The sequence below is a fragment of the Nelumbo nucifera genome, chromosome 5 (assembly GCF_055504915.1).
Source record: "Nelumbo nucifera cultivar China Antique chromosome 5, China Antique-T2T, whole genome shotgun sequence".
NCBI classification, from domain to species: domain Eukaryota; kingdom Viridiplantae; phylum Streptophyta; class Magnoliopsida; order Proteales; family Nelumbonaceae; genus Nelumbo; species Nelumbo nucifera.
In genome coordinates, this window is record NC_142653.1 from 48,442,215 (window position 1) to 48,730,572 (window position 288,358).

Below are 288,358 nucleotides of genomic sequence, written 5' to 3' on the forward strand. Positions count from 1 at the left end.
GAAGGGTCTTAATTTCTCTCCCTAACTACTTCTCAACCTCTTGTCTGAATTCTTTGATCTTTTCAAAGGATTCAGAGTTGTGTCTCATTAGGTACACGTAACCATACTTTGATTATTCATCGGTAAATGTTATGAAATAAACATGCTGGTTACGTGTCCAAACATTCATGTGACTACATACATCAGTATGTATAAGGTCAAGTGTGCCTGTACAACTTTCAGGCTTACTATTAAATGGCCGTTTTGTCATCTTACCCTGAAGGCAAGGTTCACAGGTTGGAAGATCTTCTACAGATAAAAATCCAAAGGACCATCCTTTACCAACCTTGTGATATGATCTATGTTAATGTGGCCAAGTCGTTAATGCCATAGGCACGAGGGATTAACTGTATCACGGGTTCTTTTCTTGGGGATATCATCCAACATAATTTCGGTTATGATAGTTTCCAAAGAAGGATGGAGAACATAGAGACCATTTTCAAGTTCTCCGTATGCGAGGAATTTGTTATTACTTTTAATAGTAATCATATTACTAAAGAGGACACAATATCCATCCGCACACAGTTTTGAAATAGAAATCAAATTTCTTCTCAAATTAGGTACATAAAGACAATCATTCCATACAATAATTCCTTCTCTGAAAATTAACTCTACAGATCCTATGGTTGTAGCTGCAACACTTGTAGAAGTCTCCAACTAAAGAGTCACCTCTCCGTCATTCAGTCTTCTGCTTGTCCTGAACCCTTGCAAAATGGTTTCTATGACAAAGCCCCAGAGTCAAAGCCCTAAAGTCAATACACCGGGAAGCAGAAGTTACCAACAAAATGGTTTCTATGACAAAGGATTCGAAATTACCTTGTTTAGAGTCCAGGTATTGAGGACAGTTCCTCTTCCAGTGGTCGGCCTGTTTGCAGAAGTGACAAGCATCTGATGCTTTGTTCTTCTTCTGCCTCTTGGACTTAGTAGCTTTCTTCAAAGGCTTTCTCTTTGCCTTCCTCTTCTTCTTGCCCAATTTACCAGCTTCGACAAGCATGGCAATGGACTCATCCTTCCTAATCAGTTCCTTGGCCCTCTACAATATATTGTTGAGTTCCTGGATGCTAACATTTAGCTTATTCATATTATAGTTCATGATGAACTGATTGAAGGAATGAGGCAAAGAATTTAGGATGACATCCACCTTGGTGACATGGTCAAACCCGGATCCAAGAGCCTCAAGTTCATTAATGAATCCCATCATCTTAAGACAATGGTCATGAACTTGCTGGTTCTTGGACATCTACGTGGTCATGAACTGTTTCAAAACCTTCCATCGAGTAGAATGATTCTGCTCTTCAACATCGTCCTTAGACTGTCCAAGATATCCTTGGACAATTCAATCTGATCAAACTGTCGCTGTATCGGATTGTCTAAGGATGCTATGATGTAGCAGCGGGACAGGGAATTTTTCTCTTTCCATTCCTGGTAGTCCCTCCTACGGGCCGCAGAAACCCTATCTCCCGGATGTTCCGGGATAGGGTTTTAAGATACTTCGTCCAATTTCTCAGATGTCAGGACCAACATAAGATTACGGTACCAATCATCGTAGTTTGGGCACTTAAATTTGTTGTCATCCAACAATTTAGTGAACTGTCCGTTTGCTGTTTCTGATAAAAAGCAAATATTAGTCCACAACCTTATTTGATTCACATTATCTACATAGACATGACTTTTATGTTCTATTCCCATTTATTGATCTCTGAGATTTCCCTCCTATCTCAATGACGGAGACTGTGAGTTATGTCTTTGGAAATGTAGGAAATCACATGGGGTGCATGGAGCCAACTGTTTCAGCTGCATAACCCCACCACCTTTCTGTGAAGGATCATATCCACTCATCTTATGAGCTTTCCCTTTGACCTCTGTTAGACAAGGTTCTTTGCTATTTTAGGTTAAACCTTTCTATCTAATGAGTGCTCACCCATCATAGTCGTGAATGCCAAGGTACCGTGAGAAAGTCTAACATTTTAGGATAGGCCCCTCCCACATCGGTCTATGACGCACCAATCATCTTTTGAAACATTCCAATAAATCCAGCAGCAAATGGATAGCCCAATTTTATGGTGCATTTCCTCATTACTGAATGACCCATCTTCATGCTAATGACGGAAGGCCTTAAGAGAGTTCATCATATGAATCTCCCTATCACATGCACTCATATTTTAGTGGAAGAAATGATATATTACGCCCTAGTTTGATTTAGGTCAAACCAAAGTGGCTCCCACTGGCTTTCATAAAGCTAGGTTTAGATGGGCCTTAAACGGCTAGGGTTCCGTACGGTTCCTCTTGGGGAGGAAGCTGAAGTGGGGCTCACCACAAAGGGAGATAACCCAATGATCTTAAGGACACCATGGCAATGATGTGCATTCAGCCATGGTGTGCGCAAGAGCCACTATCATATCTGCATGGGCCAAGTACTTATGGCCCATGAACGTTGCACATCACACATCCATACATCACATGCATGAAAAGAAACTTGATCCAATCAATTAATAACTGTAAAACCCATAATTAAAGCCCATAATAATCCATAATATTATTGATTAATATTATCTAGGTATATGGGCTGAATAGCAGGGAGCAGTTCGGTCCATATAACTTTTATGCAGTTAATGGGCTAAAGCAGTTTTAACACATTAAAACTAGGTTTTACAGGTATGGGTTGAATTGCATCTTGCAATTAACCATCAACTCCTGGACCAAAGAGTGATAAATTGGGCTGAGTGTTAGACAGTTTTGTATGCCCTTAGCTTCAATCAGAATGATGTACTTTATGAGTTTATTGTAAATGAATAAAGATACATATTTGATTCATGTTCCCTTGGTATGTTTCTGTGTAATACCCCTTAAACTGGACACTTAATGAGACTCATGTTAGTTTAGAATGTTCACAGCCAGTGGGTTGGTCTGGGGAGACCTATCCTGACAAGGCTGACACTGTGGTGCCACCAAGTCGGTTGGGGTGGCCTGTCTCAGCTGCCAGGGTGAGACCCTAGGCACATACAGTGTAGGATTAATTGAATCTTTGAACTGGACCAGATTTCCAGTATTGCCCTGGACCTTGGAGATTGATGGGCAAAACTGAAAAGTTACACCCAACCCCTAGACTCGATTATGATACTGCACTAGGTGTCGGATTGGGCTATCTTTGATGTACCAATTAGTGAGATCCTTAGCGGAGGTCAAAACCTGGGTATGTTGGGACAGTCCGAGAATTCATCTGAGTGGGTGATCATAGTGACAGGATCAGCCCCTTTGTCGAACAAAGGTAATGATCGGGGATGCACTCTCACTGATGGAAACCAAGACTGCTGGCAGCCGATTTCAACCGTTGAGATTTGTTTTGCAAAATATATTTTATATAAGATATAAAAGTATATATATTATGGTTTCTAAAATGTTTGCAAGAAGATTTTAATTCCCGGGATCCATATGAGTGGAGAGTGCAACACTGTTCCTTGCAGCCGATGGAGAGGTCCTCTCTTGTCGGGCAGTGTATGATCATTATGGGCTGAGAGGTTAAGTGTAAGACCATTGAGGATAACACCTGATGGGCTAATCTTGCATCTGCCCACAGTCCCTGGGTGTTACAAGGTGGCTTGGCCCAAGGACCACTTAGTGTAAGTGTTGGGCCCATAGAGCCCATTTGATGGGTTTCAGGGGGTACACTGTCTTCAGCAGTGCATTCGGCCAGGCCTTGTAACAAAGGCTAGGCTGAACCCATGTGGCTGATGTGTAGATCAATGCTTGGGTCCCACGCCATACAAGGAAGTCCAACTGGGCAGCAGTTTGGAAGGCTTTTTGAGTACATAACCTTAAATGGGCCTTAAGCCCATTTCGAACTGGACTGATTTGATCAGTCATTTAAAGGGGACGAATTCTGAAGTGGGTCAGCTAAAAGGATTGGGCTTAGACCCTATCCACTCAGAGTGTCCAAGATCTAAATGAGATTTAGATATGGAAACCTCCTAATTACATTAGGAGATAGCTGATCTGATCTGCAGATAAGATAAGGATTATCCCTTATCACTAAGGGACTTCTAACCCAAATATGATTTGGATTAGCAACTCCTAATCCGATTAGGAGCTGATCCCTTTGAGATTATAAAAGGGGAAGGGGGCGGCAGCCTTTTAAAATAATCAACAGCATTCTTCTCTTAAAGAAAGAGAGATTGAGAGATTTCCTGCATACTGCGAATTCTCTCCTGCCGCCACCTTCCTGCCATTGCCATTCCTTCAATTCGATCTCCAGTTCTTGGGAGCAATCAAGATTTGATCTTGATCTCAATCTTTTGGGAAAAGATTGGTTGGAGCTATACTCACAAGCCGTCCAGTTGATTCTTGCGAAGGGTCAAGTTCTTTTGAAGAACGTTGTTGATTCTGCTCCATCCTTCACTGCGCCATCTTCAGTGGGAGCAGATTTTGGATCCTTCCTTGGGCGTGAACACCTCCATTGGGAGATAGTATTTCTCCATATCAGGTATAATCCTCTCCCACTCCTTTTGGTTCAGATCTGGTTCAGTTTATGGTTCAAGATTGATCCTTGAAAATATGATTTTCTAAATAGGGAATACGATTCCCAGTTGAAGGGAGAGATAAATTTTTTGAAATTCGTCCCTTATTCCGCAATCTTTGGGCATCCACAGGATGGATCTCTCATCCCTTCACTGAGAACAACCACCGTCGAACTACAGATTCGGTCCAACTAGTTTGGTTCAATCTGGTTTGAATGGGTCTAGGGTTTGATCGTTAATTCAAGATTTAATTGAAGATTATGATTTGAAATTAAAAAATTGATAAAAGACATCCAAGAATCAGTAGAAGGGTTGTTCGTAGATCGGCTAACCTGCAAAACAGAGGTTAGTTTGCAGTTTAGAGTTTCTTAAACTGCAAATCGCAGATGGCCAAACCCTAATCTACAAAACTCCTTCCTTTTGCGTGATCTGCTTCGAATTTGAATGAAATAAAATAGAGAACCCTAATTTTCTATCAATATTACATCTAATCGAATTCCTATACATTCAGTCTAAAATTAAAAAAAAAAATAATTACAGACAAGAATGAATAGAACAATAGGAGCACAGACTTCCTGCACCAATCAAGAGTTCGATCTCCACCATATGAACAACCCATAAATCAAGATAAATATAAAAAACAATTCTAAATCTGGGAATCGATTTCCCAGAAAATCAACAATCAGCGCAAATCGGTAGAACGCCTTCTACCCATTTGCGCAGTTCCAAATCTGGTTAATTTTGGTTCAAGATTTGAACCTGGCTCGGATACCACTGAAGGGATGAGAGATCTATCATATGGATGGCTGAACCCTGCAGGCAGGTTGAGCGAAATTTCAAAAATTTCTCTCTCCCATGTGGGAATCACATTCCCTATTTTAGAAAACTATATTTTCAAGGATCAATCTTGAACCTAAACCAAACCACATATGAAACCAAAAGGTAGGAGAGGGATATACCTGATACGGAGTAGTAGTAACCCCCAATGAAGGTGCTCACACCCAAGGATAATATGAAAGACTTCTCCCGCTGAAGATGACACAGCATAGGGTGGAGCAGAGTCAGCACGATGGTTCTTTAGCAAGAACCGAATTCTTTAGCAAGAACTCGATGGAGGGCAAGTGAGCACGACTTCTGATTATATTTTCTCACAAAAGATAATATCAAGAACTCTTCTTGATCGATCCTACAGGCGGAGGTCGAACTAGTAGAGGTGGCAAGAGCAGGAAGGGTAGAAATCTGAAGTAGTTGAACTGCAAGATTTCTTTTCTTGTGATCTGCGAACTAGAAGATCTCTCTTCTTTTCTATGTCTTGTGTAATTTTGGTTTGCCCCTTGCTGCTCTATTTATAGCCTTTAAAGAGAGGTTCTCCTAATCCCATTAGGAGTTTCCTAGTCCAAATCTTGTATTTGGATCTAGACTCTCTTTAAGAGATAAGGAAAATCCATTATCTTATCTACAGATAAAGACAGCCCTCATAATTAATTAGGAGTTTCCTGATCCAAATCATTATTTGGATCTGGACTCTCTAAGTGGATAGGGATAATCCCTTATCCTATCTATTGATCTGAATCCCAAAATCGCCTTTTAATTAATCATATTAAGCTAGTTTTATTTGGGCTTTAGGCCCATTAAGTCTATGTGCTCACTTATCCCCCAATCTGCTACCCAATTGGATATCCTTGTAATGCGTGGGACCCAAACATTGATCTACACATCAGCCACATGGGTTCAGCCTATGCTCTGTTACAAGGCCTAGCTGAATTCACTGTAGGAGACAATGAACCCCTGAGTCCATCACCATGGGCTCTTAATGGGCCTAACATTTACACTAAATGGTCCCTACGTCAAGCCACCTTATACAAACCCAAGGACTATGGGCAGATGCAAGATTAGTGATGTGTACACAAGCTACACATCATTTTTAATGTTTTATACATGGTTTTGATGATGAATTTTATGGTTTCTTACCCTAATTTAGATTGGTTTTAGGAAATTAAGAATGTAGACCAGCTTAGGGGGAAGATAGCATAGAACCATGTTGAGGGAGCAAAGATGGAAGCAATTTGGCCCATCTAGAAGACAGACCCAGCCGAGAATCCTAAGCAGGGCACTTTTGGCCCATAAAGAAGCCAGGCCCATGCTATACCCCATGGGGGAACCCAAGGAGAGAGCCTAGCCGAAGCTCTCCAAGGGAGACCTTTCGGCCCAGCAAGGGGGAGGCCCAATTGCAGCCCAAGGGGAAGCTCCTAAAGGCGGCAACCTTTTAGAAGAGAGAGAGGGCTGAAGAGAAGCCTATAAGAGGAGAAGAGAAAGAGGAGAAAAGGGTTCGAACCCCTTTTGGAAAATTTGAGAAGAGAAGAGAAGACCTAGAGGAAGAGGAGATTGCTGAAGCGAATTGGAGAAGAAGCCATTTAAGGAGATCGAAGATCCATCAAGAACTCTAGGTTGTCTTCTTCTTTGGCTCTACGCAAGTGGTAACCGAATTCCGCTAGGGTTTCATGCAATTTTGTCAATTAATTTCTCTTTCTTGCTAATATTTGAACCATGTTTAATGAGATTTCAGATCTGTAATTAGTTCTCTAGGGTTATTCGATTGATTGGATTCATTCTTGATGTTTCTTGATTAGGGTTTTAATTGCTAGAATAGCTTTGGCCGAACTGTTCTTGAATCTTGGATTGTCTAAATTGCTTGAGAAAAGAGTTTAGATAATCTGGTTTGCTAATCAAGAACCGAATCTAATACAAGTTAGAGATAAGTTGTATGATTCGATTGATGTTCAATCAAATCTGAATTGATGCCGTTCGAATGTCTTGATCTTAATGTATGCATGGGGATTAGATTCTTGATAAAGATATAAGAATAATCACTCATGGATAGAATGAGCATGTGCTCGAGAGAGGCTGTTCATGCCAATAGGGTTTCACCAAACCATGCTGAATCCCAATTCAATTGAATAACCTAGATAATTGATTGCTGGACCGAATCTGTAGTGTTCACATACAACTTGTTTTCTCGTTGCATGAAAGGTGTTTGATCCGAACTGGTTAGGATAGGTTACAAGTTAGGAATTAAGATTTTGATTAGGTTAATAATTCGGTTTATCAGGTAATGAATGGCAGAAGTATTACTAGTTGTTGCGGTATAAATCCCCGTGGGAATGATACTTTGCTCATCCTTTTACTACTTGAGCGACTAGTGCACTTGCTAAGTGTAAGCAATTATGCATCAAGTTTTTGGCGCCGTTGCCGAGGATTTATTACAGCAATATTAGGAACCATTTGTCATTATTAATCTGATTTTAATTTTGTATATTATGTTTATGATATTTGTATATTAGCCTCCTTATGACTTTGACTTGCACAGTTTATGACATACAAAAGTGAATTTGGTAGATTGTTTTCTGCTTTTTAGTTGTTTTCTGCTTTTCTTTTTCGTATCATTCGAGTTTCTTTTCTAGGATGTTAATTTGGTAGATTGTTGATCTCTTTGAGTGTTTATCATTCTCTCCTCCTAGTTTCTTGTGGTTCTTAGCAGCTAGAGGTTCCAAACAAATGAGCCATTCTAGATTTCAAAATGATCTTCAGGGAAGTCCTCTAAACCCCTCTCATTACTTGATAATGCTCTTCAGGCAAATACCCTCATTGTTGGATTCATCTTCACTCTCTAACACTAGGAACATTGAGGACAATGTTCATGTTAAGTGTGGGGGAGTTAGGTTGTAGCTATGCACCTCAATCACCCCAATACATGAATGCATTGATAGGCTGAATAAACTGGAAATTCCCTCAAGATTATTGTTGGTTTATAAGGTGAATTCCAAGAGGGAATATGATGAGTTGCGGAAACTCACTGTAAGTGTTAGAATTTATTCTTGTGAATGATCCAAACTTATCTCAATTCATGAGATCAAGGAAGTCGAATAGGATTTTCATCATGACCAGCCCTAACTCTCTTCATGTGTATAATGCAATTGATTGAATTATTAATGATCATTCGAGCTATGTCCACATCTGAACTGTTAATGCATGAGGTTCAACAATTGAAAAAGAAAAAGAGAAGAAGAAACTAGCGGTTTATGATATGAGTTCTGTCCCAACTCTGCTGTCATGAACTGAATAGTAAAACTAGCGGTTTATGATATGAGTTCTGTCCCAACTCTGCTATTCCGAGCTGAATAGTAAAACTAGCAACTTGGAATATGAGTTTTGTTATCTGCCTCTAGCCTGTGACCAGTGTGAGATGGAGCATAAAATACACTCACACCAAAAAAAAAAAGAAAAAAAAAGAAGAAAGAAGAAAATGCCCAGTGTGAGATGGAGCATAAAATGCACTCACACCAAAAAAAAGGGGAAAGAAAAGAATTTGGTGACGGCTGAGGTTCAAAGGGACAAAATGCGGTTGAACACTCAATTTGGTGCATTGACAGATTTGAGACCAAGCTCAAAGTAATGGTTAATATTGGTAGTGAAGGAGCTAATATACATATTGAAAGGAAGCAAATGTTGGAGCATGAAGAATCTCATGTTCTCCCCTTCCTTTGCTCTTATGTATGTGATAAGAATGGCAAATCATGGGAGTGAATCAGAATACTTACGCAGGTTTCCCGACCATTTAATGCATTCTCATCCTAAACTTCATCCGGTAGATGGTAATAATATGGGGGATGATCAGTTTATGGGTGATATCTTTGCTTGAAGATAAGCAAAAGCTTAAGTGTGGGGGAGTTTGATGTGTGCGCAAGCTACACATCATTTCTAAAGTTTTATACATGGTTTTGATGATGAATTTTATGGTTTCTTACCCTAATTTAGATTGATTTCAGGAAATCAAGAATGTGGATGCTTAGGGGGAAGATAGCATAAAACCATGTTGAGAGAGCAAAGATGGAAGCAATTCGGCCCATCTAGAAGACAGACCCAGCCGAGAATCCTAAGGAGGGCACCCATAAAGAAGCTAGGCCTATGCTACACCCCATGGGAGAACCCAAGGAGAGCCTAGCCGAAGCTCTCCAAGGGAGACCTTTCGGCCCAGCAAGGGGGAGGCCCAATTGCAGCCTAAGTTGCAGCCCAAGGGGAAGCTTCTAAAGGTGGCAACCTTTTAGAAGAGAGAGTGGGTTGAAGGGAAGACTATAAAAGGAGAAGAGAAAGAGGATAAAAGGGTTCGAACCCCTTTTGGCAAATTTGAGAAGAAAGGTGCGAGAAGAGAAGAGAAGAGAAGACCTAGAGGAAGAGGAGATCGCTGAAGCGAATTGGAGAAGAAGCCATTCAAGGAGATCAAAGATCAATCAAGAATCAAGAACTCTAGGTTGTCTTCTTCTTTGGTTCTATGCAAGTGGTAACCGAATTCAGCTAGGATTTCATGTAATTTTGTCAATTAATTTCTTTCTTGCTAATATTCGAACCATGTTTAATGAGATTTCAGATCTGTAATAAGTTCTCTAGGGTTATTCGATTGATTGGATTCATTCTTGATGTTTCTTGATTAGGGTTTTAATTGCTAGAATAGCTTTGGCCGAACTGTTCTTGAATCTTGAACTATCTGAATTGCTTGAGAAAAGAGTTTAAATAATCTGATATGCTAATCAAAAACCGAATCTAATACAAGTTAGAGATAAGTTGTATGATTCGATTGGTGTTCAATCAAATCTGAATTGATACCCTTCGAATTTCTTGATGTTAATGCATGCATGGGGATTAGATTCTTGATAGAAATATAAGAATCATCACTCATGGATAGAATGAGCATGTGCTCGAGAGAGACTGTTCATGCCATTAGGGTTTTGCCAAACCATGGCTAAATCCCAATTCAATTGAATAACCTAGAGAATTGATTGCTGGACCGAATCTGTAGTGTTCACATACAACTTGTTTTCTCGTTGCATGAAAGGTGTTTGATCCAAACTGGTTTAGATAGGTTACAAAATAGGAATTAAGATTTTGATTAGGTTAATAATTTGATTTATCGGATAATCATGATTAGGTTGAATTCACATGAAGTTGAATTCCAAAAAATGGAGAAAAAAACAATGCCAAATGCATGATAACCCAAAAGAGAAGAAAGCTACTGAACATGAACCAAGGCAAATATTATTGAAAACTCTAAAGTAGATAAATGAGTCCCAATTATATGATAGTTGCACAATGATTTAATGATACAACTTAGTCCCAAATTAGATCTCCAAATGATATTCTAGAACCAACATCTGTAGCAACAAAGTTGCCAAGGCCAAAACTTGGGAAAAGATAATGTGGAATTACTTGTAAGGTTCTAGTAGAATCAAAATCACAGAGAAATGGAATGTCAAACTTCGAATCTTCATTAAGTACCTTAAAGCAAAAATGTAGCAACTATTTTAATATTACTAATGACAAATTATTTAACAAAGTGGAAAGGATTGATACACTTACAACTTTACGGATCAAGGGCTCCAAAGTAGAAAGGATTGTCTGAATGGCTTGCATCTTCACCACTTCCAATACCACACTGAGAAAGTGGAAACTAGAAGAAAGCCGGTTATCATTATATGATGACTGATTGGAAATTGTGTTTCGTTCTTTCCAAGCTCCAAAACAAATTGCTATGTTCTTAAACATAGCCCCTCATGAATCCCGAAAGATTTAAAACATATAGGGTCTGGTGTGGGACTGGATCTGATTTGTGATTGGGTCAGAGCTGGTAGTCCTAATTAATAACTAGATCGGTTCTTGATCTGTCAGTACAGACCCTAGAGGCTTGTATTTGTCTTGTGATATGCTAGGAGAGGCAAATAGCTTTGTTCTCTGCTACCCAGACTACTAAGGCTTGTATTTCTCATTCAAAATTTTACTACTCATTCTTCCTATTTTGGTAATCTCAGAGTATATATTATTCATACTGCAGGTTGAAGATCTTGCACGTTTGCTAGTCTAAACCTTTGTAGCACTATTAAAATCTCTGCCCCTGTTGAATCCCATGGCCTGCTGTTTCAGAATGAGGATCCATTCTACTCTGTATATGGATAAAGCATGTATGGACCAATAGTACAATCAATGAAATTAGGAATATCTATGGAAGTTGTCCTTGTTAGATATTCTTTCACACGAGCTTGAACCATCTTCACAGTATAATCAATCAAATGAGGAATATCTATGGAAGTGTTCTAAAAAATGAAGAACACTTTTATGGAGCAGGCAAATTTGTTACTCGATAGTTTTGTTACATTTTTATCGATATAGGTCTTCTCAGATATTACTCTAGCGGCGGTTTGTAGACCGCAGGCTCTAAACCGCTGCCTTTGGTCGATTTTCTTGTAGTGTGCCAAGGATGCAACCTTGCATAATCGTCTGATGATAAATTTCTGATACATCCCACTCTCTTTGTCTCATTTTTCTTTTATTGTCATCTGATTATGATTCCAAATTGACAGGTCCCAATTTGTGACTCAGGAGAGAAGAAGAAAAAGAGACTACAATCTCGTCTGTTGATATTTCTCTTTTAATCAACACCTTTAAGAAATAATTCTTGGCTCTTCCTAAAACAAACTTTTGAATTCTTGCCAAGTGGTGAACAATCTTATCTACTAGGTTTGGGTTTTCTAAGGTGGGTTATGCAAGGCAATAACAAGAAAAGCATTGGAAGACCGTGCTCTGAACAACTCAAGAAAACATCAGAAAGGGCACCGGCCAACCGATACTCCAAACAGGCCTAATAAATCATTTCATAGGTCTGCCTTGCCTGCCTCTTTCCTGACCTCGGTATTCTTGGAACCTCTTGCAATAATATTTCAGATCCACCCTTTTGTATAAATGTCTGCCAGCCATCTTAATTAGCTTCCTAGCTACTTCCAGGAAGTCCCACAATATGTATGTATGCATGTATATGTCGGGGATGTTGTAGGGGTTAAACCAAAAATGAGAAAAAAGAAATATTACATAGATTCTGTCAGCTTTATGATTAGTTTTTCTTTTTTTTTTTCTTGTCATAAAAAAAGTCATTTTATTAGTCAATTTATGAAATGTTGTTCCTTGAGAAAATTACAACATATATAACAGTTGTTATTCTGTCATTAACTAAGGATTGATATATATTCTATGCAGGTATAAGCTTTGGTATCTTCTTGTTACTCGTCTGTATTTCTTGGTTATACTTGATCATAAGGAAAAGAAAGCTCATGAGATTGAAAGAGAAATACTTTGAGCAAAATGGTGGCTTCCTTTTACAACAACAATTATCTAATGGAGGTTCAAATCTCTTAAAAATCTTTTCAACCGAAGAGTTAAAGTTGGCAACCAATAATTATAATGAAGAGTGCGTCATAGGCCAAGGTGGACAAGGTACGGTTTACAAAGGCTTTTTACCTAATCATCAAGTTGTTGCCATCAAATGGAGCCCTTTTTCACCATATTCATCAAAACAATAGCATTTTGCTTTCATGGGAAGATCGATTGAGGATTGCAACAGAAACTGCTAGCGCACTTGCCTATCTTCACTCCAAAGTCTCAATACCAATTATTCATAGGGACATCAAATCCACAAATATATTATTAGATGAAAAGTGATGTTTATAGCTTTGGAGTGGTTCTTGTAGAGATCTTAACAGGTAAAAAACCTCTTTCTTTTGAAAGACCACAAGAACAAAGAAACTTTGCAACATATTTCATTTCATCAATGAATGAAAATCGTCTTTTTGAACTAATTGAAGATCGACTTGTGGATGAGAAAAATGTTGAGGAACTTTGTGTAGTTGCTAAGGTTGCAAAAAGATGCCTCAGTCTAAAAAGTGAAGAAAGGCCCACTATGGAAGAAGTTGCAATGGAGCTACAAAACTTGGAAAGGTTGAGAAAACAACCATGGGTTCAACCAATAGAAGAAGAGAGTGTGAGCTTATTATCTGAACCTTCAGAATTCTATCATGTTGGTTATACATCTGAGCAGTCTTCTTTGTAAAGAGATATGATATTGTCCATGAATTTCCCTCGTTGAGCAATAATCTAGGACATCCCTTAGGTCTAATGTTCTTTTCCTATCATTGTAGAAATATTGAAATAATGATTTGGTCTTCTCCGTTAAACTATTTATATATTTTATTAGTAGATTTCCTTCATCTTATGTATGAGATCCAGTGAATGTACAAAAGCACATTGAAAATAATGCTTTACTTTCTTCTATGAAAAATAAGATTTCATTTCATGTTGTACCAACTATAAAATCTTAGGAAGCTGAAGGCACGACCCTTTGTCCTGAGAAAGAAATTGAATCAACTACGGATTCCAATGTCAAGGTGCCAAACCCAACTCATGAAAATTGGATTCGACGTGACCAATGGTCTTGCACAGGTTATTGGATTAACTACATCATCACAAGTATGGAGTGCTCTTTCTCGATCTTTTGCATCCCCCTCGAGTGCACGAGCCTTGTAGCTTCGACTACAAGTTCGAAATTTGAAGAAGGGATCATCCACCGTTTATGAGTTTTTCCAGAAAGCTCAAACCATAGCAGATACACTAGCTGTCATATCTACCCCTGTTTCATCTGAAGATCTTGTTTTATACATCCTTTCAGTTCTTGCACCTGAATATTCTCAATTTGTTGCAGCCCTTACTACTAGATCTGATGATTTTCTGTCCTCATTAAATGATCTTCATGGCCTTCTTATCAGTCATGAGATTTGGATCTCTCAGCAACAACATCCAACACCAGAACAACCAATGCCTTTAGCAAATATTGCCACTGGAGGTAATCAACAGTATAATAACAATGGTAATAATCGTGGACGTGGTTGTAGCTGCAGTAGTGGTCGGGGAAGAGGCAGAGGCAATTATGAGATTCAAGACAATTCTCCTTCAAAAAACAATCTTCCTCGATGCCAACTTTGTGGTAAGACTGGTCACGTGGCTTTTAAATGCTATCGTCGTTTCGATATCTCCTATCATGGTGAAGGTTTAGGTTCCAACCATCTACTCCAGCGACTTTTCATGCTGATAATACCTTTGAGGTTGATACCAACTAGTATCCAGATTCGGGTGCATCAACAGACATGACACTGGATTTGCAGAACCTTCAGATTATCACGGTCCAGAACAAGTGAGAGTCACTAATGGGGCAGGTTTGAAGATCTCTCACATTGGCTCTACTACTTTTCATACAAATCATAAATCCTTTCAATTAATTAATGTTTATTGTGTTCCTTCTCTTTGCAAGAACCTACTTTCTCTCTCTCAAATTATGAAAGATAATCATACTTATTTTGAGTTTTACCCTGATTGTTTTGTTGTGAAGTGATGTAGTGCGATCCGGGCACTCCTATTTGGCGGAAACCTGGCTCCTAACTGGCGACGGACAGTACCTGAGAAGAAGAGGAAGGTGAAGGATTCCCAGGGAGCTCGCCTGGCGGGAACACTCCGATGCTTAAGTTAGAACTCTGAGAGCTGTGGAGAATGTAAAGAAGGCTAAGAGTGCAAATAGCGCGGAGTCAAATTTTTTTTTTTTTCGCCCCTTGGGGATTGGGGCTCTTTTATATTGGAACTCTGTCAAGTCAGGCGTAACCGCCCCTGTCAAATCAAGCGTAACCGCCCCTGTCAAGTCAGGTGTAATCGCCTCTGTCTCTCTGCCACAACCATTACTGCCAGAGCTGAGGTGGCGGGCGCAGGCCGCCGTTGCAGTGTACGGACCTGTCAAACGTGAGACATCTTTCAGAGATGGCAGGCACGACGCCGCCTGACGAGGGACATTGGTGCAGCCTCCAGATTCGGTAGGTACTGTTGTCAGGCAGATATTTTCTGAGTCACTGAGTCGAGCTATCTTCTACTGAGCTACCCTGTACCGGGGTACTGGCGGTGCGCCGAGCTGCTTCTGCTTGAGGCGAGCCCTTAGAGACAAGTTAGGAGAGCTAATGGTGCTGACCCGAAGTGTTTCCACTTCGAGATACTTAGCTGCAGGTCAGGGTGTTCCCTTCTCAGGAAGGAAGAGCTCAGAGCTCGTTGGGAGGAGCTTGGGGCCCCTCGCTTGGAGGGAGCTCTGGGCGCTCCACCCTTGGAGAGGATTCGTGGTGAGCTAAGTGTTATTTCTCGGCGAGTTGCCTCGTCCGCCGAGTTGCTAGGCTAGGCTTCGGCGAGTTCGTTACGTCGAGTTACGGCCATGCTGCCATGCTGTCATGCTGAGTCGTCACTTATGCCAGGTCATGTCCACGTGTCCCCATGCTGTGTTGGGGGTTCTGACCCATCACGAGGAGTTCACGGTGTGCCGGGTGGATTTGGCTCGGAGCTCAAGCCGTCTTGTTAGGCGGCTCATTGGTCAGACCGGTTCACTGCTCGGCTCAATCAAGAGTAACCCGGGTCGCGTACAGTTCACGCACGAACGTCATGCAATCTATGGACTTCACGGACGTCAAAAAATGCGCTAAACCGATTTTGCCTCGAGGGTCGCGTAGCCAATTTTCTTAAGAGCCGTCAGATCATCTTGATCTTGATCGTCAATGCCCGAGCATAGCAGCTATAAATAGTGGGGGTCCCGGGTCATTTTCCTCGCCATAAGTTTTATGCATTCGTCTTGAGCTCGCATTTGAGGTCTCCAGCTTGGGTCTTTCAGTTCGTCCAGTTTTCCCAGTCCGGTTGCGTTTCTTTGGTGAGTCCCTCGAGCTTCTTTTTTCTTTTCAGTTTGTTTATCATGTCAAGCTTAGATAGCCTTTTAGATGAGCCCGAGGTGGGTACCTCGGCTCAGGGTGACCCCACCGAAGTCTAGTCTTCTCACGAGGCGCGGGAGGCCTCGGGTAACCTAGCGTCCACCTCTCACCGAGGTCGGATGCCGGATAAGTTTAGTCCTTTCACCATGACCCTGGAGAGACTCCGGTATCTTATCTGGCAGTACAATCTCCCTAGAGAGTATACCTACAGCTTGCCCTCAAGTAACTTTCCTTGGGAGCATGGTCTTGATGAGATCGTGATCTATAGGGAGCAGCTCATAGCCGGTCTCCGGCTTCCACTTCACCCTCTCATTGTATAGATCTTAAAACACTTTAACATCACCCTAAACCAGCTCCACCCGAACTCCATCCGTAACATGGTCGGGACCATTTCCTTCTGCTTTGACTACGCCCTCCCCCTAGACTTAGATATTTTTTGCTCTATTCTGTCAATAAAGAGGAGTGCTTCAAGCGTTCTCCCCGAGAATAGGCGGGTCTACTACTTGTCCCCTCACCCGGGCTTCAAGTTACTACACAAGCTTCCCAGCAAAGTCCTGGCCTGGAAGCAGGACTACTTCGTAGTCCGAAACACCGTGGTGTGGCCCTTCCCCACTCATTGGAGGGCAGTTATTCAGGACCCCGATGTTATATTGGACAATAAGACAAGGGAGATGCTCCAGTCATGGGCTGAGCTCAGGTATTACAAGGATTATATCACCGAGACCAAGCTCATACAAGCCGGCTTGAGCCCGGGTAGGTTGTCTTACTTAGTACCTTGCTTAAATAGCTAGTACTTTCGAGTTTACAAATGTCGAGCTCTGTTGTAGGACCCATGGAAGAAGATAAGCTTAAGGGGGAGAGGCTTTTCCGCCAAATGAATGGGAGAAAGAAGCGAACTGCCAAGAGAGTTCGCGTCGAGCCTCTACAGGCCCCCACCTCTGAGCCCGGGCTTCCGTAGGCCCCTACTTATGAGCCCGAGCTTCCTGATGCCCCTCCGATCATTGATTTGGAGGAGGAGAACTTACCACCTCGGGAGCCCGAAATGGTGGTAGAGCCTGTTTCTAAGGCAGCTGTGGAGCCCGAGGTCACTACTGAAGCCACTGATGCTACCGCTGAAGCCTCTACCGAGCCCGGTTACGCAGCTAAGACGGCAATTTCCAAATCGGGGTGTCAAGAGGGAGGGCATAGCATCCTGATCCCACAATGCAGCCTTCGGAAGAGTAAGGGGGCTGTCTACGCCGAAGAGGTCTCCGATTGGGCCGAGCTCACTCCTGATCAGCTTGGAGCCCGAGCTGCCACCCATTCTATTGTGGTAAGTTCTATCACTTCAAATTTTTTTTTCGGTACTAACCAACCTTCTCTTGTCAGGTGAACTCTGCCGTGCACGCCCTGACCCTTCAGTCTGAAAGCCACCTGAAGCAGGCTCTGGCTGCCGAGGACTCAGTTCATGCAGCCCACACCGATCTAAGGGCAGCTCGTGGTCAAATCTATCGGTTGGAGAGCGATGCTATAGCTCAGAAGAACTTCAACGAAGCACTGCTGGCAAAGAATGAAGAGTTAACGCATGAGAGGGACGGGCTGAGGAGCGAGGTGATTGTCCTTAAGGTAGACTAGGAGGCCTTAGAGCTCAAGGTGAAAGGTCTTAACGAGGATAAAGGAGTCTTGAAGCATGAGGTGGAGTTTCTCAAGGCTGATATTGAGGAAAAAACTGAGATCTTCAACCAGGCCATAGAGGAGACTAAGGTTCAGGCTGCCATAGACTATGTCAAATCGGACAAGTTTGATGCCGTGTTGACGGAGGCCTATTGTAAGGGCTTCAAACTTAGTAGGTGGTTGATAAGGCACACATACCCCGAGCTCGACATGAGTGCCATCACCACCTCGCGGATCACGGACGACATAGCCCGCCAGGCCACAGAGGACCCAGATTCTAAAGAGGAGAGTGGCGACGAAGAGGTAGATGCCACCGACCTGGCTGAAGCTCCTAAGGAGGTCGCAAGTAGAAATGACGAGTCCCCCAAATAGTTTGTGTGGTCCTTGTACTTTGAGCCTGCAAGCTTAGTTTTAACTTCTTTTTTGTATTGGGCCTGCGAGCTCAATTTTCTTCTCTTTAGTACTGAACACATTTTGTAATGATTTCTGTAATGAATTATTTTGCAATGAAAAATACTTTTTTGCTAAGTGTTTGTGCAATTAATCTTTTCTAGAATAATTGTCTTACCCCGAGCTGCTAAGCTAGTTAAATTCTCAAAGTGGGTGTTCCTTAACTGTTGTCACCCCAAACTGTCTCCCAATACGTAGTAGGGTTGATGTTATAGGGTGCACCGAAGTGAGCGACATGGTAGAGTATTTGCCTGATCTATCTACTCGGTCACTTGAATTGATAGTTGTCCCTGGCGGGTCCAACCTGTTGTATACCGAGGTGGGCTATGTGTCATAGGGTTCGCACCCGAGTTGCCCACGTCCTTGGCATACTAAGCCTATGTCGATGCGGAGGTTAAGTCATACATAGCGCCGAGGTCCTTAGTTAGTTCGGCGTTTTAGCCCTTAGGCTAGGGGGAGTGACTTAGAGTTCACTCTCTTTGGGTCCGTCCATGCCAAAGAGGCGACTGGGTCTTATAGTGCCGAGGTCATCATTAGCTCGGCATATTGGCCCTTAGGCTCTGGGATCGACTTGTAGTCCACTCAGTTCGGTAATTTATAAGTAATATTGCCTTAGGTTGACAATATTCCATGCCCGAGGTACTTGTTTCCCTTCTAGGGTTTCGAGCTTGTACGTTTCTTCCCCGAGCACCCATCTTACTTGGTAGGGTCCTTCCCAATTTGGCCCGAGCTTACCAACACCGGGCTTAGGCACCATAATTTTATGAAGGGCCAGGTCTCCGACGCGGAGGTTCCGCTTTTTTACCCTGGCGTTATAGTACCAAGCTACTCTCTACTAGTAGGCCGCGGTCCTAATGTATGCGTGGTCCCGTATCTCGTCAAGTAGGTTGAGGTTGGTGTGTAGCTCGTCTTCATTTACTTTGTCGTCATGCGCTTCTAGTCGTAGCGTGGGAACTTCGATCTCGGCTGGGATAACTGCCTCGGTGCCATATGTGAGGTTGAAGAGAGTCTCTCCTGTCGCAGTCTTCACCGTGGGCCGATAGGCCCATAGAACACTAGGTAGCTCGTCTGCCCATAGTCCTTTAGCTTGGTCTTGGTGTGCTTTCAGTCTGCGGAGAATGGCTCTGTTCATGACTTTCGCTTGGCCGTTTGCTTGGGGATGTGCTACCGAGGTGAAGTTTTGTTGTATCCCCATGTCTTTGCACCAATTTTGGAATTTGATGTCCTCGAACTACTTACCATTGCCGGAGATCAGTACTCGGGGTAGTCCGAAACGGCATACTATACTCTTCTAGAAGAAGTTTTGCACATTCCGAGCTATAATCGTCGCAAGAGGTTCAGCCTCAACCCACTTAGTAAAATTGTCAAGTGCCACCACTAAGAACCTCCTCTGTCCTGCTGCTGGCGGGAATGGTCCGAGTATGTCAATCCCCCACTGTGCGAAGGGCCACGAGCTCGTAAGATATTTTAGATTAGCGGTAGGTTGGTGGTGGATGTTGGCGTGCTTCTGACATTTGTCACATCTTAACGAGCTTGATTGCATCTGCCTTCATCGTTGGCTAGTAATACCCCTGTCGTAGCGCTTTCTGGGCGAGATCCCTACCCCCCAAGTGTCCACCGCACAGGCCCTCATGAGTGTCGCGGAGCACGAGCTCGGCCTCGGAAGGTCGCAAGCAGTGCAGATAGGGGAGCGTGTAAGATCTTTGGTACAACCTCTCGTCTATTATGACGTACTTGGCTGCCTGACGCTCTACCCTTCTGGTAGCATTACGATCCGCAAGGCCGAGGTAGGTTCTCTATATACACGGTTCTCATAGTGTTATCACTAGTGCTAGCTAACCAGGATAGGGCATCGACCTCAGCGTTCTCTGATATCGGGATCTATTGGATGAAGTGTGACTAGAAGTTGAGTAGAGCCCCTCTTACTTTGGCTAATTAAGAGATCATGGTTGGCTCGCGAGCTTCGTACTCACCCATAGCCTGGTTGACTACGAGCTGAGAATCACTGCAGATGACAATGTGTTTGACTTTCACTTCGTTTGCTAGAGCCAGCCCGGCTAGTAACGCCTCGTACTCTGCTTCATTGTTGGATGCCACGAACTCGAACCGTAGTGCATACTCCAGTTTCACACCGCTCGGCCCGTGCGGAACGATCCCAGCTCTACTACCCTGCTGGTTTGACGAGCCATCTTCGTGAAGGATCCATGGCTCCTCATCCCAATTCGCGCTTGGTCTAAATAGGAGAGATGTCGCACTGGTTGCTACTTCACTGTCCTTATTTTATGTATATATGTAGTATAATTATGTATACATAAAGATATTATGTACAATTATATAAATTTATAATTGATAAATTTAATACTTATATTTATGTACATTTATTATACATATACACTTGAAAATAATTAACATTTTAAAACTTTTTTTTCATTTGAAACACAATAATATGGTTGTAGATTAAATTTGCATTGGATCCCAAATCTAACATAATAATTAGATGTAGATGTGGAGACAGAGATTTCATAATTAAATGCTGATGATTGGTTTTCCCTGAAACCAATTTCTTTTACATACCCAATTAAATTAGATGTCTTTCCTTAAGACAACAATCCTTTTCTACATACCCAATTTTTTTACAATTTTGACATTTTGGTTTTCCCTGAAACCAATAATTTTTCTCAATATGACTAGTTTTCTTGCAGATATGGCATGGCAGATATTTTCCTTTTTTTATCTATCCTAATATCTCCTCCATTTTACTCGTTTCTACAACTTTCGTCTTTTTCGGAAACTTCTCTAAGTTTTCTTTCACTCTTTTGGATTTCTGAGACCTTAGTTTGAACTTGGGTTGGTAGGTGTTCTCTATAGAGCTTTCATTACGCCTAATTACTCTTTTTCCGTAAGCTTCTAAAGAGCCTACCAACTTTGTCACTAAGAGAGTAGTGATATCTTTTGTCACCTCAATAGTGGTTACTATTAGATTATATTTTTCTACCACACTAATTAATATTTTTTCGTCCACCATTTTCTTAGTAATATCTTTTCCATAGATTCTTAATTGATTGACAATTTCTCTTAATCTAGAATAATAATATTTAGTGGTGAGAATTCTTCATTTTCATATTCTCCAAATCCCTTTTAAGAGTTTGAAGCTTAACAATAGCTACCTTGGCACTGTCTTGAAACTACTCCTCCAAGGTATCCCATGCACTTTGATACTTGTAGCACCCACTGTTTCTTGAAAAAATCGGTTCCATTACAAAAAATTTCCTATAAGCCAGCAGTTTGTATCTGGCGGTCACGTGCAATTCCAACAAATCCCAACAACATCAGTGAACAAATTTGCCCGCTCACATTTTGAGTAGGGGCCGGCAGTCAAATTTTAATAGACCATACAACGTAACCGCATGATGAGTCCCGGAAGTTATTATTTTGAAAAAAAGAACAAAAGAAAATAATAACCAATTGACCGGTGAAACAGGGGTCCCGCCAAAACAGCTATGTCGCGCCAAAGGAGGGATTCGTTAAACATAATGACGAATATCTCTCACTTTAAATCATCCTTTCCTTTAATCTCGATGCCATATCTTTGTTCCTCCGTTTAACTTATCATTTGAGAACTGTGAGAAGCCATGCATAGAGTTCGATTTCAAGAGAGTTGTGGATGTGAGAGTGGAGATTTAAAGATAACTATGGATCGGTTGTGAATATCTGCTCAGATAGAAGGATTTGAAGCCATGAACTTGTGAATAAAGATTTGAAGATTTGAAACTATAGGGTTTGAGTTGAAGCCAGAAGATTTGTTCCTGGTACTCCATTCCTGCTTGTGCGAATGGTATTCATCTTCTCTCCTTTCTGATTTTATATTTTTTTCTTATGAGATATCTTTATTTATATATCTTCACCTCTCTTTCCCCTCATATTGATGTGGCATAGAAAGTGGCTGGCAGTTAGTTGAGCTGGCAGTTATGTTTGTTATATTAGTTGGGATGTTAGACAGTTATGTTTGTTATATTAGTTGGCATGAGTTGAGCTGTTGGACGAGCTGTTAAAAATCTCTTGTACTGAGTTGAATAGAGATAGAAATATACATCTACATTCTCTCATTCCCTTCTTTCTTTCTTGGCTTCTTTCCTTCATTATCTCTGTTTGTGTGGTTTTCTTGTGATAACCATACCTGCAGGATAATCCAACAGTTCTCAGAGTGCTTCACAAACTGAGTTGCATCATTGGTATCAGAGCTTGTTCTGATTCTGGGTAATGGCGGAATCGACACGACAACAAACCTCCATTCGAGAGGTAGAGGCAGCTTTAACAAGAAAGTTGAATGAAACTAATGCTCGATTGGATCAATCCATCGCTGGGCTAAAGGATATGATAATGGCACTAGTTAATCAGCAAGCAAGGCATGAGCAGACAGGGGGGACGTCAGGGAGAGGACACCCAAGAAATGGTGGAGATGGTAATTCTTTTTCTGATTCCTCCTTCTCCACAAGGCTTACAAAGGTAGATTTCCCGAAATTCAATGGAGACCATGTGAAGGATTGGCTTTACAAATGTGACCAGTTCTTCTCTTTGGATAACACTTCGTCTGCTGCTAAAGTCAAATTGGCAGCGATCCATTTGGAAGGTAAAGCACTACAATGGCATCACACTTTGATGAACTCTAGACTCACTAATGACCCCATGAATTGGGAGGATTATGCTAAGGCCATCGCGAGTAGGTTCGGTCCTGCCTTTGATGATCCGATGTCAGAATTAATGTCGCTCAAACAATCAGGCTCTATTGTTGAGCATATGGAGCAGTTTGAGAACATCTTGACCAGGGTGGAATTGACTGAAAAATATAAAATCAGTTGCTTCATTACCGGGTTAGAATATGAAACACAGATGCATGTGAGAATGTTTCATCCCACGACTATTCAGCATGCTGCCAACTTAGCAAAGTTATTTGAATCTGCACAAAAGTACAAGCAGTCGAAGTATAATTATCAAATCAAGAATGTGTATCCGAAGGCTGTGAGTAATAATCAAACATCTAAACAAGGTACTATTAAAACCCCACCATCTATTCCTCTCAAGAATCAGGGAACACCTATCTTGGACAAGCCACCTACGATGTATTCAGCTGTGGAAATGGCTGATAGAAGAGCTAAAGGGTTATGTATGTTCTGTGATGAACCCTTTACACCAGGACACCAACTGAAACATAAGAGAGCCCAACTATATGTTGTGGAACTAAATGATGATGAGGATGAAGATGACACTGCAGAAAAATGTAAGGAAGAAGAACCCCCTATTGAGCCTTGCATATCGGTGAATGCGATTACAGGAAACTCACATTTTCAGACTATGAGGGTAACTGGGTATCACAAGAAATGACCTCTACAAATCTTGATTGATAGTGGTAGTACACATAACTTTGTGGATGAGCAAGTTGTGAAGAAGTTGGGGTGTAAAGTGGAGAGCACTAAGCCAATGGCTGTATCAGTAGCTGTTGGTAATAAAGTGTATACAACAGCAGTCTGTAAAGGATTTAGTTGGCAGATACAAGGCACCACTTTTACAGCAGATTGCATGGTCTTACCTTTAGGATTTTGTGATGTGGTACTAGGAATTCAGTGGGTGTCAACCTTAGGACCTATAGTTTGGGACTTCCAACAATTGAGAATGGAATTTAGGGTTGATGGGAAGAAGCATGTTGTCAAAGGAGCTACCACTAATAAACTAAGAGCAGTTGATGGCAAAAGAATATCTAAATCACTGCTGCAAGGGGGACAATTAGCCTTGTTGCAACTCTGCAGTATTGAAGAGGATGTTGATGCTACTGCTTCTCTGTTCTCTATTACTCTGAATAATGCAGCCATATCTGAAGCAGTCTGTAAGCTCTTGGACAAGTACTCTGTTGTATTTGAAGAACCGGTGGGCCTGCCCCCTTACAGAGAAGGCTTTGATCACAAGATCCCAATTGAACCTAGGGCTCTCCCTATCAATAAGAGGCCATATAGGTACCCATCTTTACAGAAAAATATTATTGAGAAGTTGGTAAATGAAATGTTGGAGAAAGGTATTATACAACCAAGTGTAAGTCCTTATGCTTCTCCTGTTGTTCTAGTGGGAAAGAAAGATAGTTCATGGCGCCTTTGTATAGATTACAGGGAATTAAACAATAGAATTGTGAAGGATAGGTTCCTTATCCCACTTTTGGATGACCTCTTGGATGAGCTATCTGGTGCTAGTGTATTTACTAAACTGGATTTAAGATCCGGTTACCACCAACTTCGAATGCATAAGGAAGATGTATTCAAGACAGCTTTTAAGACACATGAAGGGCATCATGAATTTTTGGTGATGCCCTTTGGCCTCAAAAATGCCCCATCTTGATTTCAGAATTTGATGAATCAAGTCTTTAAGCAATATCTTAGAAGATTTTTCTTAGTCTTTTTTGATGATATTCTAGTGTATAGTCCAGATTTGCAGATTCATCTACATCATTTGGAAGCTGTTTTTGAGTTACTGCCACTACATTCTTTGTATGTCAAGAGAAGCAAATGTTCCTTTGTTGCTTCTAGAGTGGAGTACTTGGGGCACTTTATTTCGTCCCAGGGGGTTGCTACTGACCCTACTAAAATTTCAGTAGTCCGGAATTAGCCTCCACCTACTAACTTGAAACAACTGAAGGGATTCTTGGGATTATTAGGATATTATAGGAGGTTTGTGCAGCATTATGGTCATATTGCTAAACCTCTCATTGATCTTCTCAAGAAAGATCAATTCTCATGGAATGAACAGGCCCAAGTGGCTTTTGATCAATTGAAGGAAGCTCTCTGCTCTGCCCCAGTCCTGGGTCTTCTTGATTTTTCCAAGACTTTTGTCATTGAGACTGATGCTTCAGGAGTGGGTATTGGTGCAATTCTTATGCAGGATAATCACCCTATTTCTTATATAAGCCGCACCCTCAGTCCTTTGCATCAAGCAAAATCAGTATATGAAAGAGAGTTGCTAGTTGTCTTGTTTGCAGTCCAAAAATGGAGTACATACTTACTAAATAGACATTTTATTATAAGGACAAATCAGAAGAGCATCAAATATTTGTTGGAGCAGAAAATTTCTACTCCAGCACAGCAGGAGATAATGGCAAAACTGATGGGCTATGACTTTGAAATTTAGTACAAAAAGGGGCAGGAAAATAAGGCAGCAGATGCTCTTTCCAGGCTGCAATCTTCAGAGCTTCTGTTATTGGCCTTGAGGGCATTGGATGCAAACTTGTATCAACAGTTGCAGCAGGCTTGGCATACTGACTCAGCTTTACAGAAACTGATCCTTGAGCTTCAACAAAATCCAACAACTCACCCTCATTATACTTGGAGTATTGGCCAGTTGCACAGAAAAAGGAAATTGGTTGTGGGGTCTTCCGCTGCTCTTAAGCAGTCTATTCTTAAATGGATGCATGATTCACCATTTGGAGGTCACTCTGGTCATACAACAACTTTGCGGAGGATTAAGTCACTGTTTTATTGGAAGGGAATGCCTAAGGATGTCCACCAATACATCCAGTGCTGTAGTACATGTCAAACTTGCAAATATGATTCCTCAGCCTATCCTGGTCTACTGCAACCCTTACCTATCCCTGATAAAGTTTGGTCTGCAATATTGATGGACTTTATTGAGGGGTTGCCTACTTCTTTTGGGAAGGATGTTATTTTTGTGGTAGTTGATTGTTTAAGCAAAGCTGTCAACTTTATGGCTTTACGGCATCCATATACAACCCTGCATGTAGCTCAACTTTATCTTAATGAGGTCTTTAAGCTCCATCTGTTGCCGGTTACCGTTGTCTCTGATAGGGATCTGGTGTTCCTCTCTGAAGTTTGAACTGAGCTGTTTAAATTGCAAGGTGTTGAATTACTCCATTCCTCGACGTATCATCCTCAAACGGACGGCCAAATGGAAGTTGTCAATCGCTATCTCAAAACATATCTTCGTTGTATGTGTCATGATCAGCCTGCTTCATGGAGTAAATGACTTCCTCTTGCTGAGTGATGGTATAATACCACCTTCCATACCTCTGCTGGTACGACTCCATATGAGATCTTATGCGGGCAGCCCCCTCCTCTTCACCTGCCTTATTTGCCAGGGGAGTCAAAAAGTGTTGAGGTTGACCGCAGTCTCCTCCAGCGAGAGAACATGATGAAATCTCTTAAATTTCATCTGTAGAGAGCTCAAAATAGGATGGCACAGTTGGCAAACCGACACCGGAGTAAAAGGAGCTTCAATATTGTGGATATGGTATTCCTTAAGTTGCAACCATATCGCCAAAGCACTGTTGCTAATCGCTCGAATCATAAACTCAGTCCCAAGTACTATGGCCCCTATAAAATCCTTGACAAGATAAGTGTTGTTGCCTACAAGCTCGAATTGCCTACTGGAGCTCAGATTCATAATGTGTTTCATGTATCCCAGCTGAAGAAGGATTATTCGGCTATTGTTGCTTTCGATTTGTCTCCTTTCAGGGTTCCTTCTAATGCCCCAAGAGTCCCTGAAGCTATTCTTGATCGTCAGATGGTCAAGCGGGGGAAGGGGCTGCTGCAAAGTTCCTGGTTAAATGGCAGAATTGCCCTCTTGAAGCTGCCACTTGGGAGTTCTATTATGACCTCTGCAAGAAGTGTCCTGGTTTTGACCTTTGAGGACAAAGGTTCTTAAGGGGGAGGATTTGATGCAGCATAGAAAGTGGCTAGCAGTTAGTTGAGCTGGTAGTTATGTTTGTTATATTAGTTGGGATGTTAGACAGTTATATTAGTTGGCATGAGTTGAGTTGGCAGTTATGTTTGTTATATTAGTCGGGATGTTAGACAGTTATGTTTGTTATATTAGTTGGCATGAGTTGAGTTGTTGGACGAGCTGTTATAAATCTCTTGTACTGAGTTGAATAGAGACAGAATTATACATCTACATTCTCTCATTCCCTTCTTTCTTTCTTGGCTTCTTTCCTTCATTATCTCTGTTCGTGTGGTTTTCTTGTGATAACCATACCTACAGGATAATCCAGCAGTTCTCGGAGTGCTTCACAACCTGAGCTGCATCACATATGCAGGGATTTCATCCATCGGCCTCTAGTTGGTACCCCAATCATTTGTGAAGCCCTAAATAGAAGAGACATATTGGATTGTTGAAGCATAAACACGGCAGTAGGTCAAGCCAAATTCAAACGTAGGTCTGTCAAAGCATAAAGAAATCATTTGTGGAATAAAGAATATATATCTGTTTTCATGTTCCAATTTTTGGAGATGGAGAATTTAGTTTTCTTAAAGAGTTTTTTATTTAACATTTTATTGGGGTTTCTTCTTTACTGGTTATGTACTATTTTCTCGACTCATAGATTTCCCTTACTATCATCATCTTGTAAGCAAAGCCCTATTTAGTGGGGAAACTATAGGTGAAAACACAATAAAAATTGAAAGTGGCAATAATTTTTCTCTACTTCACTACAAAAAACTAGATAATTCTCTACTTCACTAGTGGATACTGTCACTACTATCAACTCATAGGAATTTCTTTTTCTGTAGAAAGTAGCCAATGATTCATTAGGATCCAATTTATAAAGTGTTTTGATCCCCACTCAAGTTGCACCCCTAATTTTAATTTTCTGATTGGTAAAAAATCTCAATTACAACTGATTGACTATATTTATCAACCTTCAGCCTCAATAAGCAGGGCAACAGAGTTTTCTAGAGAGTCAGTACAGATGAGGCGATCAGAGTAATAAGCACCTCACCCAAAAATAGAGCACACAACCTAACTCTCTCATCCTAACCCAATACAAGGCTTAAAAAATAGAAAAACAAAAACCAATCATAAACCAACAAGACCATTGACCTACACAAATAGACGGAGTACCAAAGTATTCTTTAAGCATGTAGCAACATTGCCATGCTTGGAAACTCATTGATGGCATTATAATCATAGAAGTTTTCTTCATTGATACCCTTATTAGCAATGAAGTTGGTACACTTGTTGCCTTGTTTTAATGTTTAAGAAAAGGAAAGGCTCATGCCAACACTTGTTTTCTTTATTTTTTGAAAGATATATTGCTAGATGCCAACTTGCCATGGGTGTGGGTATTTTCTCAATGAATATATCAAACAAACATTGATTATCATTCTAAACCACTATTTCCAAAATGTTGTGAGATAAGAAAATCTGAACGCCATGAAAGCATTAAATTTAGTACAAATAGATATAAAAATTATGGAAAGTAAGCTTCTTATAAAGTAAAATAGTCGCATGATTTTTGCACATTAATGCTTTCGTTGCACCCTAACCACAAGAATTGTTATTCTTTCAAATGATATGTATGCTGAATGGTATATAAAACTAGTGATATATCAAAAACTTAGATCTTTATTTTATAAAATTCTTATCATTTTGGCAATTCCTAAGAGCCCACCTAGGCAACTAGGTACCCCACTGTCACCCAGAATTACCTGATGCGTTGACAAATATGATTAGGAGTTGACTTTAAAACAATTGAGCACATCAAGAGGGGGTTCATGTCTACAACCCTAGTTGTAGTGATCAAATCAAAAAGACCAGATGATTTGGTCTTTTGAATTTAAAACTATAGGAATTGTGTGTATATTTTATGGTCAGTCACAATAAAATGCTTCAACCAAGGCTGCATAAAATGCATTTGGACCTGCTGGTTATTTATTAGTAGCTGACCATACTTACATGCTTGCTTGATGGATGTGCATTCAATTGCAGATCCAGCACTTGATCCCACTTATAATAATAAGTAAATCAGGAGTAGTGGGCTAGGTGAGGTCTGTAAATGGATTGCATTTAACAATATCTGAGTCCAATCTGAATATTGAAAAATGACATCTAAATCCAATCCGAATTCTGATCAGATTTGAAGATCCTGGGTTCGAATTTGAATCCTAATGGACTTGGATCAGATTCAAATTTAATCTGACACTGCTTTAATTTTTAAAATACAGAAAAAAAATAAAAAAGTTGATGACTTTTTAATAAATTCATATAAATAAGACATACTAAATATATTATATATATTTTCATGTATAATATAATATACAATTATATATTTTATAATTTCAAATATGACTATCTAAATTTATATATTAAAATCAATGAATATTATAATATAATCAAATTTGGATTTTAACTGGATTGGATGGAGTTAAATCCACATCCAGTAATGCAGATTGCAAAGTCCAAATCCTATCCGATTATGTAAACACATAATCCTAATCCAAGATAATTGGATTGGATGTCAGAACAGACATCAGACATTCAGAGGCCATTGACAACCCTAGGCTAGGTGAGGTATATTTTATTTTTCTGTACCACCATGCCTAGCAGATCCAAATTTTGCCAATTGATCAGCTATAGAATTTAGTTCCCTAGGAACCCAATTAAGGTTGACATGCAAGGAATCCAAGATGTCTCTGGCCTCTGTCAGATAGTGGGCAAACCTCCAAGGACCTCCTTCCTTTTCTCCTAACCATTTAATTGTGTTTGCAGAGTTTTGTCTTTTGCAATTCAGAGACCTGTGAGGATAGCTAGAATTTCAGCCTTTGTTGAGTGAGATGTCCCTATCAAACTAGGGGTGTAAACGGATCGAATTTGAATCAAATCAGGCAATATCTGAATTCGAATCCGATCAGAAAAATGACATCTGAATCCAATCCGAATTCTGATCAGATTCGAAGATCCTGGGTTCGAATTTGAATTTTAATGGACTTGGATCAGATTCAAATTTAATCCGACACTGCTTTAATTCTTAAAATACAGAAAAAAATTAAAAAGTTGATGACGTTTTAATAAATTCATATAAATATGACATACTAAATATATTATATGTATTTTCATATATAAGATAATATACAATTATATTTTTTATAATTTCAAATATGATTATCTACATTTTATATATTAAAATCAATGAATTTTATAATATAATCGAATTTGGATTTGTGTTTGCAGAGTTCTGTGTTTAGCAATTCAGAGACCTGTGAGGATAGCTAGAATTTCAGCCTTTGTTGAGTGAGGTGTCCCTATCAAACTAGGGGTGTAAATGGATCGAATTCGAATTGGATCAGGCAATATCCGAATTTGAATCTGATTAGAAAATCCAATATCCGAATTCAATTTGATATCCGATGGATATTGAAAATTAATATCCAAATTTGAACCCAATTAAATATTTGAATATTCGATTCAATTCGAATTTGATTGATTAATTATTTTAGATAATGAATAAATATATAAATTATTTATATAACTTAATTATTATATATTATATATAAGAATTAAATAATCGGTCGAATTCAGATATTTATCGAATCGAATCAGGTCATATCCGAATTCGAATCCGATTAATTATTTGGTAAGAATAGGATATCCAAATTCGACTGATTAAATATTCGGATTATCCGAATTCAATTCGATTATGTCGAATATCGAATTCAAAATCAGATTTTCGAATACCGTTGACATCCCTATATCGGACCACTAAAAAACCCACCAAATTTTGACATCCCTCTTCTTGAACAGACCACCAACCCCTGCTGAAACGGGGTTACCAAAGGCACTACCATCAAAATTTACTTTCAACTCCAACACTTCTGGTATAGGACAGCTTCTGGTAATAATACTTAATGGCTTTAAACTCAGAGGTTGCTTAACTGAGACTATTATCCCTCACTCCCTCCTTAAAGTATTACTCACTGATTGTTTTGAACTGAAAGACTTTATTGTTCCTATTTGTTATCCGTCACTCCCTCCTTAAAAACTTTATTATTCATATTCTGCCTTAGAACTCAGAGGTTGCTGAACTAAGTCTAGCAATTCCTATTTGTTTTGATTTAAGTCAAACTGGTTTTAATTTTATTCCAGATTAAAGTCTTTCTAAATTTGAATAATTTTATTCCAGATTATCATGCCCAGCTGTGGCAAATTTGAATGAGTACCCTCCAAGTTTTAATTTTCTAAATCCTTAACTAGATTTCTGGTCCTTGAGGTAATTTGGGGTCAGTGGTTTGAGTAGATTTTTAAGAAGGCACCAATCTTGTCCTTATCAAAATAAGAAAATGGCACCAATCCGGTGCTTATCAAAATGGATAATCTGGTCCTTCAGGTAATGGGTAACTTCCAGGAAGGCATGCTTGGCCGCCCTAGCTTCCACTTCAGCCACTGCTCCACCTAACACCCTTACAGTGTTGAATTATTATTAGGACTGCATTCTGGAAACTCGGGGCCCCACAGGGCATGCCCCACAGCACATTCCAACCGTGTATTGAAAACATCAATCTTTCAACGATAAGTAGAAGAGATGTTCCCAATGCACACTGAGATGAGCATGTGGGGCGCTGATGTGATTTCTGTGGTGTATTTGAGTATATCCTACTTTTTAACGAGAATTTGCAAGAGGAATCTTCTTCTGTGTTCCCTAAACATTTTTTTTCTTCCCTTCAAGATGGGTGAAGATCCCATTATCAAAATAAGAACTTGGGTCAGTTTATCATATTTGTGTTTGCTTGTATCTACATAATCCCATGGCAACATCAGTCTATCCCCCTTTGTGAGTTTGGTAAAATAGAGAGTATTTCAGGTTAGCATTAATTTAGCATTTTAGTTGAGTAGAACAGATGATTTCATGTTAGCATTAATCCCATGGCACCAATCTTGAATTGTTGCATGCTAGTTGAGTAGAACAGAGGTTTCACTATCACTCGACTTGAACTACTTTGATGAATTGGTCTACTGTCATCAATTTGAGACTGTAGCATGATAGGTTTTGGTTTGTTGCTTTACCCAGGTAGCTTTGCATTGTTAGCTTTTAGAACTCGTTGGCAACAATTTTGAGGTTTGAACTCAAGTCGGACAGGTTGTAATAGGACATCTGATATGAACTGCCTTATTGTCTTCTACAACCAAATAATAAAACAGAATAATGAAGGTTTGTGTCAAGAAAACCAGGTTGGACCTTTTGAAGTTATGTTGCAATGAGCTAAGTACTTGATTGGGGGTAGTAAAGGAGAGTCTAGAATGGGGAATACCTCTGCAATGAGTAAATTTGTAATTTCCTTGATTTTGTCTTGCATCTTGTGTATTATCTAGCATGTCACTCATGAATTGGGCCATCAGGAGATTTTAAATTTATTAATGCAATCACTTCTGTTGCTTATCAACAACAACAACAATTCATATGCAGACTTCAAATTGAGTACCATGTCTGTGTTGTAAACTGCTTACAGCACCAGTGAGTGATTTTTACAAGTGACATTCAGATTTGCATACTGTACTGGTGTTGGATCAGGGTTAGAAATAATTACATATTTAGAGTTTTTCTTGTTGATCTTTTGGTGCCGTTCATTATTAGAAAGAAAAAACAGCATCAGATCAAATTAGTTTCTTCATACAAAATTACCAAAACATTTTAATCTGATTAGCCCACTTCTTTTCTTTCTTTCTTTCTTTCTTTCTTTCTTTTCTTTTCTTTTGAATCACCACATTATTAAGAATTAAATAAAGAATTCGGTTCTTATGCTGATATATTTCTTGAGGCAAAAATAATTATTGAGACGCTTTTCATACTTCATCAACAATGCTGTTAAGACATCATCAGCATTTCAAAATTAAATTAGGACGAATCAAGGGTTTGACGGGAGTAGATCAAGAAGGCTGAACAAAAAAAAATGATAACTGTATTTGAGTTAGAATCTCAAATTTGATGGGGTTTTAAATGGCAGGTGATCTTTTAAATCAAATAAAGATGCTGCTGTATTAATCATGCCACATTTTTTCTTTACTTTGTCATACTCTTATTCTTAGCTTCAAAAGAATGGAGGATTGTTAAATTGAAATGCTCTTAATTTCTTAGCTTCTCTGCTGAGTCAAGATATATGGAAGATAGCCACTTATTGAAAAGCTCTATACATATTGATGTATAAAATGTCAGAAACTCTTCTAGTTACCGGGATTTCATTCAACTTTATTTCATGTACTGGAATAAGAGGGGAAGAAGAACTCATCTCCCATTCCTTCTTGCCAATTCAACTGTATATATTAAGTCTTACTTCTTTAGATGGAAAATGTTGGTGTACATTCTTCTTAATTTATTTTTGGTAATTTGAAGGCACAAGAATGCTACATTGATTTAGGGTTTACATCTACATCCATGCCTAAGAGATTTCAGAATAGGTTGATCTGCTACCCATGGAAGTATAATCGGTAGGGCTCACTGGCTGACTTTGGGTCCCCAATACCTTCCTTTCCAGCTTTCTATCCAGAAATTGTGGGTGCCATCAGTAGCTCATCAGTGTAACCAATACTCAAAGCTGGCTACACAATACAGGCTCACCAAAACACTTTATTTTCTTGCGGATGAAGATTTGCCCACAATGAAAATGATCTGGTTTTGATCCACAAGCTTACAGGGACATTCCCAGCTTCTCCTCGGTTTTCTCCTGTTCAGGAGATACTTTGAATGATTGGTGACCCTACTGACCAATTTTTAACCCTAGGGACAGAAGAAAGACTAGTAGATTTCTACCATGATCCTCACATTCAATGCATGTGTTGGTAGGGTACAGTGCCATTTGTCTTTTTTAATGTGTTGTCCAAAATGCCAATCTTGTTCCAAGTAAATTGAAGTATGGGTTTGGAAACTTAGGCCTCATGGCTGAGAATGTGGCACAAAGGGCCCAAAATATTGAATCTCCATAATCTTCTAGGCGAGCCCACATCACGTCACGGTCTCACCATAATGGAACAGAGATGGGCTAATTGTCCGAGGCCATAACCTAAACAAGTAACCATTAAGATGGTTTATTTTGATGTTTTCTCTACAATGTACCTACAACAGTCATTCTTCTATTTGTGATAAATTTACCAAAGAAGATATTGATGGAAATCTAATGCTGTGGTTGTGTGTGATTGATGAATAATTTTACCATTTCTATAAGTGGGCACACGAGGAGTCTAAGTTTTCTATTCGGATGCCTTTCATTGCTTGGTTGAGATATATTGTAGCTTCACAGGCTTAAGCAGTGGCATTCTGAAAGCATCACCATGATAGGTGTAGAAGTGTCAATTTTCTATAAAAGATAGGCACAAGCTTAGCAGTGGCTTTCTGTGCATATGTGACCTGCTTGTATGCCATTGTTCAACATTTTAGGATCTAGAAAGAAATAAAAAGATAACTATCTACAGATTTTAAATATTAATTTAAATTTGCTGGAGTTTATAATTGCATTTGTTCACATCAGCTTATTTTTCTTATAGTCCTGAATCCATTTTCATATATATTCAATCATAATTGCACTATCATCAAACCCAACCCAGATATAAATTAACTTGGGTTCGATTTCTTACACTTTTTTCTCTTTTTTTTTTTCAATTCAACTACCTATTCTTAGGAGAATGTATACACCTGTCATGGGGCACTTATTTGTTGTGTATACCTGATACGGAGAGGATTATACCTGATACGGAGAAACAGTATCTCCCAATGGAGGTGTTCACGCCCAAGGAAGGATCCAAAATCTGCTCCCTGAAGATGGCACAGTGCAGGATGGAGCATAATCAGCAATGTTCTTCTCCAAGAACTCTGTCCTTCGCAAGAAATAGTAGGATGGCACGTGAGCACAGCTTCCTATCAATTCTTCCTCCAAGAACTAATGTCAAGATCAAATCTTGACTTCTCCCACAAGTGGAGATCGAACTGGCAAAATAGGGCAGCAAGAACAAGGAGGCAGCAAGAAAGAATTCGCAAGGTGCAGAATTCTTCCTTCTTGATTTCAGCACTAAAGAGGATTTTTGAATGAATTCTTCTAAAGGCTGCCGCCCCCTCCTTCTTATGTTAACCTAAAAGATCAGCTCCTAATTTAATCCAATTAGGAGCTACTTATCCAAATCATATTTGGATAAGACCCCTTTTAGGTGATAGGGATAAACCCTTATCTTATCTACAGATTATATTAGTTTTCTCCTAATCTCATTCGGAGGTTTCTAGATCTGAATCACATTCAGATCTGGACTCTATGAGTGGATAGGGTCAAGACCCTATCCTATCTGCTAATCCATCTCAGAATTCGCTCCTTTATTAACTAATAAAATAGCCTAGTTCGAAATGGGCTTTAGGCCCATTAAGCTTATGTGCTCACTTAACCTTCCTAACTGCTGCCCAGTTGGGTTTCCTTGTATGGCGAGGGACCTAAGCATTGATCTACACATCTGCCACATGGGTTCGGCCCAGCCTTTATTACATGGCCTGGCCGAATACACTGTTATGGACAGTGCACCCCCTGAAACCCATCAAATGGGCTCTATGGGCCCAACACTTACCCTAAGTGATCCCTGGGCCAAGCCACCTTGTAACACCCAGGGATTGTGGGCAGATGCAAGATTAGCCCATTAGGTATTATCCTCAATGGTCTTACATTTAACCTCTCAGCCCATAATGATCATACACTGCCCGACAAGAGAGGACCTCTCCCTCGACTGCAAGGAACAGTGTTGCACTCTCCACTCATATGGATCCCGGGAATTAAAACCTTCTTGCAAACATTTTAGAAACCATAATATATTTACTTTTATATCTCATATAAAACATACTTTGCAAAACAAATCTCAACGGTTGAAATCGGTTGCCGGCAGTCTTGGTTTCCTTCAGGGAGAGTACATCCCCGATCATTACCTTTGTCTGACAAAGGGGCTGATCCTGTCACTATGATCACCCACTCAGATGAATTCTCAGACTGTCCCAACATACCTAGGTTTTGACCCCCGCTAAGGATCTCACTGAATGGTACATCAAATACAACCCAATCCGAACCTAGTGCAGTATCATAATCGAGACTAGGGGTCGGGTGTAACTTTGCAATTTTGCCCATCAATCTCAAAGGTCCAGGGCAATACTAGAAATCTGGTCTAGTTCAAAGATTCAATTAATCCTACGTTGTATGTGCCTAGGGTCTCACCCTAGCAGCTGAGACAGGCCACCCCAACCGACTTGGTGGCACCACAGTGTCAACCTTTGCACGATAGGTCTCCCCAGACCGATCCACTGGCTGTGAACATTCTAAATTAACACGAGTCTCAATAAATGTCCAGTTTAAGGGTATTACACAGAAACATACCAAGGGAACATGAATCAAATATGCACTTTTATTCATTTACAATAAACTCATAAAGTACATCATTCTGATTGAAGCTAAGGGCATACAAAACCGTCTAACAGCTCCCACTTGCACTTAGGTCCAATCAGGTACTAGCCGGAGTCCCATGCTTTCCACGTGTTTCTTAAACACTTTCTGTGACAGTGGCTTCGTCAAATGGTCTGCCACTTTCTCCGTTGCTACTACCTCTCAACATCAACCTCCTATTGTCACACAACAGTGGAATGGGTGATGTGCTGAATTCCAAATTCAAGAATGAACACTTTCATTCATAAGGCAGCCTCACTTACGGCAATGTGTTCGGCTTGGGTTGTGGACTATTAATTTGCTACTTAGGACCCCTATTTGCTAACATTCAGGAAACAACACACGATCTTATCGTGAAAACAGATGTAGAGTCTCTATCATCTGGATCCGACTAGAAATCGGCATCTGTATACCCTTGGATCTGTAGTGAGCTACCGTCGAATACTAGACAAAACTCTTTTGTCCTTCGAAAGTACTTAAGTATGTTTTTCACAGCAGTCCAATGCTCCTGCCCTGAGTTGGCCTGAAATCTGCTTACTACACTCACTGCCTGAGCTATGTCAGGATGAGTGCACAGCATGGCATACATGATGCTCCCTGCGGAAGAGACATAGGGAACGTCTTTCATGCCATCAATCTCCTCAGAAGTCTTGGGAGACATCTTCATGGAGAGAGTGACTCCGTGCCTGAAAGGAACATTTCCTTTCTTGTAGTTTTTCGTGCTGTATCTTTTGACTATTTTGTCAATGTAAGCAGATTGGGATAATCCTATTATCTGCTTCGATCTATTTCTATAGAGTCGAAGACCCAATATATAGGAGGCTTCTCCTAGATCTTTCATGGAGAATTGCTGTGATAGCCATACTTTCACCATAGTTAACATTCCTACATCATTCCCAATGAGTAGAATGTCATCTACATATAGAACCAAGAAGGTAACCTTATCTCCACTGTATTTCCTGTAGACACAGGGTTCATCCAGATTCTGCTCAAAGTCAAATGATTTGACAGTAGAGTCAAAATGGATGTTCCGACTTCTAGAAGTTTGCTTAAGTCCATAAATGGATCTATTAAGTTTACATACCATGGTTTCCTGACCTACAGCAATGAAGCCTTGCGGCTGCTGCATATAGATATCTTCAGTAAGATCTCCATTCAGGAATGCAGTTTTGACATCCATCTGCCAAATCTCATAATCATGGTATGCTGCTACAGCTAGCAGGATCCTAATGGATTTAAGCATCGCCACAGGCGAAGAGGTTTCCTCATAATCGATGCCCTCTTTCTGAGTGTACCCTTTCACCACCAGACGAGCTTTGAAGGTCTCAACCCTACCATCGGGGCCCTTCTTCCTCTTGTAAATCCATTTGCAACCGATTGCTTTTACCCCGGAGGGCAGATCTATTAGAGTCCAGACTCCATTGGTCTCCATTGAGTCCATCTCTGCCCTCATGGCCTCCACCCACTTCTAGGAATCTATGTCCAACATAGCTTCCGCGTAAGTCACGGGATCCTCCTCACTAGTCAAGGTTTCCACCAGGTAACTATCCTGGTCATATCCATAACGGACTGGTGGCTTGGATACCCGAGTGGATCTTCTAGGTTGGTCACTACCTAGAACTTGTGGGACATCTCCCATTGCTCCTGAGCTCTCTTCATCAAGAACAATTTCCTGACGATGGGTGTCCAGGTTGTAATTGGTTTCCAAGAATTGTGCATTTCGACTGTAGAACACTTTCTGCTCACTTGGGTCATAGAATAGATAAACTACAGAGCCTTTTGGGTAGCCTACAAATAGGCAACGGCTGTCTTGGATTCCAACTTGTCTGCACTCGTTCTTTTAACGTATGCTGGACAACCCCAAATCTTAAAGTGTCTGACACTTGGTTTCTTTCCAGTCCAAAGTCCATATGGAGTATTTGGAACCGATTTGTTTGGAACCCGATTCAGCACGTAAATCATAGTCTCTAATGCGCAACCCCCAAAGGATGTGGGTAACTCTGAGTGTATGAGAAGTGGCCGAACCATATCCAATAAGGTCCTATTACTCCTCTCTGAAACACCGTTAAGTTGTGGTGTAGCAGGAGGAGCCAACTGTGATACTATCCCATTGTCCTTTAAGTAGTCCCTGAAATCGTCAGAGAGATATTGGCCACCTCGATCTGATCGAAGGGCTTTAATTTCTCTCCCTAACTGTTTCTCGACCTCTTGTCTAAACTCTTTAAACTTTTCAAAGGATTCAGACTTGTGTCTCATTAGGTACACATAACCATATCGTGAAAAATCATCTGTGAAGGTGATGAAATACACGTGTTGATTCCGTGTCCTAACACTCACGGGACCACATACATCAGTATGTATTAGGTCAAGTGTGCCTGTACATCTTTCAGGTTTACCGTTAAATGGCCGCTTCGTCATTTTGCCTTGTAGGCAAGGCTCACAGGTGGGAAGATCTTCTACAGTTAGAAAATCCATAGGACCATTCTTTACCAACCTTGTGATTTGGTCAACACCGATGTGGCCAAGTTGGTAATGCCACAGACACGTGGGATTCACTGTATCACGGGCTCTTTTGTTGGGGATTTCAGCTGACGTAGTTTCAATTATGTTAGTTTCTAGAGAATGATGTAGAACATAGAGACCGTTCTCCAGTTCCCCGTATGCGATGAATCTGTTATTTCTTTTAATAGTAATCGTATTACTAAAGAAGATAGAATAACCATCTGCACACAGTTTTGAAACAGAAATCAAATTTCTACTTAAATTTTGTACATAAAGACAGTCTCTCAGTACAATAGTTCATTCTCTAAAAAGTAACTCCATGGTTCCTATGGCTGTAGCTGCAACAGTTGCATTAGTCCCCAAGTAGAGTGTGACTTCTCCTTCACTCAGCCTTCTGCTTACCTTGAACCTCTGTAGTGAGTTACACGCATGAGTTGAAGCCCCAAAGTCAATACACCAGGATGCAGAAGCTACCAATAAATTGGTTTCTATAACACAAGTTTCGAATTTACCTTTCTTGGATTCCAGGTAGGCAGGACAGTTCGTTTTCCAGTGGCCGGTCTTCTTGCAAAAATGACAGGCATCGGATGTCTTGTCGTTCCTCTGTTTCTTGGGTTTGGTAGCTTTCTTCTGGGCTTTCTCTTTGCCTTCCTTTTCTTGCCCGATTTGCCAGTTTCAACAAGCATGGCAATGGGCTCATCATTTTTAATCAATTCTTCGGCCCTCTGCAACATATTGCTGAAATCCTGCAAACTGATGTTAAGCTTGTTCATGTTGTAGTTCATGATGAATGGATTAAAGGATGGAGGCAGAGAGTTGACAATAGCATCGATCTGTGTTACCAGATCCAGCCCGGATCCAAGAGCCTCTAGTTCGTTGATATAGCCCATCATCCGAAGACAATGGTCATGAACCTATTGGCCCTTGGACATCTGCGCGGTCATGAACTGTTTCAAGACCTTTTGCCGAGTAGAATGATTCTACTCTTCGTACATTGTCTTCAGACTGTCCAGTACATCCTTAGCTAGTTTGATCTGATCGAACTGCCTCTGAATAGGATTGTCTAAAGAGGCAATGATATAGTAGCGGGCAAGGGAGTTTTTCTCCTCCCATTCTTGATATTCTCTTCTCCGGGCCTCGGAAGTCCTATCTCCCGAACGATCCGGGGCAGGATTCTTGGCTACCTTATCCAACTTTTTAGAGGTTAAGACCAACATAAGGTTCCTGTACCAGTCGGCATAGTTTAGGCCCTTCAACTTGTTGTCATCAAGCAATTTTGCAAATGATCCGTTTGCCATTTTCTGATAAAAGAGCAAACATCAGTCCACAACCTAATTTGATTCATGTTCATTTCATAGATATGGATTTTAATCTACGTTCCATTTCCATTTATTTATCTCTGAGATTTCCCTCCTTTCTCAGTGACGGAGACTACGGGTCATCTCTGGAAATGTGGGAAATCACATAGGGTGATGGAGCCAACTGTTTCAGCTACATAACCCACCACCTTTCTGTGAAGGATCATATCCACTCATCATATGAGTTTTCCCTTTGACCTCTGTCATACAAGGTTCAGAGTCGTTTTCAGGTAAACCTTTCTGTCCAGTGAGTGCTTACCCATCATATTCGTGAACGCCAAGGTACCGTGAGAGAGTTTCCATTTTCTAGTGAAGCCCCTCCCACATCGGTCTATGACGCCCCTATCATCTTATGAAACACTTAGACAAGTCCAACAGCAAATGGATAGTCCATTTTCTGGTGTGTTTCCTCATTAATGAAGGACCCATCCTCATGCTAATGATGGAAGGTTATTTTATCATGTGGGTATTTTATATTATATATATGCATATGGGTATTTTATATTTTTAAAAATATGGTTGAATCTTTTTTAATATGATTGTAAATTTTAACTATTTTATTTTTAATTTTTTAAATAAAATAAAAAAATAAAAACAAAATGCTTAATAATATAAAAAATCTTGAGAGCCCCATGGAGATGGGGATAACCTTGTCCTCCAAGAGGACGGGGAGGGGATGGAGAGTGACTCCCCGTCCCCACCACGCCCCATTGCCATTCATATCTCGAGACAAGGTTGTTGACGGGTCTTCTTCTTCCTGCGTCTCTTGCTTATCCTGAGCAGCATTCATCAATTAAGATTAATAACATCTTGCAGCTGTGGCTTTTAACACTAATTGTAATGGTTATTTCATCATGCATTTAAAAGAAATGATATCATTACCGGATCTCATTAAGTTAGCTTTTCTTTTGGTAAAGTTTAACTTAATGTCACATGGAGCACTCATATGATATTCGCCCATTTGAATCAATGATCGGTTGGAGAGGGGGATTTATTTGAATCTCCCATACAGTTTGCTCAGATCATGTATTGGTCATATTAGCCGTCTGACTTCTTTAATTTCCTCTTAATATGAAAAATAAACAGATTTTAATTTAAGAAATATTAATTTGCATATCTCCAACAACAGCCTTGGATATATTTGCCAATGCATGCAAGGCTATCATGGGAATGCTTATCTCCTCCCCCATGGATGCCAAGCTAAGGTATGACTTCACCCTTCTTCCAATTTTGCTTCAAATTTCACTATTGAATTAGGGTTATATAAAGGTAATCATCTTATATTATTCTAGACGTCCCCACCTATTGCCGAAATATATATATCCCAGCCCTCCCTATAAACACCATCTCATAAATTGGGAATCTTTTCCACTCGACGCTAAACCAAACTGTACAATGGCCTAAGGGGGCGTTTAACTTTAATTTAGTGAAAATTCTCGATTAGTATCTTGTATTTTGGATCCAGTGCCACTTTGGTCCTGAATTTTAAAATGCGACAATTAAATATTCAAACTTTTAAAACATGTCAATCCAATCTCTACCATTCACCATTCGTTAAGTGGCAATTGAAAAAACACAAATACCCTTAAAGTGTTATCAAATTCTCTTTATCAATCATTCAAACATTGACTAAAAATGAACAGTCTCAAATCCTTGCCTCTTCTATTAGAGAAAGTTGGAGTCACATCTTGCTGGGCATTCTGGTGACCCCAACTTTCTTGAATAAAAGAGGCAAAGATTCGGGACTGTTCATTTTTTTTATCAAGGTTTGAAGGGATGATAAAGAAAATTAGACAACACTCAAAGGGAATTTGTGTTTTTTGAAATGCCACTTAACAAATAATTAATGGGCCAACTGGAACTTGATTGATAAATTTTGAAAGTCCAAGTATTGAGTTATTGCATTTTAAAATTCAGGGACCAAAGTGGCACTATACCCAAAGTGAAGGGTACTTATCAGGAATTCTTCCTTTCAATAAATTAAAGGCTTTGACATTTTTGTTTGAGAAGCAAATGTGATTTCTTATATTTAATATGTTGTGTTGAACTTGAAATGTATTTATTGATTCCTCACCTCTTCTTAAGGATGGTTATGTGAGGACTACATCCTTACTTGAGATGATAGAGGTGTAGGCACGACTTGCAAGTGGTTCGTGCAAAGTGTGGGTCGTGTGGCCCTCTCTTATGAAATTGGACCGTGCTGCAGCACAAGCCCGGGCGGGCCCGTGCCGTGCCGTGTGCCAAGCCTTAGCCTAAGTCAGGCCAAAGACTGGGCCAAAGCTATTTTTGCCTATTTATTTAAGAAATTTGAAAAAATAACTTAAAATTTTAATTTTATAAGAATTTTATTGTTTACAATTGCTTATATATACAATAATTAAATAAATTAGTATAATAAAATTGAAAAAATTATTTATTTTTTTAATATATTATATACTATAATAAAATTGGACCGTACTGGGCAGTGCAGACATACAAGCCGCGGGTGGCACTACTTGCTTGGTCGTGTTGTGCTGTGCTGGCCCATGGACTTTGAACCCCAGGCCCAGCACAGCACGGACCATCGTATCGAGTCTGACAGGGCATATGTACTGTCTTGCCATGCCAGTACGAGCTAGTCCAAAGTCGTACCAGCCCACGGGCGGCACGGTTTGGTTTGTAACCAGTTTGTCCATTTAAATTTTAATTTTCTTTTTTAAATGTTTTTCTTCGTATCTCTTCCTCTTTGTGTCTCTTCGAATAAATGCATTGTTTTTGAGAGATACATCTCTCTGTTTATGGTCAAACATAGAGGTGTCTGTTCAGGTGACTGAAAGCACTCTATAAATAAAGTGTTTGACACATATAAGTGCACACAATAACACAATTTTCCTTTTCTATCAATCGTCTCTATATCTAAGCATCATCTTTGAGTGGTTCGTGAGGGTTTGATAAATAAGTGCACATCTACTAGTAGTTGTGGGTTGTTTTTTCTTTACAACCGATTTGTATTTACTCGGTTGCATCGTAGGGGGCAAATGTGGTTTAAGGAGAGTGGCCTAATAGTACGACTCAACCCTCTTTTCCTCTACAATTCTCAGTCTCGACAAAACAATTCTGCAACACTGACACATTTTGGTTTGCAAAGTGTAGTGTTCATTGATAACTTCCCTACCTTCTGATTATTATTTTTACAACACAACTTCTCACCAATAATTACCCAACATTTGGTGAGATGCCATATGATATAAAAGTATAATTTTTATAGAACATAATGTGTAACATTTAATCATAATATATTGGATTTGGCTATGAGCTCTTCTTTAGTAAAAGCTGATTACAAATTTCCTTTCCTAGATTAGAAGTCTGGAAGTGAATTAGAAATATTGTTACTTGATGATCTATTTCACATTCAAACAAGATTTTGGCTAGCAAAATAAGACGGTTCTCGTATTTGGACCCACATTGGTTAAAGGGACATTGGGATATTTGGACCCAGAATATTTCCACACGAGTCAATTGACAGAGAAAAGTGATGTTTATAGTTTTGGAGTGGTTCTTGTGGATGAGAAAAATGTTGAGGAACTTTGTGTAGTTGCTAAGGTCGCAAAAAGATGCCTCAGTCTAAAAGGTGAAGAAAGGCCCACTATGGAAGAAGTTGCAATGGAGCTACAAAACTTGAAAAGGTTGAGAAAACAACCATGGGTTCAACCGATAGAAGAAGAGAGTGTGAGCTTATTATCTGAACCTTCAGAATGCTATCATGTTGGTGATACATCTGAGCAGTCTTCTTTGCAAAGAGATATCACATTGTCCATGAATTTCCCTCGTTGAGCAATAATCTAGGACATCCCTTAGGTCTAATGTTCTTTTCCTATCATTGTAGTAATATCGAAATAATGATTTGATCATCTCCGTTAAACTACTTATTTTATTAGTAGATTTCCTTCATCTTATGTATGAGATCCAGTGAATGTACAAAAGCTCATTAAAAATATTGCTTTACTTTGTCCAATGAAAAATAAGATTTCATTTCATGCTGAGAAAATGCAGTAAAGCTTACTTTTGCATCTAGTCCTCTCTCTAATGACAAAATGATCCATTGTTTGGTACAATATGATGAAATTATAAGTTGACAAGTATGAGAACATGGATTCAACCATAAGAAGCAGCCATACTTTGCATGACACAGAATAAGATGTTCCCCTTTTCTTCTATTATTGGTTTTCGTTTTCTCTTTCATTTGTTTCTCCTTAGTGTTGGATGTGAGGGGATAATGTTAGAGAACAAAAACATATTGGGGACCATGTCTAACCGCCAAGTTGTTAAAAATGAGTTGGTTTTAGCTTTTAAGCTATTTTCTTAAAACTAAAGCTATTATATGGTTAACGGTTTGGGCCGGTAGACGGATTTAGGTGAATCCATTTAACTTTATTTAAATAGGCCATTAATGAGTTGACGAATTAGATAGGTTATATTGAAACTCAACCCAAACCCAAACCCACCCAATTGCCACCCCTACATTAATCACCATATAGGAGAGGAGGATTAGGTAATGGTGCTGAACTACCAAAATTAGAGGCGGTTGATCAAGTGTAAAAAACTGGGGGTTTATTTTCTCTTGGTGGAAAACATAGGGCAAAAAATGTTTTTAACAAAGTCGAGCAGGAAGCCATGCATTCGTCAAGCACAGCCCAAAAGCAAAAGGGTTCTAGTTGCTAGGCGTGTTAGTTTTTGTTAGCTAGCTAGGGTGATGGTAAGGTGCCGATGAATGGTTGTATGGATGGAGCTCTTGTTGTTGAGGGGCGGGATCTGTTATTTGGGTAGTTCGCTTGTGTTTTGAGTGCTTTTTGGACCCGGTGAGATCACTACTGTTGTACCTTGGGCTGATATATCTTGTATACTGTACATTGTTAGGTCCCAGTCAAAGCTAGAAGGATAAAAAAATGTATTCTTCTTATGGTGAGAATAAGATCATAAAAGTTTATTGATTTTCGACTGCCTTCACCATGTGGTGAGGTGGTCTTTAAATACAGAAACTTTTCTTAACTTCCTACCACTGAGATAGCCTCAAAATAAGGGATTAGCTCTCTAACTACCTAGCCAATCCCAAGGCCTTCTCATACTAACAACTTAACAGAAATAACAACAACTTAACAGAAATAATAAATAACTTATTTGACTCAATCAGGCCTTCTCATACTAACAACTTAACAGAAATAACAACTTAATAGAAATAATAAATAACTTATTTGACTCAATCTTATGCTTAAGACTAGCTAACTGCTAACAACATGCTTGAGACTAACTACCCTCAACAACTAATTGCTTGACCACTTCTTGTGGTTGGCCGAATCCTACTCTCTGGGTTCCTGCTCTACTGGGCCGCTACATGGGCTTGCATGGGCCATACGTGATGGGCTGGGTATGCATGGACCCAATTTCAGCCCACGTACTTTGGGTTATGCGTGAGTACCCTCTCACCCAATTTCAGCCCACGTACTTTGGGTTATGCGTGAGTACCCTCTTCAACCTTCGCGGCCCATCATTGCCCCCATCCTAAAGATGGGCCTTGTCCTCAAGGTCCAGATTTATGTACTTCTCGCGCAACTCTTGGGAATTCTCCCATGTGGCATCTTCACTAGGAAGGTTCTTCCATTGGACGAGGCTCTCCTCCACGAAGGTGGATCCTTTCTTCACCCAATGGTTATCCAAAATAGCAGCTAGTTCAGTGATGAGTTCCCCTTCCTCATTTATGGGTGGTAATTCGGTGCTTGTGGCAGTGGTGTCGCCCACCTGTCTTTTGAGTCGGGAGACGTGGAAAACTGGATGGATGCGCGAGCCCTCAGGAAGTTGCAGTCTATAGGCCACTTTGCCTAATTGTTTCTCCACTTTGTACGGACCATAATATCGACTGGCCAGTTTGTGATAGGCCCGCCTATGAACCGTCTGCTGTCAGTATGGGTGGAGCTTGAGGAAAACCAGATCGCCCACTTGGAATTCGATGTCTCTTCTTTTAGTGTTAGCCATTTGGGTCATGCGGTTAATGGCCGCAGGCAGGTTTACTTTGAGTTGTTGCAAAATGGCATCGCGAGAGAGCATGGCTTGATCTACCTCTTCTACTGGGGATGTTCCACCTTGGTAATTTGGAATACGAGGTGGTGGTCTTCCATATAGTGTTTGAAAGGGTGTCATTCCGATAGAGGAATGATATGTGGTGTTATACCAGAATTCTACCCATGGCAGGAAGGAGCTCCACTTTCGAGGTTGCTGAAAAACAAAGCAACGAAGATACTGCTCTAGACAACGGTTGACCACTTTTGACTGTCCATCAGCCTGGGGATGGTAGGCGGAGCTCATCTGCAATTTGGTACCAGACATCTTGAAAAATTCCCTCCAAAAGTGGCTGATGAATATAGGATCTCTGTCACTAACTATCGTCTTTGGCATCCCATGCAGCTTCACAATTCCTTCTACAAACCTTTCAGCTACTACCTTCGTCATATAGGGATGTGGCAAGGTTAAGAAATGAGCTGATTTAGTGAGGCGGTCTACTACCACAAAAATAGTGGTTTTGCCTTTGGAGGGTGGTAGTCCCTCTATAAAATCCATGGTAATGTCATCCCATACTTGGCAGGGAATGGGTAGTGGCTGTAGCAGTCCTGCCGGGGATAGAGTGTCTGCTTTATTCTTTTGGCAAATGGCGCAAGAAGCTACATATTGTTGAATATCTTTGTACATAGAGGGCCAATAGAACTATTGTGCCATACACTTGTATGTGCGTAGGACCCCAGAATGTCCACCATAGGGGGAGTCATGGAATTCTTGTAAGAGTATAGAAACGAGGGGGGACTGAGGAGGAATCACGACTCGGTTTTTATAACATACCAGTCCATTTTTCCATGTGTAGGGAGATCCAGGATTCTCCATTGCTTGCTTGCTAATGCGGATCATGTATGGGTGGGTGCTGGCATCTTTCTTGATGGTGTCCCATAGAGACGTTTGAGGCATATAAAGAGTGTTAAGGCTAGGACTCCCCAAGACTCTCGAAAGTGCATCTACAACAGAGTTTTCTCGTCCAGGCTTGTAGATGATTTCATAGTCATACCCGAGCAGTTTGGATACCCATTTTTGTTGTTTGGGTGTTCCAATGTGTTGCTCTAGTAGATACTTGAGGCTGCGCTGATCGGTTTGGACGTAAAACTTGCAGCCCAATAGGTAAGGTCGCCATGTTCGTATTGCCCGAACAATGGCGAGCATTTCTTTGGCGTATGTGGACCAACTCTATTTGTTGACGCCTAGAGCTCGGCTCATGAATGCAATGGGTCGTCCATGTTGCGTCAATACCGCTCCAATACCTGCTATAGAAGCATCCGACTCAATGGTAAAAGGCTCCTCAAAATTAGGCATTGCCAATGAGGGAGTCGTGGTCATTGCCTTTTTTAAGGCTGTGAATGCTTCATGGGCTTCGGTGGTCCATCTGAATTCACCCTTCTTGAGAAGATTTGTGAGGGGTCGAGCTATGATCCCATAGTTACGGATGAATTTCCTATAATACCCTGTAAGGCCTAAGAAGCCTCGCAAGTCAGTAATATGAGTGGGTTGAGGCCACTTAAGCATAGCCTCAATTTTCCCTTGGTCTACCTTGACCCCGTGGGAAGTGACAATGTGTCCTAGATACTCCACCTCTGGCTGACCGAATATGCATTTACTAAATTTGATAAAAAATTGGTTATGCCTTAAAAGCTCAAAAGTTGTTCAAACATGTTCAAGATGCATGTTCCCGTTGGGACTGTAGATAAGAATATCATCAAAGAAAACTAGCACAACTTTACGGAGATAGGGTCGAAAGATAGAATTCATAATAGCCTGAAATGTGGAAGGTGCATTACACAGGCCAAAAGGCATAACCAAATACTCATAGTGACCATTGTGTGTGTGAAATGCCTTTTTATGAATGTCTAGTGGGTGGATCCGTACCTGGTGATATCCGGATCGTAAATCAAGTTTGGTAAAAAAAGAAGCTCCATACAGTTCATCTAGCATATTGTTAACAGTGGGGATAGGAAATCTATCCTTAATGGTCACGGCGTTGAGTGCCCGATAATCGATACAAAAATGCCAAGTCCCATCTTTTTTTCTTAACTAGCAAGACAGGGGAAGAAAATGGACTTGTGCTAGATCGAATGAGTCCCAACCGTAACATATCTTGTACTTATTTTTTGATCTTAGCTTTTTGGAAATAGGCATACCTGTACGGCCGGGCGTTGACAGGTTCCGTTCCTCCTTTGAGAGTGATGCGGTGGTCTATCTCTCTTCGTGGTGGTAGTTGTGTTGGTTCTTGGTAGAGATCATTGAATTCCGCCAACAGTTGCTACATATTCGGGCATAGTTGTGGAGACACTTCTTTTGTGATTGTTTGGAGGCAGATGGCAAATAACGAGTGTTCCTGTTTGATCCCCTTCATAATCTGTCTGAAGGAGGCAGGCTGAATTGTTTGGTGGTCGATCCCCTTCAATAGCCAGTGTTGGTTGGCCCAAGAAAACTCCATCATCATATGCTTCCAATCACATGCCACAGTTCCCAATTGCTCTAGCCAATGGATTCCTAGTACCATATCCAACCCAATTAGTGGTAAAGAATAAAGTGTCAAGGTGAATGGAATACCTTGTAGAAGGACATGCATGTTCTCAAATCTTCCTCAGCACTTAAGGGGTTCGCCATTGGCTACCTTGACGTTGAACGGCTCGGTAGGTGTTACCGGTAGGTGCAGCAGTTTGGCTATCTTATTGTTGATGAAGTTATGGGTGGATCCACTGTCAATGAGAACAATCAGTTCGTGTGATCCTACCTTGGCCGTGACGCGCATGGTTCTAATGGCCGACCAACCCGTGAGAGCATGCAGAGATATTTCCGGCTCCCTGCGCAGTTCGGTGAAGCTTTGTTCGGCATCTTTTGGTTCGTCGTCACTGCAGTTCCCGTCGAGCAGTAACAGTTGCGGTCCCTTGCATTTATGCCCGGGCCCAAACCTCTTGTCGTAGTTAAAAGACAAACCTTGAGAACGCCTCCGCTGCATCTCTGTCCAAGAAGGACGTTTCAATGATGGGGTGGTCTTCGTCTTTGTCGGGAAGGGGTCGTCAGCGGTCCTAGTAGCTACACGCAGAGTCCTCTCCTGACGATGCAGTTGCTCATCCTTCATTCTGGCCAAGCTGATAGCCTCCTTCAAGGATTTCGGTTTGAACATCTGAATCCCGTCGGCTATGTCAGTTTTGAGCCCTCCCATGAACGTACCGACTAGCGCCTTCTGGGTCCATCTGTGCACCCTATTGCCCAGTCGTTCGAACTCCTTCTGATAGTCATGTAGAGACCCCGTTTGTCGTATTTTGGATAACGACTCATCGAAGTCTTCACAGTCGGTTGGGCCAAAACGGGCCGAGAGTTCTTCTACAAAAATCTTCCACATTACCTCCTTTCCGTCTTCGATATAGGTCCGGCGAAGCCATTGCCACCATTGGTTTGCTTCTCCTTCCAAATGGAAGGAAGCTAGTGACACTTTCTGTGGATCCTTGGTGTGTTGGTATTCGAAGAACTGATCAACACAGGCGAACCATTCGGTTGGGTCATCACCTGCATACTTGGGAAACTCGAGCTTGGCTAACTTTGAGGAAAACGTGGGTCGTCCTACTTCTGTATTGTCACGGGACTGTCCGTAGGAGGACTGTCCACTGCGTTCATTAGCGTGGCTCGTAGATGGTTCCTGTCGTGTCAACAAGACTTCAAACATCTTACTAATAGCAGCCTCAAGCTGGTGTAACTTGTCATTAACACCTAACTCGAGCCTACTCAAACTTGCTTGGAGTCCTCCAAGCCCAACTTCCAAACTCTCAATTCGTTCTTTGTTGGTTGCCATGGAGCCTAGCTCTGATACCAATGTTAGGTCCCAATCAAAGCTAGAAGGATAAAAAAGGTATTCTTCTTAAGGTGAGAATAAGACCATAAAAGTTTATTGATTTTCGACTACCTTCACCATGTGGTGAGGTGGTCTTTAAATACAGAAACTTTTCTTAACTTCCTACCACTGAGATAGCCTCAAAGTAAGGGATTAGCTCTCTAACTACCTAGCCGATCCCAAGGCCTTTTCATACTAACAACTTAACAGAAATAACAACTTAACAAAAATAATAAATAACTTATTTGACTCAATCAGGCCTTCTCATACTAACAACTTAACAAAAATAACAACTTAACAGAAATAATAAATAACTTATTTGACTCAATCTTATGCTTAAGACCAACTAACTGCTAACAACATGCTTGAGACTAGCTACCCTCAACAACTAAATGCTTGACCGCTTCTTGTGGTTGGCCGAATCCTGCTCTCTGGGTTCCTGCTCTGCTGGGCCGCTACATGGGCCATACGTGATGGGCTGGGTATGCATAGACCCAATTTCAATCCACGTACTTTGGGTTATGCATGGGTACCCTCGTTGACCTTCGCGGCCCATCATACATCTATTCTTTTTTGTTTGGGTAACTTAAAAATATAATATTACATAAATATAATAAATATCATTTACACTATAGTTCAATTAGACTCTTAATTTGGTTCTAAATTTATAAAGAGGTATGTTAAACTTTGAGATTTGAGAACAATTTTAGAATTCAAAAATGTGTTAAGATGTTCATATGGAGAACCAAAGTAACCTTCGAAAACCAAAAAGCCCAAGTTCAAATGTGATCAACTCGGTGAACTGAACCCAATCTTAATTATCACTGTTTTACGAAAAGAATGTAAAAACACCATGTAGCCAACTTATGCCGAAACCTATACCATCAGTTAAAATCTGACAGTCGATTTTGCTATAGAGTATCCTTATCATCAATTCATCCTAAAAAAGTATGTATACCTTTTTAATCCATTTATTCAAGTTTAAGTTTTCTTAAGCTCAGTTTGGAAAGAGCACAAATGCAAATATGTACGATGCAAATACATATAAAATATGTACTTCTTCCAAACTGAGTCTTAAGTGCCAATTGAATCAAATATGATCAAATTTAATAATTAACTAGGGGAACCGTGTGATGCACGTGCTTTGTTTAACAAAAGCTTTAGTGCTTATTTGAGAGGGTCAAAGAACAACTTTTTCCTTTCTGAGTTCGGTCACTATTGATAGCCTTTAAGCTATCTTTAAATAGATTATTTGGTATGCTTCAAAGCAGCTAAGCTAGATCAGTTGAATATTTAGTTCAGCTCTCCTATATTGGCCCTATACTTCACTCCAGTTGTAGTAATTAAGATGTATTTTCCTGACCATCTCTTGATTTACAAATAAAAACCAATATTATTTTCATACATCTAAATTATAATCCCAACCGTTGAACATTAAACCCCTAAACCCAAATTTAGCTATAAAAAGCATTTGATCAAATGTATTTCTAGGAGTCAAAAGTTTTTCATTAAAAGAAAGTATAGCAGCAGTTCTTTGAGATTCTCAACTGGGTCAAGCCAATCCAAGTCATATCAAATTAATTATTTTTATTAATCATTTTCAAAATTTTATTTCAATCTTACCAACATACGGATTGATAGGCATTGCTGAAGGCACGACCCTTTGTCCTGAGAAAGAAATCGGATCAACTACAGATTCCAATGTCAAGGTGCCAAACTCAACTCATGAAAATTGGATTCGACATGACCAATGGTTGTTAATTGCTATCATCGTTTCGATATCTCCTATCATGGTGAAGGTTTAGGTTCCCAACCATCTACTCCAACGACTTGTCATGCTGATAATACCTTTGATGTTGATACCAATTAGTATCCAGATTCGGGTGCATCAACACACATGACACGGGATTTGCAAAACCTTCATATCAAATCCGATTATCACAGTCCAGAACAAGTGAGAGTCAGTAATGGGGCAGGTTTGAAGATCTGTCACATTGGCTCTACTACTTTTCATACAAATCATAAATCCTTTCAATTAATTAACGTTTATTGTGTTCCTTCTCTTTGCAAGAACCTACTTTCTCTCTCTCAATTTATGAAAGGTAATCATACTTCTTTTGAGTTTTACCCTGATTGTTTTGTTGTCAAGGATCGGTCAACGGGGAAGGTTCTACTAGAGGATTCAGTAAAAATGGGCTTTATCAATTTCCAACAGAGAATAAAACAGCTTTTTCTGGGAGAACATACTACTATGGATGGTTGGCATGCACAACTGGGTCACACCTCGCTTCGTATTATTCAAAACATTGTTTCTAAGTTTGGTCTTACAGTTTATTCTAATAGTCTTTCTAGTTCTATTTGTGAAGTCTGTCAAGCTGCAAAGATTCACAGGTTACCACATAAAACTAGTTTATTCTGATATTTGGGGCCTTGCCCCCATTACTTTTCATAATCGAAATCATTTCTATATAGTTTTTGTTGATGATTATTCCAAATTCTCTTCGGTTTTTCCTATGGTGCACAAATCTGATGCCATTGGTATATTTTTGTGTTTTAAATTGCATGTTGAAAATAATTTTCTTGGAAAATAAGTCTTCAATCAGATTGGGGTGGTGAATACCGATCGTTTACCGCCTACTTGTACCATTTTGGCATCGCCCATTGTGTTACCTATCCTCACAATCATTCTCAAAATGGTTCTGTTGAGAGGCGATACCGTCACATTGTTGAAACGATGCTTGCTCTTCTCAAACAGGCCTCTCTCCCTTTTCACTTTTGGGATGAAGTTGTCTACACTGCTACATTTTTCAACGTACCCCTGACTACTCCTTCCTCGAAACCTTTGGTTGTGCTTGTTACCCTTTTCTCTGTCCCTATAATCATCATAAATTTGATTATCATTTCTCTCAATGCACTTTTCTTGGGTACAATCCTCGACACAAAGGGTATAGTTGTTTTCATCGTCCCACTAGTCGGATATATATTTTTATGAATGTCATCATCGATGAAACTCTTTTTCCTTATGCTATGTCTACACCCACCATCGTTCCAAGTGCCACCCATTCCTCCCAGCCCCTTCATCTATCCTCTTACACCTCCCCAAGGACCAGTCTTCACTTCACCAATGATGACATCAAATGGTAACTCTCATGGCTCTTCTATGTTCTTGCAATCAAATGAACATGATAACATTGTTGTAACTTCACCATCACTTGTTCATGTCACCTCGCCTATATCACTAACCTCATCTTAGTCCTTCTCACTGTCTGACTCTATTTCTCCACCTTAAAGGACTTGCTCATTGAATGATATTATCCAACAAGGTCCTCGTCACACTTCCAATTTGTAGCAGCCTACTACATGAGCAAACTCTATGGTGACATGATCACAATTTCGGGCTCAAAATTCTCATGCTTCTATTGCTACGAGGTATCCTCTTCCTGCTATTCTCGTTGCCCAACTTTTAGATAGTGTGATTGAACCCACATCTTTCTTTGTGGCTATTAAAAGTGAGCCTTGGCATCGTGCCATGTTTGATGAATTTGATGCTCTAATGCGCAATGGCATGTGGTCTCTTGCACCATCTCGACCTAACATGAATGTTGTCACCTCCAAGTGGATTTATAAACACAAACATCGGGCTGATTGCTCTATTGAACTCTACAAAGCCCACCTTGTGGCCCATGGCAATAATCAACAACCAGGAATTGACTTCGATGGTACTTTCAACCCTGTGGTCTATCACACCACCATACATAGTGTTCTTTCTCTTGGTATTTTGCACAACTGGCCCATTCGACAACTCGATGTACGCAATGCTTTCCTTCATGGACAATTACAAGAGGGAGTCTTTATGGAACAACCACAAGGTTTTGTTAACCCTCAACATCCTACACATGTTTATCAATTACATAAGGCTCTCTATGGATTGAAACAAGGTCCAAGATCTTGGTTTCATCGTCTTGTCATTTTTATAATCTCTTGGGTTTTGTAGGGCTATTATGGACCCCTCATTGTTCATCTATAGAAAAGATAGTGTTATGCTTCTACTACTTATATATATATTGATGATATCTTATTAACTAGGAATAGTTCTTTTACCATGTCTACTCTCTTGACTCGAAGGAGGGAAAGAGTGAACAGTGGGTAAAGGTGTAGGATTTCAAAGATGAAAAGGAGAGAAAGAAAGAACGAGAAGAAGAGGAGAGGAGAACGGGTGGAGCAACTATAGTTGCCTGAAGTTGTAGTGGCGGAAAGGTTTAGAGGAAGACGAAGTTTGAAAGGTAGAAGAAGGAGATGAAGAAGGGGAGTAAGAGAGGAAGAGAGAGGAAGAAAGATAGAGAAGGGGAGAGAGATTGGTGAAGAAAGGGTTTTGTCACAGAATCACTACCGCTATCGCCTCCTCTATTTTAACAGAGAAGAAGAGTGAACAGTCGATTCTCCTTAATTGAAAAGTTTAAGTCAAAAATTTATATTAGGGTTAAGGGGTAAATTCACTTTATTGCTTCTTATAGGTAGCTGGTTAAATTCATCTAATTTTGAGAAGCTAATTAAAGAAGCCACGTGAAGGACTGTATGAATGTTCAAAATTGTCTCAAAATTTCACTAAAAGTTGATTGTAATTTTCTTGGATGGATCCAACTTCAAAAAGCGAAGTACGACTGCCTTATATCAACGCATATTCTATCAATATTTTTTAATCCTTGCATGTAACAAGCACATTGATAAATTAAAAAAATAAAAAATATTGATCCCACTAATAAATTTTAATTTTCTTATAAAAAAAATAGTGATCCCATTACTTTTTTCAAAATGAATATAATGCTGAACATCGCCTAGCTAGGAATGCTTCAATTCACATGAACAATGGATTTCGCAAACTCATCATAGGGGATCTATTATATATTTGGCAATATAAGAAAAAAGATATCCAGCTAATCCCACCCCAAAGCTAAACCCAAAAACCCAAGAAGACCGTCCTCTGAACAACTCAAGAAACATCAGAAAGGGCACCGACCAACCGATACCCCAAACAGGCCTAATAAATCATTTCATAGGTCTGCCTTGTCTGCCTCTTCCCTGACCTCGGTATTCTTGGAACCTACTGCAACAATATTTCAGATCCACCCTATTGTATAAATGTCTGCCAGCCATCTTAATTAGCTTCCTAGCTAATTCCAGGAATTCTCACAATATGTATGTATGCATGTATATGTCGGGGTTGTTGTAGGAGTTAAATCAAAAATGAGAAAAAGAAATATTTCATCTGTTGGATGATCTAAATTAGTATAAATTGGACTTTTGGGCGAGGGCCCTGTCCCTCAAGTGTCTGTCGCACAGTATGATCTTGAGACCTCGGGCTTGAGTAAGACTTGCCTCAGAGGTTTGTTGGTGAGGACAATAACAATATGATCTTGAAAGTACGAACGAAGCTTTTGGGCTGCAATAACCAGTGCGTAGGCCAGTTTTTCTATCTCTGGATATCTTGTCTCTGCTCCCTGCAAAACTTTACTAACATAGTAGATAGGTCGTTGGACTCGATCTACTTCTTTTATTAGTACCAAGCTGACCACTTCGTCACTTGCCGAGAGGTACATCTCTAAAACATCACCCTCTTCGGGCCAGGTTAAGACTGGTATGTCGGCGAGGTATTTTTTGAGCTCGTCAAACGCGAGCTGGTAATCTCAGGTCCATTCAAACCCTTTGCTCTTAATTTCCTTAAAGAAAGGTAGGCAGCGATCTACCGATTTGGACAAGAAGCGGCTCAGAGCAGCTATTTGGCCATTAAGTATCTGAATCTCCTTCACCTTTCGGGGTGGTTTCATGTCTAGGATGGCTTTTATTTTATCTGGGTTAGCCACGATGCCGCACTGGTTAACAATGTACCCTAGGAACTTACCCGAGGTAACACCAAAGATACATTTATTTGGGTTCAATTTCATATTAAATCTATGCAGAATTTCGAAAACTGAATGGAAGTCTTGTATTAAATCACTTGAAAATCGGGTCTTGACGACCATGTCGTGTACATAGCATTCTATTTTTTGGCCGATCAATGGCTCAAATACCCTATTTACAAGTCTCTGAAAGGTCGCCCTAGCATTCTTTAGCCCGAAGGGAATGACCTTGTAGTAATACAGGCCAAGCTCGGTTGTATAGGAAATTTTTTCTCCATCTGTTGGGTCCATCCTAATCTAGTTATAGCCCGAGTAGAAGTCTAAGAAACTCAGCAACTCATTCCCTGAGGTCGCATCCATTAGACGGTCGATCTTGGGGAGTGGGAAGCAGTCATTTGGGCAAGCTCAGTTCATCCACTTACCGTTGGCCTTTTTTACCAGAACGGGGTTGGCCACCCAGCTCGAGTAATGGACTTCCCTTATGAAATTGGCCGCGAGGAGCTTCCTGACCTCTTCATCAACTTCCTTCCACCGCTCTGGGGCTAAGTTGCGTTTATTCTGTCTAATGGGCCTAATAGTTGGGATCGCAAGGGCTTCTAGATTGAAGCGCCGATCAGAAGCGTGCGAGCTGGGTCCTCCACTGAGGTCGGGACAGCCACTATTTCTTCCGTAGGCATAGCTCGTTCCTCACCTTGTCCCCTGGGTCGCTCCAGTTTGAGGTCATCGGCAACCTTGGTCTTCCCTTTGAGGGCGGCAGCATAGCATTTGCGAGACTCAAGTTGGTCACCTCGCGCTACCCCCACTCCGAAGTCTGTAGGGAACTTCATTGCCAAATAACAAGTGGAGACCACCGCCCATAGGGCGTGGGTGATCGGCCAACCTATTATGGCATTATAAGGGGAGGGAGTCGCAACCACCAAGAAGTCGTGGTTGAGCCTTACTATGCTGGGCCATGTGCCGACCTCCATAGGTACTGTTACTCTCCCCAAGGGCCTGACTTCTTCTCCACTGAAGCCTACCAAGGGAATGCTCGCGGGCTTCAGGTCGCTTCCCTGCAATTGGAGCTTGTCGAACGCGGCTTTGAAGAGGAGGTCGGCTGAGCTACCTGAGTCGACAAGGACGCGCTTGACTTCGAAATCATTGATCCTCATCTTTATGATGAGTGCTTCATCGTGTGGGTAGTGGACCCCATGCGCATCGTCCTCTGTGAAGAGGATTGGGTCTCCTGTCTTCGGCCGCTTCGGAGGATTTTGTTCTTCCCTGGCGGCTTCGCGAGCTAATGTTCGAGCTGCTGTTGAAGTGCAGCCCGCGACAATCAAGCCTCCAACTATCACATGTATAGTCCCCCGAATTGGCCTCTCTTCCAGGGGCTGCCTCTATGACTGCTCTGCCGGCCTGCTGTTGGACTCGGGGGCATCCTTACCATGCTCCCCTTCCCGACCTGCTTTATTATTACTATGTACAAAATTCCTCAAATACCCACAACGGATGAGCTCCTCTATCTCATCGCGGAGGTTTTTATAATTTTTGGTACTATGACCGTGATCTTTGTGAAAGTTACAATACAAATTTTTATTTCTTTCATTGGGGTTCCCTCTTAGACGGGGCAGCCACTTCACGTACGGGGCGTCTTTGATTGCCATCAGGATCTCAGTCTGCTTCGCGTTCAATGGAGTGTAATCAGTCTGATTTGCTGTAGGAGCTCGGAACGGTTGACCCGATTTTGCCCCCCGAGCTAAGTCCTTCTTCTTCCTGCAGTCCCCTTGATTTGAGGGTTCGTCTTCCCTCTTTCTCTTCTTGGGCACCCCTTTGCCCTTCTGGCCGATCTCCTCTGTTGCTATGAATCTGTCGACAAGCTTGAGGAACTCAGTTATGGTCGCTGGCTAGTTGACAACCATGTGCCATTTGAACTCCTTGTGCGTCATGCCCTTTTTGGCCGCTGCAAGTCGCACCGCGGGGTCTAGGCATGGTATCTGAATGCACGTGTCATTGAACCGCTTGATATAACCCCAGATGGATTCTCCCTCTTTCTAAACTATGCCAAATGGTTTTCCTCGGTTCACAGACACCGCTTGCTGGTGACAAAGTGAAAAGTAAAAGCTTGCACGAACTACGCCCAGCTCCTTATCGATCTGGGTGCTAGATTTCGGTTCCACGTGCAGGCCACCCCCTTGAAGGTAATGGAGAAAGCCACACACGTACAAGATTCACTGGCCCTGGCCAGGTGCATCTGAGATTGAAAAGCATCAACATGATCATTTGTGTCGAACGACCTGTCATACTTGTCCAGAAGGGGGAGCTTGAAGTCCTTGGGCATCGGGACAGCAAGGAGTTCGGGAGATAGGGGGGACAGGACAGAAAGGAGGGGAGTAGCTTTTACTTCACCTGAATTCACTTCTTCTTTACCTCTGAGCTCGGGTTGGTCACTAGAGGCAGTCCGGCGAGCTCAGCAGTGTCTCTACTATCTCTTGCTCGGCTCGGCATTGGTACTGCTAGCTTCAGTATTGCCGAGTTCGATGAGCTCGGACTGCTGAGGATGGCTACGGATGGAGGGGTCTTGCCTAGAATCTGTGGTCAGGACCTCGAACCGGTTCTCGATAAGTGGGTACGAACTCCGAAAGCTGGGTTAATGGAGGCCTGGTAGGTTGGGACCCTCCCACTTTGACTACTTGCGGTGAGGCCGGGGTAGCTGGTCTCTCCTTTCGGCCATGGGAGGAGACTTGACTCTTAAGAGGGTTCTGAGTCTGAGAAGTCTCTCCCCGAGGAGGAGAATGCTCATTCTGACGGCGAGGCCTAGCTTGCTGCGAGGCCGGGTGCCGAGGAGGGAGGGGTTGCTGAGCCTGAGGCAGTTGAGGGAACTGCTACTGGTAATGGTACTAGGAGACTTGGTGCAGCATTTGCTGCACCAAGTCGTCGAACTGGCTCTAATTAGTTGCTAGAGGGACGATAGAAGGTTTAGTGAAAGTTGTCCCGATTGAGAAAGGAAGAGGGACGTTCACGGGTGTCGCTGTCTGTGGCACGTTGAGGCTGGGGATTCCATCAGCAGAAAGGGGGATAGTGAACTGCCCAATGCACACCACGGGAACCTGAAGTTGTTCCCCGGCGATGTTCATCTCCGCGCTACGTCCGGTGTTACTGGAAGAAGCCATGGGTGTTGAGGTTTTTTCTGAAAGCAAGATTGAAGGAAGGCTTTTTGAAGCGTTTCCCACAGACAACACCAAATGATGCCACGCGATACGGACACTCCTAACTGGTGAACAACTGGCTTCATGCTGGCGACGGGCGGTACCTGAGAAGAAGACAGCGAAGGATTCTTGGGGGCTTACCCGGTGGGAATACTCCGATGCTTAAGTTAGAATGCTTGTGAGAGAGGTGAAGATTGCAATGAAAAGCTAAGAGTGCAGGCCGCGCTAGCTCAATGAAAGTTTTGAGTTGGTTCAAGATACCTCTTCCCCTTCGGTCAGGGGATTCTTAAATACGGGCGTTCTTGTAAAAATGGGTATAACCGCCACTGGAGTTCTGTCGTAGCCGTTACCTGCCAGGGCTGCGCAGGTGATCATTGCAGGGTACTACTCACTCGGATGAGCGACACGTCCCGAAGGGACAGGCCACCATCTGTCGAGAGTCGTGGGTGCAGACTGTCAAAAGGTCAGGGACTACGTCGCCAGTCTAGAGACGTGGCGCAGTTTGATGGGTACGGTCTTATCAGATAGAAGCTTCCTGAGGGCGTAGCGTCGTTTAGTCGCGAGCTACTCTGTAGCGAGCTCCTAGGGATACTTCGAGGTGGCCAAGATTGCCTTTGGGGCAGTTCTTCTGTCTAAGTGTAGGAGCGAGCTGGTTACCCTAGCTCGCAAGCTGGGGATAGTCGTGGAATATTCCCTTTAGGTAGCTCGAGGGACCTCGAGCTCGCGTTGCAGCAAGCTCCCCCTTTAGTGTACTATAACGTAGCGAGCTGTTCTGCGGGCTCACTACTTAGTCACAGTTAGGCTGTAGTGCTGAGTTGTTGCTTGTAATGAGTCAGGTCTACGTGTCATCGTCTTGAGGGGTCGGGTCAAATCGTTCTCCATCAAAAATCAAGGTTAATTAGATTCAATTCATATATATTCTTATAGAATTTCAACGGATTAATTTGAAAAATACTGAATTCAGTAATTACTTGTTTCCTTAATCTCTCTATGCAGGAACCTTCGACCTTCAAAGAGATACACCTATGGTGATTATGTCATCCAAAAATATCTTCTCTCGGATTGACAGGTATATTAATTAAATATATCATAACACTTTTTCCAGTAACCAAAATTGAAGTATATGAATAGAAACATGCTTGAAACACTGTCAAGTCCATTAATAAAACAGAAAGTGTTCAAGATAATTATGAGTGGGTATGGTCACTGGATTATTTGCTGGGACAATCACTAATCTCTGTTTAAAACAGTCCGAGAGAAGAATTCAATTAGTTTATTAGCTTTGACAGTTAGAAGGGGACATTGGGAGATGTTAGCAGCTGGTTTATGTTCTGTTTTGTCTAAAATGAGCAGGTGCTTGGGGAAGGGGAAGAGGAAATTATGTTCTGTAGCAGATCTGAATTCATTTATTCATTTATTCATATGCTTCTTATCTTCCATATTGTAGTCTCAGCAGCAAATATGGATTCTTCAAATAAATGTAGCAATATCCGAATTATGAGCTGACCTAACTTATGGTGAATCTGTTTTATTAGGTTTTGGTAGCTGAGTCTAAAATTGCAGAGATGGATGCAAGCTTCAACCGCAGAAGCTGAAATACTTAGAGTTTCTGTAGATACGCTGAAAGACTTAGAGCTTCTGTAGAGACAGTGAAGGGGAGAGCTTGTTCAATTTAAAAATGAACATGCATTCAGAGATGCACCACATTATTTGAGAATTTGATTTTTTTTTATTTTTGTATTTGAACAATTGCATTTTGTATTTGAATAAATTTTAGATATTATAATAATTAATCTTCCATTTAATAGATATTGTTTCAAATTGCATTTTTATATAAATTTAAGTTTTGATGGATGGGATTTGCATTAAGCAGGACTCATAAAGCAATACAAAATATAGTACGAAAGGTATAAACCAAAATATGGTAAACGACTATTAAAAAAATTTCTAAGTCGGCAGTCTTATTGACCGGCAGCTTCGCTAGACAACCGTTTGAGCATGGCAGCGATCATTTAAACCTACGCCGGCGGTCGAGGTCTAAGGCGGCAATTTTGTAGGACCGCCTTAGACATAAGCCGGCGGTCAAGTACGACAAAAATGTTTTCAATGCATTTCAGCTTGTGAGACGCCTGTGAAGTCAGATCCGGTCTCCCATTTCAAAGCACTTCACTTTATTGTTTCTTGTAGGTAGCTGGCTTTCTTCAAGTCTCAAATATATCAGACCTAAGATAATTAATCCGTTAAAATAATTTCTTGCCCACTGCAATCACCTCCTGTAAATCTTCAATTATCTGTAGAAATTAGTTGATCTGCTTCAGTTATTTAAGGGTTTGAGCAAATCTATCTATCAAGATATACTTGAAAAAAAAAACTATCCATATTGTACATCAGCAGGCATTACACTAGTATAAATGCATGAGAGTGCAAATGTAAAAAATGTATATTTTTATTTAATTTTGTCTTGAATTTTACTTTATCCTGTTTTATGTCTTAATTTACTTCATTTATACTGCAATCAAACAAAATAAGCTAAAATTTAAAATAAAGATAAGTCAAAATTTACATTCAAATATCGACAGTTCATTGACTTGAAAAATATCGATAGTTCATTGACTTGATTGACTTGGGATTAAACGGCTCAGCGTAGTAAGCTTTGATCAGTCGTACTTATATTTATAGTGGCATGGGTCACGATGATTCCATTTCCAGGTACAACAGCGTTCTGTTCATCTCATCCTACTACGGTTGGTCACGATGAACGCAGCAACAACAGGGTCGTCGACATTAACGTCTCTGACAAGGCCCGGCTGTCCGGAGAAATGTGGAAACCTCAGCATACCCTACCCGTTTGGCATCGGTGATGATCCAAAGTGTTTCTTGAACGAAGATTTTCATTTGATATGCAACACCACCGGTGAAACTCAATTGTCGTTCCACGACAATTTGCCCGTTTTGAACATATCTCTGCAAGGCCAACTGACGACCTCTGTTCTTGGAGCTGCCAAATGCTACATGGGCACCAACCCTTTCAACAATTGGGAGGGGCATGACGACCCTAAGGTTAAATTTTCAAATGCATTTAGGGTCTCGGATACCAGAAACAGATTGACCATCGTCGGTTGCGACACATCTGGTACTTTGTATGACTACAATGGCAAAGAGTTCTACGTGGGTTGCACCTCAAAATGCTTGAACGATACCAAAGTGATTATGGGCTTACCATGCAGTGGATTTGGATGCTGCCAGACCACGATACCCAAGGGTATCGCTGATTTTCAAATACAGATTCATAGCGTTTACCATTAAACAAGTATCCCAGCTTTCTACAACCTGAACTGGACGGTGGCAAATGCAGCGAGATGCATCCACAGTAAATTAAAATCAGGTCAGTGCTCTTTTTTCTTTTTCTTTTCTTTAAGAAAACATTTCTCTTACTCTTCATTTCACACACTTGTACAGCAAAAGGCTTGAAGAGTAATTTACACTTTTACCTCTCTCTCTCTCTCTCTCTCCCTCTCCTAGGCTCCGGTCCTCTACTCCTCTTGGCTTGTTTAAACAAAAGGCAAGCAAAAAGAGGTTTCGATGCTGAGGTCCCACCCTACCTAAAGGGGGAGATGCAGAGAGCGGGACCCACTTCCATGGTGCTTTGCTGTCAATGCAGATCGTTGTGCTTGTGGATGTAGTTGCACCAGATTCCGAACCGCTCTTTCGGTGTGACCCCCGCTCTCGTTATTGTACCATACTATAGGTCCTACCTGAATAACATACTGATAATCGGATCTCAGTCATCTCACCTCACACCGTCAATTAATTGGAGAAAGGGACCTACAAAATAGATGGTCCCCGTCCCCGATCGACTCACTAGAGGGTGTTCCACATCATCACCGTAAATTGATCAACTCACCCCAAATTGTTTGACTTGCCTTATTTCACGCCTTTCCACGTTGACTCCCATTTCATTTGTTAATTTATAATAAAAAAGTAAACAGTCTTTTATTTTTTTTATAAATATAAAACAATCAACAAATAAAATAGAAATAAGTGATTATTTTCTCACAATAAGCCATGATAGCTGCTAAAAGTTAGTAGTTGCTAAGATGCGCACGCGTGGATGAGAATTGAGAAATGAGATAAAAGATGGCTTTATGTATTTATTTCATACTATTTGTATTTTCCATACTTTATTATTATTTTATAGTTTATTCGTTGGGTACTACCCTGTAAGGCTGTTACATTACATACACCGAGCAAGTTGTTGTGGAATACGGATTAAACAGCAGCTGGAGGACCCTCACTACGTGTCAGTCAAATCTGATTGGGTGTGGCACAAGTGGAGGGAGGGGGGCAAGGGCAACTTGCCAACCCTCCCACTCAATAGTATTTTGGTCCCCATCCAAACACGGTAACTAGAGTTAAATTTAGGCGGTCAGACTCAGGTCCGCCCCACACTTGGGCCTTTGGTAGAGTGGCGGGCCCCCACATGCAGTTGTATGGGATAGAGTGTGTATGTGTATATGGGTCAAGATTCAACAATAGGCAAAGTCGTACCCATCCATCCAAGATGAAGGTGAAGGTGGTGAAGGTGTAGGTGGTGGTGGTGGTGGTGGGGCCCGCGCACGCTGTCTGTCTCGTGAAGGAGGCTCCTCTCCCTCTCTCTCTTTGCTTGGTTGGTGTGGGGTCCGCTCCTCGTAGGCCACGATGGGATGACCGCGACCCATTTATGTATTTTAATGTGGTCCCCTCCGCCCCACCCGGCCCCTCCTGAGCAATGAACCCGGCAACATCTTGCACGGGCGGGGGGGGGCTCTTATGTCTAGACCTCAGTGCTCACATTTTGGCAGCAAGTCTAACTTAAAAAATCCTATTTTGACACGTGTTTTTCACTTTGTTTATATTAATTAATTAATGTTACCTTAAACTTTATAGTTTGTTGGGGGTGAGGTGGGAAGAGGGGCAACTACAAAAATCTGGATTTGCTACTCACAAAGCATGCCTCACATCATCTTCACAGTGCTTTGAGCCCTGCATTGAGAACACCTCCCATACTCGAAATTGTTATTCATGGAAAGATGTTCCCAATGCAGATGTGATGTACTGTGAGGTTGGTTTGAAGAGCAAATCTGATTTCTAGCGGTAATGGTGACAGTGACCAGGCAAGCATTTGTAAAATCAAAAGTTTGGATTTTGTTGGTAAAATAAGAATAAGGATGAAAATTTCAACTTCATCTTCATATCTCATTTGGTAGAGAAAAAAAGGTGAATGAGTGATGTGCATATAAACCTAACAGTACTATTAATTATGTCAACAAGGAGTCAAGGATAATTAAGCCCCACCACAGCTCTCAGCAGAGACAGACTGCATCACATGAAGGCGGGTGATTCGGCGCAAGACTCGATCTCTTGGGGTTGGAGTCCTACTCAGCCATGACAATTGAGAAAGAACCATTTTGAAACTTAAACAGGCAAGCACTCCCATGTAGTTGTGGTACAAGACAGAGAGGGGATGTTGTAGCCCAAAAGACAGGAGGCTTTGAAGGGGAGAAAACTAGAAAAGCCCACCTTTGGCTTATGAATTCAGTTCAGTTTGGGATAGTTCTTTTCTTGCATTACTTGACCAGATTATGAAGTTGATCTCATAATGATAATGCACGTTAAGTTGAGAGTGAGGTAATCAGATAGCCCTCCTCATACTCGTACGTCCTCACCAACCAAACCCAATTTATATCAAGCTTTGACATCTTTTTTAACTTCAACATATCGTTTTGGCGGGCAGGACTCGGGAGCTGGAGCAGTCGGTATCAGGCTGAGCCTGGAAAAAGGTCCAAAGCTTTTTGTCATTAGAAAATCTCAAGGAACAGGAAGATAGAGAGTTATTCTACATCCATGTCCCTGTCCCTGTCCCTGTCCCTGTGCAGTAATAGTAGGGTAGCGTACTAGCGTTGCATCAGTTTTATTGGATGAGGGCTTTTCAGTCCTGCTGTGTTGAATCTCTCCCTAGCGAGCAAGTAAAAAGGTAATATTGTATCAAAATGCACACTGCACAGTGGCAGTTCGGTCCAAAGATTCATGGTCCCCCTCCACCCCCAACCCCAACCCAGATCTCCTACCCACAACTACAAGACACTACAGCTGTGCATGCATTGGGAACATCTATTTCTCAATGCCCAGTAGTGACTAGTAAGGCGTGCGTGGGTAGGAGATCCGAACACCACCCACCCACCTTTACCTAAGCAAAGTCCTTGGGCCTTGCCTTTCATTTTTTAAATAAAGAAAATGAAATAGATGATGGTATTCATGTCATGTGAGGAAGAAGAAAAACGTGGGAGGATAGATGAGATGGATGTAAGGGTTGTATGACCAGGAACATGGTCATGATCAAATATAGGCGCACGTCATTTATTTGGCCCATCAAGATTTGTTTCATTGGTGGCTGCTGGCATTGAGAGGGATTGGAGTTGCAACTTCTTTAATACATTGCACAAGAACTGCTCCTGTCCCCACTTGGGCAAATCTGAGGGCTGTAAATGCCCATATTTAGACCTTGGGAGACCAATAACTCTTAACACACTGATTGACGAGATATCTGTTCGAAACAACAATAAGTCTTGCGAGGAAGCACGAGGAATGAACAATTCTGCCTGCGGGAGAAACACATACTGCTCCAATTCCACAAATGGCTCTGGATATCTTTGTCACTGTTTGCAAGGTTACAATGGAAATCCTTACCTCCCGGATGGATGCCAAGGTATGAATTCAATTTCTAATTATTCTCTTGCTTTTCATTTAAGGCTCAGTTCGGAAGGAGTATAAATACAAATATGTTGAGTGCAAAACCTTGTATTTTCTTCATATTTGCATTTCTACTCCTTCCAAACTGAGCTTAAACAAAAACATGTGTAATCGGGTCTTATAATAGTGCCTTAATTGCGTTTCAATATTGTCATAGGAGAACTCTTGGTGTCGTCAATATCGTTGATCGGGCAAGTAGGATTTGTCTGGATTGCCCATTTTCTCATCATTCAACGGTTTCGGTACCGTTTGAATTTTCTGTTTCTTGATATCCTCTGGATATCGTAAGTGTTAACCAATTAAATTAATCAGCTGGTATTCATCAAACTTCTCAGAGTAGTATTGATTAATTGGTCAAAGTTCGGCCATGTGTTGGGAGTGCTTATCATAAAAACAAGTGTTTGAATAATTACTTATTTACTTTTTTTATTCCTTTTGAAGGGTGGTGTTGTGTTTCTTGTCTCGTTTTCTTTTGGGTCTTATCGGATGGAGGCTCCCTTTCAAGAAGTTCAGGGTGGAGGGAGATCCTCTCCCCCACCCTTTAACCCTAATGTATATCCTTCTTTTTTTATTTTCAATATTTTTTTTGTCACAAAAAAAAAAGACATTCTATCGAGAAAACTTCTGATCAATCAATTTGTATCAAAAACGTGGTAACCAATCATGTTTTATTTATCAAAATTCATGCATGGATTTTGGTTGATCAAAACTCAACTTAGACAAGAAATTAGATTGGAAAATGTATTTATCAAAACCAATCATGTCTTTTTTATCAAAATTCATGTCTTATTGCTTCTATGTTGAATATGCTCCACATAAAGTTATGAAAGCAAGAAATTAGATTGGAAAGTGTATTTACTATTTTCTTCATCACCTCGTCTCATAATGATGATGACAGCATTAGTGATATCGTCGGATACAAGGCCTGGCTGCCAAAGCAAATGTGGGAATGTTAGCATCCCGTACCCGTTTGGCCTAGTGGGAGATGATCCAACCTGTTTCAAAAATGATGACTTCAAGTTATTCTGCGACACTGCTGTCCTTCCTCCAAAATTGACGTTTTATGGCGATTATAAGGGAGAGGACCATACCATTCTCCATATATCACTTGATGCTCATCAACTAACGACTTCCATTCTGGGAAGCGTAATATGTAACACGGGTGACAGTTATGGCATTAATTATTCTTTTCCAAACACATACAGACTCTCCAATACCAGAAACAGATTCATGGCAGTCGGTTGCGACATGTATGGCAAATTGTATGATTACGAGGGCTCTGTGTTCTATGTGGAATGTCGATCATCGTGCTTGAACGATACAAAAGTGACAGCTGGTTCATCTTGCACCGGCTATGGTTGCTGCCAGACAACCATACCAAACGATCTTAATGACTTTTATGCATTCATATGGAGCCATAACGACTTCGCATACACATGGAGTATTAGTAGATGTGGGTTGGCTGTTCTTCTGTCCGACGACCAGGATTCATTATTTGACTCACAAGTATCACAGCTCTGGGAGATGAGAAACGATGTGGAACACCTTGTCAATGTCGGGATCAACACTTCCATAATTCTGGACTGGGCAATTCGAAACCAGAGTTGCGAGGGAGCAGAAAGAGATGTAGTTGTTGATTATGCCTGCGGGAGCAACACCTATTGCACTAACTCCACAAATGGCGTTGGATATCTTTGCAATTGCCTGCCAGGTTATCAAGGGAATCCCTATCTCCACGATGGATGCCGAGGTATGGTATTAAGTTCAAAGAATTTATCTTCTTTTACTTTAAAATTTAAATACAAATATTCAATATGAAAATTGAATGATAATAAATGCATTATTGTTATTGACGTACGGAAGTCGCTAATCAAAACCATTGATCTGCTAAGGGAATTCTTTGGATCGCCCATGTGCTCATGTCTTACAGTTTACTCTTGTAAGGATGTCAAATGATCGAGTTCTGTATGTATGGGTTTTGCAACCCAAACCCGATCTGAAGGCAATCCAACCCGACTTGACTACTTGGAATAGGTTTAACAAACCCGACCTGACCCATCCAAATAACAGTACCAGTGTTTTTAGCTAAGGTTATATCTGTTTTTTTGTTCATGCTCAGTTTGGGAAGAGTAGAAATGTATACATGTATTGCATGTTATAGTTTTAAAGTATTTAATAAATTTTATAATACTTCTTATAATTCTTATTTTTATTATTTAATTCATGGCATTAGTGCATCGCAAGCTGAAATTAAAATCTATATATACTACCGAGATTGAAGAAAACGCATTAGTATTTATTTGTAAATGTTACATCTCAGTTGCAGATAATTGAGTCCTGCATGCTTGTAGGGGGAATATTTATTTTAAAAATAGTTGCGCTTTGGAATAGGTTATATATAGATTTGTTATCGGTAGAAAATGGGCATATTTGGAAATTCAATCGACTATATGAATGAAGTATTTCATTGTGAGCTAGCGAGCCCATAAAGTTCATGGAGATATGGGCCTAGATCTGATGTGGTGGTACAATTGTTTCCTTGATGCATTGTAACGTTTTTGGGTAGCCTTCACAGGTACTATTGTGAAATTGCTTGAGGATCTCTAATAGTGGGGACTGGGGAGTGGTGGTTCAGGTAGATCCTGCCCTTAAAAGAAATGTAAACCTTCATTGAAGTGCCAAGGGTCCACTATTATCCGAGTTTGACATAGATGTACTAATTGCCGTAATCTGTTGGAGTTAGCAAATTCCTCTCTAATGGGTTGAACTTGGTTGGGAACGGGCCCTGAAACAACAAACCCAATGTTTTCAACCCATCATTGACCCGGCCAGTCAAATCATTCGAATTGTCACCCAGTCAGGATTTTAGGTTCGGTTTAGTCAAGACCCATTAAACAGTCAAAAATTGTTGATTTGGTCAAGAATCATTTGATCTGGCCAATTTGACCTCTAATCCATTCGACCTGATCACTTGGTTACGGGTTGCATATTTAATGTATAAAAAATTTTGGAGGCCATAACTTTGCACTCCAATGAGTCATACACACTTTGCCCCGCAATTTTTGTAAAAGAAAAAACACTTTTTTGGCCTCAAATTTCAATTTTTAACATCTTTTATAAATAAAAATTTTAAAACTAAATTAGAGAAACATAAATTAAATATAAAAATATATATAACATATCTAAAATATTTTTACATTATTTATTGATAAGATATATACATTTATAAACGTATATGTACACTCACACACACACACACACACACACATATATATATGTATATGACGTAGCATGGCTTGAACCATTCGACCCGGCCAGTTGAACCGGTGAACCATGACTTGGAGGCAAAACGGTTTGGCCTCTAGGTCAGTTTTTAAAACATTGAACAAACCAGCTCACTAAAGAACAAGATGCATTTGGTTGAAGAGAACATGCCTCTATAAGTTTAACATGGCTTGTAACACCTCGTGAATGTGATTGCCCTTGTCTTCTACGCACGCTATTGCTGGACTGGCATCTTTATAGCTTGGAGTTGTACCATGAATTGAAGCATCTTTTTTTTGGAAAAAACAATGTAACTAGGACTTCCATTCAGCACTATCATAGGTTGTTGGTGGCTCTTCTTTTTCCTAGTTTTCTTTTGCTTCTCCTTGTAGATGTGGTGGTAAGGCTAATTGTAGTTATCTCCTTGAAAGGTGAAGGGAGGATAGGAATAGGTCTGGTTATGTGTTCCTATTGATAGAGAGTCATGTCTTCATTAAGATCTACACCCCCTTTTATAAAGGGAGATCCCGGGGACCTGAAAGTAAGGAGCCAAAAAGGATTTGACTCTTATTTGGAAAAGGGATCTTCGATTCGGTGTTGGCTAACATAGGGACACTGTTAGGGGTTTGCCACGTGTGTTATGAGATCTTCCTAAGGCGAAGTTTCCTTTCATCCGAAATTCTCATACTACACGTGTGTTGCTTCCCTTTATGGGTCTCCTGTAATGACATAGTGTGGCCGGCATCAAAACTAATCTGACATGTCCCTATTTGATCCTATTGGATGTCCTAATACAGTTGAATTCAGTTGATGGTATTTTTGTCCATTGTAGGATTGTGATGGTTTCGAGCTAATCGTAGGTCTGTGACGAGTTATGGACCCATTGCGGATCCGCATTGGCTTGTGTGTCACCTTAGATGTTTCTGTGATTCCAATTTGGTATCTTCATTACAATTGTAGTGAGGATAGATAACATGTACTTACATTTAGGCCCTTGCTTATTAGTAAGAGTGTTCTTATCAATAAGCATTTCTGTGATTGCTGCATTTTAATATTGGCTAGAGTATTGTGATCGAATATTAGAACCCATCCTGCCTTCTCTATTGCCACGATGAGGGGGAGGTCTTCGGGTATCTCTTCGGAGATGGGGAAATCATCACTAGTAGGGAAAGCAACAAGGAGGTTTGCGACTGCTTAACACTTTATCACTCTAGTTTGGGTGTACTCAATACTATACTCAATCAGCTTCATCATCCATTCGACCAATCTTCTAGAGATTGGGGATCTATCAATGAAGTACCTAATCGGATCACACTTTTATGTAGTAAAGACTAATGCTAGACACTATTGTTCCATGTGTAAGTAGTTGTTCTTTGTTGGTTTCAAAGTTCTACTGGCATAATAGATGGGCCACTCAACTTTTTCGTTATTCTCCTAGGCTACCAAACAGCCTATGGCTTCTAAGTTAGATGTTATGTATATCCTGAATTCTCGACCACCATTCGGATGGGAAATGGTTGGGGCTTTGGGTAGTGTTTGCATTAGCTGGTTGAAAGCATGTTGGTGCTGTATTGACCATCTGTATTCCGTGGACTTCTTAGTAAGTTTAAGGAAAGGCATTGTCATGTGTGCTAGACCAGGGATGAACCTCCTGTGATAGGAGACATTTCCTAAGAATGTTTTTAACTGTGACTCAATGCTCGAGGGCTGCAAGTCTAGAACTGCTTTTACTTTACTCTCATCTAGATGAATTCTAGTGTAGTCAACTTGATATTCCAAAAATTTTCCCTATTGCACTTCGAATGCACACTTAAGTGGATTAAGCCTTACATTGAAGGCTCGACATCGCATAAATACCTTTCTTAATACATCATAATGATCTTTTGCTTTAACTACGGTGTCATCTTTATAACACTATTTCTTTGTGTATCATATCATGGAATATACTTGTCATGGCTCTCTGGTACATGAATTGAAGAACATCATCTTGTAGTAAAAGTTCCCTATTGGCATTCAGAATGTCGTATGAGGTGTGTTTACAAGGTCCATGTAGATCTTATTATAGCCACTATATGCATCCAGGAAAGAGAATAATTGGTTTCCGATCGTAGGACCAATGAGAATTTCCATGTTTCGTAGTGAAAATTCATCCTTAGGGCAAGACTTGTTTAGGCTCCTAAAGACTGCACAACACCTAAGGTAAGAGTGGAAGGAGGTTAGTGCACTAGTTCCTCACTAATGGTTATGAGCTAGTGTGTTAGGATTTGGGTACTAACCATAACTGGTCATTTTTCTTCTTGATTGGGATGACATTCGCTAACCATTGTGGGTGAATGATAGGCTTTCTCAAACCTAGTTTCAGGAGTTCTTCGACTTTCTCTTTGATCATCAAGGCTATTTCTGGTTTGAAGACACGCTATAGTTGTTTTACGAACTTGAATTTGGGGTTGATGTACAACGAATGCATGACCAGTGCTAAGTTTAGTCCGAGCATCTGATCACATGACCAGGCGAAGACATCTTAGAATTTTGTTAATAGCAGAAGAAACAATTCATTCGTGCCTAGCAAGTCTCCTAATTTCATGATTAGGATGGTATTAAGTTCAAAGAATTTATCTTCTTTTACTTTAAAATTTAAATACAAATATTAAAAATATGAAAGTAGCATGACAAATGCCTTGCTGTTTTCTGTCACATGGAACGGGTTCTATACGGGTTTTGTTCGACCTAAACCCGATCCTATGGGCAATAACACGACTTGACTAGTTGGAATAGGTTCACCAAACCCGACCTGACTCATCCAAATAATAATATATATACCAGCATTCTCTCGTATTCCTGTAGGTTAGTCTTAACCCGAAAGCTAATAACAATTACCCGAACAAGATCCCATAGTCCCCTACTATTATTAACACAACACGATATTGTTTTGTAACATGGCTGAAGCCTGAAGTGGCATTAGCAATCTGAATTTTCTGTATCTCCTAATAAGAAAAATAGTATTGAAAAGCATTATTTTTGGGTACGTAGGGGTAGACGGGTCAATTGCTGCCATGACCAAGACATGTGAGAAGGCATCTATCAACTATGCATGCGGGAAGAATTAGACTTCCTCTTGATTACACCTACGAAATAGAGGGGCCATATATTCAGTTTGAACTGCCAGTAGTCGATATCTGAAAAACTTTTAATCTGAAATCATAAATATGGTAGCCAATTAGGTATTATTTATTAAAATTCATGGATGGATTTTGATTGATCAAAACTCTTTCAATACGGTATCTTTTCTGCATTATAGATTTTCCCTTTTTCTAACAGTTTCCACTTAGACAAATTTAATTTTTTCATTTTATAAAAAATACATACTCAACAGTTAAGTAGCATGATAAATGCCTTGCTGTTTTGTGTCACATGGAACGGGTTCTATACGGGTTTTGTTCGACCTAAACCCGATCCTATGCGCAATAACACGACTTGACTAGTTGGAATAGGTTCACCAAACCCGACCTGACCCATCCAAATAATAATATATACCAGCATTATTTTTGGGTACGTAGTGGTAGACGGGTCAATTGCTGCCAAGAGCAAGACATGTGAGAAGGCATCTATCAACTATGCATGCGGGAAGAACACCGACTGCTCCAACTCTACCAACAATCGTGGATACATCTGTCATTGTATGGAAGGTTATCATGGGAATCCTTATCTCTCCAACGGATGCCAAGGTATGTTGTCATTTATAACAATTCCAATGGATGCAAAGGTAAGTTTTGATCTCCATCCTTATCCACCTCTCTTCATGGAAAATTTAGGCATTTCCAAGAAAGGTTCTGCGGTGGTAAAAGTAACCAATGAGGGGATTAGTGTGACAAGGGGTATATAAAAGAGAGGCCATTCTAAGAAGGTACTAGGATGGAAAATGATGAGGAAGATTTGGCCCGACCTTGCAATCACGCCATGTGGCAAAAAACAAGTACCTCAGCACTTACAGCAGCATACCCAGGGTGCAAACACTAAAGGGAAGAGACCAGTAGTCCGAACTCCCCTCGAGGAGACCGAACTCCCCTCGAGGAGACCAACTCCCTAAGAGGAGCCCGAACTTCCTATAAGGGGCCCGAACTCCCTAAAAGGAGCCCGACCTCCCTACTAAGAGCTCGAACTCCCTAAAAGGAGCCCGACCTCCCTACTAAGAGCTCGAAGTCCCTAAAAGGAGCCCGACCTCCCTACTAAGAGCTCGAACTCCCTACGATGGATGCCGAGGTTATCAAGGGAATCCCTATCTACACGATGGATGCCGAGGTATGGTATTAAGTTCAAAGAATTTATCTTCTTTTACTTTAAAATTCAAATACAAATATTAAAATTATGAAAGTAGCATGATAAATGCCTTGCTGTTTTGTGTCACATGGAACGGGTTCTATACGGGTTTTGTTCGACCTAAACCCGATCCTATGCGCAATAACACGATTTGACTAGTTGGAATAGGTTCACCAAACCCGACCTGACCCATCCAAATAATAATATATACCAGCATTATTTTTGGGTACGTAGTGGTAGACGGGTCAATTGCTGCCAAGAGCAAGACATGTGAGAAGGCATCTATCAACTATGCATGCGGGAAGAACACCGACTGCTCCAACTCTACCAACAATCGTGGATACATCTGTCATTGTATGGAAGGTTATCATGGGAATCCTTATCTCTCCAACGGATGCCAAGGTATGTTGTCATTTATAACAATTCCAATGGATGCAAAGGTATGTGGTCATTTATAACAATTCCCTGTAAGAGAAATTTAGTACAATTGGAGTAATTAGACTTCCTCTTGATTACACCGTCTGATTCTATATCATAGCTAATTAGGTGTTATTTATTGGTCAAAACTTTTTCTATATCATATCTTTTCTGTATCATAAATTTTTCCTTTTTCTAACAGTTTCCACTTAGACAAATTTAATTTTTTCATTTTGTAAAAAATACATACTCAACAGTTAAGTTTTGATCTCCATCCTTATCCACCTCTCTTCATGGAAAATTTAGGCATTTCCAAGAAAGGTTCTGCGGTGGTAAAAGTAACCAATGAGGGGATTAGTGTGACAAGGGGTATATAAAAGAGAGGCCATTCAACGAAGGTACTAGGATGGAAAATTAGATGGTTGCTACTTTAAGTCTAACACCAAGCCTCAAACCAAACTTTTCAGCCTATCCAAAGCCTTAAATTTTATTTAAACAACACATTGCTTAAAGACCCCCTGTGACCCTCTCTTCAGAGATATATGAACTGTAGATGTACAACCTAGACACATTTGTTGACTAATCAACCATTACCATTAGTCTTCAGATACTCTTGAAATGCCTACCCACCAAATTTCACTTCAATATTCCCTCATTTAATCTTCAATTAAACCAAGATTTAAATTCTGGGTTCCCTTTTTTCTCAAGAAAATCTATCATCAAATCTTTACCGTCCAAATGCTTTTAGGTGAATTTGATGCCACTATTGGATTCAAAATCCCCATAAAATGGACCTTCCAAATTTCACTCAAAAACCTCTCCATCTACCCCTCTTACTAAAATGACTCCATTTCAAGCATTTTAATTTACTTGGCTAGTTGAGACTGCATTATTCTTCCTTCAAACTAGTGTCCACTAGACCTCATCCGAAAAAAACACCTCAACCTAAGATTTGGAATCTTAGGACTCCCCTTTTGATAAGGAATTTTTTTATGCTCAAAGTCCCCAAAATTCCCTTATCTTTTTCACTTAAATCCCAAAATGCCCCTACTTTTTTGAACTATTCTAACCTTATGCCTAAACCCTTGAGATGAAATGACTAATTGTGAGTATTAGAACTACAACAACACAGATAGGAGAGGGAAGGGGGTATGCACCACTTTCTTATTTCAATAGATGGAGTCTACATGGGTGAGACCTCAATGCTAAAGTAAATGTAAATGGTTATTTAAAATGAAGAATAGAGAACTACAACAATTGACAAGTATTGCCAAACAAAACAAAGAAGAGACAATATATATATATATATATATAATGTCGTTCGATCCTAGGTGGTGCAAGAACCGAGATCGTAGTCAGATAATCCTTGCTAACTGGGTGGAGCCAACTTAGAAGGATGAAGTCATGCTCCAAGATCTAAAATCAAGAAAGGAATCAGAGGTCCAAGGAGTTATCCCCGGGTAGACACTTTGACACTCAAGTTAGTAGAAAGCAGTGGGCTGTCAGGCCAGGTAGTTAGGGAGTGTTGTTGGTTCGAGCAGAGCAATGGTATGGGAATTAAGAGTTGGATCCTTTACCCTAAGCAAGAGGTACCTTTTTATAGTCTAAGATTCGTGTCCTGGTCAAATGAGGCTCTTAGGGTTATCGGGATGAGGTTAACCACTGAAGTCGAGGATTAAATGCTTGGCCGCGGGGGTGACGTGGAAGAGTTCTTAGGTCTTCGGCTATAGAACTTGAAGTCAAAATTTAGAATACAAATGCCACCCCCCCCGTTCCAAAGTCGAGGAGTAAAGTGTTCGGCCTCAGTGTGGCAAGGAAGAGTTCTTTAGTCTTTGGTTGAGGAACTTAAAATCAAAATTCAGAATACAAACACCACTCCCCCATTTCTGAAGTCGATGAGTGAAGTGCTCGGCCTCGACGTGGCATGCTAGAGTTCTTCGGTCTTCAATTGAGAAAGTTGAAGTCGAAATTCAGTTGAGCACTCAATTTGGGATGCAAGACTCGAGGTTGGGCCGGTTTTCTGGGTCGGATCAGTTGGTTCAATGCAGATCCCTTCTCTGCAAAAGGTTGTTAGAGGCATTGTTTCACTTCTTGAAGCTTTATGTGTGCAAAGGGCATAAATTCTTATTCATTTCCCAATCTTATCAAAGCAGCATTTGATCTTTGCCATTGATCTTGTCTTGAGCTGGACTGTTAAGAACCCTTAAATGGGGGGAAGAGCATTTCTCCTTCGTCATTTGCAAAAGAAGTCACTTGAAGAGCTCGACGAGTAGTCTTTGGTGCTCGGTGTTTGCTTCAATTCTGCGGCCTTCCGTTCTTATTGCTAGGTAGGATGTCTTCCTCATCCTTTTGTTCCTTTTCCTCTTCCTCTTCCTCTAATTTGTCTTCTAAGTATAGTGCTTCCTCTTCTAAGTCCGAGTCGGGGTCTTACACCGAGGCTACTGAGCTTGATACTCCTGAGGTTGAGGGCCAGGGGGCTGAGGCCAAAGACTTCAGGGGGTTAGATTTTGAAAGGTTTACTAAGCCGAGGAGGCTAAGGTGGGGCCGTCATCTATTGAGGTCAAGCTTTCTATGCAGAGGGGTTGTCGATTTGGGACCACCCCATTATGTTTGAACCTTTGGGATATGGCTTGGATTCGAGCTTTGTACTACATTCTTGAGGAGTATGAGCTCAAGTGTCCAAAGGCTGGTAAGGGGCCCACACATGCTTGGTCGGACGAGCTTTATGTGTACGAGAAGAGTTTAGAGTCTGGGCTAAGGTTCCCGTTGCATGAGGGAATAGTCGGGGTGTTTGATTGGTACCGAGTGCTACCAGCGCATTTGATGTCGAACTCCTTTAGATTCTTGATTGGCCTCATCTCCTACTATTTTGTCCTTGATGTTGAGCTTACCATGGGTATGGTTTCCTACTTCCTTCAACTGAAAAACCACCAGTAGGGGTACCACTACTTCTCGGTGAGGCAGCACATCAAGGTGTTGGTCAGGACCTCATCCTCTATAAAGCACTGGAAGGAGAGGTTCTTCTTTGTGCGTTGTCCTAGAGGTTCGCCTCTCCTGGCTGTGCTCCAAGAGCCGAGGACTAAGGCGTTGCAGCTTGCGTTGGCCTAGCTTACTGAGGAGTAGAGGGCAGCGATAGGCGTGATTGAGGAGATTGACATGATGTGCTACATGTCTTTCTCGATGTTGATCCATGCCAGACTAATGAGCGAGGAGGCCGGTTTGTTTCGTCAATTCAATTCTTTATCTATCAAACTCTTCTTTTCCGAGCTTACAACTTGTACTGGTGAGGTGCTTATTTAGGTGTAGGTGAGGAGGTTGTTGCTCAGTTCAAGTGCTCGAAGGAGTACTAGTATGCGATGGACAACTTTGTTGTGCATTCCTTTGAGATGGGATTCAATCTCTTTCGGGACAGGGTGTTACGCCATTTCCCCGACATCGCTGAGGTTGCATAGGACTGGGGCCCTTACGATGATACCACTCCTCCTATAGAGGATAACACTACAGCCATGGACATGCCTGAGGAGAATGAAGAGGCCGACTGCCCTGCCATGGATTGAAGTGCCTGTTGGTTACTGCTGTTGATACTAGTCTGAGTTCATGTCTTGTTTTACTCCACTTTTGTTGCTGCAATGTTGTCCATTCTTTTTCTTCTTTTCCTGAATGGAAGTATGCTTTTTGGTCCTAAGCTTGTGTGCTACCCTTTTTCTCTTTCTTTTTAAGGTGCAGGCCTTGGTCTTACCATGGTCGAGGTTGGGAGTGGTTGAGATCTTTTGTCTTCGGCTTGCTTGGTTGAAGTGTCTTCCGAGGTCTCATCTCAGGTATGCTTAGTTACCAATCTTAGGAGCTTTCGACTCTTTGTGGACTGGTCGTTCCTCAACTAGCTCTAGGAAGTGGGGACTAATAAAAGTAATTGAGAAAAGACTTTAAGGGAGAGATATTTTAGGTAATTGGGAAGTGGGGACTAATAAAATTAACTAGGAAGAGGCTTTAGGAGAGAGATATTTTAGGTAATTGGAAAGTGGGTTCTAATAAAAGTGAGGCTCCTTAGTGATGTGACTTAATGTAAAGGATAGGGAGGGATAATGAACAGAGAGAGAGAGTTAAGGAGGAGGCGGGAAAGGGGAATGAGAAAGGAAGATAGTATAGATATACAATAAATGACATACTTAATAGTATAAATATTCCATAAATTTTTACTATATTTTATATGTTATATATGAAAATATATTGCATTTCATATTAGATGTCAAATATTTTACTTAAAATATACAAATTTTGTCATATACATATGCCACATGTCAACACACGAGTCAACTCAAATGTGAGAGAGAGTTGTCGTCAGAGGTAAGCCTCCATTTCCTTTTCAAGGAATGTAGGATTTAGAACAACATTTAATAGTGATTGACAGTTCCAAGTCTCACATTGCTTCAGAAAGGGAACGAAGGCCTTGCCTTAATCTATAAAAGTATGGAGAGTCTAAACCAAGTATGGGAATTAGACTAGGCCCATGCAACTGAGTATCGCCATACAGTTATCTATCACCCTAACTCAACTATATTTTACAATTACATAGAAACCATAGCCATAAGCAACTGAGTATCGCCAAATGCAAACCTAAAACCAAACCGTGAAATTGATTAGATAGTTGAGAGGTCTTCCGGAAATAACTTCAAGAGATAAAAGGCTGCACATATAAAAAGGCTCAACATAAGACGAGACAATCAACCCCCCCATAACACAACACTGCCCCCCCACAACGTTCTACACCACATCTCCACTGTGTATTAGAAACATCTCCCGATGATGATATGATCATTCCTGGTATTAGTATTGAGAGATATTCCCAATACACGGCAGGATGTGCTGTGAGACGTTGTGGGGTGCTGATTTGAACTCACATATGATCAGTATTAAATCCTTTTCAAAATTATATAAAAAATCTTTTTTAAACTGGAAAGAAAACAGAAATATGCTTTAACTATGGTTTTCAATACCGGATTGGATTGAACGGCCGGAATGAAAAAACCGGGAACTGGTCACCTGACCTGACTGGCTCTGTTTTCCCCCAAGACCGCTTTTTTCTCTAAAACCGTTGATTTAAGTCAGCAAACCATTGAACTGGCCAATTAATTGTTTAAACCATTCGAACGATTTTGACCATTTTCCAATTTCTTTAATTTTTAAAATTATTTTTATCAGAATGAACCGGCCTCGGACCATTCGAACCGGTAACCGAACCCCTGACCGGTTCGGTTTTAAAAACCTTGGCTTTAACCGTGTTACTTTACCTTGTCTCATAACAACTTGTGATGATGACAATTGCAACAGTCATTCCAACATCTCCAGAGACAAAGCTAGGTTGTCAAAGCAAATGCGGAAATGTCAGCATTCCGTACCCGTTTGGCCTCGTTGGAGATGATCCAAGCTGTTATAGAGATGAATTCAAGTTGTTGTGCAATACAGCCACTGACCATCCGCAACTGATGATGTATGGCCCTGACAGATATGAGTATAGTGACAAAATTGTGTTGAACATATCACTAGATGGCGAATTAACTTTCTCCTACTGGGCTGCTGTCGAATGTGATATGGGGGAGAAAACATACCGCTCCGAGACCAGAATTCCGAAGGCATATAGATTATCCAACAAGTGACCAGCACCGACTATGCTTGCGGGGACAACACCAATTGTTTTGTCGCTTCAATTCTTTATCTATCAAACTCTTCTTTTCCGAGCTTACGACTTGTACTGGTTAGGTGCTTATTTAGGTGTAGGTGAGGAGGTTGTTGCTCAGTTCAAGGGCTTGAAGGAGTACTAGTATGCGATCGACAACTTTATTGTGCATTCCTTTGAGATGGGATTCAATCTCTTTCAGAACAGGGTGTTATACCATTTCCCCAACATCGCTGAGGTTGCATAGGGCTGGGGCCCTTACGATGCTAGCACTCCTCCTATAGAGGATAACACTGCAGCCATAAAACAATCACCCCACCCCAGAAGCTAAACACAAAAACCCAAGAACAATGGATTAGTTTTTCTTTTCATAAAAAAGGTCATTTTATTAGTCAACTTATGAGATGTTGTTCCTTGAGAAAATTACAACATATATAAGAGTGGTTATTCTGTCATTAACTAATGATTGATATATATTCTCTATGCAGGTATAAGCTTTGGCATCTTCTTGTTACTCATCTGTATTTCTTGGCTGTACTTGATCATAAGGAAAAGAAAGCTCATGAGATTGAAAGAGAAATACTTTGAGCAAAATGGTGGCTTCCTTTTACAACAACAATTATCTAATGGAGGTTCAAATCTCTTAAAAATCTTCTCAACCGAAGAGTTAAAGTTGGCAACCAATAATTATAATGAAGAGTGCGTCATAGGCCAAGGTGGACAAGGTACGGTTTACAAAGGCATTTTACCTAATCATCAAGCTGTTGCCATTAAAATGTCTAGAATAATGGATGCTAGTCAAATGGAGCAATTCATAAATGAGGTTGTCATTTTAACTCAAATTAATCACCGCAACGTGGTAAAACTCTTGGGGTGTTGTTTAGAGACTGAAGTACCTTTGTTGGTTTATGAATATATCTCCAATGGAACCCTTTTTCACCATATTCATCAAAACAATGGCATTTTGCTTTCGTGGGAAGATCGATTGAGGATTGCAACAGAAACTGCTAGCGCACTTGCCTATCTTCACTCCAAAGTCTCTATACCAATTATTCATAGGGACATCAAATCCACAAATATATTATTAGATGAAAAATATATTGCAAAAATTTCTGATTTTGGAGTTTCCAAGTTACTTCCTACGGATCAATCTCAAATAACCACATTGGTTCAAGGGACATTGGGATATTTGGACCCGGAATATTTCCACACAAGTCAATTGACAGAGAAAAGTGATGTTTATAGCTTTGGAGTGGTTCTTGTAGAGCTCTTAACAGGTAAAAAACCTGTCTTTTGAAAGACCACAAGAGCAAAGAAACTTGGCTACATATTTCATTTCATCAATGAATGAAAATCGTCTTTTTGAACTAATTGAAGATCGACTTGTGGATGAGAAAAATATTGACGAACTTTGTGTAGTTGCCAAGGTTGCAAAAAGAACTTTTCCCCTTTTCTTTTTTCATTTTAACAAAATTATACATTTAGCTTCAAAAAAATTATTTTTAATTGTCTTATTAATATTAATTATTTTAAATATAATTCAACGCACTTGAATTTTTAATTTGTCAACTACTGATTTTTATTAATTTCTTAATTTTTAATAGTTCCTAGATAAAAGCTTAGTAAAATTTAATATTTTAATAATTTTAGTATGTTTTATTAAATTTAGTTTTTAGGCTTAAATTATAATTTTATGACAATTAACCAATTAAATAAAATTTGAATATAAAACAAATAAATGAGATTTGTATGAGAGTAGAATTTGTGGACGTGATGTGGACCTGGCCTGAGTTGGATTGAAATAATCACCCCTGAGCAAATTTCTTTTGATTTATTAGATTAATGAGGATAGGTGAGAAAATAAAATATAAAAGGCGTATCGGCTTGTATCGATTTTTTTTTTTGTTTTTTTTTTTCGAATCTAGTTCAAAGGGGCTGGTATAAGGATAGTCTACCCCCTAAAAGACTCGCCGACCCGAAACACCCCCTATATGGGAGAATCCAAAAGGCCTCGTTACAATATGTATCGGTGGTACAACCTGATACGTATCGATATTTTGAACCTTGCTCTTAACTACATAAAAAGTTTTGTTTTAATAATGGGTTTAGGTGTTTTTAGGAGCGAGCTGCAAGAGTTTAAGTATTCAATGATTGTCTCAAATTTTTCAATCTTAGAAGAGGGCACTTGGGAGTGCGAAGTTTTCCTCAAGTGTTGTTTGATCAATGTGGTTTGCAATTCAGTGCAAAAGTTGATGAGGTTAAATGTTGGTCTGCCCTCTGTTGGCATCTCAACTTGAAGCCAAAAGTCAAAAATACGTTATTTTCCCTATTTCAGATTTAACGTTAACATGGAAGCAGACTCCAAATGCCCAAATTCCATTAAGTGGACATTTTGAGTTACCCCCCCCCCCCCATATCTCTTTCGCTTTCCATCTCTCTTTGTAGTTAACCAAACATAGGATCCCATTCTCAGCTCTCCCTTTCTCTAAGTCTCAACTACATCCCCCTCCATCATATTCGGAAGGTGGTTTTTAAATGTTGAATCTCAACTAGCCATCTACCACTAGACTCAATATATTGAATTTATACATGGGAGAAGAGGCTCAATTGAAATATATCTTTGATTAAATCAGTATAAGTTGGGCACGAGTTTTAGTACAAAACCTACACAGATATAGTATTGACATTTTTTTCCACTGTTTCACCTATTTGAGAATTTGATATGTTTGAACTTAAAAACTCTAGGGCTTGTAATGGTGGAGAACGAATATAATTCCACCCTTAGGGCATGGGTTTCCAACAACACCACAACAGCAGCAGCAGTAGCAGCAACAATGTCATCTCTCAAAGAATGGGACCCATGACTCGATCTCACTCCACCAAGCCAAAAACCCATCACATGATTGACTTCTAACTCAACTTCCCAAGACCAGAGAGCCCAAACAGCACTATTTTGATTTATTGACCTCCTATTTGGGAATTCCAATACTATATATCAAATTATTGGGATATGGAGGAGAGTGGAGTTGTTAGAACTTGGGATGTGAGAGAGAGTAAACTAGGTAAGATAGAGTTGTAGCAAATGGCAAAGGCTCAAGATGTTGGAAAAATGAGAACTTGTATTGGTTTGTCCTCAAATGTAGAAGCTTAGTCCTATTTAAATTGGAGCCAAGTCAATGGAGCAAAAGCCAACTGACATTCTATATAGTTTCTTTACATTTTCTAGAGGCTTGGAGATTTAATTTCTAGTCATACCTGATAATTAGTTCTTGAAGTTTGAATTTCTGGAAAACTTCTAGAAAGTGGATTATTTTTTTAAAACTCCTCCTTAATACACTTTCTTGTAACTCCTAATTTCTCTTGTAACAACTCAAACTTTGAACAAAGTAATGCCTTTGTGAAAATTTCTACTAATTATTCTTCAAAGTTGTAGTGCTTGAGCTCAATTTCTCCTTTGCTAGTTGTCTCTCGTAAAAAGTGGTACTTGATTGCAATGTGTTTCATTCTGCTATGGTATACTGATTTTTTGCCATTGCTATAGCAAACTTGTTGTCACAATAGATCATTGTCGGTTCCTTTTGCCTTTCACCCATGTCTTCGAGTATTCTTCCTAGCCATATAGCTTGATTTGTTGCTACCGCTGCTATGTATTCAGCTTCTTCGGATGATTGTGCTAATGTGTCTTGCTTCTTTGATACCCATGAGAATATTCCAGAACCTTGTGAGAAGGCATAGCCTGAGGTACTCTTCATTTGGATTTGTACCAAATGAAGTATTCTTTTATGCCCTCCAAGTATCTTAGTATCCTTTTTGCTGCTTCATAGTGAGCTTGACTTGGGCTTTGCATAAACCTTGAGAGTAGACTTGTTACATACATAATGCCTGGCCATTTAGTTGTGAGGAGTAAACTCCCAATAAGACTTCTGTAGATTGAGGCACCAACCTTCTTTGAACTTTCTTCTTTCTTGAACCTCTTGTTTGTAATGAGTGATGTAGCGACCATCTTGCATCCTTGCATCTTGAACTCTTCAGTAGGTTCTTGATATATTTCTTTTGTGATATAAAGATACATTTTTGATTGATCTCAATGCCAAAAAGTAGTGCATTATTCCGAGATCACTCATCTCAAATGTCTACATCATATCTTTTTTGAACACCTTGATCATTGTCTCATCGTTTCATGTATAGATGAGATCATCTACGTATAGAGAAATAATGAGAGTGTTATATTTACCTTGGGTCTTGATGTATAGAGTAGGCTTACTTTGACTCCTAATCCTTGAATGATGAAGTAACTATCAATTTGATTGTACTATGCTCGTTCTGCTTGCTTTAGACCATAGAGAGCTTTCTTCAATCTCAGTACCTTGTCTTCTCGTCCTTTTACTATAAACCCTTGAGGTTGCTCTACATATATTTCTTCCTAGAGCACTTCATTAAGAAACGCCGACTTAACATCAATTTGATAGATCTTCCACTTCTTCTGTGATGGTAATGCTACTAGTGTTCTTATAGTGCTATGTGTGCCACCGAGCAAAGGTTTCATTGTAATTTGTCCCAAGCAATTGTACATAGCCTTTAGTGACTAGTCTCGCTTTGTGTTTTTGTATTAAGCCATTAGAGTTGAGCTAAGACCCACTTAACTTCAATCACTTCTTTGTCTTGAGGACGACCCACTAATTCCCATGTCTTATTTTTCTCAATCATATTGATTTCTTCCTTTATCGCCTTTACCCATACTTCTTGTTTTGTTGCTGCTTCAAAGCTTTCAAGCTCCATAGTTACAAAGTTGCATGTCAAATATATCTCACTAAGTGAAAGGAGGGAGAGATCCATCGTATGGACGCCAAGAATGCAGCGAAACAGGGTGGGCAAATTTCAAATATTTTCTCTCCTCCCTTCCAATTGGGAATCATATTCCCTGATTTTATAATACAATATTCAAGGATCTAATCGAACCAAAGCCGAACCAGATCTGAACTAAAGAGAAAGGGAAGGGTTATACCTGATACGGAGAGTTGGTATCTCCCAACGTCGGTGTTCACGCCCAAAGAATACTCCCAAGATCTGCTCCCACTGAAGATGACATAGTGATACTGGAATAGAACCAGCAGTGTTCGTCCTACGAACTAAATTCTTCACAAGAATTCGATGGAAGCGAAGAGCACCGTACACAATCAGCCTTTCAGCAAAGAATGATATCAAGAACACCTTCTTGATCTTTCCCTCTCAAAGAGATCGAACCAAGCAGTGAATGGCGACGGCTAGAGGAGAACTCTAGAGATGAAGTTGGCATATTTGCTTTTCTTCTCTCTAGGGTTTCTAAGATCCTATCTCAAATTGCAGGAGGATTTTTCCGCTAAACCCTTGGTTCGAATTCTTGTAATTCAAGATTAGGGTTTCTTCTCTTTCTTAGTGATTAAGAAACCTCCTAATCCTATTAGGAGTTATCCCAATCCAAATCTGTATTTGGATAGGTAATTATCTTAATCCTATCTACAGATTAGGTCAGCCCACTCTTGATCTCATCAGGAGGTTACCAGATTCAAATCTTTATTTGAATTTGGTCTTCAAGAATGGATAGGGTCAAGACATAATCCTTTGGCTTGCCCTAATCTCAAATCCGCCCCTTTAAGTGGGTAATTAAATCAGCCAATTCGATATGGGCTTTAGGCCCAATATGTATTAAGTGCTCAAAAGGCTTCCAAACTGCTACCCAGTTGGGCTTCTTTGTATGGCGTGGGACCCAAGCATTGATCTACACATCAACCACATGGGTTCGGCCCAGCCTTTGTTACAAGGCCTAACGAATTCACTAAAGAGCCCAGTGAACCCCCTGAACCCATCACATGGACTCTATGGGCCCAACACTTACACTAAGTGGTCCATGGGTCAAGCCATCTTATAAAAACCCAGGGACTGTGGGCAGATGTAAGATTAACCCATCAGGTATAACCCTAAATGGCCTTACACTTAACCTCTCAACCCATAATGATCAAACACTGCCCGACAAGAGAGGACCTCTCCCTCGGCTGCAAGGAAGAGTGTTGCGCTCTCTGCTCATATGGATCCCGGGAATTAAAACCATTTGCAAACATTTTGAAACCGTATATATCTATATATCTTATATATAAATTTTGCAAAACAAAATTCCAACGATTGAAATCAACTACCGGTAGTTTGGCTTCCATCAGAGAGAGTGCATCCCCGATCATTACCTTTGTCCGGCAAAGGGGTTGATCATGTCACTATGATCACCCACTCAAATGAATTCTTAAACTGTCCCAACATACACAGGTTTTGACCCCCGCTAAGGATCTCAATGATGGACATATTAAAGACAATCCAATCCGATACCTAGTGCAGTATCATAATCGAGTCTAGGGGTCAGGTGTAACTTTTAAGTTTTGCCCATCAATCACCAAGGTCCAGGGCAATACTGGAAATCTGGTCTGGTTCAATGATTCAAGTAATCCTACACTGCATGTGCTTTGGGTCTCACCCTAGCAGTTGAGATAGGCCACCCCAACACTTGGTAGCACACTAGTGTCAGCCTTGGTAAGATAAATCTCCCCAGACTTATCCAACGGCTGTGAACATTCTAAACTAACACGAGTCTCATTAAGTGTCCAGTTTAAGGGTCTTACACAGAAACATACCACACAACATGAATCATACATGCAGTTTATTCATTTACACTAAATGTCAAAAGTACATCAAAACTGATTGGAGCTAAGGGCATACAAAACTGTCTAACACTAAGTGGCCTCATCCTTCTTGGTGGCAAATCAAGAGATAACTCTTCTTGTTCTTCTTCTATTGTGGCTGATGATGGAGTTGATAGTGATATTGTAGATTCAAGACTTTTTTAACCTTCTTCTCATTCATTAATAAAAGACCTTAGTTTTTGTACTTTTGGTACCATGATGTTATGTATCTCTACTTTTTCTTCTTTCTAGTTCCATGTAGCATTCTCATCAAACTCTACATCTCGAATCTCGACTAATAATTAACTTCTTGCTCTTTAGGCTTTAAATTCTATAGTCTTTTGATTGCATATTTTCCGTAAGCTTCTAAAGAACCTACCAATTTCTACCACACTAATTAATATTTTTTCATCCACCATTTTCTTAATTGATTGACAATTTCTCTTAATCTAGAATAATAATTTTTAATGGTCTAAAAATCCTTCATTTTCATATTCTCCAAATCCCTTTTAAGAGTTTGAAGTTTAATAATAGGTATCTTGGCATTGCCCGAAATTTGCCCGCTCACGTTTTGAGTAGGGGCCGACGGTCAAATTTTAAGAGGCCACATAACGTAACCGCATGATGAGTCCCGGCAGTTATTATTTTGAAAAAAGAAAGAAAATAATAACCAATTGACCAGTGAAACATGGGTCCGCCAAAACAGCTATGTCGCGCCAAAGGAGGGATTCGTTAAACGTAATGACAAATATCTCTCACTTTAAATCATCCTTTCCCTGAATCTCGATGCCATATCTTTGTTCCTCCATTTAACTTATCATTTGAGAACTGTGAGAAGCCATGCATAGAGTTCGATTTCAAGAGAACTGTGGATGTGAGGGTGGAGATTTCAAGAGAACTGTGGATCGGTTGTGAATATATGCTTAGAGAAAAGGATTTGAACCCACGACCTTGTGTATAAAGATTTGAAGATTTGAAACTAGAGGGTTTGAGTTGAAGCCAGGAGATTTGTTCCTAGTACTCCATTCCTGCTTGTGCGAATGATATTCATCATCTCTCCTTTCTGATTTTATATTTTTTTCTTATGAGATATCTTTATTTATATATCTTCACCTCTCTTTCCCCTCATATGCAAGGATTTCATCCATCGGCCTCTAGTTGGTACCCCAATCTTTTGTGAAGCCCTAAATACAAGAGACATATTGGATTGTTGAAGCATAAACACAGCAGTAGGTCAAGCCAAATTCAAACGTAGGTATGTCAAAGCAGAAAGAAATCATTTGTGGAATAAAGAATATATATCTGTCTTCATGTTCAAATTTTTGGAGATGGAGAATTTAGGTTTCTTAAAGAGTTTTTTATTTAACATTTTATTGGGGTTTCTTCTTTACTGGTTATGTACTATTTTCTCGACTCATAGATTTCCCTTACTATCATCATCTTGTAAGAAAAGCCCTATTTGGTGGGGAAACTATAGGTGAAAACACAATAAAAATTGAAAGTGGCAATAATTTTTCTCTACTTCACTACAAAAACTAGATAATTCTCTACTTCACTAGTGGGCAGTGTCACTACTATCAACTCATAGGAATTTCTTTTTCTGTAGAAAGTAGCCAAGGATTCATTAGGATCCAATTTATAAAGTGTTTTTGATCCCCACTCAAGTTGCACCCCTAATTTTAATTTTCTCATTGGTAAAAAATCTCAATTACAACTGATTGATTAAATCTATCAACCTTCAGCCTCAATAAGCAGGGCAATAGAGTTTTGTAGAGAGTCAGTCCAGATGAGGCAATCAGAGTAATAAGCACCTCACCCAAAAATAGAGCACACAACCTAACTCTCTCATCCTAACCCAATACAAGGTTTAAAAAATAGAAAAAAAAAACCAATCATAAACCAAAAAGACCATTGACCTACACAAATAGACGGAATACCAAAGTATTCTTTAAGCATATAGCAACATTGCCATGCTTGGAAACTCATTGATGATATTATAATCATAGAAGTTTTCTTCATTGATACCCTTATTAGCAATGAAGTTGGTACACTTGTTGCCTTGTTTTAATGTTTAAGAAAAGGAAAGGCTCATGCCAACACTTGTTTTCTTTATTTTTTGAAAGATATATTGCTAGATGCCAACTTGCCAAGGGTGTGGGTATTTTCTCATTGAATATATCGAACAAACATTGGTTATCATTCTAAACCACTACATCGAAAATGTTGTGAGATAAGAAAATCTGAAGGCAATCAAAGCATTAAATTTAATACAAATAGAGGTTCCCTCACTATAAAAATTATGGAAAGTAAGCTTCTTATAAAGTAAAATAGTCGCATGATTTTTGCACATTAATGCTTTGGTTGCACCCTAACCACAAGAATTGTTATTCTTTCAAATGATATGTATGCTGAATGGTATATAAAACTAGTGATATATCAAAAACTTAGATCTTTATTTTATAAAATTCTTATCATCTTGGCATTGCCTAGGAGCCCACCTAGGCAACTAGGTACCCCACTGTCACCCAGAATCACCTGATGCGTTGACAAGTATGATCAGCAGTTGACTTTAAAACAATTGAGCACATCAAGAGGGGGTTCATGTCTACAACCCTACTTGTAGTGATCAAATCAAAAAGACCAGATGATTTGGTCTTTTGAATTTAAAACTATAGGAATTGTGTGTATATTTTATGGTCTGTCACAATAAAATGCTTCAACCAAGGCTGCAGAAAATGCATTTGGACCTGCTGGTTATTTATTAGTAGCTGACCATACTTACATGCTTGCTTGATGAATGTGTATTCAATTGCAGATCCAGCACTTGATCCCACTTATAGATAATCAGTAAATCAGGAGTAGTGGGCTAGGTGAGGTCTGTAAATGGATTGCATTTAACAATATCTGAGTCCAATCTGAATATTGAAAAATGACATCTGAATCCAATCTGAATTCTGATCAGATTTGAAGATCCTGGGTTCGAATTTGAATCCTAATGGACTTGGATCAGATTCAAATTTAATCCGACACTGCTTAATTTTTAAAATACAGAAAAAATTTAAAAAGTTGATAACTTTTTAATAATTCATATAAATATGACATACTAAATATATTATATATATTTTCATATATAATATAATATACAATTATATTTTTTATAATTTCAAATATGATTATCTAAATTTATATATTAAAATCAATGAATATTATAATATAATCGAATTTGGATTTTAACTGGATTGGATGGAGTTAAATCCACATCCAGTAATGCAGATTGCAAAATCCAAATACAATCCGATTATGTAAACACATAATCCTAATCCAAGATAATTGGATTGGATGTCAGAACAGACATCAGACTTTCAGAGGCCATTGACAACCCTAGGCTAGGTGAGGTATATTTTATTTTTCTGTACCACCATGCCAAGCAGATCCAAATTTTTCCAAATGATCAGCTATAGAATTTAGTTCCCTAGGAACCCAATTAAGGTTGACATGCAAGGAACCAAAGATGTCTCTGGCCTCTGTCAGATAGTGGGCTAACCTCCAAGGACCTCCATCCTTCTCTCCTAACCATTTTTTTGTGTTTGCAGAGTTTTGTCTTTTGCAATTCAGAGACCTGTGAAGATAGCTAGAATTTCAGCGTTTGTTGAGTGAGATGTCCCTATCAAACTAGGGGTGTAAACGGATCGAATTTGAATCGGATCAGGCAATATCCGAATTTGAATCTGATTAGAAAATCTGATATTCGAATTCGATTTGATATCTGACGGATATTGAAAATTAATATCCGAATTTGACTCTGATTAAATATTTGATTATTCGATTTGATTCGAATTTGATTAATTAATTATTTTAGATAATTAATAAATATAAATTATTTATATAACTTACTTATTATATATATTATATAAAATATTTTATATAAGAATTAAATAATTGGTCGAATTCAGATATTTATCGAATCAAATCAGGTCATATCCGAATTCGAATCCGATTAACTATTCAGTAAGAATAGGATATCCAAATTCGACCGATTTGATATTTGAATTATTCGAATTCGATTCGATTATGTCGAATATCGAATTCGAAATCAGATTTTCGAATACCGTTGACACCCCTATATCAGACCACTAAAAACCCACCAAATTTTGACATCCCTCTTCTTGAACAGACCACCAACCCCTGCTGAAACGGGGTTACCAATGGCACTACCATCAAAATTTACTTTCAACTCCAACACTTCTGGTATAGAACAGCTTCTGGTAATAATACTTAATGGTCTAGGAGATGAACGCAGGATCTCTAACAAGTTCATTTGAAGATCACCCATCAAGATGCCTTTGAACTCAGAGGTTGCTTAACTGAGACTTTATTATCCCTCACTCCCTCCTTAAAGTCTTACTCACTGGTTGTTTTGAACTGAAAGACTTTATTGTTCCTATTTATTATCCGTCACTCCCTCCTTAAAAACTTTATTATTCATATTCTGCCTTTGAACTCAGAGGTTGTTGAACAAAGTCTAGCAATTCCTATTTGTTTTGATTTAAGTCAAACTGGTTTTAATTTTATTCCAGATTAAATTCTTTCTAAATTGGAATAATTTTATTCCAGATTATCATGCCCAGCTGTGGCAAATTTGAATGAGTACCCTCCATGTTTTAATTTTCTAAATCCTTAACTAGATTTCTGGTCCTTGAGATAATTTGGGGTCAGTGGTTTGAGTAGATTTTTAAGAAGGCACCAATCTGGTCCTTGTCAAAATAAGAAAATGGCACCAATCCGGTGCTTATCAAAATTGGTAATATGGTCCTTCAGGTAATGGGTAACAGGCATGCTTGGCCGCCCTATCTTCCACTTCAGCCCCTTCCCCACCTAACACCCTTACAGTGTTGAATTATTCTTAGGACTGCATTCTGGAAACTCGGGGCCCCACAGGGCATGCCCCACAGCACATTCCAACCGTGTATTGAAAACATCAATCTTTCAACGACAAGTAGAAGAGATGTTCCCAATGCACACTGAGATGATCCTGTGGGGCGCTGATGTGATTTCTGTGGTGTATTTGAGTATATCCTACTTTTTAACGAGAATTTGCAAGAGAAATCTTCTTCTGTGTTCCCTAAACATTTTTTTTCTTCCCATTATCAAAATAAGAACTTGGGTCAGTTTATCATCTTTGAGTTTGCTTGTATCTACATAATCCCATGGCAACATCAGTATATCCCCCTTTTTGAGTTTGATAAAATAGAGAGTATTTCAGGTTAGCATTAATTTAGCATTTTAGTTGAGTAGAACAGATGATTTTATGTTAGCATTAATCCCATGGCACCAATCTTGATTTGTTGCATGCTAGTTGAGTAGAACAGAGGTTTCACTATCACTTGACTTGAACTACTTTGATGAATTGGTCTACTGTCATCAATTTGAGACTGTAGCATGATAGGTTTTGGTTTGTTGCTTTACCCAGGTAGCTTTGCATTGTTAGCTTTTAGAACTCGTTGGCAACAAGAATGAGGTTTGAACTCAAGTCGGACAGGTTGCAATAGGATATCTGATATGAACTGCCTTATTGTCTTCTACAACCAAATAATAAAACAGAATAATGAAGGTTTGTGTCAAAAAAACCAGGTTGTGACCTTTTGAAGTTATGTTGCAATGAGCTAAGTACTTGATTGGGGGTTGTAAAGGAGAGTCTAGAATGGGGATTACCTATGCTATGAGTAAATTTGTAATTTCCTTGATTTTGTCTTGCATCTTGTGTATTATGTAGCATGTCACTCATGAATTGGGCCATCAGGAGATTATAAATTTATTAATACAAGCACTTCTGTTGCTTATCAACAACAACAACAATTCATATGCAGACTTCAAATTGACTACCATGTCTGTGTTGTAAACTGCTTACAGAACCAGTGAATGATTTTTACAAGTTGGAGTGTCTAGAAAAAGCTGAAGAGCAGACCAAAAAGGACATGGGTTGAAGTAGAGAAATGATTTAGTGGACCACAACTTAACAGTAAATATAGCACTGAACATAGTAGAATGACAGAACAGATCCAATGTAGTTGACCCCATATTATTGGGACAAAACTTAGTTGATTTGAGTACATGTCAGAGGTATAAAGGCGTCCTCTCTAGGAGGAGGGGATGAGAGAAAGGTCAAAAGTTTTGGGAAGGATTCAATCATCAAGGTGGTTGGAGACCAGGGTTACCTACAGAACTACCGCCAAAATTTAGCTTTATTCTGTTGAGGAGGAGATCAGCTTACATGAATAGTGGGAATGAGGAAGAGGAGCCTGCTACTGTATCCAACCTCAGTCATCTACTGTAAAAGCCTTGAACAGATCCAATGTTTTCAGCCAATTTAAGAAATCGGTGGTTATGTTTTTCTACCAATTCATCCTTTGATTTTCCCTTTCCTTGGAAGATCCTAGTGTTCCTCTCTTCCCAGACTGCTGAAACAATAGCTGATCTCGTTGCTCTCCACCCTGCCCCTTTTATTTGGTTATCAGAAGAAGCTCGAGTTGAGTAGCTATTGTTTGGTAGTGTTTGTTTATGTTTCTCTACTTTGTTTTATCAGGTTCTTTTCCCCTGGCTTTTGGTTTTTGGTAAGTTTAGATTTGTGGGTAGTGAGATTCAGATTTGCATACTGTACTGGTGTTGGATCAGGGTTAGAAATAATTACATATTTAGAGTTTTTCTTGCTGAAGATCGTTTGGTGCCGTTCATTATTAGAAAGAAAAAATAGCATCAGATCAAATTAGAGGTGCAACTGGAGTGGGCCTAATCAGAGCCTGAATTGATCTAGCCTGCAATTTTACTTGGGCTAGGCATGGAATTTTAGTCTTCAGGCTGGGTTTGGGTCCAAAATTTTGGGTTTTCTTAACGTTTAGGCTGGGCTTGGTTATAGCGTTTGGGGAACTCGAACCCAGTTCAAATCAATTTGATTTTATCTCAAATTAAACCTGGACCAAATATATATATATACATACATACATACACATATAGACACATTATTTGCATATATACATACATGCATACACTATCCAGGTCCAACCCAAATGCATTAATTTTTAGTAAGGTATAAACTTGAATTGAACAGATAACCTTGGGCCCAGGTTTGAGTGCATGATTTATGGTTCCCGCACCCCCCTTCTACACGCCCTTTTTTGTTTGTTTGTTTGTATATCATCCTATACAAATTAAGACATAGAAGAAGATTGAAAGGGAGTACCATTGACTTGACTTATGAATAAATACCATCACCTAGAAAAAAAACCCTAAGAGAAGTAATTAATCAATGGCAAACTCTTATAAAATGTTAAATAATAGTTTCAGCAATTCCTTATCCCATAAAAGGGGCTTGAACTCTATATTTTCCATTCACAAAATATTTAATTAACACTCAAATCTCCCACTTTCTTAGAATTGTTTTTTCAAATCTGTCCTCTTCTCGACCACTAATGTGACGTGACAGTGGAAAAAAATGAAAAAACATTATAAATTCCATGCATTCAATGAAATGAATTGATAAATCATTTTGGAATGCTGAAATATTAATTCCAGAGTGGACAATATTCTGAGGAATAGAGTCCTTAAAAAGAAAAGAAAACAAAGGTTAGGACCCATTTTCTTTTAGGTTTGGGGATTTGCAGTTACATTTCACGTATTTCATTCCATGAAATTAATTGTTACGCGACTCCTGTCAATTTGTTATTTCATTATTGGGATGAAATTTTTTTTTTATGCTTTGAAAGATACCAACATTTGTGTACAAGAGATTCCTGGAGCGGATTTTTCAAATGAGGATATCTGGTGAAAAACCTATCTCCACAACCAAATTAATACCACACTCGAAAGCCCAAGCTTCTACGGTTCGTTATCAACAGTTACCAAACAATGTGTCGGAATAGTAGCAAAACCCGCTCCAGCACACTCATTCATATGGGTTTCGTACAGTGTTTTAATTTGTCGTTGACCCAGCTGGGAACCGTTTCAACTATCATCTAGCAATGATTCTGGGTTGGGTTTTAGTAAAAACTCGGAATTTTTTGTCAAAAACAATGTTCACGTCAAAACTGTTCGATCCGGTCGATCAGATGATTGTCTGTTCGACAGGTAACCGGGTTATAAATCATACGTTAAATATGTATGCAAACTTCTAGAGGCCATGATGTTCAGGTGATTTTTTTTTTTTTTTTTTACTTTTATTATGAGTAACATTTTGAGATCCATGCATCTCAAAGTTCCAATGGAGCGTTGTGTTGCTATTTTTACAAATAAAAAATTTTAAATTAATTTAAAAAATATAAATTAAACATAAAGTAATATATATATTATATTTATAATATAATTATATATTATTTATTGATAAAATATATGTTTATAAATATTTTTATATATATATATATTGGTGTCCTACAACCCAGAGACAAAAATGGTTTAGCCTCCAAGCCGGTTTTAAAATATTGGTTCCATCAACATTAAGGCTCCTTTCATTTTTGGGATTTGCTAGGGGGAAAATTGGTTAATGGAATTATAGTTCCCATTGACCAATTTATTCATGTGCTTGTTTCAAAGCACATGGAATTATAGTTGCTATGAAAGGTTTTGCAAAGCTTAGGTTTCAACTTTCAAAGGATTGATCTCATAGACAGTGCTTTTGAAATAGTAGCCTGTACTCTCACATTTGCAGCTACTGCAAATGTATATGCATAGGGTATTTTTGTCTTCAAGTGAGGTGTTACAGTAATCAAATAACTTCAGTCTGCACTGCCAAACAATGAAGAAAAAAGAAAGATAAAACCAACCTCACTCTACACCGGCGAAGTAGAATTTGAATAACCATTGAGAGTTATCGTCAACTTCACTTTGAAAGATAGGTGAATCCACGTGTTGATTGTTCAGCGTAGCAAGCTTTGATCAGTCGTACTTATATTTATAGTGGCATGGGTCACGATGATTCCATTTTCAGGTACAACAGCGTTCTGTTCCTTCCTTTTACCGAGGACGCATTTATCATCCGATCATGATTTGGCCCTTGTTGCTTCTTCATCTCATCCTACAACGGTTGGTCACGATGAACGCAGCAACAACAGGGTCGTCGACATTAACGTCTCTGACAAGGCCCGGCTGTCCGGAGAAATGTGGAAACCTCAGCATACCCTACCCGTTTGGCATCGGTGATGATCCAAAGTGTTTCTTGAACGAAGATTTTCATTTAATATGCAACACCACCGGTGAAACTCAATTGTCGTTCCACGACAATTTGCCCGTTTTGAACATATCTCTGCAAGGCCAACTGACGACCTCTGTTCTTGGAGCTGCCAAATGCTACACGGGCACCAACCCTTTCAACAATTGGGAGGGGCATGACGACCCTAAGGTTAAATTTTCAAATGCATTTAGGGTCTCGGATACCAGAAACAGATTGACCATCGTCGGTTGCGACACATCTGGTACTTTGTATGACTACAATGGCAAACAGTTCTACGTGGGTTGCACCTCAAAATGCTTGAACGATACCAAAGTGATAATGGGCTTACCATGCAGTGGATTTGGATGCTGCCAAACCACGATACCCAAGGGTATCGCTGATTTTCAAATACAGATTCATAGCGTTTACAACTTCACAAACACACTCAATATTAGTAAATGTGGGATTGTTGTTTTGACCGATCAGGACGACTTACAGTGGCAAGTGTCACAACTTTGGAATATCAGAAACAACGTGAACGACCTTGTAACTTCTGGCATTCGACGTCCAATAGTACTGGATTGGGCAATTCGAAACTACAATAAGTCTTGCGAGGAAGCACGAGGAATGAACAATTCTGCCTGCGGGAGAAACACATACTGCTCCAATTCCACAAATGGCCCTGGATATCTTTGTCATTGTTTGCAAGGTTACGATGGGAATCCTTACCTCCCCGATGGATGCCAAGGTATGAACTCAATTTCTAATTATTCTCTTGCTTTTCACTTAAGGCTCAGTTTGGAAGGAGTATAAATACAAATATGTTGAGTGCAAAACCTTGTATTTTCTTCATATTTTCATTTCTACTCCTTCCAAACTGAGCTTAAACAAAAACATGTGTAATCGGGTTTTATAATAGTGCCTTGATTGCGTTTCAATATTGTCATAAGAGAACTCTTGATGTCATCAATATCGTTGATCGGGCAAGTTGGATTTGTCTTGATTGCCCATTTTCTCATCATTCAACGGTTTCGGTACCGTTTGAATTTTCTGTTTCTTGATATCCTTTGGGTATCGTAAGTATTAACCAATTAAATTAATCAGCTGGTATTCATCCAACTTCTCGGAGTAGTATTGATTAAGTATTTGTGACTATTTTGCCATTCATTTTCTTTCAAATTTTCAAAATATACATATAAGAAAATATTTTTATTAAAAAACACTTTTATGATAAATACTTTTACATTAAAATATTTTTATGAAATCACTTTTTCAAAAGCACTTTTATAAAAGTACTTTTACTTAAGTAATTTTGTAAAACCACTTTAATAAAAACACTTTTGCAAAAGTACTTTTATAAAAACATTTTTATAAAAATTCATTTACAAAAGTACTATAAAGTTCAAATAGGGATAATTTTATAAGTGGTATTCTAAAATTCAACATGGATAATTTTAAAAGAAAAAAATTGGATAAGTGCTTATTGTGCAAGCACTTAAAAAAAAAAACTAGAAATTTTGGCTTAAAAAGCTAACCCCTCATATTTAAAATAAATACTTATTTTGAACTTATTTCCTAAATACCAATAAATACTTAATAATGTGGTCCAATCCCAAATAAATATTTATTTCAAATGAACACTTATTTTTAAACACTCCCAAACCTCTAAAAGAGCAGAACTTAGTTTAAGAATTAGATCTTAATTTAATTTATATGCATGCATAGCATCGGACGGGTCTAATCCAAACAAGACATGTGAGAAAGCAAACAGCAATTACGCATGTGGGAATAACACCAACTGCTACATCTCCAAAGACAGCCCTGGATATATATGCCAATGTACCGAAGGTTTTTATGGGAATCCTTATCTTCCTGATGGATGCCAAGGTATGTCTTCACAAATTTTAATTTTTCCAGTTTTCTTCAAATTTTACAATTATTTAAGTAGGAAATAAAGGCAGGCATCTTATATGTCTTCACAAACTTTATTGATTTCTCTCAACAAATTTGTAATTCTAATGATAACATGATTAACCGACGTAGCCTTTCCTTTATAAAGTCTTTACACCTCTCAAACCAAACCTCCCTAAATAATAATGAAGGATTTGATTGTGTTGATAGCTCTTTTTTTTTTGCAAAGGTTCCACTAATCATTGGCTCTGTCTCTAGCATGCTTGAGTTTAGGGCTGATCTTGGGTCGGGTGGGCCAGGCTGAGAACTAATGATAAGGGTTTGAAGATAGGCCTAAGCCTGGCCCAGCCTGCACCCTGAGCCTAAATCATAAGCCCAAGACCGGTTCTATATAGGCCTAGGCCAGGTTTACGGGCTTTTTGGGCCTAACGAGTAAAGACTTTAAGCCCATGAAATGAAATAATAAAATTTAATTTATTTAAATTTGTAAATTAAGTAATATAAAAGAATAATACATACAAAAAAAATACACATGGCCCGAACCTCATTTAATTGTTAATATCGTTTTATAGAAGAAGGAAAGGCCTTCATTCTCTTTCTTGAGGAATGTGGGATTTGGATCAACACTAAATAATTAGTGCAACAATTGAGTGTTTTCCATGTCCCACATTGCTTAAGGAATGAGGATGAAGGCTATATATAAGACTTTTCTTAAGATAATAATTCTCATAATTGAATTGACTAGACATATGTGTTAATACATTATACATTTCAAGAATAATTAGCCCTAGCTGAGTTCTAGAAATGGTTAGAGAAAAGATGATTGAAAGATTCCTCATTCCACAATAGGTTGATGAGTGACAAGTGGTTTCGAGTGGGAGGGACGGCTAACGAGTGATAGGTGGTGGTTTCTGTGTCGAGTTCGGTGTTGGGTTCTTTTCTCATTTGGTGATTGGTGCCTAACAAAGTTGTAGGTGGGTAATATTTGAGCCCTCCAACGTAGCAGGACATCCATGCAACAGCCATGCTTATGTGAAGTTATCCCCCAATAAGTGGAGGATTCTGTTAGTCCATAGGTGCATGGGGAAGCATGGTGTCCGTGGTAGTGGTAGAGGGGGAAGACGAAGAAATTCAGAAGTTTGATAGTTTCAATTTTTCCTGAGCTGTCTTGGTTTTGTTGTTAGGAATGAGAGTAAACGTCCATTGTTATTTGTTGAGTCAGTTCATAATTAGGGGTGCTTACAGTTTCGTTAACCAAACAAATAACGGTCACAAACTTGAAACTGAACTGCTACCTTCGGTTTTTGTAAATGGTCAAAATATGATAGAAAACTAAATTAATTAATTAATCAATTGATCACTGGTCTCTATTTCTATGCTTCGGTAGTGGGGTTTGTATGCTTATGCAATACTTTGCTCTCTGTTTTTACATTACTTGTTCGACTATGATATTGGAAACTGGAAAGACCTTGTCGGTTGCAAAAGCGCCACAGGTGAAAGGAGGGGAATTGCGGTAGGAAGCTGCGTTAGTGAGGTCGTTTTCTACTCTACAGAAATAGGCCATCGGTTGGTGGTAACTGGTAAGTCGTCTCCAGTGCCTGGCCTGGGACAGACCTTGTCGTTGGAGAAACGTTGTGCTGTGTTATGCTGGTTGAGACACAGAGGTAGTGATAAGAAGAAACGGTTGCTGCGAAAGTAATAAGTGGGCCCCGCATCACGGGAAGTTGGAATTTCAAATTCATTTTGGCAGAATGATGGTTTAACTGCTGTGAGCGTAACACTTCCCTTGAAGAACCTGATGAAGCGTTTAAGTTGGAATTTCAAATTCATTTTGGCAGAATGATGGTTTAGCCCAGGGTTAAAATTGATGCCAACTAATCGAACGACATTGATATTATAAATTTACAGTAGAAATCAGAATTCTGTATTGAGCCTATCTGTATTTCTCCGATTCATCTTTGCATGTTGCGCCTATCTCACCATCCTTGAAGCATTGTCGAATGGCGCTTTAATTGCGGTTTCTACTGAGACTATTGGAGACTCGGATTTGGGTTGAGGGGATATCTTTGGGTTCGGATCAGGTTGGAATGTGGGAGACAGAAGTGAAGTTGAGGGGCTGATCTTGATTTATAAAAGCTGGGGTGGCAAAGAAGGCTGATTTGGAAGTGTTATGTAAGAGGCATTCGGCTAGAAGAGTTTGGTATGCCGTGGAGTTGGTGGAAGGAAGTGTCTATTTTGTAGAGAGGTGAATTAGAAGATATTCTGTCATCTTCACAAAGTAAAAGGGAAGGTAATGGAGGCAATCAGCGGCCTTGTCGAGGCACTGAGCAGACAAGATACGGGCTCCGGTGATATAGAGAAAACGGTGAAAGAAGTCAGAACCGACTTCTATAAAGGGCCCCACGTGGACCATTTAAAGGCCAAAAAATTTGTTTGAACTGCCCCTTATAAACGGTGAATACAAGTATAAATAGGGGCTCACCCCCTATGGTTATCATTGTAATTTCAAAGTTAAAAGTGGTAAATGTTGTTGTGTTAGTGTAATAATAGTTTGAATATATATAAATATTTGTAGGTAGTTTGCATTAAGTTATTTGCATAGTTGTTTCCTAGTTATGGTGTATTTGCTTCCTTCAATTTGAATGCTATTATATTGCTTCCTTTTGTGTGGTTCCACTTGTTTGTTGTGCTCTACAATGAGGGTGCCAAGGTCTTTAGAATAACTTGATGAAAGAGATGTTTAAGTGCTGTGAGTTAGAATCTAGGGAAGCCAGAGACAAGGAAGGGGCTGGAAGTAATGACTCATAAGATGATTGCGAGCGTAACACTTCCCTTGAAGAACCTGATGAAGCGTTTAAGTTCAGAGTTCGACCAAGTGGGTTGATTGATTTTTATGTGGATGCCTCAGTTAAAAGAGATTTAAAGAGATGTAGGGATGTAAGAGGAAGAGGGAGAGAAGACAGAGGGAGAGCCACTATGTAACTGTGCGTTTGATCCTTTTGTTTTTTTCTATAGCTTTTGCTAGAAACGTGGGAGCTAGTGGAGGTTTCATTTTTGTTATTGTTTTTTTTTTTTTCTTTTTCTTGTTTTTGGTTAGGAAGGGTGGTGTTGTGTTTCTTGTCTCGTTTTCTTTTGGGTCTTATCGGATGGAGGCTCCCTTTCAAGAAGTTCAGGGTGATTTTTCGGGCGGAGTGAGATCCGCTCCCCCACCCTTTAACCCTAATGTATATCCTTCTTTTTTTATTTTCAATATTTTTTTTGTCACAAAAAAAAGACATTATATCGAGAAAACTTCTGATCAATCAATTTGTATCAAAAACGTGGTAACCAATCATGTCTTATTTATCAAAATTCATGCATGGATTTTGATTGATCAAAACTCAACTTAGACAAGAAATTAGATTGGAAAATGTATTTATCAAAACCAATCATGTCTTATTTATCAAAACCAATCATGTCTTATTTATCAAAATTCATGCATGGATTTTGATTAATCAAAACTCAACTTAGACAAGAAATTAGATTGGAAAATGTATTTATCAAAACCAATCATGTCTTATTTATCAAAACCAATCATGTCTTATATATCAAAATTCATGTCTTATTGCTTCTATGTTGAATATGCTCCACATAAAGTTATGAAAGCAAGAAATTAGATTGGAAAATGTATTTACTATTTTCTTCATCACCTCGTCTCATAATGATGATGACAGCATTAGTGATATCGTCGGATACAAGGCCTGGCTGCCAAAGCAAATGTGGGAATGTTGGCATCCCATACCCGTTTGGCCTAGTGGGAGATGATCCAACCTGTTTCAAAAATGATGACTTCAAGTTATTCTGCGACACTGCCATCCTTCCTCCAAAATTGACGTTTTATGGCGATTATGAGGGAGATGAGCATACCATTCTCCATATATCACTTGATGCTCATCAACTAACGACTTCCATTCTGGGAAGCGTAAGATGTTACACGGGTGAAGATGAAGACCTGGTGGGTCTTCATTATAAACTGGAGGGCTATGACATTGGATATTCTTTTCCAAACACATACAGGCTCTCCAATACCAAAAACAGATTCAATGTGGAATGTCGATCATCATGCTTGAACGATACAGAAGTGACAGCTAGTTCATCTTGCGGTGGCTTTGGTTGCTGCCAGACAACCATACCAAACGATCTTAATGACTTTTATGCATTCATATGGAGCCATAACGACTTCGCATACACATGGAGTATTAGTAGATGTGGGTTGGCTGTTCTTCTGTCCGACGACCAGGATTCATTATTTGACTCACAAGTATCACAGCTCTGGGATATAAGAAACAATGTTGAATACCTTCTTAACGTTGGGATAAGGACTTCCATAATTCTGGACTGGGCAATACTTAGAAACCAGAGTTGCGAGGAAGCACAAAGAGACGTGGCTGGGTATGCCTGTGGGAGTAACACCTATTGCACCAACTCCTCAAATGGCGCTGGATATCTTTGCAATTGCCTGCCAGGTTATCAAGGGAATCCCTATCTACACGATGGATGCCGAGGTATGGTATTAAGTTCAAAGAATTTATCTTCTTTTACTTTAAAATTTAAATACAAATATTCAATATGAAAATTGAATGATAATAAATGCATTATTGTTATTGACGTACGGAAGTCGCTAATCAAAACCATTGATCTGGTAAGGGAATTCTTTGGATCGCCCATGTGCTCATGTCTTACAGTTTACTCTTGTAAGGATGTCAAATGATCGAGTTCTGTATGTATGGGTTTTGCAACCCAAACCCGATCTGAAGGCAATCCAACCCGACTTGACTACTTGGAATAGGTTTAACAAACCCGACCTGACCCATCCAAATAACAGTACCAGTGTTTTTAGCTAAGGTTATATCTGTTTTTTTTTCATGCTCAGTTTGGGAAGAGTAGAAATGTATACATGTATTGCATGTTATAGTTTTAAATGATAACAATAAATAAAACAATAATAGTAATAATAATTTTAATGTTCTTATCAAAATCCGTATAATAAAGACAAATAATTAAAGCATAGTATGTATTAGTAAAAACATTGGAAATTATAATAAAATACTAAAAATGCAAAAACAATACATGAAAATTGAAAGCTGAAAAGCACCCTTTTCCTCTAACTCGCCATTCAAGAGTAATTTGGTTATGAAAATTGTTATTTATGTGGACACCTCTAAGAAAAGTTAACGGGTGCACTAAGGGAAGGTAAGCTTTGGAAAATAAAAAATTATTGACATGGTGTTATTGTTGGAGTGTATGATTTTGGAGTTTGTTATTGTTAAGGTTGCTTGACTTTTCATGCTTTTAGCCCCCTTCCTTCTCGATGGGAAACATTTTGACGAGAGGCTGTTTTGGTCATGTTTGGCTTTTCAGCCCCCTCATGTCTTGAAAAAATGCTTTTTGTCAAGAAACACTTCGAGTGCATTCATATATTGGCATTGTAGTTTACCCTATTGTATCTTGGTGAAGTGTGTAGCTTTTCTAATGTCTTGTGTGTATAATATTATTTTTGGATAAATCTATTTAAATGATGGCTTTCGTCCTCTTCTTCTTCTTATGCAATATTTTTTGGGAAGGATCTCTTCTATCATTCATGTAAGTGGTACCATGCTATTGTGGTTGTGTATGTAGTGGGTCACAGTTAGTCACATGGTTATGTATGTTGGATGTATAACCATTGTCTCATATTCATTGCTAGTCGGTCACATGTTTTGGCGGGTGTGCCGGGCTTCATGTTTCTTCATTTGGATTAGCTATTATGTGTTGTGGTAGCAGTTTTAAATTTGATATTTGTGTGTGTTGCCTTTTTCTAGGAATAATAATTTAAATGTGTAATGGTCGGTATGTCAACTGTATGCTGGCGAGTAGCTAATAATCATTTGTTTTGCCTCCTTACACCGCTGTTTGAGTTGTCAATGTGAATGGGACTACTATAAAGGGTACTATTTGCTTCAAACTTCGTGTTCGCATTTGCTTTGCTACTGAAGTAGTTTTGTTTAGTTTTGATCTTCCTGTTTATTTTTCTTTCTTGCACGATTTTTCCGTCTCTGGTATCAATGGCTCCTCACAAGCAGAAAAAGGTTGTGCAATCTGATTGCCCCTTCATTGATTTTGTAAGGGATGTGGACACTATGGAACTACTCTCCGAATACGAGTCAGTGAAGATTGTTGGCTGCTAGTCATGGGAAGGTTTTCTAACCTCCCATGCCTGAGTCCAGGGGGAAGGATGGCATGTTTGACGTGGTGGAGGTGAATGAGGTTGCATGTTTTTATGGTCATTTGAAGCACACTATTTACTTCAGCTGTTCTAAACTAAGGACTGATGCTTCTAGGTCCTTAATAAATTTCACAGCATAGACTCTTTTCCTCCTAGAAAACCCCATGTACTACTGGTTGCTCCAGAGTGCCAGGTTATTAAGATTTGTGGACTATTTCTTGGACCTTCCAGATAGAGAAGGGGTAGATTATATGTTTCCACTCTTGTCCCATTGGTGTTGCCGGACACATACGTTCGTAGGTGCGTTCAGTGAGTTCAGTGTCACTGTTGATGACATGGCTGTTCTGCTTGCATTACCGTTGGGTGGTGCCGTTTCAGCCCACCATCCTCAATACGCCAAGTTCATTCCCAATATCCTGACCGATCTATATACAGAGTTGGGGAAGAGCTCAACATTTACAAGGCACAGGTAGATGAATCGACTGCCTGGGGGAAATGGCCCCTCAAAACCTAGATTGGTTTCTGGTTTGAAAGCACGAGACCAATAGATGTTATGGCCAGAAAGACAGATAGTCAATGTCATTTCGCAACATTTATTCTCTATGTTGTGTCATTGTTTTTTTTCTTGGGAACCCTAACTATGGCCTTAATACCATCCTGGTTCCTCTTGCGGTTGTTCCAGTTGGTGGTCATCAGCTTTCATTGGCTTTGATGTTTCTTGGATATTTATATGTCCTGATGGATGATATTATTCATTAAACCATGGATTCTAGCTATAAGTGTTGCTTATCATATGTGTTTTCCCCTTTTATGGTAATGTTCATTTGCAAGCACTTGTAGCTAAGCGTCACTCCTTAGTGATTGTCACAGTTATCTGTTATTATCGCTACGTTAGAGGGTGATGGTTATGAGGATGTGTCACTGGACATTTGTCGTGGGATGAGGTGTCTCAATGCTAAGAGAGAGAAGTGGTTTGGCATTGGTGAGATAGAGTAGAAGTTTGCTTCTCTAGAGAATTCTGTTTCTCGTCCATATGCTCAGCATGTCTGCCATGCCTTTCTACATTGGAGTGAGTGTTCCTGAGGGTAGCGATCAATAGTGTGTAGTGGATGTCGATAACCCTATCATTTGGGCTGCTCGATTGTATCTTAGATCCCAGAGTGGCTAGAGAATCAACATATCTATTCTTGGCTCGATTCTGGTCTTCGTAGGTTATCGCCAAGTCTTTGGTCAATTTTTGGATCAATGTTCTATATGACATGATTGTCAATTCTTTTACTGTGGTGTGACCCCCCATTTGTCCAATTACTATCATGGAATCTCCTATGAATTTTACTTTCTTTCCTTTGGAATCTCTTGCTATTGTTAGACCCATCACCGGTGCTTCATATTCTGTGATATTGTGGGAGTAGGGGAATTGCAATTTGAGGGAGTAGGCTGAAGTCTATCTGGTAGGCAAAGACAATATACCTCTGGTTCCTGTAGAGGAATTGGAACTACTGCCATCAAATGTTATAACCCATCTTGCCTTCTCTACTGCCGCGATGAGGGGGAGGTCTTTGGGTATCTCTTCAGAGATGGGGAAATCATCACTAGTAGGAAAAGCAACTAGGAGGTTTGCGACTGCTTGACACTTTATCACTCTAGTTTGGATGTATTCAATACTATTCTCAATCAGCTTCATCATTCATTCAACCAATCTTCTAGAGAGTAGGGATCTATCAATGAAGTACCTGATTGGATCACACTTTTATGTAGTAAAGACTAATGCTAGACACTATTGTTCCATGTGTAAGTAGATGTTCTCTGTTGGTTTCAAAGTTCTACTCGCATAATAGATGGGCCACTCGACTTTTTCGTCATTCTCTTAGGCTACCAAATAGCCTATGGCTTCTAAGTTAGATGTTATGTATATCCTGAATTCTCGACCACCATTTCGATGGGAATTGGTTAAGGCTTTGGGTAATGATCTCGACTACCAAATCATGATTCAGCCACTAGTGATAGCTACACCATCTTCTTCCATGCTTTCCCTTCTCGGGGTCGACTCCTGCTAGTGGTGGTTGTAGGTTGATTACAAGATCTTCCATGAGCTTGCTCATGATCGTCACTTCATTATTGGTGTAGGGGAATGGAGGGGGTGTTGGCCAGTTGCGTGATTACGAGGGCAATGTGTTTTATGTCAACTGTCTATCGTCATGCTTGAACGATACAAAAGTGACAGCTGGTTCATCTTGCGGTGGTTTTGGTTGCTGCCAGACAACCATACCAAACGATCTTACTGACTTTGATTTATTCATATGGAGCCCTAACGGCTTCGCATACACAAGGAATATTAGCAAATGTGGGTTGGCTGTTCTTCTGTCCGACGACCGGGATTCATTATTTGACTCACAAGTATCACGGCTCTGGGAGATGAGAAACGATGTGGAATACCTTCTAAATGTCGGGATCAACACTTCCATAATTCTGGACTGGGCAATTCGAAACCAGAGTTGCGAGGAAGCACAAAGAGACGTGGCTGGGTATGCCTGTGGGAGTAACACCTATTGCACCAACTCCTCAAATGGCGCTGGATATCTTTGCAATTGCCTGCCAGGTTATCAAGGGAATCCCTATCTACACGATGGATGCCGAGGTATGGTATTAAGTTCAAAGAATTTATCTTCTTTTACTTTAAAATTCAAATACAAATATTAAAATTATGAAAGTAGCATGATAAATGCCTTGCTGTTTTGTGTCACATGGAACGGGTTCTATACGGGTTTTGTTCGACCTAAACCCGATCCTATGCCCAATAACACGACTTGACTAGTTGGAATAGGTTCACCAAACCCGACCTGACCCATCCAAATAATAATATATACCAGCATTCTCTCGTATTCCTGTAGGTTAGTCTTAACCCGAAAGTTAATAACAATTACCCGAACAAGATCCCATAGTCGTGTTAATAACAATTAGCAATCTGAATTTTCAGTATCTCCTAATAAGAAAAATAGTATTTAAAAGCATTATTTTTGGGTACGTAGTGGTAGACGGGTCAATTGCTGCCAAGAGCAAGACATGTGAGAAGGCATCCATCAACTATGCATGCGGGAAGAACACCGACTGCTCCAACTCTACCAACAATCGTGGAAACATCTGTCATTGTATGGAAGGTTATCATGGGAATCCTTATCTCTCCAACGGATTCCTAGGTATGTTGTCATTTATAACAATTCCAATGGATGCAAAGGTATGTGGTCATCAAATCTTTACTGTCCAAATGCTTTTAGGTGAATTTGATGCCACTACTGGATTCAAAATCCCCATAAACATGCATAGTTGAGAAGGCATCCATCAACTATGCATGCGGGAAGAACACCGACTGCTCCAACTCTACCAACAATCGTGGAAACATCTGTCATTGTATGGAAGGTTATCATGGGAATCCTTATCTCTCCAACGGATGCCTAGGTATGTTGTCATTTATAACAATTCCAATGGATGCAAAGGTATGTGGTCATCAAATCTTTACTGTCCAAATGCTTTTAGGTGAATTTGATGCCACTACTGGATTCAAAATCCCCATAAACATGGACCTTCCAAATTTCACTCAAAAATCTCTCCATTTACCCTTCTTACTAAAATGACTCCATTTCAAGCATTTTAATTTATTTGGCAAGTTGAGACTGCTTTATGCTTCCTTCAAACTAGTGTCTACTAGACCTCATCCCAAAAAACCACCTCAACCTTAGATTTGGAATCTTAGGACTCCCCTTTTGATAAGGAATTTCACTATGCTCAAAGTCCCCAAAATTCCCGTATCTTTTTCACTTAAATCCCAAAATGCCCCTACTGTTTTTGAACTATTCTAACCTTATGCCTAAACCCTTGAGATGAAATGACTAATTGTGAGTATTAGAACTGGCGGGTTATAGCATTGGATATTCTTTTCCAAACACATACAGGCTCTCCAATACCAGAAACAGATTCATGGCAGTCGGTTGCGACATGTATGGCGCATTGTTTGATTACGAGGACTCTGTGTTCTATGTGGAATGTCGATCATCGTGCTTGAACGATACAAAAGTGACAGCTGGTTCATCTTGCGGTGGTTTTGGTTGCTGCCAGACAACCATACCAAACGATCTTGCTGATTTTGTTGCATACATATGGAGCCGTAACAAATTCGAATACACATGGAACATTAGTAGATGTGGGTTGGCTGTTCTTATGTCCGACGCCCAGGATTCATTTGACTCACAAGTTTCACATCTCTGGGACATAAGAAACAATGTCGAATACCTTCTTAACGTTGGGATAAGAACTTCCATAGTACTGGACTGGGCAATTCGAAACCAGAGTTGCGAGGAAGCACAAAGAGACGTGGCTGGGTATGCCTGTGGGAGTAACACCTATTGCACCAACTCCTCAAATGGCGCTGGATATCTTTGCAATTGCCTGCCAGGTTATCAAGGGAATCCCTATCTACACGATGGATGCCGAGGTATGGTATTAAGTTCAAAGAATTTATCTTCTTTTACTTTAAAATTCAAATACAAATATTAAAATTATGAAAGTAGCATGATAAATGCCTTGCTGTTTTGTGTCACATGGAACGGGTTCTATACGGGTTTTGTTCGACCTAAACCCGATCCTATGCCCAATAACACGACTTGACTAGTTGGAATAGGTTCACCAAACCCGACCTGACCCATCCAAATAATAATATATACCAGCATTCTCTCGTATTCCTGTAGGTTAGTCTTAACCCGAAAGTTAATAACAATTACCCGAACAAGATCCCATAGTCGTGTTAATAACAATTAGCAATCTGAATTTTCAGTATCTCCTAATAAGAAAAATAGTATTTAAAAGCATTATTTTTGGGTACGTAGTGGTAGACGGGTCAATTGCTGCCAAGAGCAAGACATGTGAGAAGGCATCCATCAACTATGCATGCGGGAAGAACACCGACTGCTCCAACTCTACCAACAATCGTGGAAACATCTGTCATTGTATGGAAGGTTATCATGGGAATCCTTATCTCTCCAACGGATGCCTAGGTATGTTGTCATTTATAACAATTCCAATGGATGCAAAGGTATGTGGTCATCAAATCTTTACTGTCCAAATGCTTTTAGGTGAATTTGATGCCACTACTGGATTCAAAATCCCCATAAACATGCATAGTTGAGAAGGCATCCATCAACTATGCATGCGGGAAGAACACCGACTGCTCCAACTCTACCAACAATCGTGGAAACATCTGTCATTGTATGGAAGGTTATCATGGGAATCCTTATCTCTCCAACGGATGCCTAGGTATGTTGTCATTTATAACAATTCCAATGGATGCAAAGGTATGTGGTCATCAAATCTTTACTGTCCAAATGCTTTTAGGTGAATTTGATGCCACTACTGGATTCAAAATCCCCATAAACATGGACCTTCCAAATTTCACTCAAAAACCTCTCCATTTACCCCTCTTACTAAAATGACTCCATTTCAAGCATTTTAATTTATTTGGCAAGTTGAGACTGCTTTATGCTTCCTTCAAACTAGTGTCTACTAGACCTCATCCCAAAAAACCACCTCAACCTTAGATTTGGAATCTTAGGACTCCCCTTTTGATAAGGAATTTCACTATGCTCAAAGTCCCCAAAATTCCCGTATCTTTTTCACTTAAATCCCAAAATGCCCCTACTGTTTTTGAACTATTCTAACCTTATGCCTAAACCCTTGAGATGAAATGACTAATTGTGAGTATTAGAACTACAACAACATGGATAGGAGAGGAAAGGGGGTCTGCACCACTTTCTTATTTCAATAGATGGAATCTACATGGGTGAGACCTTAATGCTAAAGTAAATGTAAATGGTCATTTAAAATGATGAATAGAGAACTACAACAATTGACAAGTATTGCCAAACAAAACAAAGAAGAAACCACTTTCTTATTGTAGTATTGCCAAACTACAATAATGCCGCTCGATCCTAGGTGGTGCAAGAATCGAGGTCAAAGTTAGATAATCCTTGCTAACTGGGTGGAGCCAAGGTAGAAGGATGAAACCATGTTCCAAGATCTAAAATCAAGAAAGGAATCAGAGGCCCGAGGAGTTATCCCCGGGTAGACACTTTGACACTCAAGTTAGTAGAAAGCAGGGGGCTGTCAGGCCAGGTAGTTAGGGAATGGTGTTCGTTCGAGCAGAGCAACAGTATGGGAATTAAGAGTTGGATCCTTTACCTTGAGCAGGAGGTACATTTTTATAGTCTAAGATCCATGTCTTGGTCAAATGAGGCTCTTAGGGTTATCGGGATGAGGTTAACCACTGAAGTCGAGGAGTAAGTGCTTGGTCGTGGGGGTGACGTGGAAGAGTTCTTAGGTCTTCGGCTAAGGAACTCGAAGTCAAAATTTAGAATACAAACACCACCCCCCCGTTCCAAAGTCGAGGAGTAAAGTGTTCGGCCTCGGCGTGGCATGGAAGAGTTATTTTGTCTTTGGTTGAGGAACTTAAAGTCAAAATTCAGAATACGAACACCACTCCCGCATTTCTGAAGTCGATGAGTGAAGTGCTCGGCCTCGACGTGGCATGATAGAGTTCTTCGGTCTTCAACTGAGAAAGTTGAAGTCGAAATTCAGTTGGGCACTCAATTTGGGATGCATGACTCGAGGTTGGGCTGGTTTTCCTGGTTGGATCAGTTGGTTCAATGCAGATCCCTTCTCCGCAAAAGGTTGTTAGAGGCATTGTTTCACTTCTCGAGGCTTTATGTGTGCAAAGGGCATAAATTCTTATTCATTTCCCAATCTTATCAAAGCAGCACTTCATCTTTTTCATTGATCTTGTCTTGATCTAGACTGTTAAGAACCCTTAAATGGGGGGAAGAGCATTTCCCTTTCGTCATTTGCAAAAGAAGTCACTTGCAGAGCTCGATAAGGAGTAGTCTTTGGTGCTCGGTGTTTGCTTCAATTCTACGGCCTTCCGTTCTTATTGCTAGTTAGGATGTCTTCCTCGTCCTTTTGATCCTTTTCATCTTCCTCTAATTTGTCTTCTGAGTATAGTGCTTCCTCTTCTAAGTCCGAGTTGGGGTCTTAATTGACACTCCTTAAATAATTTTTGAAGAGTCATGGAGCAGAGGAAGGTGCTGGTTCAGAAAACACAACTTGAATAGTCACAATGTCAAACATTGTGACTGTTAAAAGGTAATTAACAGTTAGTGACTATTAAATTTGAATTGTGCCTTTAATCACACCCGATCGAATCATGATCGTTGAAACATCAACGGTCAGCCTCGCACTAAAAGTCAAATCCACTCTTCGCAAACCACACAAAATGCGAGCAAAATACACATATAATGCGCCTCATTGCGCCGCACATGTATGAACATGTTTCGTAGTAGTAAGCCTCCATATTCTTCTCTTATATTTCTATAAAGTGTAAATAATCTCTTATTTATAACCTTAAAACACGTTTAGTAAATTTCCAATGTGGGCCAAGTTGAAAATTGATTATTAATAAGAGAAAAAAACTATTTTCCAAAATATATTTGCAAATGTATTTATCATATAATTGATCAATCAAATTCCATTGGTTTTAGCCTATAATAAGATTAAAATCCAACACAAATGGGACCTAAGAAGATCAATTCATTACAAACAAGGTGTTTGTTGGAATTGCACAGCAGAAATAATGTAATCTGTACGTGCACATAAATAAAATAAAAGCAGATAGCAATAAAGAAAGAAAGAAGAGAGAACACCAGATTTATGTGGTTCGGCCAAATTGCCTACGTCCACGGGTAGCAACTTGGAGCTTCCTTCTTACTATAAACAGGAGAAAATACAAAGATGGCCTTACTGGAATCACACCTGTACCCGACACCCAATACACCCAAACTCAATACTCCTCTCAACACACTGTATACACTATACATTGAAATGAAATGGAGTATATGATGAACTAACATAGGAGGGACCCCTATTTATACTTGAGCTTAGGGGTATAATGGGGCTTTTTAAAAATTTTCTTCATAGTTAAGCAAACCACAATCAGTGGTTTGCAAATGGTGTGCCACTATTCTATTTGGTGTGCCACCAAATAGAACAATGGGCACAGCTCGGTGGGCCACCGATTGCAATTTTGGTGGGCCACTGACTGGCCCACCTTTTGCTTTTCAACATTCTCCCACTTGAAGACAATTTTCATAGTGAAAAAACTCGCTCGAGAATAGATGTCGATCATCTCTTGCTATGTGGCTTCAAGTCTCAGAGAAGTTCTGCACTAGATGAACTTCTCTCTCATCACCGACTTTGTCAATATATCAGCAATGTTGTTGTTAGTGTGAATCTTTTGTGACGAGATCTACCCATCTTCAACTACCTTACGAACAAAGTGGTACTATACATCAATGTGTTTAGTCCGTGCATGAAAGACAGGATTTCTTGCTAAGTGTAATGTGCTTTGATTGTCACAATGGATAGTTACCACTTCTTTCTTGATGTGGAATACTTCAAGCAACCTCTTTAGCCAAATACTTTCTTTGCATACTTGTGTAGCTGACATATATTCTGCTTTTGTTGTAGATAAGGCTACTATAGATTGCAATTTTGATGCCTAGCTCACTGCACCATTAGCTAAAGAAAACACATAACCAGTAGTTGATTTTCTATTATCGCGATTTCCTACATAGTCTGCATCCACAAAACCAACTAGTTTTAAGCTTTGGCCACTATAACAAATAGAGATTTCAGAAGTACCCTTCAAATACTGAAGGATTCTCTTCACTGTAGTCTAATGATCTCTTCTTGGATTTGCCATAAACTTATTGACTGCTCCCACAGCTTGTGCAATGTCTGGTCTGGTGCACACCATGGCAAACATAAGGCTCCCTACTGCTGATGAATATGGTATGTGGGACATATCTATCTTCTCAGCTTCAGTGCTAGGTGATTGTTCCGAAGATAACTTGCAACCAATAGAAAATGGAATACTGGCTGGTTTGGAATCTTGCATGTTGAAGCACCGCAAGACCCTTTGAACATAACTCTTTTGAGTTATCCAGACTTTCCTGTTCTTTCTGTCCCTATATACCGTCATCCCAAGAATCTGGTTAACCACCCCCCGATCCTTCATGTCAAACTCCCTAGCTAAACGAGCTTTCAGTGTTGAGATACTTCCTTTATCAGTACCTACAACTAGCATGTCATCAACATATAACAGCAAAATGATAAAGTGATCATTACCAAAGTATATGTAGGCACAATGATCTGCTTCGCATTTGCTAAAGCCCAAGCTTACAATGAAGGAATCAAATCGCTTATACCAACACCTTGGCGCCTATTTTAGACCGTAAAGTGATTTGGTCATCTGACAAACCAGATCCTTTTTGTCGACCTCGACAAAGCCTTCAGGTTGAGTCATATAAATCTCTTCTTCAAGATTACCATGTAAGAATGCAGTTTTAACATCTAACTGCTCCAGCTTCAAGTCAAGTACTGCAGCCATACTCAATAGAATACGAATAGTACTTAATCAAACAACAGGAGAAAATATTCCGTTGAAGTCGATACCTGATTTCTGAGCATATCCTTTTATAACTAGTTAAGTATTATATCTTTTGATATTCCCGCTAATATCATTTTTGAGTTTATACACCCATCTACATCCAATGGCCTTTCGATTCTTAGGTAGTTTGACTAAGTCCCAAGTTTTATTTTTCTTTAGAGCTTCCATTTCTTCCTCCATTGTCATTTGCCAATGACGAGCATTTGGACATTTGCATGCTTCCTGGTATGAACAAGGTTCATGCTCTTCTGTAATGCAAGCATAAGCTGTTACATAATCTTAAAGCCAGACAGAAGGTCTTGTAGCTCTCCTCAATCGACCTTGATCACCGTGAGTCTCTCCTTCAAAATTTTCAACATACTTTTCAGGTACATCAACAGTTGTATCAATTTGTTGGTCTTAAATCTTTTGAAAAGATTCCACTTCAACTTTCTCTGTTGTTTTAGAGCTTGATTCTTTCTGCATCAAATCTTCATTGAAGACAACATCTCGGCTAACAACTATATTGTGGGTTGTAGGATCCCACAGTCTGTATCCCTTTGTACCTTCTGCATAGCCAAGAAAAATACACATTTTTTAGACCTTGCCTCTAGCTTGGTCCTTTGCTCCTTAGGAATCCAAACATAAGCATCACAACCAAAAGTATGTAGGAAAGAATAATCAACAGGGTTTCCTGACCATACCTCTTTTGGAATTTTGCAATCAAGTGCCATAGTGGGAGAGCGATTTACTAGGTAACATGCCATATTGACTGCTTCTGCCCAAAAGTACTACTCCAGCCCAGCTGCACTCAACATGCTTCTAGCTCGATCCATAAGTGTATGATTCATCCATTTAGCAATTCCGTTTTGTTGTGGAGTTTATAGAACCGTATATTGTCTTAGAATGCCGTGCTCATTACAAAAATCTTCAAATTCTTTCGAGGTATATTCTTTCCCATTGTCGGTTCTCAGACACTTAATTCTTTTCCCTTTCTGATTTTCAACTAGAGCTTTGAACTTCTTGAAATAGGAAAAAGTATCACTCTTCCGTTGGAGTAAATATACCCATACTTTTTTGGAGAAATCATCAATAAAAGAAACAAAGTATAATGAACTTCCAAGAGATTTTGTAATAGCTTCCCACGTATCAGAGTGTATTAGATCTAATACGTCTTTACTCCTAGCTTTAGACTTGGGAAAACTAGTTTTGTGGTATTTCCTAAATAAACAATCTTCAGAGAAATTCAAATTAGTAGATTTTGATCAAGAAGTACCTTAAGTCCTTGTTTGCTCATATGACCCAAACATTTGTGCTAAATCATGACGGAATCGGTCATAGCATTTGCAACGATGGCATCGCCGACCATGGTATCCCCAATCAAGTGGTATAGCCTCCCTTGTAATTTGCCTTTTGCAATTACCATAGCTCCTTTACTGATTTTCAATTGGCCCTTTTCTCTAGAAAACTTGTAGTCATCTTCATCAAACTTTCCTAGTGACAGGAGACTCTTTCGTAGTTCAGGAACATACCGTACACCAGAGATTGTACGAGTGGTGCTGTCAAACATAGTAATTCTAACGTCTCCAATTCCCACTATTTTGCATGTGCTATTATCGACCATGTAAATAGTCCCACCATCGCACGATTGGTATGTGTAGAACTAATCTCTGCATAGCGTCATATGGAAAGAAGCACCAGAATCTAATATCCAGTTATGCTTTAAATTTTCACAAGAATCAATAGACAATACCTCACCATCTTCTGATGAATCACTTCCTTCTGCGATGTTTCCTTGGGAATTGTTTGAAGCCAGATCTTTGTCAGAGTTGGGCCGATTTTGCTCTTCTTTGGATTGTCGACAATCTTTTCGAAGGTGCCCCTTCTTATCACAATTCCAACACTTGAGTCCTTTCTTATTGCCTCTTGACTTGGATCTCGTTTGATTTTTGATAGAGCAATTTCCCTCATTCGATCTACCTCGTACCATCATTGCGTCAGCTGAAGAATTCTTCCCAACTTTTCTACGAGATTCTTCCATAAGCAACATAGAAATAGTAGATTCTAATGACAGATCTTTAGTATTGCTCAAATTCATTATCAAACTATCCCAAGAGTCTGGCATAGAACAAAGCAAAAGAGCAACCTTTTCTTCGTCATCAATACGTACCTCTATAGCTGCTAATTTGCTTACTAGAGTGTTGAACCCATTCAAGTGTACTTGCAAAGAGGCTCCGTCCTTCATCCTCAAATTGTAGAGTTATCGTCGGAGAAAGATTTTGTTGGACATCGATTTCCCTTCGTAGAGATTCCGCAACTTGTCCCATAAACCTTTGGCAATGGTTCCCTCGGACACGTTGAATAAAACTGAATCTTCTAAAGCAAGAAGAATATCAGCCATGGCTATCCGGTTTTTCTTCTCAAAATCTTCGTATTTCATATCAATAGGCTTATTCTCTTTTCCTTCAAAGGCAATTGCACAATCTTCTTTCACCAACACAGCATGCATCTTCAGCTTCCAAATTGCATATTTGGATCCGTTGGATTTCGGTATATCGAACCGGGTAGAGCTTGAACTCGCTATATTCAACACGTGCAATACCGGAACAGCAAATACAGATTTCGGCAAAATCCCAGAATAGTACCGTGTGGCTCTGATACCAATTGTTGGAATTGCACAACAGAAATAATGTAATCTGTACATGCACAGAAATAAAATAAAAGCAAATAGTAATAAAGAAAGAAAGAAGAGAAAACACTATATTTACGTGGTTCGACAAAATTGCTTAGGGCCACGGACAGCAATTCGGAGCTTCCTTCTTACTATAAACTGGAGAAGATACAAAGATGGTCTTACCGGAATCACACTTGTATCCGACACTCAATACTCCTCTCAACACACTATATACACTATACACTGAAATGAAATGGAGTATATGATGAACTAACGTAGGAGGGACCCCTATTTACACTTGAACTTAGAGGTATAATAGGGTGTTTTAAAAATTTTCTTCATAGTTAAACAAACCACAATCAGTGATTTACAAATGGTGTGCCACCGCCACCAAATAGAATGGTGGGCACAGCTCGGTGGGCCACCGATTGCAATTTCGGTGGGCCACCGACTGGCCCACCTTTTGCTTTTCAACTGTGTTGACGTAGGGTTAGTTAATAAGGTGATTTGTAGCTCTAATTTAATGATCACCCGAGTGTCAATGTACCAAAACAGGAAGCATGGTTACAACAGTGTCAAAAAAAATCGAGGGTCCGCATCTTTCTTTTGAACTAAGTCGTTGGACTAAGGTGACATGGAGAAGACACTTGCCTTCGGTGACCAAAAATGTTCAAGTGCGACATTGACTTTTAGTCTTTGAATCTGAGCTGAAAGCCATGAGGGTGCTTAATCTTAATCCACTGTAGCTCAACGGTAGGAACCTTTCTTTGTTGCCATGGTCTCTAGTTTTGACGAATTTCGATTAGCTAAAGGCATTAGCCATGTAGTGGGCAGTGGAACCGATGATAACACATCACGCTAGTGAAAAATTATGTTGTGCCCCATGTATTTTATTTTATGATTACTGTGAGTATTATTATTATTAGTGGTTCTAATTTCTAAATTAATATTAATGAACAACTATTTCATTCAGCTAAACCTATCGGGCTTTAGATGAAATTGAAAATTTTGAAAGATATCTTAAATGGTGAGTGAAGATTTTTGGCATTGGGCCTCCTTCAAATAGATAGGGGAGCCTCTAGGGGATTTGCTGGCATAAGCACCAAAAACTGAGTAGAGAAATCTAGAGCCCCTGACAATCCTTTTCTAGTCAAGATATCCCTAATTTATTCCAAATTTACTAAAGCTAGTGGTCAATAGTAGTGGAAGGACCTTTGATTTAGAATAGGAAGAAATTTAGAAAACAATAAGTTCCATTCTCCCTTTACTAAATTTACAATAGGAAGAAATTTAGAAATTTGATCATTTTGATTTTGGTTGAGCTATGTTGGTCTTGTTGCTGTTTAGATTGAAAGTAAGCGTCCTTGCTGTTTGTTAAATCAACCCATAGTTAGGGGTGTTCATAGTTCGGTTAACCAAACAGTGAGCACATATTTTAACCAAATTGGTACCTTCCGATTTTGCATGGTGCCAAATTGAAATAGACTGAATCAATAGGTTAATCAGATGATTGGTTCAGTTTTTGGTTTTTATGTATAAAAATATATATAATATAAATCCATGTTTTAAGAAAATGTAACATATAATTACATTCTACATATAATGTATATTTGTATTGTTTTATGTCTAATTTATATTTTTATTTGTCTTTATTTTTTATTTATAAAATGTGCTAAGAATTGGGATTTGAGGTTGAAAACGATCTTTTTTTAGTAAAAATAGAAAAGCAAAGCGCCTTCACAAGAATCTTGAAAGGATATCGAAAATCAACATAAAGATCACTCTGATAATCGAGTGCAAATTTATGGACTCCAGAATTTGTACTGTGGAAGTTATACATACTGAATGCTCCTATTAATCAATTTTTTTTTTTTTTTACGGATTTTCAATTTGGTCTTTTCCTTGGGGTAAAATACTTAAAAACTTCCTCCATGTTTCTCCTAAATACTAAACCTTACTTTTGAAAATGGACTAAGACCTCTCTTGTCAGATGATGATCAGTGAAGATCCGTTTGCATATAACATCAAATGTGGATGAAATTTGTTAAAAATCCAATTTTGCCCCTTTAAGGTTCGGGTAGTTGGGAAAATTTCAACTGATTTATGAGATATTGAACTATTTGATCAACCATGCCCAAAAACTCCTAACAGCTGAAAGAAACCGATTTATGGAAAACTAGCCTTAATCAATTTATGCAACCATTAAACCATTTGATATATCAACTGCAATATAGTGACCAATCATGAATGTTCTGCTAGTTAAGCCTAACTAACCCTAATTTAAATTCTTGTAAATATTTCACATCCATTTGGAGAGAATTCATTCTCTGAAGTGAGATGCATTTAATTTTTCTTTTCCTTTGTTTCTTTATAATCTTTTTCATTTTTTTCTTGTTTGGGCAAAAACAAATGGAGGGGGGACCCATTGAATGTTATTTTAGCTTTGTATTGCATCCAATTCCGTAAGTAGAGTTGCATGTTCATCATCTAAACTGAATTCAATTTAATTTGTCAGTCTCAAACTCTTCTCCACCTTTTTCAATAACGTTTCTATGATGCTATGAAAAATTAAAAAAAATATTATTCAATGCAGCAAACTTCTTTTCCTTGCTAGCATTATATATATCACTGTTTTTAAAATCGGATTGGACTGGATGGTCGGACTGGAAAAATCGGGGTTCCGTTTTCCTCCAAAATCGCTTTTTTCCCTAAAACCATTGATTTTGGTCAGTAAACCTCTGAATCGGCTGGTTAATCGTTCGAACTATTCAAACGGTTTTGCCCGTTCTCCAATATTTTTATTAAACTTTTTTTTTTTTTTGTCAGAACAGACCAGCTATTCAAGTCGAACAGCCGGACCGTTCAAACCGGTAACTGGACCCCTGACCGGTTCGGTCACTGTTCGTTTTTAAAAACCATGATACATATTACAGAGCGATTAAGGGGGTTGAGGCAGAGTTGGAAACGTGTTAGGTCCACTGATTTTTGGGATAAGTTTGGAAAGAGTATAAATTCAAACATGTAGAGTGCAAAACATTATATTTTGTATTGTTTTATATGTATTTGTACCGTACATATTTACATTTCTACTTTCAAATCGAGCCTTGAGGTATTCATCAACCAGGCGCAAAAAACTTCCTGGAAGTTGAAAGAAAGTGATAAACAGAAAACCAGTCGTAGTCATAAATATTGCTGCTCATATTATGGGGAACACAGATTTGCAGAAATAAGGGCAAGAGTTTGATCTGCAAGCTACATCCTTCAATACATTAGCAAGTGCAGAGACGTCTACAAGAGACAAATGAAGAGACAGAACAAACAATGCAGAGTCGGGGAGATTAATGCACACGTTAGCGAGAGAAGATAAGAGAGGCCGATCAATGGGAAGTTTGTTAAAAGGACATGGGAAGTTTAGTATTTAATAGAAATTTGAAGGGAGGTTTAAGTCTTTCAATTTTTTTTTTTAATTTTTTCATGAGCACCCCACTCATAGCAGTATCTTGGTTTTATCAGGCCTTATTATTATTATTATTATTATTATGGAGAAGTACGGACAGGCTCAATGCAGAATTCTGATTTCCACTGCAGAGTTACAAACATTCAAAATGTCAAAAAAAGATACTCTATGCACTCATATCCATCCATAGATTGGCATCAATTTCAAGCTAGCACTTACCCCAAATGTATTTTGAGCCAACAAATTCTGACCCTGGGCTGAACCGTCATTCTTGCTTATTATTATTATCTTACGGTTGTATTTTTCCAAGTGGACTTTAGTGAACCTTTTGATTTGATATGCTTGACCCTGCCCTTGACTCTGTTGTAGTTTTGTTTGGGGCCGTTTTAGGGTCTCTAATTCTTTACTTTGATTTTGCTGTCTAACAGGGTTTAGCTATGATACCCAAGAGACATGATACCTCAAAAACATATAACCAATCAACCCGTATCATAAAAAGAGACCCGATCAGCTCCTTGGACCTAGCACCTCACGGGAGCTTCACACGCACACCTTATCATGCGTATTTATTAGTTATTATATACAGGAGATGTTCCTAATGCACCGTGGATGTGCATGTGATACACCCATTTGTGAGGAACGGATTCGTCACATCATAAAAGAGGTGTCCCATGATGATCCAACCTGTTACAAACATGATGACTTCAAGTTGTTCTGCAACACTGCCATCTTCCCTCCAAAATTGATTTTGTATGGCGATGATCCGGGGAAAGACCACAACATTCTCAACATATCACTTGATGCTCATCAACTAATGACTTCTATTCTGGGAAGCGTAAAATGTTACACGGCTCAAATCTGTAAACCGAGATTTATGCACTTCAATCTGTAAATCGAGAGTTTCTTCCCCTGCTTTTGTGAGAGATCCCAAACGGCTCAAATCCATGTAGGATGTGCGCCTTCCTATTTTGAACCTGAAATTTTAGAGGACAGTGAGACATGTGACACGAAGATTTTTCCTATTCCAAAAGTTTTGTTTTCTAGCTTTTTCTTTAGTTCTGATAGAGTTGTTTTTGACATTGTTATATGTTTCCAAGTTGAATGAGAACCCCTGTTTAAATTTTTGATATGATATGTCCGATATGAAGTGTATTGTATCCTATTAGAGGCATATTGGTGTGTATTGGAGGTATATCGAGCCTAGGGATTTAACTATCATATCCATAGAATAATTGAATATTTTTAAAATTAAAAAAATTAATAATAATAAATTATATTTTATCATTTGATCACAATAATTGAATATATTATAACTCTATGGATGATCTATCAGACCAATTAAAAATTAATTAATTAATTAAATTTTATCATTTGATCACAATGATTGAATGTATTATAAATCTATCGATGATCTAACATATCCACAAAGCAATCGAAATTTCTTCTTTAATAACTAATTTTTGAATATATTATATAATGTTTATTTATTTTTTATAACTTTTGAAAATGAATAATAAATAATTGTTATTTATATTTTCACATTGAAGTTTTGCCAATGCATATTTTATCGTTGGATAGGAGAGTTGGGTCTTTCTCATCCCATAAAACATTAAACTTTAAGAATTATAATTTATAAATTATAGTTAAGAATGAGATTTTTAATGAAATTATAATTACCTATAATATATTTCTTTTTGTTGCTGATAGACAATGGAACAGTGGAGAGCGGAGGTTGTGGCCTTGTAGGAGAAAGGGAAGTCACTGTTCATCGTCTCCCACCTTGAGATGGAAAACAGGGTAGTGGCAGCAAGAAACCTCTCTCCTCTCAAGAAATCTCTCTCCTCTCGGCAGCAACTAATGGATCTTGGTCTCATGTCATAAAAAGGTACCTCTCTCAAGGAGCCCCAGAAGAAGCTCTTCTTCTTTACATCCAAATTCTCTGCAAAAGGAATCCACCCTTATGGTGTTATTCCTCTACTACTCAAGGCTTGTGGGTCTCTGCCGGGAAAGCTTTCCATGCTGAGTCGATCACAATTGGGGTGGATTCAGATGTGGGGATAGGGACTTCATTGGTTAGCATGTATTCAAAATGCCGCGACATAGTTGGTTCCCACAGGGTATTTGATGAAATGCCTGATAGGAATTTGGTGACATGTAATGCAATGATAAGAGGGTGTTCAAGGAATGGTGGCATGGGTTCTGCATCATTTAGTTTTGAACGGATGCTAGAGAAGACGGAAGTTACATGGGCAGAGATGATTGATGGATATGCAAGGAATGGGGTTATTATTGCTGCTAGGCGTTTATTCAATTGCTCTCCACATGAGATGAGGAATCTAGTGACATGGACTGTGATGATCGATGGATATGTGAGGATTGGGCAGTTGAAGACGGCAAGGCAGCTATTTGAGGAGATGCCACAGCGGAACTGCTATTCCTGGTAAATAATTGCTGGTTACTACAAGAAGAGTAACGTCAAGGAGGCGAGAGAGATCTTTGATCGCATTCCAGTCAAGAATTTGGTGAACTGGAATTCATTGATTGCTGGATATGCACAGAATTGATATTGCGAAGAAGCTCTAGAGGCTCTCGCTAAGATGCAGTCCGAGGGATTTAAGCCTGATGAAGTTACAGTAGCAAGTGCATTATCAGCTTGTGCACAAAATGGTTCTTTGGATCACGAAAAAGAAATCCATAATCTTATAAATTGTAGCAATATCAAACCTAACCAGTTGACATGTATGCAAAATGCGGCGACTTGCATAATGCAAGAATGATTTTTAGGGATGGGGTTTCATTGAAGTGCCAAATAGTTATTATTATTATTTATTATTTATTATTATTATTTTATTATTATGATTATTATTTATTATTATTGATGAAGGGCAAATTAGGCCCTCCAATGACATCATGACAAATGGCATCTTAGAACAGTTGAATGACACATAGACACCACCTAAGTGATGATTTTGAGTTCCAGATCGTGGTTCATTTGCGCTCCGACCTAGTGACTTTTACCACAACTTAGGTCAGCTAAGAGCACCTCGTTCAGGGCTTACCTGTAGCACCTCGTCATTGGTCAAAGTGACCTCAACGCGAGGACTAGGCGGTGACCTATGAGATGTGCTGACCAACAAATTCGGCATGCATATGCCGACACTCCCAGGTTTCTAGGAATTTGGCCCACGTACTGGATATTCTAGAGAATGCATGGCCATTACCTCCAAAGATCTCGGACCGGTTAGGCACGATATCCCGAAAATCTTGGGTGTAGTGCGTGAGATCGATGACAACTCAACTATATAAGGGCTTTTGACGTCAAGAACAGGGTACGCACAATTACTTGTTCACTAGCCAACTAGTATACATATTTTCAACTTGCACAACCTAGTACTAGATTAGGAATCGCAATATCCACCTCGGGTAAAGCAACCCAGGCACTCTAACATTGATTCCTTGCAGGTTTCTCCAAAGAGCTATGCAGCTTGATAATCAACTTAGCTCAGCACCCGATCTACCCCTAGCTCAGTCTAGCCAGCTCGGCTTCCAAGTCTTCATCCAACATAAATCCTCCACTTCGGCCTTTGAGTCACCCACCACCAAGAAGTAGCCAGATGACTAGAGAGCGCTCAGATTGCAAGGAATAGCACAGAAATAGAACAGATTACAAGGCCATGCGTGGGCCATGCGTCTATCAAGGAAATAGAACAGATTACAAGGAAATAGAACAGAAATAAACTAACAAGAAAATGAAGAGAAAAGGGAGGAAATCTGCTGCTCTTCTCCCTACGCCATGTCACACACCTGCATGGGCCATGCGTCTATCATTGCCCCCGTCTTTCAGAGGAACCTTGTCCTCAAGGTCCAATTTGATGTATCTATTCCATAGCTCGTCGAAGGTTGGTGTGAGCTCCCTCTTCGTCATCTGTCTCACTTTCGTCATAATTTCCTTCAAGCAATAGCAACTGCGGCCCTTTGCATTTGTGCCCCGGTACAAATTTTTGATCGCAATTAAAACAAAGGCCTTGAGCACGCCTCCTTTGCATCTCCGTCCAAGTGAGTCGTTTCATTGGTGAAGCAGACTTCAGTTTCGTTGGAGAAGAGTCAATAGTGGTCCTATTGAATTGACATGTAGCGTTTAAGGATTTTGACTTAAACATCTGAATCCCATTTGCTATTTCAATTTTAAGACCTCTCATAAAATTGCCTACCAATGCCTTTTGAGTCCACCCTTGTACCCGATTTCCCAGCCGTTCGAACTCTTTTTGATAATCACGTAAGGAGCCCACCTGTGTAATCTTTGACAATGCTTCGTCAAAGTCTTCACATTCGGTAGGACCAAATCTTGCCCAAAGTTCCTCTTGAAAATTTTCCAATGTCACCTCTTTGCCTTTTTCCTTATAGGATATTCTCAACCATTGCCACCATTGGTTAGCCTCGCCTTTCAAATGGAAAGAAGCCAATGACACGTTGTGAGATTCAAGAGTGCCTTGGTATTCAAAAAATTGATCTACTCTTATGAACCATTCGGTGGGGTCATCTCCCGCAAATCGAGGAAACTCCAATTTGGCTAGTTTGGAAGATAACAGTTGTCGTCCTACTTCGGAGTTGTCTCGAGATTCTTTTCTCATGTTGCGAGAATGCCCAGTAGGAGAGTTTGCCTTAAATTCAAGGCTGTTGGCAGTTGATGTAGCACGGGTTGGAGAGTAGAGCTTCCGATAATTTGTTGATGGCATCTTCTAACTGATGGAACTTATCACGTACTCCCGCCTCCAAGTCCAGCCTCTAAGCTCTCAATTCTCTCCTTGTTAGTAGCCATGGGAGTGATAGAGTATTCTGCTTAGGGTGAGAATAAGACCACAAGATTTTATTAACTTCCAACTCCCCTCCCATGTTGGATGGGTGGTGTTTAAATACAGAAAATTCTCAACTTCTTTCACTAACATAGCCACTGATTAAGGGATTAGCTTCTCTAGTAGTTAGCCTATCCCTAAGCCATAGGAACATAACTACTTAACCACTAACAACTTGACATATTCTTAAGTAATAACTACTTAACCAAATTGACTACTTCCTAAGGCCAATACCTTGGCTTTATGGACCTATTCCTACGTACAGGTTACAAGGAAATATAATAAAAATAAAATAACAAGAAAATGAAGAGAAAATGGAGAAAATCTGCTGCTCTTCTCCCTATGCCACGTCACACACCTGCATGGGCCATGCGTCTATCACTGTCTTTGTTGGTCTTTTTGATTTTCCTTTGGTTATGTGGCTTTCTGCAACAACGTTTTCTTGTCCTTCCTGGTTTGTTGTTGTTGTCAGTTTGTTTTGATTAGTAGTATGTTCCGTTCTGGGTTCTTGAGTGAGCCTCGGGCTTTGACCCATTTGTATTATTCTTTTCCCCCTTTTTTCTTTCATCTTAATAAAATTTTCTTTTACTCTTGAAGAGAGAGGGAGAGATAACTAGGACTTACATTTAGCTTAGGGATAGCAATTTTTCTCATTTCCCCAATTCCCATGGGGACTCTCTCTAAATGAAGTGGGGATAGGGATGATTTTCTCCCTGCAAGAATGGGGATGGAAAAATTTTCATCCATTTTGATAGGGATGGGGAGTGCATTCCCTACCCCATGGGGACCCCAATCGATCCCCGGCCCCTAGGGATCTCTGCTAATATATTTTATATATGTATGCATGTGGGTATTTTATATTTTTAAAAATATGGTTGAATCGTTTTTAATATGATTGTAAATTTTAACTATTTTATTTTTAATTTTTTAAATAAAATAAAAAAACAAAAACAAAATGCTTAATAATATAAAAAATCATGAGAACCCCATGGAAATGGGGATAACCTTGTCCTCCAAGAGGACGGGGAGGGGATGGAGAGTGACTCCCCGTCCCCACCACGCCCCATTGCCATTCCTATCTCGAGACTTGGTTGTTGACGGGTCTTCTTCTTCCTGTGTCTCTTGCTTATCTTGAGCAGCATTCATCAATTAAGATTAATAACATCTTGCAGCAGTGGCTTTTAACACTAATTGTAATGGTTATTTTATCATGCATTTAAAAGAAATGATATCATAACCGGATCTCATTAAGTTAGCTTTTCTTTTGGTAAAGTTTAACTGACCTTAATTACTACTATATAATGTCACATGGAGCACTCATATGATATTCGCCCATTTGAATCAATGATCGGTTGGAGAGGGGGATTTATTTGAATCTCCCATACGGTTTGCTCTGATCATCTATTGGTCATATTAGCCGTCTGACTTCTTTAATTTCCTCTTAATATGAAAAATAAACAGATTTTAATTTAAGAAATATTAATTTGCATGCATAGAAGTGGGCGGATCAAACGCAAAAAAGACATGTGAGAAAGGAAGTAGGAATTATGCATGCGGGGATAACACCAACTGCTCTATCTCCAACAACAGCCTTGGATATATTTGCCAATGCATGCAAGGCTATCATGGGAATGCTTACATCCCCCATGGATGCCAAGGTATGACTTCACCCTTCTTCCAATTTTGCTTCAAATTTCACTATTGAATTAGGGTTATATAAAGGTAATCATCTTATATTATTCTAGACGTCACCACCTATTGCCGAAATATATATATCCCAGCCCTCCCTATAAACACCATCCCCTAAATTGGGAATCTTTTCCACTCGACGCTGAACCAAACTGTACAATGGCCTAAGGGGGCGTTTAACTCAAGTTATCCCTTTAATTTAGGGAAAATTTTTGATTAGTATCTTGTATTTTGGGTCCAGTGCCACTTTGGTCCTAAATTTTAAAATGCGATAATTAGATATTCAAACTTTTAAAACATGTCAATCCAATCTTTACCATTAACCATTAGTTAAGTGGCAATTGAAAAAACACAAATACCCTTAAAGTGTTATCAAATTCTCTTTACCAATCATCCAAACATTGACTAAAAATGAACGGTCTCAAATCCTTGCCTTTTCTATTAGAGAAAGTTGGAGTCACATCTTAGTGGGCATTCTCGTGACCCCAACTTTCTTGAATTAAAGAGGCAAAGATTTGGGACTGTTCATTTTTTTTATCAAGGTTTGAAGGGATAATAAAGAAAATTAGACAACACTCGAAGGGAAATTATGTCTTTTGAAATGCCACTTAACAAATAATTAATGGGCCAACTGGAACTTGATTGATAAATTTTGAAAGTCCAGGTATCGAGTTATTGCATTTTAAAATTCAGAGACCAAAGTGGCACTATACCCAAAGTGCTGGGTACTTGTCAGAAATTCTCCCTTTCAATAAATTAAAGACTTTGACATTTTTGTTTGAGAAGCAAATGTGATTTCTTATATTTAATATGTTGTGCTCAACTTAAAATGTATTTATTGATTCCTCACCTCTTCTTAAGGATGGTTATGTGAGGACTACATCCTTACTTGAGATGATAGAGGTGTAGGCACGATCCGCAAGCAGCTCACGCAAAGTGTGGGTCATGCCGCCCTCTCCTATGAAAATTTTGGTGGTCGGCCCGGCATGGCCTGCAACACAAGCCTCGTGCCGTGCCGTGTGCCAAGCCTTGGCCTAAGTCGGGCCAAGACTGGGCCAAAGTTATTTTTGCCTATTTATTTAAGAAAATTGAAAAAATAACACTTGCTTGGTCGTGCTGTGCCGTGCTGGGCAGTGCAAACATACAAGCTGCGGGCGGCACTACTTGCTTGGTCGTACTGTGCCGTGCTGACCTGTAAACTTTGAACCCCAGGCCCAGCACGGCACGAACCATCGTATTGGGTCTAACATGGCGTATGTACTGTCATGCCATACCAGTACAAATTAGTCCAAAATCGTAGCGGGCCACGGGCCGCATGGCCCAATTTACACTTCTAGGTGATAACAATAATAATTTTTACATCGCCAGATACAAGAGTTGGCTGCCAAAGAAAATGCGGAAATATTAGCATCCCATATCCCTTTGGTCTAGTTGGAGATGATCCAACCTGTTACAAACATGAACATGATGACTTCAAGTTGTTCTGCAACACTGCCATCTTCCCTCCAAAATTGACTTTGTATGGCGAGTTGCGTGATTACGAGGGCAATGTGTTTTATGTCAACTGTCTATCGTCATGCTTGAACGATACAAAAGTGACAGCTGGTTCATCTTGCGGTGGTTTTGGTTGCTGCCAGACAACCATACCAAACGATCTTACTGACTTTGATTTATTCATATGGAGCCGTAACGACTTCAAATACACATGGAACATTAGTAGATGTGGGTTGGCTGTTCTTATGTCCGACGCCCAGGATTCATTTGACTCACAAGTTTCACATCAAGGGAATCCTTATCTTCCCCATGGATGCCAAGGTATGCTATTATTACGAAATCCAAACAATTATTCTTCTCTCTTTTACTTCAAAATTTAAATACAAATATTAAACATAAACGCTTCGCTGTTATTCACACATGGAAGTCACGAGATGAAACCATTGGTCCCTAAAGGACTCCTCTTGATAGCGCATGTGGTCATTCCAACATTTCCTAATTAGTCTATGTCTTACGTAGGGATGCCAAAGGGACGGGTTTCGTATTGTTTTGTTCAACCTAAACCCGATCCCCAACTTGACTAATTGGAATAGGTTCACCAAGCCCGACCTGACCCTTCCAAACAACAATACCGGTATTCTTACCTAAGGACATCATACATTTCTTCAGTGTTATATTGGGCACGGTGTAGGTCAGAAATCAGAATCAACCCGAAACCTAATTAAGATTGAACCGAATATGATACCATAGTCCGGTCTGGGCGGGTTTATCACTTTATTCAATACACTGACGTTCCTAGTCTTATACCCAACATTGTATTGTAACACGGCTGAAGTCATCGTAGCAGTCCGATTTTCCAATATGTCTTATGAAAAGCTTTACTTTTTAATGTGCAGTAGTAAACAGGTTAGTTGCAAACAAAGAATGTGAGAAAGAAACGATGAATTATGCATGCGGAAACAACACCTACTGTTCCAACTCTAACAACCACCGTGGATACGTTTGCCATTGTATGAAAGGTTACAATGGGAATCCTTATCTCCGCATTGGATGCCAAGGTATGTGTTCATTTATGATAATTGGCGTTTTCTTCAAAACTGTAATAGGAAATTTAGTACAATTGGGGCAATTAGAGACTTCTGATTAAACCACCCCATGGTGCAAGAAATAGAGGGACAATATATCCAGTTTGAACCGCCGGTAGTAGATCTCTTTAGATAATTCATATATTTACTCCTGCAAATTTTAATTTTCTCTATATATATATATATATAGTCAATAGTTATAAGTTTTCACCTCCATCCTTATCAACCTCTCCCAATATGCTTGGTCCGGGAATAGGACCTTCTCGTTAGACTTAATCCCTCTTCATGGCAGATTTAGGTATTTCGAAGGAGGGTTTTGTGGCAGTAAAGGTCACCAGTGATGGGATTAGAGTTTACGTGGCAGGACATGGGGTTCATGAAAGGGATCGATGCCAAACCATATATGGTGGTGTGTCTGTAGAAACTGCAAGGAGTTAATGTATAAAGTCTAGAACTGTAGACTTGGATTGCTGGGAAAAAAAATATTAATACCTCTTGAAAAAAAAAAACGGAAAAAATGCATTGGCTGTTTTCCTTTACCTAATTTTATAACAGCTGATGATGATGACGATTGCTTTACCAAAATCTCCAGAGATAAAGCAGCTAGATTGTCAAAGAAAATAAGGAAATGTTGGCATTCCATACCCGTTTGGCCTCGTTGGAGATGATCCAAGCTGTAATAGAGATGAATTCAAGTTGTTGTGCAATACAGCCACTGACCATCGTCCGCAACTGATGATGTATGGCCCTGACAGTGATGAGTATAGTGATAAAATTGTGTTGAACATATCACTACATGGCGAATTAACTTTCTTCTACTGGGCTTTTGTCGATTGTGATATGGGGGAGAACCCATACCACGATAGCAGGGAGGGGACCATAATGATTCCTGTTATACATGAATCATAAATTTTAGTCATCAAAATATAAACATGGTGCTGATAAATATGATATTATTTCCCTGAGATTCTAATGATTCCTGTTATAATCGAATAATTTAACCTTCTCATTTAATTTAATACTTTTCTATTTGACTCATCATCATCTAAGCCTTATCTCAATTTCACTGGATCAGTTATATGAATCATGTTTAGCCATTCTGTTTAGCCATTAATACTGTCACTTGAATCATTTCAGTTTTACTCCACTCCCTCCAAAGTCTACAAGCCATTACCCTTGGTTAATTAGTACTACGTTCATTTTATAACGACGATTAAAACGTTACTAATAAATCCAAGAATCAATATGAATCTGTGATTTGAGAAGGTCTTCGAAATATGCGAACACATTTTTTCTAATTTACTGATGCTTTTGGATTTTTGTGAAAGTTGTAACACTTATAATATTTTTGCTAATGCTTTGATTATTGTCTTTCTCTTTCCAGATGTAAATGAGTGCAATGATCCAAATAATTATCCTTGCATAGGAACTTGCACTAATACAATTGGATCATACAATTGCTCTTGTCCAAAGGGTACTTATGGCGATGGTAAGAAACTCAACCTAAGCCCAAACCCACCCAATTGCCACCCCTACGTTAATCACCATATAGGAGAGGAGGATTAATTAGATAATGGTGCTGAGCTACCAGAATTAGAGGCAGTTGATCAAGTCTAAAAAACAGGGGGTGATCAAGAGGCACAATGTTTTGGTGCGATGCTGACCGTTGATCACCGTTGATGAGATCAACGATCACGATTCGATCAGGTATGATCAAGAGGCACAATTCAAAGTTAACAATCATTAACTGTTAACTACTTTTTAAATAGTCAAAATGTTTGAAATTGTAACTATTCAAGGTGCCTTCTTTGAACTAGCACCTACCTTTTCTTCATACCTCTTCATAAACTATTTAAGAAGCATGAATCATACTCCAAAAACACACAATTTTGAAATTCACTCTCTCTCTCTCTCTTTCTCAGTCCGGTCTGCTATAGTCTCACAGAAGGTTTCTTCAGAGATTCTTCTACTTTGCTGGTTGCAAATTCTCGCCCAAGGCTCTGTTGTATCTTGGGAATGGATTTGCCTGTAATCCAACAGCAAGCTCAGTGAAACTAAGTAGGGGCAAATAACGTTCTAAAGACAGTGTCTTCAGATGCGCTTCAAAGCTTCTCCTCCAAAGTTATAGTGACCCCATATCTCCAACAATTTTAGAACATTATTCTGCAATGGAGGCAGAAGCAAGTATCACTTCAATCAAGATGATGAACCAAGATCTTGTTCGATTAGACCAGTTCGATGGAACAAACTTTAGTTGGTGGCAAGACAAGATGATCTTCTTTCTGACCACACTAAAACTATACTATCTATTGGACCCGAATCTGCAAGCACTTCCTGAACCCACTGACAAAAACTCCAAAAAACTAAAGAAGGAAAGAGCAAAACAAGAAGATGACTCACATTTGTGCCGAGGACACATACTGAATGCCTTATTAGACTGACTCTACAACTTCTACAAGGAACTTACATCTCCAAAAGAAATCGGGAAGGCCCTGGAATTTAAATACAAGGTTCAAGAAGTAGGTACGAATAAATATCTTATTGCAGAATACTTTGACTTCACCATGAACGACTATAAACCCATACTAGAGCAAGTTCATGAACAACAGGTGATAGTCAACAAAATTCGATCCCTTGACATCATCCTTCCTGAATCTTTCCAAATGGGAGCAATCATTGCCAAACTTCCACCCACTTAGAAGGATTACAGGAAGAAGCTTCTGCACAAGGCTGAAGAACTTACCTTAGAGCAAATTTAGCAAAACCTTCGTATTGAAGAAGAGTCTCGAATTAGTGATAGTAGGGATAAGACCCTGGCTGGTATGCTGAACTCTAATGTCAATTTTGTGGAAAACGTATCAAAGAAGACTAACCCTATATTACAAGTAAAGAGGAAGGATGGGAACTTCAAGAAGAGTAATAATAAGAAAGGATCCTACTCTGTTTGTGGAAAGAAGGGGCACATGCCCGAGTCTGCCAACATCGGAAAGGCGGAACCAAGTCTGCAAACATGGTAGAAGACAATTTAATGGCCATGATTATTGAAGTCAACATGGAAGAATTGTCTTCTAAATGGTGGTTTGATTCAGGCGCCACAGTCCACGTTTGTAAGGACAAGTCCTTGTTCAAGACATATGAAAAAATGACTGATGGCCAAGAGGTATAGATGGGAAACCAAACATGTGCCAAAGTTGCTGGAAGAGGCAGCGCAGAGTTGAACTTCACATTTGGAAAGACACTGACTCTCCTGAATGTTCTCCATGCTCCTAATGTTAAAAAGAACTTGGTCTCAGTAAATGTTGTTTGTAAGAGGGGATTCAAAGTTGTCTTTGAGTCCGACAAACTAATCCTATCCAAGAATGGGATATCTGTTGGAAATGGATATGATTGTAATGGTATGTTTAAATTAAGTATTAATGAAGGAAAAGTTTCTACTTATATTGTTGATTCTTTCTCTTTATGGCATGATAGATTAGCACATTTGAATTTCAAATCCATAAAGAACATGAGCAAACTTGGTATAATTGCTTACAGTAATGAATCAACTGAAAAATGTGATATATGTGTAAAACCTAAAATGGCTAAGAAACCTTTCCCTAGTGTTGAGAGAAACTCTCAATTTCTAGAACTAATTCATTCTGACATCTGTGAACTCAATGGTGTAGTAAATAAAGGAGGTAAGAGATATTTTATAACATTCATAGATGACTTTTCTAGGTACACTTTTGTCTACCTTATGAGAACTAAGGACGAAGCCTTTGATATGTTTAAATTGTATAAGACTGAAGTTGAAAATCAACTATAAAAGAAAATTAAAATCCTTAGAAGTGATAGGGGTGCTGAATACTTTAAAAATGAGCTTAATTCTTTCTATGAAGAATTTGGAATAGTACGTCAGTGTTCTGTTCCCTATACCCCTCAACAGAATGGCCTGGCAGAAAGAAAAAATAGAACACATACAGAAATGATAAATTGCATGTTATTAAAAACTAATGCACCCTTAAACCTGTGGGGAGAAACACTCCTAACAGCCTGTCATTTACATAATAGAATTGTTTGTAGAATTAATAACAAATGCCCATATGAATTATGGACAGGAAGAAAACCTAATTTAGCATACCTAAAAGTGTGGGGGTGCTTAGCATATTATAGAGTTCCAGATCCTAAAAGAACCAAGTTAGGACTTAGAGCAAAGAGAGGTATGTTTGTTGGATATACAGAACATAGCAAAGCTTATAAGCTTCTAGACTTAGAGTCCAACATAATAATTGTAACTAGAGATATTGAATTCTTTGAAAATAAACTGTGTTCTGAATCTATAGAAAATGACAGAGAACCTGAAAGAGAAACTCAGTTCTCAATACCTATTGTTAATAATAAGATTGAAAGAAGAAATGACACAATGTTAATACCTACAATAGGAACTAGAAGAAGTCAAAGACAAAGAACAGAGAAACACTTAGGTTCAGATTTTATCTCTACTCAATCAATTGTATTTTTGGTTGAGGCTGACAGAGAGAAGATTTTGAATAAGATACCCATTGTCCTGAACATTGAAAATGATCCAAAAATCTACAGTGAGGCCATGACCTCTAGAAATGCTACATTTTGGAAGGAAGTTATAAATAATGAAATGGATTCAATAATGTCAAATAACACAAGGGTACTAGTAGACTTGCCTACAGGATCAAAACCAATAAAATGTAAATGGGTGTTTAGAAGAAAATACAACACTGATAGAACTGTACAAACTTTTAAGGCTAGATTGGTGGCCAAAGGATTTAGTCAAAAGGAAGGAATTGATTACTTTGACACCTATGCACCAGGGGCTAGAACAACTTCTATTAGTACACTCATAGCATTAGCATCCATTTATCACTTATCTGTTCACCAAATGGATGTTAAAACTACTTTCTTAAATGGTGATTCAAATGAAGAGGTTTATATGGAACAACCAGAAGGATTTATTCTTCTTGGAAATGAGAAGAAAGTCTGTAAATTGGTTAAATCACTATATGGATTAAAACAAGCACCTAAACAGTAGCATGAGAAATTTGATTCTTGCATTCTATCTTTTGGTTTTAAACATAGTAGTGCTAATAGATGCATTTACTCAAAATTCACTGAGAATTATGGAGTAATTGTATGTCTTTATATTGATGATATGCTTATTGTGGGTACAAATATGGTTGGCATAAATGAAACAAAAAACTACTTATCCTCTGTCTTCAAGATTAAAGATTTAGGAGAAGTAGATATCATATTGGGAATAAAAGTTAAAAAGCACAGTAGGTGCTATGCATTAAGCTAATCACATTATATCGAGAAAGTACTTGAGAAATTTAAGCATTTAGGGTTTAAAGAATATAGCACCCCATATGATTCTAATATAAAACTAGTAGTACTGGTAGAGCAATTGCACAACTTGAGTATGCTATTGCAGTAGGAAGCTTGATGTATGTTATGCTTTATACAAGACTTGATATTGCATTTGTAGTAAGTAAACTTAGTCGGTTTACAAGTAATCCCAGTGCAGAGCACTGGAAGGCAATTGGGAGAGTTCTTGGGTATCTCAAGAGAACATTGGAACTTGGCTTATTTTACTGTGATTATCCAGCTGTACTAGAAGGGTACACTGATGCAAGTTGGATTAACAGTAATGGAGATAACAAGTCCACCTCTAGATGGATTTTCGTTCTTTGTGGGGGTGCGATCTCTTGGGCATCCAAGAGACAAACTTGTATATCTCACTCGACCATGGAATCCGAATTCATAGCCTTAGCGGTTGCTGGAAAAGAGGCTGAATGGATTAGGAACTTATTATTGGATATAAAACTTTGGCCTAGTCCTATGCCTCCAATTTCCATTTACTGTGATAGTGAGACAACTTTGTCAAGAGCCTACAGTGGTACCTACAATGGTAAGTCTAGACATATAAGTCTGAGACATGAATTTGTTAGGCAACTAATTCAAGATGGAGTCATCTCTATAACCTATGTGAGGTCAAGTAAAAACTTGGTTGATCCTCTTACCAAGGGCTTGGCCAGAGAATTGGTAAGAATGACAACTAAAGAGATGGGATTAAAACCCTTTACTTAGTCACCTGTAATGGTAACCCAACCTGAACTAAAAAACCATTAGTATTGGGTTTAATGGGTAACAACAATTTATAGCAATGTGAGTGTTAGCACTAACATTGAGAAATTTCCCATCACAATATAAACAGTGCTATCCGTTATGATGAGAGAGGTTGAGTTAAACTCTTAATGAAGTTCTGAAATGTGTCAAATAATGGAACACATAGTGTAACTTCACCTATTTGAACATAAAAGTGGTGTCACTTCTCATGAGAGTTTGGGTTTGCTCTCAGGATTGTTCATGAAACCAGGAAAGAAGCACATGGCCATAATAGTGCTGAACAAAACTTTAGGAAGATTTTCGTTTGTTTTGTTATTGTTTGGCTGGTTTTATTGTTTTGTTATTCGTATAGCTCTTTCTTGTTTTTTTTTTTCATTTTAATAAATTTTATTTTATTACTAAAAGCTTCCCAGAATAGATATCTAATGACTAATGAGTTGCAGCCAAAAAAACAAAAGTGACAACTAGGTACTGACATCATTGCCCAACTTGACCCCAACATATTCTTTATAAATGAATATGTAAATTATCAATTATTTAATTTTACCTTGTTGACTTTTCTTTATTTTTAGGGTAAATTGCTGAAACCTCCCTGAAGTTTTTGGTTATTGTTGAAACTTTTCTTGAAGTTTGATAATTGTAATTGATGTAGCGCGATCCGGTCACTCCTAGCTGGCGGTGGCTTGGCTCCTATCTGGCGACGAACAACACTTGAGATGAACAAGGCAATGAAGAATTCCTGGGGAGCTCACCCGGCAGGAATACTCCGACGATCAAGTTAGATCTTTAGCAAAGAAGTATGAGAAATGCAGAGAGATAAGAGTGCGGATAGCGCAATACCTTGGGACCCTAAAAGGAGGGCCTTTATTTATTGGGATCCTCGCGGTCTTTGTGGAACGGTCCCAAAATAACTGCTATGATGGAGTGCGCCACTTAGGGGTAAACGTTATCCACTAACGTTAATCACTTCCGTTCGGACCGGGCGGGGAGGTAATGCTCAGTGTTATGAAGTGTAGTCCCGCAAGATTGGGAAGCTGTTAAGGGTAGCTATCAGGTCGGCAGGTTGGGGTACTCGAACTATCTAATCCGAATTGTCATTCCTGAGTTATCGCTCACATATAGGTGTCGTTCTCGTGACTTGTTACCGAAGTATTCTTACCTCGGGGTAGATCCAGCCCGGGAGAGCCTTAGCTCGGGGTGGACCCAACTCGGGGGAGCTTTAGATCGGAGTGATTGGAATACCACCCTGTATCGAGCTGTCGCTTATACCGAACTGCCACTTGTACCGAACTGTCAGGCGGGGCCCCAACGAGCCCATTACGTCAAGTTGCGGCCAGTCTATCATGCTACCATGTCCAAGTGTCCCCTAATTATGAGGTCGGGCCAAATCAGCCTCCATCAATTGTCCCCCACTCCCTGTGCTAGGGGTCTTGACCCAGTGCGGGGAGTTCACGGAATGACGGGTGGATTAGGCTCGGAGTTCAGGCTATCCAACTAGGCAACTCATTGGTCAGACCAGTTCACTGTGTGGCTCAATCAAGGGTGACCTGAGTCGTGTACAGCTCACGCGCAGATGCCACAAGATTATAGACTCCGCAGATGTCAAAGAAATGCACTAAATTATTTTCACCTCAGGGGTCGTGTAGCCGGTTTTCTTGAGAGCCGTCGGATCATCTTGATCCTGACGATTGATGCCCGAGTATAGAACCTATAAATAGTGGGGGTCCTGGGTCATTTTCTGCCAGAAGTTCACTTAGCGTTCATCTTGAGCTCGCGCCTAAAGGTCCCCAGCTCGGGTTCCTAGTTCGTCAAGTCCCTTACTTCGGTTGCATTCTTTTGGTGAGTCCTCCCCTAGCTTCCTTTCAGTTCACTTCTTCTGTTCGGGATGTCTAGTTTTGACAATCTTTTAGACAAGCCCGAGGTAGGTACCTCGGCTCAGGGTGACCCAACCGAGGTCTAGTCCCACAAGGCGCGGGAGGCCACTAGCCATCAGGCATCCACCTCTCACTGAGGTCGGATGCCAAACAAGTTCAGTCCCTCTACCATGACCTTGGAGAGACTTCGGGCTCTCATCCTTCAATACAACTTGCCCCGGGAGTACACCTATAGTCTTGACGAGATCCTGCTTTTCAGGGAGTAGGTCGTAGTCGGGTTTTGTCTTCCCCTCCACCCTCTCACCATTGAAGTTTTAAACCACTTCAATGTCACCATTGACCAGCTCCACCCGAACTCGATACGCAATGTGGTCGAGACGATCTCCCTTTGTTTTGACTACGCCCTCCCTTGGACCAGGATATCTTCTCTTCGATCCTGTCCATCAAGAAGCACACCAGAGTTCTCCCAGAGCACAGGCAGGCTTACTATCTTTCCCCTCGTTCGGGCTTCAAGCTCATGCATAAGCTCCCGAGCAAGGTCCCGGCCTAGAAGCAGGACTACTTCGTAGTTCGAAGTCCTGAAGGATGGCCCTTCCTTACCCAGTGGAGGGTGGTCATCCAAGACACCGGAGTCAGGCTAGACAAGGAGACAAGGGAGACACTCCAATCTTGGGCAGAGCTCGGGTTCGACTACAAGGACTTTATTGCTGAGGGCAAGCTAGTACAAGCCGGCCTGAGTCCTGGTAGGTCATTTTTTACTTAGCTTGAATTCATTCAAAAGTTCTTTTTAACAATTTCTAATGCCGAAATTCTATTTGCAAGGCTTATGGAAGACAATCTTAGGGTGAACAAGCTCCAGGCAGGGAACCTCTTCGACAGAATGAAGAGGAAGAAGCGAGCTGCCAAAAAAGCTCGCATCGTTTCCCCAAAGGCTCCTGAGCTCGAGGTGTCTGAGGCTCCAATCATTGACTTGGAGCCAGATAATCTGTCAGTTCGGGAGGCTGAGACAGCAATGGAGCCCGAGCACGAGGCAGCTTCAAATCTAGAACCTACCTCTGAGGTTGCCCCTATGCCAGAGACAACCATCTCCAACTCGGGGAGTGATGGGGGCTGTCCGGAGCATTCTTGTCCCACGGTGCACCCTCCGAAAGAGCAAGGGGGCCGTCTATGCCGAGGAGGTTTCCGACTGGGCCGATCTCATGCCTGCCCAACTTGAAGCTCGGGCATCTACCCACTCCATTGTGGTGCATATTGTTTCTTCCCTCTCCCCCCTTCCTTTTTGCGATTTTTGATGGTGCTGACTGACTTCTTTTTTGCAGGTGAAATCCGCCGTGCACGCCTTAACCCTCTTGTCCGACAGGCATCTAAAGCGGGCTTTAGCTACTGAAGAGTCAGCTCGCACAGCCCATACCGAGCTGAGACTAGCCTATGGCTAAATTCACAAGTTGGAGAACGGCGCCCAAGTTCAGAGGACTTATATCGAGGCGCTGATTGGCCAAGAAGGAGGGGTTGTTGCATGAGGTGGACACCTTGAAGAAAAACAAGGTGTCTCTAGAGCTGGAGGCGGTCTCTCTAAGGGCGGACAAGGCGTCCTTGGAGCGGAAGGTGGCTACCATGAAAGCAAGTCGGGTGGCCCTAGAGCGCAAGGTGGAGAATCTTTAGGCCGATGTGAAGGAACGACCAAGATCTTCACCCAAGCCATTGAGGAGACCAAAGTCAAATCCGTCCAAGACTACGTTAGGTTGAATGAATTCGACGAGGTGCTAGAAGAGGCCTACCACAAGGGCTTCAAGCTAAGCCGGTTCCTCATCAGGTGCGAGTTCCCGCAACTGGACGTGAGCGCCATCACCACCTCGCAAATCACCAGGGAGATCGCCAACCAGGCCACTGAAGACCCGAACTCCGAAGAGGAGGGTGGCGAAGAGGAAGCTCCTGTTGAGGCCCCGAGTAGAGAGGATGGGTTCCCAAAGTACTTCGGGCAGTCGCTACATATTGAGCCTGCGAGCTCGGTTTTCTTTTTTTTTTTGTATCGTACAAAACGTGCTCATTATAAAGAAACTTAATGAATGAAATATCCTTTTTTGCAAAGTGTTGTGCATTTTGATCCTTTACCGAAGTGCATCTTATCCAAACTAATTAGTGTTAAGTGCCCGAAGTAGGATCCCTCAACTAGTGTCACCCCGAACTATCTCCTAGTACTTAGTAGGGGTTGTTTCACAATGTACACTGATGTGAGTAACATAGTAGGTCGTATGCCCGACCTATCCTCGCCTGAGTTAATTATTGAGGTTTGATTCTCACCCGAGCTACCCGTGCCTTTGGCATTACACATGCTGAAGCAGTTAGCTCTTATATGATGCCAAGGTCTCCCATTTGCTCGACACTTTGACCCTTAGGCTCTTGGAGTGACTTACAGTCCACTTAACTTGGTAGTTATAGGTAGTATTGCCTCAAGTTGATAATATTCCATGCTCGAGGTACTTGTTTCCCTTATAGGGCTTCGAGCTCGTACGTTCCTTCCCTGAGTACCCGTTTTACTCAATAGGGTCCCTCCCAATTTGGGCCAAGCTTACCAACACCGGGCTCAAGTACCATAATCTTACAAAGAACCAGGTCTCCGACACAGAGGTTCCACTTCTTGACTCTGGCGTTGTAGTACCGACCTACCCTCTACTAGTAGGCCGTGGTCCTAATGTATTCGAGGTCCCGTACCTCGTCAAATAGGTCGAGGTTGGTGTGCAGCTCATCCTCATTTGCCTTATCGTCGTACGCTTCTAGACATAGGGTGGGGACCTCGATCTCGGTAGGGATGACTGCCTCGGTGCCGTAGGTGAGGTTGAAGGGAGTCTCGCCTGTCGCAGTCTTCGCCGTAGTCCTATAAGCCCATAGTACACCGGGTAGCTCGTCTACCCATAACCCCTTAGCTCGGTCTAGGCGCGCCTTCAGTCCATGAAGGATGGCTCTGTTCGTGACTTCCACTTGGCCATTGGCTTAAGGGTGCGCCACCGAGGTGAGATTTTGTTGTATCCCCATGTCTTTGCACCAATTCTAGAATTTAATGTCTTCAAACTGCTTACCATTGTCGGAGATCAGCACTCGGGGTAGTCCGAAGTGGCACACTATACTCCTCCAGAAGTTCTGCACATTCCGAGTTGTGATCTTCACGAGGGGCTCGACTTCAACCCACTTGGTAAAATAATCGATTGCCACCACTAAGAACCTTCTCTACCCCGTCGCTGGTGGGAATGGACCGAGTATGTTGGTTCCCCACTGTGTGAAGGGCCATGGGTTGGTAAGTTATTTTAGATCGGCGGCGGGCTGGTGGTGGATGTTGGCGTGCTTCTGACACATGTCACATTTTCTAACGAGCTCGATCGTATCTACCTTCATCGTTGGCCAGTAGTACTCCTGTCGTAGTGCCTTTTGGGTAAGAGCCCTACCTCCCAAGTGTCTACCGCACAGGCCCTCAGGAGTATTCGGCCTCGAAAGGTCACAAGTAGCGTAGGTAGGGGAGCGTGTAAGATCTTTGGTACAGCCATTCGTTTATCATGACGTATTTGGCCGCCTGACGCTTTACCCTTCTGGTAGTATTACAATCTGTAGGGAGGGTCCTGTGTAGCAGGAAGCTCGTGAGTGGATCAATCTAGCTCGGCTCTGCTTGAACAACAGGAGCTGTCTCCTCTGCCCCCCCAAGAACACTAGGCCGAGACAAGTTCTCTATATACATAGTTGGTGGGTGTCGAATCCAACCAAAGATAAATAGTCTTGCTCTAGTTTAATAATTTGTAGATAGTGATGAGCAAGGTCGTCTCCACAGAGATTGGGTGGATTTATTTCCAAGTAAACGAAGTAAGGGAGGTTGTAAAGCTAAGGAAAATAAGAAAATAGCAGAAAATAACAGAAAGCAAAGATCAAATTGATGGGAGATAGCTTCCGGTTGAAGGGACAAGTTCAGCCTTGATTCTTATCATTGATCATCGATGCAAGGATAGGTTCATATGTTTACGAATAAATTGGTTATAGCTATTAACAAGCTCTAACAACCAACCTCTACTCGTATTATTCGACAACCAAAACAAGCTCTTTGGTTGCTTCTCTTATTAATAGACAGTCCTAAACAAGCTCTTAGGATTTAATCTATTAATAACATTAAGAGGGGAGAGACCTAATTTTGGTCAGCGATCTCACAAGCTCGGACCGTTTAAACCAGATTATACCTTTTCCTAACATAGATCAAAAATTTTTTTGCAATCAATTTCTGTTAATTGCCACCATGATCGAACATACCAATCATATACGAAACTGGAGGTTCAATCGGCCATAGATTATTTCCATTGAATGAGCAAGGGGCCCTTCTTACTTAATCAATAAAAATAATCCTCACAGTTAATCGCAGAAAACATATGAATACCCATAAACAATGAACTGAAATAAAAATCAATTAGATCTCACAATGTTAAAGAGTCAAAACTTCCCAAACCCTTCAACCAGAAACAAAGACTTACAGACACTTCATAATGAAATCGCAACTTCCAGATGAGAGAGGGGGGGGGTCAAACTCTACTTCTTCCTCCTTGGTTGCTGATGTCTCTCTCTGAAGGCTGAAGCTCTCTTGAAGGAGTTGATGCCCTGGATGCTAGTCCGCCCCCCGTTTATATAGATTTAGGGAGAGGGTTGTTTTCCAACTCCCTTTAGGAGATTATCCTCAAAACTTTTAAGTCCTAGTCTGATTTGAACTTATCATATCCTAACTCTTATCTCAATCTCCTATCTATCTAGGATTACAATTAAAAATTTAAATCTGATAAAACTCCCTTTCTTGAGATTACGTTCAAATTCTATTCTAATGGGACTCTTGGTTCTTGAATTCAAGTTGGGCTTCTTTAACAATTCGGGTTGCTTCAAGGCTCTTCAACGAAATGGGCTTCAGCTGTGAAATGGGCCTTACTACGAAATTACTCTGATTTTGGGCTCGATTTCGTCTTCGATGAAGACTGAATCTGTGAAAATCCAAAACATAAAAGTTGTGAGCCTTTTCCTTATCTTTTCAGTGCTTCTTGAATTATCCAAATCAGAGTCCGGAATTGGGAGTTATGCCCAGATCACTGAACAGTGCTGAAACTGTGCAAAATCATCCGATTAGACTTGTTTTCTTCCAATTGCCTTATTGCTTGCCCTGAATCGATATACAAGAGTAATTAGTCCAATTAGGTACCAATTAAGTATAAAATACTGAATATTGAGGGATAAAAACATAACAAATTTTATTTTCATCAACAGTCCTCTTGGTATTGTCACTTGTGCTGGCCAGCCTAGACAGGGCTCAGCATTAGCGTTCTCTGACCTCGGTATTCGTTTGACGAAGTGGGACCAGAAATTGAGCAGTGCTTCTTTGACTTTGGCTGGGTAGGCGATCATGGATGGTTCGCGAGCTTTGTATTCGTCCATGACTTGGTTGACTACGAGTTGAGAGTCACTACAGACAACAATGTGCTTAGCCTTCACTTCCCTAGCTAGAGCTAGCCTGGCTACTAATGCCACATACTCTGCTTCATTGTTGGACACCGCGAACTTGAAACGTAGCACATAATCCAGTTTCACACCGCTTGGCCCATGCAAAACTATTCCTGCTCCGCTGCTCTGTTGGTTTAACGAGCCATCCACGTGAAGGATCCAAGGCTCCTCGTCCCAGTTCGCGCTTGGCCTTACTAGGAGGGATGCCGCGCTGATCATTACTTCACAGTGCTCAAGCTCAACCGGCCTTAGAACCCCGGGCTCAACCGGCCTGGGAACTTCAGAGCTGAAAGTGCATTCTACAACAAAATCTACTAATGCTTGAACCTTGATAGCAGTTCGCGACTTGTATTGAAGATCGTACTCGCTGAACTCGATGGCCCACTTTGTCAACCTACTAGAGACCTTGGGCTTGAGCAAGACCTACCTCAGGGGTTTGTTAGTTAGGATGACGACAGTATAAGCCTAAAAGTACGGATGGAGCTTCCGGGCCACAATAACTAATGCGTAAGGTAGATTTTCGATCTTTGAGTACCTCGTCTCTGCCTTTACTAACATAGTAGACATGCCATTGCAGAAAACAACTGCAAAGAACGATTAGAGCATATTGCACTATGTGACATCTTGTACACTATAAGAAAAATTAGTTTTAGCAATAGATAAAACCAACACTAAAAGGTATAGCAATAGTTTAGTGATGTTCATGGCTAAAAATTATAGCAACAAATATTGTACAGTGTAGATAGCAACAGATATTGTACACTGTAGATAAAAATATATGCATAGCTATGATTTTCCCCATTGCTAATTGATGAAGGGAAATTTGGCCCGACCTCACGATCACCGGACACGTGGCAAAGACAAGCAGCTCGGGATAGTAGAGCGTCCAAAGCGAATATCGGAAGCAAGTCCAAGCTCACTACCAAACCCGAACTCCAGACCGCTGTACTTAGTCCGAGCTCCTTGTTGAGAGCGAGCTCCCTGTTAAGGGTCTGAGCTCCCTATTTAGAGCGAGCTCCCTACTAGGGGCCTGAGCTCCTTGTTAAGAGCGAGCTCCCTGTTAGGTCCGAGCTCCCTAAGTACCCGAGCTCCCCAAGTCCGAGCTCCCTGTTTAGAGCAAGCTCCCTGTTAAGGGTCCGAGCTCCCTATTAAGAACAAGCTCCCTACTGGGAGTCCGAGCTCCCTATTAAGAGCAAGCTCCCTACTATGAGCCCGAGCTCCCTGTTAAGAGCGAGCACCCTATTAAGAACCCGAGCTCCCTGCAAGGAACCCGAACTATACTGGGCCCCAAGCCTCACAAAGCTGACCCGAGCTGGCCCACAGCAGCTCGGAACACTCCAAACCGAACTCAAGACACCTTGCTCGCCACTCCAACACTTCACTTCCAAAGCACCAGGCCAGCCAAACGTACCCGACACCAAGGGCGTCCGTATCCAAGGGCGACGCGCCTGATTGATTTGGGATCTGACGCCTGATAGCCGCAGTCCAAATGGCTTCCTGCCACCGCCACCTGCAACCGTCGTCACTAGCCGCAGAGACGGCTCCAACAAAAGGAACAGTGGCGGTTCTGTCCGGCCAGAGGAAATGACACCCGAATTGGCAGGAGTTCAGAAGTAATCATGCCTGACGGAGGCCTGGAAGTGAGTGCGCGAGGTGGTTATAAAATGCTTCTACCCCCCCAGGAACGAGGTATGCTAACTTTTGCGCTATCTGGTTTATCTTGCCTTTGAAGGATTCTAACTTGAGCTTCGGAGCCCTTACGCCGGGTTCTCCCCGGAGCTTCTCTTCTCCTTCCGTTTCAGGTCCCTGTTACTCAGTTCAGAGGTAAGATCATCGACAGCTAAGACCGGCCAGATTGTGTATCATCAATTAGCGCCGTCTGTGGGAACGCTTCAAAAGGCCTCCCTCCAAAACTTTCATACCCTTTCCTTCTTCTCTGAAAAACTCATTACTCATGGCCTCATCTAGCAACGCTGGACGCGGCACAGAGACAAACACCACCGGGGAACAGCTCCAAGTTCCCATGGTGTGTGTTGGGCAGTTCACCATCCCCCTCACGGTGGATGGAATCCCCAATCTGACTACGCCACAAGCAGTGGCACCTGTAAGCCTACCTTCCGCAAACATCCCCTTCCCTCTTCCCATTGAGACTACCTTCACTGGACCAACCGCCGTCCCCCTGGCAGCTAGCCAAAATCGGTTGGACGACTTAATGCAATGCATGCGGGCAATGCAAGCCCAGATGCAGCAGTTCCAGCAACACCAGCTTCACCAGCACCAAGTGTTGCACAACCTCTCCCAAAACCACTATCAGCAGCAGTTCCCCCAACTGACACCGAACCAACCACTACTTCCACCTCGCCACCCTGCCCCGAAGCCAGTAAAGGCCTCTCCGCAGGATGGGCGCCTCCACCAAGGAAAGGCCCCCAGGTCCCAGAATCCCCCAAACAGCCAGGCCTCGTCCCCAGGCCGGAGAGAAAGAAAAGTCATCCCCGCCTCGCGGCTCGCAGGCGGATCAGGAACCTCGCCCGCGAGGTCAGCACCTCAGGTCTCCAAACCGGAGTCCCCACTGGTTGAAAACCGATTCGGCGCACTGGCAGCAGCGGACTACCAGCACTCCGAGCCCATCGAGCTCGGCAACACGGAGGCCAGCAGCGCCAGTACAAGACCCACTCAGCAGCGAAGGCGTCGTCGAAGTCGACGAACTGCCACCCGCGTCCTATCCGAACTCAGAGGCAAAGGCGAGATGAGCTCGGACGAGGTAGGAGTCACCCCAATTCTCTCAGTTCCTTCCCCCCTCGCCTCAGAACTCCTGGCAGTCCCCTTGCCCAGAGATTTCAAGCTCCCGCCCCTAGACAAGTATGACGGGTCTTTCGACCCGAACGACCACGTGGACGCTTTCCAGTCCCAAATGCACCTCGCCAGAGCCTGCGAATCATGCATGTGCGTGGCCTTCACCACCACCCTCAAGGGGGTAGCCCGCACTTGGTACAGGAACCTGGCCCCCGGATCGATAAAGTGTTGGGCTCAGTTCGTGCAGGTCTTCACTGCACACTTTGTCACCAGCAAATGGTGCCCTAGAGCAGAGGAAAGCATCTTCGGAGTAGTCCAAAGGGAAGGAGAACCCATACGGGGCTACATCAAATGATTCAACGAGGCATGCTTACAGATACCTCGGTTAGACCCCGCGGTGCAGCTCGCCGCAGCAAAAAGAGGGGTGACGCAAAAGGAATTCAAGTGGCACATGGTAGCTAACCAGCCCGCGACTGTGGCCGAGTTCCTCAAGCTCGCAGACAAGTTCATGAGGACGGAGGAGGAAATCAACCAAAGAACCGAGGGCGGAAACAAGAAAAGAAAGAGGGACGGCGAGCCCTCTAGCTCGGCCGACCGAAAAAATCCGGCCCGGGACCCAAAACCGAACCAGTCGTTCCGAGCTCCCCTGCCAGCTCGGATGGATTACACGCCACTGAACACGAGGCGAACCGAGATCCTAATGACGATCACGGACGCCCCCTTCGTGAAATGGCCACCTCGCCTAAAGGGAAATCCGAACGAAAGAAACAAGAATTTGTATTGTAGTTTCCATAGGGACCACGGTCACAGTACCGAGCAATGTAATAACCTCCGAGACGTGATAGAGGGGCTCATCCGTTGCGGATACTTAAGAAACTTTGTACAGCACAACAATAATAGCAATAAAGCGGATCAGCCGGGCGAACACTTAAAAGACGCCCCAGAGACTAGCAGCAGGCCTGCCGAACCGATGCAGCGACAGCCTCCGGCAGAAAGGCTAGTTCGGGGAACCATCCATGTAATTGTGGGAGGTTCGGTGGTGGCGGGGTGCACATCAGCGGCAGCCCGGACCTCAGTTCGTGAAGCGGTCCTCGAGGAGCGGAACCCCCCGAAGAGGCCGAAGACCGAGGAGCCGATCCTCTTCACAGAAGACGACGCGCGGGGAGTTCGCTACCCTCACGACGACGCACTTGTCATTAAACTCAGGATCAGCGACTTCGTGGTTAGGCGCGTGCTCGTAGATTCAGGCAGCTCGGCGGACATCCTATTCAAGTCGGCGTTTGATCGGCTACAGCTGCCAAGGAGCGAACTAAAACCTGCAAGCACTCCCCTGGTGGGCTTCAGCGGGGAGGAAGTCAGGCCCCTTGGAAAGATAACGGTGCCCGTGGAAGTCGGCACGTGGCCTTGTGCGGTCAGACTCAACCACGATTTTCTGGTGGTCGCAACCCCCTCCCCATACAACGCCATAATAGGACGGCCAATCACGCATATCCTGCGAGCGGTGGTCTCTACCTACTATTTGGCAATGAAGTTCCCTACGGACTTCGGTGTGGGGGTAGTGCGGGGCGACCAGCTCGAGTCCCACAAGTGCTACGTCGCCGCCCTAAAGGGCAAGTCCAAGCCGGCCGGCGACCTCGATCTGGAGCGGCCTACGGAGCAAGGTGAAGAATGAGCCTCGCGAACAGAAAAACAGTCGCGATCCCGACCTCACCTACGGACCCATCTCGCGCACTCAAGATTGGTGCTTCTGTCAAGGAACCCCTACGGACCGAACTGGTAAGTTTTTTACTAAAAAATTTAGATATTTTTGCATGGTCCGCGGCCGATATGCCCGGTATTGACCCTAGTCTTATAACTCACAAACTTAACACTGACCCTTTAGTCAGACCCGTTAGACAGAAGAAACGGAACTTAGCCCCGGAGCGCTGGAAAGCAGTCGACGAGGAAGTCGAAAAGCTCCTCGCGGTAGACTTCATAAGGGAAGTCCATTACCCGAGCTGGGTGGCCAACCCTGTGCTGGTGAAAAAGGCGAACGGCAAGTGGCGCATGTGCATCGACTACACCGACCTGAACCGAGCTTGCCCGAAAGACTGCTTCCCCCTTCCTAGGATCGACCGCCTAGTGGACGCGACCTCGGGACATGAATTGCTAAGCTTCCTGGATGCCTACTCAGGCTACAACCAAATCCGGATGGACCAGTCCGACGAGGAAAAAACCAGCTTCATAACCGAGTTCAGTCTATACTGTTACAAGGTCATGCCCTTCGGGTTAAAATACGCCGGGGCGACCTTCCAAAGACTTGTAAATAGGCTGTTTCGGCCCCTGATCGGCACAAAGATAGAGTGCTATGTAGACGACATGGTCATCAAAACACAGTTTTCGCAAGAATTAATACAAGACTTAGATTCTGTCTTCCAAATCCTGCGTCAGTATAACATGAAATTAAACCCCAACAAATGTGTCTTTGGCATCACCTCGGGCAAGTTCCTGGGCTACGTTGTCAATCGACGTGGCATCAAGGCCAACCCAGACAAAATACAAGCCATCCTAGATATGAGACCACCTCGAAAAATAAAAGAAGTCCAAAGGCTAAACGGCCACATAGCCGCCCTAAGCCGCTTCATGTCCAAGTCGGCAAATCGCTGCCTACCCTTCTTCAAAGCAATCAAAGGCAAAGGGTTCGAATGGACCCATGACTGTCAGCTCGCGTTTGATGAGCTAAAAGGCTACCTCGCCAATGTGCCAACCTTAGCTCGGCCCGAGGAAGGCGAAGTCTTAGAGCTGTACCTCTCGGCTAGCGACGAGGTGGTCAGTTTGGTACTAGTAAAGGAGGCAGACCGGGTCCAACGACCCATATATTATGTTAGTAAAATCTTACAGGGAGCAGTGACAAGGTACCCGCAGATAGAAAAGCTAGCGTATGCCCTGGTGGTAGCAGCACGGAAACTCCACCCGTACTTCCAGGCCCACGCCGTCATCGTCCTGACCGACAAACCTCTGAGACAAGTTTTACTCAAACCCGAGGTTTCCGTTCGGCTGACGAAGTGGTCCATCGAACTCAGCGAGTACGATCTCCAGTACAAGCCAAGAACTGCCATTAAGGCCCAAGCCTTGGCAGATTTTATCGCAGAGTGCACGTTTAGCCTCGAAGCCCCTGAGCCGGTCGAGCCCGAGGTCCCCAGTTCGGGGAACTCGGAGCTCCCAAGCCAAAGAAGTCCGAACCCCATGAAGTAGCAGCTAGCGTGGCTTCCCTCCTGGTTAGACCAAGCGCGAACTGGGACGAGGAGCCCTGGATCCTTCACGTAGATGGCTCCTCGAACCAACAAGGCAGCGGGGTTGGAATAGTGCTACGCGGCCTGGGCGGAACAAAACTGGAATACGCACTACGCTTTGAGTTCGCGGCATCCAACAACGAGGCGGAGTATGAGGCACTGATAGCTGGGCTAAACCTAGCGCGCAAGGTCGGAGCAAAGAACATGGTTATCTGCAGTGATTCCCAGCTCGTGGTCAACCAAGTTACAGGCGAGTACGAAGCATGCGAACTCACTATGATTGCGTACTTAGCAAAAGTAAAGGAAGCTCTACTCAACTTCCAATCACACTTCATCAAGCAAATCCCGAGGTTAGAGAATGCTGAGGCCGACGCCTTGTCCCGACTGGCTAGCACGAGCCACAACACCAGGAGAACCGTGTACGTAGAGGACTTGCCTCGGCCCAGCATTCTCGGTGGGGCAGAAGAGGTCGCTCCCATCACCGAAGCAGAGCCGAGCTGGATCGACCCACTCGCGAGCTTCCTGTTAGACGGAACCCTCCTTGCGGATCGCAACACAGCCAAGAGGGTATAGCGCCAGACAGCCAAATACGTCATGATAGATGAACGGTTGTACTGACGATCCTACACGCTCCCCTATCTGCGATGCTTGCGCCCAGCCGAAGTCGAGCTGGTACTCCGCGACATCCATGAAGGCTTGTGCGGCGGACACCTGGGGGGCAGAGCCCTCGCCCAAAAGGCACTTCGACAAGGATACTACTGGCCAACGATGAAGACAGAGGCAATCGAGCTCGTCAGAAAAAGCGGCAAGTGTCAGAAGCATGCCAGCATCCACCATCAGCCCGCTACCGACCCCAAATACCTCACCAGTCCATGGCCCTTCGCCCAATGGGGCATCGACCTCCTGGGGCCATTCCCACCAGCGACAGGCGGGAGAAAATTCCTAGTGGTGGCAGTAGATTATTTCATAAAGTGGATAGAAGCCGAACCCCTGGCAATTGTTACAGCCCGAAACATACAAAACTTCTTTTGGAAGAACATCGTATGTCGCTTTGGGCTACCACGGGTACTGATCTCCGACAACGGCAAACAGTTCAAAGATATCAAGTTCCAAGAATGGTGCCGAAGTATGGGAATTAGTCAGAACTTCACATCGGTCGCACACCCGCAGGCAAATGGCCAAACAGAAGTAATGAATAGAGCCATCCTCCGCGGACTAAAAGCGCGATTGGACCGAGCCAAAGGTTTGTGGGCAGACGAACTACCAAGTGTTTTATGGGCACACCGAACCACGGAAAAGACCGCCACAGGTGAGGCCCCCTTTAACCTCACCTACGGCACCGAAGCAGTGATCCCGACGGAAATCGAAGTGCCTACGTTGCGACTAGAAGCGTACGACGAACGGACAAATGAGGGCGAGTTACGCACCAACCTCGACCTACTGGATGAGGTGAGAGACCTCGCGCACATCCGAACTGCGGCTTACCAACAAAAGGTAGCTCTGTACTACAACGCGTGAGTAAAGAAGAGGAACTTCCGCGTCGGCGACCTGGTTCTTCGTACGGTCATGGTGCCCGAACCCGGCGTAGGGAAACTTGGACCAAACTGGGAAGGACCCTACAGAGTAATGAAAACACTCGGTGGGGGAGCGTACGAGCTCGGAACCCTAGAGGGGAAACAAGTACCCCGAGCATTGAACGTTGTCAACTTGAGAAGGTACTATCTATAGGCCACCAAGGCAAGTATGCCAAAGTCATTTCATAAAACGAACTGAAGGACCGAAATGGTCAGTTCGGCAAAAAATATAGCTCGAAGACACCAGTACATGAACAAAAAGACATTTCATTTCAAAATAGATGTGTACATTTAAAAAAAAAAAAAAAAAAGGTGTACATTCACAAGCCCGGGGCTACTTCATCATTATCAGAAGCTGCTTCGACAACACTCGAAGGACCTGCCTCCCCCTCAGAGTCCGGTTCGGCATCCGCAGCGTTAGCCATCTCTTGAGTGATGCGCGAAGTGGATATGGCGCTGGTATCAAGGTCGGGGTACGTATCCCGGATCATCCACCGGCTTAGCTTGAAACCCCTCCTGTAGGAGTCCACCATCAGATCATCGAAATCCGGCGAAGCAATGTAATCGCTGACAGCCTTCTTCTTCGCGTCTTCGATGCCTTGAGAGAAGATCTGAGTCCTCTCCCTGATATCCTCCTGAAGATACTCGACCTGGTGCTCTAGGTCCAGCTTCATTTCCGCCATACGCTGCACCACCACTCCCATGGCCTCGGCATCCCTCTGAGACCTCGCCTGCCTAGACCGCGCAAGGCGAGCAGCAGCATCAGCAGCACGAGCAGCCTCCTCGGCAGCTCGCGCCTGCCTCGAGCATTTCTCCACCTGGTTTGCCAAGGCATGAATGGAAGAGTTCACCTATCAAAGGAAAACGAGATCAAAGAAATGAATAAAAGAGTAAAAGCCGAGCTCTAAAGAAGGGATCACTTACCACCATGGCATGAGTAACGGCACGGCAGGCCACTTGGTGCAGAGGGAGCTCGGTCCACGCCGCAACTTCCTCGGGAAACATCGCCTCCTTACTCTGTTGAAGAGCATGCACAGGCGACAGCACGCTCCTGAAGTCCCCCGGGGCCTCCGAGCCTGACGGCCCAGCTCGCATATGAGCGGACTCGGAATAGGCGGGAGCCCCCGTGTGTGTGGTTTCGGCATAAGGAGCCCCCGCCGGCAACTACATAGGAGGAACCATCTCGGGCTCCTCTGCCGGATAATCCGGCACCTCGGGCTCCGCAGCCCGGGATGGCTCGGTGCGAGCTCGCTTGGCCACCCGCTTTCTCCTCTTCATCCCCTCGAACAAGTGCCCACCTTGGGACCCTCGAGAATCCATTGTACTTGCGAAAAGGAGTTCGGCATCAGTAAGACACGTAAAAGAAGAGCAAGACAGGATCACTAGGGAAAGAACCTACCCGAACTCAGGCCCGCAGCAATAAGCTTGGCCTCCGTCAGATACCATTGGCAATCCAGCCCAAGCTGTGCCCATTGCCAGAGGCCCTTCGCCGTCTCCTCATCAAGTGTGATGCCGGAATCAGGAGCGGCCACCCCCCAGCCGGTCTGAAACGGCCACCCCATCGCACTTCGCACCCCGAAATAGTCCCGCTTCCACGCCGGGACCTTATTGGGGAGTCCGTGTAAGAGCTTGAAGCCCGGGCAAGGGGACAGGTAGTATGCCCGCCTACGCCCAGGAAAGGGACCCACTTGCTTTTTCAGCATTAAGATAGAAGAAAAAATCTCCAGATCTAGAGGGAAGTTCTCGTTGCAAAATAAAGAGATCGTTCCCACTAAGTTCCTAATAGAGTTCGGGTGAAGCTGGCCAACCGTCACACCGAAGTGGTTTAGGACCTCGACAAGAAGAGGGTGGAAGGGCAGTCGTAGCCCCGCGGCAAGCTGTTCCCGGAAAATCACCATCTCATCAGGACCGTGTTCCCAAGGAAAGCTGCCCGTAGGAATAAAGTACCCGTACTCACTGGGCAAGTTGTAGTAGTCTACGAGGGTTTGAAGTTCCTCAAGCGTCATAGTCGAAGGGCCAAACTGATCTACAACCCGGCCATGACGGGAGGTGGATGCCGACCTACCCGAAGCACCTCGGGTGGTAGGCCCGACCCCTTCCTCAGGACCTACATCGGGCTCACTTGAACTACCGGGGGACGCAAACTGGTTCGTAGAACCCACATCAGACCCGCTTGAACAGTCTGAACCCTCCAAACCAGACATCGTGAAACGGAACGGGATTCCAAAAACACTCACCCGGGAAGAAGACTGAAGCAGACCGTGAGAACTCGAACAAGCAAGAAAACCTGGGACGCGAGCTGAAACTTAAGGTGCGAGCTCAAGATGTACAACAGTAGCAAGGACGGCCCCCCCCGCGCACTATTTATATCCACAGCGTACGGAAAGCGACGGCCCAGATCAAAGCCAATCCAACGGCCCACAGCCACGCTAAGCCGCACGTCTTCCAAGACCAATCGGCGCACGTCTTTCCGAAACTGATGGAGCATCGCGCATGTCTTGTCAAAGGACAGGTGTCGGCACGCGTCTTCCCGAAACTGACGGGGTATTGACGCACGTCTTCTCGCAATAAAAGCATCCGCAGCACAACTCCCGAACAACTGCCGCCACGACTCCCAAACGCGCGCCCTTTTTTGAAAATCAAATTAAAGCAAGCGCGCTCGGCACGGACCAAAACCCTCCTGCTACCTTGCAAACTCCCTGCGCCAAGATGGGACCGTCGTCGCAGGGAGTGGGGGGCAATTGATGAAGGGAAATTTGGCCCGACCTCGCGATCACCCGACACGTGGCAAAGACAAGCAGCTCGGGACAGTAGAGCGCCCAAAGCGAATATCGGAAGCAAGTCCAAGTACACTACCGAACCCAAACTCTAGACCGCTGTACTTAGTCCGAGCTCCTTGTTGAGAGCGAGCTCCCTGTTAAGGGTCCGAGCTCCCTGTTAAGGGTCCGAGCTCCTTGTTGAGAGCGAGCTCCCTGTTAAGGGTCCGAGCTCCCTACTAGGGGCCCGAGCTCCTTGTTAAGAGCGAGCTCCCTGTTAGTTCCGAGCTCCCTAAGAACCCGAGCTCCCCAAGTCCGAGCTCCCTACTAGGAGCCCGAGCTCCCTGTTTAGAGCAAGCTCCCTGTTAAGGGTCCGAGCTCCCTATTAAGAACAAGCTCCCTACTGGGAGTCCGAGCTCCCTATTAAGAGCGAGCTCCCTACTATGAGCCCAAGCTCCCTGTTAAGAGCGAGCCCCCTATTAAGAACCCGAGCTCCCTGCAAGGAACCCGAACTATACTGGGCCCCAAGCCTCACAAAGCTGACCCGAGCTGGCCCACGGCAGCTCGGAACACTCCAAACCGAACTCAAGACACCTCGCTCGCCACTCCAACACTTCACTTCCAAAGCACCAGACCAGCCAAACGTACCCGACACCAAGGACGTCCGTATCCAAGGGCGACGCGCCTGACTGATTTGGGATCTGACGCCTGACAGCCGCATTCCAAACGGCTTCCTGCCACCGCCACCTGCAACCGTCATCACTAGCCGCAGAGACGGCTCCGACAAAAGGAACAGTGGCGGTTCTGTCTGGCCAGAGGAAATGACACCCGAACTGGCAGGAGTTCAGAAGTAATCATGCCCGACCTGACGGAGGCCTGGAAGTGAGTGCGCGAGGTGGTTATAAAAGGCTTCTACCCCCCCAGGAACGAGGTATGCTAACTTTCGTGCTATCTGGTTTATCTTGCCTTTGAAGGATTCTAACTTGAGTTTCGGAGCCCTTACGCCGGGTTCTCCCCGGAGCTTCTCTTCTCCTTCCGTTTCAGGTCCCTGTTACTCAGTTCAGAGGCAAGATCATCGACAGCTAAGACCGGCCAGATTGTGCATCATCACTAATTGCAACGGTGTTATTTTGTATCGTTGCTACAACTTTATATAGCAATGGATTTGCTTGTAGCTAAATGTACAATCTATTATAAAGGTTTTTGCTGAACCTTTGCCATAGGTTGATAGTACCACAACCAAAACTATAGCTAGAAAATATGGGGAATAGATGAATAATTAGTAGTAGTAACAGTTTTAGATAAATTTATTGCTAAAAATATTAATATTGCCATGGTTGTTTTTTATATCATTGTTGCTGGTTCAGTTGCATCGAATAGGATGATTGGGACTGAGAGAGTTGTATAGTTTAGTCACTCGAGACTGAGACTCCCCTGCAAAACTAAGCAAAAACCACCGTTCTACCTCTACCTCTTCTCCTTACACTCCGCGAACGTTGAGTCTCTTTCATGCCACTAGGATGCTTAACTACTTTTACATCATACAGCTGCTCGAGAGACTTCGATTTTCTACTGCCTGGAAGGTAATCCAAGCTGCCAGAAGATGAATCAGAATCACTGCTATCTGAATCAAACTCACTTTCAGAAACCAAATTACAAACCGAGGCTGAAGGATGCACAGAAACCGTTTTGATTTCTCTATCCTTAAACCACTCACGAGCCTGCTCTTCTAGGCCAAAATCAAACGAGACCCCAACCATTCTCCCAAAGCACATTAGCCTTCCGAACACGGTTAGCGATGCTCCTAGGGTCTGCAGGCCTGTCTGCCATGCCTGTCTTCAGAGGGACCGCTTCCTCTACTGAGATGGGCGTGCACATGCTATCCGGAATAGTCAACAAAGGAAGGGATTTTTGAAGCTAAACCCGACGCTGCACCTGTACTAGAAGGAGACTCCACTATATAATTTGAAAGAAGTTTAAGCATAGGCTTCCCATTTATAGTGGGCTGGCTTGGGTCCGGATGTAGTAGGCACGTTAGGTAGCCACAATGAGTGAGCACATAATAGTTATTGTATTTTTCATTCAAACGCTTTTGATCCGTTAGACAAAAATTATCTATTATTTTATTATCTTTTTAAAAATAATTAAAAATTAAAACAATGAAAAAAGAAAATGCAAATGAGTCCCAACTCCCAACACGTTTACATTTTCCTTTTTCATTGTTTTTATTTTTAATTATTTTGATAAAGATAAAAAATAATGGATAATTTTTGTCTAACGGAACAAAAAACGTTTGAATGAAAAGTACAGTAACTGGGACATATATCACATAGCTATTACATGCTCACTCATTGTGCTTACCTAACATGCCTAATATATTCAGAACCAGCCTGAATAAGGGCTTAAGCCTGTGCCAAATGGTTCCTAGCGGAACCAGCCTTTGGGTGTTAATACAAAGAATGACCCAAACTTCAGCCAAATGGTGGGCCTGAACTTTATGCATAGTCAAATAATATAATTTTTTAAAATAGAAAATATAACAAATTACAAAAATAAAAAATAGGAAAAATTTTGGATACATATCTAATATTATACATTTATTATATTCAATAAAAATAAGTATTATACATAAGAAATCATTTTATCAATAATGAAAATATAATACAAAATTTAATAATAATAATAATAATAATAATAATAATAATAATAATAATAATAATAATAATAATAATAAGAAGAAGAAGAAGAAGAAGAAGAAGAACAATAATAATAACTGTTATTATAATTTAAAATTTTCACATACAACGCACATGCTTAATTATTAGTAGAAAAGATAGAAAATTAGAAAAGGGTTTTCTGGTTTGGAGCCAGGTGAGGAGTTATGACGTGGACAGATTTGCTAAATCAAAATTATCCGAAAACCTCATTGTAAACAAATACAAAAAGGAAAAAAAGAAAATGTTAAGTTGACTATCTAGCTAGCGAAGGAGTATATATACATGAACATTAAACCTAAATTTTATGTATTACTTACTTCCATTTGTGGAATTTATAGAGGGTAAAAGAAACTTGCATGGATCCTTGTACCTTTATGCAAAGTTTCATTTTCTTTTCATCTTGAAGGTCATGCTTTTAGTTCATTTGTAAAATCATGTGCCTTCTAAAAATTAAAATATAAGGATGATATTATATGATTCCTTTCTCAGCTATAACAAATTTGTTAATTAATGATCAATGCAGTTATAATCTTTGACATCTTGTTTATACTCATTTGTATCTCTTGGTTATATTTCATCATAAGGAAATGAAAATTCATGAGATTAAAAGAGAAGCAATTTGAACAAAATCGAGGCTTGCTTTCGCAACAACAATTATCTTCAAATGGAGGTTTAAATCTCTTCGAAGTATTTTCAGCGAAAGAGCTAATGTTGGCGACAAAAATTTATAAGGAAGAATGCCTATACGGTATATAAAGGCATTTTACCTAATCATCAAGTTGTTGCTATTAAAATGTCCAAAATCATGGGTGGTAGTCAAATTGAGAAATTTCTTGGGATGATTGACTGAGGATTGCAATGGAAACTGCTAGTGCATTTTCCTATCTACACTCTGCAGCTTCTATACCAATCATTCACAGAGATGAAGGAAAAGCTCTGTAAAATATTATTTCAGAAGCTAATGAATAGCGATGGTCCTTCTCACTACATATATATACAAGCTGACAAAAAAGAATGATCTAGAAAAAACAAACTCTCTAACCAACTTGTCACCTCACCCTATAAAATAAAAGAATAATATAAAGCTAATAACTAGATAAATGGTGAGCTGTAATGAGCTGTGAGCAGCACTGAATATGCAGGAAGAATATACAGGTATTGTACATCCCCCCCTCAAGTTGGACTATGATGGAAATCCATCAGGCCCAACTTGGACAGCATCAAATGAAATTGAGGAGGAGCTAAAGCTTTGGTAAATATGTCTGCCACTTGCTGTTTAGTAGAGATGTGCTGAGGACGAACAAATCCTTGTTTGAATTGTTTGTGAACCAAGTGGTAGTCAATCTCCAAATGTTTGGTTCTCTCATGGAAAATAGGGTTGGCAGTGATATGGAGGGCAGCCTGATTGTCACACCACAAAGGAATGGGAAGGTGCAGTGGAATTTGCAAATCTTTTAGAATATAAGTTATCCATTGCAACTCACAGACTGTGGAAGCCATGCTGCGGTATTCAGCCTCTGTTGAAGAATGTGACACTGTAGTTTGTTTTTTTTTTTTTTTTTTTTTTTTGTTTTCCATGAGATAAGAGAGTGACCAAGATAAATACAGAATCCAGTGAGTGAACGATGAGTGTCAATGCAGGAAGCCCAGTCAGCATGATTGAATGCTTGTAACTTGAAGGAATTCTGGATAGGAAAATAAAGACCCTTACTGAGTGTCCCCTTTAAGTATTTAACAACATGCAGAGCTGCTTCCTAGTGGCTTTTGCAGGGCAAATTAACGAATTGACTTAATTGTTGAACTGCATAAGTCAAATCCGGTCGAGTAAGATTCAAATATAATAATCTTCCCACCAATCTACGATATTTGTCAGGATCAAGTAAAGGATCTCCTGCTTGAGAAGAGAATTTATGGCCTTTAGGTAGAGGACTTGTAGTAGGCTTGGCACCCAATAATCCAACATCTGTAACAATATCTAAGGCATACTTTCTCTGATTAATATAAGTGCCAGTATCACTGCATGCAATCTCAAATCCCAAGAAGTATCTTGCAAGACCAAGATATTTGATGGTGAATTCAGCATCCAAAAACTTCTTCACAGCTAAGATCTGCTCTTCACAAGTTCCTGTAGTTAAAACATCATCCACGTACACAAGTAGAGCTAGAAAATAGGTGAAAGATTTCAAAGTAAAAAGGCAATGATCATGCTGTGATTGCAAAAAAACATAAGTTTGCAATTTATTGCAAAATCCTGTCTCCGGAAGCCTGTTTAAGGCCATAAAGAGATCTCCTTTGCAAACTTCTCCTTCTTTAGCCTTTTTATACCCTTTTGGAGGCCACATATAAACTTCTTCTGTGAGAAATCCATGCAAGAAAGTGTTATTTATATCCAGCTGGTGAATTGGCAAAGAAAATGCAGTTGCCACATCTAAATAAATTATGACAATAACTAGCTTGGCTACTAGAGAAAAGCTTTCAAAATAGTCTACCCCAGCAACTTGATTGTACCCTTTGGCCACCAATCTTGTCTTGCATCTGTCAACTGCCCCATCTGGTTTTAGTTTCACCTTATAGACCCATTTAGAGCCAATAGGTTTCTTCCCCGCAGGTAATGGCATCAAATCCCAGGTTTGGTTTGATTCTAAAGCCTCTAACTCCTTGTTCATTGCCTGCACCCATTCTGCTTTAACACCGGCTTCTTTGTAAGATTTTGGTTCTTGAATAGTTGTAACATTTGCTAGAAAGGACAAGTAATCACATGTAAACAGTGGTGAGTGAATGAAAGGAAAAGTCTGAGGGGTGTGTTTGGAACTGGTGGATGTGGTTTTGAGTAAGTAAGTATTGGCAGTAGTTGGATCAGTAAAAGATAGATTAGTAACAAAGTCTTTCATCCAGGTTGGCTTATTCCTAATCCTTGTGCTGTGTCTGGTTTGTTGGAGGTCTAGATCGGGTTGAAGTGGTAGCATTTCAGTTATAGGTTCAACATCTGATATTTGGTCTGGTGTTGAATGGTCAGTAAGTTCTAAATCCAAATCAGGAGTAAGATCAGGTGTAGGTAATGAAGGTTTAGGCTGTGAAATTGGTTCTGGAATAATAGATTCTTCAAATACATGTTCACCGTCAGCAGTTGACATGGGCAAAGGCAAGATGTAATCTGTTTCTTGTTTAAAAGCGAAAACATTTTCAAAGAAGATGACATCCCTAGAGGTAAAAACTTGTTTGGAAGTTAAATCATACAATTTGTAAGCCTTTTGTCCAGGCTGATAGCCTATGAAGACACATTTAAAGGCTCTAGTTGAAAATTTATCTTTTGCTGATTTAGTATTTGTTGCATAGCAGAGGCAACCAAAAACCTTTAACATATGATACTCTGGTGCTTTGTTATATAAAATCTCAAAAGGTGTCTTCCAATTAAAAATCTTAGTTGGCAATCTGTTAATTATGAAAGTTGCCATAAGCAAAGAATATCCCCAAAATTTTCTTGGTAAGTTTGATTGAAACATATGTGCCCTTGCAACTTGCAATAGGTTCTTATGCTTCCTTTCAACTACACCATTTTGTTGAGGGGTATATACACATGACTTTTGATGTAAAATTCCTTTCTCAAGTAAAAGATTTTGAAATCCATTGCTTAAAACTCAGTTCCATTATCTGATCGAAAACATTTTATCTTTGTTTCAAACTGAGTTTCAACCATAATGATAAATTGCACTAAAGTTTGAAAACTTTGACTCTTGTGTTTTAACAAGAAAGTCCAAGTTGCTCTGCTATAGTCATCCACTACTGTTAACATATAACGAGAACCAGTCAATGATGCATGTTTGTAGGGTCTCCACAAGTCTAAGTGAACTAATTCAAAAGGTTTATTGGTATGAATATGACTAGTAGGAAATGGAAATCTATGCTACTTAGAAAAGGAACATACATCACAGGGCAATAAAGATTGATTAGTGCAAGAATTTAGAATTTTCAAATGTTGTAAAACATTAACTGAAGCATGGCCAAACCTCTTATGCCAAAGTGACATAGAGTTGGCTTTGTCCTCTAACTTTATTTCTCAATTCGTAACTGCATTACAATGCAAAGGTAAAGGTGGTAATGAAACAGAATTACATGAAGGAAAGGTGTATTTCTGTATAGTGCTTGGAAGAAAAGACTTTGTATCTAGGAAATAAAGATTTCCTACTGATTTTCCCACCGCCAATACCTCTTCACTCTGTTGGTCCTACAACAAACAGTGTGTAGGTAGAAAAAGAAATTTCATGTTTGCATTCTTTGCAGCTCTACTAACCGATAGCAGATTAAATTTAAAGCTAGGTACATGCAAAACATTCATGAGACAGATTCTTGGGGTCAATTGGACAGTTCCAGTGTGTTTCACTAAGTTTATGGTTTCATCTGGAAGATACACGGGTGTCATGTGGCTTACAACTATTGGTTTATGTATAAGTGAAATGTCTGTGCACATGTGATTAGATGCCCCAGTGTCTACTATCCAGGTTCCCGATCTAAACAAATCCACAGTATTTAAAGCAAAATTAAGTTTAGGATTTAGAACAGTACCTGTAAAGTCTTCAAGATGTGCAAAATTCACCATATTCGCAGGTGTAGGCATCTTCCCTTTCATCAATTTTATAAGCTCCTGCTGAATTAAATTTGCAAGCCCTACATTCCGGTCAAGTCCTTTTCCCGCAGTAGTTTCAGTGTTCACTTCCAATGGTGTATCCACCTAATTTGCTACATATTTTCCTCCTATTTCATTTCTTGTCCCTAACTCCTTCCTCTTCTAGTCTCCGAGTTGCTTGTACTAGTCTGGATATCCAATAAGCTTGAAGCATGATTCCTTGAGATGACCATTAGTGTTGCAGTTTGTACAATATTGTTGCTTCTTCTCTTCGTTGGTCATTTCATTTCTCTTTGTATTTCCCCTCGTTTCCTCCGTCCTTCCTAGGGATCTATGTTCTAGCTAGCATAACTGCATTCTCATTAGGTTCCACATAAGAAACTTGAACCTCCTTCTACTTCTCAACCCTTGTTATCATTGAGTATGCTTTATTGACTGAGGGCAAGGGATCCATTAGTAAAATTTGACTTCTATTATGATCATAAATATCATTCAACCCCATTAGAAATTGCATCAGACGATTAAAAGTTGTGAGATTTGCTACTACCTTTGCAGATCCACATGTGCATTCAGGGATTGGCATTAAAGCAATCAACTCATCCCAAAGTTTCTTAAGTCTAGTATAATACTGTGTAACAGTCATCATTCCCCGAGTAATGGAACTAATTTCCCATTGTATTTGGTAGAGAAGAGATCCATTACTCTCTCCATACCTTTCCTCTAATTCACACCAAAGCTCTCTTGCAGTAGAAGTGTATAAGAAGGCTTTTACTAGGTCCTTTGATATTGAGTTTAAAATCCAAGAGGTTACCATACAGTTAACCCTATTCCATTTATCATAAATTGGTGAATCCTTTTCTGGTACCTTATAACTACCATCTATGAGTCCCAATTTCATTTTAGCTCCTAGAGCAATTTTAACAGATCTACTCCAGGCTGAAAAGTTCTTACCAGTTAAAGGTGCAGTGATCAAAGCCATACCTGGATGGTCTGAGTTGTGTAGGAAAAGTTGATCTCCATTATTCACTGCATTTTGATCTTTCTTCAAGCTTGTTTCAACCTCTATTTCATCTCCTTCGACTACAACTTCCTATTCGTTAGCAATTACTGTAGCTGTAATAAGGTTGTTGTATTGCTTAATCAAGCAAAGAACCAAGACGAATCCTTCGTCTTCAAATCTTCAATACCTCTCCCTAGATCGTCGCTCTGATACCATGAGCAAAGATAGAATGAAGAGAAGGCCTACTCTCTATATCCTCAAACTCCAAACCTATATCATTAAATCATTTACCATGGTGATGCATTTATTGAGAAGGTAAATATGTATGTACTTTTCAATGAATTCCCCTCGTTGATACATTTATTGAGAAGGTAAATATGTATGTACTTTTCTCTTTCATTTCCTTTTGTCAATGATGCTTAAAAATAATAAGCAATTTATGATTGTAAAAGAACATTTGAAATGTCAAACTACTTATTGGGCGGAAAACAAGCTTTCACCTAATGTTGGAAATTAACTCGTTGAAGTGTTTTTTCTATTAATTATGTACCCTTGTGTAATTACTGAAATGACAGAGGATCAATGTTGCAAGGTTAAGACATTGATTTGAGTGGGTGAGGAATTTTCCATGTTCATTTAAGGAGTACAAGGTTCAAATTATAAAACCAACAAAACTCTAATAATCAGTTTTATGTTTCAAATTATAAAACCCCTGTTATATCATCGGAGGTTTATGTGGCTGTTGCCGACATCCACTACAAGAAAAAATATACACATGATTTTTATAAAATATAGTTATCAATTAATGACTATTAACTTTGAATGGTGCCTCTTAATCTCACCATCACTGAAATACCAATAGTCAGTCTCGCACCAAAAGTCAAAACCACTCTTCTCAAACCACATAAGATGCAAGCAAAGTATGCCTTTACGATGCTTCATTGTGTTGCACACACATGCATATGCATGCACACGTGTTGTACGGTAGCAAGCTTCTATACTCTCCTCTTATATTTCTAACAAGTAAAAATAATCTCATATTTAAAAACTCAAAATAAATTTAATATTTTTCCAATGTATGATAAGTTGAAAACTGATTTTAGTAAAAGAAAAAACTATTTCCTAAAATATATGTAAGTGTACTTTTTTCATGTAATTGATCAATTAAATCCCACTAGGTTTAATATATAATGAGATTAAAATCCAAAATGTCATAATTGAGTAACAAATGAGCTTAGCTAAAGTAATTACCAGGCCTCACTATTAATCAGGAACAAAAAGTTAAAGAACACATTAAACTCTAGATAATCAAGTTAGCTATTTATCTTCTTTTATTCACCTTGCTTACTAGTAGACTTTTGGCGTCCTGTATACAGAAAAAAAAAAGGAAGAAAGAACATAAGGGAGTTTAATTGGAATGTTATTGGATTAATGCAAGGAGTGGTGATATTGCTTTCTTTTTTATTTGATAAACAAAGCATCCATTAACTAAGAAACATATGATATAATAAGATCATGAATAAAGGAAGGTTCAACAAACGAAGTTTATATGCTTTGTATAGAACAAGAATACTTCGCTATGTACCACACGATTGGGTGATATGTGAATAAATGAGTGTGTACAATCAATAAAGGAAGACATCAGGCTTCTACGATCATATACTAAAGGTGAGATGCACTGAGATGGATTCTGCCCTAGTTCTTCGAGATACAAGAAATCACTTTCAACTAGGACACGTGATAATCCAACCTCTAAAGCAAATCTTAGCGCAAATAGTAAAGCATAGGCTTTGGTCACTTCAGCAGGGACCATGGCCAATTTCAACAGCTCAACCAAAAACAAAAGAACCATGAACATTGAGGATGACAATGCTCGAACCTTACTTATTAGAACAAGAGGATCCATCTATATTGATTTTGAGATATCCAAAAGGAGGAGCCTGACATCTTATTACCCAGTCTTGTAAGATTCTAGTAGACCCTTATTTTCATAATTCATTGAAAATTAAAAATTAAAGAATCTTGAATAACCAAGATTATGCCTATGGGGGTGAACAAAACCCTAATTGTGTAACAAAACAGTATACATGTTATGCATATTCAATTTAATGTAAGAGACCATCAGAAAATTGATCCTAACTACAACCTTGCAATTGTTTGGCCTCCAAATTTAATCCACACAAAGATACGACCAGAGGTGATCCAAATTTAACCAATTTGCACACCTAATGTACACCTCAGCCTCTTACTCTCAACCTCAAGGAGTTTTAAATCCACAATGTTCCGAGGTATGCTGTAAGATTTATTTGTATCCCTTGATAAATTCAGAGTTTCTTAAAAGAGGAAGCTTTGCTCTTGCCTCTTATATGAATTACGAAAGCCCATGGTTTCCGTATATCCATCAACATCCAATACATTGTTTGGGACTGTTCAATAGCTGTCCTAATATCTAATTGTTGACAAGGATAAAATTTTCAAAATCCAAACGCTGATCTGGACCATCCAAACGATTCACCTCCATCGAACTTAGAAGCACTAATATATATTATTTATTTACTTGCTACATCGAATCACTAATTCTCTAGGTAATACTCCCCCAAATCTAACCTCAATTCCCCTACCCAGTTCTGACTTTTAAGAAATCAATATTACATATGAGAGATCTTCGAAAACCCTATAAGAAAGGAAGCCTAAAAGAAGCCCTGGCCTGCAGGTTAGTTTAATTTGTTGTTGGTCTGTTTCAGTTTTCCATATCCAGATTTTAAGCTTCCAGTTTGCACACCTAATGTACACCTCAGCCTCTTACTCTCAACCTCAAGGAATTTTAAATCCACGGCCCCATGTCAAAAAAAAACATTATACATTGTGCCACAGCACAGTGTTTTCGAGACAATAGTATTATAAAACATGGTTCAGTATCATTGAATTTGTCATAAAATTAAGCAATAACTCTTGAACAGACCCATTCCTATCCTATGGGCCTCTTCTCGCACATCTGAAAAGGATGCCTTGGTAATTAAACAAATGAGCCAGACGTATTATATTGCTTGCAATATGGGTTTTGGATAGGTGGATACAAGAGGCTTTAGACTTTGGAACGCCTTATATGCCACTCCCAGCCTCTTAAGCTAATGTTGTTGTTGGCCGGACTGATTGGTTGGACCAATGAGGACCAGTTTTTGGTTGGTTTAATTAGACGAGTTGAACTAAAACACTAGGTTAAACCGGTTAATTGTTGACCCAGAAAACTTCCTGGTTCAACTTGCAATCTAGTTTTGACTAGTTAAACCCTTCTAACCTCGTTCTGGTCAACCAAATTCTCATCGTTACTTTTGCTTGAATAATCAATCACGCCTTGTGTGGAATCTGAAAATATATTTTTAAAAAAAGTAAGTGAAGAAACATTGCATGTATACAAATCAATCTAATAGCAAACGTACAGAACATTCAAGGCAGTCGAGGTGGGCCCCCTATCTGTGACTCCGATGACAATGTTCCGATGTATGCTGTAAGATTTATTTGTATCCCTTGATAAATATAGGTATTCGATCTGATGTAATTATTAATAGAAATAGGATTTCTATTTATTTTAATTATGGATCGAAGATGGCGGCGCAGAAAGGGAGATTTCGCAGAGAAGAAGATTTCGCAGATGGGAGAATCGCCATCTACGATTTGCAGTTTGTGAAACTGCATTCTATGATCTAACCTCTGTTTTGTAGGATGGATTGTGCGAACAGCCCTGATTTACTGTTTGTTGTTTTTCTTTTATCAGTAATTAATTTCAGATTATTTTATTGAATTAAAGATTTAATTAAAAGATCAAACCCTAGACCCATTCGAACCAAGATTGGTTCAAACTGTTTGGACCGAATCTAGGGTTTAATCAAGGCTGAAAGTCAGCCCTAATTTCCCACTAATGGGCCTAAGGATTGATATTTAATTAAATGGTTAATTCGGCCCAACCCGTAAAGGCCCAGTTTTAAACGGTTAAAACCGCTAAAAGCCCACCTAACCCTTAAAAGCTATATGGGTTGAACCATTCGGCCCATATACCTAGATAATATTAATGGTTAATATTATGGATTTAAAATGGGCTTCAAATGGGCTTTACAGATAATTAATTGATTGCATCAATTTATCCCTACATGTGATGTATGAATGTGTGATGTGCTACGTACATGGGCCATAAGTGCTTGGCCCATGCTCAATTGACAGTGACTCTTTCGCACACCATGGCTGAATGCACATCATTGCCATGGTGTCCCTTTTGGTCTTTGGATGACCTCCCTCAGTGGTGGGCCCCACACCTCATCATGAGGTCTCGTGCGGAACCCTAGCCGATTTAGGCCCACCAAAATCTGGCTTTATGAAAGTCAGTGGGAGCCACTTTGGTTTGACCTAAAGATAGAACTAGGGCGTAATTATCTGTTCCCTCCGGATAATATGAGTGCATGTGATAGGGAGATTCATATGATGAACTCTCTAAAGGCCTTCCATCATTAGCACGAGGATGGGTCCTTCAGTAATGAGGAAACGCACCAGAAAATGGGTTATCCATTTGCTGTTGGGCTTGTCTAAGTGTTTCATAAGATGATAGGGGCGTCATAGACCGATGTGGGAGGGGCTTCACCAGAAAATGGGAACTCTCTCACGGTACCTTGGCGTTCACGAATATGATGGGTAAGCACTCACTAGACAGAAAGGTTTACCCGAAAACGGCTCCGAACCTTATCCGACAGAGGCCAAAGGGAAAACTCATATGATGAGTGGATATGATCCTTCACGGAAAGGTGGTGGGGTTATGCAACCGAAACAGTTGGCTTCATGCACCCTATGTGATTTCCAACATTTCCAGAGACAACCCGTAGTCTCCGTCACCGAGAAAGGAGGGAAATCTCGGAGACGAATAAATGGAAATGGATCGTAGATTAAAATCCATATCTATGAAATGAACATGAATCAAATTAGGTCGTGGACTGATGTTTGCTCTTTTATCGGAAAATGGCAAACGGATCATTTGCAAAGCTACTTGATGACAATAAGTTGAAGGGCCCAAACTATGCTGACTGGTATAGGAAACTTATGTTGGTCTTAACCTCCCGAGAAATTGGACAAGGTAGCAAAGAATCCTGCCCCGGGTCGTCCGGGAGATAGGGCTTCCGAGGCCCGAAGAAGAGAATACCAAGAATGGGAGGAGAAAAACTCCCTTGCCCGCTGCTATATCATTGCCTCCTTGGACAATCCAATTCAGAGGCAGTTCGATCAGATCGAACTTGCTAAAGACGTATTGGACGGTCTTAGGACAATGTACGAAGAGCAGAATCGTTCTACTCGGCGGAAGGTCTTGAAACAGTTCATGACCGCGCAGACGTCCAAGGGCCAACAAGTTCACGACCATTGTCTTCGGATGATGGGCTATATCAACGAACTAGAGGCTCTTGGATCCGGGCTGGATCTGGTAACTCGGATCGATGCTATTCTCAACTCTCTGCCTCCATCCTTTATTCCATTCATCATGAACTACAACATGAACAAGCTGAACGCCGGCTTGCAGGAACTCAGCAATATGTTGCAGAGGGCCGAAGAATTGATTAAAAAGGATGAGCCCATTGCCATGCTTGTTGAAACTGGCAAATCGGGCAAGAAAAGGAAGGCGAAGAGAAAGCCCCAGAAAAAGGCTGCCAAACCCAAGAAATGGAGGAAGGACAAGGCATCGGATGCCTGTCATTTTTGCAAGAAGACCGGCCACTGGAAAAGGAATTGTCCCGCCTACCCGGAATCCAAGAAAGGTAACTTCGAAACTTGTGTTATAGAAACCAATTTGTTGGTAGCTTCTGCATCCTGGTGTATTGACAATGGGGCTTCAACTCATGCGTGTAACTCACTGCAGGGGTTCAAGGTAAGCAGAAGGCTGAGTGAAGGAGAAGTCACACTCTACTTGGGGACTACCGCAACCGTTGCAGCCGCGGCCATAGGAACCGTGGAATTATATTTTAGAGAATGAATAATTGTACTGATAGATTGTCTTTATGTACAAAATTTAAGAAGAAATTTGATTTCTGTCTCAAAACCGTGTGCAGATGGTTATTCTGTCTTCTTTAGTAATACGATTACTATTAAAAGAAACAACAGATTCATCGCATATGGGGAACTGGAGAACGTTCTCTATGTTCTACATCCTTCTCTAGAAACTAATATAACCGAAACTACGTCGGCTGAAATCCCCAAGAAGAGAGCCCGTGATACGGTTAATCCCACGTGTCCGTGGCATTACCGACTTGGCCACATCGGTGTTGACCGAATCACAAGGTTGGTAAAGGATGGTCCTTAGGATTTTCTAGCTGTAGAAGATCTTCCCACCTGTGAGCCTTGCTTACAAGGCAAGATGACGAAACGGCCATTTAACGGTAAGCCTGAAAGATGTACAAGCACGCTTGACCTAATACATACTGATGTATGTGGTCCCCCGAGTGTTAGGACACAAAATCAACACGTGTATTTCATCACCTTCATAGATGATTTTTCACGATATGGTTACGTGTACCTAATGAGACACAAGTCTGAATCCTTTGAAAAGTTCAAAGAGTTTAGACAAGAGGTCGAGAAACAGTTAAGGAGAGAAATTAAAGCCCTTCGATCAGATTGAGGTGGCGAATATCTCTTTGACGAATTCAAGGACTACTTAAAAGACAATGGGATAGTGTCACAATTAGCTCCTCCTCGCTACACCACAACTTAACGGTGTTTCGGAGAGGAGGAATAGGACCTTATTAGATATGGTCCGGTCACTTCTCATACACTCGGAGTTACCCACATCCTTTTGGGGTTACGCATTAGAGACTGCGATTTACGTGCTGAATCGGGTTCCAACCAAATCGGTTCCGAATACTCCATATGAACTTTGGACCGGAAAGAAACCAAGTGTCGGACACTTGAAGATTTGGGGTTGTCCAGCACACGTTAAAAGAACGAGTGCAGACAAGTTGGAATCTAAGACCAGTCGTTGCCTATTTGTAGGCTACCCAAAAGGCTCTGTAGGTTACCTTTTCTATGACCCAAGTGAGCAGAAAGTGTTCTGCAGTCGAAATGCGCAATTCTTGGAAACCGACTATATCCCGGACACCCATCGTCGGGAAGTTGTTCTTGATGAGGAGAACTCGGGAGCAGTGGGAGATGTCCCACAAGTTCCAAGTAGTGACCAACTTAGAAGATCCACTCGGGCATCCAGGCCACCAGTCCGTTAAGGTTATGATCGGGATAGTTACCTGGTGGAAACCTTGACTAGTGAGGAGGATCCCGTGACTTACGCGGAAGCTATGTTGGACATAGATTCCCCGAAGTGGGTAGAGGCCATGAGAGCAGAGATGGACTCAATGGAGGCCAATGGAGTCTGGACTCTAGTAGATCCACCCTCCGGGGTAAAAGCAATCGGTTGCAAATGGATTTACAAGAGGAAGAAGGGCCCCGATAGCAGGATTGAGACCTTCAAGGCTCGTCTAGTGGCAAAAGGGTACAGTCAGAAAGAAGGCATCGATTATGAGGAAACCTTTTCGCCTGTGGCCATGCTTAAATCCATTAGGATCCTGCTAGCTGTAGCAGCATACCATGATTATGAGATTTGGCAGATGGATGTCAAAATTGCATTCCTGAATGGAGATCGTACTGAAGATATCTATATGCAGCAGCCACAAGGCTTCATTACTGCAGGTTAGGAAAACATGGTATGTAAACTTAATAGATCCATTTATGGACTTAAGCAAGCTTCTAGAAGTTGGAACATCCATTTTGACTCTGCTGTCAAATCGTTTGACTTTGAGCAGAATCCGGATGAACCCCGTGTCTACAGGAAGTTCAGTGGAGATAAGGTTACCTTCTTGGTTCTATATGTAGATGACATTCTACTCATTGGGAATGATGTAGGAATGCTAACTACGGTGAAAGTATGGCTTTCACAGCAATTCTCTATGAAAGATCTTGGAGAAGCCTCCTATATACTAGGTCTTCGACTCTATAGAGATAGATCGAAGCGGATAATTGGATTATCCCAATCTGCTTATGTTGACAAAATAGTCAAAGATACTGCATGGAAAACTCCAAGAAAGGAAATGTTCCTTTCAGGCACGGAGTCACTCTCTCCAAGAAGATGTCTCCCAAGACTTCGAGGAGATTGATCGCATTAAAGACATTCCCTATGCCTCCGCCGTAGGGAGCATCATGTATGCCATGCTGTGCACTCGTCCCGACATTGCTCGGGCAGTGAGTGTAGTAAGCAGATTTCAGGCCAACCCAGGGTAGGAGCATTGGACTGCTGTGAAAAACATACTTAAGTACCTCCGAAGAACAAAAGAGTTTTGTTTGGTGTTCGACGGTAGCTCACTACAGATCCAAGGGTTTACGGAAGCCGATTTCCAGTCAGACCCAGATGATAGAAAGTCTACATCTGGATATGTTTTCACGATAGGATCGTGTGCTGTTTGCTGGAAAAGCAGCAAACAGGGGTCCACTGCAGACTCCACGACCGAGGCCGAATACATTGCCGCAAGTGAGGCTGCCAAAGAAGCTGTGTGGATGAAGAAGTTCGTTCACGAGTTGGGAGTTGTTCCGTCCAGCACATCACCCATCCCATTGTTGTGTGACAACAATGGAGCCATTGCTCAGGCTAAGGAGCCACGAGCCCACTCGAAGTCAAAGCACATCGAGAGGAAGTACCACGTACTGCGGGAGATTATTGGGAGAGGGGACGTCCCGATTCAGAAGGTAGCGTCAGCGGAAAATGTAGCAGACCCATTGACAAAGCTACTATCACAGAAAGTGTTTGAGAAACACGTGGAAAGCATGGGACACCGGCTAGTACCTGATTGGACCTAAGTGCAAGTGGGAGCTGTTAGACAGTTTTGTATGCCCTTAGCTTCAATCAGAATGATGTACTTTATGAGTTTATTGTAAATGAATAAAGATACATATTTGATTCATGTTCCCTTGGTATGTTTCTGTGTAATACCCTTAAACTGGACACTTAATGAGACTCGTGTTAGTTTAGAATGTTCACAGCCAATGGGTCGGTCCGGGGAGACCTATCCCGACAAGGCCGACACTGTGGTGCCACCAAGTCGGTTGGGGTGGCCTATCTCAGCTGCCAGGGTGAGACCCTAGGCACATACAGTGTAGGATTAATTGAATCTTTGAACTGGACCAGATTTTCGTATTGCCCTGGACCTTGGAGATTGATGGGCAAAACCGGAAAGTTACACCCGACCCCTAGACTCGATTATGATACTGCACTAGGTGTCGGATTGGGCTATCTTTGATGTACCAATCAGTGAGATCCTTAGCGGGGGTCAAAACCTAGGTATGTTGGGACAGTCCGAGAATTCATCCGAGTGGGTGATCATAGTGACAAGATCAGCCCCTTTGTCGGACAAAGGTAATGATCGGGGATGCACTCTCACCGATGGAAACCAAGACTGCCGGCAGCCGATTTCAACCATTGAAATTTGTTTTGCAAAGTATATTTTATATAAGATATAAAAGTATATATATATGGTTTCTAAAATGTTTGCAAGAAGGTTTTGATTCCCGGGATCCATATGAGTGCAGAGTGCAACACTGTTCCTTGCAGCCGAGGGAGAGGTCCTCTCTTGTCGGGCAGTGTATGATCATTATGGGCTGAGAGGTTAAGTGTAAGACCATTGAGGATAATACCTGATGGGCTAATCTTGCATCTGCCCATAGTCCCTAGGTGTTACAAGGTGGCTTGGCCCAGGGACCTCTTAGGGTAAGTGTTGGGCCCGTAGAGCCCATTTGATGGGTTTCGGGGGTGCACTGTCTTTAACAGTGTATTCGGCTAGGCCTTGTAACAAAGGCTGGGCCGAACCCATGTGGCTGATGTGTAGATCAATGCTTGGGTCCCACACCATTGTAACAAAGGCTGGGCCGAACCCATGTGGCTGATGTGTAGATCAATGATTGGGTCCCATGCCATACAAGGAAGCCCAACTGGGTAGTAGTTAAGAGGGTTAAGTGAACACATAAGCTTAATGGGGCTAAAGCCCATTTCGAACTGGGCTGTTTATTTAGTTAATAAAGGGGCGAAATCTGAAGTGGATCAGCTAATAGGATTGGGCTTAGACCCTATCCACTTAGAGAGTCCAAGATCTTAATAAGATTTAGATCCGGAAACCTCCTAATCAGATTAGGAGATGACTGATCTGATCTCCGGATAAGATAAGGATTATCCCTTATCACTTAAAGGGACTTCTAACCCAAATATGATTTGGATTAGCAACTCCTAATCAGATTAGGAGCTGATCCCTTTAAGATTATAAAAGAAGAAGGGGGCGGCAGCCTAAAGTAGATACACACAGATCATCAGGTTTTCTTTAGTGCTGAAATCAAGAAGAGAGAATTCTACTCCCTGCAAATACTCTCTTGCCGCCTCCCTCGTTCTTGCCGCCCTGTTTGCCGCTCGATCTCCACTTGTGGGAGAAGTCAAGATTGGATCTTGACATCAGTCCTTTGAGAAAGGATTGAAAGAAAGCTGTGCTCATGTACCATCTTGCTGATTCTTGCGAAGGACAGAGTTCTTGGAGAAGAACACTGCTGATTCTGCTCCACCTGCTCTGCGCCATCTTCCGTGGGAGCAGTCTTTGGATCCTTCCTTGGGCGTGAACACCTTCGTTGGGAGATATTACTTCTCCGTATCAAGTATAATCCTTCCCACTCCTTTTTGGTTCAGATCTGGTTCAGTTTATGGTTCAAGATTGATCATTGAAAATATGATTTTCTAAATAGGGAATACGATTCCCAATTGAAGGGAGAGAAAAATTTTTGAAATTCGCCCCTTATTCCGCAATCTTTGGGCGTCCATAGGATGGATCTCTCATTCCTTCAGTTGCTTAACTGCAACTTACTACATCGAATAACGGTGATCTATAATATTGACAATAACAGCATCGACATCCTTCTAGACAAAACCTGGCTGCCAAAACAAATGTGGGAATATTAGCATCCCTTACCCATTTGGTCTCGGTGGGAGATGATCCATCCTGTTTCAGAGATGAATTTAATGAAGGGATGAGAGATCCATCCTATGGACGCCCAAAGGTTGCGGAATAAGGGGCAAATTTCAAAAATTTTATCTCTCCCTTCAGCTGGGAATCGTATTCCCTATTTAAAAAATCATATTTTCAAGGATCAATCTTGAACCATAAACTGAACCAGATCTGAACCAAAAGGAGTGGGAGAGGATTATACCTGATACGGAGAAATACTATCTCCCAATGGAGGTGTTCACGCCCAAGGAAGGATCCAAAATCTGCTCCCACCGAAGATGGTGCAGTGAAGGATGGAGCAGAATCAGCAATGTTCTTCAAAAGAACTTGACCCTTCGCATGAATCAACTGGACGGCTTGTGAGTACAGCTGCAATCAATCTTTTCCCAAAAGATTGAAATCAAGAGCCAATCTTGATTGCTCCCAAGAACTGGAGATCGAACTGAAGGAATGGCAATGGCAGGAAGGTGGCGGCAGAAGAGAATTCGCAGTATGCAGGAAATCTCTTAATCTCTCATTCTTAAAGAGAAGAATGCTATTGATGCTATTGGCCAGACTGATTGGTTGGACCAATGAGACCAGTTTTTGGGTGGTTTAATTAGACAAGTTGAACTAAAACACTAGGTTAAACCGGTTAATTGTTGACCAAGAAAACTTCTTGGTTCAAATTCTCATCGTTACTTTTGCTTGAAGAATCAAGTTTATGACATCACGTCTTGTGTGGAATCTGAAAATTTATTTTTAAAAAAGTAAGTGAAGAAACATTGCATGTATACAAATCAATCTAATAGCAAACGTACAGAACATTCAAGGCAGTCGAGGTGGGTCCCCTATCCGTGACTCCGATGACAATGTTCCGATGTATGCTGTAAGATTTATTTGTATCCCTTGATAAATTCAGAGTTTCTTAAGCGAGGAAGCTTTGCTCTTGCCTCTTATATGAATTACGAAAGCCCATGGTTTCCGTATATCCATCAACATCCAATACATTGTTTGGGACTGTTCAATAACTGTCCTAATATCTAATTGTTGACAAGGATAAAATTTTCAAAATCCAAACGCTGATCTGGACCATCCAAGCGATTCACCTCCATCGAACTTAGAAGCACTAATATATATTATTTATTTATTTGCTACATCGAATCACTAATTCTCAAGGTGGTTTAGAGTTTGTAAAGATCTATTCAGAAAAAGAGTTAGAATTGGCAACCAATAATTACAATGAGAGTTGCATTCTTGGTCAAGGAGGTCAAGGTACAGTATATAAAGGCATTCTACCCGATCATCGAATAGTTGCCATTAAGAAATCAAAAATAGGGGATAAGAGCCAAATTGAGCAATTTATAAATGAAGTTATTATTCTTACACAAATTAACCATCGACATATAGTCAAGCTATTGGGATGTTGTTTAGAGACTGAAGTTCCTCTACTAGTTTATGAATACGTGTCCAATGGAACTCTTTCTCAGCACATTCATAAAAGCAATAGAATCTCTGTACTTTCATGGGATGATCGATTGAGGATTGCAACAAAAACCTCTAGTGCATTGGCCTATCTACACTCTGCAACTTCTCTTCCAATTGTTAGACAGTTTATGTATGCCCTTAGCTTCAATCTAATTTGATGTACTTTTGTTATTTAGTGGAAATAAATAAAGTGTATGTTTGATTCATGTTGTTTGGTTTAATTCTGTGTAAAACCCTAAAACTGGACATTTGTAGAGACTCATGTTAGTTTTAAATGTTCACAGCCATTGGATAAGTTTGGGGAGATTTATCCTGCCAAGGCTGATGCTGGTGTGCCACCAAGTGTTGGGATGGCCTGTCTCAGCCATCGGGGTAAGACCCGAGGCACATGCAGTATGGGATTACTTGAATCCTTGAACCGGACCAGATTTCCAGTCTTGCCCTGGACCTTGGAGATAGATGGGCAAAACTGGAAAGTTACACCTGACCCCTAGACTCGATTATGACACTTCACTAGGTGCTGGATCAGGCTGCCTTTGATATGCCAATCGGTGAGATCCTTAGTGGGGATCAAAACCTAGGTATGTTGGGGCAGTTTGTCCGAGTGGGTGGTCATAGTGACAGAATCAGCCACTTTGTCGGACAAAGGGTAATGATCGGGAATGCACTCTCTCTCGATGGAAACCAAACTGCCGGCAGTTGATTTCAATCGTTGGAATTTTGTTTTGCAAAATTAATATATTTACATATATATGTACGGTTTCAAAATGTTTGCAAATGGTTTTAATTCCCGGGATCCATGTGAGAGGAGAGTGCGGCACTGTTCCTTGCAGCCGAGGGAGAGGTCCTCTCTTGTCGGGCGGTGCTTGATCATTAAGGGTTGAGAGGTTAAGTGTAAGACCATTTAGGATAATACCCGATGGGCTAATCTTGCACCTGCCCACAGTCCTTGGGTTTTTATAAGATGGCTTGGCCCAGGGACCACTTAATGTAAGTGTTGGGCCCATAGGGTCCATACGATGGACTCAAGGGGTTCATTGAGTTTTTCAGTGAATTCGGCTGGGCCTTGTATTAAAGGCTAGGCTGAACCCATGTGGCTGGTGTGTAGATCAATGCTTAGGTCCCACGCCATACAAAGAAGCCCAACTGGGCAGCAGATTGGAAGCTAATTAAACACCGAACACTTAATGGGCCAAAAGCCCATTTCGAGGTGGGCTGATATGATCACCCATCCATGGGGCGAATTTTAGATTGAAGTTAGTAAAAGGATTGGGCTCTTAGCTCTATCCACTCTTAGAGACCAAATTCAAATCAGATTTGAATCTGGTAACCTCCCCGATAAGATCAGGAGTAAGCTAACTCTATCCGGGAAAGGGATTAAGATCATCCCCTATCCAAATACTGATTTGGATTGGGATAACTCCTAAGGAGGAGATTTCTTAATCAAGAAGAAAGGAGGAGATTTCGAACCAACTAAGAGGGAGAAATATCAGATTTCGAACCAAGCAAGATCGCAAGAAGGGTTCCTGCGATTTGAGATTAGATCTCATACTCTCCAGAAAAGAAAAACAGTTCAGCCTTTTTCGTTTCTGGAGATCTCCTCCTGGTGTGTTGACTCCGGGTCTTCAACTCATGCGTGTAACTCACTGCAGGGGTTCAAAGTTAGCGGAAGATTGAGTGAAGATGAAGTGACACTCTTCTTGGGAACGACTGCAAGTGTTGCAGCTGCGGCAATAGGAACCGTAGAATTAGTTTTTAAAGAAGGAGTCCTTGTACTTAAAGATTGTCTTTATGTACGGAACTTGAGAAGGAATTTGATTTCTATTTCAAAATTGTGTGCTGATGGATATACTGTTTACTTTAGTAATATGATTACTGTTAAACGGAATAATAAATTCATCGCATGCGGGGAACTAGAGAACGGTCTCTATGTTCTGCATCCTTCTTTGGAAACTAACTTAACCGAAACTACGTCGGTCGAAAATCCCAAGAAAAGGAATCGTAATACAGTAAGTCCCACGTGCCTCCGGCATTACCGACTTGGCCATATCGGTATTGACCGAATCACAAGGCTGGTAAAGGATGGTCCTTTGGATTTTCTAACCGTAGAAAATCTTCCCACTTGTGAACCCTGCCTCCAAGGTAAGATGACTAAGCGGCCATTTGACAGTAAGCCCGAAAGATCTGCAGGCACACTTGACCTAATACATACCGATGTATGTGGTCCCCCGAGTGTTAGGACACGGAATCAACACGTGTACTTCATCACCTTTACAGATGATTTTTCACGATATGGTTACGTGTACCTAATGAGACATAAGTCTGAATCATTTGAAAAGTTCAAAGAATTCAGACAGGAAGTCGAGAAACAGTTAGGGAGAGAAATTAAGGCCCTTCGATCAGATCGAGGTGGCGAGTATCTCTCCGACGAATTCAGGGACTACTTAAAGGCCAATGGGATAGTGTCACAACTAGCTCCTCCCGCTACACCTCAACTCAACGGTGTTTCAGAGAGGAGGAATAGGACCTTGTTGGACATGGTCCGGTCACTTCTCGTTCGCTCAGAACTACCCACATCCTTTTGGGGATACGCATTAGAGACTGCTATCTACATGCTGAATCGGGTTCCAACCAAATCAGTTCCGAAAACTCCATATTCGCTTTGGACCGGAAGGAAGCCAAGTGTAAGACACTTGAAGATTTGGGGTTGTCCCGCACACGTTAAAAGAACAAGTGCGGACAAGTTGGAATCTAAAACCAGCCGTTGCCGTTTATAGGCTACCCAAAGGATTCGGTGGGTTATCAATTCTATGACCCAAGTGAGTAGAAAGTGTTCTGCAGTCGAAACGCCCAATTCTTAGAAACTGATTACATCCTGGACATCCATCGTCAGGAAATAGTTCTCGATGAGGAGAGCTCAGGAGCAGTGGGAGATGTCCCACAAGTTCCAGGTAATGACCAACCTAGAAGGTCCACCCGGGTATCCAGACCACCAGTCCGATATGGTTATGACCAGGATAGTTACTTGGTGGAAGCCTTGACTAGTGAAGAGGATCCCGTGACTTACGCGGAAGCTATGTTAGACATAGACTCCCAGAAGTGGGTGGAGGCCATGAGAGCTGAAATGGACTCAATGGAGACCAATGGAGTCCTGGGTATACCCTTTCGCCATAGTTGATGCCTTCTTTCCGAGTATACCCTTTCGCCACCAAACGAGCTTTGAATGTCTCAACCTTGCCATCGAGGCCCTTCTTTCTCTTAAAGATCCATTTGCAACCGATTGCTTTTACCCCGGAGAGCGAATCTACTAGAGTCTAGACTCCATTGGCCTCCATTGAGTCCATCTCGGCTCTCATGGCATCCACCCACTTTTGGGAATCTATGTCCAACATAGCTTCCGCGTAAGTCACGGGATCCTCCTCACTAGTCAAGGCTTCCACCAAGTAACTATCCTGGTCATAACCATAACGGACTGGTGGCCTGGATACCCGGGTGGATCTTCTAGGTTGGTCACTACCTAGAACTTGTGGGACATCTCCCACTGCTCCTGAGCTCTCATCAAGAACTATTTTCTGATGATGGGTGTCCAGGATATAATCGGTTTCTAAGAACTGGACATTTCAACTGCAGAACATTTTCTCGCTCACTTGGGTCATAGAATAGATAACCCACCGAATCCTTTGGGTAGCCTACAAATAGGCAATGGCTGGTCTTGGATTCCAACTTGTCCGCACTCGTTCTTTTAACGTGCATAAGACAACCCCAAATCTTCAAGTGTCCGACACTTGGTTTCTTTCCAGTCCAAAGTTCGTATGGAGTTTTCGGAACCGATTTGGTTGGAACTCGATTCAGCACGTAGATTGCAGTTTCTAATGCATATACCCAAAAGGATGTGGGTAATTCCGAGCGTGTGAGAAGTGACCGGACCATGTCTAACAATGTCTTATTCCTCCTCTCTCGAAACACCGTTAAGTTGTGGTGTTGCAGGAGGAGCTAACTGTGATATTATCCCATTGGCCTTCAAGTAGTTCCTGAATTCGTCGGAGAGATACTCACCACCTCGATCTGATCGAAGGGCCTTAATTTCTCTCCCTAACTGTTTATAGACTTCTTGTCTGAACTCCTTGAACTTTTCAAAGGATTTGGACTTCTGTCTCATTAGGTACACGTAACCATATCGTGAGTAATCATCGGTGAAGGTGATGAAATACACGTGTTGGTTATGAGTCCTAACACTCAGGAGACCACATACATCAGTATGTATAAGGTCAAACGTGCCTTTACATCTTTCAGGCTTACCGTTAAATGGTCATTTTGTCATCTTACCTCGGAGGCAAGGCTCACAAGTGGAAAGATCTTCTACGGTTAGAAAATCCAAAGGACCATCCTTTACTAGTCTTGTGATTCCGTCAATACCAATATGGCCAAGTCAGTAATGCCACAAGCACGTGGGACTAACTATATCACGAGTCCTTTTCTTGGTAATTTCAACCGACGTAGTTTCGGTTAAGTTAGTTTCTAGAGAAGGATGTAGAACATAGAGATCGTTCTCCAGTTCCCCGCATGCGATGAATTTATTGTTCCTTTTAATAGTAATCATATTACTAAAACAGACAGTATATCCATCCGTACATAGTTTAGAAACAGAAATCAAATTTCTTCTTAAGTTTTGTACATAAAGTCAATCCTTAAGTACAAGTATTCCTTCTCTAAAGACTAATTCTACGTTTATGTAACTCATCATCCGGAGACAATGGTCATGAACTTGCTGCCTCTTGGTCATTTGCGCGGTCATGAACTGCTTCAGGACCTTTTGGCGAGTAGAACGGTTCTGCTCTTCATACATAGTTTTTACACTATCCAATATGTCTTTGGCGAGTTCGATCTGATCGATCTGCCTCTGTATCGGATTATCTAAAGAGGCTATGATATAGCAATGGCCTTGGGAGTTTTTCTCCTCCCACTCTTGGTATTCCCTCCTACAGGCTTCCGAAGCCCTGTCTCCCGGACGATCCGGTGCAAGATTCTTTGCCACTTTATCTAATTTTTCTGAAGTCGGGACTAGCATAAGGTTTCTGTACCAGTCGGCATAGTTTGGGCCCTTAAATTTGCTGCCGTCAAGCAACTTAGCAAATTGTTCGTTTTCCATTTTCTAGTAAAACAACAAAACGTTAGTCCATAACCTTAGTTTGACTCATGTTACTTACATAGATATGGCTTTTAATCTATGTTCCATTTCCATTTGTTCATCTCCGACATTTCCCTCCTATCTCGGTGACGGAGACGACGAAATGTCTCTTGAAATGTGGGAAATCACATAGGGTGCGTGGAACCAACTGTTTCAACCGCATAACCCTACTACCTCTCTGTGACGGATCATATCCACTCATCATATGAGTTTCCCTTTAGCTTCTGTCATACAAGGTTCATAGCCATTTTAGGATAAACCTTTCTGTCCAGTGAGTACTCACCCATCATATTTAGGTTACACCAAGGTACCGTGAGAAGTTCCCATTTTCTGGTGAAGCCCCTCCCATATCGGTCTATGACGCCCCTATCATCTTATGAAACACTTTGGTAGACCCAACAGCAAATGGATAGCCCAATTTTATGATGTGTTTCTTCATTACTGAAGGACCCATCATCGTGCTAATGACGGAAGGCCTTTAGAGAGTCCATCATATGGATCTCCTTATTACATGCACTCATATTACTGAAAGGAACAAGTGATTACGCCCAAGTTAATTTAGGTCAAAACAAAGTGGCTCCCACTGACTTTCATAAAGTTAGATTTCTGGTGGCCCAATATGGATAGGGTTTTCGCACGTGTCCCTTTTCAGGGTTATGGGGCCCACGACGAAAGGAAGGGGTCATCCAATGACCGTAAGGAACACCATGGCAATGATGTGCATTCAGCCATAGCGTGCGCGAGAGCCACTAACTTATGTAATGGCCCAATTCGGCTAGGGTTTCCGCACGTGTCCCTTTTCAGGCTTATGGCCCATGGTCGCAGCACATCAAACATCCACACATCGCATGTAATGGAAGAATTGATCCAATCAATTACTTTCTGTAAAGCCCATTAATAAGCCCATTTATAATCCATAATATTAACAATTAACATTATCTAGGTATATGGGCTGAATAGCAGTTAGCAGTTCGGCCCATAAAGCTTTTACACAAAATTGGCTTTTGCAGTTTTAACTCTTTAAAACTACGCTTTACAGGTTGGGTCAAATTAGTTCTTCCAATTAAAGATTAGTTTCAGACCTGAAAGTGGGAGAAATCAGGGCTGAGAACAGCCCTGTTTGAACCCTAGATTCGGTCCAAACAACTTTGGTCCAATCTGGTCCGAAAACGGTCCAAAACCATTTTTTAATTCAAGAAACAATTCAAGAAAGATCTGAAATTAATATTTTTGATTTTAGACAATCACAAATCAGATATGGACTATTCGTACCACCTGCAAAACAGAGGTTAGTAATCAAGGGTTGCAATTTCATAAACTACAAAACGCAGAATGCGATAACACGATCTGCAAATCTCTAGCGCCGCCACCATCTTCAATCAAGAAAAAGAATTATAGAAACCTAATTTCTATTAATTAATTACATTCTTGATTGAATCCTATTCATTCAGTCTAGAAAAATAAAAAAAAAAATTATTTTACAGACCGAATAGAATAGAAACTGCAAAAAAGATTGCGTAGATTATTTGCGCCAAATCTGCACTTCGATCTCCATGTACGAACAACCCATTTAAATCAAGAAATAAATTAAGAACAGTTCGAAATAAATTTCAGATTTAACAAAAATTAATTTCAGATCAATCTCCCATATCCAGAAACAATTCCTTGGAATAAAAGCAACAATCTGCGCAAATCCAGGTAGAACAACTTATACCCATTTGCGCAGGTTCAGATATGATTTTCCTGGTTCAAGATTCGAACCTATGCTCTGATACTACTGAAAGGAAGGAGAGATCCATCGTATGGATGCCAAGAATGCAGTGGAACAGGGTGGGCGAATTTGAAAAATTTTCTCTCCTCCCTTCCAACTGGGAATCATATTCCCTGATTTTAGAATACAATATTCAAGGATCTAATCGAACCAAATCCGAACCAGATCTAAACCAAAGAGAAAGGGAAGGGTTATACCTAATACGGAGACTCAATATCTCCCAACGTCGGTGTTCACGCCCAAAGAATACTCCCAAGATCTGCTCCCACTGAAGATGACGCAGAGATACTGGAACAGAACCAGTAGTGTTCATCCTACAAACCAAATTCTTCACAAGAATTCGATGGAAGCGAAGAGCACCATACACAATCAGCCTTTCAGCAAAGACTGATATCAAGAACACCTTCTTGATCTTTCCCTCTTAGAGAGATCAAACCAGGCAGTGAATGGCGGCGGCTGGAAGAGGACTCTAGAGATGAAGTTGGCAGGAGGATTTTTTTGCTAAATCCTTGGTTCGAATTCTTGTAATTCAAGATTAGGGTTTCTCCTCTTTCTTAGCGATTAAGAAACCTCCTAATCATATTAGGAGTTATCCCAATCCAAATCTGTATTTGGATAGGGAATTATCTTAATCCTATCTGTAGATTAGGTCAGCCCACTCCTGATCTCATCAGATGGTTACCAGATTCAAATCTTTATTTGAATTTGGCCTCCAAGAATGGATAGGGTCAAGACCCAATCCTTTGGCTTGCCCTAATCTCAAATCCGCCCCTTTAAGTGGGTAATTAAATCAGCCAGTTAGATATGGGCTTTAGGCCCAATATGTATTAAGTGCTCAACAGGCTTCCAAACTACTGCCCAGTTGGGCTTCTTTGTATGGCGTGGGACCCAAACATTGATCTACACATCAGCTACATGGGTTCGGCCCAGCCTTTGTTACAAGGCATAGCCGAATTCACTGGAGAGCCCAGTGAACCCCCTGAGCCCATCACATGGACTCTATGTGCCCAACACTTACATTAAGTGGTCCCTGGGTCAAGCCATCTTATAAAAACCCAGGGACTGTGAGCAGATGCAAGATTAGCCCATCAGGTATAACCCTAAATGGCCTTACACTTAACCTCTCAGCCCATAATGATCAAACATTGTCCGACAAGAGAGGACCTCTCTCCCTCGGCTGCAAGGAACAGTGTTGCACTCTCTGGTCATATGGATCCCGGGAATTAAAACCATTTGAAAAAATTTTGAAACCGTATATATCTATATATCTTATATGTAAATTTTGCAAAACAAAATTCCAACGATTGAAATCAACTACCAGTAGTTTGGTTTCCATCAGAGAGAGTGCATCCCCGATCATTACCTTTGTCCGACAAAGGGGCTGATCCTGTCACTATGATCACCCACTCAGATGAATTCTCAGACTGTCCCAACATACCCAGGTTTTGACCCCCACTAAGGATCTCACTGATTGGTATATCAAAGACAACCCAATCCGACACCTAGTGCTATATCATAATCGAGTCTACGGGTCAGGTGTAACTTTCCAGTTTTGCTCATCAATCACCCTGGCAACTGAGACAGGCCACCCCAACACTTGGCAGCACACCAGTGTCAGCCTTAGCAGGATAAATCTCCCCAGACTTATCCAACGGCTGTGAAGATTATAAAGTAACACAAGTCTCATTAAGTGTCCAGTTTAAGGGTCTTACACAGAAACATACCAGACAACATGAATACAAAATGCACTTTATTCATTTACACTAAATGTCAAAAGTACATCAAAACTGATTGGAGCTAAGGGCATACAAAACTGTCTAACACTAAGTGGCCTCATCCTTCTTGGTGGCAATTCTAGAGATAACTCTTCTTGTTTTCTTGTATTGTGGCTGATGATGGAGTTGATGGTGATGTTGTAGATTGAGGACTTTTTTATCCTTCTTCTCATTCATTAATAAAAGGCCTTAGTTTTTGTACTTTTGGTACCATGATGTTATGTATCTCTACTTTTTCTTTTTTCCAGTTCCATGTAGCATTCTCATCAAACTCTACATCTCGAATCTCGACTAATAATTAGCTTCTTGCTCTTTAGGCTATAAATTCTATAGTCTTTTGATTGCATACTATATCCCAGGAATATTCCCTTTTTTGTCTTATCTTCTAGCTTGTTCCTTTTTCCTACTGGAATGTGAACATAGCAAATGCATAAAAAAAACTCTCAAGTGTTGTGCCGATGGCTTGCTTCTGCTCCAAGCTTATATAGGAGTCTTGTTTTCTATTGCTCCTTTTGGACATTTATTAAGTAGATGAACTGCAATATATATTGCTTCGGCCCAAAAAATCTTAGGCATGCCTTGTTCCAAGAGCATTGATCTTTCCATCTTCATTACTATTCTATTCTTCCTTTCTGAAACTCCACTATGCTTTGGAGCGTAGGCGATGGTCAAGTAATGCTCCAAGACATCATCTTTGCAAATCTTGTCAAATTCATAAGAAGTATATTCTTTTCCTCTATCACTTTTGTTCACCTTTATGCTTTGGCCACTTTGTTTTTCAACAAAATTCTTGAACCTTTTAAAAATCTTCAAGACTCTTGACCTTTCATACATAAAATAAACCCACGCCATTCTTGTATAATCATTGTTAGCACCTGATTTTTACTTAGTTCATCGTCTGAACCTTTAATTCACCCCAAACACCCTATCAAACCCTTCGGACCTCTCCGAAACACCTAAAACCTAAGAAACCCGAGTTCTACCAAAAAACCCTTAAATTCACCATCAAACTTGTTTGATACCTATCCGATGGCCCCGATTGGCCCCCACTTATACCTCAATGATTAGATTAGACATAAGCATCAGACCTAAGACCTCCTAAAATACCTATCTATAAAATTTTAACTCAAGATTCCTCCATTTACCCCTTCATCAAGCGAAGATTCCATTTCATCCAATCTCATTAACCTAAACACTCAGAACCCACATCCCCTTGATCTTGATACATCTGAACTGATCAAATCACACCATTAAACTTTGAACACATCAAAACACCTACCCATAAAGTTTCAAAGCTAGATTCCCCCATTTGTCTGCCCATTAAACAGATTTCTTTATAAAATATCCCGTTAACCTAAATTCCTACGATCTTGACCCCCAAGACTAATCAGACATCACCATCAGATTCCGAACACTCTAAAACATCACTTTGCCAATTTTCCCCAAAATACCCCCCATTTACCTTTTGCCATACCAAGATTCTGTTTCAAGGCACTATATCAGCCAAATCCCAAGTCCTTTTGATCGGAACACATTTGACCGATCTGATTTTACCAATCATCTCAGACTACCCAAAAACCCTACCCTGAGAAATTTCATCCAAAGCAAACCTTGTTTTCCCATTGATCATACCTAGATTCTGTTTTGAATCCCTAGATTAGTTGAAGCAAGCCTTTTTCCAAATTTGTCCGATCTTGGCCTATATGGCCCAATCCAACCCCACTAAATGGCTCAGGACCTCCAAAAATCTCACCCTACCAATTTTCACCAAAAACACCTCCAATTTACCCATCCATCGGAAAAGATTCCATTTCCATCAAGCTCGCTAGTTTACTAGCACAAAAACCTCTTTTTGGTCGAACCAATCTCAATCCTCCACTTTTCTTTAAACCAGAGCCACCCATCATTGCACCAAACCCCGGTTTAACCCATTAATCCCTCTTTGACTCGCATACCCAAAACCACCAATTTCACCCTAGTTTTTTAAAAATTCATGAAGCTATCCTTGGACACTCTTTAAAAAGAGGTGTTGGGTGCTTCATTTTTGGCAGAAAAACAAGGAGGAGAATTGAGGGGGAGGGCTCGGAAGGGGCAAGAAGCTGTTCATCCCCTACTTCACTCATCACAATGGCAGTGAATAAAAAACGGCAAGGTCTTCTCATGACTCTCTCTTTTCGGTGACTCAACATCATCTCTCAGGAGGTATCAAGTCATCCTCCTCAGTTTTTCGTCGTTAGCACTAATTCCTCAAACATAGTGTGACACTTAAATAAGCTAGTCTTTGCCAGTAGCACCAGCCGATTTCAGGCCAAAATACTCGTTCGTGTCGAAGTAATTTCCTCTGGTAATCCCTTACTCTTCTCTTAGTTTTAACCCACCCTCCCTTCCTTAGATGCAATATTCGATCGCAGGTCAGAGACGACAATGAACCATGTTGAGTTGTCTCTGTAAAAAGCAAGATGGGTGTGTTTTTTCTATAGCACCTTTTTCATCATTTACATTCAGTTTAATCTTGTTGTCGTGATCTGTTCTTGGTTTTATTTTATTTTACTTTTTATTTTTACTTCGAAGGTGTTCGTTTCTTCTTTCTTCTTATTACTATTTTCATTTTTCTGTTACTGAGACTTCCAATGTGAGTTGGTAATGTACTGAATCCTTCGTCTATATTGGTGATGGGTATAACCATCGAACCAAGTTCTATTACAGACAAAATGCAACTAAAGCTTATGCCTTTAGGTTCATATTTTCTTCTCCCAATTGTTGATTTTTGATGTTTAGTCATTTCTTCACTCAGCAGATTGATTTACAATTCTCTAGCTGTAATTTCTGATTGTTCCTCAATGAGTTTCTCTTGTTTTATTCTACTTACACAGAAGTTAATCATGTAAGGTAATCCGTAGAAGTCTGTTTCATATATCATTACCAGTGTTTACTAATTGATTTTGTTTCACTTACTCCATTCCTATCATTATCGTAATGATATGCCTCTATGTTTCTTTTTTTATATGGCTCTCTTGTTTCCTTGTTTCATTCTACCTATGTTTTATGATGAATGACCAGAGTCTGGGAAGTCATCGGAACCGTCGGAACCGATGACGGAGCTCTGTTGAATTGATTCGTCAGTCTGGAAGTCTACCCAGATCTGTTTTATTTTGTCTAATAATTGGCCCAATCGTGTGTGTTTAATTTCCTCCTGACAAAAGATTTTAGGCACACTGGTGGTCGTGTTTGAGCTTAATTTCCTCCTGACAAAAGATTTCACATACACCGACTATAACCACCCAGATCATTCTTGTAAAAGAGTAAGAATAAAAAAAAAAGAGGAACCGGGATGACAATGGGAGATAGGTAACAACATAGAAATGATCTTTCCCTATATAGAATCAGCAGCATGAAAGGGATCGAGAGGATTAGGCAGCCAACTCGGACATACTTAGGTGGTAGGAGAGGATATGTTACTGAAAGTGGAATGAAGTAAAAAAAATGATAATACAAATTAAAAGAATAAAAAAAATAGGTAATAGAAAAATAAAAAAATAAAGATAAAAATGGTTTTCATAAAAATATATACAAATGATAAAATTAAATAAAAAGGGGAGATAAATTAAAATAAAATAATTTAGTTAGTTTTTTTTTCTTGTGGTGGCTTGCTCATGTTTTCGCTCAACATTATTGATTATTAATTGCTCTTAATTAGTTATTGAATTACTTTCTTTAATTTGGCTTATTTGGAATCCCATGTGAGCCCCACCTATTGGGCCCGGGAGAGGGGTGTCTAATCTCTTCCCTCTCCAATCCGAGTCTTACTCGATTTGGTTAGTCGATGCCTCGGGCTTTGAAGTCACTAATAAATTAAAAGTGCTTTCCAATGTAAATCCTAGAGGTTGCATCACCTCTTTTTCATTTACTTGGTGGGTGGTGATTCGGTCTCCAGCCCAAGTCACAAGTGAGCCCATTTTCTGATGCTTACAATCATCAATGAAGAGAATGAAGTACCTGATTTGTTCGAAGGATATCGTTATCATTAGTCCACAGACATTTGTATGTACAAGCTATAGGATTGCTTTGGCTCTCCATGCACTGCTTGATAGAAACAATTTTCAATTTTGCTTACCAAGCAAGTATCCTTCACATATGTCATTCATCAATTGAATGGATAGAAGATTCCCCATCATGTTTTTTTTTATGAAGTACTTTTAGCAATCACCAAATTTTTATTTTTGTTGTTGTATATCATGCATGAATCGCCTTTGAAGAGCAAAGACTATCCTCTTTCCACCATTTGCCCAACACTTAATAGATTTGTCTTCAATCTTGTGACTAACAACACACATTTTGTATGAATTGTATCCCATTCCTTGTCTTAATAATGATAGGTCCTTTACCTTCGACCTCTAATAATTCTCCATTGCTAGGCGTGACTTGTGACTTAACTGACTTTCCTATATCTTTAAAGATCTTCTCATTACCTGTCATGTGATTACTGTAGCCGCTATCCAAATACCAAGTATCATCCTTCACTTCTGAAGCAGCATGACAAGCGTAGAATAGATAATTATTTTTATCGTTCTCTTCAGAGTAATTAACTTGTTGTCTTTCCTTAAGACAACAATCCTTTTCTACATACCAAATTTCTTTACAATTTTGACATTATGGTTTTCCCTGAAACCAATAATCTTTCTCAAGATGACTAGTTTTCTTGCAAATATGGCATGGCAAATATTTTCCTTTTTTTTATCTATCCTAATATTTCCTCCATTTTTCTCATTTCTACAACTTTCATCTTTTTCGAAATTTTCTCTAAATTCTCTTTCACCTCTTTTGGATTTTTGAGACCTTATATTGAGCTTGGGTTGATAAGTGTTCTCTATAGAGCTTTCATTACACCTACTTACTCTTTTTTCATAAGCTTCTAAAGAGCCTACCAATTTTGTCACTAAGAGAGTGGTGATATCTTTTGTCACCTCAATAGTGGTTATTATTGGATTATATTTTTCTACACACTAATTGATTGACAATTTCTCTTAATCTAGAATAATAATTTTTAATGGTCTAAGAATCCTTCATTTTCATATTCTCCAAATCCATCTTGCACCTTTCGCACTTGTAGCACCACAGATTCTTGAAAAAATTGGTTACATTACAAGAAATTTCCCATAAGCCGGCGGCTTGTATCCGGCGGTCGTGTGCCATGCCAACAAATCCCAACAACATCAATGCACAAATTTGCCCGCTCACGTTTTGAGTAGGAGCCGGCGGTCAAATTTTAAGAGGCCATATAATGTAACCGAATGATGAGTCCCGGCAGTTATTACTTTGAAAAAAAAAAAAGAAAATAATAACCAATTGACCAGTGAAACAGGGGTCCCGCCAAAACAGCTATGTCGCGCCAAAGGAGGGATTCGTTAAACGTAATGATGAATATCTCTCACTTTAAATCATCCTTTCCTTGAATCTCGATGCCATATCTTTGTTCCTCCATTTAACTTATCATTTGAGAACTGTGAGAATCCATGCATAGAGTTCGATTTCAAGAGAACTGTGGATGTGAGAGTGGAGATTTCAAGATAACTGTGGATCGGTTGTGAATATATGCTCAGAGAGAAGGATTTGAAGCCACAAATTTGTGAATAAAGATTTGAAGATTTGAAACTAGAGGGTTTGGGTTGAAGCCAGAAGATTTGTTCCTGGTACTCCATTCCTACTTGTGCGAATGATATTCATCTTCTCTCCTTTCTGATTTTATATTTTTTTTCTTATGAGATATCTTTATTTATATATCTTCACCTCTCTTTCCCCTCATATGCAGGAATTTCATCCATCAGCCTCTAGTTGGTACCCCAATCTTTTGTGAAGCCCTAAATAGAAGACATATTGGATTGTTGAAGCATAAACACGGCAGTAGGTCAAGCCAAATTCAAACGTAGGTATGTCAAAGCATAAAGAAATCATTTGAGGAATAAAGAATATATATCTGTCTTCATGTTCAAATTTTTGGAGATGGAGAATTTAGGTTTCTTAAAGAGTTTTTTATTTAACATTTTATTGGGGTTTCTTCTTTACTAGTTATGTACTATTTTCTCGACTCATAGATTTCCCTTACTATCATCATCTTGTAAGCAAAGCCCTATTGGGTGGGGAAACTATAGGTGAAAACACAATAAAAATTGAAAGTGGCAATAATTTTTCTCTACTTCACTACAAAAAACTAGACAATTTTCTACTTCACTAGTGGGTACAGTCACTACTATCAACTCATAGGAATTTCTTTTTCTGTAGAAAGTAGCCAAGGATTCATTAGGATTCAATTTATAGTGTTTTTGATCCCCACTAAAGTTGCACCCCTAATTTTATTTTTCTGATTGGTAAAAAATCTCAATTACAACTGATTGACTATATCTATCAACCTTCAGCCTCAATAAGATTTATAAAGTGTTTTTGATCCCCACTCAAGTTGCACCCCTAATTTTATTTTTCTGATTGGTAAAAAATCTCAATTACAACTGATTGACTATATCTATCAACCTTCAGCCTCAATAAGCAGGGCAATAGAGTTTTGTAGAGAGTCAGTCCAGATGAGGCAATCAGAGTAATAAGCACCTCACCCAAAAATAGAGCACACAACCTAACTTTCTCATCCTGACCTAATACATGGTTTAAAATATAGAAAAAAAAACCAATCATAAACCAACAAGACCATTGACCTACACAAATAGACGGAATACCAAAGTATTCTTTAAGCATGTAGCAACATTCCCATGCTTGGAAACTCATTGATGGTATTATAATCATAGAAGTTTTCTTCATTGATACCCTTATTAGCAATGAAGTTGGTACACTTGTTGCCTTGTTTTAATGTTTAAGAAAAGGAAAGGCTCATGCCAACATTTGTTTTCTTTATTTTTTGAAAGATACATTGCTAGATGCCAACTTGCCAAGGGTGTGGGTATTTTCTCAATGAATATATCAAACAAACATTGGTTATCATTCTAAACCACTATTTCCAAAATGTTGTGAGATCAGAAAATCTGAAGGCCATGAAAGCATTAAATTTAGTACAAATTGAGGTTCCCTCACTATAAAAATTATGGAAAGTAAGCTTCTTATAAAGTAAAATAGTCGCATGATTTTTGCACATTAATGCTTTGGTTGCACCCTAATCACAAGAATTGTTATTCTTTCAAATGATATGTATGCTGAATGGTATATAAAACTAGTGATATATCAAAAACTTAGATCTTTATTTTATAAAATTATTATCATCTTGGCATTGCCTAGGAGCCCACCTGGGCAACTAGGTACCCCACTGTCACCCAGAATCACCTGATGTGTTGACAAGTATGATTAGCAGTTTACTTTAAAACAATTGAGCACATCAAGAGGGGGTTCATGTCTACAACCCTAGTTGTTGTGATCAAATCAAAAAGACCAGATGATTTGGTCTTTTGAATTTAAAACTATAGGAATTGTGTGTATATTTTATGGTCAGTCACAATAAAATGCTTCAACCAAGGCTGCAGAAAATGCATTTGGACCTGCTGGTTATTTATTAGTAGCTGACCATACTTACATGCTTGCTTGATGGATGTGCATTCAATTGCAGATCCAGCACTTGATCCCACTTATAGATAATCAGTAAATCAGGAGTAGTGGGCTAGGTGAGGTCTGTAAATGGATTGCATTTAACAATATCTGAGTCCAATCTGAATATTGAAAAATGACATCTGAATCCAATCCGAATTCTGATCAGATTTGAAGATCCTGGGTTCGAATTTGAATCCTAATGAACTTGGATCAGATTCAAATTTAATCTGACACTGCTTTAATTTTTAAAATACAAAAAAAAATTTAAAAAGTTGATGACTTTTTAATAAATTCATATAAATATGACATACTAAATATATTATATATATTTTCATATATAATATAATATACAATTATATATTTTATAATTTCAAATATGACTATCTAAATTTATATATTAAAATCAATGAATATTATAATATAATCGAATTTGGATTTTAACTGGATTGGATGGAGTTAAATCCACATCCAGTAATGCAAATTGCAAAATCCAGATCCAATCTGATTGTGTAAACACATAATCCTAATCCAAGATATTTGGATTGGATATCAGAACAGACATCAGACTTTCAGAGGCCATTAACAACCCTAGGCTAGGTGAGGTATATTTTATTTTCCTGTACAACCATGCCTAGCATATCCAAATTTTGCCAATTGATCAGCTATAGAATTTAGTTCCCTAGGAACCCAATTAAGGTTGACATGCAAGGAACCCAAGATGTCTCTGGCCTCTGTCAGATAGTGGGCTAACCTCCAAGGTCATCCTTCTCTCCTAACCATTTTATTGTGTTTGCAGAGTTTTGTCTTTTGCAATTCAGAGACTTGTGAGGATAGCTAGAATTTCAGCCTTTGTTGAGTGAGATGCCCCTATCAAACTAGGGGTGTAAACGGATCGAATTCGAATCGGATCAGGCAATATCCGAATTCGAATCCGATTAGAAAATTTGATATCCGAATTCGATTTGATATCTGACGGATATTGAAAATTAATATCCGAATTTGAATCTGATTAAATATTTGAATATTCGATTCGATTCGAATTTGATTAATTAATTATTTTAGCTAATTAATAAATATATAAATTATTTATATAACTTAATTATTATATATATTATATAAAATATTTTATATAAGAATTAAATAATCGGTCGAATTCGGATATTTATCGAATCGAATCAGGTCATATCCGAATTCGAATCCGATTAACTATTCAGTAAGAATAGGATATCCAAATTCGACCGATTAAATATTCGAATTATCCAAATTCGATTCGATTATGTCGAATATCGAATTCAAAATCGGATTTTCGAATACCGTTGACACCCCTATATCGGACCACTAAAAACCCACCAAATTTTGACATCCCTCTTCTTGAACAGACCACCAACCCCTGCTGAAACGGGGTTACCAATGGCACTACCATCAAAATTTACTTTCAACTCCAACACTTCTGGTATAGGACAGCTTCTGGTAATAATACTTAATGGTCTAGGAGATGAACGCAAGATCTCTAACAAGTTCATTTGAAGATCACCCATCAAGATGCCTTTGAACTCAGAGGTTGCTTAACTGAGACTTTATTATCCCTCACTCCCTCCTTAAAGTCTTACTCACTGGTTGTTTTGAACTGAAAGACTTTATTGTTCCTATTTATTATCCGTCACTTCCTCATTAAAAACTTTATTATTCATATTCTGCCTTTGAACTCAGAGGTTGTTGAACTAAGTCTAGCAATTCCTATTTGTTTTGATTTAAGTCAAACTGGTTTTAATTTTATTCCAGATTAAAGTCTTTCTAAATTTGAATAATTTTATTCCAGATTATCATGCCCAGCTGTGGAAAATTTGAATGAGTACCCTCCATGTTTTAATTTTCTAAATCCTTAACTAGATTTCTGGTCCTTGAGGTAATTTGGGGTCAGTGGTTTGAGTAGATTTTTAAGAAGGCACCAATCTGGTCCTTATCAAAATAAGAAAATGGCACCAATCCGGTGCTTATCAAAATGGGTAATCTGGTCCTTCAGGTAATGGGTAACTTCCAGGAAGGCATGCTTGGTCGCCCTAGCTTCCACTTCAGCCCCTGCCCCACCTAACACCCTTACAGTGTTGAATTATTCTTAGGACTGCATTCTGGAAACTCGGGGCCCCACAGGGCATGCCCCACATCACATTCCAACCGTGTATTGTAAATAAACATCATTCTTTCAACGACAAGTAGAAGAGATGTTCCCAATGCACATTGAGATGAGCCTGTGGGGCGCTGATGTGATTTCTGTGGTGTATTTGAGTATATCCTACTTTTTTACGAGAATTTGCAAGAGAAATCTTCTTCTGTGTTCCCTAAACATTTTTTTTCTTCCCTTCAAGATGGGTGAAGATCCCATTATCAAAATAAGAACTTGGGTCAGTTTATCATCTTTGAGTTTGCTTGTATCTACATAATCCCATGGCAACATCAGTCTATCCCCCTTTGTGAGTTTGGTAAAATAGAGAGTATTTCAGGTTAGCATTAATTTAGCATTTTAGTTGAGTAGAACAGATGATTTCATGTTAGCATTAATCCCATGGCACCAATCTTGATTTGTTGCATGCTAGTTGAGTAGAACAGAGGTTTCACTATCACTTGACTTGAACTACTTTGATGAATTGGTCTACTGTCATCAATTTGAGACTGTAGCATGATAGGTTTTGGTTTGTTGCTTTACCCAGGTAGCTTTGCATTGTTAGCTTTTAGAACTCGTTGGCAACAAGAATGAGGTTTGAACTCAAGTCAGACAGGTTGTAATAGGATATCTGATATGAACTGCCTTATTGTCATCTACAACCAAATAATAAAACAGAATAATAAAGGTTTGTGTCAAAAAAACCAGGTTGTGACCTTTTGAAGTTATGTTGCAATGAGCTAAGTACTTGATTGGGGGTTGTAAAGGAGAGTCTAGAATGGGGATTACCTTTGCTATGAGTAAATTTGTAATTTCCTTGATTTTGTCTTGCATCTTGTGTATTATCTAGCATGCCACTCATGAATTGGGCCATCAGGAGATTTTAAATTTATTAATACAATCACTTCTGTTGCTTATCAACAACAACAACAATTCATATGCAGACTTCAAATTGAGTACCATGTCTGTGTTGTAAACTGCTTACAGCACCAGTGAGTGATTTTTACAAGTTGGAGTGTCTAGAAAAAGCTAAAGAGCAGACCAAAAAGGACATGGGTTGAAGTAGAGAAATGATTTAATGGACCACAATTTAACAGTAAATATAGCACTGAACATAGTAGCATGACAGAACAGATCCAATGTAGTTGACCCCATATAATTGGGACAAAACTTAGTTGATTTGAGTACATGTCAGAGGTATAAAGGCGTCCTCTCTAGGAGGAGGGGATGAGACAAAGTCAAAAGTTTTGGGAAGGATTCAATCATCAAGGTGGTTGGAGATCAGGGTTACCTACAGAACTACCACCAAAATTTAGCTTTATTCTGTTGAGGAGGAGATCAGCTTACATGAATAGTGGGAATGAGGAAGAGGAGCCTGCTACTGTACTCCAACCTCAGTCATCTACTGTAAAAACCTTGAACAGATCCAATGTTTTCAGCCAATTTAAGAAATCGGTGGTTATGTTTTTCTACCAATTCATCCTTTGATTTTCCTTTTCCTTGGAAGATCCTAGTGTTCCTCTCTTCCCAGACTGCTGAAACAATAGCTGATCTCGTTGCTCTCCACCCTGTCCCTTTTATTTGGTTATCAGAAGCTCGAATTGAGTAGCTATTGTTTGGTAGTGTTTGTTTATGTTTCTCTACTTCGTTTTATCAAGTTCTATTCCCCTGGCTTTTGGTTTTTGGTAAGTTTAGATTTGTGGGTAGTGAGGTTCAGATTTGGTAAGTTTATAAAAAAAAATTAACGTGAAAAATAATAGCATTCCTATATTTAGTAAGTGCTCATGAACATGACTTGAACCATTGGTGCCAAAAATAGTAGCAAAATATTTCACACGAATTCCTATAAATTTCACGTGTTAGGATTCCATTTTAAGTAAAACTGTTGCTTTGTCCATACCATTTAGCTTTTAGTATATATATGTGATGTGATGTTATTTTAAGTTTTAACTTGCAATTTTTGAAAAGTAATATTTGAACTAATGCTTTGTTTATGTTGTTCTGCCTCCCTAGATGTAAATGAGTGTGAAGATCCGAAGGTCAATTCATGTGAAAGTATTTGCATTAACACTATAGGATCTTACTACTGCTCATGTCCAAAGGATAGTTATGGTGATGGTATAAAGAATGGGAAAGGCTGCACGCCGAAAAGCAAAGTTTTTCCGGTGATTAAGGTCACTCTAGGTAATCCTCTTTTTTTTTTCTTAAATAGTAAGGTATTATTTATTAAAATAAAGTATATAATATGTATACATTTAACAGTACACAGACAATGCCTCAACTGAAAAAGGAAATAAAAGCCATTATGGGGCTTATACCCAATCCCACATATATAGGGGTGCAAGTTGGGCAGATTGGGCTAGGTTTTAGTTAAATCGAAGCTCAATCATAAGAATTGGGCCTAAATCTTGAGTTGAGGTCAAGTTTAAATTAAAAATTCAAATTTAGTTCATACTAAAATTTGATGCATTTGGATTGGGTTGGGTGCCTAGCCAAACTTGGGTTGAACAATCAGTTCACACTAAAAATTGATATGCATATACATATATGTGTGTGTATGCATGTATGAACATATGTATGGTTTATTAAAAAAAGTATGCATGCAAATGTATCTATGTATTCGAATATAGATGTATATATAATCAGGTTAGGATCAGGCCAGGTCCGGACTACCTAACCCAAAATATTAAGAAGTCTGAACTTTTAGGCTTGAGTCCAACTCAAGAACTGATAATCTAAGGCCAGCCCATTTAAGCCTACAGGTTGGATCGGTACAAGCTCAAGTTGCAACCCCTAATCCCACATAGAATCGGGATTAAGCCTAGTAAAATAAATCTAGAATTAATCAAATGCCCAAAGCAAACATGCCCCTCAAAACAATTACACCCTACAAACCGAAAAGCTCAACATGAACCTAAACAGGAATATAGAAACAGCCAGAGTTGTCTACCTAACAGTCATGGATCTTCCTCTACCTCTTCTACCCATATCTCTATTACTACAAACTCCCCTGATGTTTGGCGTCACCACCACCTCGTCATAGAAATCCGCTAACTTTTTGAATCTTCTACAAGAGGAGGTAACCTAAGCTTTCAAAGGACCAATCCAAACTAATTCTCTCAAGATCCGAATCAAGTCTCAAACTATAATTGTGAGTCAAAGGGCGGGACTTCATTATTGAAACTTCTTTGTATCTGAGACATCTGTGCACTAATCCACTTATCCAAGTGTGAAAGACACTCTAAGGAGTTTTCCAAAGATTAATGCCTGTTCTATGTAGTGGTTCATGTTCATGTGCCAGTTTGAAATACTTGACCTTTGGTCTTGAACCCTCCTCTTTTTTTATTTAAAAACTTGGTTTAGTTCTTTGACCCAATGGAGTGTGTGATAAACCCTGAAAACAAGGTGAGTGCACACCTCTAAAACCAATCCAGAGGTAGTAGTTTCTTTCCTTATTGTGGTATTCGACAACATGATTTGTCTATATCTTTATCCGGTAACCAACCAACCAAACAGTTCCCCCCACCACTCTTGGGTACCAAGTCAAGCTTGAGCATATTCTGAACTTTTCTCACTGGGATTATCCCTTTGGACTGTAAACACGGTATCATTAGAAGAGAGAGCAAATATTAAGGGTGAGCAATCGGTTTATTGTTTAAAAATTAAATTGAATAAACCAAAATTTTCAAACCAATGTTTGAAATGGAAAATCAGATTGAAACTGAAATAACTAAAACCATAATTTTTTGTTCGATTGTTTATTAAAACTGAATTTCTTTAAAATATTAATATACATCAACATATTAATATATATTATACAAACACAAACCTTGCTTAATTTGGTTTTTTTAGTTAATGGAAGTACTTAACTTGAAAGTTAAAACCAAAACCAAAATTTTGTAAAACTAAATTAATCGATCCGAATTAATTAAAAATCGAAGTAACCAAATAAAAAAAATTAAAACCAAACCAATTTTTTGATTTTATCGGAAAATGTTCACCCCTAGCAAGTATGAGATAGAGACTACAATTTGGTTCACCAAAGGGTAACAGATTGGTTTCAGATGTAGGTTGGAGCCACACCACTCAGCACTGCCTTTTTTACGTCAAAAATGCACTTGTTCCAAATTTGGACAGCATGCCCAACCTTCAATGAATTGAGAGGGTATAAATCAATGGTGTTGGCCTCACAATAAAAAAAAAAAACAGAAAACAAACTGGGAGGGAGAAAATAGCACATTATAGAGGTTAATCATTTACCAACCTATCAACAAAGCTCTGCCATTCATCATGATCACCATTGGACTAAGGCCATCACAACTGGAAACAAGAACCTAGGTATTTCTACTCTGTCTGAAGCATTTTATTGTCTTTAGTTGGTCCTTCCACCACGAACTAAGGCCACTTAGGGCCTACTGGTTCATACCATGACAATCTCAACTAACTTTTATTGAAGATAATGTTCAGGGAACAAGACTGAACATTAAACTGAAAAGGGTAGAGGTTTATGGGTAAGAGATTCATCCACACTCAAACTAGAGGTCAAACTATGATGACATGGCACATATATATCACATGTTATATAAATATTATAAATAATATAATACAAATAATGTAATGATTAAATGTGATGAATAAATGGCTAGTTTTTTAGTTTTTAAAGCAATTGCTCAAGGTTCAAACCTCCTAACACACATTTTCTTTAAAGGGATTGACTATGATATGGAAAAGATATGATATCGGAAAAATGTCTCACCATTAAACTGGAATCATAAACATGATAGGCAATCAGTTGTTATTTATCAAAATTGTGGGCTTTTGATTGGTCAAAACTCTTTCGACACCATGTCTTTCCAGCACCAGAGGTTTTCTATTCTTTAAAATACATGTGTATTAATATAATATGTAAATTAAGATTCACAAATGAACATAAATGCCTTCAAAAAATAAATGAACACAAATTGTATTAATGGTAACAAGACAGTATGCATGAAAAAAAATGTCATGGTTCAATTCTTTCCATTTTCATTTTGAAAATTTCACACATTTGAGACATGGGTGCATTTTGAAACTGATTGAGGGTGTGAATTTGGTGCCATTGAGTTCTAGATCCATGGAGGGAAAAACAATTTCCTCCTAGTTCTAGAGTTTCAACATTTTCCACTGCCAAAAACTTAAACCCACTATCTGCACAACCATTCTTCTACCTATCAAGACAGCCCATAAGTATCTATAAAGATAGTGATTAGATGTTGCCTATTGAACAATGAAAAAACAAAGTGCATTGCTCCAATAACTTCGTCCTTAAATTAAAAAGCAAGATGCCATTTATTCCATTCCATTTTCTTAGCTCTAAGGCGGCATTGTTTTTTGGATTTTGAGGTGGGGGGTGGGGGAGGTGGGAGTTGGTCAATGGGATTTTATTTTCCATTGACCAAGAACTCCATGATTTTTTTTTCAGATTTATGTGGGGCCTACGGAAAATTTATTTTTTGGGTAAGTGATAGCCATCTCCTAAGTGGGTATTAACTTTTCCACAGGGGGAAAGTTGCCAATACTTGGATGGGACAAAAAACACTCATTTTAATAATTGATTTTTATGGCTAAATTGGTCATTGTCTTATTTACCTAGGAAATAAAAAACATGAGTAATGTACTTACCAGGGTAAGTCTTTCTTGGAAAACACTTACCCATTACCCCAGTAAGTGTTTTTTGATTTTGAGAGGGGGGAAGTTGGTCAATGGGATTTTAGTTCCCATTGTCCAAGAGATCCATGTTGTTTTATTATTTCTTTTAGATTTATGTGGGGACTAGGTAATATTGTTCCCTTGGTTATACCAATCTCCCATGTGGTTAAATAACTTTCCCACTTAGGGAAAAGTTGCCAACACTTTGATGGGTAAGTCTTTCCTGGAAAACAGTTACCCATTGCCCCAGTAAGTATTTTTTGATTTTGAGAGGGGGGAAGTTGGTCAATGGGATTTTAGTTCCCATTGTCCAAGAGACCCATGTTGTTTTATTATTTCTTTTAGATTTATGTGGGGGCTAGGTAATATTGTTCCCTTGGTGATACCAATCTCCCATGTGGTTAAATAACTTTTCCACTTTGGGAAAAGTTGCCAACACTTTGATGGGACAAAAATGCTTATTTTAATAATAACGAAATTTTATGGCTAAAACAGACATTGTTTTATTTATTTGAGAAATAAGAAAACATGGGTAAATAACTTATCGAAGGGAAACAGGACCTAAGCTTTTCTAGGTTTTCCAGGATTAAGCTGCCCAATTTTCTACCTACTAAAGTTCTGAGCAACATCCTGAGAAATAAGCTACCAAGAACCATTAGAGAAAATCTTCCTACTCCCATAAGCTTTTCTCAAAGGCAAAGACACTACTGGAAGGTCCAAAAACAAGAAATGACACTCTTCTCTACTCAAAAACTCCTAACACAACCATTAAAGAAAAAAAAAATCCCTTTATAAATTATAATTAGCACCAACCTGTATATCTTGACCAGCTATTTTCATCCAATTACTTTAAAATATGTAGGCACGACATTGTATGCATGCTAAACCAGGAGAAAGAAATTTTCTTTATCAATTAAAGATACACCAATAGCTATAATTAAAGAAAGAAAGAACAACCAATCAATTCATTTTTATCAAATTGCATGTTTGCACTTCAGCTCATGCCAACTTATAATGGACAAGACAGTACTTGACGTGCACATAGATTTCCATAAAGTTCATAGAGCCGGTATATCATACCATAAACTCATGAATTTTAAAAATATCGTGACTATATATTTATTAGTACAGAAATGAATTTTCATATTATTTTAAGGGGGCATTCTTTTTTGGGATTTTAAGAGGGGGGAAAGTTGGTCAATGGGAATCAAATGGGATATTGGTTCCCATTGACCAAGAATCCTATGTTCTGTTTTTCTATTTATGTGGGGACCAGAGAAAGTTTACCTAGGTTGGTAAATAATTTTCCCACTTGGGGGAAAAGTTTCCAACACTTATATGGGACAAAAATGACCCTTTTAATAATGAATTTTTATGGTTAAAATGGTCATTTCCTTTTTTGCTTGGAAAATAAAAGAACATGGGTAAATACACTAACCTGAGTAAGTGTTTCCCAAGAAAAAAATTACACAGATAATTACATTTACCCAGATAAATAAATTACCAAAAAGCAAACGGGGCCTAAATCTAAGTAACTCTATATGATTATAAGATATTTATGACATTTTCATATATTTTAACTAGTACAAAATCTAATACAAAGTCTTATAAGAGATTAATTCAATAACCATGTCGAATAATATTTTGGAAGATGGGGAAAAACTTTGGCTCTTTGGGCAAAACAGCATGGGTTGTTTTAAAGATTCTCGTGCATGAGATATTAACATGGCTGTGGGCTATAGAGTATTTGCAACCGACATTCTTTTTTTGTCAAAAGATAAGTAAAGAATTGAATGGGATTATGCGCCAAATATAGAAACCTCCAAAACAGCTTAAGGTGTTTTCTTTTTTCAAATAGCCAATGTTTTTCTCGAAGATGGAAATGACCTCACATAAAAAGTACCAATATATATATATATATAGATCAACATCTTTAAGTATTATATATCAATTCAGTTTCAATTATATGTGCTATCACTTAACTAAACAAACGATCATGTGATATTGACTGTTTCTGTTTCACTCTCTCTTCCATTTTTGTAATGGATGTATTAATAATCCCTAAACATGGCATGCAGGTATTGGCTTTGGGATCTTACTTTTCCTCGTTATTATTTCTTGGTTATACTTTTTCGTAAGGAAAAGAAAGCTCATGAAATTAAGAGAAAAATTCTTTGAACAAAATGGGGGATTTCTTTTACAACAACAATTATCTTCATATGATGAAGGTGGTTTTGAGTTCATAAAGATCTTTAGAGCAGAAGAGCTAGAGTTGGCAACTAATAATTATGATGCAGATTGCATCCTAGGGCGAGGAGGACAAGGCACAGTATATAAAGGCATTCTACCAAATCATCGAGTAGTAGCCATTAAAAAGTCCAGAATAGTAGATGAGGGCCAAATTGAGCAATTTATAAATGAGGTTATCATTCTTTCACAAGTTAACCATCGAAATGTAGTAAAGCTTTTAGGATGTTGTTTAGAAACTGAAGTTCCATTATTGGTTTATGAATACATCTCCAATGGAACTGTTTCTGACCACATCCCTAAAAAGCATGGGGCTCCCTTGATTTCTTGGGAAGATTGGTTGAGAATTGCAACAGAAACTGCCGATGCACTTGCTTATCTACACTCTGCAGCCTCTATACCTGTCATTCATAGAGATATCAAATCTGCGAATATACTATTAGATGATAATTATGCTGTAAAAGTCTCTGATTTTGGGGTTTCAAGGTTACTTCCTATGGATCAAACTCAAATAACTACATTAGTACAAGGAACTTTAGGGTATTTGGATCCAGAGTACTTCCACACTAGTAAATTAACAGAGAAAAGCGATGTTTATAGCTTTGGAGTAGTTCTTGTGGAGATCTTAACAGGTCAAAAGCCCCTGTGTTTTGAAAGATCAGAAGAACAAAGAAATCTAGCTACATATTTCACTTCATCAATGAAAGAGAATCGGATCTTTGAATTAATTGAGAATCAATTTGTAAATGAGGGAAATTCTGAACAACTTCTCACAATTGCTGAGCTTGCAAAAAGATGCCTTAGTGTAAGAGGTGAAGAAAGGCCCACTATGAAAGAAGTATCAGAAGAACTAGAAGGGTTGAGAAGGGAGACACATCCATGGGTTCAACCAACTCATCAGGAAGAGAGTGAGCACTTACTATCTAATTTCTCAGACCTCTATCCTATATCATTAAGTGATTACCCTTATAATGCATCTGGGCAACATAGCATGGAGAGCAGCAAGACAATGTCAATGAAATTTCCTCGCTGAGATGGTCTAACACATGTTATATTAATAAGTGCATGCCCTCTTTACATTTTATGTTTATGGTGTTTGAAATGGTGTTTTATCACATTTGTAGATGAACCATATCTAAAAAGAGGCTATTGTTCTGGATAAAGGATAAGTTAACTTCTTATGTTGATACATGTCGGTGTATACCTTTTCTGATAGAAGAGTACCCATCCTTAGGTAATTGTTGTAGCAAGAAAGAAATAATGTTTCAATGTATTGCATAATTTTATTAGATATGCTCAAGACATGTTCTACAAGTTACCTATTACTCATTTCTCATTTTTATGGGTCAAAGTAATGATAAAATGCATATATTATAAATTAAGGCTTCTTAGATTATATAATTCAAAGAATTATACGTCATTCTAAACATGTGTTGATTGATGTTTTACCATCTTATCTGGAAAATATTATTACCTTACATATCCACAGTGATATTTGTTTGGTTTATTCATTATGTCATGTATAAGTTCAATATAAATATGCCTAGAAAAATTAAATAATAATATGATTTAACTCCATCATCAAGAGCCACATCAGAAGCCATGCAAAAGATTTTACAAGAAAATAATATGTAGTTTTTCCTAAAAGTGTTTGCTTGTCTACCCTGTCACAACTTTCAAAAAATTAATATTTTACATTATGCAATTCAATCTCTTTTTTCTTAACGAAACCCTTGATTATCTTTCTAACACATGGAGACAACTAGGTTAACTTTTGGAAAATCTAAATTAAATATTGTGGTGATCTATCGAACTTTAGCTTTAGCTATTAATTAAGGAGCCCACAACCTCCTTGGAAGACAAAGCATTAAGCTTTTCAATTATGCCACTTTAGTTGTTATCAAATGGCTCCTTAGACAAAAGATTTATGTAGTAGAGAGGCTGAATCTTCCAAAGAAACACAATGTTTTACAATATATGAATGAAATGAACATATGATTAATATTGTCTAAAAACAATCATATATACAATAACTCAAATTAAATATGGAATTTCAATCTCCTAGTTGTTGTTATAGGCATAAGGATGAACTGTTTAACCATTCCAAACATCATAATTCTGTTGGATGTTTAAGAAATGTGATGGTAATATATATATATATATATCTTTTCTACCCTGATCATGTTCACATCATCTAGGTTCTCAAGTGGCCCCACCTATCGATCATAGGAGAAGGGTACCTAATTCCTTCCCTCTCTCATCCAAGCCTCTCCTAGATTGGTTTAACTAATGCCTTGGGTTTGAACTCATTATCGAGCCAAAACAATTTTAAACATAATTGTCAGGTTGTCTCATCACCTCCGTTTTGCTTGACTAATGAGGTGATGACTTTAACTCAGCTCAAATGAGTAGTTTTCTGATGCTCATAGATTGGAGACTCCACTATGGAGTTCTTGGATGGTAGGTGGGGCCCACATGGAGGCCATTTTGCTTGAATTGTTCTTTTTTATGAATAAGCATGCTTTTATTTTTTCTGTAAAAAAAGAGCATGCTTTTATTTTATCGCTTTATTTCATAATGATAATTGCTTCGTTCTTGTTAGTTGTTGCTTAATTGTTTGATACTTTGCTTCTCCCTTCGTATGGTTGCTGACACATTGTCTACACACATCATCTTTTATTAGAATTAGAATCACTTTGTGCTATAGGAGAAGGCTATAAGCTTAAGCCACTGGATCAATGTACTTGTTGGCCGTGCTGAAAGTTCTTATGAGCTACCAATCTAAAATGCTCATTTGTTCAATAGGTAGAGGTTAGAAGGCTAGCAACCTTGTGGAACCATTGAGTCAAGATGTCAAACCCTCTCAGCATGTGTCACGCTCTATATTTCATCCTAATCATTTAGGACGTTAGCTATCTCAGCTTTACTTGCTTGCATGTTCTTTGCAGGGTGTATTTTAGAATAAATATATAAAAATCCAAAAAAAAGTAAGAAAATAAAAAAGAGGAAAATTATTATAAAAGAAAAAATCAAATCAAAATAAAAAATCATAAAAAAAAAGAGAAAAAGAGGAAAAGAAATGAAAAAGATCAATTAGGAAGTGTTGCAAAATTTAATTTCAAAGGAAATGAGAGAAAAAGAAATAGTATAAAAAAAAAGAAAAAAAAGAAAGGAAAGGAAGATAATAATAGAAATATGAAACACTAACAATATAAAAGTATATATCCAAACAACTATAAAAAAATAATAAAATAGAAGAAAAGAGAAGGACAGAAAAATGAAAGAAGTGCAAAAAGAAAAGAAAAAAGATTAGAAAATGTCACAAAATCCAAAGAACAAATAAAAAATAAAATAAAAGAATAAGATAAATTGTTAGGATCTTGGCATAATTAATTAGGAAATGATAGAAAAGAAAGTAGTACCTAAAGGAAAGTAGAAAAAAAAGGAAAAGGAAAAATAATAATAAAAACAGAGAGAGAGAAGAAACTTTTTTATTTTGATTAAGGAATAGGATGAAATCCATGTTAGAAGAGAGAGAAGGAGAAAGTCAGAAATAAATAGAAAAGAAGAACAAATAAATAAAAAATATATAACAAAAAGGTAATTAAAAGAGGAAAAAAATAAAAAGAAAAGGGGGAAAGAAAGGGGAGGATGGAAGGTTACTATGGTCCAAGTATTAACGGAAGTGGTGCAAGATTAAAATAAATAAAAGGAATAATAGTTTAAAGGTAAAAATAATAAAAAATATAAAAATATGAAAGATATAATGATAATTTTAAATAACTAGAAAATTCAAAGGAAAATCTTGAAAGAAAGGAAAATAAAATAAAAAATCAAGAAAGTAGCAAAATAGAAAAAAAAAAAGAGAGGGAGAAAAAGCAACAAACAAAATCAAAATCCAAAAATCACTAAAAAATAAAAGAGGGGAAAAAAGAGAAGGAAGAAAGATTGGTGTAAATTTCACTGTGTTGTGTGCTAAAGTTTGGGGACTAGTGAACCTTGTGGCAGCTGAAGGTTCTCTAACCCTTTACCATTTGAGGGTTGTAAAGTATGAGGACCAAGGAACCCTCAAGCAGCACTAAAGGTTCTTTAACCATTCACCATTTAAGGGTTGTACACTAAAGTTTGAGGACCAATGAATCCTGTAGTGGCGCGCTGAAGGTTCTTTAATCCTTTACCCTTTGAGGGTTGTATGCTAAAGTCCAGGGACCAATGGACCTTGTACCTGTGTTGAAGGTTCTCTAATCATTCACCATTTGAAGACTGTACGCCAAAGCTTGGGGACCAATAAACCCTGTGGTTGCACTAAAGGTTCACGAATTATTTATCATCTTAGGGTTGTGCACCAAAGCTTGGGGACGAATTATGCCTATGGTTGTGTTGAAGGTTCTCTCCTTGTTCACACCTTGAGATTGTATCCCAAAAATCTATGTTTCTTCTTCTGAGACATAACGTTATTTAATTTTTTCCCTCTTAAATAGTCAAACATATATGAAATAATGGTCAGTGATGTCTGAGTATACATCATGCCCTCACCTGAAGCCTTCTTGTAGATGTCTGAGTATCTTGATGCCACCACAACTATATCAATGCATCGTAAAAATGGTCAGTGATGTTGTAGCCTTGATAGGAACCATGCATTAGGCACATGACATGGACTTGACCCTTATTGAGCTTGATAGGCCAATGTAAAAAGGAATGTTTCAAAGTTAGGACCCTACATCTATGGTTTTCCGTTTTGGCAAGAACCAAATGTGGCCGACATTGGAAGAAGCCGCATTTCTGTAATATATGCCGCTTAAGGATCAAATTATTTTCCCTTACAATTTGGGTATCACAATGGGCAACTCTCTTGCATTGTAGAAAGATGAACATCGACATGCCAGATGATTAGTCCATGAGCTTAGGATTCCTAGTGCGGAGAAGTGAAAGAAAGAACTCAGACTAGGATCCCAATATGGTAGCCAAATGGTAAAGGAACAAGCTATTGATGGCCATTGCAGGACACCTACTATTTCCTATTGACTAATATTGGGTACATGTCGCAATCACTAATGTATTATTAGAACTATTCCAACAACCATTTGAGAAGAGACCCACCATAGTGCCCATGATACTGGCGTAGTTGCTGAGAGTAACACATTGTCTTTTAAGAAGCTACACTTGAGTAAATGAGGTTGATTCCCCATATCTCTCATCCCCATGATCGCTATTTGATTTTTTTTATTTTTTATTTTGTTTTCGTTCAAACATGATGTATAAAGCATACTTTAAGCATGTGACTCATAGATAGTGACTAGATCAGTTGCTCGTGTCATGTAACAAGATTCTTTTCAAAATGATCCTATTAACACCTCTCAGCCTATGAATTTGATTGCTTCTTCATTAATAGAGTCCCAGGGTGCTGGCCTTTATCCTATACAATGAATATCTTAGACATCAAGAGAGATTTGATGAAGTGTTAACTCAATTTGATGCATATTTGTTGAATGGTCCCAATCAATACCACCTCTACCTCTCCTTATAACAATAGTGACCTAGTTGACTACACCGATATTCTTTCCTACTTTTGCATCTCCTCCCTTTATGACATCTATTGCACCCATCACAACTATTTCACCACTCCTTTGTCTTCACCAATTCAGCTTCTCAACTTATCCCACAAACTACATTCAACCTTCACATGTAGTCTTCATATTAGCCTCTTCCCATCATGTTTAGTGACAATAAGAACCTGTGTTCCATGCCACCTCTTATATTTCAAACCCAACTAGAAGATGATGTAGGGAAAGTTGAAAGACAAAATGTGAAAAGTGAAACGGGTACACAACTTGGGAGTTATAGAAAAGCTTGACGAGAAGCACTAGGACGTAGTTTGCTAATTTGAAGGAAGAAAAAAAAAAGAACTTGTGGGAAAAGTATCCAAAACTTTTTTATACCACTTTTTTTATAATATGGAATTAGTGTTAGGTCAAGCTAACCTAGAAGCTATGAGTGCAAAACTCAAGGGAGACATTTCTTGATTATGCATATCATGGTTTTCAAACTGTTATTGACTCAGACGATCGGACTGTTCAGACAACCGGTTCCGTTTTACCTCAAACCCGATCCCTAACCAAAAACCGTTAAATCAATCAACAACCTATTGTTCCGAATAGTGAACCATTGACCCATTCAATGTTCTTTTACCATTTTTATTTTTTATTTTTTATTATTTTTGTTAGAACAGACCGTCTATTTGAACTGGATGGTTAAACCGTCGACTCAAAAACCGGTGGCCAAATCAGTTCTATTTTCAGGTCGCTTTTTAAAACTATGATACATATAAGTAACAGGAAATGGCAATTAAATTGCGTCATCCCATGCCAAAGATAGAGATGGTCATTGCCTTCATTAAAACAATAAAAGATCCAACACCTAATTAGTACTATTGAGGTCAATCAAAGAATGTTTTCAACATCTAATTGATAGTATTGACGGAAAAACCTTGGGTTTCAAGAGTCAGTATTTATCACTTGCAAGAAAAGAATCTTCTTAAAGCAATGATTAATGTCATTTCTACTTATACTATGTTCTACTTCCTTTCAGTAAAATCTTTATGCATAGATTTGGTTAAGAAGCATAGAGCCTTTTAGTGGAGAAGTAGTGGGGAATTGTAAAATCGGTTAGTTGGGATAAGACTTCTCAAAGAAAAGCTGAAGGTGGAATAAGTTTTATGGACCTTTACTCTTTCAATTTAGCTTTGTTATCAAAATTGGCATGGAAAATCCTTAGGGATTCCTTGCCTACCATAGGCCCTTAGGACTAGAGGAGTGATCTTATTGGGTGAGAAGTTCTTCTGCAAGGGGTGAGATGGTTAGTAAACAGTGGGAATCTAATTAACAATTGGGATTTCTTAACATTGACGATTCCAGATTAATGGAGCCAAAACTAGGACTTGATAGCCTTGCTAAAATAGTAGACCTCATAAATGTGGGTGTCAAAAGCTTGAATCTATATATCATCAATTCTCTTTTTTGTCCCGTTTTTTCTCTTATTAAAATCAGTTTTCAAATTATCATACATTAAAAAATTATTAAATTTATTTTTAGTTTTTAAATATGAGTTTATTTTCATTTGTTAGAAATATAAGAGGAGAGTATAGAGGTTTACTATCATGCAACACGTGCACATGCATGTGCATACGTGTGTGCAGGGCAATGAGACACTTTGGAGATACACTTTGCTCATACCTCGTGTGGTTTGAGAAGAGCGGTTTTGACTTTTGATGTTTCAACCGTGATGAGATTAAGAGGCACTATTCAAAATTAATAGTCATTAATTGGTAACTACATTTTATAAAAATCATGTTTATATATATACACATATTTTTTATAAAAAGAATAAATAATATAACAAATTTATAAAAATACAATATAAATAATATATTTATAAATAAATAAATAACATATATATATATTATATATTTATATTTATAAATATATAACACATCAGATTGAATAGTGGGTAATATAAATCCGATACAATCGAAAAATCTGATCAGAGGTGATCCAAATTTAACCAATTTGCACACCTATGTACCTCAAGGAGTTTTAAAGCCACGGCCCCATGTCCAAGAAAACATTATACTTTGTGCCACAGCACAGTGTTTTCGATACAATAGTATTATAAAACATGGTTCAGTACCATTGAATTTGTCATAAAATTAAGCAATAACTCTTGAACAGACCCATTCCTATCCTATGGGCCTTCTCGCACATCTGAAAAGGATACCTTGGTAATTAAACAAATGAGCCAGACATATTATATCTTTATATTGCTTGCAATATGGGTTTTGGATGGGTGGATACAAGAGGCTTTTGACTTTGGAGCGCCTTATATGCCACTCCCAGCCTCTTAAGCTAAAGTTGTTGTTGGCCGGACTGATTGGTTGGACCAATGAGACCAGTTTTTGGGTGGTTTAATTAGACAAGTTGAACTAAAACACTAGGTTAAACCGGTTAATTGTTGACCAAGAAAACTTCCTGGTTCAAATTCTCATCGTTACTTTTGCTTGAAGAATCAAGTTTATGACATCACGTCTTGTGTGGAATCTGAAAATTTATTTTTAAAAAAGTAAGTGAAGAAACATTGCATGTATACAAATCAATCTAATAGCAAACGTACAGAACATTCAAGGCAGTCGAGGTGGGTCCCCTATCTGTGACTCCGATGACAATGTTCCGATGTATGCTGTAAGATTTATTTGTATCCCTTGATAAATTCAGAGTTTCTTAAAAGAGGAAGCTTTGCTCTTGCCTCTTATATGAATTACGAAAGCCCATGGTTTCCGTATATCCATCAACATCCAATACATTGTTTGGGACTGTTCAATAACTGTCCTAATATCTAATTGTTGACAAGGATAAAATTTTCAAAATCCAAACGCTGATCTGGACCATCCAAGCGATTCACCTCCATCGAACTTAGAAGCACTAATATATATTATTTATTTATTTGCTACATCGAATCACTAATTCTCTAGGTAATACTCCCCCAAATCTAACCTCAATTCCCCTACCAGTTTTGACTTTTAAGAAATCAATATTAGATATGAGAGCTCTTCGAAAACCCTATAAGAAAAGAAGCCTAAAAGAAGCCCTGGCCTGCAGGTTAGTTTAATTTGTTGTTGATCTGTGTTTCAGTTTTCCATATCCAGATTTTAAGCTTCCAGCATGTAGATGTTTCTTGAAAGTTAGAAGGGTTTTCAAACAATGTGTTTCTTAGGCTCGTATATACGTGGCATGCATTCTCTAGGAGCAAACAACTCTTTTTCCCTGTTTGGATACAGAATTTTAAATTTGAATAGGTAGGTATCTACATGATCATAGTAGTTATATTAATGATGAAAATAGCCTGCATGCATATCTTGTTGTCTAGCTTTATGGGCTTAATTAAAGTTTTCTTTGTTCGTTAATGGTTGGTACTGAAACCATATAATGCATTTTTGAACTAAATAACTAATGATCGTGTATTTGAAATCATTGTAGCTTTTTAATGCATTTCATTCCGTGCAGTTTTGTCTATAAAAGCTAGCTAATAGATGTAGGAAAATGGGGTTACTGTAACTTTAGAGATACTATCTTTAGAATGTTATTTGTTCCCACTCAGTTTCATTGAGTTTGCTGTTGGGTTACAGGCAAATCCGTTCCTAGGATACAACAGAACCTTAGGCGAGAATCTGCAACCAACAAAGTTGAAGAATCTCCGAAGAAACCTTCTGTGAGACTATAGCAGACCGGACTGAGAGAGAGAGAAAATGAATTTTGAAAATATGTACTTTTGAAGTCTGATTCATGCTCCTTAAATAGTTTATGAAAAGGTATGAAGAAAAAGTAGGTACTGGTTCAAAGAAGACACCTTGAACACTATTTAAAAAGTAGTTAACAGTTAATGACTGTTAACTTTGAATTGTGTCTCTTGACCACACCTGATCGAATCATAACCGTTGATCTCATCAATAATCAGCATCGCACCAAAACTAAAGCCGCCATTCGCCGCACACGTGCGCACAAAGTGCGCCTCATTGCGCCGCACACGTGCGCACGCGTTGCGCAGTATCAAACCCCCATATTCTCCTCTACTATTTATAAGGATTTAAATCAGCTCCTATTAAAATACTGAAAACAAAGCTTATAATTTTTCAATGTGAGACAAGTTCAAAATTGAATTTTGTAAGAAAAAAGTTAATTTTTCAATCAAATGTATAGGTACAATTTCTTATATAATTGACCAATCAAACTTATTGGATTTAATATCTTATAAGATTAAAATCCAACAATAAATACGGCTCAAGTATTGCACTTCGAATTTACAGAATTAATTGTATAAGCATCCTTCTATTATTTTCACAAGCTTTGTGAAAGGCAAGCAGGCTATATATATATATATATATATATTTGAAAACAATGGGCTTACGAAAACTGGAAACTAAAGTTTTTGCTGTAGAGGTTGGTAAGTTCCAAACAACGTGATCAGTTGATATGTTATGAAACTGGAAAGTAAAATCAAATCAGATCTCATGAACCATGCAATATGCAAAAATGGTATAAAAATTAACAAAGGAATTTGATAATGCAATCAATTGAAAGTTAGCGCAATAATAATTTAATATTCTTAGATAGTCTGGGTATGGCGGTGTCCTGAATCCGTAGGTTGTGTTTGGTTTGAAGGAAAAGGCCGAGGAACGGAAAAGTAGGGAAAGGCTGTATTTTACACTGTGCTTGTGATGTTGAACATGGGCCAGGATGGGCCCGGATTGGCACCTGCGCTTAAAGACATATATACTGGGCCAACCAGATCTGATGGGTTTAGAAGTTTTGGACCCACCCTAGGCCCAGGCCTGAAAATTTATAGGCTGTCCCTACCTTTCATAATTGGTTGAATTATTATTATTATTTTTATTAAATTTTGTTGTTATTGTTGTTATAATTCTCTTTCTTTCTTTCTCTTGAGGCATGATTTTTGTTCCGTTAGACAGTAATTATTCATTATTTTATTATTTTTGTCAAAATAATTAAAAATAAAAATAATAAAAAAGAAAAACTTAAACGTTTGGATGAAAGCGCATTAATTCGGGACATGTATGACACACTATTACATGTTCATTCGTTGTGCTTACCTAACGTGCATATTACAGTCCGGCCCGTTCTTATGTCCATATTGCGAGGTCCAGTAATTAAACGAAAAGCTTTATTTTCCTCTTTCGTGCAGGAACAAAACGATGATCTTGTTGACGAACAGTAAGAAGGAAATGCTTTGGCCCATGTTGCTTTATCTCATCTCAATAGGGATGTTGGTAATGAAGGCAGAGGCAGCAGCATCGACATTGTCTCACACAAAGCCTGGCTGCCCAGAGCTATGCGGGAACACTAGCATCCCCTACCCTTTTGGCATTGGAGATGATCCAAACTGTTTCGTCAATGGAGATTTTAAGTTGATCTGCAACACTTCTAGTGACTTTCCCTTACGGACCAAGAGCGGCCTACCCATTCTGAACATATCGTTGCAAGGTCAGCTTAGAACCTCCATTTGGGCAGCTGTCAAATGTTACATGGGAGGGAACCAAAGCTTGAATGGATATGACATATCTCTTAGACTGCCAGATACCTACAGGGTATCCAACACCAGAAACAGATTCACTGGTATTGGTTGCGATATGTATGGCATTTTGTACGACTTCAACCAGGAGGTCTACTATGTCGAGTGCACTTCATCATGCTTGAACGATACCACAATTACGGGGTCATCTTGTTCTGGCCTTGGATGCTGCCAAACCACGATACCCAAGGATCTGAGTTCTTTAGTCATACATATAGGAAGTTATGGCAACTTCACCAACACAAGGAATATCAGTATATGCGCGTATGCCATTCTGTCAGATCAGGATTGGTTCACCTCACAAATGTTACCTCTCTGGAACATAAGAAATAACGTGGAATACCTTATACAAACTGGGTTCAGAACGCCGATGGTACTTGACTGGGCAATTCGAAATGAGAGTACTTGCGAGGAAGCACAAAGCCAAATGATTGGCTATGCTTGTGGGAGTAACACCTACTGCACTAACTCCACAAATGGCCCTGGATATCTTTGTCATTGTATGCAAGGTTATCAAGGGAATCCTTATCTCCCTGATGGATGTAAAGGTAGGAATTCAGTTATAAAGATCTCTTTTGATTCAGTACTGTTTAAATAGAAAAGATAGCATAATCGGATCAATTAGCCATTCAAGTTATTACAGTCTACTCAATCCAACACCTGATCTTTTATAACTAGATTATTTATTAAATGATATTAGAACATCCAAGTTATCAATTTGTTCAAAGGAAGGTTTTCAAGAGGGCTTATTTTGTATTTCCAGTGTTCGACTGGTCAGCTGCAAAGAAGACATGCGAAAAAGGAACTGCCAGTTATGCATGTGGGAACAACACCTACTGCTCGAACTCCGACGATGGTTCTAGATACATTTGCCACTGTATGGAAGGTTACCTTGGGAATCCTTATCTCCCCCAGGGATGCCAAGGTATGAGTTTACTAGATTTGCTTGAAATTTTAATAGCAAATATTGCCTAATTTAAATTTGGTCTAGGAATAATGTCATTGGGTCGGCTTAAACGGAGAGCCTTCCTTGACCCAACCCCATTGGGTTGGTTGGGTATTGTTGGGTGTCTTGATTTAGTGTTGGGTTGGGTGCGGGTCAGGGTGAATCTGACCGCTATCTGTCTCAAGTTGAGGCAGGGAGCAGTAGGTACTGTATTTAAATTAGGAAATACTTTGTATTTGGATGCAACTCAAGTCCATTTCCGGAGAAGCACCATATCGTTTTAAAAGAGGAGACAAGTGGGCTTGCATTTAAACTTATTAATGGTTGGTGGGTTTCTTTAGTGGACTTCTAATGGTTTGTTTGTTAGTGGGTTTCTTTGGGCTAGGTTTAGTAAATGCTTGAAGGGTTAATCTTACATTAAATGCCCCAATTGCTAGTTATTGTTTTCCATATAAAGCCTTGTGATCTCAAACCAGAGGATGAAATTCTTTCTTTTGTTTTGAGAAGCCTTTAGCTTCTCTAGAGAAATGAGAGAATTCTCTTTTTAGGTGAGTGAACCTCCATTCTTATTGTCTCGCATTATAAGTCTTCTCATATTAGTGAATTATCATCCAATTTTCTTCTTTTTTTTTTCTATTTCTTTGAACAAGTTTCTTTTACATTCTCCTCCTATTTGAACTGCATGTTGCTTCACTGCAACTTACTACATCGAATAACGGTGATCTATAATATTGACAATAACAGCATCGACATCCTTCTGGACAAAACCTGGCTGCCAAAACAAATGTGGGAATATTAGCATCCCTTACCCATTTGGTCTGGTGGGAGATGATCCATCCTGTTTCAGAGATGAATTTAAGTTGTTCTGCAACAATGCCACTGACCCTCCCCAACTGGAATTGTATGGCCATAATTTTTTCATGGATGCTGAGAGATTCATTTTGAATATATCACTACAAGGCCAACTGACCTTGTCCATGCTGGCTGCTATCCGTTGTTATGAGGAAAATAGCGGAAGGTTAAAGGAATACAGTCTAAACATCCAATTGCCAAACGCATACAGATTCTCCAACACCAGAAACAGATTCACGGCTATCGGATGTAACACACTAGGCATCATGTCTGATTTCTATGCTGAGAAGTTCCAGAGTGGATGCATTTCATTCTGTCCATATGGCATGCAATCGACGGACCTATCTTGTAGTGGCATTGGCTGTTGTCAAACTGCAATACCAAATCATCTTGATACGTTTTTTCTGAAGCTTCAAATGTATGACAACAGAACCAACTATGCCTACACTTGGAATATCAACAAATGCAGCTACGCTTTTCTCTCTGACCAAAGCTGGTTCACTTCAAATGCACCCTACCTATGGAATTTAAGAAATGAGAAGGAATATCTTGTAAATGTTGGGGTGAGAGTTCCGATAGTTCTCGACTGGGCAATTAGGAATAAGACTTGTGAGGAAGCACAAAGTGACAAGACCGATTATGCTTGTGGGGAGAATACCTACTGTTCTAACTCTACTAATGGCCCTGGATATCTTTGCTATTGTGTGGACGGTTATCAAGGGAATCCTTATCTTTCCAATGGGTGCCAAGGTATGATTTCACTTCTAACGTGTTATGCTTTACAATATAAATTTAACTAGGAAAAGGGTTCCTTATTTATTTTTTTATTGCTAATTAATATGTAAAATTTATAAAGAGGGAGCAGTGAAAAATAAGTACAAATCGCCCAGAAAAGCCAACCAAAAGTTCAAATCAGCCCCCACTAAACTGCCTCTACAACTTCGCACAGCATATCTCCGCCGTGTATCAGGAATATCTCCCAATAATAATACCAAGAAGGATGATATCATCATTGGGAGATATTCCCAATACACACGGGGATGTGCTGTGGGATGTTGTGGGGGGCTGATTTGGTTTCCACCAAAACTGCTATAAGTAAAAGCATAGCACTCAAATAGCTAGAAACAAAAGCAAAAGCATAGCACCCAAGGTATGATGTTCCCAATGCACGGTTAAAACATGCTGTGTGGTCGGTGTGAGGCGTGCTCTGTGAGGAGCAGTTCCTCTGTCCCGGTCTATAGAAGCATAGTTTTCAAAATCAGACTGGACCAGACGGTCGGACCGGAAAAACTGGGAACTAGTCAGGTGACTGGTTCTGTTTTTTTCTAAAACCAGACGTTTGCAAAAAACGTTGATTTGGTCAACAAACTGCTGACCTGGGCAGTTGAACTGTTCAAACCATTCAATGGATTAACATTTTTTTATTTATTTTTTTATTTTTTAAATATTTTTATTTTTTCGTGAGGATGGACCAACCATTTGATTTGAACGGTCATACAACTTAACCTAAGAACCAGTTAGGGTTTGTTCTCCAAATCGGTTTTAAAAACCATGTCTAGAAGTATAAAGAACCTCTCTTCTCATCTTTCTTTGCACAAATAACTACAAAGAAATCTCTCAAAGAGCTTCTTCACTTACTTTTTGCCATTACTTACACTGACATTGATATGGGAAGAAGGATCACTAGTCTTATCTTCACTAGAAATGCCAGAAGCACAGAAATGCCGCTCTCATCCCATAAACTATATCACGAATCAACAGCATTCTTATGCAAAGATAAACTGATTTTCCGGCTCCTAGAACAGATTATGAGTTAACATCTCCTCCCCACAAGAGGCCACCCCACAATGCCCCACAGTACAGCCCCGCCATGTATTGGGAAAATCTCCCGATGATAGTATCAGAACCGATGATCATCAGGAGATGTTCCCAATACACAATGGGGATGTGCTGTGGGGCATTGTGGGGCAGTCCCTTGTGGGGGAGGAGACCAACCCTCACTTCCATTGGCCCAATAAGGATTTTCAATTAATCCTAAAATCAATTTAGTATAAGAATCTAGCCGAGATCACATCTCCAACCCACAACGCCCCACAGCACATCCCCACTGTGTATTGGAAACATCTCCCGATGATGACATCATCAGGACTGATACTATCATCGGGAGATATTCCAAATACACAGCGGGGCCCTTTAATTTTGGTTGAATAAAGTCATGCAGGATATTCCTAATACCCACCATGAATAAAGTCATGGGTCAAAAAAGGAACATGCAGGGCCCTTTAATTTTGGTTGAAAGGTTGTAAATCAATTCGGGCTGCACATGTAATTTTGAGCTAATGCTTTATTTATTTATTTATTTTATTCATGGGCAGATGTAAATGAGTGTGAGGATCCAAAAAGCAATCTTTGTGTAGCCATCTGTACTAATACAAAAGGATCTTACTACTGTTCTTGTCCAAGGGGTAGTTATGGCGATGGGAGAAGAGATGGAAGTGGTTGCACTGTGAAAAGTGAAGGATTTGCGGTAATGAAGGTTTCCCTAGGTAATTGCATAGAAAAACAAGATTTGTTTTTTTCATTAATTGACTCTTTGTCAAGTAGCTAATTGCCATTTTTTTTCATTAGTTGAGTAAGTAATGCTCCTAAAAAATCGTAGTATGAAAATGATGTGAAACTTTTCTCCGCCACTTCTGTTATGACTATACTAAAGAATCTTCAAATATTGAATGCAGGTATAGGCTTTGGAATCTTATTTTTAATCATCTGTAGTTCGTTGTTCTACTTGATTATAAGGAAAAGAAAGCTCATGAAATTAAGAGAGAAATTCTTTCAACAAAATGGCGGTTTGCTTCTACAACAACAATTATCTTCACATGAAGGTGGTTTAGAGTTTGTAAAGATCTATTCAGAAAAAGAGTTAGAATTGGCAACCAATAATTACAATGAGAGTTGCATTCTTGGTCAAGGAGGTCAAGGTACAGTATATAAAGGCATTCTACCTGATCATCGAATAGTTGCCATTAAGAAATCAAAAATAGGGGATAAGAGCCAAATTGAGCAATTTATAAATGAAGTTATTATTCTTACACAAATTAACCATCGACATATAGTCAAGCTATTGGGATGTTGTTTAGAGACTGAAGTTCCTCTACTAGTTTATGAATACGTGTCCAATGGAACTCTTTCTCAGCACATTCATAAAAGCAACAGAATCTCTGTACTTTCATGGGATGATCGATTGAGGATTGCAACAGAAACCTCTAGTGCATTGGCCTATCTACACTCTGCAACTTCTCTTCCAATCATCCATAGAGATATCAAATCTGCAAATATACTATTGGATGATAGTTTTACAGCAAAAGTCTCTGATTTTGGAGCTTCAAGGCTATTTCCTATGGATCAAACTCAAATAACCACCTTAGTCCGAGGGACCTTTGGATATTTGGACCCAGAGTATTTCCACACCAGTAAACTAACAGAGAAAAGTGATGTTTATAGCTTTGGAGTGGTACTTGTGGAGCATTTAACAGGGGAAAAACCAATTTGTTTTGAAAGATCGGAAGAACAAAAAATTCTAGCTGCTTATTTCATTTCAATGATGAACGAGAATCGCTTGTTTCAGCTCATCAATAGTCAATTTGTAGACGAGGGGAAGACTGAACAAATTACTGCAGTTGCTAATCTTGCCAAAAGATGCCTCAATGTGAGAGGTGAGGAAAGACCCACTATGAGAGAGGTTGCAATGGAGCTTGAAGGACTGAGAAGGTCAGCGAGACACCCATGGGTTCAACAATCACAAGAAGAAAGAGAAGGACTATTATCTATATCCTCAAACCCCAATCCTATATCATTAAGTCATTACCATGGTGATGCATCAAGGCTATATAGTCTTGAGAATGATATGATATTTTCAATGACTTTCCCACGTTGATACATGCATCTCAATAGACAAGTTTGTGCTTTTCTTTTGGTTTCTTTTGTATTATGATGTTTCAAAATAATTAGCAATTATAACTGTAGAACAATATTTGAGATATCAAACTATTTATTTGGGTTATTGACAAACTTTCATCTCATGTTAGCAATCAACTTAAGGTATTGTTTTCCAGTAAATTGCATATCGATCCTCTTGTGTAATTACCAAAGTACCAAAAGGAATCAATGTTGCAAGAATGACATGATTTGGGTGGGAGTGGAATTTACTAATTCATTGAGTGACATTGACATGATTTGATAAATTTCTTTTTTTTTATATAATTTTGTTTTCTCTTTAAAACTTTCCACTTAAAATTATATAATTCTACCAAGGACCCGTGGGATTCATGGGATTTGTCAAGGGAAAGTGTAACAACAAGTATCAATAACCATTACAAGGAAGGAATGCAATATTGTTTAAAATAATTCATCTTTATTTTAGTAATTTATTACAAAAATAGTTTAGTAATTTGTGTTAATTATATTAGTAATTTTAACAAAAATACTTAGCTACTACTAATTATTTAATAAAATAATTAATTTTTCATATTATCTGGTCATGTTTTATTTTATTTATTATACTTTATTAATGATTAAATTTTACATTTTTTTGTAAATGTTACTTAAATGTTAGTAAATATATAAAATTTGGTTGTAGTCATAATTAAATTAATCTATATATTACCATTTTTAGTCATAATTAAATTAATCCAAGCCTGAGCTCAAGTTTTAAGACTTCAGGTTGGGCTTTGGTTGATCCTCAACTTGACCCTTCCCCCAACTTGCACCCCTAAGAGCAATGTGACATTTGTAATTAGACTGAACCAAACCGAGTACAATCCATGCATGCATTATTTTTGGGTTTTCTTACTATTTAGATAAAAATTATTAAGATTGAAGTTGAATGACTATGGGAATGGGCTACCCACATTGTATAGCCTAATGAACCAAAAAAACATAAAAGATCTCAGGCCAAATCATTATAGTGTATTAATATTTTTTAAGGTTTCCTAACCCAGCCTAGCCCACACCCCCAAGCATAATAATGTTTGTTTAGGCTTGGGATAGGTACCGGATTGCCTATGTTAGCTAAGCTATGATTCTTTTACAAATTAAAATTTCTATGTAATTTTAGTTTATTATAAAAATATATAAAAATTCTGATCTATATATTTATATGAAACTTGTTATCTAAATATATATGTATATAACTAAGGTTCAAAATATTGATACATATCAGGCTGTATCAACTGATACGTATCGTATCGAGGTTGGGTCGACAAGTGGTTCAAGAGATAGATTGCCCTTAAACCAGCCCCTTTGAACCATATTTGAAAAAAATAAAATAACAAAAAAAAAAAGAGTACCGATACAGTGGATACACACTATCAACATATTGCCCTGTATCAATATTTTGAACCTCATATATAACTTCTAGGTTGAGCTTAGGGGTTGCTTAGCTTGGGCCTACCTACTAGGGCCATCAATAGACTCCAAAAGTATGATACCTGATTTGACTCTAAATCTGAAAATCCTGGATTTGGATGTTAGAACTTGTATGTAATTAATAATTGGATCAAATGTGGATTTAACATCATTCGGTCTGCCCAAAATCCAAGTCCAATAAAAATTATTATTTTATGTATATATGTAGTATAATTATGTATACATAAAGATATTATGCACAATTATATAAATTTATAATTGATAAATTTAATATTTTATATTTATATACATTTATTATACATGTACACTTTAAAATAATTAACATTTTAAAACTTTTTTGTCATTTTAAACACAATAATATGGTTGTAGATTAAATTTGCATTTGATCCCAAATCTAACATAATAATTAGATGTAGATGTGCAGATAGAGATTTCATAATTGAATGTGGATGTGGGTCCACTAGGATCCGATCTAAATTTGATCAATTTAAAGCACTACTACCTACAATATATGCAGGCTAGGTGGAAATCTATGCTAGACCTAGCTCAGAAGAAAATAATTGCTTGAGCATAAAAATTTATACGTCTAGCTAGGTTAGGCTAAATTATAAACTAGCCTTATGATATTTCTAATCGTGCCATTATTAGATTTTTTTTTAATTAAATTTTAATATTTTTATTTGGAATGCAAATGGTTTGTTTTATTACTTTAATAAATTTTATAGTTATTATTATTATTATTATTATTATTATTACTTATCCTGTTATTTTTACTTTTCCCCTTTTCTTTTTTTCATTTTAACAAAATTATACATTTAGCTTCAAAAAATTTATTTTTAATTGTCTTATTAATATTAATTATTTTAAATATAATTCAACGTACTTGAATTTTTAATTTGTGAACTACTGATTTTTATTAATTTCTTAATTTTTAATAGTTCCTAGATAAAAGCTTAGTAAAATTTAATATTTTTATAATTTTAGTAATGTTTTATTAAATTTAGTTTTTAGGCTTAAATTTGTGGACGTGATGTGGACGTGATGTGGACCTGGGCCTGAGTTGGATTGAAATAATCACCCCTGAGCAAATTTATTTTGATTTATTAGATTAACGAGGATAGGTGAGAAAATAAAATATAAAGGGCGTATCGGCTTGTATCGATTTTTTTTTTTGTTTTTTCTTGGATCTAGTTCAAAGGGGCCGGTATAAGGCTAGTCTACACCCTAAAAGACTCGCCGACCCGAAACACCCCCTATATGGGCGAATCCAAAAGGCCTCGTTACAATATGTATCGGTGGTATGACCTGATACATATCGATATTTTGAACCTTGCTCTCAACTACATCATAAGTTCTGTTTTAACAATGGGTTTAGGTGTTTTTAGGAGCGAGCTGCAAGAGTTCAAGTATTCAATGATTGTCTCAAATTTTTCTTAGAGAAGGGCACTTGGGAGTGCGAAGTTTTCCTCAAGTGTTGTTTGATCACTGTGGTTTGCTAGTCAGTGCAAAAGTGGATGAGGTTAAATGTTGGACTACCCTTTGTTGGCATCTCAACTTGAAGCCAAAAGTCAAAAATACGTTATTTTCCCTAGTTCAGATTTAACGTTAACGTGGAAGCAGACTCCAAATGCCCAAATTCCATTAAGTGGACATTTTGAGTTAACCCCCCTCCCCTATCTCTTTCGTTCTCCATCTCTGAGTCTCAACTACATCTATGAGTCTCAGCTCTCCCTTTCTTTGAGTCTCAACTACATCCCCCTCCATCAATTAACCATCTACCACTAGACTCAATATATTGAATTTATACATGGGAGAAGAGGCTCAATTGAAATATATCTTTGATTAAATCAGTATAAGTTGGGCACGAGTTTTAGTACAAAACCTACACAAAATATAGTATTGACATTTTTTCCACTATTTCACCTAGTTGAGAATTTGATATGTTTGAACTTAAAAACTCTAGGGCCTATAATGGTGGGGAACGAATATAATTCCACCCTTAGGGCATGGGTTTCCAACAACACCACAACAGCAGCAGCAGTAGCAGCAACAGTGGCATCTCTCAAAGAATGGGACCCATGACTCGATCTCACTCCACCAAGCCAAAAACCCATCACATGATTGACTTCTAACTCAACTCCCCAAGACCAGAGAGCCCAAACAGCCCTATTTTGATTTATTGACCTCCTATTTGAGAATTCCAAAACTATATATCAAATTATTGGGATATGGAGGAGATTGGAGTTGTTAGAACTTGGGATGTGAAAGAGAGTAAACTAGGTAAGATAGAGTTGTAGCAAATGGCAAAGGCTCAAGATGTTGGAAAAATGGGAACTTGTATTGGCTTGTCCTCAAATGTAGAAGCTTAGTCCTATTTAAATTGGAGCCAAGTCAATAGAGCAAAAGCCAACTGACATTCTATATAGTTTCTTTACATTTTCTAGAGGCTTAGAGATTTAATTTCTAGTCATACCTGCAAATTAGTTCTAGAAGTTTGAATTTCTGGAAAACTTCTAGAAAGTGGATTATTTTTTTAACACTCCTCCTTAATACACTTTCTTGTAACTCCTAATTTCTCTTGTAACAACTCAAACTTTGAACACGGTAATTCCTTTGTGAAAATTTCTACTAATTATTCTTCAGAGTTGCAGTGCTTGAGCTCAATTTCTCCTTTGCTAGTTGTCTCTCGTAAAAAGTGGTACCTGATTGCAATGTGTTTCATTCTGCTGTGGTATACTGATTTTTTGCCATTGCTATAGCAGACTTATTGTCACAATAGATCATTGTTGGTTCCTTTTGCCCTTCACCCATGTCTTCAAGTATTCTTCCTAGCCATATAGCTTGACTTGTTGCTGCCGCTGCTATGTATTCAGCTTCTTCTGATGATTATGCTAATGTGTCTTGCTTCTTTGATACCCAAGAGAATATTCTAGATCCTTGTGAGAAGCATAGCATGAGGTACTCTTCATGTCATCCACTGATCCTGCCCAATCACTGTTAGTATAGCCAATTAGTCTTGATGGTGGACTTGTACCAAATGAAGTATTCTTTTGTGCCCTCCAAGTATCTTAGTATCCTTTTTGCTGCTTCATAGTGAGCTTGACTTGGGCTTTGCATGAACCTTGAGGGTAGACTTGTTGCATACATAATGTCTGGCCATGTAGCTATGAGGAGTAAACTTCCAATAAGACTTCTGTAGATTGAGGCATCAACTTTCTTTGAACTATCTTCTTTCTTGAACCTCTCGTTTTTAACGAGTGGTGTAGCGACCATCTTGCATCCTTGCATCTTGAACTTCTTCAGTAGGTTCTCGATATATTTATTTTGTGATATAAAGATACCTTCTTCTTGGTTGATCTCGATGCCAAGAAAGTAGTGCATTAATCCGAGATCACTCATCTCAAATGTCTTCATCATATCTTTTTTGAACACCTTGAACATTGTCTCATCATTTCATGTATAGATGAGATCATCTATGTATAGAGAAATAATGAGAGTGTTAGATTTACCTTAGGTCTTGATGTATAGAGTAGACTTACTTTGACTCCTAATCCTTGATTGATGAAGTAACTATCAATCTGATTGTACTATGCTCGTTCTGCTTGCTTTAGGCCATAGAGAGCTTTCTTCAATCTTAGTACCTTGTCTTCTCGTCCTTTTACTATAAACCCTTGAGGTTGCTCTACATATATTTCTTCCTAGAACACTTCATTACGAAACGCCGACTTGACATCAATTTGATAGATCTTCCACTTCTTCAGTGATGCTAATGCTACTAGTGTTCTTATAGTGTCTAAGTGTGCCACCGAGCAAAGGTTTCATTGTAATCTATCCCAAGCAATTGTGCATAGCCTTTAATGACTAGTCTCGCTTTGTGTTTTTGTATTAAGCCATTAGGGTTGAGCTAAGACCCACTTAACTTCAATCACTTCTTTGACACCCATCTGCAAAATCTCGTAGTCATGGTATGCTGCTACAGCTAGCAGGATCCTAATGGATTTAAGCATGGCCACGGGCGAAAAGGTTTCCTCATAGTCGATGCCTTCTTTCTGAGTATACCCTTTCGCCACCAAACGAGCTTTGAAGGTCTCAATCTTGCCATCGGGGCCCTTCTTTCTCTTATAGATCCATTTGCAACCAGTTGCTTTTACCCCGGAGAGCGAATCTACTAGAGTCCAGACTCCATTGGCCTCCATTGAGTCCATCTCAGCTCTCATGGCATCCACCCACTTTTGGGAATCTATGTCCAACATAGCTTGGTCACTACTTGGAACTTGTGGGACATCTCCCACTGCTCCTGAGCTCTCATCAAGAACTATTTCCTGACGATGGGTGTCCAGGATATAATCGGTTTCTAAGAATTGGGCATTTCAACTGCAGAACATTTTCTGCTCACTTGGGTCATAGAATAGATAACCCACCGTATCCTTTGGGTAGCCTACAAATAGGCAATGGTTGGTCTTGGATTCCAACTTGTCCGCACTCGTTCTTTTAACGTGCGTAGGACAAACCCAAACCTTCAAGTGTGTGACACTTGGATTCTTTCCAGTCCAAAGTTCGTATGGAGTTTTCGGAACCGATTTGGTTGGAACCCGATTCAGCACATAAATTGCAGTCTCTAATGCATATACCCAAAAGGATGTGGGTAATTCCGAGCGTGTGAGAAGTGACCAGACCATGTCTAACAATGTCTTATTCCTCTTCTCTGAAACACCGTTAAGCTGTGGTGTTACAGGAGGAGCTAACTGTGATATTATCCCGTTAGCCTTCAAGTAGTTCTTGAATTCGTCAGAGAGATACTCACCACCTCGATTTGATCGAAGGGCCTTAATTTCTCTCCCTAACTATTTCTAGACTTCTTGTCTGAACTCCTTGAACTTTTCAAAGGATTCGGACTTCTCTCTCATTAGGTACACGTAACCATATCGTGAGTAATCATCGGTGAAGGTGATGAAATACACGTGTTGGTTATGAGTCCTAACACTCAGGGGACCACATACATTAGTATGTATAAGGTCAAACGTGCCTGTACATCTTTCAGGCTTACTATTAAATGGTCGTTTTGTCATCTTACCTCGGAGGCAAGGCACACAAGTGGGAAGATCTTCTACGATTAGAAAATCCAAAGGACCATCCTTTACTAGTCTTGTGATTCAGTCAATACCAATATGGCCAAGTTGGTAATGCCACAGGCACGTGGGACTAACTATATCACGAGTCCTTTTCTTGGGGATTTCGACCAACGTAGTTTCGGTTAAGTTCCCCACATGCGATGAATTTATTGTTCCTTTTAATAGTAATCATATTACTAAAACAGACAGTATATCCATCCGCACATAGTTTAGAAACAGAAATCAAATTTCTTCTTAAGTTTTGTACATAAAGGCAATCCTTAAGTACAAGTATTCCTTCTCTAAAGACTAATTCTACGTTTATGTAACTCATCATCCGGAGACAATGGTCATGAACTTGCTGCCTCTTGGTCATCTGCGCGGTCATGAACTGCTTCAGGACCTTTTGGCGAGTAGAACGGTTCTGCTCTTCGTACATAGTTTTTAGACTATCCAATATGTCTTTGGCGAGTTCGATCTGATCGAACTGCCTCTGTATCGGATTATCTAAAGAGGCTATGATATAGTAATGGCCTAGGGAGTTTTTCTCCTCCCACTCTTGGTATTCCCTCCTACAGGCTTCTAAAGCCCTGTCTCCCGGATGATCCGGTGCAAGATTCTTTGCCACTTTATCAAACTCTTTTGAAGTCAAGAGCATCATAAGGTTTTTGTACCAGTCAGCATAGTTTGGGCCCTTAAATTTGTTGCCGTCAAGCAACTTAGCAAATTGTTTGTTTCCCATTTTCTGGTAAAACAACAAAACGTTAGTCCACAACCTTAGTTTGACTCATGTTACTTACATAGATATGGCTTTTAATCTATGTTCCATTTTCATTTGTTCATCTCTGACATTTCCCTCCTATCTCAGTGACGGAGATGACGAAATGTCTCTAGAAATATGGGAAATCACATAGGGTGCGTGGAACCAACTGTTTCAACTGCATAACCCCACTACCTCTCTGTGACGGATCATATCGACTCATCATATGAGTTTCCCTTTAGCCTCTGTCATACAAGGTTCATAGCCATTTTAGGATAAACCTTTCTGTCCAGTGAGTGCTCACCCATCATATTTAGGTTACACCAAGGTACCGTGAGAGAGTTCCCATTTTCTGGTGAAGCCCCTCCCATATCGGTCTATGACGCCCCTATCATCTTATGAAACACTTTGACAGACCCAACAGCAAATGGATAGCCCAATTTTATGATGCGTTTCCTCATTACTGAAGGACCCATCATCGTGCTAATGACGGAAGGCCTTTAGAGAGTCCATCATATGGATCTCCCTATTACATGCACACATATTACTGAAGGGAACAAGTGATTACGCCCAAGTTAATTTAGGTCAAAACAAAGTGGCTCCCACTGACTTTCATAAAGTCAGATTTCTGGTGGCCCAATTTGGATAGGGTTTCTGCACGTGTCCCTTTTCAGGGTTATGGGGCCCACCACGAAAGGAAGGGGTCATCCAATGACCGTAAGGAACACCATGGCAATGATGTGCATTCAGCCATAGCATGCGCGAGAGCCACTAACGTATGTAATGGCCCAATTCGGCTAGGGTTTCCGCACGTTTCCCTTTTCAGGCTTATGGCCCATGGTCGCAGCACATCAAACATCCATACATCGCATGTAATGGAAGAATTGATCCAATCAATTACTTTTTGTAAAGCCCATTAATAAGCCCATTTATAATCCATAATATTAACAATTAACATTATCTAGGTATATGGGCTGAATAGCAGTTAGCAGTTCGGCCCATATAGCTTTTACACAAAATTGGCTTTTGCAGTTTTAACTCTTTAAAACTAGGCTTTACAGGTTGGGCCGAATTGGTTCTTCCAATTAAAGATTAGTTTCAGACCTGAAAGTGGGAGAAATCAGGGCTGAGAACAGCCCCGTTTGAACCCAAGATTCGGTCCAAACAGCTTTGGTCCAATCTGGTCCGAAAACGGTCCAAAACCATTTTTTTAATTCAAGAAACAATTCAAGAAAGATTTGAAATTAATATTTCTGATTTTAGACAATCACAAATCAGATATGGACTATTCGTACCACCTGCAAAACAGAGGTTAGTAATCAAGGGTTGCAATTTCATAAAATGCAAAACGCAGAATGCGATAACACGATCTGCAAATCTCCAGCGCCGCCACCATCTTCAATCAAGAAAAAAAAATTACAGAAACCTAATTTCTATTAATTAATTACATTCTTGATTGAATCCTATACATTCAGCCTAGAAAAATAAAAAAAAAATTATTTTACAGACTGAATAGAATAGAAACTGCAAAAGAGATTGCGTAGACTATCTGCGCCAAATCTGCACTTTGATCTCCATGTACGAACAACCCATTTAAATTAAGAAATAAATTAAGAACAGTTCCAAATAAATTTCAGATTTAACAAAAATTAATTTCAGATCAATCTCCCATATCCAGAAACAATTCCTTGGAATAAAAACAACAATCTACGCAAATCCAGGTAGAACAACTTCTACCCATTTGCGTAGGTTCAGATCTGATTTTCTTGGTTCAAGATTCGAGCCTATGCTTTGATACCACTAAAAGGAAGGAGAGATCCATCGTATGGATGCCAAGAATGCAGCGGAACAGGGTGGGCGAATTTCAAAAATTTTCTGTCCTCCCTTCCAATTGGGAATCATATTCCCTGATTTTAGAATACAATATTCAAGGATCTAATCGAACCAAATCCGAACCAGATCTGAACCAAAGAGAAAGGGAAGGGTTATACCTGATACGGAGAGTCGATATCTCCCAACGTCGGTGTTCACGCCCAAAGAATACTCCCAAGATCTGCTCCCACTGAAGATGACGCAGTGATACTGGAACAGAACCAGCAGTGTTCATCCTACAAATCAAATTCTTCACAAGAATTCGATGGAAGCGAAGAGCACCATACACAATCAGCCTTTCAGCAAAGACTGATATCAAGAGCACCATACACAATCAGCCTTTGTATGGCGTGGGACCCAAGCATTGATCTACACATCAGCCACATGGGTTCGGCCCAGCCTTTGTTACAAGGCATAGCCGAATTCACTAGAGAGCCCAGTGAACCCCCTGAGCCCATCACATGGACTCTATGTGCCCAACACTTACACTAAGTGGTCCCTAGGTCAAGCCATCTTATAAATGTTAGACAGTTTTGTATGCCCTTAGCTTCAATCATTTTGATGTACTTTTGTTATTTAGTGGAAATAAATAAAGTGCATGTTTGATTCATGTTGTTTGGTTTAATTCTGTGTAAAACCCTAAAACTGGACATTTGTAGAGACTCATGTTAGTTTTAAATGTTCACAGCCGTTGGATAAGTCTGGGGAGATTTATCCTGCCAAGGCTGATACTGGTGTGCCACCAAGTGTTGGGATGGCCTGTCTCAGCCATCAGGGTAAGACCCGAGGCACATATAGCATGGGATTACTTGAATCCTTGAACCGGACCAGATTTCCAGTCTTGCCCTGGACCTTGGAGAGAGATGGGCAAAACTGGAAAGTTACACCTGACCCCTAGACTCGATTATGACACTTCACTAGGTGCTGGATCAGCCTGCCTTTCATATGCCAATCAGTGAGATCCTTAGTGCGGATCAAAACCTGGGTATGTTGGGGCAGTTTGAGAATTCATCTGAGTGGGTGGTCATAGTGACAGAATCAGCCACTTTGTCGGACAAAGGGTAATGATCGGGAATGCACTCTCTCTGATGGAAACCAAACTGCCGGCAGTTGATTTCAATCGTTGGAATTTTGTTTTTTGCAAAATTAATATATGTACGGTTTCAAAATGTTTGCAAATGGTTTTAATTCCCGGGATCCATGTAAGAGGAGAGTGTGGCACTGTTCCTTGCAGCCGAGGGAGAGGTCCTCTCTTGTCGGGCAGTGCTTGATCATTAAGGGCTGAGAGGTTGAGTGTAAGACCATTTAGGATAATACCTGATGGGCTAATCTTGCACCTGCCCACAGTTCCTGGGTTTTTATAAGATGGCTTGGCCCAGGGACCACTTAATGTAAGTGTTGGGCCCATAGGGTTCATACGATGGACTCAAGGGGTTCATTGAGATTTTCAGTGAATTCGGCTGGGCCTTGTATTAAAGGCTGGGCCGAACCCATGTGGCTGGTGTGTAGATCAATGCTTGGGTCCCACGCCATACAAAGAAGCCCAACTGGGCAGCAGATTGGAAACTAATTAAACACTGAATACTTAATGGGCCAAAAGCCCATTTCGAGGTGGGCTGATATGATCACCCATCAATGGGGCGAATTTGAGATTGAAGTTAGCAAAAAGGATTGGGCTCTTAGCCTTATCCACTCTTAGAGACCAAATTCAAATCAGATTTGAATCTGGTAACCTCCTGATAAGATCAGGAGTAAGCTAACTCTATCTGGGAAAGGGATTAAGATTATCCCCTATCCAAATACTGATTTGGATTGGGATAACTCCTAATTAGGAGATTTCTTAATCAAGAAGAAAGGGAGGAGATTTTCGAATGAACCAAGAGAGAAAAATCAGATTTCGATCCAAGAGGTTTTGTAAGCAAGAAGGGTTCCTGCGAATTGAGACTAGATCTCATTCTCTCCAGAAAAGAAAACAGTTCAGCCTTTTCGTTTCTGGAAATCTCCTCCTGCCGCCGCCATCTGCATTATTGCAAGATTTGATCTTTGCAGAAAAGAAAGTCAAGAAACCAGTTCTTGACATCAGTCTTGCAAGAAAGACTGAAAGAATTCAGTGTTTAGTACATCCAGGGGATTCTTGTGAAGGATCCAGTGTGTAGGACGCACCCTGCTGGTTCTGTTCCATCCACAGCTGTGTCATCTTCAGCAGGGACAGATCTTGGAGCATTCTTTGGGCGTGAACACCAACTTTGGGAGATACTGCTTCTCCGGATCAGGTATAATCCTCCCATTTATCTTTTGGTACAGATCTGGTTTGATTAGGGTTCAAGTAGATCCTTGAATATTGTATTCTAAATTCAGGGAATATGATTCCCAGTTGGGAGAAGGTAGGAAATTTTTGAAATTCGCCCCACCCATTCCGCAACCTTTATGGCGTCCATTAGATGGATCCTACCATTCTTTCAATAAAAACCCAGGGACTGTGAGCAGATGCAAGATTAGCCCATCAGGTATAAAACCCTAAATGGCCTTAAACTTAACCTCTCAGCCCATAATGATCAAACACTGTCCGACAAGAGAGGACCTCTCTCCCTCGGTTGCAAGGAACAGTGTTACACTCTCTGGTCATATGGATCCCGGGAATTAAAACCATTTGAAAAAATTTTGAAACCATATATATCTATATATCTTATATGTAAATTTTGCAAAACAAAATTCCAACGATTGAAATCAACTGCCAGTAGTTTGGTTTCCATCAAAGGGAGTGCATCTCCGATCATTACCTTTGTCCGACAAAGGGGCTGATCCTGTCACTATGATCACCCACTCAGATGAATTCTCAGACTGTCCCAACATACCCAGGTTTTGACCCCCACTAAGGATCTCACTGATTGGCATATCAAAGACAACCCAATCCGACACCTAGTGCTGTATCATAATCGAGTCTAGGGGTCAGGTGTAACTTTCCAGTTTTGCCCATCAATCACCCTAGCAGCTGAGACAGGCCACCCTAACACTTGGCAGCACACCAGTGTCAGCCTTAGCAGGATAAATCTCCCCAGACTTATCCAACGGCTATGAACATTATAAACTAACACAAGTTTCATTAAGTGTCCAGTTTAAGGGTCTTACACAGAAACATACCAGACAACATGAATAAAAAATGCACTTTATTCATTTACACTAAATGTCAAAAGTACATCAAAATTGATTGGAGCTAAGGGCATACAAAACTGTCTAACACTAAGTGGCCTCATTTTTCTTGGTGGCAATTCTAGAGATAACTCTTCTTGTTTTTCTTCTATTATGGCTGATGATGGAGTTGATGGTGATGTTGTAGATTGAGGACTTTTTTATCCTTCTTCTCATTCATTAATAAAAGGCCTTAGTTTTTCTACTTTTGATACCATGATGTTATGTATCTCTACTTTTTCTTTTTTCCAGTTCCATGTAGCATTCTCATTAAACTCTACATCTTGAATCTCGACTAATAATTAGTTTCTTGCTCTTTAGGCTATAAATTCTATAGTCTTTTGATTGCATACTATATCCCAGGAATATTCCCTTTTTTGTCTTATCTTCTAGCTTGTTCCTTTTTCCTACTGGAATGTGAACATAGAAAATGCATAAAAAAAACTCTCAAGTGTTGTGCCGATGGCTTGCTTCTGCTCCAAGCTTATATAGGAGTCTTGTTTTCTATTGCTCCTTTTGGACATTTATTAAGTAGATGAACTGCAATATATATTGCTTCGGCCCAAAAAATCTTAGGCATGCCTTGTTCCAAGAGCATTGATCTTTCCATCTTCATTACTATTCTATTCTTCCTTTCTGAAACTCCACTATGCTTTGGAGCGTAGGCGATGGTCAAGTAATGCTCCAAGACTTCATCTTTGCAAAACTTGTCAAATTCATAAGAAGTATATTCTTTTCCTCTATCACTTTTGATCACCTTTATGCTTTGGCCACTTTGTTTTTCAACAAAATTCTTGAACCTTTTAAAAATCTTAAAGACTCTTGACCTTTCATACATAAAATAAACCCACGCCATTCTTGTATAATCATTGTTAGCACCTGATTTTTACTTAGTTCATCGTCTGAACCTTTAATTCACTCCAAACACCCTATCAAACCCTTCGGACCTCTCCGAAACACCTAAAACCTAAGAAACTCGAGTTCCACCCAAAAAACCCTTAAATCCACCATCAAACTTGTTTGATACCTATCCGATGGCCCCGATTGACCCCCACTTATACCTCAACGATCGGATTAGACATAAGCATCAAACCTAAGACCTCCTAAAATACCTACCTATAAAATTTCAACTCAAGATTCCTCCATTTACCCCTTCATCAAGCAAAGATTCCATTTCAGCCAATCTCATTAACCTAAACACTCAGAACCCAAATCCCCTTGATCTTGATACATCTGAACTGATCAAATCACACCATTAAACTTTGAACACATCAAAACACCTACCCATAAAGTTTCAAAGCTAGATTCCCCCATTTGTCTACCCATTAAACAAAGATTTCTTTCTAAAATATCCCGTTAACCTAAATTCCTACGATCTTGACCCCCAAGACTAATCAGACATCACCATCAGATTTCGAACACTCCAAAACATCACTTTGCCAATTCTCCCCAAAATACCCCCCATTTACCTTTTGCCATACCAAGATTCTGTTTCAAGGCTCTACATCAGCCAAATCCCAAGTCCTTTTGATCGGAACGCATTTGACCGATCTGATTTTACCAATCATCTCAGACTACCCAAAAACCCTACCCTGAGAAATTTCATCCAAAGCAAACCTTGTTTTCCCATTGATCATACCTAGATTCTGTTTCGAATCCCTAAATTAGTTAAAACAAGCCTTTTTCCAAATTTGTCTGATCTTGGCCTACATGGCCCAATCCAACCCCACTAAATGGCTCAGGACCTCCAAAAACCTCACCCTACCAATTTTCACCAAAAACACCTCCAAATTACCCATCCATCGGAAAAGATTCCATTTCCATCAAGCTCGCTAGTTTACTAGAACAAAAACCTCTTTTTGGTCGAACCAATCTCAATCCTTCACTTTTCATTAAACCAGAGCCACCCATCATTGCACCAAACCCCGGTTTAACCCATTAATCCCTCTTTGACTCGCGTACCCAAAACCACCAATTTCACCCTGGTTTTTCAAAAATTCATGAAGCTGTCCTTGGACACTCTTTAAAAAGAGGTGTTGGGTGCTTCGTTTTTGGCAGAAAAACAAGGAGGAGAATTGAAGGGGAGGGCTCGGAAGGGGGAAGAAGCTGTTCATCCCCTACTTCACTCATCACAATGGTAGTGAATAAAAAATGGTAGGGTCTTCTCATGACTCTCTCTTTTCGGTGACTCAACATCATCTCTTAGGAGGTATCAAGTCTTCCTCATCAGTTTTTCATCGTTAGCACTAATTCCTCAAACATAGTGTGACACTAAAATAAGCTAGTCATTGCCAGTAGCACCAGCCGATTTCAGGCCAAAATACTCATTCGTGTCGAAGTAATTTCCTCTAGTAATCCCTTACTCTTCTCTTAGTTTTAACCCACCCTCCCTTCCTTAGATGCAATATTCGATTGCAGGTCAGAGACGGCAATGAACCGTGTTGAGTTGTCTCTGTAAAAAGCAAGATGGGAGTGTTTTTTTCTATAGCACCTTTTTCATCATTTGCATTCAGTTTAATCTTGTTGTCGTGATCTGTTCTTGGTTTTATTTTATTTTACTTTTTATTTTTACTTCGAAGGTGTTCGTTTCTTCTTTCTTCTTATTACTATTTTCATTTTTCTGTTACTGAGACTTCCAATGTGAGTTGGTAATGTACTGAATCCTTCGTCTATATTGGTGATGGGTATAACCATCGAACCAAGTTCTATTACAGATAAAACGCAACTAAAGCTTATGCCTTTAGGTTCATATTTTCTTCTCCCAATTGTTGATTTTTGATGTTTAGTCATTTCTTCACTCAGCAGATTGATTTACAATTCTCTAGCTGTAATTTCTGATTGTTCCTCAATGAGTTTCTCTTGTTTTATTCTACTTACACAAAAGTTAATCATGTAAGGTAATCCATAGAAGTCTGTTTCACATATCATTACCAGTGTTTACTAATTGATTTTGTTTCACTTACTCCATTCCTATCATTATCGTAACGATATGCCTCTATGTTTCTTTTTTTATATGGCTCTCTTGTTTCCTTGTTTCATTCTACCTATGTTTTATGATGATTGACCAGAGTCTGGGAAGTCATCGGAACCGATGACGGAGCTCTGTTGAATTGATTCGTCAGTCTGGAAGTCTACCCAGATCTGTTTTATTTTGTCTAACAATTGGCCCAATCGTGTGTGTTTAATTTCCTCCTGACAAAAGATTTCAGGCACACTGGTGGTCGTGTTTGAGCTTAATTTCCTCCTGACAAAAGATTTCAGATACACTGACTATAACCACCCAGATCATTCTTGTAAAAGAGTAAGAATAAAAAAAAAAACAGAGGAACCGGGATGACAATGGGAGATAGGTAACAACGTAGAAATGATCTTTCCCTATATAGAATCATCAGCATGAAAGGGATCGAGAGGATTAGGCAGCCAACTCGGACATACTTAGGTGGTAGGAGAGGATATGTTACTGAAAGAGGATTGAAGTAAAAAAAATGATAATACAAATTAAAAGATTAAAAAAATTAGGTAATAGAAAAATAAAAAAATAAAGATAAAAATGGTTTTCATAAAAATATATACAAATGATAAAATTAAATAAAAAGGGGAGATAAATTAAAATAAAATAATTTAGTTAGTTTTTTTTTTTCTTGTGGTGGCTTGCTCATGTTTTCGCTCAGCATTATTGATTATTAATTGCTCTTAATTAGTTATTGAATTACTTTCTTTAATTTGGTTTATTTGGAATCCCATGTGAGCCCCACCTATTGGGCCCGGGAGAGGGGTGTCTAATCTCTTCCCTCTCCTATCCGAATCTTACCCGGTTTGGTTAGCCAATGCCTCGGGCTTTGAAGTCACTAATAAATTAAAAGTGCTTTCCATTGTAAATCCTAGAGGTTGCATCACCTCTTTTTCATTTACTTGATGGGTGTTGATTCCGTCTCCAGCCCAAGTCACACGTTAGCCCATTTTCTTACGCTTACAATCATCAATGAAGAGAATGAAGTACCTGATTTGTTCGAAGGATGTCGTTATCATTAGTCCACAGACATTTGTATGTACAAGCTACAGGATTGCCTTGGCTCTCCATGCACTGCTTGATGGAAACAATTTTCAATTTTGCTTACCAAGCAAGCATCCTTCACATTTGTCGTTCATCAATTGAATGGATAGAAGATTCCCCATTTTTTTATGTACTTTTAGCAATCACCAAATTTTTATTTTTGTTGTTGTATATCATGCATGAATCTTCTTTGAAGAGCAAAGACTATCCTCTTTCCACCATTTGCCCAACACTTAATAGATTTGTCTTCAATCTTGTGACTAACAACACACATTTTGTATGAATTGTATCCCATTCCTTGTCTTAATAATGATTGGTCCTTTACCTTCGACCTCCAATAATTCTCCATTGCTAGGCATGACTTGTGACTTAACTGACTTTCCTATATCTTTAAAGATCTTCTCATTACCTGTCATGTGATTACTGTAGCCGCTATCCAAATACCAAGTATCATCCTTCACTTCTGAAGCAGCATAACAAGCGTAGAATAGATAATTATTTTTATCGTTCTCTTCAGAGTAATTAACTTGTTGTCTTTCCTTAAGACAACAATCCTTTTCTACATACCAAATTTCTTTACAATTTTGACATTATGGTTTTCCCTGAAACCAATAATCTTTCTCAAGATGACTAGTTTTCTTGCAAATATGGCATGGCAAATATTTTCCTTTTTTCTTTTATCTATCCTAATATTTCCTCCATTTTTCTCATTTCTACAACTTTCATCTTTTTCGGAATTTTCTCTAAATTTTCTTTCACCTCTTTTGGATTTCTGAGACCTTATATTGAGCTTGGGTTGATAAGTGTTCTCTATAGAGCTTTCATTACGCCTACTTACTCTTTTTTCATAAGCTTCTAAAGAGCCTACCAATTTTGTCACTAAGAGAGTGGTGATATCTTTTGTCACCTCAATAGTGGTTATTATTGGATTATATTTTTCTACACACTAATTGATTGACAATTTCTCTTAATCTAGAATAATAATTTTTAATGGTCTAAGAATCCTTCATTTTCATATTCTCCAAATCCCTCATGCACCTTTGGCACTTGTAGCACCACAGATTCTTGAAAAAATTGGTTACATTACAAGAAATTTCACATAAGCCGGCGGCTTGTATCCGGCGGTCGCGTGCCATGCCAACAAATCCCAACAACATCAGTGTACAAATTTGCCTGCTCACGTTTTGAGTAGGGGCCGGCGGTCAAATTTTAAGAGGCCATATAACGTAACCGAATGATGAGTCCCGGCAGTTATTATTTTGAAAAAAAAAAAGAAAATAATAACCAATTGACCAGTAAAACAGGGGTCCTGCCAAAACAGCTATGTCGCGCCAAAGGAGGGATTCTTTAAACATAATGACGAATATCTCTCACTTTAAATCATCCTTTCCTTGAATCTCGATGCCATATCTTTGTTCCTCCAAAGGAGGGATTCGATTTCAAGAGAACTGTGGATGTGAGAGTGGAGATTTCAAGATAACTGTTGATCGGTTGTGAATATATGCTCAGAGAGAAGGATTTGAAGCCACGAATTTGTGAATAAAGATTTGAATATTTGAAACTAGAGGGTTTGGGTTGAAGCCAGAAGATTTGTTCCTGGTACTCCATTCCTGCTTGTGCGAATGATATTCATCTTCCCTCCTTTCTGATTTTATATTTTTTTTCTTATGAGATATCTTTATTTATATATCTTCACCTCTCTTTCCCCTCATATGCAGGAATTTCATCCATCGGCCTCTAGTTGGTACCCCAATCTTTTGTGAAGTCCTAAATAGAAGAGACATATTGGATTGTTGAAGCATAAACACGGCAGTAGGTCAAGCCAAATTCAAACGTAGGTATGTCAAAGCATAAAGAAATCATTTGAGGAATAAAGAATATATATCTGTCTTCATGTTCAAATTTTTGGAGATGGAGAATTTAGGTTTCTTAAAGAGTTTTTTATTTAACATTTTATTGGGGTTTCTTCTCGACTCATAGATTTCCTTTACTATCATCATCTTGTAAGAAAAGCCCTATTTGGTGGGGAAACTATAGGTGAAAATACAATAAAAATTGAAAGTGGCAATAATTTTTCTCTACTTCACTACAAAAAACTAGATAATTTTCTACTTCACTAGTGGGTACTGTCACTACTATCAACTCATAGGAATTTCTTTTTCTGTAGAAAGTAGCCAAGGATTCATTAGGGTTCAATTTATAGTGTTTTTGATCCCCACTCAAGTTGCACCCCTAATTTTATTTTTCTGATTGGTAAAAAATCTCAATTACACAAATAGACCAACAAGACCATTGACCTACACAAGACCATTGACCTACACAAATATAGAAAAAAACCAAAGTATTCTTTAAGCATGTAGTAACATTGCCATGCTTGGAAACTCATTGATGGTATTATAATGATAGAAGTTTTCTTCATTGATACCCTTATTAGCAATGAAGTTGGTACACTTGTTGCCTTGTTTTAATGTTTAAGAAAAGGAAAGGCTCATGCCAACATTTGTTTTCTTTATTTTTTGAAAGATACATTGCTAGATGCCAACTTTCCAAGGGTGTGGGTATTTTCTCAATGAATATATCAAACAAACATTGGTTATCATTCTAAACCACTATTTCCAAAATGTTGTGAGATAAGAAATTCTGAAGGCCATGAAAGCATTAAATTTAGTACAAATAGAGGTTCCCTCACTATAAATATTATGGAAAGTAAGCTTCTTATAAAGTAAAATAGTCGCATGATTTTTGCACATTAATGCTTTGGTTGCACCCTAATCACAAGAATTGTTATTCTTTCAAATGATATGTATGCTGAATGGTATATAAAACTAGTGATATATCAAAAACTTAGATCTTTATTTTATAAAATTCTTATCATCTTGGCATTGCCTAGGAGCCCACCTGGGCAACTAGGTACCCCACTGTCACCCAGAATCACCTTATGTGTTGACAAGTATGATTAGCAATTTACTTTAAAACAATTGAGCACATCAAGAGGGGGTTCATGTCTACAACCCTAGTTGTAGTGATCAAATAAAAAAGACCAGATGATTTGGTCTTTTGAATTTAAAACTATAGGAATTGTGTGTATATTTTATGGCCAGTCACAATAAAATGCTTCAACCAAGGCTGCAGAAAATGCATTTGGACCTGCTGGTTATTTATTAGTAGCTGACCATACTTACATGCTTGCTTGATGGATGTGCATTCAATTGCAGATCCCGCACTTGATCCCACTTATAGATAATCAGTAAATCAGGAGTAGTGGGCTAGGTGAGGTCTGTAAATGGATTGCATTTAACAATATCTGAGTCCAATCTGAATATTGAAAAATGACATCTGAATCCAATCCGAATTCTGATCAGATTTGAAGATCCTGGGTTCGAATTTGAATCCTAATGGACTTGGATCAGATTCAAATTTAATCTGACACTGCTTTAATTTTTAAAATACAGAAAAAATTTAAAAAGTTGATGACTTTTTAATAAATTCATTTAAATATGACATACTAAATATATTATATATATTTTCATATATATTATAATATACAATTATATATTTTACAATTTCAAATATGACTATCTAAATTTATATATTAAAATCAATGAATATTATAATATAATCGAATTTGGATTTTAACTGGATTGGATGGAGTTAAATCCACATCCAGTAATGCAAATTGCAAAATCCAAATCCAATCTGATTATGTAAACACATAATCCTAATCCAAGATAATTGGATTGGATGTCAGAACAGACATCAGACTTTCAGAGGCCATTGACAACCCTAGGCTAGGTGAGGTATATTTTATTTTTCTGTACCACCATGCCTAGCAGATCCAAATTTTGCCAATTGATCAGCTATAGAATTTAGTTCCCTAGGAACCCAATTAAGGTTGACATGCAAGGAACCCAAGATGTCTCTGGCCTCTGTCAGATAGTGGGCTAACCTCCAAGGTCCTCCATCCTTCTCTCCTAACCATTTTATTGTGTTTGCAGAGTTTTGTCTTTTGCAATTCAGAGACCTGTGAGGATAGCTAGAATTTCAGCCTTTGTTGAGTGAGATGTCCTTATCAAACTAGGGGTGTAAACGGATCGAATTCGAATCGGATCAGGCAATATCCGAATTCGAATCCGATTAGAAAATCTGATATCCGAATTCGATTTGATATCTGACGGATATTGAAAATTAATATCCGAATTTGAATCAGATTAAATATTTGAATATTCGATTCGATTCGAATTCGATTAATTAATTATTTTAGATAATTAATAAAGATATAAATTATTTATATAACTTAATTATTATATATATTATATAAAATATTTTATATAAGAATTAAATAATCGGTCGAATTCGGATATTTATCGAATCGAATCTGGTCATATCCGAATTCGAATCCGATTAACTATTCAATAAGAATAGGATATCCAAATTCGATCGATTAAATATTCGAATTATCCGAATTCGATTCGATTATGTCGAATATCGAATTCAAAATCGGATTTTCGAATACCGTTGACACCCCTATATCGGACCACTAAAAACCCACCAAATTTTGACATCCCTCTTCTTGAACAGACCACCAACCCCTGCTGAAACCGGGTTACCAATGGCACTACCATCAAAATTTACTTTCAACTCCAACACTTCTGGTATAGGACAGCTTCTGGTAATAATACTTAATGTTCTAGGAGATGAACGCAGGATCTCTAACAAGTTCATTTGAAGATCACCCATCAAGATGCCTTTGAACTCAGAGGTTGCTTAACTGAGACTTTATTATCCCTCACTCCCTCCTTAAAGTCTTACTCACTGGTTGTTTTGAACTGAAAGACTTTATTGTTCCTATTTATTATCCGTCACTCCCTCCTTAAAAACTTTATTATTCGTATTCTGCGTTTGAACTCAGAGGTTGTTGAACTAAGTCTAGCAATTCCTATTTGTTTTGATTTAAGTCAAACTGGTTTTAATTTTATTCCAGATTAAAGTCTTTCTAAATTTGAATAATTTTATTCCAGATTATCATGCCCAGCTGTGGCAAATTTGAATGAGTACCCTCCATGTTTTAATTTTCTAAATCCTTGACTAGATTTCTGGTCCTTGAGGTAATTTGAGGTCAGTGGTTTGAGTAGATTTTTAAGAAGGCACCAATCTGGTCCCTATCAAAATAAGAAAATGGCACCAATCCGGTGCTTATCAAAATGGGTAATCTGGTCCTTCAGGTAATGGGTAACTTCCAGGAAGGCATGCTTGGCCGCCCTAGCTTCCACTTCAGCCCCTGCCCCACCCTTACAGTGTTGAATTATTCTTAGGACTGCATTCTGAAAACTCGGGGCCCCACAGGGCATATGCCCCAAAGCACATTCCAACCGTGTATTGTAAACATCAATCTTTCAACGACAAGTAGAAGAGATGTTCCCAATGCACACTGAGATGAGCCTGTGGGGCGCTGATGTGATTTCTGTGGTGTATTTGAGTATATCCTACTTTTTAACGAGAATTTGCAAGAGAAATCTTCTTCTATGTTCCCTAAACATTTTTTTTCTTCCCTTCAAGATGGGTGAAGATCCCATTATCAAAATAAGAACTTGGGTCAGTTTCTCATCTTTGAGTTTGCTTGTATCTACATAATCCCATGGCAGCATCAGTCTATCCCCCTTTGTGAGTTTGGTAAAATAGAGAGTATTTCAGGTTAGCATTAATTTAGCATTTTAGTTGAGTAGAACAGATGATTTCATGTTAGCATTAATCCCATGGCACCAATCTTGATTTGTTGCATGCTAGTTGAGTAGAACAGAGGTTTCACTATCACTTGACTAGAACTACTTCGATGAATTGGTCTACTGTCATCAATTTGAGACTGTAGCATGATAGGTTTTGGTTTGTTGCTTTACCCAGGTAGCTTTGCATTGTTAGCTTTTAGAACTCGTTGGCAACAAGAATGAGGTTTGAACTCAAGTCAGACAGGTTGTAATAGGATATCTGATATGAACTGCCTTATTGTCTTATACGACCAAATAATAAAACAGAATAATAAAGGTTTGTGTCAAAAAAACCAGGTTGTGACCTTTTGAAGTTATGTTGCAATGAGCTAAGTACTTGATTGGGGGTTGTAAAGGAGAGTCTAGAATGGGGATTACCTATGCTATGAGTAAATTTGTAATTTCCTTGATTTTGTCTTGCATCTTGTGTATTATCTAGCATGCCACTCATGAATTGGGCCATCAGGAGATTTTAAATTTATTAATACAATCACTTCTGTTGCTTATCAACAACAGCAACAATTCATATGCAGACTTCAAATTGAGTACCATGTCTGTGTTGTAAACTGCTTACAGCACCAGTGAGTGATTTTTACAAGTTGGAGTGTCTAGAAAAAGCTGAAGAGCAGACCAAAAAGGACATGGGTTGAAGTAGAGAAATGATTTAATGGACCACAACTTAACAGTAAATATTAGCACTGAACATAGTAGCATGACAGAACAGATCCAATGTAGTTGACCCCATATAATTGGGACAAAACTTAGTTGATTTGAGTACATGTCAGAGGTATAAAGGCGTCCTCTGTAGGAGGGGATGAGACAAAGGCCAAAAGTTTTGGGAATGAACAATATTCAATCATCAAGGTGGTTGGAGACCAGGGTTACCTACAGAACTACAACCAAAATTTAGCTTTACTCTATTCTGTTGAGGAGGAGATCAGCTTTACTCTATTCTGTTGAGGAGGAGATCAGCTTACATGAATAGTAGAATGAGGAAGAGGAGCCTGCTACTGTATTCCAACCTCAGTCATCTACTGTAAAAGCCTTGAACAGATCCAATGTTTTCAGCCAATTTAAGAAATCGGTGGTTATGTTTTTCTACCAATTCATCCTTTGATTTTCCTTTTCCTTGGAAGATCCTAGTTTTCCTCTCTTCCCAGACTGCTGAAACAATAGCTGATCTCGTTGCTCTCCACCCTGCCCCTTTTATTTGGTTATCAGAAGCTCGAGTTGAGTAGCTATTGTTTGGTAGTGTTTGTTTATGTTTCTCTACTTCGTTTTATCAAGTTCTATTCCCCTGGCTTTTGGTTTTTGGTAAATTTAGATTTGTGGGTAGTGAGGTTCAGATTTGCATACTGTACTGGTGTTGGATCAGGGTTAGAAATAATTACATATTTAGAGTTTTTCTTGTTGAAGATCGTTTGGTGGCGTTCATTATTAGAAAGAAAAAATAGCATCAGATCAAATTAGTTTCTCCATACAAAATTACCAAAAGATTTTAATCTGATCGGCCCACTTCTTTTCTTTCTTTCTTTCTTTTTCTTTTCTTTTGAATCACCACATTATTAAGAATTAAATAAAGAATTCGGTTCTTATGCTGATATATTTCTTGAGGCAAAAATAATTATTGAGATGCTTTTCATACTTCATCAACAATGCTGTTAAGACATCATCAGCATTTCAAAATTAAATTAGGACGAATCAAGGGTTTGACGGGGGTAGGTCAAGAAGGCTGAACAAAAAAATGATAATTGTATTTGGGTTAGAATCTCAAATTTGATGGGGTTTTAAATGGCAGGTGATTCTTTTAAATCAAATAAAGATGCTGTTGTATTAATCATGCCACATTTTTTCTTTACTTTGTCATACTCTTATTCTTAGCTTCAAAAGAATGGAGGATTGTTAAAATGAAGCTCTTAATTTCTTAGCTTCTCTGCTGAGTGAAGATATATGGAAGATGGCCACTTATTGAAAAGCTCTATACATATTGATGTATAAAATATAAACTGTCAGAAGCTCTTGTAGTTACCGGGATTTCATTCAACTTTATTTCAGGTACTGGAATAAGAATTCATCTCCCATTCCTTCTCGCCAATTCAATTGTATATATTAAGTCTTACTACTTTAGATGGAAAATGATGGTCTACATTTTTTGTTTTTTTTTTTTTTGTTTTTTTTTTTTTTGAAATTTGTAGGCACCAGAATGCTACTTTGATTTAGGGTCTACATCTACATCCATGCCTAGGAGATTGTTGATCTTCTACCTATGAAGGTATAATTGGTAGGGCTCACGGGCTGACTTTGGGTTCCCAAGACCTTCCTTTCCAGCTTTCTATCCAGAAATTGTGGGTGCCATCAGTAGCTCATCAGTGTAACCCATACTCAAAGCTGGCTACACAATACAGGTTCACCAAAACACTTTATTTTCTTGCGGATGAAGATTTGCCCACAATGAAAGTGATCTGGTTTTGATCCACAAACTTACAGGGATATTCCCAGCTTCTCCACGGTCTTCTCCTGTTCAGGAGATACTTTGAATGATTGGTGACCCTATTGACCAATTTTTAACCCTAGTGACAGAAGAAAGACTAGTAGATTTCTACTATGATCTTCACATTCAATGCATGTGTTGGTAGGGTACAGTGCCATTTGTCTTTTTTAATGTGTTGTCCAAAATGCCAATCTTGTTCCAAGTAAATTGAGGTATGGGTTTGGGAACTTAGGCCTCATGGCTGAGAATGTGGCACAAAGGGCCCAAAATATTGAATCTCCATGTTCTTCTAGGCGAGCCCACATCACGTCGCGGTCTCACCATAATGGAACATCGATGGGATGATTGTCAGAGGCCATAACCTAAACAAGTAACCATTTAAGATGGTTTATTTTGATGCTTTCTTTACAATGTACCTACAACAGTCATTCTTCTACTTGTGGAAATTTACCAAAGAAGATATTGGTGGAAATGGCATGCTGTGGTTGTGTGTGATTGATGAATAATTTTACCATTTCTATAAGTGGGCACATGAGAAGTCTAAGTTTTCTACTCGGATGCCTTTCATTGCTTGGTTGAGATATATTGTAGCTTCACAGGCTTAAGCAGTGGCTTTCTGAAAGCATCACCATGATGGGTGTAGAAGTGTCAATTTTCTATAAAAGATAGGCACAGGCTTAAGCAGTGGCTTTCTGTGCATATGTGGCCTGCTTGTATGCCATTGTTCAACTAGAAAGAAATAAAAGGAAATATCTATCTATAGATTTTAAATATTAATTTAAATTTTCTGGAGTTTATAATTGCATTTATTCACATCAGCTTATTTTTCTTATAGTCCTGAATCTATTTTCATATATATTCAATCATAATTGCACTATCATCAAACTCAACCCAGATATAAATTAACTTGGGTTCGATTTCCTACACTTTTTTCTCTTTTTTTTTTTTTCAATTCAACTACCTATTCTTAGGAGAATGTATACACCTTTCATGGGGCACTTATTTATTGTGTTCTATGCATGTTATATTATCGTATACCATTCAAACTTGTGTTATGACTTGCGTGTTTGTAATCTATGTACAGGTAGGGGAGTTTTAGGATTATCAATTCCTGGTTGCCCTGAAGCGTTCCAATGGCGGTCACCTAATCGCTTGGCGTAGCTATACATAAGGCCTAAATGGCGACTTAAGTATGATCTAAGCCAGCGGTTCAGGTCATCACTAAAACGAGCAGGACAATTTTTGCAAAATTTAGGCCGGCAGTCCAGACTGCCGCCTAAAGGAGCAGCCAGTTTTTGACAAAACTAAAGCCGACGATTCAGACCGCCACCTTTTTTACCAAAACCTACGCTGGCAGTCCATGGCGTCTACGTCGGTGGTCTAAACCATCGGCACATATGTAAATTGAAAATCATGCCGGTGGTCTGCTTTTACTTGTACCGACAGTTTGTAATGTTGGTATTTATATTATATTTTAAAAATTATTTATTTTTTTACTTTACCTGTGGTTTAGGATTGCCGGTATAGTAAAGGATAAGCCAACAGTTCTGACAAAATGCCGGCAATACTTAATTTAATAGTCCAAATTGATGCCATCTAGGCCGGCGGGTTTGTACAAATTTGTTGGCGGCCATGAGTTTCCCCGATGATGGTTATACCGGCAAAGAAAGACTGCCGGTAGATCGCCGGCATTGGTCATTGCCGACGGTCATGTAGTTTTTGTCAGCGGTCCCAAACTGTCGGAAAAAACCTATATTTTTGTAGTGTTCTACCATTGCCAATTGTATGTGATAGAGAGAAAAATTATCCTTCTGTATTCTTTTGTAATTTCTCTTACTTTGTTGCAGACAAAGTAGAACTGCATTTAGGGATAGTAAATCCCTTATCTACAATTTCCCATGGACCTTGGGACATGAAAAAAGTCCTCATTTTAATGGCCCAATAGTCATAATTTTCTCAAGAAAAAATGGGGATTGGAATTTGACTTTTAGCTAGAATGGTGGCCATTATAAGGTTTGGGATAATAGGAAATTTCAGATAAAAGGAAATAACACTCAAAAATAATCGAATGGTCTCTGATATCACTATTGTTAGGATTTAAGACTAAGGATGTGAGAGAGAATAAACTAGGTAAGATAGAGTGGTAGAAAATGGTAAAGGGTCAAGATGTTAGGAAAATGGGAATTTGTATTGGCTTGTCCTCAAATGTACACGTAGAGATTTAATTTCTAAGGAGTGCCTTTGGGGTTGATGAACTCGAATTTGAATGTGGTTAGTTTTGGTTCATTGGATTGAGCTCCTCTTATCATTCTTTTATCTTGTGTCCCTCCAATTTGGGTCTCGATTTTGACTATTGATCATTCGTTTCACCCAAAGCCTGCAACAGCTTTGTTTCTTTCAGAAGCTATTCAAGGGCCTAGAAAGAGAGTGAGGTGATGCTTGTTTGTTGGATTCCTTGGATTTGGTGCGGTTTTCCCATCTTGAGTGGTTAAGAAGCTCCACTTCATCAGCAGCATTCTTCTCCTTCTTCTTCACCAACTTTTAGCATCAGCAGCATTCTTCTACTCTCCCATCTTGAGTCCTTTAGCAATTTCTCTCTCTTCCCCTTGCAATCGTTAGAACAAGTTGAACAGGTTGAGTTTCGGGAGGTTGTGATTTCTCCAAGGGTGCTACTGGAGCGGGCCTAATTAGAGTCTGAACTGATCTAACCTACAAATTTACATGAACTAGGCATGGATTTTTGGTCCTCAGACTTGGACTGATCTTGGTCTCAGGCTGGGTTTAGTGTACAAACTGGGCTTGGGCCTCAAACCCAATACTTAGAATTGGGCCACAAACCCAATTCGTATTTAGGGACAGACATTTCTCCCTCATTGGGGGAGCAGCGAAACATTGACCCTACAATAATGTTAAATTTACACACATTAATTAAAGAAATGTATATTTCTCAAACTCTCCACCGTATGAAAAGTAATCCAAAACTTGGTATTATGAATGCGATAATAAATGTAACAGATAGGACAACCAGCGACTCCTTTTTCTTTGTGGTTTCAATATATGCTTTGATCGTATTGCACAAGCTTTGTTCGGAGTTTGGACCCCTTTACACGCCTTTGTTTGGAGCTCATCCTATCCCTATGCCTACTGTTTGTGATTTGAATTTGTCCTTGTCAGCACATTTACACGTCTTTGTTTATAAATCATCCTGTCCTTCCTCTAATGGGGTTGATACTTGATGGTTCATCGTGATCTTCTCACCCTAGATGCTACTTTTCACTCTTTTTTTTTATTTTTTTTAAGACAGAGAATATTGAAAGAATAATAAGTCAATAGCAGACTCTTAAAAGAATGTTAAAGAATAGTTCCAACCATTCGTTATCCGATAAAAGGGCTTGAACTCTAACTTTCCATCCACACGAACTATAGTTAACGCTTAAATCTCTCACTTTCTTAAAATTATTATTTTTTTTCAAATTTGTCCTCTTCTCTACCACTAATGTGACGTGACAGTGGGAAAATTCAATGAAATGAAGAATTGACAATCATTTTGGAATGCTGAAAAATTCCATTAATACTGGACAGTATTGTGAGGGATAGAGTAAAAGCGAAAACTCTCTCTCCCTTACATTCTCGATGATTATATGATTTTAAAATAAATAAAAATGGTTTTTGATTTCTATATTTACGTTCTAGACCAATTTAGATGATTGAAAATTATTATACCAATTTAATAAAAATTTAAGAAAAACTACTGGCTATAAAATTTACATCAACCGGAGAATGATATGAATCAATGTTGTTTGGTACAATTAGCAAAAGAAGACAAAAAGTGTAGATGATGAGACAGATGCCTAGGCTTTGTTTAAATGACAAGCATTCCATCAGCGGTGGTTGATGACTTTCTTTAGCCAAGGGGGAAGGTGATGATCTAGAAGTTTTGTACTTGTCAAATCTCCAAACCATTACATGTCAAGATCTGTTTCCAAAGTTTGATTTTTCCTTTCGTGTGCCTTTGGGGGTAAGGATGAATGTGCCTTTGGAGGTGGTGAATTCCAATCCGAATCTGATTATTTTTGGTTTATTGGATTGTGATGAAGGAAGATTTGGCCCGATCTCACAATCACTCCAACATGGCAAAAACAATAGCTCGACACAACAGCGTGCCCAAGGCCCGAACTCCCTACAAGGAGGAACCAACGGTCCAAATGCCATACAAGGAGCCCGAACTCCCTACAAGGAGCCCGAACTCCCTACAAGGAGCCCGAGCTCTCCCTTGGAGCCCACCTTACAAACACAAAGGGCAACAACCCGAACTGGCCTGCCTCATGGCAGTTCGGGACACCCCTCTCCGAACTCAAGACTTCACCTCGCTCGCCACTCCAGCACTTCACCTTGTGGACACCAAGCTAAACCGTACCACACCTGACACCGAGGAAGTCCATACCCAGGGGCGGCACACCTGATTGACATGGATTTGACGATTGACAGCCGCACTTCAACGGCCACCTGCCACCGCCACCTGCCACCGCCGTCTCCAGTCACAGAGATAGCTCCGACAAAGAGCAGTGGCGGTTGTCCCAGCGGAGGTGACAACGCCCGAACTGGCTGGAGCGCAGAAGTCATATCCGACCTGACAGAAGCCTGGGAGTGAGTGCGCGAGGTGATTACAAAAGGCTTCCTACCCCCAAGAACAAGGTATGTGAACTTTGCACTATCTGGTTTTATCTTGCCTCTGAGAGAATACTAACTTGAGTTTCGGAGCAATCTCACCGGGTCCCTCCCCGGAGATTCGCTACCCTTTTCCCGTTTTAGGCCCCCCTGTTGATCTAGTCAGAGGCAAGGTCGTTGACAGCTAAGATCAGCCAGATTGCGCACCATCAATTGGCGTCGTCTGTGGGAAAGCTTCCAAAAGCCTCCCTCTAAAACTCTCATAACCTCTTTTTTCTCCAAAAAACCCCAACACCCATGGCTTTTTCTCGTAGCACCGGACGTAGCACGGAGATGAACATCACCGGGGAACAACTTCAAGTCCCCGTGGTGTGCATTGGGCAGATCACCATCCCCCTTCCGGTGAACGGGATCCCCAGCCTGAATGCGCCACGAGCACTGGCGCCCATAAACCTTCCCATGGGTATCCCTTCTCCATTCCCTATCGAAACGACCTTCACTGAACCAACTGCTATCCCCCTGGCGACTAGCCAAAGCCAGTTTGACGACCTGATGCAGTGCATGCGGGCAATGCAAGCCCAAATGCAGCAGTTTCAGCAGCATCAACTCCAGCAGCACCAAGTACTGCACCACCTCTTTCAATATCACTACCAGTAGCAGTTCCCCCAACTGCCTATCAACCAACCACAGCTTCCGCCTCGGCATCCTACACCGAAGCCGGTCAAGGCTTCCCCCCAGGATGGATGCCATCACCGAGCTGCCTCCCAACTCCGGAACCCCCCTAACAGCCAGGCCTCATCCCCGGGCCGAAGGGAAAGAAGAATCGCCCCCGCCTCGCAACTCGCAGGAGGGTCCGGAACCTTGCCCGCAAAATCAGCACCTCGGCGCTCTAAGCCCGAGTTCCCACTCTCAGAAAACCGATTCAGCGCCTTAGCAGCAGACTGCCGACATTCCGGGCCCATCGAGCTCAGAAACACAGAAGCCAGCAGCGCTAGTACCAGGCCTACTCAACGAAGGCGTCGGCGAAGTCGCTGAACTGCCACCCGTGTCCTGCCCGAGCTCAGAGGTAAAGAAGAGATAAGCTCGGACGAGGTAAAAGCTACCCCTATTCTTTTAGTTCCTTCCCCCCTCTCATCAGAACTCCTTGTAGTCCCCATACCCAGAGACTTCAAACTACCTCCGTTAGACAAGTATGATGGGTCCTTTGACCCCAGCGACCACGTTGATGCCTTCCAATCCCAAATGCACCTAGCAAGAGCCAGTGAGTCGTGCATGTGCGTGGCCTTCACCACCACTTTCAGGGGGGTGGCCCGCACCTGGTACAGAAACTTGGCCCCTGGGTCAATAAGAAGCTGGACCCAGTTCGTACAGGTCTTCACCGCACACCTCGTTACCAGCAAGCGGCGCCCCTGAACCGAGGAAAGCATCTTCGGAGTGGTTCAGAGAGAAGGAAAGCCCATTCGGGGCTACATCAAGCGGTTCAATGATGCGTGTTTGCAGATACCATGACTGGACCCCACGGTACATCTCGCGGCGGCCAAGAGAGGAGTAACACACAAAGAGTTCAAATGGCACATGGTAGCAAGCCAGCCCACGACCATGGCCGAATTCCTCGGGCTCGCAGACAAGTTCATAAGAACAGAGGATGAGATCAACCAAAGGACTGAAGGCGGGGTCGATAAAAGGAAAAGAGAAGGCGAGCCCTCTAACCCGGGTGACAGGAAAAACCCGGCCCAGGAAGCGAGGCTAAGCCAGCCGTCCCGAGCTTCCATAGCAGCTCGAACAGACTACACCCCCTTGAACACAAGGCGAACTGAGATCTTGATGACGATCAAAGACACCCTATACGTGAAGTGGCCACCTCGCCTAAAGGGGAACCCAAACGAGAGAAATAAAAATTTGTACTGTAGTTTCCATAAAGATCACGGTCATAGTACCGAACAGTGTAAAAGTCTCCGAGACGAGATAGAGGGACTCATCCATTGCGGGTACTTGAGAAATTTCGTACAGCATAATAATAATAATAATAATAAAATAGGCCAACAAGGGGAGCACGGTAAGGACGCTCCCGAATCCAACAATAGGCCAGCCGAACCATCGCAGAGGCAGCCTCCGGAAGAAAGGCCAGTTCACGGAACCATCCACGTAATAGTGGGAGGTTCAGTGGTAGCGGGATGCACTTCGGCAGCGGCCCGGACGTCAGTTCGCGAGGTGGCCCGAGAAGAGCAGAACCCTCCAAAGAGGCCGAAGGCCGAAGAACCGATCTCCTTCACAGAAGACGATGCGCGAGGTGTCCACTACCCCCATGATGATGCGCTCGTCATAAAACTAAGGATTAGCGACTTCAAAGTCAAGCACGTGCTTGTGGATTCAGGAAGCTCGGCAGACATCCTCTTCAAGTCGGCATTTGACCAACTTCGGTTGCAGAGAAGCGAGCTAAAGCCCGCGAACACTCCCCTAGTGGGCTTCAGCAGCGAGGAAGTCAGGCCCCTTGGGAAAATAGCAGTACCTGTGGAAGTCGGCACATGGCCTTGTGCGGTGAGACTCAACCACGATTTCCTGGTGGTCGCGACCCCTTCCCCATACAATGCCATAATACGGCGGCCAATCACTCACGTCCTACGGGCAGTGGTCTCCACCTATTACTTAGCAATGAAGTTTCCTACAGACTTCGGTATGGGGGTGGCGCAGGGCGACCAGCTCGAGTCCCGCAAATGCTATGTTGCCGCCTTAAAGGGAAAAACCAAGGTGGTCGGCGATCTCGAACTGGAGCGACCTACGGAGCAAGGCGATGAGCGGGTTGCGCCCACAGGAGAGACTGTCGCAATCCCAACTTCGGCCGCGGACCCAGCTCGGACAATACAGATCGGTGCTTCCGTCCAGGAACCTCTACGAACCGAACTGGTGAGTTTCTTACTTCAAAATTTAGATATTTTTGCATCGTCTGCTTCCGATATGCCCGGCATGGACCCCAACCTTATAACTCACAAACTTAATACTGACCCTGTAGTCAGACCCATTAGACAGAAGAAATGCAACTTAGCCCCAGAGCGCTGGAGGGCGGTCGACGAGGAGGTCAAAAAGCTCCTCGCAGCAGACTTCATAAGGGAAGTACACTACCCGAGCTGGGTAGCCAACCCAGTGCTGGTAAAAAAGGCAAATGGCAAGTGGCGCATGTGCGTCGACTACACCGACCTGAACCGAGCCTGCCAAAAGATTGCTTCCCCCTCCCCAGAATTGACCGCCTAGTGGACGCGACATCGGGACATGAGTTGCTAAGCTTCTTGGACGCCCACTCGGGCTACAACCAAATCAGGATGGACCAGTCCGATGAAGAAAAAACCACTTTCATAATCGAGTTCGGCCTGTACTGCTACAAGGTCATGCCCTTCGGACTGAAGAATGCTGGGGCAACCTTCCATAGACTTGTGAATAAACTGTTTCGGCCCTTAATTGGCACGAAAATAGAATGTTATGTAGACGACATGGTCGTCAAGACCCAGTTCGCACAGGAATTAATACAAGACTTAGATTCTGTCTTCCAAATTCTGCGTCAATTTAGCATGAAACTGAACCCAAACAAGTGTGTCTTCGGTGTCACCTTGGGTAAGTTCCTAAGGTACATTGTCAACCGGTGCGGCGTTGAGGCCAATCCAGACAAGATAAAGGCCATCCTAGATATGAGACCACCCCAAAAAGTAAAGGAGGTTTAGAGGCTAAACGGCCGCATAACCGCTCTGAGCCACTTCATGTCCAAATCAGCAGATCGTTGTCTGCCTTTCTTTAAAGCAATCAAAGGCAAAGGGTTCGAATGGACCCAAGACTGCCAGCTCGCGTTCGAGGAGCTGAAAAACAACCTCGCTAGCATGCCGGTCTTAACCAGGCCCGAGGTGGGCGAGGTCTTAGAACTGTACCTCTCGGCAAGCGACAAGGTAGTCAGTTCGGTACTAATAAAAAAGGTAGATCGGGTCCAACGACCCATCTATTATGTTAGTAAAATTCTACAGGGAGCAGAGACGAGGTACCCGCAGATAGAAAAGCTAGCATATGCACTGGTAATTGCAGCTCGGAAACTCCGCCCATATTTCTAGGCTCACACTGTCATCGTCTTTACTGGCAAACCTCTGATGCAAGTCTTAATCAAACCCGAGGTTTCCGGTCGACTGACGAAGTGGGCAATCGAGCTCAACGAGTACGACCTTCAGTATAAGCTGCGAACTGCTATTAAGGCCCAAGCCTTAGCAGATTTTATCGCCGAATGCACGTCCAGCCCCGAAGTCCCTAGGCCGGTTGAGCCCGAGATCCCCAGTTCGGGTGAGCTCGGAGCTCCCGATCCAACAGAGTCCGAACCCCGTGAAGTTGCAGCCAGTGTGGCATCTCTCCTGGTTAGGACAAACGCGTACTGGGATGGGGAGCCCTGGATCCTTCACGTAGATGGCTCCTCAAACCAGTAGGGCAGCGGGGTTGGAATAGTGTTGCGTGGCCCGAGTGGCACAAAATTGGAATACACACTACGCTTTGAGTTTGCGGCATCCAACAACGAGGCAGAGTTCGAGGCATTGATAGCCGAGCTGAACCTAGCGCAAAAGGTAAGAGCAAAACACATAGTTATCTACAACGATTCCCAACTTGTGGTTAACCAGGTTACGGGCGAATACGAAGCACGCGAGCTAACTATGATCGCCTACCTAGCAAAAGTAAAGGAGGCTCTGCTCATCTTCCAGTCACACTTCATCAGGCAAATCCCGAGGTTAGAGAACACTGAGGCCGACGCCCTGTCCCGCTTAGCCAGCACGAGTCACAGAGGGGCAGAGGAGGTCGCTCCCGTCCTTGAAGCAGAGCCAAGCTGGATCGACCCACTCGCGAGCTTCTTGCAAGACGGAACCCTCCCTGCGGATCGCAATGCAGCCAGGAAGGTGCAGCGCCAGGCAGCCAAATACGTCATAATAGACGAATGGTTGTACCGACGGTCCTATACGCTCCCCTACCTGCATTGCTTGTGACCTGCCGAAGCCGAGCTCGTACTCCGCGACACTCATGAAGGTTTGTGCGGCGGACACCTAGGGGGCAGAGCCCTCGCCTAAAAGGCACTTTGACAAGGATATTACTGGCCAACGGTGAAGGCAGAGGATATCGAGCTCGTCAAAAAATGCGACAAGTGTTAGAAGCATGCCAACATCCACCATTAGCCTGCCGCCGAGCTCAAGTACCTCACCAGTCCATGGCCCTTCGCGCAATGGGGCATCGACCTCCTAGGGCCATTCCCACCAGCAACAGGTGGGAGGAAGTTCCTAGTGGTACCAGTAGATTATTTCACAAAATGGATAGAAGCTAAACCCCTGGCAACAGTTACAGCCCGAAACGTGCAGAACTTCTTTTGGAAAAACATAATATGCCGCTTCGGGTTACCTCGAGTACTGATCTCCGACAATGGCAAGAAGTTCGAAGAAATGAAGTTTCAGGAGTGGTGCCAAGATATGGGGATTCGGCAGAACTTCATATCGGTTGTGCACCCACAGGAAAATGGTCAAACAAAAGTAATGAATAGAGCTATCCTCCGCGGACTGAAAGCGCAGCTAGACCGAGCTAAAGGGTTGTGGGCGGACGAACTACCAAGTGTTCTATGGGCTCATCGAACCACAGAAAAAACCGCCACAGGAGAAACTCCCTTTAACCTCACCTACGGCACCGAAGCGGTAATCCCGACGGAGATCGAAATACCTACTCTACAGCTAAAAGCATATGACGATCAAACAAACGGAGACGAGTTACGCACCAACCCCGACCTATTGAACGAGGTAAGAGACCTCGCACACATCCGGACCGTAGCATACCAGCAAAAGGTAGCTCGGTACTACAATGCTAGAGTAAAAAAGCGGAACTTCTGCGTCGGCAACCTAGTTCTCCGTAAAATCATGGTGCCCGAGCCCGGCATGGGCAAGCTCGGACCAAATTGGGAAGGGCCCTACCGAGTAAAGAGAGCGCTCGGGGGGGGGGGGGGGGGGGGCATACGAGCTCAAAACTCTAGAAAGCAAACAAGTACCCCGAGCTTGGAACGTCGTCAACTTGAGACAATACTACCTATAGATCATCAAGCGAAGTGGATTAAGTCGCTACCCCGAGCTTGGAACGTCGTCAACTTGAGACGGTCAGTTCGAAGTTCGGGGCAAATCCACCCGCCACCTCATGAATTCCCCGCGCCAGGGCAAGTCCCTTAGTGCGAGGAGTGGGGGGCAATTGATGAAGGAAGATTTAGCCCGATCTCACAATCACTCCAACATGGCAAAAACGATAGCTCGGCGCAACAGTGCGCCCAAGGCCCAAACTCCCTACAAGGAGCCCGAACCCCATATAAGGAGGAACCAACGGTCCAAACTCCATACAAGGAGCCCGAACTCCCTACAAGGAGCCCAAACTCCCTACAAGGAGCCCGAGCTCTCCCTTGGAGCCCACCTTACAAACACAAAGGGCAACAACCCGAACTGGCCTGCCTCATGGCAGTTCAAGACACACCCGTCTCCGAACTCAAGACTTCACCTCGCTCGCCACTCCAGCACTTCGCCTCGTGGACACCAAGCTAAACCGTACCACACCTGACAACGAAGAAGTCCGTACCCAGGGGCGGCGCACCTGACTGACTTAGATCTGACGATTGACAGCCGCACTTCAACGGCCACCTGCCACGGCCACCTGCCACCGCCGTCTCCAGTCGCAAAGACGATTTAAGCCTGAACCCAAATTAAACCTGGACCAAATATATATATACATACATACACATAGATACATTATTTGCATATAGCCCAACCCAAATGCATTAATTTTTAGTAAGGTATAAACTTGAATTGAACAGATAACCTTGGGCTAAGGTTTGAGTGCATGATTTGTCCTTGTACACGGTCTTTGTGGTTTGGATTTATGGTTCCCGTTTGTTTGTAGCTTATCCTATCCCTTGTTAATGGTATTTCTGTTGACTGCTTGGATTGATGGTCCATCGTCATCTCCTCTCCTTAGGTGTCACTTTCGCTCCTTTTAAGACATAGAAGAAGATTGAAAGGGAGTACCATTGACTTGACTTATGAATAAATACCATCACCTAGAAAAAAAACCCTAAGAGAAGTAATTAATCAATGGCAAACTCTTATAAAATGTTAAATAATAGTTTCAGCAATTCCTTATCCCATAAAAGGGGCTTGAACTCTATATTTTCCATTCACAAAATATTTAATTAACGCTCAAATCTCCCACTTTCTTAGAATTGTTTTTTCAAATCTGTCCTCTTCTCGACCACTAATGTGACGTGACAGTGGAAAAAGTCACTGATATTTGTCTGCGTGTGCCTGGATTGAAAGCTTTATTTTTGGCTTCTGTGTAATATTCCACGCCGTAAGCTTAACGTTAGGGACTTGGAAAGATATCGATAGTTCATTGACTTGATTGACTTGGGATTAAACGGCTCAGCGTAGTAAGCTTTGATCAGTCGTACTTATATTTATAGTGGCATGGGTCACGATGATTCCATTTCCAGGTACAACAGCATTCTGTTCCTTCCTTTTACCGAGGACGCATTTATCATCCGATCATGATTTGGCCCTTGTTGCTTCTTCATCTCATCCTACTACGGTTGGTCACGATGAACGCAGCAACAACAGGGTCGTCGACATTAACGTCTCTGACAAGGCCCGGCTGTCCGGAGAAATGTGGAAACCTCAGCATACCCTACCCGTTTGGCATCGGTGATGATCCAAAGTGTTTCTTGAACGAAGATTTTCATTTGATATGCAACACCACCGGTGAAACTCAATTGTCGTTCCACGACAATTTGCCCGTTTTGAACATATCTCTGCAAGGCCAACTGACCACCTCTGTTCTTGGAGCTGCCAAATGCTACATGGACACCAACCCTTTCAACAATTTGCAGGGGATTGACGACCCTAGGGTTAACTTTTCAAATGCATTTAGGGTCTCGGATACCAGAAACAGATTGACCATCGTCGGTTGCGACACATCTGGTACTTTGTATGACTACAATGGCAAAGAGTTGTACGTGGGTTGCACCTCAAAATGCTTGAAGGATACCAAAGTGATAATGGGCTTACCATGCAGTGGATTTGGATGCTGCCAGACCACGATACCCAAGGGTATCGCTGATTTTCAAATACAGATTCATAGCGTTTACAACTTCACAAACACACTCAATATTAGTAAATGTGGGATTGTTGTTTTGACCGATCAGGACGACTTACAGTCGCAAGTGTCACAACTTTGGAATATCAGAAACAACGTGAATGACCTTGTAACTTCTGGCATTCGACGTCCAATAGTACTGGATTGGGCGATTCGAAACAACAATAAGTCTTGCGAGGAAGCACGAGGAATGAACAATTCTGCCTGCGGGAGAAACACATACTGCTCCAATTCCACAAATGGTCCTGGATATCTTTGTCATTGTTTGCAAGGTTACGATGGGAATCCTTACCTCCCCGATGGATGCCAAGGTATGAACTCAATTTCTAATTATTCTCTTGCTTTTCACTTAAGGCTCGCTCAGTTTGGAAGGAGTATAAATACAAATATGTTGACTGCAAAACCTTGTATTTTCTTCATATTTGCATTTCTACTCCTTCCAAACTGAGCTTAATTGCGTTTCAATATTGTCATAGGAGAACACTTGATGTCGTCAATATCGTTGATCGGGCAAGTAGGATTTGTCTGGATTGCCCATTTTCTCATCATTCAACGGTTTCGGTACCGTTTGAATTTTCTGTCTCTTGATATCCTCTGGATATCGTAAGTGTTAACCAGTTAAATTAATCAGCTGGTATTCATCAAACTTCTCAGAGTAGTATTGATTAATTGGTCAAAGTTCGGCCATGTGTTGGGAGTGCTTACCATAAAAATAAGTGTTTGAATAAGCACTTATTTACTTTATTTTTATTCCTTTTGAAGGGATACACAATGGGGAGTTGTAACCCATCTCCCATTGGCAGTTCGCACTTAAATAAGTATTTTTGATTATTTTGCCATTCATTTTCTTTCAAATTTTCAAAATATACATATAAGAAAGTATTTTTATTAAATTATTTTTATAAAAACACTTATGATAAGTACGTTTACATTAAAACACTTTTATGAAATCACTTTTTCAAAAGCACTTTTTATAAAAATACTTTTACTTAGGTAATTTTGTAAAACCACTTTAATAAAAACACTTTTATAAAAGTACTTCTATAAAAATGTTTTTATAAAAAATACTTTGTTCAACTAGGGATCATTTTATAAGTGGTATTCTAAAATTCAACATAGATAATTTTGGAAGAAAATAATTGAATAAATACTTATTGTGCAAGCACTTAGAGAAAAACTAGAAATTTTGGCTTAAAAAACTAACCCCTCATATTTAAAATAAATACTTATTTTGAGCTTATTTCCTAAATACCAATAAGTACTTAATAATATGATCTAATCCCAAATAAGTATTTATTTCAAATAAACACTTATTTCAAATAAGTATTTATTTTAAACCTCTAAAACAGCAGAATTTAGTTTAAGAATTAGACCTTAATTTAATTTATATGCATGCATAGTATCGGACGGGTCTAATCCAAACAAGACATGTGAGAAAGCAAACAGCAATTACGCATGTGGGAATAACACCAACTGCTACATCTCCAAAGACCGCCCTGGATATATATGCCAATGTACCGAAGGTTTTTATGGGAATCCTTATCTTCCAGATGGATGCCAAGGTATGTCTTCACAAATTTTAATTTTTCCAGTTTTCTTCAAATTTTACAATTATTTAAGTAGGAAATGAAGGCAGGCATCTTATATTACTGCATAGACGACACGACCTATTGCTACTTTCCATAAATATGTGACCAATCCGCACTATTGGCTAGAGGGTGCCCATCGAATCTCGACCTGCTTTGCTTTCATCCCTCCAGTTTATTTGGGAAATCCTTTTTCCGTGGTCTTGGGGCATGTGATACAGTGATAGGGCGTTTTTTTCTAATTTTTATCTAAGTGCCAATTTTGTACGTCTAATTGATATTTGTGCTCAGTTTGGAAAGTACACTAAATGACCGGATCTAGTAGGTACACTAAATGAGTACTTGATAAATATTTTGACACCTTTCAAAAGTGGGTATTAGTCTTTTTCAAGGGTGGGGTGAGGGTATTATAAGGGACAGGTGTCAAAAAAAGTTTCAAGAGCTCTGCTTACAACTTCTTGCCTATCTCATCCGAACTCGGGTTAATATTCTTTTAGGTAACATTTATTAGGGTAAATGTATTCACCCAAATCTGTTTTACCATAAACCCAGTCCCTCGTAAAAAATCATTGAATCAGTTAATGACCCATTGACCAGGATGGTTGAACCATCGACTTGTCAACCCATTCAATGGTTTTGTGTATTTTTTATTTTTAATTTTTGTTGTCAAAATGGGCCATCTGTTCAAATCGAATAGTCGGACCATCAACCTAGAAACCAGTGGCCAGAAGGGTTCCATTTTTGGCTCATTCTTTTAAATGTCAATAATTAGATGGAATAACTTTGTAGCCATAGTCATGAGAAGGGTGGACATTGCCAGGGATTCCAAAACCTTGAAAGATAAATCCAAAGTGACCTTAAACACAAAAAAATATTTGTAGTAAATCCACCAAATTAGAAAACCAATGAAAAAAATCAGAAAATCAAGTCCAAAGTTCCACTTTGGCTAAACATACATGCAATTAAGGAAAGAGACAGTAGATCGTCTTATAAGAAAAAAAAAAAATTGCACATAAAACCTAAAGAAAAAACAAAAGAGAAAAAATAAAATAGTGATAAACCCTAAACTGTTTTGGAGGATCTTGAAGAAGAAGTCCAAATATAAAAAAAAGTAAAAAATGAAAGAGGAACATGTTGCACACGCTTGAATAAAGCCCATAGTAGAAGAAAACTTTGAATAGTGAAAATCCAAATGCATCAAAACCATGGTTTTTGAATTGTCATTGACCCGGACGGATGAACATTTCAGCTCGGGAACTGTCCAGGCAACCGGTTCAGTTTTACCCTAATCCTGGTCCCTGGCCAAAAACCATTAAATCAGTCAATGACCCATCGATCGGGGTTGTCAAACAATTGACCCATTGACCCGTTCAATGGTTTTTTGTCTTTTTATATTTTTTTAATTAGGAACCTCCAGGCAAACAGTTCCATTTTATCCCAATCCCGGTCTTTGGCCAAAAACAACTAAATCGGTCAACGACCCGTTGATCCAGGCCGTCAAATTGTTGGCTCATTGACCTGTTCAATGGTTCCGTTTTCAAGCTATATGAATCACATGCTCGAATTACATAATACATATGATACTACTTAATGGACCTCACACACTCAATTTTTTGCTTGTAATTTTTGTTGTTAAAATGGGTCATTCGTTCGAACCTGGTTGAGCTGCCATTTTTTTATTTTTTAATTGGGGATTATCCAGGCAACTGGTTTGGTTCTACCCCAATCCCGGTCCCTAGTAAAAAACTATTGAATCGATCAACAACCCATTGTCCCGAGTTGTCGAACCGTTAACCTGTTGACTCATTCAATGGTTTTTGGCAATTTTTTATCTTTTTTTTTAATTTTTGTTGTCAGAACAGGTCATCTGTTAGAATCGTCAACCTGAAAACCAGTGGTCAGAATGGTTCCGTTTTTGGGTCGTATAAGTCATACGCTCAAATGACATAACACGTATGATACTACTTAATAGATCTCACACACTCAATTTTTTGCCTATAATTTTTGTTGTTAGAACGGGTCGTTCGTTAGAAATGGACGATCGAACCATTGACCCAAAAACCGGTGGCTAGAAAGGTTCCGTTTTCGGATCGTATGAGTCACACGTATTATGTCAGATATAGTAAGGATCTTGCATTTAAAACATATTCAGATATAGACATTTACTTCCTTTCTTAAGGCTATATGCAACTGTTTCCTAAGTTGGATCAATCTAGAGCGTGGGCGCGAATAGTTTGCACAAGATTTAGAGAGTGCATTCCGCACATCTAGTGAGCATCGATATTCAACAATCAGTGCAAAACCACTTTCCATAAGGCTATGTTTGATTCGAAGGAAAAGGTAGAGAAATAAAGGCTGGATTGGCAAACAATAATCCAAGAGAGAATTAATTGATCTTTCTCAAAACATTCATTATAGACTGGATTGGGAATACTGTGATCTACACTAGTTCAGGAATTTCCTTTGGTGAAGTTGCGACTAAATCATCCGCATAACCCTAAAACATCTAGATAACCCAAATCGACCGGTTGGTGTAGAGTGTGGGTAATATTTGAGCCCTCCAACGTAGCAGGACATCCATGCAACAGCCATGCTTATGTGAAGTTATCCCCCAATAAGTGGAGGATTCTGTTAGTAGTGAGGAATCTGGTTGCTCTCAGACAATCTGGACAACTTGCAAGGCTACGAAATGTCGAAACATGGTGTCCGTGGTAGTGGTAGAGGGGGAAGACGAAGAAATTCAGAAGTTTGATAGTTTCAATTTTTCCTGAGCTGTCTTGGTTTTTGTTGTTAGGAATGAGAGTAAACGTCCATTGTTTTTTGTTGAGTCAGTTCATAATTAGGGGTGCTTACAGTTTCGTTAACCAAACAAATAACGGTCACAAACTTGAAACTGAACTGCTAGCTTCGGTTTTTGTAAATGGTCAAAATTCTAATAGAAAACTGGAAAGACATGATATTTGGAATAGTCCGTCGGTTACAAAAGCGCCACAGGTGAAAGGAGGGCCCATTCTGCGTTGGTGAGGTCGTTTTCTACTCTACAGAAATAGGCCATCGGTTGGTGGTAACTGGTAAGTCGTCTCCAGTGCCTGGCCTGGGACAGACTGCGTTAGTGTTTTCTACTCTAAATCTGACAATTGTGTAGTCTTTGGTTTGAATGATGTTAAAGTATATTAAAGTATACATACACTAGAGGCACCTCTTATGGAAGGATGGAAGTTAGAGTCTATCTATGTAATGTTTACTAAATTAGCTTATATAGAAAAGACTCGACACAATGAAACTAGTGATCTTTGGCATTTAAGACTTGTCATGTTGGATACAACAAGTTTAAAGTAATGATGGCAAAGTCAATATTGAAAGGCCTCCCTCAATTGGAAGTACAAACCAACACAGTATGTGTTGGATGCCAATATAGCAAGATACACCAATTGCCATATATAGAATCAAAGTTTGAAGCTAAACAGCCTTTGGAGCTCATTCACTCTGATATATTTGGATGAGTGAAGCAAGAATCAAACACCAGGATGTATAGGCATATTTCTTAAAGAAAAAATCTGAAGTATTTTCCAAGTTTATAGAATTTAAAAAGAAGGTTAAAAAAGCAGTTGGGCATAAAATTAAATTCCTACTCACTCACAATGGAAGAAAATACACATCATAAGAATTTTCTGATTATTTCAAAAAACATGGGATACGACGACAATTAACGTATCCAAACACTCCACAACAAAATAAAATAGGTGAGAGAAAGAACCAACATCTAGATGAAGTATATAGAAGCATGTTGCAAAGTAAAAATGTGTTAGGACGTTTTTGGGCAAAAGGCATGAAGACAGCAGAACATGTCATCAATTGACTACAACAAGCACCACTTGGCTTTCTCTCACCATATGAGAAGTTATAGAATCGTCAACCCACTATAAGTCACTTTCGCGTATTTGGCTGTGTATGTTATTTTCATACCAAACCATCTATGCAACAAGTTTGACAAGAAAGCTATCCGATGTATATTCCTCGGCTATGACAACGAAAAAAAGCTATCCGAGGTATTGTGATCCAAATACCGATCATTGTTATACATCTCGAAATGCGGTATTCGATGAAGCTACATCTTGGTGTTATGATTTGCTGAATGGGAGGAATTAAAGAAGTCAACATTGACTTCTTTAGTTGGTTTACAAAACCGACATAATACTTGTTTTTATTTTCCTTCTTTTTTTATTTTCAATATTTTTTTTGTCACAAAAAAAAAAAAGAATTATATCGAGAAAACTTCTGATCAATCAATTTGTATCAAAAACGTGATAACCAATCATGTCTTATTTATCAAAATTCATGCATGGATTTTGATTGATCAAAACTCAACTTAGACAAGAAATTAGATTGGAAAATGTATTTATCAAAACCAAGCATGTCTTATTTATCAAAACCAAGCATGTCTTATATATCAAAATTCATGTCTTATTGCTTCTATGTTGAATATGCTCCACATAAAGTTATGAAAGCAAGAAATTAGATTGGAAAATGTATTTACTATTTTCTTCATCACCTCGTCTCATAATGATGATGACAGCATTAGTGATATCGTCGGATACAAGGCCTGGCTGCCAAAGCAAATGTGGGAATGTTGGCATCCCATACCCGTTTGGCCTAGTGGGAGATGATCCAACCTGTTTCAAAAATGATGACTTCAAGTTATTCTGCGACACTGCCATCCTTCCTCCAAAATTGACGTTTTATGGCGATTATGTGGGAGATGAGCATACCATTCTCCATATATCACTTGATGCTCATCAACTAACGACTTCCATTCTGGGAAGCGTAAAATGTTACACGGGTGAAGATGAATACCCGGCGGGTTATAGCATTAGATATTCTTTTCCAAACACATACAGGCTCTCCAATACCAGAAACAGATTCATGGCAGTCGGTTGCGACATGTATGGCGAATTGGATGATTACGAGGGCTCTGTGTTCAATGTGGAATGTCGATCATCATGCTTGAACGATACAAAAGTGACAGCTGGTTCATCTTGTGGTGGCTATGGTTGCTGCCAGACAACCATACCAAACGATCTTAATGATTTTGAAGCAAGCACAAGGAGCCTTAACGACTTCGCATACACAAGGAATATTAGTAGATGTGGGTTGGCTGTTCTTCTGTCCGACGACCAGGATTCATTATTTGACTCACAAGTATCACAGCTCTGGGAGATGAGAAACGATGTGGAACACCTTGTAAATGTCGGGATCAACACTTCCATAATTCTGGACTGGGCAATTAGAAACCAGACATGCGAGGGAGCAGAAAGAGATGTGGTTGGTTATGCCTGCGGGAGCAACACCTATTGCACTAACTCCACAAATGGCGTTGGATATCTTTGCAATTGCCTGCCAGGTTATCAAGGGAATCCCTATCTCCACGATGGATGCCGAGGTATGGTATTAAGTTCAAAGAATTTATCTTCTTTTACTTTAAAATTTAAATACAAATATTCAATATGAAAATTGAATGATAATAAATGCATTATTGTTATTGACGTACGGAAGTAGCTAATCAAAACCATTGATCTGGTAAGGGAATTCTTTGGATCGCCCATGTGCTCATGTCTTACAGTTTACTCTTGTAAGGATGTCAAATGATCGAGTTCTGTATGTATGGGTTTTGCAACCCAAACCCGATCTGAAGGCAATCCAACCCGACTTGACTACTTGGAATAGGTTTAACAAACCCGACCTGACCCATCCAAATAACAGTACCAGTGTTTTTAGCTAAGGTTATATCTGTTTTTTTGTTCATGCTCAGTTTGGGAAGAGTAGGAATGTATACATGTATTGCATGTTATAGTTTTAAATGATAACAATAAATAAAACAATAATAGTAATAATAATTTTAATGTTCTTATCAAAATCCGTATAATAAAGACAAATAATTAAAGCATAGTGTGTATTAGTAAAAACATTGGAAATTATAATAAAATACTAAAAATGTAAAAACAATACATGAAAATTGAAAGCTGAAAAGCACCCTTTTCCTCTAACTCGCCATTCAAGAGTAATTTGGTTATGAAAATTGTTATTTATGTGGACACCTCTAAGAAAAGTTAACGGGTGCACTAAGGGAAGGTAAGCTTTGGAAAATAAAAAATTATTGACATGGTGAATTTCAGACATTTTGAAAAGTTGTGGTGAGTTTAATAGAAATACTAAAAACTCATGATGATTTTTACACAAATTCACTTAAAGTATTTAATAAATTTTATAATACTTCTTATAATTCTTATTTTTATTATTTAATTCATGGCATCAGTGCATCACAAGCTGAAATTAAAATCTATGTATACTACGGAGATTGAAGAAAACGCATCAGTATTTTTTGTAAATGTTACATCTCAGTTGCAGATAATTGAGTCCTGCATGCTTGTAGGGGGAATATTTATTTTAAAAATAGTTGCGCTTTGGAATAGGTTATATATAGATTTGTTATGGGTAGAAAATGGGCATATTTGGAAATTCAATCGACTATATGAATGAAGTATTTCATTGTGAGCTAGCGAGCCCATAAAGTTCATGGAGATATGGGCCTAGATCTGATGTGGTGGTACAATTGTGAGCCCATAGCGTTTTTGGGTAGCCTTCATAGGTACTATTGTGAAATTGCTTGAGGATCTCTAATTGTGGGGACTGGGGAGTGGTGGTTCATTGAAATGCCAAGGGTCCACTACTATCCAAGTTTGACATAGATGTACTAATTGCCGTATACTGTTGGAGCTAGCAAATTCCTCTCTAATGGGTTGAACTTAGTTGAGAACGGGCCCTAAAACAACAAACCCAATGTTTTCAGCCCACCATTGACTCAGCTAGTCAAATCATTCGAATTATCACCCAGTCAGGATTTTAGGTTCGATTTAATCAAGACCTATTAAACAGTCAAAAATTGTTGGTTTGGTCAAGAACCGTTTGATCTGGCCAATTTGACCGCTGATCCATTCGACCTAATCACTTGGTTACGGGTTGCACATTTAATGTATGCAAAATTTTGAAGACCATAACTTTGCACTCCAATGTCTGATTGTGGTGATTGTTTTTCTTTTTCTTTTTCTTTTTTTTTTTATTTTGGGTAACTTTTTAAGATCTATGCATTCCAAGGAGCCATACACACCTTGCCTCACAATTTTTGCAAAAGAAAAAACACTTTTTTTGGCCTCAAATTTCAATTTTTAACATTTTTTATAAATAAAAAATTAAAAACTAAATTAGAAAAACATAAATTAAATATAAAAATATATATAACATATCTAAAATATTTTTACATTATTTATTGATAAGATATACATTTATAGGCATATATGTACACACACACACATATATATGACGTAACATGGCTTGAACCATTCGACCCGACTAGTTGAACCAGTGAACCATGACTTGGAGGAAAAACGGTTTGACCTCTAGGTCAGTTTTTAAAACATTGAACAAACCAGCCCACAAAAGAACAAGAGGCATTTGGTAGAAGAGAACGTGCCTGTATAAGTTTAACATGGCTTGTAACACCTCGTGAATGTGATTGCGCTAGTCTTCTACGCATGCTGTTGCTGGACTCGCATCTTTATTACTTGGAGTTGTACCATGAATTGAAGCATCCTTTTTTGGAAAAAACAATGTAACTAGGACTTCCATTCAGCACTATAATAGGTTGTTGGTGGCTCTTCTTTTTCCTAGTTTTCTTTTGCTTCTCCTTGTAGATGTGGTGGTAAGGCTAAGTGTGGTTGTCTATGTGTTTCTATTGATAGAGAGTCATGTCTTCATTAAGATCTACACCCCCTTTTATAAAGGGAGATCCCGGGGACCTGAAAGTAAGGAGCCAAAATGGATTTTACTCCTATTTGGAAAGGGGATCTTTGATTCGGTGTTGGCTAACATTGGGACACTGTTAAGGGTTTGCCACGTGTCTTATGAGATCTTCCTAAGGCGAAGTTTCCTTTCATCCGAGAATTCTCATACTACACGTGTGTTACTTCCCTTTATGGGTCTTCAGTTGATAGTATTTTCGTCCATTGTAGGATTGTGATGGTTTCGAGCTAATCGTAGGTCTGTGACGAGTTATGGACCCATTGCGGTTCCACATTGGCTTGTTTATCACCTTAGATGTTTTTGTGATTCCAATTTGGTATCTTCATCACAGTTGTAGTGAGGATAGATTACATGTACTTACATTTAGGCCCTTGCTTATTAGTAAGAGTGTTCTTATCAATAAGCATTTCTGTGATTGCTACATTTTAATATTGGCTAGAGTATTGTAATCGACACATGGGCAAAGGCTGTTTTTTGGTTCATTTTTAGTTGATCGCTGATTTTTTCTTAGGTTTTGTTGTCGTGTGTGTGCTCCCAACAACTTTGGCTATTGAAGGGGGGTTTTTGCAAAGTTTTGACTACGTCTTGAGAAAAGGGTGTTACTGTTGGGGTGTATGATTTTGGAGTTTGTTGCTGTTAAGGTTGCTTGACTTTTCATACTATTAGCCCCCTTCTTTCTTGATGGGAAACATTTTGTCGAGAGGTTGTTTTGGTCATGTTTGGTTTTTCAGCCCCCCCATGTCTTGACAAAATGCTTTTTGTCAGGAAACACTTCGAGTGCATTCATATATTGGCATTGTAATTTACCCTATTGTATCTTGGTAAAGTGTGCAGCTTTTCTAATGTCTTGTGTGTATAATATTATTTTTGGATAAATCTATTTAAAGGATGGCTTTCGTCCTCTTCTTCTTCTTATGCAATATATTTTGGGAAGGATCTCTTCTATCATTCATGTAAGTGGTACCATGCTATTGTGGTTGTGTATATAGTGGGTCACAGTTAGTCACATGGTTATGTATGTAGGATGTATAACCATTGTCTCATATTCATTGCTAGCCGGTCACATGTTTTTGCGGGTGTGCCGGGCTTCATGTTTCTTCGTTCGGATTGGCTATTATGTGTTGTGGTAGCAGTTTTAAATTTGATGTTTGTGTGTGTTGCCTTGTTCTAGGGTGGTGATAGTCTGTGCTATTCTCTCAATGCAATTTTAGAGTTGGTCGAATGTTTCAATCTCGATGTTCTCGATCTCAATCCTACATTTTGGGTCTGCGATCGATGTCATATGTCTTGTTCTTAGCATACTATAGCCCTAATGAAGCTAGCCGTGATTCCAGGGTGGTGACAATCTATGTTGTTCTCTCAACACATTTCTAGAGCTGATTGAATGTTTCAATCATGATATTTTCGATCCCAATCCTACATGTTGGGTGCATCCCCTGGATGCATTACTCCACGAAGCCCTTTTGTGTTGCGTGCTCTTCGAAGACCAAGTGTGTCAGCTTTTGAAATCGTATGACATATGCCAATAGGTCTTCCCCAACACGTTGTTTCGTGTTGTGTTGGTCCACCATCGTCAACCTCTACTTGAGGGTGAACCACTTAGATAAGAACTTCTTGGCTAACTCATCCCATGAGTCGATGCTCCCTGCCTTCAGGTTGACAAACCACGAGTATGTTGGCCTAGTCAAGGATTTAGAGAATTCTCGAACCTTTAGGTCTTCATCGAAAGAGAACACTCCTAGTGCATCTTCAAACTTGTTGGTGTGTTCCTGTGGGCTCCCCTTCTGCCCATCGTATTGTGGCCACTATTGGAAAGGAACATAACCAGAGGGATATGTTCCGGCTCTCTTCCACCAAGCCTTGGACGTACTCCCTTATCTCCATTCGACTAATGGGTGCCTCCACCGTTGCACTACCTGGTTGGACTACACAAGGTTGTTCAACAGCAAAGAAGCAGGTCCTCTACGCCGCGTATGGTGTGGCTACAAGATTGGTTTCGGATGGATGTTCTGTTGCTCCAGGGTTTAGACTCCCAAGATAGCCTGCGGGGACGGGTGTAGAAGGGCTAATAGGAGTGAATGGGGAGTGTTCAATCACTATCATTTTTTGTTGGATACCTCTCATTTTGGCTTGCATTTGTTCTAGACGGTCAAAACTCGTACACCTTGTTGGCCAAGATCTCAATATCAACCAAGTCGACAGTTTCCAGGCCAATATGTTCCTCAACTCCTGTGTTAGTGTTGTCAAGGTTGTTGGATTATTCCTATGGGATTGGGGAAAGGTTAATTCTGTGAGCAGTCATCTCCACGATCAAGAACATAACTAGAGATTCTAATATAGATGTAGTCGTAAGGGCAAGTATGGTGGTCTCCTTGAAAGGCGAAGGGAGGCTAGGAACATGGGTAGGCTATGAGCTTCTATTGACAGAGAGTCATGTCTTCATTATGATCTGAACCCCCTCCGATAAAGGGAGATCCCGAGCTCCTAAAAGGAATGAGCCAATAAGGATTTGACTCCTATTTGGAAAGGGGATATTCAATTCGGTGTCGACTGACAAGGGAACACTGCTAGGGGTTTGCCATCTGTCTTATGAGATCTTTCTAAGATGAAGTTTCCTTTTGTCAGAGGATTCTCATACTACATGTGTGTTACTTCCCTTAACAAGTTTGCTGTAGTGACATGGCACGGGTGGCATCAGAACTAATCTGACATGTTCCTGTTTGATCCTAATGGATGTCCTACTATTAGCGAATTTAGTTGATAGTGTTTTCATCCATTGCATTACTGTGATAGTTTTGAGCTCATCGCTATTCTATGGCGAGCTATAGATCCATTGTGGGTCCGCATCAGCTTGTGTGTCATCCTGGATGTTTTTGTGATTCCGATTTGGTATCTTCATTAAAATCACAGTGAGGATAGACAATATGTACTTATACTACTCATTAGGGTTGTTATTGGATCCATAAAATCAATTTGGACATATTGGACGAACCAACAATGGATGGACCAGCAAGACATATTGAATTGGATCACTCTAGAGTCCAGATTTAATCGTTCAAAGTATCTATTTGATCGAATTGAACCTAGTCCAATTGTAATAAGTTTATATTGGATTGGGTTGAATTGAGCTAATATATGGTTCATTGATAGAAGTTAAAAGTATGGGTGTCAATGGACTAGGTTTGAGTTAGAATTAATCTTAATTAAAACAAATTTGAACAGATTGGACGGTCTAAACATTGAATTAAACTGATCCAAAATTGTCCAAAATAATCATTGGATTGGATTGAACCTGCACCATTTATAATGAATTCACATTGGACTGGATCGGATTGGACCAAATCTACTCCAATTGACATCAGTATGCTTTTATTTAGAATAACTTCTTACAACAATGGTCTCATTAATTTACCTTCGTATGGTCACATTAGCCATCTGAATTTTTAATTTTCTCTTAATCTGAAAAATAAACAGCTTGTAATTTAAAAACATTAATTTGTATGCATAGAATTGGACGGATCAAATGTGAACAGGACATGTGAAAAAGAAAACAGAAATTACGCATGCGGGGAGAACACCAACTGCTCTATCACCAACAGCAGCCTTGGATATAGTTGCCAATGCATGCAAGGCTAACACGGGTGAAGATGAATACCTGGACGGCTATGACATTAGATATTCTTTTCCAAACACTTACAGGCTCTCCAATACCAGAAACAGATTCATGGCAGTCGGTTGCGACACGTATGCCGACTTGTATGATTACGAGGGCGATGTCGGCTGTTGGTCATCTTGCTTGAACGATACAGAAGTGACAGCTAGTTCATCTTGCGGTGGCTTTGGTTGCTGCCAGACAACCATACCAAACGATCTTAATGATTTTGAAGTAAGCATAGGGAGCCGTAACGACTTCGCATACACAAGAAATATTAGTAGATGTGGGTTGGCTGTTCTTATGTCCGACGCCCAGGATTCATTATTTGACTCACAAGTATCACATCTCTGGGACATAAGAAACAATGTTGAATACCTTCTTAACGTTGGGATAAGGACTTCCATAATTCTGGACTGGGCAATACTTAGAAACCAGAGTTGCGAGGAAGCACAAAGAGACGTGGCTGGGTATGCCTGTGGGAGTAACACCTATTGCACCAACTCCTCAAATGGCGCTGGATATCTTTGCAATTGCCTGCCAGGTTATCAAGGGAATCCCTATCTACACGATGGATGCCGAGGTATGGTATTAAGTTCAAAGAATTTATCTTCTTTTACTTTAAAATTTAAATACAAATATTCAATATGAAAATTGAATGATAATAAATGCATTATTGTTATTGACGTACGGAAGTCGCTAATCAAAACCATTGATCTGGTAAGGGAATTCTTTGGATCGCCCATGTGCTCATGTCTTACAGTTTACTCTTGTAAGGATGTCAAATGATCGAGTTCTGTATGTATGGGTTTTGCAACCCAAACCCGATCTGAAGGCAATCCAACCCGACTTGACTACTTGGAATAGGTTTAACAAACCCGACCTGACCCATCCAAATAACAGTACCAGTGTTTTTAGCTAAGGTTATATCTGTTTTTTTTTCATGCTCAGTTTGGGAAGAGTAGAAATGTATACATGTATTGCATGTTATAGTTTTAAATGATAACAATAAATAAAACAATAATAGTAATAATAATTTTAATGTTCTTATCAAAATCCGTATAATAAAGACAAATAATTAAAGCATAGTATGTATTAGTAAAAACATTGGAAATTATAATAAAATACTAAAAATGCAAAAACAATACATGAAAATTGAAAGCTGAAAAGCACCCTTTTCCTCTAACTCGCCATTCAAGAGTAATTTGGTTATGAAAATTGTTATTTATGTGGACACCTCTAAGAAAAGTTAACGGGTGCACTAAGGGAAGGTAAGCTTTGGAAAATAAAAAATTATTGACATGGTGTTATTGTTGGAGTGTATGATTTTGGAGTTTGTTATTGTTAAGGTTGCTTGACTTTTCATGCTTTTAGCCCCCTTCCTTCTCGATGGGAAACATTTTGACGAGAGGCTGTTTTGGTCATGTTTGGTTTTTCAGCCCCCTCATGTCTTGAAAAAATGCTTTTTGTCAAGAAACACTTCGAGTGCATTCATATATTGGCATTGTAGTTTACCCTATTGTATCTTGGTGAAGTGTGTAGCTTTTCTAATGTCTTGTGTGTATAATATTATTTTTGGATAAATCTATTTAAATGATGGCTTTCGTCCTCTTCTTCTTCTTATGCAATATTTTTTGGGAAGGATCTCTTCTATCATTCATGTAAGTGGTACCATGCTATTGTGGTTGTGTATGTAGTGGGTCACAGTTAGTCACATGGTTATGTATGTTGGATGTATAACCATTGTCTCATATTCATTGCTAGTCGGTCACATGTTTTGGCGGGTGTGCCGGGCTTCATGTTTCTTCATTTGGATTAGCTATTATGTGTTGTGGTAGCAGTTTTAAATTTGATATTTGTGTGTGTTGCCTTTTTCTAGGAATAATAATTTAAATGTGTAATGGTCGGTATGTCAACTGTATGCTGGCGAGTAGCTAATAATCATTTGTTTTGCCTCCTTACACCGCTGTTTGAGTTGTCAATGTGAATGGGACTACTATAAAGGGTACTATTTGCTTCAAACTTCGTGTTCGCATTTGCTTTGCTACTGAAGTAGTTTTGTTTAGTTTTGATCTTCCTGTTTATTTTTCTTTCTTGCACGATTTTTCCGTCTCTGGTATCAATGGCTCCTCACAAGCAGAAAAAGGTTGTGCAATCTGATTGCCCCTTCATTGATTTTGTAAGGGATGTGGACACTATGGAACTACTCTCCGAATACGAGTCAGTGAAGATTGTTGGCTGCTAGTCATGGGAAGGTTTTCTAACCTCCCATGCCTGAGTCCAGGGGGAAGGATGGCATGTTTGACGTGGTGGAGGTGAATGAGGTTGCATGTTTTTATGGTCATTTGAAGCACACTATTTACTTCAGCTGTTCTAAACTAAGGACTGATGCTTCTAGGTCCTTAATAAATTTCACAGCATAGACTCTTTTCCTCCTAGAAAACCCCATGTACTACTGGTTGCTCCAGAGTGCCAGGTTATTAAGATTTGTGGACTATTTCTTGGACCTTCCAGATAGAGAAGGGGTAGATTATATGTTTCCACTCTTGTCCCATTGGTGTTGCCGGACACATACGTTCGTAGGTGCGTTCAGTGAGTTCAGTGTCACTGTTGATGACATGGCTGTTCTGCTTGCATTACCGTTGGGTGGTGCCGTTTCAGCCCACCATCCTCAATACGCCAAGTTCATTCCCAATATCCTGACCGATCTATATACAGAGTTGGGGAAGAGCTCAACATTTACAAGGCACAGGTAGATGAATCGACTGCCTGGGGGAAATGGCCCCTCAAAACCTAGATTGGTTTCTGGTTTGAAAGCACGAGACCAATAGATGTTATGGCCAGAAAGACAGATAGTCAATGTCATTTCGCAACATTTATTCTCTATGTTGTGTCATTGTTTTTTTTCTTGGGAACCCTAACTATGGCCTTAATACCATCCTGGTTCCTCTTGCGGTTGTTCCAGTTGGTGGTCATCAGCTTTCATTGGCTTTGATGTTTCTTGGATATTTATATGTCCTGATGGATGATATTATTCATTAAACCATGGATTCTAGCTATAAGTGTTGCTTATCATATGTGTTTTCCCCTTTTATGGTAATGTTCATTTGCAAGCACTTGTAGCTAAGCGTCACTCCTTAGTGATTGTCACAGTTATCTGTTATTATCGCTACGTTAGAGGGTGATGGTTATGAGGATGTGTCACTGGACATTTGTCGTGGGATGAGGTGTCTCAATGCTAAGAGAGAGAAGTGGTTTGGCATTGGTGAGATAGAGTAGAAGTTTGCTTCTCTAGAGAATTCTGTTTCTCGTCCATATGCTCAGCATGTCTGCCATGCCTTTCTACATTGGAGTGAGTGTTCCTGAGGGTAGCGATCAATAGTGTGTAGTGGATGTCGATAACCCTATCATTTGGGCTGCTCGATTGTATCTTAGATCCCAGAGTGGCTAGAGAATCAACATATCTATTCTTGGCTCGATTCTGGTCTTCGTAGGTTATCGCCAAGTCTTTGGTCAATTTTTGGATCAATGTTCTATATGACATGATTGTCAATTCTTTTACTGTGGTGTGACCCCCCATTTGTCCAATTACTATCATGGAATCTCCTATGAATTTTACTTTCTTTCCTTTGGAATCTCTTGCTATTGTTAGACCCATCACCGGTGCTTCATATTCTGTGATATTGTGGGAGTAGGGGAATTGCAATTTGAGGGAGTAGGCTGAAGTCTATCTGGTAGGCAAAGACAATATACCTCTGGTTCCTGTAGAGGAATTGGAACTACTGCCATCAAATGTTATAACCCATCTTGCCTTCTCTACTGCCGCGATGAGGGGGAGGTCTTTGGGTATCTCTTCAGAGATGGGGAAATCATCACTAGTAGGAAAAGCAACTAGGAGGTTTGCGACTGCTTGACACTTTATCACTCTAGTTTGGATGTATTCAATACTATTCTCAATCAGCTTCATCATTCATTCAACCAATCTTCTAGAGAGTAGGGATCTATCAATGAAGTACCTGATTGGATCACACTTTTATGTAGTAAAGACTAATGCTAGACACTATTGTTCCATGTGTAAGTAGATGTTCTCTGTTGGTTTCAAAGTTCTACTCGCATAATAGATGGGCCACTCGACTTTTTCGTCATTCTCTTAGGCTACCAAATAGCCTATGGCTTCTAAGTTAGATGTTATGTATATCCTGAATTCTCGACCACCATTTCGATGGGAATTGGTTAAGGCTTTGGGTAATGATCTCGACTACCAAATCATGATTCAGCCACTAGTGATAGCTACACCATCTTCTTCCATGCTTTCCCTTCTCGGGGTCGACTCCTGCTAGTGGTGGTTGTAGGTTGATTACAAGATCTTCCATGAGCTTGCTCATGATCGTCACTTCATTATTGGTGTAGGGGAATGGAGGGGGTGTTGGCCAGTTGCGTGATTACGAGGGCAATGTGTTTTATGTCAACTGTCTATCGTCATGCTTGAACGATACAAAAGTGACAGCTGGTTCATCTTGCGGTGGTTTTGGTTGCTGCCAGACAACCATACCAAACGATCTTACTGACTTTGATTTATTCATATGGAGCCCTAACGGCTTCGCATACACAAGGAATATTAGCAAATGTGGGTTGGCTGTTCTTCTGTCCGACGACCGGGATTCATTATTTGACTCACAAGTATCACGGCTCTGGGAGATGAGAAACGATGTGGAATACCTTCTAAATGTCGGGATCAACACTTCCATAATTCTGGACTGGGCAATTCGAAACCAGAGTTGCGAGGAAGCACAAAGAGACGTGGCTGGGTATGCCTGTGGGAGTAACACCTATTGCACCAACTCCTCAAATGGCGCTGGATATCTTTGCAATTGCCTGCCAGGTTATCAAGGGAATCCCTATCTACACGATGGATGCCGAGGTATGGTATTAAGTTCAAAGAATTTATCTTCTTTTACTTTAAAATTCAAATACAAATATTAAAATTATGAAAGTAGCATGATAAATGCCTTGCTGTTTTGTGTCACATGGAACGGGTTCTATACGGGTTTTGTTCGACCTAAACCCGATCCTATGCCCAATAACACGACTTGACTAGTTGGAATAGGTTCACCAAACCCGACCTGACCCATCCAAATAATAATATATACCAGCATTCTCTCGTATTCCTGTAGGTTAGTCTTAACCCGAAAGTTAATAACAATTACCCGAACAAGATCCCATAGTCGTGTTAATAACAATTAGCAATCTGAATTTTCAGTATCTCCTAATAAGAAAAATAGTATTTAAAAGCATTATTTTTGGGTACGTAGTGGTAGACGGGTCAATTGCTGCCAAGAGCAAGACATGTGAGAAGGCATCCATCAACTATGCATGCGGGAAGAACACCGACTGCTCCAACTCTACCAACAATCGTGGAAACATCTGTCATTGTATGGAAGGTTATCATGGGAATCCTTATCTCTCCAACGGATTCCTAGGTATGTTGTCATTTATAACAATTCCAATGGATGCAAAGGTATGTGGTCATCAAATCTTTACTGTCCAAATGCTTTTAGGTGAATTTGATGCCACTACTGGATTCAAAATCCCCATAAACATGCATAGTTGAGAAGGCATCCATCAACTATGCATGCGGGAAGAACACCGACTGCTCCAACTCTACCAACAATCGTGGAAACATCTGTCATTGTATGGAAGGTTATCATGGGAATCCTTATCTCTCCAACGGATGCCTAGGTATGTTGTCATTTATAACAATTCCAATGGATGCAAAGGTATGTGGTCATCAAATCTTTACTGTCCAAATGCTTTTAGGTGAATTTGATGCCACTACTGGATTCAAAATCCCCATAAACATGGACCTTCCAAATTTCACTCAAAAATCTCTCCATTTACCCTTCTTACTAAAATGACTCCATTTCAAGCATTTTAATTTATTTGGCAAGTTGAGACTGCTTTATGCTTCCTTCAAACTAGTGTCTACTAGACCTCATCCCAAAAAACCACCTCAACCTTAGATTTGGAATCTTAGGACTCCCCTTTTGATAAGGAATTTCACTATGCTCAAAGTCCCCAAAATTCCCGTATCTTTTTCACTTAAATCCCAAAATGCCCCTACTGTTTTTGAACTATTCTAACCTTATGCCTAAACCCTTGAGATGAAATGACTAATTGTGAGTATTAGAACTGGCGGGTTATAGCATTGGATATTCTTTTCCAAACACATACAGGCTCTCCAATACCAGAAACAGATTCATGGCAGTCGGTTGCGACATGTATGGCGCATTGTTTGATTACGAGGACTCTGTGTTCTATGTGGAATGTCGATCATCGTGCTTGAACGATACAAAAGTGACAGCTGGTTCATCTTGCGGTGGTTTTGGTTGCTGCCAGACAACCATACCAAACGATCTTGCTGATTTTGTTGCATACATATGGAGCCGTAACAAATTCGAATACACATGGAACATTAGTAGATGTGGGTTGGCTGTTCTTATGTCCGACGCCCAGGATTCATTTGACTCACAAGTTTCACATCTCTGGGACATAAGAAACAATGTCGAATACCTTCTTAACGTTGGGATAAGAACTTCCATAGTACTGGACTGGGCAATTCGAAACCAGAGTTGCGAGGAAGCACAAAGAGACGTGGCTGGGTATGCCTGTGGGAGTAACACCTATTGCACCAACTCCTCAAATGGCGCTGGATATCTTTGCAATTGCCTGCCAGGTTATCAAGGGAATCCCTATCTACACGATGGATGCCGAGGTATGGTATTAAGTTCAAAGAATTTATCTTCTTTTACTTTAAAATTCAAATACAAATATTAAAATTATGAAAGTAGCATGATAAATGCCTTGCTGTTTTGTGTCACATGGAACGGGTTCTATACGGGTTTTGTTCGACCTAAACCCGATCCTATGCCCAATAACACGACTTGACTAGTTGGAATAGGTTCACCAAACCCGACCTGACCCATCCAAATAATAATATATACCAGCATTCTCTCGTATTCCTGTAGGTTAGTCTTAACCCGAAAGTTAATAACAATTACCCGAACAAGATCCCATAGTCGTGTTAATAACAATTAGCAATCTGAATTTTCAGTATCTCCTAATAAGAAAAATAGTATTTAAAAGCATTATTTTTGGGTACGTAGTGGTAGACGGGTCAATTGCTGCCAAGAGCAAGACATGTGAGAAGGCATCCATCAACTATGCATGCGGGAAGAACACCGACTGCTCCAACTCTACCAACAATCGTGGAAACATCTGTCATTGTATGGAAGGTTATCATGGGAATCCTTATCTCTCCAACGGATTCCTAGGTATGTTGTCATTTATAACAATTCCAATGGATGCAAAGGTATGTGGTCATCAAATCTTTACTGTCCAAATGCTTTTAGGTGAATTTGATGCCACTACTGGATTCAAAATCCCCATAAACATGCATAGTTGAGAAGGCATCCATCAACTATGCATGCGGGAAGAACACCGACTGCTCCAACTCTACCAACAATCGTGGAAACATCTGTCATTGTATGGAAGGTTATCATGGGAATCCTTATCTCTCCAACGGATGCCTAGGTATGTTGTCATTTATAACAATTCCAATGGATGCAAAGGTATGTGGTCATCAAATCTTTACTGTCCAAATGCTTTTAGGTGAATTTGATGCCACTACTGGATTCAAAATCCCCATAAACATGCATAGTTGAGAAGGCATCCATCAACTATGCATGCGGGAAGAACACCGACTGCTCCAACTCTACCAACAATCGTGGAAACATCTGTCATTGTATGGAAGGTTATCATGGGAATCCTTATCTCTCCAACGGATGCCTAGGTATGTTGTCATTTATAACAATTCCAATGGATGCAAAGGTATGTGGTCATCAAATCTTTACTGTCCAAATGCTTTTAGGTGAATTTGATGCCACTACTGGATTCAAAATCCCCATAAACATGGACCTTCCAAATTTCACTCAAAAACCTCTCCATTTACCCCTCTTACTAAAATGACTCCATTTCAAGCATTTTAATTTATTTGGCAAGTTGAGACTGCTTTATGCTTCCTTCAAACTAGTGTCTACTAGACCTCATCCCAAAAAACCACCTCAACCTTAGATTTGGAATCTTAGGACTCCCCTTTTGATAAGGAATTTCACTATGCTCAAAGTCCCCAAAATTCCCGTATCTTTTTCACTTAAATCCCAAAATGCCCCTACTGTTTTTGAACTATTCTAACCTTATGCCTAAACCCTTGAGATGAAATGACTAATTGTGAGTATTAGAACTACAACAACATGGATAGGAGAGGAAAGGGGGTCTGCACCACTTTCTTATTTCAATAGATGGAATCTACATGGGTGAGACCTTAATGCTAAAGTAAATGTAAATGGTCATTTAAAATGATGAATAGAGAACTACAACAATTGACAAGTATTGCCAAACAAAACAAAGAAGAAACCACTTTCTTATTGTAGTATTGCCAAACTACAATAATGCCGCTCGATCCTAGGTGGTGCAAGAATCGAGGTCAAAGTTAGATAATCCTTGCTAACTGGGTGGAGCCAAGGTAGAAGGATGAAACCATGTTCCAAGATCTAAAATCAAGAAAGGAATCAGAGGCCCGAGGAGTTATCCCCGGGTAGACACTTTGACACTCAAGTTAGTAGAAAGCAGGGGGCTGTCAGGCCAGGTAGTTAGGGAATGGTGTTCGTTCGAGCAGAGCAACAGTATGGGAATTAAGAGTTGGATCCTTTACCTTGAGCAGGAGGTACATTTTTATAGTCTAAGATCCATGTCTTGGTCAAATGAGGCTCTTAGGGTTATCGGGATGAGGTTAACCACTGAAGTCGAGGAGTAAGTGCTTGGTCGTGGGGGTGACGTGGAAGAGTTCTTAGGTCTTCGGCTAAGGAACTCGAAGTCAAAATTTAGAATACAAACACCACCCCCCCGTTCCAAAGTCGAGGAGTAAAGTGTTCGGCCTCGGCGTGGCATGGAAGAGTTATTTTGTCTTTGGTTGAGGAACTTAAAGTCAAAATTCAGAATACGAACACCACTCCCGCATTTCTGAAGTCGATGAGTGAAGTGCTCGGCCTCGACGTGGCATGATAGAGTTCTTCGGTCTTCAACTGAGAAAGTTGAAGTCGAAATTCAGTTGGGCACTCAATTTGGGATGCATGACTCGAGGTTGGGCTGGTTTTCCTGGTTGGATCAGTTGGTTCAATGCAGATCCCTTCTCCGCAAAAGGTTGTTAGAGGCATTGTTTCACTTCTCGAGGCTTTATGTGTGCAAAGGGCATAAATTCTTATTCATTTCCCAATCTTATCAAAGCAGCACTTCATCTTTTTCATTGATCTTGTCTTGATCTAGACTGTTAAGAACCCTTAAATGGGGGGAAGAGCATTTCCCTTTCGTCATTTGCAAAAGAAGTCACTTGCAGAGCTCGATAAGGAGTAGTCTTTGGTGCTCGGTGTTTGCTTCAATTCTACGGCCTTCCGTTCTTATTGCTAGTTAGGATGTCTTCCTCGTCCTTTTGATCCTTTTCATCTTCCTCTAATTTGTCTTCTGAGTATAGTGCTTCCTCTTCTAAGTCCGAGTTGGGGTCTTAATTGACACTCCTTAAATAATTTTTGAAGAGTCATGGAGCAGAGGAAGGTGCTGGTTCAGAAAACACAACTTGAATAGTCACAATGTCAAACATTGTGACTGTTAAAAGGTAATTAACAGTTAGTGACTATTAAATTTGAATTGTGCCTTTAATCACACCCGATCGAATCATGATCGTTGAAACATCAACGGTCAGCCTCGCACTAAAAGTCAAATCCACTCTTCGCAAACCACACAAAATGCGAGCAAAATACACATATAATGCGCCTCATTGCGCCGCACATGTATGAACATGTTTCGTAGTAGTAAGCCTCCATATTCTTCTCTTATATTTCTATAAAGTGTAAATAATCTCTTATTTATAACCTTAAAACACGTTTAGTAAATTTCCAATGTGGGCCAAGTTGAAAATTGATTATTAATAAGAGAAAAAAACTATTTTCCAAAATATATTTGCAAATGTATTTATCATATAATTGATCAATCAAATTCCATTGGTTTTAGCCTATAATAAGATTAAAATCCAACACAAATGGGACCTAAGAAGATCAATTCATTACAAACAAGGTGTTTGTTGGAATTGCACAGCAGAAATAATGTAATCTGTACGTGCACATAAATAAAATAAAAGCAGATAGCAATAAAGAAAGAAAGAAGAGAGAACACCAGATTTATGTGGTTCGGCCAAATTGCCTACGTCCACGGGTAGCAACTTGGAGCTTCCTTCTTACTATAAACAGGAGAAAATACAAAGATGGCCTTACTGGAATCACACCTGTACCCGACACCCAATACACCCAAACTCAATACTCCTCTCAACACACTGTATACACTATACATTGAAATGAAATGGAGTATATGATGAACTAACATAGGAGGGACCCCTATTTATACTTGAGCTTAGGGGTATAATGGGGCTTTTTAAAAATTTTCTTCATAGTTAAGCAAACCACAATCAGTGGTTTGCAAATGGTGTGCCACTATTCTATTTGGTGTGCCACCAAATAGAACAATGGGCACAGCTCGGTGGGCCACCGATTGCAATTTTGGTGGGCCACTGACTGGCCCACCTTTTGCTTTTCAACATTCTCCCACTTGAAGACAATTTTCATAGTGAAAAAACTCGCTCGAGAATAGATGTCGATCATCTCTTGCTATGTGGCTTCAAGTCTCAGAGAAGTTCTGCACTAGATGAACTTCTCTCTCATCACCGACTTTGTCAATATATCAGCAATGTTGTTGTTAGTGTGAATCTTTTGTGACGAGATCTACCCATCTTCAACTACCTTACGAACAAAGTGGTACTATACATCAATGTGTTTAGTCCGTGCATGAAAGACAGGATTTCTTGCTAAGTGTAATGTGCTTTGATTGTCACAATGGATAGTTACCACTTCTTTCTTGATGTGGAATACTTCAAGCAACCTCTTTAGCCAAATACTTTCTTTGCATACTTGTGTAGCTGACATATATTCTGCTTTTGTTGTAGATAAGGCTACTATAGATTGCAATTTTGATGCCTAGCTCACTGCACCATTAGCTAAAGAAAACACATAACCAGTAGTTGATTTTCTATTATCGCGATTTCCTACATAGTCTGCATCCACAAAACCAACTAGTTTTAAGCTTTGGCCACTATAACAAATAGAGATTTCAGAAGTACCCTTCAAATACTGAAGGATTCTCTTCACTGTAGTCTAATGATCTCTTCTTGGATTTGCCATAAACTTATTGACTGCTCCCACAGCTTGTGCAATGTCTGGTCTGGTGCACACCATGGCAAACATAAGGCTCCCTACTGCTGATGAATATGGTATGTGGGACATATCTATCTTCTCAGCTTCAGTGCTAGGTGATTGTTCCGAAGATAACTTGCAACCAATAGAAAATGGAATACTGGCTGGTTTGGAATCTTGCATGTTGAAGCACCGCAAGACCCTTTGAACATAACTCTTTTGAGTTATCCAGACTTTCCTGTTCTTTCTGTCCCTATATACCGTCATCCCAAGAATCTGGTTAACCACCCCCCGATCCTTCATGTCAAACTCCCTAGCTAAACGAGCTTTCAGTGTTGAGATACTTCCTTTATCAGTACCTACAACTAGCATGTCATCAACATATAACAGCAAAATGATAAAGTGATCATTACCAAAGTATATGTAGGCACAATGATCTGCTTCGCATTTGCTAAAGCCCAAGCTTACAATGAAGGAATCAAATCGCTTATACCAACACCTTGGCGCCTATTTTAGACCGTAAAGTGATTTGGTCATCTGACAAACCAGATCCTTTTTGTCGACCTCGACAAAGCCTTCAGGTTGAGTCATATAAATCTCTTCTTCAAGATTACCATGTAAGAATGCAGTTTTAACATCTAACTGCTCCAGCTTCAAGTCAAGTACTGCAGCCATACTCAATAGAATACGAATAGTACTTAATCAAACAACAGGAGAAAATATTCCGTTGAAGTCGATACCTGATTTCTGAGCATATCCTTTTATAACTAGTTAAGTATTATATCTTTTGATATTCCCGCTAATATCATTTTTGAGTTTATACACCCATCTACATCCAATGGCCTTTCGATTCTTAGGTAGTTTGACTAAGTCCCAAGTTTTATTTTTCTTTAGAGCTTCCATTTCTTCCTCCATTGTCATTTGCCAATGACGAGCATTTGGACATTTGCATGCTTCCTGGTATGAACAAGGTTCATGCTCTTCTGTAATGCAAGCATAAGCTGTTACATAATCTTAAAGCCAGACAGAAGGTCTTGTAGCTCTCCTCAATCGACCTTGATCACCGTGAGTCTCTCCTTCAAAATTTTCAACATACTTTTCAGGTACATCAACAGTTGTATCAATTTGTTGGTCTTAAATCTTTTGAAAAGATTCCACTTCAACTTTCTCTGTTGTTTTAGAGCTTGATTCTTTCTGCATCAAATCTTCATTGAAGACAACATCTCGGCTAACAACTATATTGTGGGTTGTAGGATCCCACAATCTGTATCCCTTTGTACCTTCTGCATAGCCAAGAAAAATACACATTTTTTAGACCTTGCCTCTAGCTTGGTCCTTTGCTCCTTAGGAATCCAAACATAAGCATCACAACCAAAAGTATGTAGGAAAGAATAATCAACAGGGTTTCCTGACCATACCTCTTTTGGAATTTTGCAATCAAGTGCCATAGTGGGAGAGCGATTTACTAGGTAACATGCCATATTGACTGCTTCTGCCCAAAAGTACTACTCCAGCCCAGCTGCACTCAACATGCTTCTAGCTCGATCCATAAGTGTATGATTCATCCATTTAGCAATTCCGTTTTGTTGTGGAGTTTATAGAACCGTATATTGTCTTAGAATGCCGTGCTCATTACAAAAATCTTCAAATTCTTTCGAGGTATATTCTTTCCCATTGTCGGTTCTCAGACACTTAATTCTTTTCCCTTTCTGATTTTCAACTAGAGCTTTGAACTTCTTGAAATAGGAAAAAGTATCACTCTTCCGTTGGAGTAAATATACCCATACTTTTTTGGAGAAATCATCAATAAAAGAAACAAAGTATAATGAACTTCCAAGAGATTTTGTAATAGCTTCCCACGTATCAGAGTGTATTAGATCTAATACGTCTTTACTCCTAGCTTTAGACTTGGGAAAACTAGTTTTGTGGTATTTCCTAAATAAACAATCTTCAGAGAAATTCAAATTAGTAGATTTTGATCAAGAAGTACCTTAAGTCCTTGTTTGCTCATATGACCCAAACATTTGTGCTAAATCATGACGGAATCGGTCATAGCATTTGCAACGATGGCATCGCCGACCATGGTATCCCCAATCAAGTGGTATAGCCTCCCTTGTAATTTGCCTTTTGCAATTACCATAGCTCCTTTACTGATTTTCAATTGGCCCTTTTCTCTAGAAAACTTGTAGTCATCTTCATCAAACTTTCCTAGTGACAGGAGACTCTTTCGTAGTTCAGGAACATACCGTACACCAGAGATTGTACGAGTGGTGCTGTCAAACATAGTAATTCTAACGTCTCCAATTCCCACTATTTTGCATGTGCTATTATCGACCATGTAAATAGTCCCACCATCGCACGATTGGTATGTGTAGAACTAATCTCTGCATAGCGTCATATGGAAAGAAGCACCAGAATCTAATATCCAGTTATGCTTTAAATTTTCACAAGAATCAATAGACAATACCTCACCATCTTCTGATGAATCACTTCCTTCTGCGATGTTTCCTTGGGAATTGTTTGAAGCCAGATCTTTGTCAGAGTTGGGCCGATTTTGCTCTTCTTTGGATTGTCGACAATCTTTTCGAAGGTGCCCCTTCTTATCACAATTCCAACACTTGAGTCCTTTCTTATTGCCTCTTGACTTGGATCTCGTTTGATTTTTGATAGAGCAATTTCCCTCATTCGATCTACCTCGTACCATCATTGCGTCAGCTGAAGAATTCTTCCCAACTTTTCTACGAGATTCTTCCATAAGCAACATAGAAATAGTAGATTCTAATGACAGATCTTTAGTATTGCTCAAATTCATTATCAAACTATCCCAAGAGTCTGGCATAGAACAAAGCAAAAGAGCAACCTTTTCTTCGTCATCAATACGTACCTCTATAGCTGCTAATTTGCTTACTAGAGTGTTGAACCCATTCAAGTGTACTTGCAAAGAGGCTCCGTCCTTCATCCTCAAATTGTAGAGTTATCGTCGGAGAAAGATTTTGTTGGACATCGATTTCCCTTCGTAGAGATTCCGCAACTTGTCCCATAAACCTTTGGCAATGGTTCCCTCGGACACGTTGAATAAAACTGAATCTTCTAAAGCAAGAAGAATATCAGCCATGGCTATCCGGTTTTTCTTCTCAAAATCTTCGTATTTCATATCAGTAGGCTTATTCTCTTTTCCTTCAAAGGCAATTGCACAATCTTCTTTCACCAACACAGCATGCATCTTCAGCTTCCAAATTGCATATTTGGATCCGTTGGATTTCGGTATATCGAACCGGGTAGAGCTTGAACTCGCTATATTCAACACGTGCAATACCGGAACAGCAAATACAGATTTCGGCAAAATCCCAGAATAGTACCGTGTGGCTCTGATACCAATTGTTGGAATTGCACAACAGAAATAATGTAATCTGTACATGCACAGAAATAAAATAAAAGCAAATAGTAATAAAGAAAGAAAGAAGAGAAAACACTATATTTACGTGGTTCGACAAAATTGCTTAGGGCCACGGACAGCAATTCGGAGCTTCCTTCTTACTATAAACTGGAGAAGATACAAAGATGGTCTTACCGGAATCACACTTGTATCCGACACTCAATACTCCTCTCAACACACTATATACACTATACACTGAAATGAAATGGAGTATATGATGAACTAACGTAGGAGGGACCCCTATTTACACTTGAACTTAGAGGTATAATAGGGTGTTTTAAAAATTTTCTTCATAGTTAAACAAACCACAATCAGTGATTTACAAATGGTGTGCCACCGCCACCAAATAGAATGGTGGGCACAGCTCGGTGGGCCACCGATTGCAATTTCGGTGGGCCACCGACTGGCCCACCTTTTGCTTTTCAACTGTGTTGACGTAGGGTTAGTTAATAAGGTGATTTGTAGCTCTAATTTAATGATCACCCGAGTGTCAATGTACCAAAACAGGAAGCATGGTTACAACAGTGTCAAAAAAAATCGAGGGTCCGCATCTTTCTTTTGAACTAAGTCGTTGGACTAAGGTGACATGGAGAAGACACTTGCCTTCGGTGACCAAAAATGTTCAAGTGCGACATTGACTTTTAGTCTTTGAATCTGAGCTGAAAGCCATGAGGGTGCTTAATCTTAATCCACTGTAGCTCAACGGTAGGAACCTTTCTTTGTTGCCATGGTCTCTAGTTTTGACGAATTTCGATTAGCTAAAGGCATTAGCCATGTAGTGGGCAGTGGAACCGATGATAACACATCACGCTAGTGAAAAATTATGTTGTGCCCCATGTATTTTATTTTATGATTACTGTGAGTATTATTATTATTAGTGGTTCTAATTTCTAAATTAATATTAATGAACAACTATTTCATTCAGCTAAACCTATCGGGCTTTAGATGAAATTGAAAATTTTGAAAGATATCTTAAATGGTGAGTGAAGATTTTTGGCATTGGGCCTCCTTCAAATAGATAGGGGAGCCTCTAGGGGATTTGCTGGCATAAGCACCAAAAACTGAGTAGAGAAATCTAGAGCCCCTGACAATCCTTTTCTAGTCAAGATATCCCTAATTTATTCCAAATTTACTAAAGCTAGTGGTCAATAGTAGTGGAAGGACCTTTGATTTAGAATAGGAAGAAATTTAGAAAACAATAAGTTCCATTCTCCCTTTACTAAATTTACAATAGGAAGAAATTTAGAAATTTGATCATTTTGATTTTGGTTGAGCTATGTTGGTCTTGTTGCTGTTTAGATTGAAAGTAAGCGTCCTTGCTGTTTGTTAAATCAACCCATAGTTAGGGGTGTTCATAGTTCGGTTAACCAAACAGTGAGCACATATTTTAACCAAATTGGTACCTTCCGATTTTGCATGGTGCCAAATTGAAATAGACTGAATCAATAGGTTAATCAGATGATTGGTTCAGTTTTTGGTTTTTATGTATAAAAATATATATAATATAAATCCATGTTTTAAGAAAATGTAACATATAATTACATTCTACATATAATGTATATTTGTATTGTTTTATGTCTAATTTATATTTTTATTTGTCTTTATTTTTTATTTATAAAATGTGCTAAGAATTGGGATTTGAGGTTGAAAACGATCTTTTTTTAGTAAAAATAGAAAAGCAAAGCGCCTTCACAAGAATCTTGAAAGGATATCGAAAATCAACATAAAGATCACTCTGATAATCGAGTGCAAATTTATGGACTCCAGAATTTGTACTGTGGAAGTTATACATACTGAATGCTCCTATTAATCAATTTTTTTTTTTTTTTACGGATTTTCAATTTGGTCTTTTCCTTGGGGTAAAATACTTAAAAACTTCCTCCATGTTTCTCCTAAATACTAAACCTTACTTTTGAAAATGGACTAAGACCTCTCTTGTCAGATGATGATCAGTGAAGATCCGTTTGCATATAACATCAAATGTGGATGAAATTTGTTAAAAATCCAATTTTGCCCCTTTAAGGTTCGGGTAGTTGGGAAAATTTCAACTGATTTATGAGATATTGAACTATTTGATCAACCATGCCCAAAAACTCCTAACAGCTGAAAGAAACCGATTTATGGAAAACTAGCCTTAATCAATTTATGCAACCATTAAACCATTTGATATATCAACTGCAATATAGTGACCAATCATGAATGTTCTGCTAGTTAAGCCTAACTAACCCTAATTTAAATTCTTGTAAATATTTCACATCCATTTGGAGAGAATTCATTCTCTGAAGTGAGATGCATTTAATTTTTCTTTTCCTTTGTTTCTTTATAATCTTTTTCATTTTTTTCTTGTTTGGGCAAAAACAAATGGAGGGGGGACCCATTGAATGTTATTTTAGCTTTGTATTGCATCCAATTCCGTAAGTAGAGTTGCATGTTCATCATCTAAACTGAATTCAATTTAATTTGTCAGTCTCAAACTCTTCTCCACCTTTTTCAATAACGTTTCTATGATGCTATGAAAAATTAAAAAAAATATTATTCAATGCAGCAAACTTCTTTTCCTTGCTAGCATTATATATATCACTGTTTTTAAAATCGGATTGGACTGGATGGTCGGACTGGAAAAATCGGGGTTCCGTTTTCCTCCAAAATCGCTTTTTTCCCTAAAACCATTGATTTTGGTCAGTAAACCTCTGAATCGGCTGGTTAATCGTTCGAACTATTCAAACGGTTTTGCCCGTTCTCCAATATTTTTATTAAACTTTTTTTTTTTTTTGTCAGAACAGACCAGCTATTCAAGTCGAACAGCCGGACCGTTCAAACCGGTAACTGGACCCCTGACCGGTTCGGTCACTGTTCGTTTTTAAAAACCATGATACATATTACAGAGCGATTAAGGGGGTTGAGGCAGAGTTGGAAACGTGTTAGGTCCACTGATTTTTGGGATAAGTTTGGAAAGAGTATAAATTCAAACATGTAGAGTGCAAAACATTATATTTTGTATTGTTTTATATGTATTTGTACCGTACATATTTACATTTCTACTTTCAAATCGAGCCTTGAGGTATTCATCAACCAGGCGCAAAAAACTTCCTGGAAGTTGAAAGAAAGTGATAAACAGAAAACCAGTCGTAGTCATAAATATTGCTGCTCATATTATGGGGAACACAGATTTGCAGAAATAAGGGCAAGAGTTTGATCTGCAAGCTACATCCTTCAATACATTAGCAAGTGCAGAGACGTCTACAAGAGACAAATGAAGAGACAGAACAAACAATGCAGAGTCGGGGAGATTAATGCACACGTTAGCGAGAGAAGATAAGAGAGGCCGATCAATGGGAAGTTTGTTAAAAGGACATGGGAAGTTTAGTATTTAATAGAAATTTGAAGGGAGGTTTAAGTCTTTCAATTTTTTTTTTTAATTTTTTCATGAGCACCCCACTCATAGCAGTATCTTGGTTTTATCAGGCCTTATTATTATTATTATTATTATTATGGAGAAGTACGGACAGGCTCAATGCAGAATTCTGATTTCCACTGCAGAGTTACAAACATTCAAAATGTCAAAAAAAGATACTCTATGCACTCATATCCATCCATAGATTGGCATCAATTTCAAGCTAGCACTTACCCCAAATGTATTTTGAGCCAACAAATTCTGACCCTGGGCTGAACCGTCATTCTTGCTTATTATTATTATCTTACGGTTGTATTTTTCCAAGTGGACTTTAGTGAACCTTTTGATTTGATATGCTTGACCCTGCCCTTGACTCTGTTGTAGTTTTGTTTGGGGCCGTTTTAGGGTCTCTAATTCTTTACTTTGATTTTGCTGTCTAACAGGGTTTAGCTATGATACCCAAGAGACATGATACCTCAAAAACATATAACCAATCAACCCGTATCATAAAAAGAGACCCGATCAGCTCCTTGGACCTAGCACCTCACGGGAGCTTCACACGCACACCTTATCATGCGTATTTATTAGTTATTATATACAGGAGATGTTCCTAATGCACCGTGGATGTGCATGTGATACACCCATTTGTGAGGAACGGATTCGTCACATCATAAAAGAGGTGTCCCATGATGATCCAACCTGTTACAAACATGATGACTTCAAGTTGTTCTGCAACACTGCCATCTTCCCTCCAAAATTGATTTTGTATGGCGATGATCCGGGGAAAGACCACAACATTCTCAACATATCACTTGATGCTCATCAACTAATGACTTCTATTCTGGGAAGCGTAAAATGTTACACGGCTCAAATCTGTAAACCGAGATTTATGCACTTCAATCTGTAAATCGAGAGTTTCTTCCCCTGCTTTTGTGAGAGATCCCAAACGGCTCAAATCCATGTAGGATGTGCGCCTTCCTATTTTGAACCTGAAATTTTAGAGGACAGTGAGACATGTGACACGAAGATTTTTCCTATTCCAAAAGTTTTGTTTTCTAGCTTTTTCTTTAGTTCTGATAGAGTTGTTTTTGACATTGTTATATGTTTCCAAGTTGAATGAGAACCCCTGTTTAAATTTTTGATATGATATGTCCGATATGAAGTGTATTGTATCCTATTAGAGGCATATTGGTGTGTATTGGAGGTATATCGAGCCTAGGGATTTAACTATCATATCCATAGAATAATTGAATATTTTTAAAATTAAAAAAATTAATAATAATAAATTATATTTTATCATTTGATCACAATAATTGAATATATTATAACTCTATGGATGATCTATCAGACCAATTAAAAATTAATTAATTAATTAAATTTTATCATTTGATCACAATGATTGAATGTATTATAAATCTATCGATGATCTAACATATCCACAAAGCAATCGAAATTTCTTCTTTAATAACTAATTTTTGAATATATTATATAATGTTTATTTATTTTTTATAACTTTTGAAAATGAATAATAAATAATTGTTATTTATATTTTCACATTGAAGTTTTGCCAATGCATATTTTATCGTTGGATAGGAGAGTTGGGTCTTTCTCATCCCATAAAACATTAAACTTTAAGAATTATAATTTATAAATTATAGTTAAGAATGAGATTTTTAATGAAATTATAATTACCTATAATATATTTCTTTTTGTTGCTGATAGACAATGGAACAGTGGAGAGCGGAGGTTGTGGCCTTGTAGGAGAAAGGGAAGTCACTGTTCATCGTCTCCCACCTTGAGATGGAAAACAGGGTAGTGGCAGCAAGAAACCTCTCTCCTCTCAAGAAATCTCTCTCCTCTCGGCAGCAACTAATGGATCTTGGTCTCATGTCATAAAAAGGTACCTCTCTCAAGGAGCCCCAGAAGAAGCTCTTCTTCTTTACATCCAAATTCTCTGCAAAAGGAATCCACCCTTATGGTGTTATTCCTCTACTACTCAAGGCTTGTGGGTCTCTGCCGGGAAAGCTTTCCATGCTGAGTCGATCACAATTGGGGTGGATTCAGATGTGGGGATAGGGACTTCATTGGTTAGCATGTATTCAAAATGCCGCGACATAGTTGGTTCCCACAGGGTATTTGATGAAATGCCTGATAGGAATTTGGTGACATGTAATGCAATGATAAGAGGGTGTTCAAGGAATGGTGGCATGGGTTCTGCATCATTTAGTTTTGAACGGATGCTAGAGAAGACGGAAGTTACATGGGCAGAGATGATTGATGGATATGCAAGGAATGGGGTTATTATTGCTGCTAGGCGTTTATTCAATTGCTCTCCACATGAGATGAGGAATCTAGTGACATGGACTGTGATGATCGATGGATATGTGAGGATTGGGCAGTTGAAGACGGCAAGGCAGCTATTTGAGGAGATGCCACAGCGGAACTGCTATTCCTGGTAAATAATTGCTGGTTACTACAAGAAGAGTAACGTCAAGGAGGCGAGAGAGATCTTTGATCGCATTCCAGTCAAGAATTTGGTGAACTGGAATTCATTGATTGCTGGATATGCACAGAATTGATATTGCGAAGAAGCTCTAGAGGCTCTCGCTAAGATGCAGTCCGAGGGATTTAAGCCTGATGAAGTTACAGTAGCAAGTGCATTATCAGCTTGTGCACAAAATGGTTCTTTGGATCACGAAAAAGAAATCCATAAT

The 288,358-nt window shown here is 39.8% G+C and overlaps 2 protein-coding genes and 2 pseudogenes across 8 annotated transcripts; all 4 read left to right on the forward strand.

Annotated features, from left to right (window-relative positions):
• The first annotated feature begins 65,598 nt into the window (after positions 1–65,598).
• LOC148791569 (wall-associated receptor kinase 2-like) lies at positions 65,599–81,212 on the forward strand. Of its 7 annotated transcripts, none has more exons than XR_016076793.1 (4): positions 65,607–66,161; positions 67,104–67,955; positions 73,027–78,021; positions 80,366–80,856. XR_016076793.1 is itself a non-coding variant. In XM_088889087.1 (4 exons), the coding sequence occupies exons 1-4, from the start codon at positions 66,041–66,043 to the stop codon at positions 73,350–73,352; spliced, it is 1,212 nt and encodes a 403-aa protein (XP_088745213.1). In that variant the 5' UTR covers positions 65,608–66,040; the 3' UTR covers positions 73,353–80,856. The 7 variants fall into 7 exon arrangements, 4 of the variants coding, with proteins under 4 accessions (XP_088745210.1, XP_088745211.1, XP_088745213.1 ...); XR_016076794.1 differs by having other exon boundaries at positions 73,027–74,188; XR_016076792.1 differs by having other exon boundaries at positions 73,027–73,768; positions 74,021–80,856.
• A 14,454-nt stretch (positions 81,213–95,666) lies between these two features.
• Positions 95,667–216,784, forward strand: LOC148791570 (uncharacterized). Its single transcript, XM_088888236.1, has 8 exons — positions 95,667–96,531; positions 193,992–194,162; positions 199,745–200,900; positions 210,801–211,600; positions 211,753–211,977; positions 212,743–213,600; positions 215,226–215,396; positions 215,586–216,784. Exons 1-8 carry the CDS (start codon positions 95,667–95,669, stop codon positions 216,782–216,784), a joined length of 5,445 nt encoding a protein of 1,814 aa, XP_088744362.1.
• On the forward strand, positions 121,380–123,084 carry LOC148791571 (pentatricopeptide repeat-containing protein At3g21470 pseudogene; annotated as a pseudogene).
• A 70,659-nt stretch (positions 216,785–287,443) lies between the features above and the next one.
• LOC148791572 (pentatricopeptide repeat-containing protein At3g21470-like) overlaps positions 287,444–288,358 on the forward strand; it is an 8,088-nt pseudogene continuing 7,173 nt past the window's right edge.

Excerpts from the sequence above, each read along its gene's own strand:
- LOC148791569 (XM_088889084.1), top strand. The coding sequence starts at position 66,041 with ATGAACAATTCTGCCTGCGGGAGAAACACATACTGCTCCAATTCCACA. Across the intron at positions 66,162-67,103 it reads CCTCCCGGATGGATGCCAAG|CATTAGTGATATCGTCGGAT; the intron begins GTATGAATTCAA and ends TGATGATGACAG. Across the intron at positions 67,956-80,365 it reads TCTCCACGATGGATGCCGAG|GTATAAGCTTTGGCATCTTC; the intron begins GTATGGTATTAA and ends TTCTCTATGCAG.
- LOC148791570 (XM_088888236.1), top strand. The coding sequence starts at position 95,667 with ATGAACGCAGCAACAACAGGGTCGTCGACATTAACGTCTCTGACAAGG. Across the intron at positions 200,901-210,800 it reads TATAATGCATCTGGGCAACA|CTGCCCAGAGCTATGCGGGA; the intron begins TAGCATGGAGAG and ends CACAAAGCCTGG. Across the intron at positions 213,601-215,225 it reads TCTTTCCAATGGGTGCCAAG|ATGTAAATGAGTGTGAGGAT; the intron begins GTATGATTTCAC and ends ATTCATGGGCAG.